The 288358-nt window shown below is 40.9% G+C and overlaps 1 protein-coding gene across 1 annotated transcript; it reads right to left on the reverse strand.

Moving 5' to 3' along the window:
* Positions 1-124659: 124659 nt before the first annotated feature.
* Positions 124660-229635, reverse strand: grik3 (glutamate ionotropic receptor kainate type subunit 3). Its single transcript, XM_034102942.2, has 16 exons — positions 228814-229635; positions 174369-174542; positions 173870-174127; positions 173549-173730; positions 170897-170950; positions 167820-167990; positions 165294-165437; positions 161241-161348; positions 158497-158610; positions 155193-155396; positions 140722-140945; positions 135839-135957; positions 130841-131058; positions 126123-126348; positions 125638-125888; positions 124660-124955 (listed from the first exon to the last, which is right to left on the reverse strand). Exons 1-16 carry the CDS (start codon positions 228926-228928, stop codon positions 124761-124763), a joined length of 2757 nt encoding a protein of 918 aa, XP_033958833.1. The 5' UTR covers positions 228929-229635; the 3' UTR covers positions 124660-124760.
* Positions 229636-288358: the final 58723 nt, after the last annotated feature.

Raw genomic sequence — 288358 nt, forward strand, 5'->3', positions numbered from 1 at the left:
CCGCCACATAAACACTAACACACACCCTCCCGAGCTTGAATGACACACAGAGACCAATCAAGGGCATTGGTATGATCTGTATGAAAGTGGCCATGTCGGCAGGCCACATCATGTAGACAGCCAGTCATCCTCTGTGAGGCAGAGTCAGACCCACATTTGCGCATCGTTGCGTTCACGTATAAAAAAAAAAATCCTCAGGCCACTTAACAGGCCAGGCCATCGGGAAACCTCCCGGTCCTCCCGATGGCCAGTCCGGGCCGTCATAACGTGTCGCCGGCGGCCGGCCGCTGAGTACCGGCATTTTACTGAGTACCGGCATATATCTTAATGTTTTGTGATGACGCTGCATTTTGGTTGCTGGCTCAATTATACTCTATGCCCCATCCGAACCCTTGAATGCTGTTGAATTAACATTTATGTTGGAGAGAACACAAAATCAGTGTTCATGCTTCTTTGTTTCCTTAGCCTTACCGTTTTAAATTCATACAACAATCACTAAATCTCTAAAATGAAGGATTGTGCTCTTAATGTGCACAGATGGTTATGTTTTTGCATATATTTATGTTGAACTCCCATTGTGAAATGTATGCAAGTAAAAGGGACAAATGGTTTGAATTAGAATTCACAGAGCATTAAGTCACAGTTAAAATAGTCATTTAAGTTGATTTATCATCCGATCATGCTAGGATGTTGCTGAGATTTGGCCTGGATGTTGCAGCATCTGATATTTAAGAAGTGTGTTACATTTGAAATGGCAGAAAGTCTTGTTGCAATTTCCAGATATTAAAAGAGGTCCCTTGAGTTCCTCTGGTAATTATCAAATAGTAGCAGTTAAGTGAATACTGTTCAAACAATACCTGTGTTTGTGTTTTATATTGATTTATCTGTTTTATCCTTTCATAAATGTGAGGACTAAGGAAATATTTGTATGTATTCATGCAAACTATGAAGAAGCTTAAAAGAGGAAAATGATTTGTGTAGAAAACTGTGAGCTGGATTTGGGGCCTGCTAACATGTGGTTTTTGAGGACAAAGGAATAAGGGGGAAGGTGAGGAGTTGACTTACAGTCAACTCAGATCCCTGAGATAATAAAGCTAAGCCACTGTGATTGGGAAACTTAAGAAGTGAGGTCTTGGGGATATTTGGGCAGCCAATCACGGAGGTCTGGAAGGGAGGCGCAGATAACTCCTCCTCTTGTAAGCGAGGTATTTAGACAGGAACCACTCTGTGTTCAGCCTCTCTCCTCTGGCTGGCTCACGTGAGTATCAGGTAAATGTGGGATCCCACAGATAATTGTATTTAATTTGTACTGTATTTAATTTGTACTGTATTTGATTGTATTGCATTGTCATATTACCATTAAAGTGGATTATTGTTAAACGGTTAATTGTATGCTCGGGATTCCTTCCTGTAAGAATAACCAGCTTGTTTAGGGACGCGCGGAGATTTGAAAAAGCGGACCAGTTGTCCATTCAAATTTCTAACAATGTGTGTACTCCTTTGAGCTCTGATTGCTCTTGGATCTGGAGACAATGTCAGAGTTGGATTACATCACTCCACAACAGTCTGAATGACTATGGCTCACTGACTTAGTAGTTAGCACTTAACAGCCAGTAAGTCCTCCTGCGAGTAAAGTATTTATCCCACCGCAGTCGTGTCAGACTTGAAACATTACTTTGTGAAAGAAAACCCGGACACATGGTTAAAAGTAAAGTGGCTTAGTTCTTACCATTTGAATTTGTGGTTCAGATTTTGTGTATGTGTCTGAACTTGTGTGTGGAAGTTTGTCCTGTGTTTTTGATATTCTGCAAAGAAGACCAGGTTTCCGCTGCAGGGTGTGTGAGGAGCGTCATGACGGCTCCTCAAGAGTGAAGCCAAAGCCCCTGAATTTTATATATTATTGTTTTATTATATTATTATATATATATGTATTATATTATATTATTATATTATTATTATATATATTAATTTTATAGGATTAGGGTTAGGGCTAGGGTTAGGGTAATGTTGTGAATCGAGTGGCCTGTGTTCGTCGTCCATAACATACGCTTGCCCATACCATAACCCCACCACCACCATGGGCCACTCAATTCACAACATTACCCTAACCCTAACCCTACCCCTAACCCTCACACCAGATACTGACTGGTTTTCGGACCCCCCCAGACCCCCCAATAAAGCAAAAATGCACGTTTCAGAGTGGCCTTTTATTGTGGCCAGCCTAAGGCACACCTGTGCAATAATCATGCTGTCTAATCAGCATATTGATATGCCACACCTGTGAGGTGGGATGGATTATCTCGGCAAAGAAGTGCTCACTATCACAGATTTTTTTCAGATTTGTGAACAATATTTGAGATAAATGGTTATTTTGTGTATATAGAAAATGTTTTAGATCTTTGAGTTCATCTCATGAAAAATGGGAGCAAAAACAAAAGTGTTGCCTTTATATTTTTGTTCAGTGTAGATAAAAACCTGTCTGAAAATGAGCTGATCAGATTTTGGCACTTTATGATGTCATAACGTTTTTGTTGGCTTGTCTAACCATTAGCCAATGACCAACCAACCCCCACACCTTATCACCTGAATCTCCTCCTAGAGCACCATTGTGTTCTTTTTAACCACATATCTCTCAGAGGGGCGTGGGGAGTGGCTCCTTATTTTCATCTAAAGTAAGAGACAGAGAATCAGCACTTTTGAAACAGGGCTGAAACAGAGGGGATTATGGGATGCTGCAATGCACGATCTATTTGGGTTAGACCAAACACTTCAGAGACATATATATTATTTGTATATATCTGAGACCTATAATAAAGTAATGAAAAACAGTATAATAGGGGACCTTTCACTGAATATTGCAATGTGCCAAAGCCACCATTGCAAGTAATGCCGTCCATTGACATGATACCTTTTCATGTGATGACACATGTTCAATTAAAGTCGTCACTGTTGTATTAGGTGATCATTTATTTAACCCCTGATGGTGCCTAATGCCAGTGGTTGAGCCTCACGGGAGGTCTGGCCTGGGAAACCTTTCTTTTGATGGAGCATGCATGCTTTTTTTTCCTGAGCTCGCAGTCCCCTCCAGGAAGCCAGCAGCAAGAAGCAGTAAATCAATAACCACGCAGTGTGGGAAAATGACAACCCGTTTAGTTTGGCGGCCTACTTCGTTTCACAACATGTGGCCTGGCCTTCTAAACCGAAGGCAGGGTCTCAGGGAGAAAATATTTCCCTGCACTAAATCAGATTTGGCAGCAGGTGGTCCGTGGAGTTGTGAGTGAGCTACCTCTACACCTGCCAAGGACTGTGGAGCCACAAGAAAACACTCTATTTTCCTCCACCCACTGGTTCTATATATCAGTGGTATCTGGCTGGCTGTGATGTATCATCCATCAGCACTGAAACATCTTCAAACTGATCATTCACAACCATGTGGGTAAATAAAATCCAAAGTCAAAACCAACATATTATTTGGCGACAAATTAAATGATTCAATAAGTGTTACTTGTGCTGTTTTGGAATTGGGAAAGCCATAGAAAAATAATGCTGATTGAGTTTGAACTCCAATATAGTGTTGCTAAAGGTTGCTTTTTAGAGCAACACATTTATGACCTTGATCCATGTGTGGAATAATCAGGTTTGCCATGTGAAGAACTGATATAATCTAGGTTAAAAGGGAAGATGAAAAAGCGAACTGTGCACAGAAATCAAACTCTCTGGCTTTTATGAGACCGCTGTAATATCACTCGGGGTTAAAACCTTTATGGTTGACAGAAGAAAAATGAATTCCCATCATGTTCTTAAACCCACAACAATTTGTCCTGAGCAGGAAAGTCATTCTGAGAGAAAAAGCGATCTAAAGCTAAATGTAAGATGAATTATGCATGTGAGGGGCTACACTCGTTTATACCGTTATTTATCTGATTGACTGGTGCTATGGCAGTGAGGTTCAATTTCCGTTCCTTCGCTCACACTTCATAGCCTCTTACTCTTGATCTCTAATATTTAAAAAAAGAACTGTCTGTATTTTGTTCTCTTGGCATACAGGTTGTAACCTCCAGTGGTTTTAAAGAGACAGTTATGAACCTATAAATATCCTTGATTGCTTTCACAATTTGTTTCTCCAATAAACTTTGGATCCTCTAAAAAGCTCATGGTAATTTACCAATTTTCCAAAATATGTACGTTTAAAATACAATAAAAGATGATAGCCACATTTGTCAAAAAAAAGACAGAAAACCTTTTCAAATGAATTCAAATTGATCAGAAACACACTGTTGGTTGAAGTCTTTAAGAAAATACAAAACATTTCAAGATTACAATAAACTGAACAGACTGGACAAAACAATCAATTTTAAAATGTAACTTGGGGATTCAGAACATACTCACTTAGAGTTAATGTCTCTTTTGCCCCTTTCACACCAACACGTTTTCAGCTCTGGCTCGGAGCTGGAGCCTGAAAAGTACCGGTTTTTCCTGTTCACACCGCAGAGGCGCCGCCTCTTAGCTCCGGAATCCGGTTCACTTCCAGCTCCAAAAAAGTGTCTGTCTAGAGGCAAGAGCTTCGGAGCTAAGAGGCGGCGTCGCTTACGTCTCTCTTACGTCGAGGCGGGGGCAGGCTTCTTTTTCCTACGGAAGTAGTCTTGCATTTCGCATGTGATGTTTTTAAAGTTCCAAGTAAAGTCGGCCGATGCCTTCCATTTCGTTTCGAAAGAGGATAACGAAAGCGAACAACGCTTCAATACAATCGGCCATTGTTGTTGTTGTCGATGTGAGGGATTTCCGCGCGGTTTGGATTTTATGAAGCAGGCATGTAAACAGTGACATCATGACGCAGCAGCGGCAGCTCTGGGCGGTGTGAACAGAGCGGGAGCTAGAAAGGGAAAAGCGCTGGTGTGAAAGCCGCATGTATCAAGTATGCAAATCACTGCTGGTTGCAGCTCTTTATCTCTTTCAGTTTTGTCAAATCTTTACTGAGAAGTTAATCTTTACAGTAAACACTCTACATTAACTACCACAATACACCATTTCTAAAAATAATTTACATAGTCCTCACATAGTCCTCAGAGTAATGAAGAGAGAAATATTGTTTTCACATACAATACAAAGGGTCTTTATTGGCATGACCACATTTTAAACATATTGCCAAAGCATTCTGCACAAGGCGTTATAACAGAACAAAGACACATATTCTTTCACATAGTGGTTGTGAAAGATCAAAAATATATCTGTGTTGTAGTGTCCCAAATCATGCGGGGAATGATGGACTGACATCGTGTAGTAGAAACCAGCCTACAGTTTAGTGACAAATCAGATGACTTTGACATTACACAGCACACAACAGACTGCATAGTTATTAGTAGTTTTATATTCTTGTAAGGGAAGATGTCAAGTAGAGACCTCCTCTTATTTTGGCATCCTTGACTGACAGCAAGGGGACTTGCCACACTTATTAGAGTGTGGAAGCATTGTCAAATTGCTTCTAAGAGCCTATGGATGCATGAACTATTGCTCCCTCACCTTCCCCAGATTATTCAATCTCACAGTCCTATTGCAGGCTCAAGATAAGATGGAGAATCCATGCAGCGGAGGCTTATCTGAATTTAGCACACACTCTCAGGAGTATGGGATTTCACTACAAAATTCCTTCCCCGCATTCCGCACAGGTATGACCCAATTAATGTGAGAATGTGCTGCCTTTCCCTCCCTGCCACATCAATAAGTGATAAGGAGTTTGAATAAAAGTAATATAATATATTTTCACACACAATATGGCTGTTTTTATAGCATATACTATTTGCAGTATTTTAAACCATCATTTAATTATGAATTCCTATATCTCAGAAGTACAATTGGTTTTATTAACAGCCTTGATTTAAATATTTCTCAAATCTCTGTATTTGTTTTATGCCATAGCCTATCCCTTTAAATCTGCACTCCAGCGCTGACAAATCAAATATCTTCTCTGTTCAAAGTCAGCTTTTGAACCATCACTTTCGCATAATTAGTGTAACTCGAGGCCAGTTTTATAAACTTTACTTAATGAACGTTACTTTCCTTAAGGCCCAGGCACACCTTACGAACAAAGATCACATGTTAGAAACACCACTCTAGACCCAGCTAAAACGTTGACAGAGCCAACATTATTGGCCACATAATTTTATCATGACACGTTATCAACATACAGTATGTCTGATAACTTACAATACATGTTTTGATTTGGTCATTTAGAAAATATGTTGCCATCACAAAGTTTGAACTCTGAAAACCTGATTTTAAAGGTAAATTATAAATGTCAATTACCATTCTAACAACCTCAGTATAGTGGTGACGATTTGGCCGATCTCTGCAAAGTTCAGTGGTCAGAACGTGGAAGTAATTTTGATTCATTCAAAGCATTCAAGACTGACTTTAGATTTGATTTAAATGTCATTCATAACCCAGCCTTATACCGACAGAAGACACATTTCATTTGAATGCAGTACAGACAGGGCCGGACTGGGACAATAAGTCAGGCCCGGGAATTATACACCCAGCCAGGCCACTACTAGTTTTTTGTGCCATTTTGCTAGATTTATTTGTCAATTTTTACAGCATTGCTGCCCATAGTGATAGCCGTCTAAATCTACTACCCAAAAATAAACATATGGACATGTGTTACTATTTAAAAAAATGTGCAAATCTATTTAGGAACCTATGTGAACATATTTTAAGTGGAGGTGGACCTCAAATCCTATAGGGGGGTCCGGGGGCATGCTCCCCCGGTAAGATTTGTTTTAAATGTTGGACTTAAATGCATCCATCTGGTGCATTTTGAGGGGGAAATAAAGAGACTACACCCATATGAAACAGAATTGTATACATTTAAATAATCATAAAATCATGGCCATAATCAATAACATACCATATCCAATATGAAAAAACATTGAAACTTGTTTATTTATTTGTTTTTGGTTCATTTATAGTTGCGAGTGTGTGCTCCTGAACCAGCCTCACCTGTCTCCCTCCTCTCCCTCCTGCTCCTCTTTGAGGCAGCAGCAAAGACTAGTTTTAGGTCTCAACAAGTTTATCTTACCTTTTTTCACCTAGTTAACATTTTATTTGTATTATTCATGCATATTTTACTAATCACTCCCCCCTCAAATGGAAATATGTGTTTACATAAACCCTTTGAGACCCACAGAGATAACTTAGACTAAGTTAACTATCTAAACACTCAGAGTCCTTTACCTCACCTGAGCTGTAGTTATCAGTCTCTCAGTCTGACAGGAGAGGACTCTCCTCCATCTTGTTGTTGAAAAAGCTGCTTATATCCGTTAGCGCAGCTAGCTAGCACCAGATGCTAACAACAACAATACACGTAACCGGTGCGCGCGCTTTATCTCACTCGCTCGCGCCACATTACACACACCCTCCCGAGCTTGAATGACACACAGAGACCAATCGAGGGCATTAGTGTATGTATGATCTGTATGAAAGTGGCCATGTCGGCAGGCCACATCATGTAGACAGCCAGTCACCCTCTGTGAGGCAGAGTCAGACCCAGATTTGCGCAGCGTTGCGTTCACAATACATACATAAAAAGAGAGAAATTCCACAGGCCAGCAGGCCACTTAACAGGCCAGGCCATCGGGAAACCTCCCGGTCCTCCCGATGGCCAGTCCGGGCCTGAGTACAGATATAAGTCTGGTACTATATGTTATGTCATACGATATATCCAGAAATGCACTGCAGCATTCCATCACATCCCACACAACTTTCCTCCATTATTTAATCAGGATATGTTTGACGCTATGATACGTTCAATATAAACTTTGGGTTGTGACACATCTCAGTGCAATGGTGTTTTGTAAAGATCAAAACATTTAGGTGCATGCTACAGATTGACCCTGCAGGAGTCTTCATCATTAATGGGAATTGCACAACTATTAAACATTGTATGACTAGATACTTCTGCTGTACACAATGCACACAATTGATTGCATATGCACTTGATCAGAAGATCACAGTCAATTGTTTTCTCCAATTATGGATTCCCCCTATCCTCAGAGACATGTTAAACAAAGTGGTACTTATGACTTGGCTCGACCATCTTGGATGTTTTTCGGCACAGTGTGATCGTTATTGACATTAGTGCTAATCTGGGGGTAAAAGCTGGAGCAGCTGTCTGGGAAAAAAAAGAGAAAAGCATTACTGGCACTAAAAGAGTCCCAGAGCATGGACAAGAATGCCATGACTTATGGTCAGAGTCTGAACCAGACCCAAAAGTCTCTAATTAGCTAAAATACTAACTATTTTGGACCAACATTGAAACACAAAATGCAATTGTTTCCTGACCGCACAATGCTCATTGCCAAAATAAGCTCTGACAAACTCCAGACAAAACAACTTGGACGGAAAGCAAGTGTTCACTGTACACTCTGCCTTCTGCTCACCCTAATTAAAATTACTGTTATGAGACGGGGGGACATTCACCTTCATTCATTCATGTCTTTTTGCCTAACATGTTTGATCACAGTCATCGTCACAAGGTCTGGATCCATCATGCACTTGGCAGAATCCAGCCAAACAAGTCCTACAGGTCACCATCTCAGAACTAAATCGGTCTATTTTTGTGTTTTTAAGAATTTGAGGTCGAGCTGAACATGAGGAGAAAAGCTTTTAACATCTTTGAATACACTTTTTAAGTGGTTTTATATGCCCTTAATGCTTTTCTGAAAGCACAGAGGCCCCTTTTGTATTTGTGTGTGTGTGCATGTCTGTGTCTGAAGGAAGTTAGCCTAGATGCACCTTGTATCGTAACAATCAATGCCAAGTAGAGGAGAAGTGCACAAAATAATTAGACAGAAGAAGGAAATGAACCAAATTCAATTTCAGCCTGGGCTGCTCGAGCTGTCTGCCACATAAAGCCAAGACTTATTATGAGATGGGCACCAATGTCATTATTATTCAGACCTGATGAGTCGCCTTCTATTAAATGGAACCTTGCAATTTAGTTCACCTAACAACGATCCTTACTTTATGAAACTAGTTTTCCTCAGTATTTTGATCGCTGGCTATTTGAAACCAGTAGAGTTTGCAAAAATTGAGAATTCAGTGACCTTGTGGGGTTTGTGCAGATGGCGGTAATTGATTTATTTAGATAAGAAATATTGCTTATTTCAAAAGGCACTATGCGTTACTTGTATGCTACGGAGACCGAATAAGAGAAGTGATAAGTCTCTTTGCTGCCATAGATTCAGGAAATTGGTTTGTCGTAGTCCAACAAAAGGCTTGTCTGTGGAACATAATTGGTTTAGACCTGCAACTATGACTACACACACGCTCATACGCCAGGCTCTAGGCCTACGCTGTCATTGGAGGCAGTTGCAATTTCTACAGGCTCGCACTACCTGTTAGCATCTGGCATCTGTTAGCATCTAGCTCTCCTGCTTACAAACTTTTAGCCATCCCTGCTCATACAAGTAGTAGTTTTAGTTGTCTGCGATCTGCCGAGGCCTACTCCCACCTGTCGAGTACGGCTGTACTGAGGTGTTTTTCCTCCGGAGACGTCGTGAAGAGACGTAGCGGCTCCACCTGTTGCTGCATGCGATCTGCGATTTACGGAGGCCTGCTCGTCGCGAAGAGACGGAGCGGCTCCACCTGTTGCTGCCTGCGATCTGCGATCTGCGACCTACGGAGGCCTGCTCCCACCTGTAGAATACGGCTGTACTGGAGAGGCTTTTACCCCGGAGTCGTCGCGGAGAGACGGAGTGGATCCACGCTTCAGGCTTGGCCTGCTTCCACCGGGCGTGTGCTGCTGTGCGGAGGAGGATTTTACCATGGCTGGGGCCTGCTTTCCACCTGTCCTGGTTCTGCTGTTGCAGAGGCCTGCTTTCACCCCGGGGATACCACGGAGGGACCGGAGCGCTTTCACGCTGCTATTTTCTCCTGTCCTTTGCTGCTGTGCTGATTTTGCTCCAGGAACATCGCGGATACTATGTGCTGGTCTGGGAAAATGGCCCATATCGGGATTCTGCTGTGCCTGTTAACTGTTTTGGACTATGAGAAGATCTCTAGTCATTCTGAGAAGTCTACTGGATTCAGGCCTGTTCTGCCACCCGCAGTGGGCAAAGGTTTGGATGTGTTGCTCAAACAATTACCGGTTGCCTTGTCACAGACAATCTGCTCGACAAAATATGTTTGTCTTTTTTGTTTTCCTGCGATGATGGTTCTTCAGGACTGCTTCTTAAGCTCTAATCACACTCTCGCAGACTTTTCCGGTGTTTCTAAATTAGATGACAATGTATGTGTGTCGTTTAAGAGGAAAAGATGTCTGGTTTTGTTGTTATTACTGTCAGGAAATGTACAACCTAACCCTGGTCCGCCCAGTAGTAATAGTCAGATCGCTACTCCTGCTGATTTTAAAGCTAGGTCTGGGTTGGGTTTCATCCACTTGAATGTGCGCAGTCTGTTAGGTGAACTAGATTTTGTCTGTATCTGGGCGAGGTCGACTGACGCTGACGTCATTGTTTTATCAAATCTATTTTGGCCTCTGACATTGCCTTAAATGGTTTTAATGTGTATCGTACCGACCGGCCTAATAAAAGGTGGTGGCGTTGCCATTTATGTTAAGAATAAGTTCAGTGTAACCACATTAGTTTCCAAATCGATCAGTAAGCATTTTGAATTTTTAGCCATAAATATAGAAGTGGCAAAGGGTCAAAAGGTCATGTTGGTGGGCTGTTACAGACCCCCCTCAGCTGTCAAAGACTCCTTGTCTTCACTAGCAAACCTTTTATCACAACTAGACTACAAGGACATAGTGCTACTTGGAGATTTTAACTGGGACTGGTTAACTGCAGTGTCAGAGGATTTAAAAAACCTTTGTATCTCTTTAAATGTTACTCAGATTGTGGACAGTCCTACTCGCCCTAACATTAAGTCCCCTAATAAATCCTCCCTAATTGATCTCATTATAACTAATGTTCCCCATAAATATTCATCTGTGGGAGTATTTGCAAATGATCTGAGCGATCACTGTGCTGTAGCCACAATTAGGGACACTAAGGTCCAAAAGGTTAAACCTTGCATTATCATTAAGAGAGACAAAAAACATTTTGTGGAGCAGGGTTTTGTTCATGATCTGTTTGATTTTGATTGGGGTAAAATCGATCTGTGTGCTGATGTAGAAACCGCATGGTCTTATTTGTATCTTGGTTTTATGGAGATCATTGATAGACATGCACCCCTGCGTACATTAAGAGTAAAGGGACGAGACAATCCTTGGTTTTCTGCTAATCTGTCCAGTCTCCTTCATGAGAGAAACCAGGCCTGGGCAAAGGCTAGGAAATCAGGCTCAGAGGTAGAATGGCTGCATTTTAGGCAGCTAATAAATAGCTTCACTTCACATATCAAAAGTGCTAAATCAAAGTACTATCTGTCAGTTACCACAAAGAATCTGAATAATCCTGGAAAATGTTGGAAAGCCATTAAATCGTTATCCACCAGCGATATCCGTAATGAGCTACCTCCGTGCATTACCACAGCATCTGGCACTATATCGGACAGGGCTACTATGCTAAATTCAACCTGATCTCACCAGAATGCGTGACTCCACCAGGACTCCTTAACACCGCATTGCGTGGTGGAGTCACGAACTTTGTTACATTTACGTGTCTGCACCACGCAAACAACCCCAATGTAAAGTGAATGAGGCTTCTTTGTCGTGGTGCACACACGCATTTCTACAATGTCCTGCAGTGAGCTTTTATTCTATAAAACGTTTTTTAAATCTACTTTATAGCTTGTAGTAACTCACGGGAGGCTTCTTTTATTTTATTTGTATTCATAATCATTTTTATCTTTCGTCAGAATGTATTATGGTGCATTAGTTACGAATTTTTGTTCTCAAAAAACAGTGCATTGTGTGTAATACAACTGTGATTTGTATTACATTAGTTTGTTTTTAAGGAAGGCCAGAGCTTCAGCTGTGTCGAATAGATTGTTCCCTTTAGTTAACGATTTTTAAAAGAACATTATATTCCGATTTGATCATGTCCCCTTTATTGTATTACGGAGAGCAATGTGAGCGTCCATTCCCATTGGATAACGCAGGATTTTACACCTGGAAGTAAGTATTCTCTTTACTGTCTATTGATTTTACAGTGCTATCTGCATTACTCATCAACTCAAAATACCAGATTATCCTTGTTGATTACACAACATTGATTGGTTTAAGTTGTGTACAATGCTTTTGTAATTTTCCCCTTCGATTCGGAGAAACAAATATTTGTTCAGTTTAGGATGGCCGAAGACACTACACTACCCAGAATCCTCAGCTATTGTTCCGCGTTGCCTCAAGCTTTGTGATTGGTTGACCTCCAACTGCATTCCATAACAAAAAAACGTTTCGTAAAAGATAAATCATACTTTATTCAGCAGTGCTTGCTTTACTCTTTGAAAGTCATCAGATGAATGCATTGTAATACATGGTTTGGCTGCATTAAATATTACACATCTGTCGTAGTTCTTTATTTGTATTTATCTACAGAGATCGGGCTCAGAATAGACCGGAAACTATTCTTTTACCGTTCTGTTTTAATTTCACAATAAAGTTAGTAGTAATAATTTGTTTTGATATTATTGTTTTTTATTAACCACTAGACCGCTGGGTCATGTTAAGACCATCTTTTCTGTGTTGCTGTGGGGTTTTTCCATCGCTTTTGTGTTACAAATATCAAAACAATAACTAAATATATCCATCGTAAACTAAACCAGAAACAGCAGTATATTTTATTTTGTTAACACTGTAAACTTGACAGCTTTTTAACCCAAACCTGCCTACTGGTTAAAGCACGTTATTACACCTTTAGAGTAATATTGAAATCTTGAAAAGGGATGTCCAAAATAGCAATTATATACAGTTTTTAATTAACTATTTGTAGAGAATAACGAGTAATGTATATACTTTATAGGGATCTGCAGATACATATTTAGTCTTCTCAAGCACCAAAAATCATTACATTGCATTTAGCTGACGCTTTTATCCAAAGCGACTTACAATAAGTGCGTTCGACCAACAAAATACAACCTTGAAGAAAACAGAATCATATAAGTACATCAGGTTTCATAGAGCCAAAACATTTCAAGTGCTACTCAACTGGCTTTATAAGCCAGTCCTCCAATCAAATATCTTTCCTGATTGTTGGCACTTGACAATCACCTTCCCTGAATTTTACTCGGGTGTAACTAAAGTCTGCTTTAAGGGTTGCTTATATTTCACATCATTCATCAGAATCGGTAAAGTAACTAAAATAAATGTAGTGGAGTAAAAATACCAGGTTAACCTTAAAGAAAGCCCTCAGGATTATAAAAGACCCACATCACCCCAGCCACAAACTGTTCTGTCTGCTGCCATCTGGCACAACAGCCGCATTCTAGGAGAGGATGTGGCTGTTGTGGAGGATTATAGTACCTGGGAGTGCACTTATGGGCTGAACTGGAGGATCAACACTGACGCTGTGTACAAGAAGGGGATGAGCAGACTCTATTTTCTGAGGAAGCTGAGATCCTTCCACGTGTGCAGCAAGATGCTGGAGATCTTCTAGTCTGTTGTGGCCAGTGCACTCTTCTTTGCTGCGGTCTGCTGGATGGGCAACATCAGAGCCGGTGACACCAGCAGGATCAATAAACTGATCAGGAAAGCTGGGTCTGTCATCGGCATCAAGCTGGACCCCTTTGAAGCTGTGGTGGAGAGGAGGACACTGAACAGACTCTTGTCCATGATGGATAACCCCACCCATCCTCTCCACCTGCAGCTGGACAGTCAACGGAGCTCCTTCTCCAACAGACTGCTGCAGCTCCGCTGTCACAAGGACCGATACAGGAACACATTCCTGCCCACTGCAATAGCTCTGTACAATAAATCACCTCTGGCTGGAAGAGAACTCTCTCCTCCATAGTTTCTCTTGTAATACAACCTCGCTGTACATTTTACACATATATAATCTGTTCAATATTTGATATTCCATTGTCATATATTTTGTACATATACATATATTTGTACATATGTGTCATATACATGTATATTTGCATATATAATAATCTACATGTATGTTTTCTATTTTAACACGTATATTTTCTATTTTCTTTTCTTTTCTTTCTATTCTTGTTTATTTGTGGTTTTGTTTTATTGTAAAATGCCTTGTCTTTTATGCTGCTGCAACAAAAACAATGTCCCAAATTGGGATCAATAAAGTACCATCTTATCTTATCTTATCTTACATCCGGACTCAAACCACCAGACTCAGGGACAGCTTCATCCCACAGGCCATAAGACTATTAAACACCTGCACTTTGAAATAACATCCATAGCATTAATCTGGCTGCTACTTAGAAATGATTTGTCTAATATATCATATTCCAATCACTTGTATAGACTCTTATTGCACTATTTCACTATTTTACTATTTGTATTGACTTGCACTATTTGTTCTGTGTATCTGTTTTATTCTGTTGCACTGTTGGAGGAGCCTAAGGGGGGGGGGGAGGTAGGAGACGTTCGATTCCTGTTTTGAATAGTGTGCCGTCGATGGGTTTCATTCCATTTCAAAATGCTGTTTGTCGCTCAGCGTAAACTTCGCGCACTGCCACTCCAACATCCAATCACAGAGCGGACAAACCACAGGGTTTGTTCGGATAGGGCGCACACACGGAGCCGTTTGACCCCCCCAGAGAGTTACGTATGCCTTTCTATCCACCTTGGGACCCGTTATCGTTTCCTCAGTCGTTTAGTGCCGTATTCGGTCGTCCTCGTGTGGCCGAACGGTCTATATGACACTAAACAGTAACGCAAATGACCGAATTCGTCCTCGTGTGGCCGCAGCCTTAGTGAGTGAACAGGTAAAGGTGTTTTTATGTACAAATTACATCCTGTCTAAACATCAGTCAGGCTTCAGAAAGCAACACAGCACCATCACTGCCACAATGAAAGTGGTAAATGATGTGGCAAGTATTTTAGATAATAAGCAGAGTTGTGCAGCTCTATTTATTGACCTTTCAAAAGAGTTTGACACGTTGATCATCACATTTTATAGCAGAGGCTAGCCAGTATTGTCTCACTATTGTCTCACTTTTAAACTTCATGTCAATAACCTGCTTAAAAAGCTGAGGGTTAGGCTAGGTTTTTCTTCTACAGGAACAAGTCCCGTTTCTCGCTTGAGGCCAGGAAAAGGCTAGTCACTGTGACCTTTTTACCTGTGCTGGACTATGATGATTTGATATATATGAATGCACCTGCCAATTGCCTGGTCAAGTTAGATGCTGCGTATCACAGTGCACTGAGGCTGCGGCCACACGTGGACGAAAACGGTCGTTTGCGTTACTGTTTAGTGTCATATAGACCGTTCGACCACACGAGGGCGACCGAGTACGGCACTAAACGACTGAGGAAACGATAACGGGTCCCAAGGTGGATAGAACGGCATACGCAACGCTCTGGGGGGTCAAACGGCTCCGTGTGTACGCCCTATACGATCATTTTCTGATGATGATGAGGCAATAGCCCTGCCTCTCCCCACCTCTGCTGCTCCCCCCCCGTCAAAGTAAACTGCACACTGAATTCAGATTATTTATCTTTCTCTCGATATGGACCTAAACGCGAGTGAAGTCTAATCTGACAGGACTGAGACACGCAGCTCTGCTCACCTGCAGCTCCTCCCGCTGCAGCAAAACACACACTTCAAGTCAGATCATCACCCTTAGCTATTTTAATTACCTCTCAAACGCCCTAAACTAGTTATACATATGTTTATTTTTACTGTCGGCCGGGCCACTCATTTGGATCAGCTGCTGCATGAGACAGACACTGGCGCTGTCCGAAGAGAGGGAGGAAAAAGAGAGGCTCCGTGTATTTTATCATTATATTATATAGAGTCGTTATTCATTTGTTTTAAAGCTCAATAAATAACAAAGAAGACCTTTGACCGGCACTTTTATAATTTTGTCGGAAGATTTACACTTTAATACACGTTGACTGGCGAAAAACTCTGCCCGGTTCCCTCGGCCCCCACCGCGGAGAATAAACAGAAGGGCAACCATGACAACCATGCTTCTTCGCTGCTTTTGTGGAGGAAGTTACAGCGCCACGTACAGGCTCCTGCATGTACTGCAGCTTCTCCAGCGGTTGGAGCTAAATGGAGCCGTCTCGTGTGGGCAGACACTATCCGGATGACTATTGCGTGTGGACGGAAGCTTTTTTGCGTTTGCGCTAATCCTATGCGTTTAGCCGTTTTCGTCCTCGTGTGGCCGCAGCCTAAGATTTGTGACAAACTGTAAAGCATTAACTCATCACTGTACCCTGTATGCAAGGGCTGGTTTGCTTTCACTAACTGTACAGAGGCTCAGTCACTGGTACATTTTTATATACAAAGCCATGTTAGGGAAACTTCCATCTCATATCTGCTCCCTGATCTCACGGGAAATTGTAAGTGGCTACTGCCTGAGATCGAATGCTGTGGTTTTATTAAATGTGCCAACTGCTAGGACTGTCTTAGGGAAGACAGCTTTTAGATGCGCAGCTCCTCTGTCTTGGAATAGTCTGAAAATTAAATGGAAACTGAACAATCTGGTGCCACTAAATGTTTTTAAAGCTCGGTTGGATGCTACTCAATCGGAAGCTATTGGTACCTGTTTATGTGGCTAATTATGTAAATGATGCTGTATGATGTCCTTTTGTTGTTCTATTTATGCTTTTATGTTTCATGTGGAACTACTTGAGCAGGTCTCCCTTGGAAAAGAGATCAATGATCTCAATGGAATTTATCTGTATAAATAAAGGTTTGAAATTAAATGAATACAAGGATTTTTGGTTGACTTGAAAGATTACATCACATTGCATTTAGCTAATAATAATAATAATAGATTTATTTTGTTAGCGCTTTTACAGGTGCTCAAAGACGCTTTACAGATAGGCCTATAGTGAAAATAAAATAAAGGAACAACAAATAAATATATAGTTAAGTTAAAGTCAAATAATACAAAAACAATCGTACATTAAAAGCCAGATTGAAGAGATGAGTTTTTGTGAGTTTTTTGAAGGTGGTGAGGTCAGTGCAGTCTCTGATGGGTTGTGGGAGTAAGTTTCAGAGGGAGGGGGCAGCGACGGAGAAGGCTCTGTCCCCCCAGGTCCGGTGATTGAAAAAAAAAGCTCAGGCTTTTATCCAAAGCGATTTACAATAAGTGCATTCGACCAGGAAGATACAAAGTTGAAGAAAACGGGTACATCAGGTTTCAGAGCCAAAACATTTCAAGTGCTACTCAACTGGCTATAGATAAGCCAGTCCTTTGTTAGTATATAAGTGCTCTGTTAGCAGTGCTTTGTTAGTAATTATATCGCTCGAAGTGGAGTCGAAAGAGATGAGTTTTCAGTCTCCCGCAGAAGGTGTGTAAGCTATCTGCTGTCCTGATTTCAATGGGGAGCTTTTTCCTCCATGTTGGAGACAGGATAGCAAACCCACGTGTTTTTGCTGATGGGAACTTGGGTCCCCCTCGCAGCGAGGGTGCAGCGAGCCGTTTTGTTGATGCAGAGCGGAGTGCACGTGCTGGGGTGTACGGTTTAACCATGTCCTGGATGTAGGAAGGGCCAGATCCATTTGCAGCATGGTACGCAAGTGCCATTGTCTTGAAGTGGATTATCGCAGTTACCGGAAGCCAGTGGAGGGAGCGGAGGAGCGGCGTGGTGTGGGAATATTTAGGAAGGTTGAAGACCAGACGAGTCGCTGCATTCTGGATGAGCTGCATAGATGGTGTACTTCAGAACTTTTCTGAAAAAGTTATGAGTGGGTGTTTTAATAGACCAAGAATCTTTCTGCAATAGTCTGATAAGATTTCAAATACCTCGTCAACAAAGCTTCAAATTAAGACTTTCCATCATGAAACCAGTGATTGTAATCGGGTTGCATCCAATTAGAAGCTTGCACATCAGAAGTACTGTTGCCAACAGTTACCAGCAGCGTGTGAGGGTTGGATTACATAGATTGCTTCTTATCGTAGATAATTTTTTCTCTTGTGCTGACGTCAAAGACAACAAAGGGTTAATCAGCTTGCAGAATTAAGGTATATCCGCTGTTATGCTGTTATTTAAATATTTCTTTGGTCATGAACTACTGTAAAAGACTTCATTAGGTTCTCACAAAGTCCAACATCTCAAAAAGTCAGTAACATAGACTTGACACTTACTGCTTTACTTTTGATAGCTTCCTTTCAGGCAGGCAGCAGATTCAATTCACATCATTTCTGATCTGCTTCACAGCACTTCAAGGTCCCTGAAAGAGTTCTGCTCCCAGTTCTTGTTCTCTTAACGCCAATTTCCCTCGGGATAATGTTGTTACATTTTTGTATTGGTTCAAGAGTAATTATAGTTTTAAATCCAGGTTAGAAAGTTGCTTAATCAATGGCTGAAGAAGCGAGTAAATCATGCCTTTTGGTTTTCTTGCACAAATATTTGAAGAATTTGTTGAAATAATTTAAGTCAATTGTTGTCGTAAACTGAGACTATGTTTTGACATAGTTCTAAAGAAATCTCTTTACCTACACAATGTCATGTTTGCCATATCTCTGTTTTTCAAACTCTTTGTTTTTTCTTAGTAACGTTAGTGTTTTCCAACATTTTGAATACCACCTTGGTGTCGAAGATAACAGTTATCATAATTCATAAACAGACCCTAAACCTGTTTTAGGTAGTTAGCGACGTTCACTAAAGTTAGTCACTTGGTGTAGGACCAACATTAACCTGATTTTCTCAGCTCAGCTAATCCAAAATGTCTGTGACTGTGAATGTTAGCTTCCCAAGGTACAATTATCTCAATAAGGAAAGGAGTAAAAGCTACAAACAACTGAGCTGATTAAGAGCAAAGACAGACTGAGAACAATCTTTTTGGGGCGTCTGCCTCATCATAACTTAAGGCTCCCCTGTTATACTGTTTTTCATCAATATATTATAGGTCTCAGATATAAAACATGTATCTGAAGTGTTTGGCTCCAAATACCAAACAGATCATTGCAGCATCCCATAATCCCCTCTGTTTCAGCCCTGTTACAAAAGTGCTGATTCTCTGTCTGTTACTTCAGATGAAAATAAGGAGCCCCTCCCCACGCCCCTCTGGGAGACATCTGGTTAAAATAGAACACAATGGTGCTCGAGGAGGAGATCCAGGTGATAAGCTGGGGGGGGGGGTTACCTTGGTTGCTGATTGGCTAATGGTTACACAAGCCAAAAAAACGTTATGACATCATAAAGTGGCCAAAATCAGATCTGCTCATTTTCAGACAAAAAGTGAAAAAGTGAGCGAATCTTTCTTCCAGAAACGTTCAGAATCTCTTAACACAGAGGGGACACATGTTGATGTATAAATGACATGAAAAAGTGGATTTTGCACAATAGGCGACCTTTAACGGTGCTTTTCTTTATATTAGTAGCCTGCTACGCCTGCGTTAGCTGACTTGCTAAACTTGCTATTCAAAGACACGGGTAATAATTATTAAATATAAAAAACAAAATGTTAAACTTTAAAAAACACACTTTATTGAACAGAAAAAAAGCATTGTGCATAAGCAAAGTCCAAGCACCAGTGATCTTCCTCTGAACACATTAGCATACATCTCATGCTAGTGTTACAACCCGCTCCTGGGCTGCAAACAAAAAACAGGGAGGCGAGACGAAAGGTAAGAAAATACTCATTTGTTTATTTCTTTATAAACAAATGAAGAACAGGACCAGCCTCAGGTCCCCGAAGCTGGCACGGAGAGAGTGACCAGAGGAGTTCCTCCCTCGTTACCGGCTGGGCTCCTCCTATATCCTGTTCAATTCCAGGTGTAGCTCATCAACCCCTGAACCTGCGAACCTAAGCACACATACAAAGAACACACAGAACAGCACCCCACGTGGTGTGGAGGAGTCGTCACACTCCCCCCCATAAGAACGGAGTTCTCCTAAGAACACCGTAAGCTACCCAATAACAGTGACATTTCAGAAGCTCGGAGCTCTAGACAATGCATCGGCTACCACGTTATCCGAACCTTTAATGTGGCGAATGTCCAGGCAATAGGCCTGTAGATACAGCATCCACCTCATTAACCTACTATTTGGGCAACAAACGGAGTTCAAGAAAGTGATGGGGTTATGGTCTGTGTACACAACCAGCGGAACACTGGAGCCTACATACACATCAAAATGCTGTAACGCCCAGATGAGCGCGAGGGTTTCCTTTTCGATTACCGAGTAGTTCAACTGAAACGAGTTAAACTTCTTGGAATAGAAACTCACGGGGCGGTCCACCCCACTACCATCAGCTTGGAACAGTACGGCTCCTGTCCCGACATCACTTGCATCCACATGCAGTTGAAAAGGTCGAATCATGCAAGGAGCGGCCAGCACAGGAGGTGAAGACAGAACAGACTTGACATTACCAAAAGCCTGCTGGCACACATCTGACCAAACATACCGGGCCTTCCCTTTCAGCAAATCGGTCAGGGGAGCCACCACAGTTGAAAAGTTCTTACAAAAACTGCGATAATACCCAACTAACCCAAGGAACCGCTGAAGTTCCTTTTTGGTAGTAGGAACTGGGTACTTGGTTATCGCACTTACTTTGGCCTCGACGGCAGACACTGTCCCCTGCCCTACCACTTTTCCGAGGTAAGTGACGGTGGCCTTTGCAAAGTCACACTTTGCCAAGTTCACCGTCAGGCACGCTTCACCCAACCGGTCAAACAGTCTCTTAATACGGGCCAAATGTTCTTCCCACGTATCGCTATAGATCACAACGTCATCCAAGTACACGGCACAACCTTCCAATCCCGACACCACCCTGTTCATAAGTCGCTGAAATGTGGAGGGAGCATTACGCAGACCAAAACTCATCACATTATAGGAATATAATCCTGAGGGTGTAATAAAAGCAGAGATGTCCTTGGCCCTTTGAGAAAGTGGAACCTGCCAGTAACCCTTTAGGAGGTCAAATTTGCTCACAAACTGCGCAGAACCAACCTGATCAATACAATCCTCCATACGAGGCAGTGGATACGCATCCGGTTTAGTAACCGCGTTAACCTTCCGATAATCTGTGCAAAACCTAGGACTCTTATCAGACTTCTCCACAAGCAGACATGGTGATGCCCAGCTAGAACAAGACGGTTCGGCGATTCCATTTTCGAGCATGTACTTGATTTCTTTGTCCATTATCTGCCGTTTTACCTCAGACACACGATAGAAACGCTGGCGAATGGGATGCGCACCCTCCACATCTATATCGTGCACTACCATGTGTGTTCGGCTAGGTGTATCACTGAACAGACACATATTACTACGAATCAGAGCAGTCAACTCAACCCTTTCTTCTGCCAACAAATGACCCAACAGTGACTCCATATTCTGCAACGTTTCAGTATTTTTCAACCTTCCCCGCAACAAGCTCTCATCAGGCGCTGTAACCCCATCATCTTCACCTCCGAAGACCTGACTACTCCCCACTGCCGCTGCTGCTGAGAGGGGTCTAGTCTCAACACCATAGTACGACTTCAGTAGGTTTACATGGCAGAGCTGAGTGGCTTTTCTACGCTTCGGCGTGGACAGGAGTACATTTTGGTCAGATACCTGCTCGAGTACTGTGAAAGGGCCAGAAAACTTTGCCTGAAACGGCGAGTTGACCATTGGCAACAAAGCCAGGACCTGATCACCAGGACTAAACGAGCGCTGCTTGGTTCTCCGGTCATACAGACGCTTCATCTTTCCCTGGGCGGACGACAATTTATCCCTGGCCATCTCCGCAGCTGAATACAACCGATGCCGGAACCCGTTTACATAGTCAACAAGTTTCCTAGGGGTTTCTGACGGCGTGACAGCATCGCTCAACAGCGCAAGCGGCCCACGCACCCTGTGGCCAAAAACAAGTTCATTAGGGCTAAACCCTGTACTCTCCTGTACAACTTCTCTTGCCGCTAACATAAGCCAGGGTAGCCCTTCCTCCCAATCCTGATTCATCTCCACACAATAACCCCGTAACAGAGACTTCAGAGTCTGATGGAACCTCTCTAACACTCCTTGGCTCTGTGGGTGATATGCAGAAGACTGCCTATGCTGGACCTTCAACTGCTTCACCACCTGTGCAAAAAGATGTGATGAGAAGTTTGAACCCTGATCGCTCTGAATCACTTTTGGGATTCCAAAGATTGACATGAAACGTGTCAGGGCTTTTACAACTGACCGTGTGGTGATGGAACGCAGCGGGTACGCAGCTGGATACCTTGTGCTTTGACACATCACAGTAAGCAAATAATTGCTACCTGCTTTAGAACAAGGTAAAGGCCCCACGCAATCAATAATCAAATACTCAAAAGCCTGCATTACCGCTGGAATGGGAGACAATGGAGCGGATTTCACTTTCTGATTTGGCTTACCCGTCATTTGGCATGTGTGACACGATTTAATATACCGAGACACGTCTTTCCTTAACAGAGGCCAAAAAAAATACCGCAAGATGTAATTATAGGTTTTACGGACGCCCAGGTGTCCCGATTGATTATGTGCGGTCCTAAGTACCTCCTCCCGAAATTTTAACGGGACCACAACCTGAAACACTGGCTCACCGATGAAATCCTCCCCATGTGGTAACCATTTCCTGACCAGCAGCTCCCCCTGCAGCAGATAACCACCGGCGGCGCTCTCTCCATCCTCAGTGGAGAGAACCGCCTCAAAGAACCGACCAGGGAGACGTCAGCCTTCTGTTCTACTCCCAATTCACTGCGGGAGACAGACAACAATGAGTCAGGAACAACCACAAAATCTACATCAATCGCATCCTCCTCAGATTCCTCTTGGACACGGCTCCCAGCCCGTGTCACCGCACAAGCTACAAACACATCAGGAAAACACCTAGCCATCTCATCGGGGTAACCAGTCTCCGGGGGTGAAGATGACACTACCGGAGGTGGAGGACCATCAGCCCACACCCGGCTGCCAGCCAGGCCGTTCCCCAGGATGATATCCACTCCTTCAATCGGCAGTACAGGACGGACCCCCATGACAACCTCCCCCTGTACCAAATCAGAGTTAAGCACAACCAAATGCAGAGGAACAGGCACAACACTCATCCCCATACCTCGCATCAGGACAAAATCCCCAGTCCCAGAGTTGTGTGAAAATGATAACACAGAGCTCAAAATGTAGGAATCATATGCTGCCGTGTCCCTCAAAATTCTTACCGGCACCCTAACGTCACCCCCCACCAGTGACACGTATCCGTTTGACATAAACGCAGAGAAATCCGGTTCCTTCAACCCGCATGGCTCATTAACCTGCTGACAGGGAAATACGACAGGGACAGGTTTTACAGACACAGCACAAGCAGCAGAGTTAACCTGGCCTACATGGTTCCCCCTGCTAGCCTTAGCTTTGGGACAGTCCCCCTTCCAGTGCCCTCTCCCCTTGCAGAAATGACATATATCCGAATCACCCTGTGCCTGACCTCGCATCATACGTCCAGGTCGACCTATTTTTCTCCTCCCATCTCCCAGGACCATACATATCCCCTTGGTCCTGGACCCTGAAGTCGCGACCACCCCTGTGCGTTAGCACATAATCATCTGCCAGAGCAGCAGCCTCTGCAGCAGTTGTCACCTTACGCTCGCTGATGTAAACCGCAATGTGTCTGGGCACAGAATTTTTAAATTGCTCCAACACCATCAACTCACACAATGCGACATAGGTATCCACCTTCAAGGAGTTACACCACCTACTAAAAGAGGTAACCAGATCCCTGGCAAACTCAACATGTGTCTGCCTGTCAGACATCTCCCAGGACCGAAACCTCTGTCGATAGGCCTCAGGGACCAACTCGTAAGCTTTCAACGCAGCAGTTTTAACCCTCAGATACACTTTGCTGTCCTCCGTCGTTAAAGCAGAGTAAGCTTCCTGGGCCCTACCTGTTAGCACACACTGCAGCAATAAGGTGCTATTAGCCTCTGACCACTCTCTTGGCACAACCCGCAGATTACCGGCAACGTCGAATGGAGTAGCTCTACCAGGGAAATTAGAGGCCTGACTTGCAGCTCCAGCAGGTAAACCCAACCTCCGCTCCTCTAACTCAAGCCTTTTAATTTCTACCTGCAACATTAACAGTCTCTCTCTTTGCTCAAAAGTCAGGTCTGTATCACGGGAGCCAGACGTACTGACACCGTCTCTGCTAGGATCAACCGTATATTTCCCCCTTTGAAAACCCCCAACTCGAACAGATTTGCCCTAACAATCCCTCTTATGTTTTCCTTCATCCTCTTATCCCCAACATCCAAGCGGAAATGCTCAGCAACACTAATCAGCTGCTCACGTGAGAAACCCTCCAGTAGCTCCTCTGTAGGCTCTCTCACAAAGTCCTCCACACTCTCCATCATGCAAACACGTAGTGCACGTTCACGCTACCACACAACCTACACGCTACCGTGGCCCGTCCCTCTAACTGCCTTCAGAAACTAGCTAAACTCCCCGCTAGTCTTCAGGTGCTAATTATGGCGGGTACTTATGCACTTCTCTACCGTAAGCTCGGCGAGGCGACCGGCAAACCGGCAACTCCACCTGCAGCCTCGGCGTGCTCCCGAGCTAATAGCTCTAACCACTTTCACACCGCACTAACAGCCCCCCCTACGACCTCCAAGGAAGACCGTACTATACCTAACAGGGACAGACACCACGGTAACCAACGATCTGCGCTCCCTTCGCTGCCAAACACTCACCCCCCGCAACACTACTGCCAACACAACCAGCCGCACCCAGCGACAACAGCAGCTGCGCGAAACCCGTCCAGTTTCACACGCTTCTCAGGTCCAAAACAACGAGCCCCCATCTGTTACAACCCGCTCCTGGGCTGCAAACAAACAACAGGGAGGCGAGACGAAAGGTAAGAAAATACTAATTTGTTTATTTCTTTATAAACAAATGAAGAACAGGACCAGCCTCAGGTCCCCGAAGCTGGCACGGAGAGAGTGACCAGAGGAGTTTCTCCCTCGTTACCGGCTGGGCTCCTCCTATATCCTGTTCAATTCCAGGTGTAGCTCATCAACCCCTGAACCTGCGAACCTAAGCACACATACAAAGAACACACAGAACAGCACCCCACGTGGTGTGGAGGAGTCGTCACACTAGCTAAAGGCATAATGTGGGTTATTGCAATGTTTTTATATCCATTTGGGAGATATTGTTCATATATCAACTAAAACCTGACATATTTGTCCACCGGTATTATGTTAGGGTGAGTAACGAAGACCACTTCTGACAAAGCTCGTCCGTTCACTTAGTCTGGAGTCAGTAATCCTTTACATTAACGAGTGAACACAACTGTGAGGAGTTAATTAAGTGTCCAAGCCCTTGGCGATTCGGGGCTAAAGTGTCAAACCCCCTTATTCCCTTCTGCAGTCAGGATGACTCAATGTCATGCCAGATGACCAAGAGGAAGCCCTGCCAGAGGACCTCACCGGAGGGATACGACACTTTCACTGAACTCCATGCCTCTCTGTCCGCAGACCAGTCATGACAAGTCCTGTCCCCTCGTGCTGCAACAATGAGACGAGCAAATTGGAAGTCACAGCACCAAGTTGAACATTTGACAGGCGCAAGAGGTCAGGACTCGGCTCAAGGCACTTGTTTACAGTAGGAGTGGAAACCAATTCAGCGTCTGGCCTGATGGGTAGATAGCTTCTTGATCTATTGTGCAGCAAGAACTGGACTGTTCAATCTGCCGAAGAAAAAGGTTTCTCGAAAAGAATGATGAAAGGATGAACTGTTCTTTTTCAGTGTTATATAACATATTATTTTTAAGGGTATTTTGTGTGTTAGGTGCACTTATAATGCAACTGGCCCTGGTTTTTGTGCATGTTTTTTTTTTTTTTAAAACGACAAAACAACAGCCCCCTGAAAAATAATGCATTTTATGCATATACAATTATGCAATACAGGAAGTTTTGTTAATTGCCTGTTCATTTTCTTTCGTAATTGTGCCTCGTAATACAAAATATTTTTCCTCATTATATATTTTTCTTTATCTAAGAACAACAGCCAGAACAGCTGCCTAGAAAAAAAGCTACAGCCAGTCATTCACATTAATATTCATAGCAATTCAACACCCATTAAGCATTAGAAGATGATTTAAATGAAAATAGGTGCCTCGTTTCCTGCAATAAATACTGTACTCTGGCATAATTTATAACATGACATGTACGGAATAGTGCTGAAACAATAGATCCATTAGTAAAGGAACACAAACTAAGACTAATTGTTCAAAATCCATTAAGTTAAATAAGTAATTTAAAGCTGATACCACCTCAAGAAGTGTGATGCTCAAAAATACAATACTTCTAGCTTACAGTATTTGGTCTCTGTTAACTTTGATGTTTTACATGAATAGATATTTAAGGATTTGGTTCATTAATCACCATAAAAATAACTGCATCATTTATATTTCAGATAAAGTTTAGCAGCTGACTCATCATGAACACATTTTAGATCTCGTAGTCGAAAGGGAAATGAGATTGATGAGCAATATGTTAGACAATTGAAAATACATTCAATTTAAGCCCATGATGCTTTTATAAAAATATATAAATATAATAAGGGAAATAAATACTGAGGAAAGAACATCAATGGATGTCAGCCAAAGTACCCAGTCTGGAGGCAGACTCGTTTTTCATTAAGATTAACTGTGTAGCGGGGGCGGCCTATCTTTCTGTGCCTCCAGCTGACACTTGTCCGCCTCCTACAGCAGTGGTGTGTGTGTGTTTGTGACTTTGTGTGTGTTTGTGTGTTCCAATGCTATCAAACAATGGCAGTGTTATCAGACATCGCCAAAGGCATATGGATGAATCGGAGGGGAATACAGAGACCAAAATCAGCATGTTCCCAAGAGAAACATTTCTACTGTGAGCCAAAATATTAGCAGTGTTTCCCACAGATCTGAAATATACTTGGGCGGGTGGTGGCAGCGGGCGGGGGGGGGAGAAAAAAAAAGTTTTAACAACATGTTTATTTATTGACTTTTCATTCCTGTTTAATCATTTTGCGCAAAGATGGCACTGTTTGTCAGAGCACTTCATCCTTCTGGGATTTCATGAAGAACAGCTCCAACGCCTGTGTGTATAGGAACGCCTCTGGTGCTGGTTCATTAACTGCCAGTGTTTCCCACAGATCTGAAATATACTTGGGGGGGGGGGGGGAGTTGAGGTGACGTGCAACAACATTAACCTTTCTGTTGGTCAGACCCTTCACGCGATGGCAGAGCAAACAGGTACAGGCAGGGCCCATAATGATAGCCCTATAGTTTAAATCTACTACCCACACATGAACATATGGAAATGGGTTACTATTTAAAAAAATAAATGTATTTAGGAACCTATCCATGTGATTTTTAGTGGGGGTCGACCTCAAATCCTCTAGGGGGGTCCAGGGGCATGCCCCCCGGTAACATTTTATTTTTTATTTTGTTAAATGCATCAATCTGGTGCATTTTGAGGGGAACATAAAGAGACTAGATCTATGGAAACACCTAAATTATACAGAACTGTATACATTTCAATAATCATAAAATCATGGCCATAACCAATAACATACCATTTCCAATATGAAAAAAACACTGAAACTTTTTTTTGGTTCATTTATAGGTTCATTTATAGTTGTGAGTGTGTCTGTGCTCCTGAATCAGCCTCTCTTTTCTCCCTCCTCTTCCCCCTGCTCCTCTTTGAGGCAGCAGCAAAGACTAGTTTTCTCTCAACAAGTTTTAAAAGTGTATCTTACCTTTTTTCACCTAGTTAACTTTTTATTTATTTATTCATGCATATTTGACTAATCACATTACATTTCATTTAGCTGACGCTTTTATCCAAAGCGACTTATAATGACCGATTACAGGGACATTCTCCCTGGAGTAACTAAGGGCTAAGTGCCTTACTCAAGGGCACACTAGTGCAGTGGCGCCTCCAGACATGTATCATAGGGGTGGCCAAATGGGGCCACTGAAAATCTTGGGGTGGCCCACCAAAACCAAGAATGTAATTATTGTAAAAGTATAGACTAGATGAAAACAATGGCAAAGAGAATCACCTACTGATATACTTTGGTTTCTTATTTGACATTTTCTGATACTATTCATCTGAAGTGAATATAATACGGATAGTTAACATTTTACTTCAAACAACATTTAAAAGAACCTTGTTTTGTGTTATGCATACATGTGTTAGGTGATTTATTGTTTTGTTTTTTATATATGCTAGTTGTTCTTTCCTTTTTAAAAAGACAAATACAGCTTAATTTAAATAAGTTCCTTTATTGTAAGGCACAACATTTCCAGCATTCTCAACACATACAATACACAACAGCAACACAACATGTTCTTCAGTTATATTATGTCTCTAGGTTATAAATAGTTTTAGACTGAACAAAGCTGTTTGTGTCACACTGGGATCAAAGATGATTGACATTACTTTATTAAATCAAGTTTTAAAACATGACTATTTTATTTCAACAGGACCCAAAAACACAAGGGGTATAAAATGATAAATACATACTGTGATTGAACACAAAAACACCATCTATTATTGACATTTATATCAAATTCAAAACATTATAAATGATACAAAACACCACCTTTTAGTATTAGACAGAAAATAGGTGACGAGACATATTTCAATTTTTCTTTAGATTAGGCCACTGTGGTGAGAGTAATACATATAGCTTTTATTCCATTTGTTTTGAAAATGTATATTTATACTTTATAAACAAACTGGTTACCCTTTTTTAAAATTAGCATACAGAACATTATGAAAACAAACTTGACTAATGGTCGGCTCATAACCTCAGAACACAGAAGAGGAAAAACTGCATAGATTCTCGTTTCATTTTGAAGGAGCTGCAGACCTAAAGTGTGTAGAAGACTTAAATGATTAAAAAGGTCACAATCACATTAATAAAACTGTACTTAGGTTTTAGTTTCACTTTTACAACACAGAGTTCCACATGTACTTTCTAGCATGTATGGCCATCTCCTCACTAGCCCTATGCTGCTGCTCCCCTGCCAGCTCTGTCTCTCCTTTACTCATCTTCTTCTTAAATTAAGAAGAGATGTCTGTTGACTTTCTCTTCATTTTCTGCAAATTGACATTACACACAGCAGTGATTAATAGTAGCCTACGCATTACACCAGCCCAGCATACCGACATCAGCTAACGTAAACAGCTGATGTCGGTAACTAACGCTAACTAGGATAGCCGCCAAAGTGTGTTTACAGACAAATTATACCTGGAGTCCAGAGCCATATAATAGAAGAGTTACGACATCAAGTCCCTCTCTTACTCCATTTTGCCAACCCAAACTTCCAGGTACATGACGGGACACCTTGCTTGTTTTTGTTGTTTGCGCTCCTCTGGCTGGGTGCTGGCAGGTGGAGGGCAGTGATGTTGGCAGGTGGAGGGGCAGTGATGTTAGCTGGGTGCTGGCAGGTGGAAGAGCAATGTTTAGTCCAAATATTTCCATTGCAACGGCTAATGGAAATGATTGCAGCTGTGGATCTGTTTGGGGGTTGCTGGATGTGGTAGCTTGGCTGCTGTTGTTCCTTTTCACCTTTTTGGATTGGCTCTTGCTTCCAAAATGGCCATCTTTTAATTTATTTATTTTTTCTGTCATTTCTGATTTGTTTGGCCTCAATTCTCAGCCTCAGCCGTATGAATATTTTTACGAGTTTTTGTTGTACTCCACAGCATGACGGAAGCCTGCTGGAGAGGGCCTGAGCTTCTTTCTCCAAGACACCCACTGCGTTGGGGAGCTGCATGAGGGAGGAACCAGTCTTGGTCCTAAATAGTTCCTCAATTTGGTGAATGAAGTCAAAGGCTTCTTGGGAGGGACGACAAAGAGCACCTGCCTTGAAGTCTTTCAAGTCCACTAACAAGCTGTTGTCACCAGAAGGACTCTCATCATGGTGCTCTGTTGCAATTTTGCATTTTTCACAGATGCTGGCAAACTTGATGATTTTGTGGACGATGTAGCCTGCAAGATGGAAGAGAATACATTTCTCAGTTTTTGTGAGGTCAGGTGCTGCTGCTCTGTTCACCGCCATCAGCTGTTCCACTCTGACTGATGGAGTGATTTTTGGCTCCCCTGTGTCCAGGAAGTCTGCCAAAAAGCTACTGTGGTCTTCCTGGTAGCTCCCAGAGCTGATGGTGGTGAGGAACTGCCCCACAGATATGATTCTCAGTGCATGATGGAATTCCACTGGAGTTGGGACAGGATTTTTAGACCTCACACAGCTGAATGTATTTTCAAGGCAGTCTTGTGTGAACCTTGACGTTAACACAAACCTGTGTCCTTGTGTAAGCATCTCCTCTTGTATGGCCAAAATTGATGTTGTTGCCATTATCACCCCTGTTTGAACAGGCTTCCAACCTCCCTTTTGACCTATCTTTATCCCACGAAACAGATGGACGATGTTCTGGAGGAAGGTGATGGCCTTTTGGTACTCCTCCATCTTGAGCCTGCTCAGGGCTGTAATTGGATGGCGAGATGACATCAGATCAAACCAACGATCAACCTGCTCCAGGAACCACGCTGTCGTCAGGTATGACAGAGGGCGGTTTTCTTGCTGCACCATGTATTTCAGCCCAGCACTTGTAGCCTTACTGAACACATTTAGAGCAAGACCAACCTTCATCTTATCAAAGTGACTTTGCTCGATGGCTGCGGCTGAAAGATGGGGAGCTATTTTTAAGGCCATCCCTTCCTGAAAGGTCCTTAATGGGGACCACAGAAACCTTGTTAGAGGGGAGCTTCTCTCTGTTAACAACATCCTCAGGAATTATGAAGACCTGCCCACGGACAAGGGCACTTTTTAATTTTTTACCAGATGTGGGACATCGGGCATGAAATAGAGCTGCCTGTCTGGTTTTGCTGGATGTGGCACCGATGTTTTATTTTGGTCCACCCCAAAGGATTTCCACATGGCTCGGTTAGGGCTACCCATGTCGGTGGTGACATCAAGCACATGTAGCCCTATGGATGCTGCCCTCTGTATTATATCAATAATGATTGGCCTGTACTCTGCTCCATTGGTAGAATTGCCAGTGTAATGATATGCCACTACTTGCTTCCACCGTGTTGTGTTTCCAGCCAACATAAACACACAAGCATGTGTTGCCACCCCTGTGTGACCTGGTAAAGTCACATCACCGTACAGTTTGCCTGTAATCATGTCTAACTCCACACTTGGTGTGATTGCCATTTCATCCAAGGTCAACACACACTCCCTTTCAAGGTCTGTCAATCTATCTGCCTTCAATTTTAGGAAATCAAAGACCTCTGTCAACACACCAGGCTCAAACTTAACACATTGCATCCTTCTTTGCAGTGTCCTTATTCCTGGAAGGGGAATCTTCAATTCCTGCAGAGTTTTGTAACCCGTTGGTCCGCTCGCAAAGCACATTTTTAAAGCCTGGTATTTTTATTGTTGTTACTATCAGGAAATGTACAGCCAAATCCAGGTCCACCTAGCAGTATTAGTCAAATAGCTACTCCTGCTGATTTTATATCTAGATCTGGGCTAGGTTTAATTCATTTAAATGTGCGTAGTCTGTTACCTAAATTAGATTTTGTCCGTATTTGGGCGAGTTCGACTGATGCTGATGTCATTGTCTTATCAGAAACGTGGCTAGATAAATCCATTTTGGCCTCTGACATTTACATAAATGGTTACAGTGTATATCGTACTGACCGGCCTAAAAAAGGTGGTGGCGTTGCCATTTATGTGAAAAATAAGTTTTGTGTAACTAATATGGTTTCCAAATCTGTTAGTAAACAGCTAGAATTTTTAGCCGTGAATATTGAGGTAACAAAGGGTCAACAGCTCATGGTGGTGGGCTGCTACAGGGCTCCTTCAGCTGTCAAGGACTCTTTATCGTCTTTGGCAAAACTGTTATCGCAACTTTCCTACAAGGAAATAGTGCTGCTTGGTGATTTTAATTGGGACTGGTTAACTTCTGTGTCAGAGGATTTTAAAAACCTGTGTACCTCATTGAATTTTACCCAGATTATAGACAGTCCTACTCCCCCAAACAAATCCTCCTTAATTGATCTAATTTTAACAAATGTTCCACATAAATACTCATCTGTGGGAGTATTTGCTAATGATGTGAGTGACCATTGTGTTGTAGCCACAATTAGGGCCACTAAGGTCCAAAAGGTTAAACCACGTGTCATCACAAAGAGAGACAAAAAACACTTTGTGGAGCAGGGTTTTGTGCATGATCTGTTTGATTTTGATTGGGGTAGAATCAATTTGTGTGCTGATGTAGAAACTGCATGGTCTTATTTTTATCTTGGTTTTATGAAAATTATAGATAGACATGCACCTCTGCGTAAATTTAGAGTGAAGGGACGAAACAATCCCTGGTTTTCTACTGAGCTGTCCAGTCTCCTTCATGAGAGAAATAATGCTTGGGCTAAGGCTAGGAAATCAGGCTCAGAGGTAGAATGGCTACGTTTTAGGCAGCTAAGAAATAGCTTCACAATAAAAACTGCTAAATCAAAGTACTATTTGTCGGTTACCACAGAAAACCTGAATAACCCTAGGAAATGTTGGAAAGCCATAAAATCGATTTCCACTGGTGATATCCCAAATGAGCTACCTCCGTGCCTCACCACAGCATCTGGCATTATATCAGACAGGGCTACTATGCTAAATTGTTTTAATGAGCATTTTGTGTCTTGTGGCTCTCTGTTTGGCTGTGTGGCTCCTGTGAACGCTCCAATCCTTGACTCTGAACAATGTGGTCTGGAAAACCCTTTCAGTTTTACTTCTTTAACTGTTGGTATTGTTCATGAAGCATTATCCAAGTTAGATCCTAGGAAACCGGCTGGCCCGGACAACGTAGAACCTTTCTTTTTAAAGATAGCTGCAGATTTTATTGCTCCACCTCTTACTTCTCTTTTTAACCTCTCCCTCAGCACGAACACAATTCCAAAAGTATGGAAGTCTGCTTATGTCTTGCCTTTACTGAAAGGAGGGGAGGCAACTATTTTAAATAACTATAGGCCAATCTCTAAATTGTCAGTTCTGGCTAAGGTTCTTGAACGCTTAGTGAGTGAACAAGTAAAGGAGTTTTTATGTATAAATGATATCCTGTCTAAACATCAGTCAGGATTCAGAAAGAAACACAGCACCATCACTGCCACGATGAAAGTGGTAAATGACATTACTACTATTTTAGATAATAAGCAGAGTTGTGCAGCTCTGTTTATTGACCTTTCCAAAGCGTTTGACACCGTTGATCATCGCATTTTAAAGCAGAGGCTACTCAGTATTGGCCTATCCAGCCTTGCAGTGGGGTGGTTTGTGAACTACCTCTCTGAAAGGTCCCAATGTGTTCATTTTGATGGACTGTCTTCTGAGTGGTTAAACATTTCTAATGGTGTACCTCAAGGTTCTGTTTTAGGACCACTTTTATTCTCCATATATATTAACAGCGTAGGTGATAATGTGGATGAAGCTACTTTACATTTTTAATGCGGATGATACTGTGATGTACTGTGCAGGTCCCTCCATTCAGGAGGCTGGTGTTAAATTACAGGCTGTTTTTAACACTATTCAGACTCAGCTCTCTGAATTAAAGCTTCTTTTAAATGTGGATAAAACCAAGGTAATGCTCTTTTCAAAAGCTAAAAAGACACCAGAGCCTGTTTTAGATATTGTAACTACGCAAGGAACAAAACTTGAAGTTGATGCCTGTTACAAATACCTGGGTATCTGGCTTGATGATTGTCTCTCTTTTAAACTCCATGTCAATAACCTGCTTAAAAAACTGAGGGTTAGGCTAGGTTTCTTTTTCAGAAACAAGTCCTGTTTCTCGCTTGAGGCCAGGAAAAGGCTAGTCACTGTGACCTTTTTACCTGTGCTGGACTATGGGGATTTGTTGTATATGAATGCACCTGCCAATTACCTGAGCAAATTGGATGCTGCGTATCACAGTGCTCTGAGATTTGTCACAAATTGTAAAGCGCTTCCACATCACTGTACACTGTATACCAAGGCAGGTTTACCATCACTCTCTGTACGGAGGCTCAGTCACTGGTACACGTTTATCTATAAAGCTTTGTTGGGTAAACTCCCGTATTATATCTGCTCTCTGATAACACAGAGAGTTGCAAGCAGCTATTGTCTGAGGTCACATGATGTAGTCTTGTTAGATGTGCCAAGAGCAAGGACTGTCTTCGGTAAGACAGCTTTTACAGATGTAGCGCTTCGTTTCAGACGCCTACCCGGGCGGGTCCGTGATCGGCACGGGGTGGGCCCCTGCTGAAAAGGAAAACCCCCCCCGCAGGACTTGAAACGCCCCCTTGATAAATACATTTAACTATAATGAAACCAGCAGCAATGGATCATGGATCCACCAGGGGGAGCCGTGAAAAGCTGCCACACTGGAACTCATGTGAAATAAACAGCTGATCTACAAGGATCTGATATAGCGGATATTTGTTAAGATCCATATATGTCACGGATAGGATCACATTCTGTGCTTAAGTAAGAGACATGTAATCATTTACTAAACATCACCATGTTTTTATTTAACAAAATAATGTTTAATTCACGTTGGCGTAATTTACGCCGCGTAAATTTGTTCGCTATGTTTTTAGATCAGGAAATGCATCCAGGGTCAAACAAACGATGTTCGATCGTGATCCTCGCGATCATTTAATGTATCATATTTCGCGAGTTGAAATGAATGCACTACATTTAATCCACGTGAGTTTACAACAACGACAATAATCGCTTTGTTTTTATATCACATCCGACGCAGCGGCTCTCTACCGATCATCCTAATCCCACGGGCAAACAATAATATGTACAGTGTTCATAGTTTACTGTATTATTAGTGTCTAATATTACTGCTATAATAATCACACATTGAGTTGTTGAAATCAGACCTTCGTTTTTTTTAAACGCTCTGAATGAAACGGCAGCTCTCAGGTGATCAGCTGTGTGTTTACACAATAAAATATGCATAGTAATTTAATACCTTCCAACACACATTGTAAGAACAGTTCTGTTTCATATGAGTGTTGAGAGCCGTATCCACAAATCTACTAATTTTGCCCTCAGTGCACCAGATTGATGCATTTAACTTCAATTTAAATAAAAACATCTTCTGTTGTAACAACAATAACATTATAAATAGTAACATAGCATGGTATTGCACATTTACTGTAGCTTTGAGTGTTACTGGCCTGAGATTTTTTTATTACATGAATGAAGGTGACTGGCTTTTTAATATAGACTTTTCAGTGTCCCACATTTTGCACAGAACTGTCCCACATTAGGAAAACAGATTGTCTGAGACAACTTGGCACTAAGAGTACTAATATGTCTACCATTTGTTGTATGAGTTTAATATCTGCATGTTCTCTTTTGGTTTGATTAGGACACATCCTGGGGATTTCAGAATGTTACTGGATTTTGATTTATTGTATCGGCTTCATGTCGCAATATATTCCCGAAGTCTGAAATGCAAAAATGTTCCACATTAGGGCAATTCACCCTGCATTTAATCATTTTGTTTATTTTTAACGAAATAAATGTGGTTTAATCCATCATGAAATTAATGTAGGCTATTTACTTAGTACATATCTGACATTAACGATTAACACACTGTTCATACTGCTCACAGGCTGATATCTAGTGTATTCATACCCCTCACTGTTTATTCATCATTCAATTCATTATATATTTTATTCTGTAGATTGTGAACATTACTTTTCACTTTACTGCTTGTTGCACCTGGTTAGAAGCTAAACTGCATTTCGTTGTCTCAGTACCTGTAATCTGTGCAATAACAATAAAGTTGAATCTAATCTTGAGCAGGAACTAATGTAGGCTATTTACTTAGTAGGCCTACATATCTGACATGAACGATTAAACACGTTTGTGCATTCTTTATGAATGCAAACCGAGTCATTTCGTTTATTTTTAACGAAATAAATGTGATTTAATCCACATAATTTACTGTGTTAATTGTTTACTTAGTATTGTTTAACTTGAATGTTCTTCACTTTTTAAATGCCTCTGTGATGTGCTGCTACCCATTTCCCCTCGGGGACTAATAAACGAATACTATGACATTAACGATTAAACACATTTGTGCATTCTTTATGAATGCAAACCGAGTCAAGCCGACTCTAATAAACGAATACTATATATTGAACGTCTATTGAATGGCCTTTGTATGTATACAGTACAGTATAGCCCAACCATTTACACCTTCCTTTTTTCCCGTCAAGAGTTTGAATTGGAGAAAGGTAATCGGTGGTGCTTTTATAGCCTATTGCATAATAACTGTGTGATTTATATTGCTTTTCAAATGCATATGGCCACCCATTTACACGGCTCTTCCCGTCAAGAATATGAATAGAACTTAGTTAGATCACTTTACATTTCTGCGAATGAATTTTTAATCACACACGTCTCCCCATCCCGAAAATAAAAAGAGGAAACAATTTTCAAGTTCAGTTTTCACCATTTTATTTAAAATAACTGACATACAGTAACAGACATATGCTGTAGGCCTATCTGCTGCGGAAACCAGGACGAGCGATTTCGGGATCTGTTTTTCTGGGGCTCCTCAGTCTCTCGTTTACCCGGCTCCTGATCTTATGCCACTGGTCAATGTTCAGATTTGGGAACCGATTGGAAACATAAGACTCAATCTGTTGCTTCACATTGAGGGGAAGAGGCATTTTCCCATTGGTCCCAGTCCAGTTGGTTATTTTCACCATTCTCCCATATGTTACAAATGGCGTTATGGCCATGAACATATTAGCAGCATAGATCTCAGGGCGATGCTGTCCCTTAAAAAAGCTGTCCTGGTAAAAACTTTCCTCTCGTTCTGAGGAAACAGCCCTGGTGGGTTCATCAGGAGTGACCGCCGATACTGAGACAACGAAATGCAGTTTAGCTTCTAACCAGGAGCAACAAGCAGTAAAGTGAAAAGTAATGTTCACAATCTACAGAATAAAATATATAATTAATTGAATGATGAATAAACAGTGAGGGGTATGAATACACTAGATATCAGCCTGTGAGCAGTTTGAACAGTGTGTATGAATATGCTAAGATATATAAAGTATGAAAACGGTAGGACCATACCGTTCTCCAGCCCCAACCCCCCCATGTTTCATATGTATGTTGGGGACCCTTTGTTTAAAACTAATTGGCCATCGGAATGTGTGGAGTCACATTCCACAGCTCTCCCCCTCCTGTGATCCCCCGCACACAGAGAAAGAAATATCAAACATTTAATAAAAGTGAAAAACAATGAACAAGACTTAACGTATTCATCATAATTAATTATATTTATTTCGTTTGGATGTAGGTGATCTTCTACTATATGAACATTTTGGACCCAAAATCACAACATATATGTAAAAACAGATTTTGAAAATGATTTTATTTTTCACAACACAAACATACACAACGAAACCATTTAAAAGCTGGAAATATATACATGGGATGTGACTATGATAATGTGAAAGTTTGATTGAGGTAGCATGGGATTTCATTCTGATAAGGCAAAAGTGTTATTATAAATATAATACAAATATATATATATATACACATTATGTACAAAAATCTCTTTTTTCTGTCTTTATCTGTGCCACGCTTCAAAGCGGTTTCTGTCAACTACGACACAGAGGGCAACATCACAGATTCCTCCTCCTCCATGTAAAAAAACAAGCTTAAAGCTTGACTCACGTTCAGAGTTCTCTTCATCATAGTTGACTCTAAATATATCTAACTATATCTACATTTTCAATGTTTGTTTGTCACTTTACTTCAATCGCAGTCTCCCGCAGCCTCTCTTCGTCTCCCGCAGCCTGTCTTCGTATATCTTCGTCTCTCTCCATTTCCCGCCGTCTCTCTTCGGTTCCCGCCGTCCCTCTTCGTCTCTTTTCGTCTCGTTTCGTATCACTCCGTTTACCTGATTACCTCACCCCTTTCTGGTAAATACATCCTGTTGATCAGAATCTACAGTTTCCAGTATTTTCCGTTTCGTAAAATGATAAAATACGGCGAAAATATTAAAATATGTGCTTCCATTATTCATACTTCTGTATTAACTTTATATCATCGTATGTCCGTGTTTATTGGGTATTTTTGCATGAAACAAAGACTGGCATATAGTTTCGAGCCAGTACTTTCGACAGAAATACACATATACATCCTGTTGAGCAGGATCTACAGTTTCCAGTATTTTCCGTTTCGTAAAATGATCAAATATGGCGAAGATATTCAAATATGTGCTTCCATATTTCATACTTTTGAAATGTATTAACTTTATATCACCGTATCTCCGTGTTTACTGGGTCTTTTTGCATGAATCAAAGACTGGGATATACAGTAGTTTCAAGCCAGCACTTTCGACAGAAACACACGGCAATGTTGTCCGGACTGTTATTTTTATGCGGCACCGGCTTGAACAGGTCATGTGATCTGATCACGCCGGCGTGACGGTCGACTCCAAAGGGTTAATATTAAATACATATAAGTATTTTTACAACTTGTATTTAGAAATACTCTGTTGTAATTATTGATGCATACATGTGTTCATCCATTTAATGTGGCATCTGCTATAATGGGGTTAATGTATGATATTACTTAATAATACAATACATTATAATATATGATATGATAATTACATTTTAGTTTTATTCATTTCTTATTTAATAGTTTCTCATTATTATTATTATTTTTTATCGCTCATCTTATTTTTGATTTTATTAATCTGTGTGAATCTGTGCTGTCCTGTTTTTCACTCTCACCCTGTTGCTGTTTGAACTACTGAATTTCCCCACGGGATTAATAAAGGTCCATCTTATCTTATCTTAATGTATACGTTGATTTACTTCAATCTACTGTACAATATTACAGGAAATATACTGCATAAAGCAAACTATATACTTTATTTGATCTAAAATATTGATGTTTCTACAACACCCATTGTGTATTTTGTGAATGAAGCGCCATCTCATGGTTAAATCCTGTAATTGAACAAATGGGGAAATTGGGCAACGCCCTCTAGCAATTTGGCAACACCCCCAGCCCCTGGCATCCGCTGGGCTTTTGACTGGGACACACCCTTTTGAGTCTGATCTGGAGTGCTACATCTGTATGTGCGCAGCTCCACTTGCTTGGAACAATCTTCAGCAATAATTGAAACTGAGCAATCTCATTCCTCTGCATGTTTTTAAAGCTAGGGTAAATGAAATGCTTGCTGATACAATGGGCACTTGTAAATGTCTATAACTATGTATCCTGTAAATATAATGTGTAATGTCCTTTATTGTTTTATGTTTCATGTGGAATCTATATGCTGCAGGTCTCCCTTGAAAAAGAGATCTATGATCTCAATGGGACCAATCTGAATAAATAAAGGTTTGAAATTAAATGAAAATACAATGTATTTTTTGGGTAAAAAAAAAGAAAGAATACTGCGGTGTGGGTGGATTGGGATGAGGGGCGCTTGTTTTTCACTCGGCTCCTCCCGTTTTGCCAGTACTGTGGTATTAGTGGTTTAGGAAGAGGGGAGTTCTTCACAAATCCAGCGCTCCCTAATACTTCGAACCTGATCAGTCACCTGAAACATCGCCATCGCTACGATGGTGTGTTAAAAGCGTACGAAGACAATAATACAATACAAAGTGTGTGTGTGTGTGTGCGTGTGCGCGTGCGCGTGCGTGTGTGTGCGCGTGCGCATGCATGTGTGTGCGCACGCGCGTTGGAGCTATGTGCAACTCAAGGCATATGCTCGAACCGGAGCTGCCTGGAAGCTGCAATCATGTTCATGTATCCGTGCTGAGTGTGCTGACTTTCCGTACAATGTCCCACTGTCTGGCTTCCTGCATGAAGTCAAGTGCTCGGCGCAGTTGTGGCGAAATGTCGCTCCTCTGTTTTAATTTAAACGGCTTCTTATATCCGTTAGCGCAGCTAGCTAGCACCAGATGCTAACAACAACAATGCACGTAAGGTCTCTCTCTCGCTCGCTCGGGCCACACATACACACACCCTCCCGGTCCTCCCGATGGCCAGTCGGTGCCTGCCGGTGAGCGTGGAAGTGTGGTCTGCCACAAGCGGGCGACAGGAGCAGGGCTGTCGGCAGCATCAGCTTGTAGATGGTATTTTAAACTCGATGCGCTCTGAAACTACGGGGCGGCCAAGGAAAAAAAATACACATGCGTTAAAATAATTTGTGGCGTAATTTTTTTTTTGGTATCGGTCTTGAGAAGCAGGAAGTTATCGGTTTCAAAAAAACAATATCGTGCATCCCTACTTCTTAATTGTCTCATTGCTCCATTTCATCCCCTTTGTGGTGAGTCTGCCTAATGCCTTCAGTTGGTCTTTTGAAAACGTTTTCTTATATTTTTTGTCCCTAATTTTCATTGTTTTCTTGAGCTGCAATTTCCTTCCTGATTTTTCTTAGTGCAGCCTTTGCTTTTTTGGTGATTACTTCTTGGCTCTTTAGTTTTCTCTTTAATTGTTGTAATAGATCTGTTTGACTGGCTGCTGGTTCCCTCGTATGCTGACTGGCTGCTGGTTCCCTCGTATGCTGACTGGCTGCTGGTTGAGTGGGTGGTGTCTGCCCTCCCTGTCTCTCCTCACTAGCCATGTCCTCTCTTTCTTCACCCTCACTTTCCTTTCTCTCAGTCTCCTCATCCCTTCTTCACTCAATCTTTGAGACTAATGTAAGTAGAAGACATGGCACTGTACATTTTCGAACATTTTAAATATTATACCACTTAAAAATAACAAATATTACTTTTGTTACTAAGAGTTCATACTTATTATACCTGTGTCACCTTTCACACTATCGCTGTGATCATGAGCTATGGGCTTTGTATATACAGGTCCCGGGGCTGAATCGTGGTGCAGGGGCCCTTCTCTTTTTGACCACAGGGCGATGCACGAAGATGGTGGGTATAGCCTCTGCTCTCAGCCTAGTCTTGCCCTTTTTTGTCTTGACAAACTGGTCTGCATCAAAATGTGCCTGCGGAGTGACTTGAGGTTACTTCACACACAGAACAACTCAGTTTTGTCTGCCCACATACATATTCCATAGTGGTTGAATACACAGTATTAGGAAACACTTTATACTTACTGGACATGTTATACTCATTACATACTGTATATAAAATATGACCAAGAATGTGAGACAACTTTATAGAAATTCATATCACATCTGTTACTGATGCCATTTGTCATACTTTGTTAAACTCACAAATAATAAAGTTCCATAACTTCAGTTGAGAACAAAGACCACACCTTATCTCCCCAAGGCAATTTCCCATCCAATAGGTGTGCTACATAGGTGTGTATAACCCTTTCTCCTGTCTGTTACTCCCTCTTTCAGCACAATAACCACAGGGGGATTCAATGGAGCCTGAATACCTGCACTGAGACCCTCACCCTGCACCCCGAGTCTCAACTCTGTGTTTTTCAAGCCTTTCCCTGTTTTTTTGTATTAAACAAAACATTAAGCTTTCCCAATGGTGTGGTTTTCGTGTTGTGAAAAAGTGCAAATGCAGTGTTTGTATATAATTACCTTACATATTTTTGTTGCTGTTGGTCGTGAAATTGCTCCTGCTGACTTGAGCCAGTCATTCTTTCCTCCGCTCTGTGTCAGTGGGGAAGCCGTACATTCGTACTCCTTTCTCGGAGCGATTTGAGCATCCCCAGGCAGCACAGCAAACCATGTTGGCGACTAGGAGGCAGCACAGCAAACCAGAACAACACGGAGGAAAAGGCACAGACAAACTGCATGATATGCTATTCAATGTTTATTGAATTCCATGTATTTGCAATGGATGTTCCTAAAACAACACATTTAACATCATCATCATCATGCTGCTGCTGCTAGTCCTTTGATAGTCACCTGTCGGTCTCCTGTCCTTTCGGAAAGCCATAAAGATGACATAAGTCATTTAGATAACTTGTGTCCTCAATTACCATGGGATTACTGAAACTACCATGAATTTAAGAAAATGGTAGACATTAATCTAATCTGAATTTTAAAGCATTACTTTAGATCCCTTCCCTCTAAATATATCAATACACATTAGAAAGTGATGATCCTGACTACCATACAAGTTTAAGAAGATAATATTGGTTTTAAAGAATTCAAAGCTATAAATAAACAGCAACAGACTCTTTAACCAAGGCACTGTTAGCCTAACATGTAAACTAGTTGTTCACACTAATCCTAATATTATCACTTAATATTAGCAAATTCGATTTTATTTTTTAAAACATATTGATGTAAATACATACACATATTGATTTGTTGTATAAATATTGCAAATCAAAACCTTTATTCACTAATAATTACCAAAAATCGTAGTTGTATCTCTGTTATCAATGCATTCACATTGCCCGCCATGAACTTCCGGGGAATGATCCTCGTCTACATGAACCACGTGACGATAACCGTTTTTGGACTTCTATTGTCGTAACTCTTCTATTATATGGCTCTGCTGGAGTCAAGCCAGCCTTTACTGAGCCCCGAGCCTGTTTTCCAGGTCTTCCAGCGTTTTTCTCGTATTAATGTCATTGAACACACATTTTGATCAGAATAACAGCTAAAGGTAAGCATATCTCCGTTTTTGCTACCTAAAGCTAACACACTAAAGCCGAACGTGTTGTGGGGCTTAACAGGCAACGAACGTATACGACTTATCTTCTAGAAGTCTGGTGGATTTTTGTCAAGTCAGTAGAAAGAAACGTCTTGCTGCAACCTGGCACTGCTGCTGTCTGTGCGAATCTCAGAGTGGTGCGCGCGAGTATCAGAGTGGTGCGCGCGAGTATCAGAGTGGTGCGCGCGAGTATCAGAGTGGTGCGCACTAGTGTCAGAGTGGTGCGCCGAGTATCAGAGTGTTACCATGGTAGCAGAGGGAGAGGGAGGGGCTGCAGTATGAGCGTTGGAAGCTTAAATCAAGCGACTCGCTGGCTGTGTATTTGTTGTTAAATATCAGATAAACTACTACGCATACGTGACTGGCGAGGCGGTGTGTGTGGTGGGGGGGCCAACAAAATATATCAGGGTGGCCATGGCAATTTATAATGAAGGCATTTCATCAGAAATCGTACAGGGCTTTAAGATGCCACAAATAATGATTGTATATTTAAAAACAATTATATCATAATTCAGGTGTGAAACGTTGCTTTGAAATACGTAAAAAATATAACATAATTTCAGACTTCCAAAACTTTACATGGAGGTTTTCTGGTGCAAAAACAAAACTGATGAAACTGGCCGAAGACATTGAGCAACTGAACAAACTAAATAATAAATAACAGGAAGACAGTCTGGATGCAGTGAAGGCAGTTTTCTGTTGGAGTCTCAGGACTGGGGAGGGGTACCAACACCCAGCAGTAGTTTAAAACCTTAGATGAGCTTGGATGTTACCGGTTCTCTTATCTGTAATTTCAAACGTTTTGGTGTCATGTATTATCACACTGTAGCATCTTCTCTGATTTCTGTGTCAAGGCTGAGCTCATACACACACACGCACGCACACGCACGCGCACACACAGAGAGCTAACAGCAGAGCAGAGTATGAACCAGGTGAAGGCAAGATAACTCAAGCTTTATAGAGATGATGGCAACTATTCTAGTTTGTGCAAAAAAAACGGTAAAAGCAAGTCAAAAGTGAATATCTAAATCAATCCATTTGTGAACAAAGCATAAACTTGTAATTATGTAAAGTAATAAAAAAAACGGTTTAGCTTTCCTAAAATGAAGGTCAGTTATTGGATATTTATTTAGAACGAGTCCCATATCAACATAGGACATGCATTCCCCAACCTGATCTCACCAGAATGCGTGACTCCACCACGACTCCTTAACACCACAATGCGTGGTGGAGTCACGAACTTTGTTACATTTGCGTGTCGGCACCACACAAACAACCCCAATGTAAAGTGAATGAGGCTCCTTTGTCGTGGTGCACACACGCATTTCTACAACGTGCATTGTGTGTAATGCAACTGTTAATTTTATTAAATTAGTTAGTTTTTAAGGAAGGCCAGAGCTTCAGCTGTGTCAAATAGATTGTTCCCTTCAGTTAACGTTATTTAAAAGATAATGATCATGTCCCCTGTATTGTATTACGAGCGTCCATTCCCATTGGATAACGGAGAATTTTACACCCGGAAGTAAGTAGCCTATTCCCCTTACTGTCGACTAAAAAACACCAAATTGTCCTTGTTAATTACACAACATTGATTGGTTTGAATTGTGTGCAATGCTTTTGTATTTTCCCCCTTCGATTCGGAGAAACAAATATATTTTCGGAGTTTTTGGACGGCAGAAGACACTACACTACCCAGAATCCTCAGCTATCGTTTGGGACTACACCATGTGCTTAGCTTGACAAACCCCGTGATCAGTCCTCAACCTCTGTGATTGGATGCGCGACGTTTACACAGAGCGTCCAAAAGGACTTTGAAATGGAATGAAACCCATCTACGGCACACTATTCAAAACAGGAATCGAACGTGTCCTACCCCCCTCCCCCCCTTAGGTCACAGGCTCCTCCAACAGTGCTACGCAATAAAACAGATGCACAGAAAAAATAGTGAAATAGTGCAATAAGAATCTACAAGTGATTGGAATATGATATATTAGATAAATAATTTCTAAGTAGCAGCCAGATGAATGTTATTTCTAAGTTCAGGTGTTTAATAGTCTTCTGGCCTGTGGGATGAAGCTGTCTCTGTGTCTGGTGGTTTTAGTCCGAATGCTGTGGTACCGCCTGCCAGACTGCAGCAGACAGAACCGTTTGTGGCTGGGGTGATGGTGGTCTTTTATAATCCTGAGGGCTTTCTTTAAGGTTAACCTGGTATTTTTAATCCACTACATTTATTTTAGTTACTTTACAGATTTGGATTAATGATGTGAAATATAAACAACCCTTAAATCAGACTTTAGTTACACCTGAATGAAATTCAGTGAAGGTGATTGTCAAGTGCCAACAATCAGGCGAGATATTTGATAGTTGGTTGCTTGAGAAGACTAAATATTTATCTGCAGATCCGTTTAAAGCATATTCATTACTCGTTATTCTCTAATAGTTCATTAAAGACTGTATATAATTGCTATTTTGCACATCCCTTTCAAGATTTCAAGATTTTCTAAGGTTTATTGACATATCATATACACAACAGTGTAGTTATGCAATGAATGAACAACTTGGGTCACAGGTTCATCAACAGTGCATTACAAGACATCTATCAATGTGTGTATACTTCCACCCTTACACTGTCGTATTCTGCACATTTCTTTAATTAAAGCCTTATTAGTTAGCACATCCTCCTATCAGGCACTAAACTGTTTTACTCTAGATATCATTTGAGTATCTTCTTGATATTTTCTATTCTATATTTATATAATTGACCTTCTACTTTCCCACTATTTTGTATGTACTCTTAATATTTGAATGTTTTCATAAAATATAACACATTCAAAAGTGCGTTACAAAAATGAAAGACATTAAGAAAAAGGCATTTTAAACAGTCATTAAAAAGCAACACAATCTTCCTGCATTGCAATTACTCTAAACGTGTAATAACGTGCTTTAACCAGTAGGTGGTTTGGGTTAAAAGCATAGGTTAAAAGGCTGTCAAGTTTACAGTGTTAACAAAATAAAATATACTGCTGTTTCCGGTTTAGTTTATGACGAATATTATTTTGTTATTGTTTTGATATTTGTAACACAAAAGCGATGGAAAAAACCCATAGCAACCAAAAAAAGATGGTCTTAACATGACCCAGTCGTCTAGTAGTTAATAAAAAACAATAATATCAAAACAAAATATTACTACTAACTTTATTGTGAAATTAAAACAGAACGGTAAAAGAATAGTTTCCGGTGTATTCTGATGCCCGATCTCTGTAGATAAATAAAGAACTAAGACAGATGTGTAATATTTAATGCAGCCAAACCATTTATTACAATGCATTCATGTGATGACTATCAAAGAGTAAAGCAAGCACTGCTGAATAAAGTATGATTTTCTCTTTTACGAAACGTTTTTTTTATATGGAATGCAGTTGGAGGTCAACCAATCAAAGAACTTGAGGACTGATCACGGGGTTCATGGTGTAGTCCCAAACGATAGCTGAGGATTCTGGGTAGTGTAGTGTCTTCTGCCGTCCAAAAACTCCGAAAAAATATTTGTTTCTCCGAATCGAAGGGGGAAAATACAAAAGCATTGCACACAATTCAAACCAATCAATGTTGTGTAATTAAAAAGGACAATTTGGTGTTTTTTAGTCGATGAGTAGTGCAGATATCACTGTAAAATCAATCGACAGTAAGGGGAATAGGCTACTTACTTCCGGGTGTAAAATTCTCCGTTATCCAATGGGAATGGACGCTCGTAATACAAGACATGATCATTATCTTTTAAATAACGTTAACTAAAGGGAACAATCTATTTGACACAGCTGAAGCTCTGGCCTTCCTTAAAAACAAACTAATTTAATAAAATTAACAGTTGCATTACACACAATGCACGTTGTAGAAATGCGTGTGTGCACCACGACAAAGGAGCCTCATTCACTTTACATTGGGGTTGTTTGCGTGGTGCCGACACGCAAATGTAACAAAGTTCGTGACTCCACCACGCATTGTGGTGTTAAGGAGTCGTGGTGGAGTCACGCATTCTGGTGAGATCAGGTTGGCATTCCCACTATGTACAGTCCAAGAGAGCTTGTTTTCTACAATCTTTGTTCTATCTTTAAAGGGAGTTTCAACAGATGAAGTTCAACACATTATTAAAAGGAGTGTTTTCCTCCCAACCCTTCCTCCAAAGTGATTATGGTTCTGAGAGCTGCTTGCCAGAGCCTGTCTAAGCAAGAAAGAGCCCTCGCTCCAACCCTTCACATCCTCTATTGAGACCATATCCCAGTGATTTAAAAACTACCTAATGAAAAAACCAACCCTCAAACAACACTTCCCTATTGATTTATTATGAACCTTGATGAAACCACAGTTTTGACAGGAGTATCATTAGAAAGATCATTGAAACTGCCTGGAATGTAATCATTCATTGGACATGTTCAAACTGTCTGGTTTTACAATCATTGTGCAAAAAGAAATACACCTGTAAAACTGCAAAATTGGAAATCTGAATGGAGTCTTAGGTCACCTATTATGAAAAATCCACTTTTCATGTATTTTCTACATCAGTATGTGTCCCCTCTTTTCATGTATTTTCTACATCAGCATGTGTCCCCTCTTTTCATGTCTTTTCTACATCAGCATGTGTCCCTTCTGTGTTAAGAGATTCTGAAACTCTACAGGAAAAAAGATGGGCTCACTTTTTGTCCTGATCCATTTATATAAAAACCTGTCTGAAAATGAACTGATCAAATGTTGGCCACTTTATGATGTCATGATTTGTTGGCTTGTGTAACCACTAGCCAACCAGCAACCAAGGTAACCCCCCCCAACTTATCACCTGAATCTCCTCTTCAGAGACATGTTTTGTATATATATGAGACCTATAATATATTGATGAAAAACAGTATATTAGGGGACCATTAAATGTCAGACTATCATTTTATTTTGTGTATTAAAAAAACACCTTTTCCTCTAAGTGAAGTACCCCACAGATGGTTGCCTATGCAGTTGCTTAGAGAAGTGTGTGCCTTTCTGCTGTTGATTGTCACACTTTTCTCTTGTGACCATATGCTGCACATTAGCACAACACCTGACATATCTTTTGCCAGCTTCACCAGACATCTCAGTTCCGCCTGGCTGCAATTAGATGGTGCTTTATTTCTGTTATGCTATCTGTGAGCATACTGTAGGTGTCACTGTCTTCTCAGCAAGCCCCCCTATGGTTGAGCGAAATTAAACTCATCATACCACATATCATCCTCTTTATATTTCCAGTAAAAGCATTCTAGATTGTTCTCAAAGGGATAATTACGATACATGTTTACTCCGATGCTTTTATGCACTCAGTGGCTGCTACTGTCTGACAATGAATGACTGAATATACACTGTTAAGAGATATGTTACAACAAGCAGAGTGATGGGCATGGAGTCCTAAGCAAAAACAGTGAGTGTACTCTTCTTCAATCAGCTTAACTGTTTTGAAGTACAACTCTTACAGGCAGCATTTACCAAAGAGGCTGTACTGATTCAGCGAACACGTCTGGTTTTGCTTTCATCTATTGGAGTACAACAAAACTATTTTAATTACTAGCATGGATTGCTAGTAGTTGGCAAAAAAGTTGTCTACAGAAAGATGATGACAAAGCTTTGGTTTTTGTGTCTTTTTAACGAGCTACAGTACCGCTTCCTGAAGCAAAGCTTAAACGTCTCCATTAGCAACATGTTGGAGGCTTATAGGAAGCTGAAACGTATGCCAGGAAAACACAAAGAGCCCACTTTGAACAGGAAACAGAAGTTTGGAGGCGCAGCGAGACGTGCAGACACCCCACTTTACCACCTCAATGCTGTGAAAGCCATGCACAGTTTTTAGTTTTGTGTTAATCTGTATACTGTTAATCGGAAAACAAATGGAAAGCTCACAGTTTATTTGTAACAATCGAATTAGCAGAATGTGACCGCAGAATTGTAAGTTATAAAAGCTGTCAACTGTGAAAACAGATTTCAAGCTGCATGCTTCTAAAGCTCTGAAAAATAAACGAACAGGAAATCATGAGATGGATACATTTTTTGTTGAATTCAACTTTGTACACTCTAAAATTACTATAGTTTTATTCAGTTCGTTTTGGTCACCTCTTGAACATTCACAATATGAAATGCCTTTTTGCTAGACCAACAGTTGTAACAACCAATCTAATGGGAAGCAAATTAAAGCATAAATAGTTTTGACAAGTTTCTGATATCAGTGTTGATGAGTGGGCACCATCTTATTTGCATTGTGCATTTACTGTACAAGCCAACACACTCTCACTCCCTAAGCGTCCAATAGCGACATTTGGTCAGTGTCCGTGGCGTCCAATTGTGACGCTCCTAGGCTCCTTCAGCATCATAAAGAGACGCAAATAGCTTTCAACTGATTGCAATGTATTCCCATCTGCGTCGGGATTTGACGCTCATGGAAGCACGGCATTCGTTTATGTCGGCTGCCCTTAAAGGTAATGTGAGCGTCCATTCCCAGGAGTAAAGGATGGCAGAAGACACTACACTACCCAGAATCCCCAGCTATCGTTTGGACTACACCATGTGCTCTTGACAAACCCCGTGATAGTCCTCAGGCTCTGTGATTGGAGAGTGTGCTCCGAGGGTTAAGCCGATTCTCGAACAGCACTTGAAATGGGATGGAACCACGGCAGACTGTCCAAAACTGGATTTGAACGGGTCCACCGCGTCCCCCTCCCCCACCCCGTCCCCAGAACTACACATGCTGGCTATTCTGTTTCGCAACATGTTCTCTATGGCACGTCTCTACTGGGAGTTGTAGTTTTAAAAGACGTTTTCGTATTTCCCATAATAAGAAGTTGCCAGTATTAAACTGTGTACATCCCTGGAGGTTTAGGGGACAGGAAACACTCACATTTAAAACATATAATTAATAAATGGGTGAAAATTGCTTGTGCCCATTATGGGCAGTATTAATATATATACCCACATGCCAGCTAAGGTCAGAAGAGCTGTATTTAACAGCTGGTCTTATGTGTGTGACCCCTGTGATAACATTACATTACATTAATTGATAAGCCTGAAACATGCACTTGTCAAGGTTCAGAGGCACATTTTGCAAATATGGCAGTAGCCATCGATCAGCTTAAGATAAGATATACTTTATTGATCCCAAGTTGGAACATTTGCGTTACATCAGCATGTGTAGCAGTTAAATATGCAGTTGTGTTTATTTGAAAATCATTTAGTATAATCACATAAATTCTGTGTTTTATATTCAACAATTCTGTGTTCTTTATTTATTGATTGTTCAATACCTGACAAGGCCGGAGATGAAATATCTACATACATCTATAAGAGTATAATACATTATGTATAATATCAGTTAAAATAAGTGCTTCAACATAGTTAACATTGCTGGAGGTATGCACAAATATTGATAGATGTCTTGTAATGCACTATTGAGGAACCTGCAACCCAAGTTTTTCATTCAGTGCAGAACTACACCACAGTTGTGTAGGCCTATATGATATGTCAATAAACCTTAGAAAATCTTGAAATCTTGAAAGGGATGTGCAAAATAGTCATTACATACGGTCTTTAATTAACAATTAGTAGAGAATAACGAGTAATGAATATACTTTATAGGGATCGTATTAATATCTAATAATAAAAATATTGAAATTCAATAACATGCTTTAACCACCAGGTGTCTCTTTATATAATCTGTGCACCTTTATGGTGTAAATACAGCCTATCTACCAATTGGGATCAAATATAAAAGTGAGCCGAATTAGTGTTGATACTGCAAGGAGACGCATTGTGTGAAAAGAAATGTAAGATGTTGTTTAATGGCTGATATATTTATGATCCACGTCACGTTTTCAGTTCCTCATGTTGTCTTCTCATCAGGGCTCTATAAATACAGAACTACGGCAGATATGTAATATGTAATGCAGCCGAACCGTGTATTACAATGCCGTTATGTGATGACTTTCAAAGAGAAAAGCAAGCACACTCGGAATAAGGTATTATTATTATTTCGGTCTGTTTCCGGTATTTGTTAATGACGGTGTGCTCTGAGATGTGAGACTGGAATTGCACAGGGGGAAATAACGTAGGCTATCTTTAGATGCGGATTTTGTTAAACTAATATGTTTACGCTGTGGACCAACACTATACATTGACGGGGAAGGGGGTAGCAATAAAGATAACACCATTAAACAGTTACACAACATAACAGAAATAATATCGATAGCAGCGTCCCTAGCAACCACCTTGGTAACAATGAAAACGTCGCGATTTCCTGAAGTAATCTTCGTAATAACTAGCAAACTAAAGATCATGTACATCCACTGCACACATAATCTGAAATAACAACTCATATTTCTCGCATCAAATGACATCAAAACGCATTTTAATGGCCAAACTAACTTTAAAATAGGCATTTTACACCTAGAATAAAACGAAGTTCGGCCATGTTTTCTTTTTCTGCAGGGAGACATTTGAAGATCACGTGACATAGACGCCAGCCATCGGAATGAATGGTGAAAAAAACGGGGTTTGTCAAACAGAGCACATGGTGTAGGCCAAACGATAGCTGGGGATTCTGGTAGTGTAGTGTCTTCTGCCATCCTTTACTCAGAAAACATATTTGTTTCTCCGAATCGAAGGGGAAAAATACAAAAGCATTGTACACAATTTAAACCAATCAATGTTGTGTAATTAACAAGGATAATCTGGTGTTTTTTAGTCGATGAGTAGTGCAGATATCACTGTAAAATCAATCGACAGTAAGAGGAGTACTTACTTCCGGGTGTAAAATTCTCCGTCATCCAATGGGAATGGATGCTCACATTGCCTTTAAGGGCAGCCGGCATAAACGAATGCCGTGCTTCCATGAGCGTCAAATCCCGCCGCAGATGGGAATACATTGCAATCAGTTGAAAGCTATTTGCGTCCCTTTATGACGCTGAAGGAGCCTAGGAGCGTCACAATTGGACGCCACGGACACTGACCAAACGTCGCTATTGGACGCTTAGGGAGTGAGAGTGTGTTGGCTAATGCACACTATTAATCAACACACTCTCACTCCCTAAGCGTCCAATAGCGACGTTTGGTCAGTGTCCGTGGCGTCCAATTGTGACGCTCCTAGGCTCCTTCAGCGTCATAAAGGGACGCAAATAGCTTTCAACTGATTGCAATGTATTCCCATCTGCGGCGGGATTTGACGCTCATGGAAGCACGGCATTCGTTTATGCCGGCTGCCCTTAAAGGCAATGTGAGCATCCATTCCCATTGGATAACGGAGAATTTTACACCCGGAAGTAAGTACTCCTCTTACTGTCGATTGATTTTACAGTGATATCTGCACTACTCATCGACTAAAAAACACCAGATTATCCTTGTTAATTACACAACATTGATTGGTTTAAATTGTTTACATGCTTTTGTATTTTTCCCTTTCGATTCGGAGAAACAAATATGTTTTCTGAGTAAAGGATGGCAGAAGACACTACACTACCCAGAATCCCCAGCTATCGTTTGGCCTACACCATGTGCTCTGTTTGACAAACCCCGTTTTTTTCACCATTCATTCCGATGGCTGGCGTCTATGTCACGTGATCTTCAAATGTCTCCCTGCAGAAAAAGAAAACATAGCCGAACTTCGTTTTATTCTAGGTGTAAAATGCCTATTTTAAAGTTAGTTTGGCCATTAAAATGCGTTTTGATGTAATTTGATGCGAGAAATATGAGTTGTTATTTCAGATTATGTGTGCAGTGGATGTACATGATCTTTAGTTTGCTAGTTATTACGAAGATTACTTCAGGAAATCGCGACGTTTTCATTGTTACCAAGGTGGTTGCTAGGGACGCTGCTATCGATATTATTTCTGTTATGTTGTGTAACTGTTTAATGGTGTTATCTTTATTGCTACCCCCTTCCCCGTCAATGTATAGTGTTGGTCCACAGCGTAAACATATTAGTTTAACAAAATCCGCATCTAAAGATAGCCTACGTTATTTCCCCCCTGTGCAATTCCAGTCTCACATCTCAGAGCACACCGTCATTAACAAATACCGGAAACAGATCGAAATAATAATAATACCTTATTCCGAGTGTGCTTGCTTTTCTCTTTGAAAGTCATCACATAACGGCATTGTAATACACGGTTCGGCTGCATTACATATTACATATCTGCCGTAGTTCTGTATTTATAGAGCCCTGATGAGAAGACAAACATGAGGAACTGAAAACGTGACGTGGATCATAAATATATCAGCCATTAAACAACATCTTACATTTATTTTCACCCAATGCGTCTCCTTGCAGACTATTTTGCACATCCCTTTCAAGATTTCAAGATTTTCTAAGGTTTATTGACATATCATATAGGCCTACACAACTGTGGTGTAGTTCTGCACTGAATGAAAAACTTGGGTTGCAGGTTCCTCAATAGTGCATTACAAGACATCTATCAATATGTGTGCATACCTCCAGCAATGTTAACTATGTTGAAGCACTTATTTTAACTGATATTATACATAATGTATTATACTCTTATAGATGTATGTAGATATTTCATCTCCGGCCTTGTCAGGTATTGAACAATCAATAAATAAAGAACACAGAATTGTTGAATATAAAACACAGAATTTATGTGATTATACTAAATGATTTTCAAATAAACACAACTGCATATTTAACTGCTACACATGCTGATGTAACGCAAATGTTCCAACTTGGGATCAATAAAGTATATCTTATCTTAAGCTGATCGATGGCTACTGCCATATTTGCAAAATGTGCCTCTGAACCTTGACAAGTGCATGTTTCAGGCTTATCAATTAATGTAATGTAATGTTATCACAGGGGTCACACACATAAGACCAGCTGTTAAATACAGCTCTTCTGACCTTAGCTGGCATGTGGGTATATATATTAATACTGCCCATAATGGGCACAAGCAATTTTCACCCATTTATTAATTATATGTTTTAAATGTGAGTGTTTCCTGTCCCCTAAACCTCCAGGGATGTACACAGTTTAATACTGGCAACTTCTTATTATGGGAAATACGAAAACGTCTTTTAAAACTACAACTCCCAGTAGAGACGTGCCATAGAGAACATGTTGCGAAACAGAATAGCCAGCATGTGTAGTTCTGGGGACGGGGTGGGGGAGGGGGGACGCGGTGGACCCGTTCAAATCCAGTTTGGACAGTCTGCCGTGGTTCCATCCCATTTCAAGTGCTGTTCGAGAATCGGCTTAACCCTCGGAGCACACTCTCCAATCACAGAGCTTGAGGACTATCACGGGGTTTGTCAAGAGCACATGGTGTAGTCCAAACGATAGCTGGGGATTCTGGGTAGTGTAGTGTCTTCTGCCATCCTTTACTCCTGGGAATGGACGCTCACATTACCTTTAAGGGCAGCCGACATAAACGAATGCCGTGCTTCCATGAGCGTCAAATCCCGACGCAGATGGGAATACATTGCAATCAGTTGAAAGCTATTTGCGTCTCTTTATGACGCTGAAGGAGCCTAGGAGCGTCACAATTGGACGCCACGGACACTGACCAAACGTCGCTATTGGACGCTTAGGGAGTGAGAGTGTGTTGTACAAGCATGTGCATGTCAGCCATTTTACAGTGCTGATTATAAACATGTAAAAGGAAATTAATTGAGCTCGTTTGTTTGACACGAATGAGTCATGCAATATATTTAGTTCTGGTTACACTGAATGTGAACATGTTGACTCAACCTGATTCCAGTATGATGTGTTGCAGTGAAATGTCGCATCTTGCAGTTTGAGACTTAAAAATCAGGTGCCTGAAAGGTAAGAAAAGGGCGACTACATCGATCGTACATCAGCTTGTTGCATGGCTCATAACTAAAAGTCCTCTGTCACACCTTTCTGTTGATGGGGACACTGAAGGAATCTTTTCGAGAAGGGTAATGTAGTGGAAAATGGAAATCAGGAATTGGAACGTCCTGATACGCCACTGCTTAGAATAAGAGGGACTCGCTGAAAGGTTAATAGCTGCCGTTTCTTCAGTGTTTGTTCATTATTCAAATGCCAAACAGGAAAACTTTAATCAACGCTCAGCGTCGCGCAGACGTGCCTCTTTCTGAATGTGTTCATTAGATTTCTCATGTATTATTGAAGTAATCAGAGCGCCATATCCGCACATTCATGTTGCAAGTGGTTGCTTTGATCAACAAACCAAATAGAGGAGTAAAGTTTGCTATAGGCGGCCTCTGAGGGCAGGAAGATGCCTCCTCATTGAGACGATGTAATGTACGTCGAGGAGGTGGAGGGCAATCCACTTTTGGCTCAAATGATCGCTAGTTTAATTGGCATGAGGAGATGGATGTTTCGGGAGTCCCAGCTCTCTGCTAAAAAGTTTTTCCCTTCCCTTCTCCCTGTGCTGCATCGTTTCTCTGGGTGTCATCAAGGGGGAGAGAACCTCACAGAAGTACAACAGAGTAATACTTTGATAGCAGTCTATAATAAGCTGCTCCTGAATCCCTTTTGAATAATGCATTAACTCTGCCTTTTAAAAAGGTTTTGCACACTTTTATGAATAACTATAGGAGTCTTTCACTCAAGTTAAAAGAACCCGAGGAAAGGGTTTCCCATTGAAGCTTCGCACATTCATTCAGTGGAGATTATTTGCACCTGCCGCTAATAAATAATTATTAAGTTTCATATTGTTATTTATAGGGAAAACGTTTTACCACACCAATTTTTTTTAGCAACTCCTCTCTGGCCTGTTATTTAACTATGTTGGGCTATCAAAGCCAGAGCTTTCACAATTAGAAAAATGTACTAGTCGATATACCAATACCAGTATAAATCACCAATTGAATTACACAGCCCGATACCAAACAAAAAATATATATTTATTTGCTAAAATCTTTTTTTTATTGCTGTATTTTTCAAGTTCTCAGCAAAGACTACAATCAACAACTTTACATTTGAATACTTTTTAGTTGTTTTTTTCTTTTATTTATCATCTACTAATAGTTATTTTGACTAAGTACTGTAGGACAAATCATAATGTCACTCGGCTAACTAGTTCTCCGCCCCACAATGTCATACTTGATTTATATTCACAAAGAATCAATATCTGAGCAAATAATCCTCCGGTTATGATCGTGGATTTTCCCCCAAAAAATTAGCTCTGACCTGAACTAATCTTTTTTCAAATTTGAACAACATACTAAAATCCAGAGCCAGCCATTATGTTCGCTTTGAGCTTAAAATGCCCAAAAGATGCCTATTTTTTGTGTGTACTCGTAGTCCTGTCCAACCAAATCAAACATCACATTAATCTCCATTAGCCTGACATTAGACACTCATCATAGCAGTACCACAAAGACTAAAGGGACAAGTTTTACATTTAGTATTTTCCTGAGAAATGTTGACGTCACAGTGAGTGAGCAAGCATGTGTGTAAGTACTCTAATTAATGGTGACTGAAATCCATTTAGTTTTAGGACACCGCTCTTTTGCATGCTTGCTGACTGTCACACTGTCATGGCTTACTGTCACACTTGAATAGAATAGAGCCGCCATTAATGTCATGTGTTTCATCCCAGACAAGTCAAAATATGTGCAAAATGTCTGTTTGTAATACAGCACTGTTAATGCTGGTTCATTCATTTTCTTCATTATTGTGGGTAATACATGTCATCACTTTACCTATCCCAACAATATTTATTAGTCTTTTTTATTATGTAGCATATATCAATCAACATTTGCAAGAGCTGTTCCTTTTGTGTGCGGAATTAACTGAGTGCCTTCTCTCAATGTTTTTGTTCTTTTGATACAACTATTAATGTACATTGTGAGCTCTCATCTATCTCAGATCATGTGATTTAAAAATGCATGCATTCAATTCAGTGCCATGATAGATTGATTAAGGTTCAGATTAAGAAAATAACAAATGCTGTTATAATCTGAACATTTATTTTCCATAGTTGTGGTGTTTTAATTGCAATTGAGGGATTATGTATAAAACTGGGCGACCTTTTGACCATTGAAACTCTCTTCAAAGCCAAAATGCACCCAAGTTTAGGCACTGAGGCTGAATATAGTCATGTTATTAATCACTGCGTACAAGGCATGTCTTTTCAATAGCAATATGAAATGTCTGCGATCCCCAATCAAGTAGCATATCACAGAAAACAATAAGTTATTATTTTGTTATTATGGTAAAAAGTTCTTTAGTCTTTGAATCTCTAAATAACGTTTACCATAATTGCAATACCCTATAGATGTAAGTTTGAAACCATCTGCTGATTTGTGATGACAGACAAGTGTAAAGCTAGGCGATAAGTGCTGCATGATTATGCCTGTAAGATGGTGTACTTGAGAAGTGCTTTTGTCCGTTCTCAGCCAGACTACGAGAAGTCAAGCACTCGACTCAGATTTGGGTTAAAAAAACAACATGGAAAACTCTGCAATGAGGAAAACCTGGAGCCATTAATAGGATGAATGATTATGTGTCCCACCCAGTGAAAATGTCCACGGGCACCTCTTTAGACGCCCTGAAACGTAATCAACGTATTGAATTAGGTGTTATTGCATTCTGTGGGTAGCACATTCTCGCAAACAAGGTTTACACATCGGGGAGTTAATAAAGCACAAGGCATTAGCATTAAAATGAAAGTTAAATGCAAACTCCCACTGAATATAAATCTTGACAAGGAAAGTACTGACGGAATCCATCTTTTGTAATTAAGAAAGAATGTGTGTGAAATGTGTGTGTGGAGGACGGAGAGCTAGAAGTAAAAGACCTGCTCAGAAAGATGAATGCTATTATGGAGCGAGAGTGTGCGGCTGGTCTGGAATAATAACTTCCTCTGCCACATTATGTTAGTGCTCTTCTGATAAGATCATTTGAAAATGGCAGCTGTTGAGAATAATGCAATTCATTCCCTGTTGCTGCGGGATACGACAGTGCCCTAAATGAAGCATGTCTTCTATTAGACCCCTAAAGAAACAAACTAATAGCCCTGCAAAGTCTTGCCATTTATAATGTGACTATAATTCGTATGATTCATTAAGCAGGAACAGAAAACGATAGTATACTCTGATTAGAATCGTCCTCGGGGGAAATTCTTATGTTAATTATTCTGAAATCTCTCATTGACTAAGCAACTTGTCTTGATATTGTGTAGATTAACTCCCCATGTCACATTGTGTTGTACTCTCGTATTGTCTCTGCGTGATGTATAGCAGATTAATGTTGTTTACATATGTTTAATAAGTCAGCGTGTTTTTCGTCATCACAAAATAACTCTTCTTCTACCCAAAACCTGTGCTAAACTCTGACAATGGTTCTGATTTTCAAGCCTTTACTGTTATTTATTCACAATGAATATAGAAAATATATGCATGAAAACAATAAACTAAGCAGACAGTTATAATTGATGCCAAGTAAGTGAAATCAAACTCAACACAAATGAGAAACAAACACATCCTTTGGGCAAATGAGGGTGTATATTAAGTAGTATTTTTGCAATCCTCTTTATCATACTATTATTTCCCAGGTCCATTTTGAAACTTCAAAATCAAACGTCAACATTACTCTGAAACTAATAAATGGAGTCCCTTTTGGGAACAGCACCGGACATATTTTTTGCAGTACGCATGAACAAAAAAATATATATATGTGTGGCTAGGCTGTATAAGTGTTGGGATGCAGCCTAATGTCAAATGGCTGCTTCCTGTTTAGGATAACAAATATATTCCCATTCTTATTTTTACCACACTACTCGTTACCCAATGAAAACTCAGAGCTAATGTATCGTTTTTTTTTCTAAATAAAGAAATCATACATTTCACAGATGCTGAATGTGTATGCAATATTATACATATATATACGTCATTTGATCAATATATGTTCAATAGCAATATGAAATGTCTGTGATTCCCATTCACACAGAAGACTACAGACGACCATTACTTTGTTATTATGGTAAACGTTCTACTTTTAATGTCTAAATACTAGTGCTGTCAAAATTATCGCGTTAACGGCGGTAATTAATTTTTTGAATTAATTGCATTAAAATATTTAACGCATTTAACGCATGTGCAATATGGCCCGCCCCATACGTGCCACCAGTGGCAGCGCCAGGGTATGGCTGGGGTAGGCTACACCCATACCAAGAAATGGCTTAGCCCCACCATGAAAAATGATGTTAAAGTAAGCAAAATAAAATCTGCCTACTCGCGCGGAGTAAATTGCACAGACAGCAGTTAGTAAGATTGATTTCAGTAGCCACGGTTTTGAAAACTTTTGTCATGTAGTGATCGTCTTCTCAATAGAACATATTTGATAACGGCGTGGTGTTGTTGCAGGAAGTCCCGACGGAGAATACTTTTGCTGTAGTACAGGGCAGAGCCATATAATAGTAATAATATGGCTCTGGTGCAGGGGTGCACATAACTGATACGCAGGTTATGTGCGTAATCTGAAATGCGTACCGTCACTTGTGTCACAAAGCGCATTTGCGTACCGACGTACTTGTGAAGCTTTTCCAGAAGGCGGTTAGATCACCGGACGACAGAGTCGGTCTCCGTGTGCACATACAGGGCTGCTGTTAACGTCGGTCTGTACAACGGAACTGTGCCAAAACTACGCGAAACGGCTGCGGAGGGAGACTCCCCCCCTTCACTGGAGAACTGCGCTAAAACAGCTGATCACAACGTTCACACTCTGTGGTCACGAAGTACTCCACTAGCCCCCCCCCCCCTCTGTCGACTTTCCTGAAGTACTCCCCCGTTGATAGAAATCAGCACGTAATGAATTAAGACCCCACGGTTTGATGATTGATAGGTGTGTGGGTCGTCTTTCATTTTGACACGCAGAAAAATGTTATAATAAACATAGATACTGTATGTTAAATGGATATATCCACCTTCTTTCATTTATCTTTCCATTCCCACAACAATATACATAAATAAATGGCATATTTTGGACATAGTTCGAATGGTGATTAATCATGATTAATTAATTTTTAAGCTGTGATTAATCTGATTACAAATTGTAATCGTTTGACAGCCCTACTAAATACATATGACCATAATTGCAATGCCCTAGCCTAGTAGATGTCATTTGATCAATAGATTTGTTTTAGATTGTGTTCAAGAGCGCTAGATGATATCATGTTAACAGCCTTTTTCCACATCACATCCATTCAGTATTTGTAACAGTCAACTATATCGATTGACAATAATAGGTGTTGTTGTCACAGTTCAGCCAAATAAAGAAAATGGAGAAAGACTAGCCTTTCAAGTCTGTTATTCACTAATTAGCCATGCAGTGTATAAACAGCCTTCATAGCTTAATAGACATATTTTGTTGGCAAAGTAAATGACACAATATTAACATGTTCAATCTCATCATTGACAAGTCACTTTCCTTTTTTTACCTTTTAGTGACAAATATATATATTTTTCCTTTCCTGTTTGATCTCTCCGCCATAGGGCATGGAGTCATGGTGGATACATTACTTTGAAGCTGCTGGTGTTACAGAGATCTTGAAGTGTTGCTTGCAGCACTTGCTTTTCTCGGCATTGTTTGCACCCCATATTGTGCATGTTTGTATGGTTATTTGACTATTAGTTAAACCTCCTCTGTTAGACATTTTCTTCAGTGTTATCCATGCCCAAAGATGTTTCTTTATATGTAAAAATAATATTCAGCTCCATCTAATGCTTGTATTTGTTGTTTAATACTGTGCACCAGTTTTTTTTTTAAACTCAAAAACATCAACACAGATTATATTAACAATATTGCATTCTTTAGTTGAATGCCCTTGCCAATTTGTATGTGATATTTGGGACAATAACTTATTAAATATACAACTCAAAAACTGTCTAAAATGTTTGTTACACATCTTGATAACCAGCAAGTCATTGTTTAGACTCCATTCAGGGAGAATGTAGTTGATTTTGAGTTACAATTGCCATACGTGCACTGAGGTCATTCAGATTATAAACATATCCAGTTCCTAAATACAAAGCCATCAGAAAATATTGAGAAATCAGGATCAAATTAAATGTTTCCATTTTGTTCAGCATTGAAAACTATCCCAGGCATGTCTTTGGTGCATCATTATCTCTTTAGGATTAACAGTGGAAATCTCCTTATATAGCACAACATGTTATTTACACATATTCTGTTCAAGGTTGCAGTTGTTGAGTTGTTGCCCTCGCTGTCGATGGTGCCAAGTGAAATTGTGCTGACCTTGCGGATATACAGAAATGTACAGTAATTGTCAAGAGAGAGCACACAGCAGTATTGAAACAGAGGGTTTATATCATCACTGTTAGTCTCTCTATAACTATCGTCTTACATTTCACAAGAGCACATATATCTTAATCCCAACATTCAGACAGTGTGCTGGTAAGTGTTTCTCTAAAGCAGACAGCACCATAAACAGAGGGCTGCAGTTGTCAGCAGCAGACAGCAGCAGGGGTTCAAACCAAGGCAGGAAAAATGATCAGGCCTCCCACATCCACAGTCATCTGTCTGGAAGATAATTGGTCTCTTCTCCGCCATGTTTCACCTTGCAGCTGTACACACTCTCCTTTGAGGATTAGGTGCATGTGCATTAGTCTGTGTGCATGTCCATATGAGTGTGTTAGGTTGAGTCAGCAGGTGTCTGGGTGGGGTAATGGTGGGTCCACCTGCTTGGTCCATCACAGTCCATTCATCTAACTCTATTAAGCGGCTTCCTTGTGAGGGGCCTATCTGTGGGGCTCCATGAAAGTAATGCATCCCCATCAAGGCCATGCTTTGTTTGCCAAAATATCATTTGTTAATTACCCTGCAAGTCTCGACTAGCAAACTCATACATCATCACTTCCCTGCTGTAAACACCATAAGGCAAGCAACTGTGAAAGATCAAACCTCGGGGATTGGGCAAGGGCAAAACCATCAAGTTTGTTGCTGTGATTTTCTATGCAGAGTTCAAAGGCAGTTTTTCACTTTACCTGGTATAATTAGCTTAGCATAGTTAGAATAGGATGAAACCCTCTTTAATGGTCACACTTGCACAGCACACACAGTGACATTTGTGCTCTGCTTTTAACCCATCCTAGTACCAGGGGTCTAGGACTAGGAGCAGTGGGCAGCTATTGTATGGTCTTTTTGAAAACTAAGACATTTTTTGCAATTACATTTCAGATTTCAGATTTACAATATGTTCATCTAGTTAAAATGTACTTCAAAATGTTTTTTAATATCTTTACAATTTCTGGTAAGGATCGGGGCTATTGATATTTTGATTGATATTATAAATACAGAACAATTTGCTTATGAGCAATTAAACTGTTGACAGTTATTCAATATATAGGCGGAACAGTAGCAATTTGATCTAACTAGGGTCCATACCAATTAAAAAATCAAGCCAAAGTGAAGTTAAAGAAATTAAAGAATTTTAATACACCGATTCCCAAAATCGCAAGAGTAAGTCATTACTACATTGCCTCACAATATTTCTGTGACTGTATAACACCAAGGTAACTGCAAACGGGAAGACATATAATACGAAGACAATGATGGCTTAGGAGAGATCAAATTGACTTTTGAGAGAAATTACACTAAATGGTGTAATGTAATGTCCAGCCTATGATGGAAGATTGGGAAGGACAGTGCAACTCTGCTCTGATTTGGGAAGGTAAAACCAAAGTGGGTTGAGATGTAAAGACCAGGGTGAAACCACAGTAGAGAAAGGATTGCTAAGCAGACGGTATTGTGGCATGTGGAGCTGCAAAAAAGGCCTTCAGGTGCAGTACCGGTGTGGATCTCTTTTACTCAATTGACTGTGTTGTGAATTTGATAAGCGCAGCCGCCACATGAATTCCTGTTGCTGTTTCTCTCAAAAAGCAAGGTGACCTTGTAAATTCACAAACCTTTGAATAAAACACTCAGTTTTATCGCCATTCAATTTTTGAGTTCTCTCAACTGCTGCCCCTCATTTTAATTTCTATCAAATCACAAGGACTCACGGTTAGCCAAAAAAAAACCTAGGCTCTTTTTTTCTAACTGTGATACTGTTTGGATCAATCATAGATGTGCAGTGCTGTTCTAGAGACAGTCTATGACGGGGTCAACTGAGAGTCAAGCACTCATATATTCAGGTCACTTTCACCACTCGGTGCAGGAGTGACTGCAGCAACTTGACAATAACCGCACGTCATCTGAGGGGCTGTGCGTTGATAAGACAAGTGCTAAAACCGAGAGTGACAGCTCTCATACTCACTCTAGCTTCCAGGAGAAGTTAGCTTTGCCTCTTAGGCCATCTGTTCCATATTTACAGAGCTTTTTCCACCCTATAACCATACATAAAAAAGCTCTCAAAGGAGGTAAAGAAATTGAAGAACTATGACCATGCACTGCAAACTGTCTGCTTGCCTTCAATTTTGATGACTTCCTTTTTCAGAGAGATCTCCATACATTGCCATTTCACTTTTGTAGCTGTACAACCCATGAAGCATTTCCCACATGCATGCAGCCTAAACCGCATTTGCCCTCACGGTTACCTCTTCTAACTGGGAATCAGATCACTTTAGAAACCTTCCTGTCCCATCTCTCCTTGCGGCAATAAATGTGGTGTGACAATGACCGGGGCTTTCACAAACAATGGAGTCCTCTTTGCGGGCCCAGGGTAACTCCACCTGACACCTGACACTGAGCATGAGCTCCCACTGGGAGACTGAGGGCTCTGTGGCGCTGAAGTCTGACTGGGCGCTAGCTCATAGCCCCTGGGCACCCACAGAAACCATCACTTGATCCAATCCCAGGTAGCAGGGGTGTTGTACTGGAATCCTTCTTGACCAAAACACCTACAGAATAGAACATTGTTTCCCACAGTGCTCTTAATGTCTACCCGTCTATTTTTTTTTAGGTAAGTAGAAAAGTCAGTGGAAGTATGCTGACAGTGCACATGTCAAAGTCATTCGCTCCTGCTAAGGTGCGGCGATAACTGTGTTGTGAGGAGTTCCTGTTGAGGAAGCCTTAAGGAGAACAGACCCATAAGCATTAGTGGTCTGTGATTTCAAAGTTAATTTAACTTCAACTGCACCACGGTCATCCGATAAATGTGCATTCTTGGCTTTGGGGGGGCTCCAAACTTTGCAGTATCGTTAACCACCAAGGCAGAAGTAATTTGATCAAGGCTAATTTTGTTATTAGCCTGTTTGTGTCCTCTGCCTGACCTACGCAAGGCGACAGAGATAAATAGAGGATCCTTCGCTCTGTTTGCATGGTCTCTGCAAAAAACAACCAATAACTACGGAGCATGATTCTCCTGTTATATCTTTCTCATTTCTCTTAACTCCCATGAGGTTCTCTATTCCACAATTTGCAGCAATATCATTTTGAAATGAAGTGCTGTGTGTGTACATTTGAATGATGCCTTAAGATGAAACTGTGTTATGAACTAACATGAAGATTAAGAAAGAAAAAGAACATGTCCAACAAGCCTATGAATCTTTTTTGACTACATTACATGTAAAGATATAAAAGTGCCACAAAGTTTTACTTCTTGCTTGACAATCTGACAGTATCTGACCTTAGTAAGTTTGAGCTAATTTGCAAAACAAACAGAGTTCTTGTGAAATGACGGCAATCACACGCTTTGATTGCCCCTCAGTCGCACAGCTGCCTGCGGATCTGAAAGCCTCTAGTACTTCCTCCCGCACAAGTACCTTGATGCTAATCAGCCGTTTTGTAATTGAGACTGACAATTCAGCTTCGCTACATAGGATCTCTTGGTCGCCATGGAAACCACAGCACATTCTTGATCATGTGAAGTTCACGTTTCCTGATAACGTCTTGTTCCATGTTGACTGAAGCAATCATCAGATACCCGCAAGGCATGAAAGCTTCAACAAAAGTAAAAAGCCAAATGAAATTTCTGTTGCCAGTTAAAAATGGAATTGATTGTCCCTGTTGGTTTTCTGTGGGTGTCAGTGGTTTGACAGTTAAAAGTGGATTTTATGAGATGAGTGACAGGATTCTCCTTTAATGTGTTTATTTTAAGTGGCCTTGGTTACACTTTTTGGAAAACATTCAGCCATGTTCAGTGCTGTGGTGAGCAGACCAAACAGTGAAAGGTAATAATTAGGGCTGTCAAACGATTACAATTTTTAATGAGATTAATCACAGCTTAAAAATGAATTAATCATGATTAATCACCATCCAAAATATGCCATTTATTTATGTATATTGTTGTGGGAATGGAAAGATAAATGAAAGAAGGCGGATATATTAACATATATATTAACATATATGTTTATTATAACATTTTTCTGCGTATCAAAATGAAAGACAACCCACACACCTATCAATCATCAAACCATGGGGTCTTAATTCATTACGTCTTGATTTCTATCAACGGGGGAGTACTTCAGGAAAGTCGACAGAGGGGGGGGGGGGGGGCTAGTGGAGTACTTCGTGACCACAGAGTGTGAACGTTGTGATCAGCTGTTTTAGGCAGTTCTCCAGTGAAGGGGGGGAGTCTCCCTCCGCAGCCGGTTGGCGTAGTTTTGGCACAATTCCGTTGTACAGACCGACGTTAACAGCAGCCCTGTCTGTGCACACGGAGACCGACTCTGTCGTCCGGTGATCTAACCGCCTTCACATAACCTGCGTACCAGTTCTCATTCATAACACTCCGTTCGATGTCTCACTATGGGATGCGCCTCATCGCGGAGCAAACAGAAGCATCAATCTCATTACGCCAATCCTGATTGGCCGGTGATTCTTGACGTCAACGTCAGGGGAAATCACCCCCTATAATTAGCCTGCGCCACGACGCATGCGTCATTCAAACACCTCTTCTCGCTTCAGAGCACATCTCGAACGGTAGCCGGGCTAGCTTAACAGTCCACAGACTGAACCCAAAGCTAAATTCGGTCGACGGGCGTTAGCCGGCTACCCGATTCTCTCACAGAAGAGTATTATAGTCAACCTCGCCGTTCTTCCTCTGGAGTAAGGTAAGGTTTTGACTTCAAGTTAGCAACACACCAGTTGCTAACTTGTGTTTTTTCCCTCACTACCGACACCACGGTAGCGAGGACACTTTTTTTCTTCTCTCTTCCACGGAGGAGAAAAGGATTACAGGAATATTACCATACCAGGTAATATCCTTGAGAGAAAAAGACCCACGCTGTCCTTTTTTCCCCCGGATTAAAGACAGATCGGTAAACATTTTTTTCTCGAACGTACCTGTCATGAGCGGACCCTCTCCACGCCTCACGGCGAACGAGATGGATGCCTCTCCCCCTCACACCAGAGGAGTCAGGAACTCGGAGGCTCGGCGCTGCGGTTGCGGGTTGAAAGTGTCAGGCACAGACTCACACCAGATCTGTTCGTCCTGCCTCGGGCTGGAACACGCCCAGGAGGCCATCGACAACCCCGGCTCGTGCGGACATTGTGCCCGCCTCACCGTGAAGAGCCTCCACCGAAGGTTAGCGCAACAAGTTAACCTGTCGGGACGGGACCCCCTCATGTCCACTGATCCGCCGACCGGCAATCAAGACACGGGGACGTCTGCCGCAGAGATGGAGCCCCTCACTGCGGTCTGGGGCTCACCGACAGCGGCACCCGCAGAACCGGAATCCCGCGCCATATCAGGCCGAGATCCGGTGGCGGCAAGAAACGCGGGCCCCACGCTATACCAAGCTGGGGCTCCCGACTGGACCTCACCATGGTTTCACCCGCGGAAGATGTCCTGGAGTTAGACTACATGGAGGACGAAGAGTACACCTCTGAGTTCCTCCTGTCTGACTCGGATGAGCAAGAAGACGACGTCTTCGTGTCACCAGCTCAGGCTGCAAAGCCGGGAGCGATGGCTGCTCTCTCGGCGATAGCACACCAGCTTCGCCCTGTCTCAGTATGGACCTACAAGCCGTGTGTCAGCGCGCTGCGGCCAGACTAGACAAGTTGGCCGAGAAAATCTCCGGTTCCGGCTGCAGCTCAGGCTCAGCCAACCCAGAATTTCGGCCAGCAGTCGAGGAAGAAGAAGCGAGCGGCGTGACAGCCCCTCCTTCTCCCCTCCGTGAATGTGTTCCAGCCGCCTCGAGAGATGCCTAAACGCCATCCTCAAGTCCGCACAAACACATGTCACACGTTGGTTGATTCCTCTGTCATTAAACATTTGCCGCTGACGCATCCAGGCCGAGGGCCGAGGGCGCAGCTCAAAAAAATGAATAGAAAATCAATAAAACCAATTTTCTCCCCTTTTGAGAGCAGCAACGGCATCTCTCAAAAGGCGGATTATTGACGGGTCTGTGAAGGCACCACCGCCACACGCAGTGCCGGCTGGAGCTGTAAGCGTGACATCTCAGCTGGCTCCAAGGAGCATGCAGCAGGAGAGACTCACGACACCCAAGCTGCCTCGAACTCTGCTCGGTTTAAAACACCGAAGACGCAGAGGTCGCAGCCCACCCCGAGTCCCCAGCCCAGGCTGGAGACGAGGGCAAGTTGGCCGAGAAAATCTCCGGTTCCGGCTGCAGCTCAGGCTCAGCCAACCCAGAATTTCGGCCAGCAGTTGAGGAAGAAGAAGCGAGCGGCGTGACAGCCCCTCCTTCTCCCCTCCGTGAATGTGTTCCCGCCGCCTCGAGAGATGCCTCAACGTCATCCTCAAGTCCGCATAAAACACATGTCACATCTTTCTGTCTGAATAAACCATTTTCCGCTGACGCATCCAGGCTCCGGCCAAGGGCGCAGCTCAAAAAAATTAAAAGAAAGACAATAAACAGTCCGTTAACCATAAATCCCCTTCTGAGAGCAGCTACGGCCTCTCTCAAAAGGCGGATAATAAACGGGTCTGTGAAGGCACCACCGCCACGCGCATGCGCAGTGCCGGTTGGGGCTTTAAGGGCACTACCGCTACGTGCGTACGCAGTGCCGGCTAGAGCTGTAAAGAACGGCCCGTCAATCCTTCCCCTTTGGAGAGCAGCTACGGCATCTCTCAAAGGACGGATTATTGACGGGTCCGTGAAGCCACCGCCACACACATGCGCAGTGCCGGCCGGGGCTTTAAGGGCACCACCGGCACGCGCAGGCGCAGTGCCGACTGGAGCCGTTAGGGCACCACCGGCACACACATGCGCAGTACCGGCTGGAGCTGTAAAGGCACCTCCGTCACGCACATGCGCAGTGCCGGTCGGAGCCATAAGAGTGACATCCCAGCTGGCTCTAAGGAGCATACAGCAGGAGATACTCACGATGTCTGCCTGGGCTTCTCAAAACAGTTATAATTGATCTGTTTTCACAAACCCAGAGAGTCAACCCACATTCTGGAGAGAAAGGTTCTCTCTCTCCTAGAAAGAAGGGTTTTATCTATAAAGCCCACCGAGCGGAGTTAGATTACGGAGGAAAATGTCATCGTAAAGCACCCGCTCAACATGGGCCTCATAATAAAACTAAACCCCGAACGCCACGGCTTACGGAGAGTTTTGGTGATTATGAAATGCGTAGTGGCACTACACCCGACTTGTCCAGTGCGGGACGCGCCTACGGGTGCAGTCCTTTCACGGAAGGTGGTCACCACGGACGCAGGTCAGACGGGCTGACAGGGGACTTACGAAGGTCGCCCGGTGAGAGGTCTCTAGAACAGAGACTTCCAGCGGGCACGCGTAAATTACCCGGAGCTTTTAGCGGTGTTCCCCACCCAAAAATGCTTCCTGCCTTCTCTCAGAGGACTTCATGTCCCCGTGAGGATAGACAACACAATATCGTGTATGAACCGCCAGGGGAGATTGCGTTGTCTCCAGTCACACACACTGGAACACAAACTGATCCCTTGGAGCGGCAGACGTCTCCTCTATCTGAGAACGACACAAGTACCGGGTGTTATGCACCTAGGGACAGAATTACTGTCAAAGGGTGCACCACTCTATGCAGACTGGACTCCTCATCCAAGGATCAGGAGTCCGCTGTGGGTGCGTTACGGCGGAGCCGCGTTAAGTCTGTTCGCAAGGGGAGAAAATGCTCAACAGCTGATCTCTTTAATGCACGATTTAAACGCACCGTTAGGCGGGGACGCACTCGTACACGATTGACCTCCGGGTCCTCTGTACACGTTCCCACCCCTGGTTCTGTTCCCCTTAACTCCGGCCAGAGTGAAAGAGCAACGCCACACACTTACTCTGATGTTTCCACCCTAGCCCGCAATATACGGGCTGGCGGGGATATATCAGCTGTTGTGCGGGCAGCCATGGCAGCCCCCACCACGCAGGGACAGATTGTCTCAGGCGGGGAGGGCGATCCTTCACCCACGCCCAGAGCACGGGGCACTATGGGCCTGACCCGTGAGTGGTACAATCTGAATACAGTGGGACTCCCTCAGAAGGTGATAAACACTATTCAGAGTGCGAGAGCTTCCTCCACCAGGTCTCTTTACGACTGTAAGTGGAGGGTGTTTGAGGAGTGGTGCCTTCAAGAAGGGCACATCTCTTTTCAATGTCCTGTCGGGGTGATTTTATCATTCCTACAGGACCTGATCGATAAACACAGAGCTTTTTCCACGATCAAGGTGTACCTGGCTGCTATTGCTGCATGCCATGTGGGCTTTGAGGGTAAGACGGCTAGCCAACATCCTTTGGTTTGCCGTTTTATGAAGGGAGCGCGCAGGCTCCTCCCTGTCTCCAGGTCGCTGGTGCCCTTATGGGACCTGGCAGTGGTTTTAAATGGGCTCAAAATGACCCCATTTGAACCCCTGGAAGGAGCTGACATGAAACATCTGTCACTCAAGACAGTGCTGTTACTGGCCCTGGCATCCGCTAAACGGGTCAGTGATATCCATGCACTGTCTGTACATCCCTCATGCACTCAGTTCGCCCCAGGGCAAACGAGAGTGTTGTTGAAACCCAACCCTGCCTTTACACCAAAGGTGGTTGGTTTGTGTACCCCGATTGACATTGAGGCATTTCCTCCGCAGCTGGTTTCCTCTGGGGAGCAGCAGCAGGATCTGTTGTGTCCAGTCCGGGCTTTGCACACATATATGGACAGATCAAAAGAGCTTCGTCTTAATGACCAACTCTTCGTGTCCTGGGCTAAACCTCACAAGGGTAAGCCTGTTACTTAGCAACGACTATCCCACTGGATCGTGGAGGCGATTGCTTTGGCCTATACGAGTCAGAATCTGCAAGCACCTTTGGGTCTGCGGGCTCACTCGACTCGGGGCCTGGCTACATCCTGGGCTTTGTTCAAGGGTGTTTCCATCCAGGATATCTGTGCGGCGGCAAGCTGGTCTTCGCCACTCACTTTTGTCCGCTTTTACAGGCTGGACGTCTCCGCTCCAAGCGTGGCCCGAGCAGTGCTGGGCACCTTGTTGAGTCGGGACTCCACCTGTTAAATTCTGGTTGATCGGTGATCTTCGAGATAAGCTCGTCTGGCAATACGGGAGCTACAATATCCCATAGTGAGACATCGAACGGAGTGTTATGAATGAGAACTATAGGTTACTTACGTAACCCCAGGACTCAGAGTAACATGAAGTGAGATGTCTCACCAGACGGCCCTCCTTGCTATGGTGAAGCGAGAAGAGGTGCTTATTTTGAATGACGCATGCGTCGTGGCGCAGGCTACTTATAGGGGGTGATTTCCCCTGACGTTGACGTCAAGAATCACCGGCCAATCAGGATTGGCGTAATGAGATTGATGCTTCTGTTTGCTCCGCGATGAGGCGCATCCCATAGTGAGACATCTCACTTCATGTTACTCGTAGACCTGGGGTTACGTAAGTAACCTATAGTTATGTGCACCCCTGTACTACAGTAAAAGTATTCTCCGTCGGGACTTCCTGCAACAACACAACGCCGTTATCTTGATTCTGATTGGCCAGAAGACATTATCAAATATGTTCTATTGAGAAGACGATCACTACGTGACAAAAGTTTTCAAAACCGTGGCTACTGAAATCAATCTTACTAACTGCTGTCTGTGCAATTTACTCCGCGAGTTGGCAGACTTTATTTTGCTAACTTTAACATAATTTTTCATGGTGGAGCTAAGCCATTTCTTGGTATGGGTGTAGCCTACCCCCGCCATACCCTGGCGCTGCCACTGGTGGCACGTATGGGGCGGGCCATTCTGCACATGCGTTAAATGCGTTAAATATTTAAATGCAATTAATTCAAAAAATTAATTACCGCCGTTAACGCGATAATTTTGACAGCACTAGTAATAATAGATAACTTTATATTTCCACATGTATTAAAGGGGCCCTATTGAGCTTTTGGGGTTTTACCTTTCCGGTAGTGTGCAGACGTTGTTGTGTATGTAAATGGTCTGCAAAGGCTAAAATCCCAAAGTTCCCTGCTGGAAACGCCTCCATTAGACCCTTTCATCACTAATATAACATTAGGCGCTTTCACACCGGAGTACATTTTCCCCCTCGAACTAGGCCGATAGGGGGGGGGGGGAGATTTGTGGCACTTTTCCACTGCAGCACGTAGCACGGTTTAAGCGGGCCGGGCCAAACTGCGCCCGCTTATTTTTGCTTTTCCACTAGGGGTAGTTCCAGCTCAGGGCTACTTTTTCAACTTTTTTCTGGCCCTCCAAAATCGAGGTTCTTACCGGGCCAACAACCGGGCTGAATATGCTAAACTAGTGATGTAAACACTCCCGACTGCTGAATGGTCAGAGAGAATTGCTGGCAAGGGGGCTACAACTAAGATGACGTCACAGCAGTTTTACGCAGCGTCGCTCCGCCTGCCGATCAGCCGATCGCCCCGCCTACACTGCGTTACTAGTTACTACTCCTGTTACTAAACTGTAATGGAAACACAGCATAAAGTGAGCCTGGCCTACCAAGGCCTAACCATACCATACTAAGCCGTGCTAGGTCCTGCAGTGGAAAAGCGCCATTGGTTTCACACCAAAAAGGATCTGGAACTAGTCCCTAGTTTGCGCAAACTTTTTCACCTCCAGATAATCCCTGCTAGAGAGGTAGTACTTTCCTGAGGAGGAAATGGTTTGCGGGTGTGTCGGCCACACACTAACAATTTCTGATTGGCTGGGCGAATTGCAAACCACGCCCCATAAAACTCCGAAAAGTTTTGTGAAGAAGAAGAAGAATAATAATAATAATAATGAGTTCCATTTATAAAGCACTTCATATTTGAATGCAAATCCCGAAGTGCTACAAGTAGTGAGCATGAACAGTATAAATAAACATTACACAACACGGTAGAATTAATTAAAAAGCAATAAAAAAATAAAAATAAATAAAAATAAAAGGGTGATAAAAATGTCTAGTAGAAGAAGAAGAAGAAGAAGAAGAAGAAGAAGAAGAAGAAGAAGAAGAAGGCGGGGAAGGCGGCGGCGGCGGCTTCATTTGCCTAATCCTCCCTCAGGGACTTATTCCAGTGAGAACGTGATCTACTAGGACAGTTCGAGGGACTAAAGAGTTCGGGGGGGAACAAGTATCGGAGACCAGTACCGGCTAAGTAATTGGTGTGAAAGTGGCTATTGTGACATCACTATGTAGCTCTCCCGCTTCTATTGGCTAGCACTCAAAAGAGGTGCTGCAGCAATAGGCAGTATGAGAAAAATAAAGGCATTTTTGAACATTAAAGCATGTAAGCATGTCACGGTAGAGGCACAAAGTACAAATATGAACCTGTAAATGAGAATACAAGGGCCCTTTAGTACATAATATCTAACATGTATGTGGAGGCTTATTTGAAACAGAAAATAACAAATGTAATTAAATAATTAATTTTGTTGTTCCAATGGATACAATTTAATGAGTAAATAATGATCTTATAATTTACTAATTTAATATTTATTAATAATTTACCGTACACTATATATCAATTTTTCTATCCCTTCACTCCATACACAGTGTGGAATGCAGACGGCTTGCAAATCCTCGGGTGAATGTCTGAAATGCACACAAATCAAAGTGAAGAGTTTGCTTTTGTTACAGAGTGATGGTGACAGCCCGCTGGCCTCAAGGGCGGTTGGAAGGGCAGCGCGCTCTCCTGAGCTCTACCCTACTGCTTCACAAAGGCTGCATGAAATGTTCACAAAGCCTGGAAACCTCAAGCCATGCATTCCTTTTGCCACCTAACCTAATATGACATGTATCCCTAAAGCAATGCAGATGTAATGCTGCAAAATCCGGCCTTACAATGTGGGATCCTTGGACATTTTTGCACATTTACCTCTGGAAATAATACTATTGCGTTTTTCCAACCCAACAATACTAAAACTTAATTATGGATTATTTTGTAGGTTGTTAATGACAGCTAAGCTGAGTGAAAATCAAGCTCAAACTGCAAGCGAGGCACTTTCTATTTACCTTTTTAGAGAGGTTTTACTGCTCCTTTTCTTTCTGGCAAGCAAAATCTGACAGCCTGTTTAAAATGCTGAATGGAAAAGAATGTCAATCTTATAGTTTTATAGCAAATACTGGTTTATTGGAAGAGCCAACACTCTGTTTGTTTTACAAGGCTGGTTTACATCTGTCACTTTTCCTCTGCAAGTAGAGGTGACAAGTTGCATGCCACAATAGGCGCGTTCACACCGCAGTACTTTTCCCACTTTAGTTCCGATATAGTTCCGAAATGTTGCGTTCACACCAAAAAGAGCCGGAACTAAAATTAGTTCATGAGAACCTTTTCACCCCCTTTTCCGTCCCTGCTAGAGAGCAGGGACTTTCGTGGGAGAAAAAGGTTCCTTTGTCTGATTGGCTGGGCGGATTGCAAACCACGCCCCGTAAAACTCCCAAAAAGTTTTGTGAAGCCGCCATTTTATTATCCTCTCATTAGCATTATTAGCATTAGCATTAGCCCAGTGCAGAAACGCAGAAAGACTAACTTATGGCAACACAAAATAAAACATGGGAGCGGTGGAGATGAGGAGGTGTCGGCATTCTGGCGATTTCTACTGAAGCCAGTCCCCAACGCCGGGGACTTCCGGCCGGGGACTTCCGGCCGGGGACTTTGGGCGGCAGTATACGGCGTGAAGTGGTTTGCGGCCTGCCAGTAAACCCAAAGCAGAAGAAGAAGAAGTGACGTCAGCGGCTTCATTTGCCTAATCCACCCCCAGGGACTTATTCCGGTGTGAACGCGATCTGTACTTAGTTCATGAGAACTAAAGAGTTCTCATGAACCTTTGTGGGAAAAGTACTGCGGTGTGAATGCGCCTAATAATGCGCCTATTAAGGCCTATTGGTCATCACACCCCTAATAAAGTCACTGTGGTTCACCCTGCAGCATACACCGTCCTGATTTTAACTTCATAGTATCTTTTTATTCACTAGCATCTCATAAAACTATACAACACAGTGAATACACAGTGCCAGTGTCCATTGGAGTACAAACATCTGTTAGGGAACTAAAGGCTTGTGACATAAGGTAATCAAAAGCATTGTAATCACTACACTAAAATCAGAAACCCAGGAAGAAATGCATTATCACAACACCACCCAGCAGACCGTTCCCCTCTCTCTGTCACTTCATTACCCCTGATGTCGATTTCTCATATTTGCTGAGACATGCGCAATTCTCCAGGGCTTGTTGTGTCAAGAAAAGCTGAATCAGCAGTAGGATCTTCCGAAAAAAGAAAAATCAGCTCGGAGAGAGAAAAACCACGGCAAACACATCCAGTTTCTATTTTGATTTATTGCACTTTGTAATTACAATAACCAAAGGGCTTTGCTCTAATGTGCAGATATTCAAGTGCAAGCTGATTTATTTTCTTGCCACACAGGGAAAGTTGTTATAGCCTCGTGTAGTTTGCTTATCCGGCTGTGTACAGTATTACTGAGGGCATGCATGGGAACGCTTCATTGTGCAAATGTGAATACGTTTGGGAAATGAGTGCTGATGTCTGCAGGGTGGCAGTGCTGTAGGAAATGGATACAAGACAAATGATTGGGTGGGAAAATGTTCAATGTGAAGAAAACTTAAGGATCCCTTTCCTGCCTGTTTAATTATTGATTTTGAATGAAAACGGTGTCAATAGGCCATGATGCCATCCAAGCAGAACTGTCATGGCAACTTGGTCACCAGACAGTTCACTGGTTGATCCCACAGCGACCTCGAAACTCAGATATATAGACAGACTCATTAGGTGCAGCTGCATCTTCTGCATGCATGAATGAATATCCCCCCTCCTTCGTAATAGTCTACTCATTATGTTTATAAAGGGATATAGTTTGCTATTTTAAACCAAGAAGAAAAATGTTGACTTCAGCTTTTTGTGTCCAAAACAAAGATGTTTGGGATGTTTCACCTTAGTCCAGGGGTCGGCAAACAGCGGCTCTCGAGCCGCATGCTGCTCTTTAAGCCCTCTACTCTGGCTCCCTTGAGCTTAGACCAAAATAAGAAGGAAATAAAATAAAAACATTTGTAGGACTATTTATATTTTGTTGCACAGTTGAAATGTGTTCGTATCTTGTATTTTGAGGTGATACTGTGACCAGGGCCGGCCCTGACCAATTTGCTGCCCTAGGCAACATTTTAGCTGGCGCCCCCCAAAATGCAGACACTCACTATGACTTAAGCATGCATGCACATGCACGGTTGTGGCATGACCACCTAAACAGAAAGATATGGACACAAGATGTGTGCAAATGTAATTAGTATCCTATCCATGTGGACATGATTTATGTGGGGGGTGGACCTAACATCCTCCAGGGGGGTCCGGGGGCATGCTCCCCCAGGAAGATCTTTTTTTATTTTTATATTGCAGTTAAAAGCATCAATCTGGTGCACTTTGAGAGCAACATTAAGAGATCTATGTATCCATACTCTCATCTCATCTCTCAACACCCATATGAAACAGAACTGTAAGCAGATTTTCTTTTTCTTTATGGATATTTTACAAATCACTCTTTTAAACTGTATTCTTGTTTATTAATAACAACTTTTTTACTGTCATATAGTATTTTATACTATAAGATACTATAGTAATAGTATACTATTTTATACTACTTCTTTTTTTTTTTTACAACTATAATGATCATATAAAGGTGCGCCTTTACCTCACTGAGCTGAGGTTATCAGAGCCTCTCAGTCTTTCAGGAGAGAGCTCTCTAATGGCGCGTTTCCACTGCAGGCCTCGCTCGGTTTGGTTAGGCCTTACAGTACGTCCACACAGCAGCTTCCACCGCTTCCAACGCTTCTCTGCCCATTGACTTTGAATGGGGATGACGTCACTTTGCCTCGCTTTTCCCCGAACTGCATTGTGGGGGAGCGAAGCGAAGATTTCCAGGATGTCCAGGATCTTCAGGATTCAAAAGTTGAGCAATGTTCAACTTTTGAAGCTGAGCTGGAAGCGCCAGCCAATAAAAACACGTTTATGCAAATCTGACAGAAGCGCTAGCCAATCAAACTCCCTTAAGCAGGGAGAACCAGACCGCAGTTCATTTCCTCATATTCCAAACGAGAGATTACGGTAGCAAATCACCCGGTTCTTTGCGACCAGAACTATTAACGGGATACAAACCGGAGGAACCAGGCATGGAGGGAGGTGGCAGAGACAGTGGGTGAAACTGGTAGGTTTTCGCCTGTTTGGGGAGTTTATATATATATATATATATTGCTCGCATAAAATCCCCGGGGTTTTTTGCTTTGTATGTCGGGGGCGGGAGATTCATGTGATTGGTTGTTGGTCGCATTGCTCGCAAAAAATCCCCAAGCTGTCAGACACGCCCAGCTCCAAGATGTTCAAGATTTTTGAAAAGCTGCTGTGTGGACGTACCGTTATTAGGCCCGGCTCACTTTAATGCTGCGCTTCCATTACAGTTTAGGAACTGGGGTAGTTACTATAGTAACGCAGTGTAGGCAGAGCCGTGACGCCATCTTCAATGAGAGCCCCAGAAAAACAACACAGCCGTTAGCTCTTAGCACTCAGAGCTCACAGCTCTTCATGCTTTTATGGATTTAGAAAAAAAATATTTTATTGATTTAAAAAATTGTTGTATTGATTTAAATTGACATGCATCCGCTAAGAAAAGTAGTCCGTTGTTACTGTTTGAGCTAACGTAACAACGGCAGGAACTGCTTCGATAGTGTTTTTGAGGAGCTCTTTGATTACAGATTTGAAAACATCGTTGCTTGCTTTAAAAGTAGCACAATTCATTATGTCAAACTTTGGAAAGTATCTAGATATCCCTGCCCTAATGCCAAAGTAACTGGCAACTGAATATGTGTCACCGTCTGATGTCTATGTCTGGACCGCTGCGTAAAAAGGAGGGTTTCTGCCCCATTACTTCTCTTCTTACTTCTATAAGAATAAAACACGGAGGACGGAGATCTCTTTTTGTCCCCCTCTTCCCCCCGCTGCAGCCGAGCAGCTGATCTCAAAGCACGCTCCCCTCTCCTGCAGGGTGGCGTGGTCAGCTGCAGCTCACAGAATCAGCCCCCTGCAAAAACAGAGCTGGAAAGAGCAAATAGAGTGAAATGAGGCATGGCTAAAATGCAGGATATTTTTGGTATTTTTTTTAAATAGTTTTTATAGGTATTGCTATCTGTTTTGTGTAGCGTGGTTCTACAAGCAAGTCAATGCATTCATTGGGTGGTATCAGAGAGTTACATGGGTCTGTAAATGCAATGAAAACAATTGGCCACAGCAAATCATTTATATTAAACATGTAATTTTTACTTTTGAATACTTCAGTACAAAGGATGTATTGAATAATTTAAGTGATATATGTGTACACATATGCATCATGTATTAGTCAAAACAGGGCTACCTTTGATTTAATTAAAAGGTATAATATGTGGTAGACTGAAGAGCCCTTTGGGAGCCGAAAGAGCCGGCTCTTCTTGGTGAGCCGAGCCAAATGATCCGGCTCACCAAGAAGAGCCGGAATTCCCATCACTAGAAGACAGCTGACGATCTTCAGTCGTCCTCGGCCCCGTTTGCGGACCGCCAGAAGTCTCTTGACTGTGTACACCGGACCACCTTCAATGATCCGGGGTGGTGGAGGGGGCTTGGAGGCGGGAACCAGAGTGCTCTCTCGAACTGGCTTGAGTTTGCTCACGTGAAACGTGGGATGGACCCTCAAAGATCTGGGGAGTTTGAGGCGCACAGAGACAGGGTTAATGACTCTTGAAATTGGGAAAGGACCCACAAACCTCGGTGCCAACTTCTTGGAGTGAACGTGTAGGGGTAGATCCTTGGTGGAGAGCCAGACTTTCTGGCCCGCCCTGTAGAGGGGAGCCGCACGCCGGTGGCGATCCGCCGCTGACTTCATCCGGGTCGAGGTCCGGAGTAGCGCCTGCCGAGCACCGGCCCAAACCCGCCGACAGCGTCGGACCATGGCATGCGCGGATGGAACCTTGACTTCTTCCTCATTAGCAGGGAAGAGAGGAGGCTGGTACCCATTAGCACACTGGAAAGGGGAAAGACCCGTGGCAGCCGAGGGGAGAGTGTTGTGGGCATACTCTATCCAGGTAAGGTGATCGCTCCAAGTGGTCTGCTTCTGGGACACGAGGCACCTGAGGCATGTTTCGAGGTCTTGGTTCAGGCGCTCTGTCTGACCGTTGGACTGCGGGTGGTAACCGGAAGATAAGCTGACGGTGGCGCCGAGGAGCTGGCAAAACTCCTTCCAGAAGTTGGAAATGAACTGTGGTCCTCTGTCGGAAACTATGTCACTGGGGAAACCATGGATTCTGAACACGTGAGTTAACATGACCTCTGCCGTCTTCTTGGCAGAGGGAAGTTTGAGCAGAGGAATGAAATGTGCCATCTTTGAGAAACGGTCTACCACCGTCAGGACGGTAGTGTTACCTTTGGAGGGCGGTAGTCCAGTCACAAAGTCCATGGAGATGTGCGACCATGGTCGCTGAGGCACTGGGAGGGGCTGGAGAAGACCCATCTGGGCCCGGGATGAGGTCTTATTCCGGGCACACACTGGACAGGCCGCCACGTACTCGGAGACCTCTTTTTTCATGGCCGGCCACCAGAACCGCTGCTTTATGGCAAACATTGTTCGTCGGACGCCGGGATGGCATGTGAACTTGGACGTGTGAGCCCAGTGGATTACCTGAGAGCGTAAAGACACAGGGACAAACAAGCGGTTGCCTGGACACTCGCTGGGTGCCGGGCTCACAACATTCGCCTGCTTCACATCTGTTTCTATCTGCCATGTTAGCGACCCAACCACACAGTTCAGTGGAAGGATTGATACTGGTTCCTTGGCATTATGTTCAGGCTCAAAGAGACGAGACAGTGTGTCTGGCTTACGGTTTTGTGTACCGGGCCGAAAAGACAATATGAAGTTAAATCTGCTGAAGAACAGCGTCCACCGGGCCTGACGTGAATTTAGTCGCTTGGCTTTCCTAACATATTCTAAATTCTTGTGGTCAGTCCAAACAAGAAATGGTTGCTCCGCCCCTTCTAGCCAGTGTCTCCACTCCTCCAAAGCTGCTTTGACAGCTAGTAACTCCTTGTTCCCCACATCATAATTTTTTTCAGCTGAGGTCAACTTACGCGATAGATAGGCACAGGGGTGCATCCTGTTATCCTCGGAGGATCTCTGGGACAACACAGCCCCGATGCCCTCGTTGGATGCGTCAACCTCAACCACAAACTGTCTCTGGGGATCCGGAACAGTGAGTACAGGTGCCGTGGTGAATCTCTTCTTGAGGCATTGGAAGGCGGACTCGGCCTGGGAGGTCCACTGAAAGGAGACTTTAGAGGAGGTGAGAGCATGCAAAGGTGCGGCTACAGAACTGAAGTTGCGTATAAACTTCCGATAAAAGTTGGCAAACCCCAGGAATTGCTGAACCTTTTTGCTGCTATCAAGAGTGGGCCAGTTGGCCACCGCACTGACCTTGGATGGATCCATCTGCACCTGATTAGCGGTGACAATATAGCCCAGAAAGGAGACAGTGGTTGCATGGAAGTCGCACTTTTCAGCTTTCACATACAACTGATTCTCAAGAAGCTTCTGGAGAACTTGGCGGACATGCATGACATGAGACTGACTATCTGGGGAGAAAATCAAAATATCATCCAGATACACGAAAACAGAAACATTCAAATACTCTCTCAAAATGTCATTTACCATGGCCTGAAATACAGCAGGAGCATTACATAGTCCAAAAGGCATGACCCGATATTCATAATGTCCGCTTGGGGTGTTGAACCCCGTTTTCCACTCGTCTCCCTCTCTAATCCTGACGAGGTGGTAAGCATTCCTAAGATCGAGTTTGGTAAAAACTTTAGCTGTTTGAAGCAGTTCAAATGCTGAAGACATCAGCGGGAGTGGGTGGCGGTTCTTAACAGTTATTTTGTTCAATGGGCTGTAGTCAATGCATGGCCTGAGCGACCCATCCTTCTTACTCACAAAGAAGAATCCTGCACCAGCAGGTGACGAAGAGGGACGGATTATCCCCGTTTTCAACGAGGAGGAGATGTAATCGTCCATGGCCGCACGCTCCGGTCCCGAGATGGAGTATAAGCGCCCCCTAGGGATGGGTGCGCCAGGCAGCAGGTCGATGGCACAGTCAAAAGGACGATGAGGGGGCAGTGACAGAGCTTTGGTTTTATTAAAAACCTCCTTAAGGTCATGGTAGCATGAGGGGACCTTGGAAAGGTCAGGAAAATCTGAGCTTCTAACCGAAACTGCAACGGTTTGTGGGATTCTACAGGACTGTTCACAATTCCCTCCCCATCCCTTAATTTGTCCTGAACCCCAATCAATCTGTGGGTTATGTGTCTTTAGCCAAGGAAACCCCAAAATCAGTGGATGTTGTGCTGAATTGAATAGATGAAACTGCATTATCTCTACATGATTATTATCAATTGTTACTTGAATGGGTTCCGTACAATCAGTTACTTTACACATTAGTCTGCCATCTAGGGCGCTGGCATTGACAGGATGCTTGAGAGGGACAGTCTTAATATTAAGGCGTTTAGCTAAATCCCAGTCTATGAGGCTTTCATCAGCCCCAGAGTCAATTAGCGCCCCCAGAGTATGTGTCTGACTGTTAGCTGTGACTTTAACCTGGGTGAGTGTGCGAGGAGGATAGTTAGAGGAAATCTTGCTCACCAACGCCCTCCTCATGGTTGGTGAGCAAGCCCTTTTCCCGGGCATGTTGCCTGCTGGTGACCCGATTGGCCACAGTAAAAGCAACATCCCTCCTGCAGGCGGCGCCGTCTTTCCTCTGGAGAAATCCTTGTTCCTGCTGGGCCTGATGAAGAGTGCAACAAGGGATCCCATGAAGGCTGCTTATCCAGAGAGCGCCCCTGGTGGCGTGGATGTCTTGTTGCAGTTCGGCGCAGTTCTCTCTCGCTTTCTCTGAGGCGGTTATCAACTCGGATAGACATGGAAATCAGCGATTCCAGGTCTTGTAATAATAATAATAATTCCTTACATTTATTATAGCGCATTATCAATGACTACACACATTGCACATCATACATGCAATGGTCAGAAACTGTGGACAATACCCACAGGAGCAAGTTCAGGTGAAGGGTCTTGCCCAAGGACCCACCGGCTTTACAGACGCAGCAGCGGCGGGTTTCACCCCTTGATCTGATGATCATTGCACAGCGCACTGCGCCACACCGTCCATCTTCACGCCTCGAGGTCATCGAGGCGCTTTTACAAGTATACATTGGTATTATACATGTACTGTGGACAATACCCACAGGAGCAAATCCGGGTGAAGTGTCTTGCCCAAGGACACAACGGCCTGACGCAGTGGCGGCGGGAGCGGGTTTCGAACTGGAGTTCCCCAGCACCCCCCTTGATCTGATGATCGGATGCACAGACCACTGCGCCACCCGTCCCGGCCTAGTGGAGCCAGGTGGTCTTTGATGGTTTCAGATAGTCCATTCCGGAAGGAGTCTATTAATGCTGGGGTGTTCCAGCCACTGTCTATGGCTATGGTACGGAACTCTATGGCATAATCTAACACTGGCCGTGGGTGCTGTTTGAGCTGCATGAGTACACGGGTGGCCTCAGCGGCAGGTGAAGTAAGATCAAAAATCCTGCTCATAGTGTCTTTGAATGCTGTGAAAGATCCACATATACTGGAGTCTCTTGACCACTCCGCAGTGGCCCATGCGGCAGCTCTGCCGGTTAAATGGGAGACCATAAATGCTACTTTAGCCTCATCTGACACAAACGCTGCTGGGTTAAGCTTGTAGTGCAGGTCACACTGGACTAGGAAGGTTCTGCAGTTGCCAGATTCACCTGAATATTTCTCTGGCGATGCCGACCGCAGTGGGACAGGAGAGAAACTGACCTCGGCCTGATTAGCAGCAGGATTAGCATCAGGTGGCGTAGCAGAAATCGGAGCTGTAGCAGTTGCCTCTAGATGAGTGAGGACTCTGTGGAGCTGTTCTGCCAGCTGGTTCACCTGCGACGTGACAGAGGTTTGGAAATCCTCCTGGCGATCTGAAAGGTCCTTCACTCCATGGCTAATGGTTTTTAGCTGCCCTGGTGCTGATAGATGATGTTTCCCTGTGCAGACACGGCAGTCTGGAGCGTCTTGGGGTCGGCTGAGTCCATATTGGTCGGTTCGTTCTGTTAGGAACCTTGACTCAATAGCTTGGAGGACTCAAATGCACGACCCAGAGACAAAAAGGTTTTGAAGAAAAAATAGTCTTTACTTGCAAATAAACAAAATCACTCTTTTAGAGGAATGAACAAACTGACAAAACGTAAAGCGCTCTCGTGGAGGGTAAAAGGCAAAACACTGGCTTTCATTAAACAATGGCTTAGATCTTACTTCTTGGAGCAATGAACAAGACGAACCGACAACTAACAAGGGGAGACAGGACAATATATACATGAGGTAAGTGGGCACAGGTGGAAACAATCAGGGGCGGGGCAGACACTGATGATGGCGGGAAAAGGAACCAGAGCAGGAAGTAAAGGGACCTGGAATGAGACACTAGAGGCTTCTCAATACTCAAATTTCCCCTCCTCGACTCCCCTCCTCGATACTTAGACCCTCCCACAGGAGATGCGAGCGGAGGACCGAGGAGGGGAACCGAGGAGAGAGGAGGGGAAGCAGCAGACGTTTAAAGAAATGAGAACTCCTCTCCTCTGAGCGGTCATATTAAAGCGACGTCCGTTCATTATTACGTGGCAACAGCTGCATCAGCTGTCGAGTGTTTTGTCATATTTTATAATCTCTGTTAGATCAGCTGAACATTGTTCCCCCACATATGTACTTTTAATTCATTGAGAGTGCGGTATAATGAGACAATAACAGGCTACAGATGCGGACACACACACACAAATATATTTATATAAATATATGCAATTTAAAGTATGAGAGCACTCTCATAATAACGTAACACAATCAGAGACTGGATATATCCCCCCCTCTCTCTGGTCGCTGAAATGGGGAATTGAAATTACGGGCCAAAAGTTGTATTTGCAAATATTAAAAGTAAGCAGAGGACACCAAACCAACTGAGACCCGTCTGTCCGCCGCATCTGCGCACTGTACAACACACACCTACACACTGTACCACACGCACCTACAGCTCCTAACGCGTAATCAGGCTACAGGCAGCCGTTGTGTATTTTATTATGTGAAGCACTAAATGGTCTTAGAAAAACTCTTTGTAGATATCTACTAAACTAAAGCAAATAAAGAGAGTAGGTCTGTTATACTGAGTGATATATATTTTACACACTGCTCTGCTTTCTGCACGGGCCTCACAGCTGTTCTCACTGTAAACATCGCGTTGCGATGAGAGCAGTTTCTAAAATAATATCCAGGGGATGCATGCAGAGCTGTCATTGGCTGAGATAAGTCCGGCCGTGCGTCACGCCTCCACCGTTCCCGGAAAGCCTCTAAGGTGAGTACAACATAAAACAGGAAGTGGAACATAAACTAAACTAACATGACAAAACTTAACATAATTGACGGGACACAACAGAGGAGGCTGCTGCGCACAGCACAGGAGACGTGACGCAGACCACAGAAAAAAGGGCTTGTCTGTCTGAGGAGGAGGAGGAGGAGGAGGAGGAGGAGGAGGAGGAGGAGGAGGAGGAGGAGGAGTTCTGACTTGGTTACTTACTGTACTATGTGCTACTGAATGTGATATGTAATACTATTAGTACTGTATGTGCTGCTATGTAATATGCTCTTAATCTTGTAAACATTTTTTACATGTCAGATGATTTTATTTGTCTGCCAACTGATCTGGCATGCGTAAATAAATGTGACTAAATGTTCATTATGCACTGTCCCTATTTTAAATAAAATATTATTCTCTCAAATCTCTCAAATGCCAGACTGGTGACAAGCTCAACCGCTCAACAGTTAGATGATTTGCACACTCTTTTTGTTAGTTGTACCACTTTAAAAGTGAGGTTTTGTTTCATTTCTTATTTAGTGTAATAGTGTTTATTCCATTGTATGCAACTAGACTCCTCTTTAGAGTCCTCCTTTTGTTGGTTATTTATTAACCTGTGCCCTTTTGGCCCTTTTTGTTTGTTCCAGGCTGCATGCCTGCCACTTTGTTTACTCTGCTATATAAAATAAACTATATAATATATATAATTATACCAATTCCAACTGGTGTGTGTTGTTTCCCTCTACCCCTAGAGGGGGACGTAACAAATATATATATGCCGTTAATAACTGTGTAATTTATACCTGGCTGCTAATCCGTAGAACCGTTACAAGGTGTGGTTTTTTTGCATTTTGTAAATTGTGTAACTTGCTGCAGTTAAATACCATCATACTATGTGCAATATGTGCTATATACATTATTATATACATATGCCATTAATAACTGTGTAATATATATACCTGGCTGCTAAATCCTAAGAACTGTTCCAGGATTTGTATTTTTAAAAGTATTTTTTCTACTTATTATATTTTTTATTATATCATAACTTAGTCCTTTTTTAAAAATGATGTAACATTAAGCTGTCTTTGGCTCTTTCCTGCTGTAACGATGCACATTTCCCCTCTGTGCGACTAATAAAGGTATTCTGATACATTTGGGAAAGGAAATAAGTGAGATAATGTTTATGTTGAATCACACAGCCCTGCTACCACTCCATGAAGCACATCAAGCTTTATTTAAGTAATATACTGCCCCTCAACCACACACGTTTTCTCTCATCAATATATCAGGGTTTTTTCCAGGACGTTTAAAATCATTTAACTATCCCCTATAATAAATATTATGCCTGATCTTATGTCACATGGTCATTCAAAAGTAATTGTTCCTGCCATTAAACAAATGGTAGACTTTTGTTTGATTTTGGGTCACTTCATGCTATTTGTATCAAAAGGTGAAGACTAAATATTACAAGTATATTAGACAAAAACAACCCTCAAATTGACTGAGTTGAATCAGCATAATCAAAGAAGTTTGTAGTGCTCACACTTTCAAATGTTTTTGTTCAGAAGTCTGCTGTCTGTGTGAGAGCCCTGCAGATTCATGATTACCTCTTTTAAGAAAGCAAAACCAATATACTAAAGATTGAATCTTTTTTTTTATTTAGTCCATTTGTGCTAATGTTGAGTGCTATTTGAAAAGTTTTAAAGCCATAATCTAATATCTACAAGTTACAAAGCATACACTGTACTTTTATTGAAAAATAATACAATTTTTATAATCTATTAGAAATATATATGTGTTAAAAAAGAAATGCTGGCATACAAAATCCAATTTAGATTAACTTTAAATCACATTTGTGTTGCTTTAAAGAGGCATTAATTCTTACATCTGCTTGCCAGGCTGCCGTGCCTCAGCCAGCTGCATGTATGCTTCAGTTTCCAACCATTTGGCATCCCTCACAGGCCTCATTACAGCTTCTTCAGTGTTCCAGCAGCAATCTGACAGGCTCTACTTTGCAGCCCTCAAATCTACAGGTCAGTAATAGTAGGCCTAGGTCACACTAACATTAATCACTGCACATAGACTCATGTGTGGGGAGGCATGTCAGTGTCCTTTCCTATTACTGATCTCATATATATGAAATCCTCTGACCAAGATCATTCGTGAGAAAATAATTGGAGGGATGAGATGTGCAGAGGCGACGTGACTCTTCTGCTGACAATTTCTTCTTATTCATTAGGCAAGCAACCAAAAGAAACATTTAGAGACATTATACTTTAGTGTTACTACCCTCAAATCGCACACATATAAACACTTGTTTCCCACTTACTGGAGCAATATTGGTATTCACAAGGGTGTTTTTCTGCAGCTACAAGAGAGGGGAATTTAATCTTTTACAGAGTCACGTTGATACAGAGATGGTGTAAGTCTATTCTCTGGTGAAATGTATGATTTTCCGATGTTCCTGTTATCCACTGTGAGGAGTGTGAGGAGAGGCTGTCATCTACAAAGGCCAGTGTAATTGTTTGCCCTATCAGCATTACAGCCCATGAAGTCTCTAAACCACACATGTCAAACTCAAGGACCCGCGGGCCAAATGCGGCCCATGGTAGATTTAATTTCGGCCCGCGGGCTAATTTCTAGTTACTATTAGATCTGGCCCGCCGGTATATTGCACCTTCAGTCAATCCTGAGGATCTCCTTAGCTCAGAGCCTGACCCCAAACATTGATGAACTTGCACCCAAGATGAGATGCCAAGTATCTGGCTCAGTGTGCATCACAGAGCAGCACACTGAGTTTACATGGATGGTTCCTCTTGCACTTTCTTTCTTGCGACAACAGGGCATGTTTGGTTTTTTCTTTGAGGGAAATCGTTTTTTTGAAGCTGTTGTTGGCCTGTGGAAAAATGTAATCATAAGCTGCAGATAGAGCCATAAGAAATGAATGCTACTGATTATTTAATGTTTAATGTTGTTTATATAGGCAATCATTTAAGCTTTGTTAGTTCCAGGTTTAATATGTGCAATAACTTCATCTCAATAAGTTTTGAAATAAACATTGAACCAGTCCGGCCCTCGACTAGTAAACATTTTTTTATTTTGGCCCACTGTGTATTTGAGTTTGACCCCCCTGCTCTAAACCCTGTAAAGTATTTACAACCGCCCGAAGCTCCTCGTGTCTGTTATACTGCGGTTTGAAGCTATGCATGTTTCAAAGGATTTTCTCATGGCTTTTGGAACACAGTAGGTGCATTTGACTTTGACAAAAGGTAACACAAACCTGCAGGTAAAACAACTTGGATTTTGACGGTGGAAAACCCACTGATGGGTTTATTGTATTTATCAAGCAAAATAAGCATTCACGGATGAATATTCAAAAGTAATTTCACAAGGATGTTCAAATGTTTCTCTTTTAAATGTTCATATCCAACACTGATTTCTAAACCTAAGAGCTGCACGTAATACTTTTTTGTATAATAGCTATAGATGGAATTATATATTATGTGGTATTTCTAAGCCGTTGTTCATGCAGTGACATGACAAATCCACAACAAATTATCACCCAAAGCTGTAGTTCCTCCCCTTAGTTCTATTATTTAGTGTCTCACTCTGCGCCAAAAAGAGAAACGGACGAAAAGATAGAGGCTGGTGAAAAGGAACACATTTAGACAGATATTTCCCTCAGGATTCTGGAGGAGAGAGAATGGGACCTTAATTCACCAGGTGGACACCTCTCCAAATAAGTAATGTTGCCTTGTATCTACTGGATGTGTAAAATAAAAATTTGTTTTGCCTTATTTACTGTTAAGGTCATTTTTACAGATTGATTACCGACCCCATATGGCCAAAATAACAATTAATAAATACAAAAAAAGAATGCAAATCCCTTGATACGAAACAATTATACAATTTCTACAGTCTTTCTAACCCCATCTCTGACATCAACTGAACCAGTCGGTCAATAGAACATCTCAAGAGTTCCTGCAGAAGAATCTGGATAAATCCAAGCTTGTTTTATGCATTAGCTCGCGCTTGACGCATAAAGCACTGACGAGATAGCGATCAGAGAGGGCCCAACTCCAAAGGCTGCCTGCTTGCCTGGCAGCGCTTGATAATCTCTTCGTTAGTTTCACTCGGCTCTCTTTAATCTGACTTCACATAATCCTTTTTTGTTACCCTCCTGATCAAGTAAACGCTTAATTATGGCTAATGAATTCCATCCAGAGCTTGGGTAAACACGTCTATCAAACAAGATCCTGCTGATTTTGAACTGGAGAGAGAAGAGAACGGGAGAAGAAAAAAACAAATATGGGAAAGCAATCACTAACCGTGAACATTTTATGAGCCAAAATGAATGTTCCCACTAAGGACTTGGAAGAGAGGCAGTTCTACATCTCTAATAGCAGCAACGTAATGCTAAAAGGAAGAGGAACACAGTGTTGTAGTGCTATCATCTTGTAAAACTGAAAACCCTTATGCATTCATTTATGTTAGTGCATTATCTTTTCATGGATAAAAAGTTCTAGTTATGCCCTACATTGTTCACTCCTGAGATGTACAAGTAGTAGTTTTAGCAAACAGCAATAGATGAATACAGGCACAGCCATACTAAATGCACTCTCTTAGCCATTTAGCTAAATCCAACATACGACAGTGAAATATTAAGACACAATGGGTGCGTCTCACTTCGGTTATTTTTTATTTCCTCACTCCTCGGGCTCGGCATCACCGGAAGTTGATTTGTCTGCGCCATCTTGAGTACCGTCCCAGTGGCCTTATCTTTGCCGGAGGACCGAGGATCGAGGACCGAGGAGTGATAACCGAGGAACTACCAGACCATCCTCCGGTGAAATACTCAGACACTCGCCCGGCCCCCTTACTGTGTATCGCTCACTGATTGGACGATGCAGCGCATGCACTGATCTGGCTGCTGTCAGACGATCAGCTGTGCGCCGTCATCACAAACGGACGTCGCTTCACATGACGCTCCGGAGGAAACAACGTCCCATTTCCCTGCTTCTCGTGGTTTCCTTGCGTCTCTCCATGCTTCCCTGGTGGGAGGGACTAGTCGCAGGGAAACAACGCAAGTGAGATACGCAAGGAATCCATTTAACTGAAGTGAGATGCACCTAATGACAATCTTATAGGCTCTTCCTTGGCCCATCTAGAAAAGAGACTAGTAGTTCGTCCTGTAATCCTGCTGACAATCCATGCTAAATGAGTTCCTTGGCAGAGGCAATAACTATGAAGGGCAAACGTCATAAATCTAAGACTTTTTTTTGTAGATGTTTGTAACTCTTTATTCAAATGTGTGTATACATACATGTATATGTGAACAGTATAGTGAAACTTCTCATGTAGTTGTCTCCGCTTCTGTTTGTTTGTGTGTGAAGTCCATAAATAGTTGATGAGGGGCTTTCAGATGGCAGGAAAGTGAAAGAAAAATGACAAAGTGCTGGAAAGACACTGCTGTGTCTCTTCAAGGGTGGGCGCCGACACATTTGGTGGACTTGCTGCTTTTTGTATCATTAGCTGGAGCCATGTTGTAAAGTAAATCCATTTGGAAGTCTGTTATTCCATTAAGTGTAACACCAGCAATTTCTTTCCATGCAAGAAACTACACATGTGAGACAAAAACACTGATTAAATTGCATGTTTTTCAGTTATTTTTCATTTTTTTCATTTTAATCGTTTATTTGAACCGGGACAGTGCACATCGACAAACACTTTAAAACAAAACAATGCTTACAAGCGTAAATGAGCCGGATTTTAAAGAATAGTTAATTGTAAACACGTATACAGTATGTGTGTTCAGGTCTCACTGACTGCCCAAATAGCTATCAAGCTGTCCATGGCCTTATTTACTCTGAGGAGGAGACCATATTGAAGCGATTTACTATTGAGTTACCATAGGTTATTGTTATGTCACCCTCCATCAGTTTAAGAAGCTCATTGCTTATCTTGGCTCTGAATGTTGTTTACTGGAGGATTTGAGCGATCTACCCGACGCGACTGTTTACTTTGGGTTGCTATTGTCATTCTCTCCCCATGCTTGACAGTTGGGCCTGGACAATTTGTGCTTGGCATCCTTGAATAGGTTTTTTCCCCCTAATGAGGCTGATGGGATGACCATTCATCCACAGGGGGCCCTTGATGTGCCGCAGTTCAAATGTTAATCACCCGAGCTACTTTGGCAAATTGACAGCGCTTCATTCACTGCTTGCTCTGTGGATGTGTTCTGTCTAAAAGCCGTGCTTGTGTGTCTCCTCCCATCGCTTGATGTGGGGCTAGACACAGGGACTCCCCACTGACCCTGTTTTACAGTCCTCAGCTTACCTCTCGCTCATTTATTTTCTATGTTAACGGGCAGAGTGATGGCACCCTTATCCGCTGTAGCTCTGCTCTGGGGGACGGCGCTGTGGCCCGCTGACAAGCTCCCATCCGGACCCCCTCCATCATCATGTCAGCGTTCATTGAGAGTTAAGTCTCCTGGACAAAAGGCTCTTGTTTACACTCAACACTCATCTAACCTCCATGGTCCGGGTGTTTTTACTCCATTTAGTTAATTTGGATAACTAACACTCTTACTTGTTCAGTTTGATGCGACATCTATCTGAAAAAAACACTGAGATATACAGGTCTGCTGCTCAGGTTTGTCTGTTTCCCACTTATTTTTATTAAGTCAATATTCCTTCTTACACTGTGCTGCAATGTTTATTCTTTTATTCATATTTTCTATTTTAGCTTGTTATTTTTTTTACTTTCAGCTTAATGACTGTTTTTAATTGCATTTAAATGTCCTTTTGTAGTGCGTGTGTCTTTTGCAATCTGTCTCCATGCTTTTAATGTTTATATGAAGCCTCTGAATTGCCTTGTTGCTAAGACGTGCCATATAAATACATTTGCCATGCCTTATCTAAACTATAATGAAGGAACACTTGGATACGTCTAAAGCAATATTATTGAAATAATTCCACTCAATATACATTTTTATACTCACTATGGGAATTATGTTTACATAGATATCAAAAGAAAATAATCTGACCAATGGTTATCAAAGATGAAACTCTTAATCTAAAACACAGAAACTTGTTTTTTTTGTAAAGTTTCAGTTTTCCAGCTTTCATTCTGACGGCTGAATTATAGAAAGTTATAAAATTGATAACTTAATAGGTTAATTTCTCTGTAAAGTTCCACTGAAAGTCAATCTATTCTGATTATCAGAAAGACATGAACATCTGAACAACTTGCATTTCATACTTCATATTTAATTTGTCTGTTTTTAGATCTGGGGTTTATAGAAGCACCTCTCCTGCTACCTGTTTTCATTTATCTTTTTAGTCTACATATAACACAATTTTCTATTTGGTCAGGGAAATGAATGCATGCATCGTTAGGCCAATAGTACCTTAAAGGTGGGGGGTAATTTCGGAGAAACCAGCTTGAGTGCGCTAGAATTTGAAAATACACGACCGAAGAAAATCTGCCACTTCCTTACAGAGCCCCTCCTCCAACACACACGAACGCGCACATGACCAATGAGGGCACGAGATAAGTTTGTGCACAGATGGAAGGCTGACAGGCAGGTAGGCCCTCCAGTTACTTTAGCCGGGCTGGCTCAGATGATTGGTCGTGCTTTTTACAGTACTACTGCTTCCACAGATTACATGTTTTTATGGATTTTTTGTCAAAGCACTTAAGATATTCATTGCTATCGGGATGTTAAGAGCATTCCATGGAATATAACAAAAAGTGTATCTCAAGCCGGTTTCTCAAACGTACCTACCCCACCTTTAAGTAAAAGTTAAATCCAACTGTGTTACATCCAAAAACTCTCCTCTGTCCTCCACTCTCTACCTGCCACCACTGAAGCTTCTCAAAAGCACAAGTGCACTAAACCCATACTTTTCTTTATAGTTTGCCCTCTATAAATTGAGCAAACAAATCTGGCCTTGGCGATATGTTTGCCCAAGATCAAAGTGTCCCAGGTCATGGTTATAGATTTTCCCCCAGTGACAGCGGAACAATCTATATTAATACTGCACTTGAACAGCCTGACGTCCAATGCTCCAACAGCTGGTCAGCTCAGAGGTTCAGTGAAGTGTCGGTACTACTCCATCACTGAGTGCACAACCTGCTCATACAATCCACACGATAAGAGTCCAGTATTTCATGACAACTCATTGCCGGGCTGTGGTCAAACTCTCTGTGGTCCTAATGGCCGGCAGTAGTGCACCTCCCTCGAAACAGGTGATGCATTACAGCGAGTGTTATATTTTCAGCTAGGGGATCTGCTTGTAAATGGCCTCCTTTCTTGTCAGGGGTATTTTTATGACAACAAATTGTTCCAGATATCCGGGGGACACTTGTTGTTGAGGATGATACAGTATGTTCTGTATGAAGACATAAAGCTGGATTGATATTCTTTACAGAATAATGCACACCAATGGACACCTCCTCCTCTTGTCACGTTATTATGGTGCGATGAGGCTCCTCTCAGTTTGGCAGGAGCAGGATCGCCGCATCTGTCGCTGACAGTGATGAAACAACCGTTTAACGCAAGGCGACAACCAACACGTTTAGAATCATCACTTTCTCAAGGTGTGGAAGTGCCGCTGTCATATTCTTAATCATCATATTCATCCAAGCTCTGAGGCCAGATTAAACAGCCCATTACCCCGACTCTCATTAAAGTGCAGGCAGACACCTTGGTAGGTAGACCCCATTGTGTCGTGTGGTGGAATAATTTCCACATGTAGCTGACAGAATTCTCTGTGATATGGCTCTAAATGTGTAAAGACATCCTTCATAATTAGTCAAAACATATTGATCAATGACAGGAGCGTTTACATTAGTCTACACAAAGATTTATATTTACTGATGGACAGTCAGGAACCGAGGGCTTACAGGGCACTTGCACAATTACACAAAAAGTCAGTGCTTGACTCTTTAATTGTCTTACTTCTGATATGCAGAATCGATTTGCTGATATAACTTTCCTCAATAATTCTTCTATCAAATATGATTTTTCTCTCAAACTTTGAAAGGTTGATTTTAATATTTTTCAATACAATTTGGCTGAATCCCAAAAACCGTTGGATGCAATCACTTCAATTTCAAAACTGGGCTCAGTCCATCCCAATGTCTGCCCAGCTTTACAAGCCTCATGAATCAGTAATCGTTGCTTATACATTTACATGATATGCCAAAAATAGCAACATTTAAGTCGTTAATCATAGTTTTTTGTGCAGTTTTGTCACTTGAATCGATGGTATTTTCTCGGCTTTATCTGATGGCCTCAAAGTCGCCACCACATATCTGGATTTTAACTTTCACCATTATCAAAGCTTACTGACATACCCAAACACTAGTGTGTGATAACTCTTCATAAAATTGAACGCAGCGCTCTTAATGTAAACATGGTTCGACCTTGGGAAATAACAAAGATTGTTTGCCTGACAGCATGTCTTCTTAACCCAGCCTCAGATACACAAGTGTTAAATGGTAGGGTAGAGAACGTGCTTTAATCACTGTTGTTTACACTATCCCACCTCACTGGGAAAGTTATACTGCTGACATACCAGAGGAGGTTATCAACCAAATTATCAGAGGTCATTCGGTACTTTACGTGGGTGGAATACCCACGCTGCATTTCATACGTTCAAGACGAGTCAAACTGAAAGCAACAATAGTGCAGGGGAAAATTCAAGGGTTTAAAACAAAAACTAGTATGTGCATGCTTTCCCAAGACGAGTGATTCGAAAAATCAATACCATAGCAAGATATTGTAATACTCTCCCACACAATGATGACATCTTGACCCCGAATGTGAAAAATAAATTAATGTGTAACTGTTTATGTCAACAGGCTGTTTCAATTCACAAGACACTTAAACTGTTGACTCTGATTCAGTGTTCACTTATGCTAAAATATTCTAATATTTTAGTCATGGCAGTTAAAATAGTGTGTCATAGTCTATATGTCTTGTGCTTGTTATTAAAAGAACGTATTCATATTGAATTTACCCTTGAAGAATAGCAATTCTCATACGTTTATTACATCATATTTTTTCAACTCAATTTCTTCCTCCTCCACAAATTATCTGCGTGAAGTGGTCTGAAAACACAGCCCCTTTGATTCCAGCTATGAAGATTAATTCCTGCTACTGCAAATATGCTTTTATGAGTCAATAATCATCACCATTTCTGCAGTCTTTAAAGCGTATTTCTGTGCTGCGTCCAGGATAATATATGGAATATTTCTCTGCATCCAAATCCTTTGCAACTGCCAACGAGATTTTCTGTGTCTTCCTTAGAAGATCTGTTCAAGGAAGGGCGAGAGGGGGGAGTATACCATATAATAAAGCAATCGTAAGCTATAAATGAGGCAATAATATGGAAGCAAACAAGAGACAGAAGTATTTCAATTTTATCAGACACCGAATTTATAGCATTGAAAAGAATTACTTTGAAAATCATTTTTGCTCCGAATTTAGATCTCGCAAAGGTTTTGCGAGATCTCGCAAAACATTTTATTTTTTTTTTAAATTATTTTTTTCTTCTTCTCTCCACGTCCCCTAGGGGGCTCCGTAGTAACTACATACTGATAACGGTTAGTACAAAAACATGAATTAACGCTTTGACAAGTCTGCAGATAAGACGGCAGGTGAAAAGCTTTTAAAATGTGTGTTTTCTGAATGGAATCGGATCCATCAGGCTAAACTAACCTGTTGCTGCTCCGTCCACACTCACAACAACGTCATACAGACATAAATAAAGCAGCGACTGTATTCACCATGACATAGACAGTCTGTGTTTTGTACATGTTTAACTTGTGTCCAGTTTCTGAACAGATATGAGGAGCTGTGAGCTCTGAGTGTCAGTGTGTGCTAACGGCTGATGTGTTGGGACCTATTTCGCTGTCGGGTGTTGACCAATCACGAAGCGTAATTTCTTGACTGGCAGCAAAAACAACCAATCACAGCAGTGCTTCTCTGGCTAGCTCTGTCCAATCACAAACAAGAAGTGTTCTCCCTAAAGGAATACCCTTTCCGTCCAATGTGAAATGCTGTTGTGTTTTGTGAAATTATGTGGTGTTTTGTGAAATGCTGTGGCGTTTTGTGAAATGCTGTGGCGTTTTCTGAAATGCTGCTGTGTTTTCTGAAATGCTGTGGTGTTTTCTGAAATGCTGTGGCGTTTTGTGAAATGCTGTGGCGTTTTGTGAAATGCTGTGGTGTCTTACACTTCAGGGCCACCGTCCTTTGCTCTTGTTTTTTTTATTTTACTTATAAATTGCGTGAATTTGACTAAAAGTAGCTACTTCTTTAGGTACATACAGTATGTGACACCCAGGTGATATTTTTGTTGAATGCAGTTCTCTTAGATGATTTAGCCCATTAACAAAGGAAAATATGTGCTTTGCAGCCTTTTATTTCTTACCAATTTCACCAACACATCGAGAAATAAGTTAATAGCTGCGATCAAGAGTTTGTCACATACAAATAAATACATTTAGAAAAGCTAAAGCTGCCTTTGTATGTTCAGATATTGAGTGGTTTTGAACTCCCCAAAAAAGTGTTTTTATTCTTTGCCTTGTAAGTGCTCCACATTATTACGGCTCATAAATGCGGCTTTTAGCTGATTTCCTCTCTGCAACAAGATGGTGCTCATTGTAGACAGTTTACAATAAGCAAGGTCTTCTTTTGATTAATCAGCAACATGAAGATAAAAGTACTCCACCTTCAAAAGTGATGTTTACATTCAGTGTTGCTCACCAAAACAAAAACCCTGAGTCATCTTCTTCCCTACACATTATTGTATATCTTCCAGTGTTACTGCAACCTACAGATCAGTGCAATAGTGTGATATTATTGGTAGGACTGTGTATAGCATAAGCCAACGTGTGCAGTTGCGTCCTTGTGTGCTTGAATCAGAAACAAAACTGAGACTCACTTAAAGAAAAACTGCTCCATGCACTTTGCTGAAATAGGACCATGTTGTGATGAGTTATACTGTATGACATTCATGATCTCATAAGGTAATTATTATACTGTGAATGCACTGAGTGAAGCTTGCTTTTTGGGTAGATTACTCTTATTAAATAACAGATATAGCATTAGTGATTAAGTGACAGGGAAAATCTAGCAACTATCCCAAAGTTTTTACCTCCCCCCTTGGTACTGAAACTTTTAAGGCAAATCTGCCAGTGGGTGGAGAGCGAGGCTATGCTCTTCATGCTAGAGCTCACCTGGGAGACTGACAAGACCTTGCTTTATGGGTCTGCAATTCCCTTCATGTACAACATTTGAGTTAATAGAAGTCTTCATCCCTGACCAACCTCATCAGGAGCTTATTGCCAAAGAAATTATGGGGCTAAAAATGGCCGCATAGCCGTAGCAGCAGGGTAACTGGGGGGAGGGGGAGGGCTGCTGAGGCAGGATAGGGGAATATCATTACAAGGTTAGATGAGATATGGATATCACCAAAAAATAATCAGTTCACACCCCAGAGCGTAGCAGGGGAGAGACATTGACAATTGTAGAACAATGACATGACAACCCTGTCTCCTTTACAGCTTGAATATATCTTTGGAAAAACAAAACATCTCCCCACAATGTCTAAATGGAAGCATTTTGGTTCTACACATCAGGGGGCCAACATCACAATCAAAGATAGAGCTCTTGTCTTACTTTATTAAAAGCAGCTGCCTTACTTGTTACTTGTTGTTATATAGTAGCCTATGACACCACTGGGTCATGCAAGCAACATGTCCTGGGCTTCTGTGGGTGATATTCTCTACATATACAGCTCAATAAAGTGATGCCTGAATAGTGTAAGATATCAGGGATGCAAACTCATCAGGTATGAAAAAGGTGACAAGGATCCGAGCCCCCCGACCCCACGGAATATCGGCTTTAAAATGAGGAATAACAGATGATTTTAGCAGTCAGAACAACTAAAACAGCAGTGTTAATAATAACAGAAACGCTAAAGAGTCACATCTAATAGAAATATAAAAAAGCATTTATTTTAATTGTGTAGCAGTCAGTTTATAATTTTGGCAGCACTGTTGAGCATTTTGAAAATGTATTTTCATGCCTCTGTGCAAGGCTGAGTCTTTCTATCTGTATAGCCACTGGTGTAAAGTAACTAAGTTCATAAATTCAACAAGTACTATACTTGGGTACAATTTTGAGATACTTGTACTTTATTTAAGTATGTCAATGTTTTGCTACTTTGTTCTTCTTATCCTCTACAGTTCAGAGGTAAATGGTATTTAATACCTTTAGTTACTTCACAGATGTGGATGAATGATGTGAAATATAATCAAGTGTTGAATCAGACTTTAGTTCCACCTGGAGTAAATCCACAAGCTACCCTGCAGTATACAAAGTCATTCAAACTAGCTGCACCTTTACCAGCTTTGAGAACACTTTCATGATCAATCATTATAAAACACATCAAATATATTATTCTGAAATGGAGCAATCTGCACAACGACTACTTTTACTGTCACTACTTTCACTATATTTTGATGAGAATACTTTTATACTTTTACTTGAGTAACATTTTGAATGCAGTACTTTTACTGTAACATAGTATTCCTACACTCTGGTACTTCTACTTTTACTCAAGTACAAGACCTGAGTACTTCTACTTTTACTCAAGTACAAGATCTGAGTACTTCTACTTTTACTAAAGTACAATATCTGAGTACTTCTACTTTTACTAAAGTACAAGATCTGAGTACTTCTACTTTTACTCAAGTACAAGATCTGAGTACTTCTACTTTTACTCTAGTACAAGATCTGAGTACTTCTACTTTTACTAAAGTACAAGATCTGAGTACTTCTACTTTTACTAAAGTACAAGATCTGAGTGCTTCTACTTTTACTCAAGTACAATATCTATACTTATACCACCTCCGTTTATAGCCTATGAAAAAAACTATTAGAAAACGAAGGCTAAAGCTAACGTTAGCAGATAGTGACAATGTATGCTAGTTAGCTAGCTCAACGATTCATTAAATAATATTGCGACTGAAAATATTTTCAGTGCACATCACGCTCTGCCGCTCCGACAGGGAGCTCTGCTCTGAACCCCTGAACGGCCCGTTCTAACAGCTGTTCACCAGCGGTCCAGTCTGTGCCACAGTGACTCCGGACCACACAGTTAATATTAACGAACGCACCCGTAGGTAATGTAGCTGCTGAAGCTAGACCATCATCGCGGAGCAGCAGAGCCGACAGGCAGGAAGACTCGAGCACACAGGTCGCGCTTCATTATAATATATAAAAAAAGAACACCATGCGTGTCATGGTGGCACATAACAGCTCGCGGCCGCAGATTACTCCTGGTCCCAGACCCCCCCCATACCCCAACAATATTTTTATTGCAGATCTACATGAATCACACAAACGACCTATTTTGGATTCAAAACGGCGAATTTCGCCGAAAGGTGACAAGTTTGCATCCCTGGTATACACAGCGGATGGATAGCCGTTATCTAACAAACAAATAAAAGACCCAGTCCCTTTTGTGTGTCTGGTAAGTGACTGCCTAAATGAGCTTTTGGATTGATGCATTATGGGAAGTAGAAGCGTAGTGCCAAAACCATGCCGTCAGTACCACTTAAGTTACAAGGGGAAAAGCTCCAGATAAACATATGGTGTATTCAATCTTGCTAAGCCTGGGGGGGGCCCCGACCAATGAGCGATACAGTGAGGAGTTCCATTAAGGACCGGCTGCTTGTATTTGCACTTTATTATTGAAAATAGATGCTCCTTCTATTCCATTGTTTCATGAATGTTGAAGAGATCTACTGATGTCCTTTTTACAAACACTGGTTGTATTTCATTTTTGCTTCCAATTTTTTCTAAGTGGAATTCATGTGTGCCAATTGATCAAGTTGTCTGTAGAGCAACGGTCAAGTACGCCTCACTGTTGGACAAATAGATTTATTTGTATAACATATGGTAATGATAAGCCCTGAAATCAATCATTCACCACGCAGAGTACTAGTATGACTAAAAGCAAGCGTTCCTTTGAGTGCCAGGGACAGATTCATTGTTTTTGTCAACAGTGCTGTAAGCAATAGGCAGGCGCCACACCACGTCTGTTGGTTTTTCAAACAGTTTTGAACACAGGGCTCCTGCCAAGAGTTTTGATATATGACACAGCCATTCACCCAGATTACAGATCAAACGCCATGCCAAGTTAATGTCCCAACACTCTCTAAAGATTGGTTGAAAGTGAAAGTAAACCTCTTCTCATTTACTCAGACCTGCAAGGCATCTGTCATAAGCAGGGGGAAAATTAGGGTCATACGTTATATTTTCTGGCAGTTTATTCACCGCAGTAGGTGGCTAGAGAAACAATGTTTTTCTCCTCATGTTGAATTAATTCTTCTTTAAAGCTAGCTAGCTGTGTCAGCGCATAATAAATGACACCTGTCACGTTAGGAAATAAATGATAACCTTAAACTTTCCCAACAGTTGTTGTTCTCCAGCAGACGTACCCTCACAGTAATGTGTCGGGACAAAGTGACATGGTGTTTTCCAGAAACCTTTTAAGGTGATCGTTTGATTGACAATGGAAACATGGTGTCGCAGCTCTCCAGTGTAGTCGGAAAAAAAGGAGTGAATATAATCTGAGTGCGACAAAAACAAAACATCTTCTGCATCCAATGTTCGTAGTTGCATACAACATATTTGGCACACGCGTACGGTGAAGACAGAGCTGGCTCTAAGCGGTGTCATTTTCAGCTACTTGGGGAATCTGCTTGGCAGGCCTGACATGTTGCTATTCCTCAATATGTATAACACGCACCCTAGCCAAATGAAATGTTCCCTCGAAATTGAGGTCATTTCTATTCAAATATTTATTGTTGAGGCAATCCAACAGGAGGGAAAATATATCACAACAGTAACAGTGACATGCACCCGATCGTTGTTAGCTATGAACCCATGCAGTCTTTTCTGTATTAGAAATGGCATGGCAGTATGTAGACCAGGGGTGTCAAACTCAATTTCATCGTGGGCCACATTCGCATTAAGGTTGCACTCAAAGGGCCGGTTGTAACTATATAAATATGTAATATATAAGATATTGTATTATATTACATTATTGCCTCTGAATTGGATTATTATCGGATAGGATAATAACTTAGTAATTAACTACGTCTGAAAGCAAAAGTCCAGGGCAAATAATTGCAAGTCTCTTCAGTGCCATGCATAGACTGTATATGGTGCCATGTCACAAAACGAGATGCATTGTGGGACATGTAGTTTATGGGCAACCTCCTTCTGTAAAGTGGCATGTCACCTTATAATAAATGTATTATATTCTTTGCAAGCTCTTGCGGGGCCGCATAAAAAGTCGCGGGCCGGATTTGGCCCCCAGGCCTTGAGTTTGAGACCCCTGAAGACAATAAATACATGCATAGCACACTTTTAATTTTTAAACCGAATTGACATTTGCATTAAACTAGACGTCTTGGACAGGCCAGTCTTTACACTAATAAGCTCCAACACTACTGGCAGATACAGCCTGCAGCTCTGGGAGTTTTTGTAGAACAATATCTTTGCACATGAATGGAAATCCCTATTTAGAGGATTTGTTATGCAACATTATTTGGCTAAGCATCCGCCTTAATATTTTAGTTGCTTAATCAAACTACTAGAAAGGGTAATGCACACTGCTAATTAGATTGTGTCGTTTAATTCAATAATGAACAAGAATGAAACAAATAAATAAATGAGCTATCCTACTCATTTATGCAATTTATTTCATCATGTTGTAAGTGTCAGAGTTAGTAATGTATTTTAAGCATGCTCGTAATATGCCTGTTATGGCACAGTACACAGTGCAGTAAAGTAGCATTTAAATAATGTCTCTCTGTGGCTCACACACATACGATGCATGATCACTGACTTTACGTACCATTCTACTCCTGTTTTCATTCAGATCACTCCAGATTGAAACCTATTTCATCTCAAACATTGCTCTATCAAGTTGCGCTCTTGGGCAGATGAGATAATCAGCTGGAAACTGTCTCAGAGTAGCCAGACCTTCAGGATAGCGTTTGATCTGACGAAGATTCACCACCTGTAGCTTTTGAAACCCAGTTGAAGTCCATGGTAGAAAAATCAAAACCATAAATATCTCATGATTAATCTGATTTGATGTGCTATACCACATTCCAGAAAAACTGCATTTCACACGGACTGCTAACACAAGATCACGCACAAGACAAACTAGCAGAGACTTCACACTGAAATTGAGCATTTGTATTTACAATTTGAGAGCAAAGTACTTCATCCTGATCCATCTTGAAGGTACAACATATAGCTGTCAGGTTTCTTCTGACTGAAACTGACAGTAAGAAAACGGGATGTGGGCAGCCGGAGGCGTCTTCCCCAGGGAACGCAGGACATATGGCTGTTGAGACGCAGGGACCTGTTATTCTGCAGAAAAGGAGTCCCGATGGACCAGTTTGGTAGTAATGACAGTAGGTATGAATTGACGAGAGTACATTTTCCACAAGTGCTGCATTAAAGTCCCACTCATGGTTTGTGTGGCCTTTTTAAATTGTTACAGCAACTCATCAAAGAGTCATTCCTTTAGAAAATAAAAAGCTATTTTATGCCGTAGTTCATGCTTGGTGAGGGGCTCGCAACATCGGTTAGGGTTGTTTTTTTGGTGCTAGAGGCTAGTGCTTACATTCCTAAGGCTAATAGGACTGATCACATTTAGTGCATCCTGATCTGGCAGGTCAACAAGCGTGTAAAGAAACAGTGTTCTCATTAGAGCACGGAACATTGATTAAGATTAAAATTAAAATGTGCAACGGCAGACTGAAACTCAAGGGCCATGCACAAGAACATCAGCAATGTTTAATGCACCACAGCCTGTTTACTCCATGCAACTTAAAGTTTTGTTTTGCCAGCTCACCAAGTGGTATTTTTGTCCACTAATCGATGCTTTAATAGCACTATAGCTATTCAACATGTCCTACAATTGCACTAAACGCCACAGGACATCTAATGGGGAAATTCTTTCCTTTGCATTCCATTAGGCTAAGTAGGAAACACATGCTCTGCTATTTGCTAAAACCCTTTAACCAAATCAGCACTTTATCATTTGAATAGCTGGATGTAATGTAGACGAATGTGTGCTTCTTCAGATATAACCAGAGCGGACATGTAGGACGAGCTGAGTACTGCGGAGAGGTGAGTGGCTCCTCCTCTGTCCTCGGTCCTCTGATAATGATCAGCTAGCGTAAAGCAGCTCCCAGCAGATATCAGCACATTATCTCAGGTTTAGTACAGCCTCTTAATCACACCAGGCGCAGAAATCCATTAGTCTCTGTCACTTTCTCCCCAACTCAGGAAGCTAGATCCCAATCTGCCATTTGAATGTTATGGCCCCTCTCCCTCCAACCCCCATCCCCCCCAGATCTCTTTTCCCTCACACCCATAAGACCTTTCCCAACACCGCCTTGCCATTACTTTTCTGCGTTTGTTTCACACTGTGTATTTCCATTTGTGTCAGGGCAGCAATCTTCCTGTATATCATCTCACTATTCTTCCAGCATAATCCTCCAAAAACACATTTCCCCCTCATGCATGTGAAACATTCAAGGTTATCTTGCAGTTGGAGAAGTGACACTCTGTCCAGTGCCATGCCTTAAGCACGGGAAGTACATTTTCCTTTCAATTTAAGAAAGAATTTGGCAGCTGTAAACACAGTTTCTATGTACAGTGTATACTACGGTGTGTATAAAGATTCACACAAAAAAACACTTGCACATTGATCTTTAAAAAAGCATAAGGACACAAGCAATATCTTTTGTTTATGCCACTGTGCAGACTATTTTTGCTTATGGAAAAATCGATAAGGCTTAAGTTTTCAAATCCAACTTGTGTCGGAAGAGAGTGCCAAAGGGGCTAGCGAGCGGCAGCAAAATCGATCCCGAAGTATTGCCTTATTTAACAGGTGCCATAAATAGCTGCATTATAACTATTGCTGAAGTTACTGAGGACAAGGAGAGGTCAGACTGCATGTTGCACTCACTTTTTGCCAACTCATGTGTATAGGTGTCCCATCTGAGTACAGTATATTTTCCTGCCTAAAGTATATTCGCCAAACAATACCGTTTTTCTGCCCCTAATGCCTTGCTCATCGTGCTGCACCTAAATCGAATGTATCGGATTTCAATGCTTGTCACTTGATCTCCAGTAGTGGCTTATAGGGCCTGTTGACTGTTAATATAACTGACACGTGCCTTCACGACACAATGTGTGGCCTAAATAAAGGAGGCATTCATGACAAGATGGTGAAAATTAATCAATGAGGACAATTAGCGGTAACACAAGCAGTGTACAGAAATCAATCCATCAACAAGAGCAATGCATCATTTTGAAGAAGACTGGCAAGGCTAAGTAGATTCCATTAGGTGTATAAATGTATGATTAAGATAATGAATTGACAGATGAGGTACATTCAAGCAAGAAAGCCATCATAATAAGACTTGAGAACAAAGTGTAGGACAGTTTAAATGCTCAGAAGAAATGGATATTGTTTACTACACAATTGCACCAGCAGCATATTGTGTTGCATGCATGTATTTAGAGAAGAATACATGTATTTATTTAAAATCCTGTTCCATACATGTACTCTGATTTACTTTGGATTTATATTAGTGTTATGGTAAAACTGCTCAGCTTCTATTTCTCTTATAATTAGCTATGGCATCCATCCATATCTAATGTGTGACTGTAGCCACCTTTAGTGTGCCCTACTGCAACTATCCATCATGGCAGAAATACAGAGACAAATTGGTTATTAGAAAGTAATTCATGGTGCCCAATATCATAGCAAGTCTGATTCAACAGATAAAGCTTGCTTCTCGAACGATCTCTATTTTGATAATAGCTGTATATTTGCGATTAAGGTGTTGTGGTAATATCAAAATGTTACACGATACCTGCCTAGAGTATCTTTATATGATTTAACCCTCCTATTGTCTTCGTTTTCTTGGTGTTCGCGGTCAAATTTGAACGGTCCTGTTTTAACTGCTATTACATTAACACAAAAACCATTAATCATCACCACATGTAATTTAACACCCTTTCAAACTGTAAATATTGTATCAGACTACGTGGGGGATGGGCACAGAAGGGGGGCAATGTGTGTGTGTGTGCGTGCGTGCGAGCGTGTACTCAGCCAAGAGTCCATTATGAACCACGTTGTTGAGAATATTTTTTTTTAACAAACACATGTGGCACCGTTTTTGTACAGGAGTTATTAGTGGGTGTGTAGTTACGTTTTAGTTACTTTCACCAAAATAACCGCAAAAGAATGGCTAGGTATTTTAAATGCTAAAATGTAGTTTAGTGCAGCTCATTATACATCCAGTGAAGGGCAATGTGGTATAGCATAACAACTGTGTAGGTCTTTAAGGCTACTAACAACTTGTATTACACGGGTTAGTTGAATACTCGATTCTTATTATAAATTCTTAACATGTGACACGTTGTTAATACAGTAGTACAGACCACTGTCAAGGACTATAATGAAGGTTGCTAAGGAGGATCCAGAAAGAGAAAGGAAAAGAGGTTAAAAGACAGAGCGCTGGACGTCAGATAAATCAGAAGAAGGCAGAGAGGAAGTAAACAATAACAGGACACGGAATGGGCTCTGTAGTGTGTTTAGTATATGGCCGTGTACAGAACAAAATGACTCAGGGTGCCTCTGAGGTTACAGGGGGCGCAGCAGTAGCAGGTTTACATGAGCAATAGTGGCCGGCAACAGCAATGAAAAATAGCATTGATGGTCCCCAAAGAACAGATTATGGCCTTTGTTATGTTTTGAAACCAAGCAAGTGAGAACATTTCAAGTAAGTTAAAAGTGCAATCCTGAAATATTTCATATAGTCCAAAGTGGACTGTGGTGAAGAAAAGCACAACAGCTTCAAAACTGTACTGATAAAAGAAATGAGAACATATTGTAAATCAAGGCACATATTATTTGAACCAGCTCATGGTTTGAAATGGCAAACATTGAAAAGCAAAAGTATTATTAAAACCATGTAGCCTACTACACATCACCTTGGTCCCATCATATACTCTGGGAAGAGAATATTTACTGTGCTTGAAAACTGGATCACATCATCATGTGAGGTTGACTTTGTGACCTGGAGAACATTTCAGCTGCAACATTAGCTTGTTGATAAGCTTGGGATATGAGATATTTTTGTAGCCATTCGTGGTGAAGGCATCTGTGCTATTGTATGCATTATATTTGACCCAACATTTCTACAGGCATGACAGAATATGGCACTATTTTTTTCACATGAATATTCTAGCCATTGTCTTTTTGTCAACCCGGTATCACGGCAAGACGTGAACATGTGACGATTTACCATGCTGGGAGACGTGAAGATGTTACAATTTCGTCCCTTCAAACGTGACAGTTACACAGTATTGTTAACATGGCCCAACCAGTGGAGAAATAACCGGAAATGCCAAGCAAATGCTCTACCCCGAAGGTCGGTTGTTATTGTCAATATTAATAAAATAATGATTTATTTTTTAATAGTCACACTCGATTACGTAGAGAACTACGGCAGATATGTAATATTTAATGCAGCCGAACCGTGTATTACAATGCCGTTATGTGATGACTTTCAAAGAGAAAAGGAAGCACACTCTGAATAAAGTATCATTTTATTTTTAAAAAACGTTTTCAGATTTCACATCGCATAAACACCAAATCCCAGCATGCATTGCGGCTAAACCATCCAATCATCGAGCTGAGGATCTTGCCTACGTCTGTTTCCGGTTCCACATCCACACACATCGATTTAATACATTAATGTAGCCTTTGCTTCTGCTTAAAGAGGTGTCTACCAGCTGGGGCAACAAGAAAATCGGCGTAATCGAGTGTGACTATTACAAAATAAATCATTATTACCTCGGGGTAGCATTTGCTTGGCATTTCCAGTTATTTCTCCACTGGTTAACATGGGTTAACAATACCGTGTAACTGTCACGTTTGAAGGGATGAAATCGTGACATCTTCACGTCAACCAGCATGGTAAATCGTCACATATTCACGTCTTGCCGTGATACCGGGTTGCTATTTGTATACCACGAGCTGAAAAATGACCGCCTTACCCCACTGTACAGGCGGGTACATGACCAAGAGGATTTTTTTCTTTCTTGATCCCGCCCGCAGGTGCCAGGATACCACGGCAAAACTTGTTGCTCTGTTTTGCGGTGGTATCCTGGCACCTGCGGGCCGCAGAGGGGCGATGAAGACTGCTGCTCCGGGGGCGAGGGCGGCGAGTCAGGCGGGAGTAAGCTAGTGTCCACAACGGAGGGTAACGTGATGTCCCCATCTGACCTGTTGCTACTCTCTGCAGTAGATTGAACAGTAGAACAGTGTTGCTGGCGTTTAGTGATGGTTGCTTTAACCATTTTCGTATACATGATTATCCACAGATGTGTGTCACTGCTGTGGAAGCACTTTGGAAATGATGCACGCGCAGCGGAGCAGGTCATGCGCACCTGACACAATTTGTTGTTTGTATATTTCGCTCCGTTCTCTTTTTTTGAATAGAGGGTATATAACATTCAACTGCCCCGAAGATCCCGACACGAAGCCCTGAAGGGTAAACACACCAGGTTTACTAATCTACTACCCGCACAAGTTGTCTCTGGTGTCGGAATGTCTCGCTATGTTAGTACATTCTTAAAAAACAAAACACCATTTAATTTCGGGTTGAAATGTGTTGTAACTGCGTTACTGAGCATTGTAACGGGTAATATATTACCCACATTTCATTAGTAATGCGTTACATTACTTCATTACAGCAAAAAGTAATATATTACTGTAACTCCGTCTCCGTTACTTTTGTAACGCGTTACACCCAACACTGTTTAGGAACTATCATTAGTCATAATGCAAATGGCATATCTCTAGTGTTTCTCTTTGAAAGCACTGCACAAGCTGCCATGGTACACTGACAGCTTTATAACGGATAGTAAAAAGAAAGGAGACCCGCCTCTCTACAGACGAGACTTCTAAAACAAGAAGGTGCAGAGTTGCAAGACTCGAATATATGATGCCATAAAATAAATAAAGGACACCTTAAACATAATGCTATTGGCAGGTGTTGACTTGACATTTCAAGAGTAAGGCTCATTTTACACAACCTAAAGAGCAAGATGACCATCATTAATCACACCATTACTTTTCAACCATTGGCCTATAGAGATAATTCAGATGTCTCATAAAAGCAGACATCAGAGTATCATGTCATTTTAGCAGTGGCGAACCGTCAGGGCCTTCAAGGTATTCCGAGAATACCCTGGAACACTCAGATAAAACAAACAAAAAATTGATTTAATTATATAAATAAAATGTAATAAAATGAATAAATGAGAATCGTATCTGTGTCGTTGATCTGTAATATTACAGTGTTCCGTTGATTTGTTTAAGCTTCTCGGACCTTGCACTACGCATTTCAGTGGTTTTGTGTTAGAAAAGAAAGCAACCAATCAGATCGTGTTCTGGGTCTCTGGGTAGAATACCCTTCAACCAAGGTTTTCTACATCCTTGATCGAATGCCCTGGCCGTTGCACTGAATGAGAGCGTACGTTTGGACTGACAGTTTGATCAACCAATCATATATTGATTTGTAGCCAATGGGCGTATTCTTTCAGAGTTTCCCTCGGTTCCAGGGTGCTCTAGAAGGCCCGCTAGTTAACTGGCTCAAGACAGAGGATCTAGATGAATGCGACGAAGCAATTCATGCCGTTTTATTGTTTTTAACGTTGAAATGACAAGTGCAACAGGTGAAGACGAAGTTGTTGCGGAATTGTTGTGAGTACCCTTTTCAAGACGACAATTCAGTGAAAAGACGGACATTATAACGCCGGGGGGCGGCGGCAGGGGGTGTGTGTGTCTACAGAAGGTCCAGTTGTGATAGACCCGGTTCGCCACTGCATTTTAGTAATCTATTTTTCTCGCACTAGCTCAATTTCACATATTTACTAAGTAACAGGTTAACCAGAAAAACAACTATTAATGTTTTATTTGTAATAAAAATGGACACCCTCATTTACTAGTCAGGACCTTTTAGGATTAAGATACAAGTAAATAATCAGACATTTCACCCAATACGTGTATAAGTCAATGATTTGCAGATGTATTGGGTACAAAAATCCAACAATATCTCAGCGATTGTTCCTAGACATTCATAAAACATAAAACATATTTCCAAAAAAATCCTTCTTAGTAGGCTGGCAGACATTGTGTTACTTGCAAGCATAGTTGCCCCAGTGTTGTTGCTTTATTCAGTCAAGATTGAACTGCGGGCTTGTTCCATAATAGACAGGAAAGGACAGAGATCTTTCCATCGTTGCTGATGTTCTGACAGCTTCAGAGGCATTATAAGAGTCCTCCAGGTTACAGGAGCCACGCCACAAATGTCACACGAATAGATGAGCGTGTGCCAGGGCCTCCAACAGTGAGACGGAGAAGGGGTCAACCATGCAATGAAGATGAAAACCAATAATATACTACATGGTGAGAGGGGCAAAAGCTTGACACTGACATGTTTCAGGATAGGAAACTGGGGGTGAGAAGTCATTCATCCACATTTTTAACCGGAAGGTCACTTTGGTATTTTCATCTAGCAATAGACCAAAGACCAGAAGCCAACCATTTATAGTATGGTAGATTCCTCATGATCAATTTTGGAAGGGGTTTTGGATTTTCCCTTATGTATCCTTCCATTTGCCTTTCAGCTTTCATCGATCAGTAATACATATTATTTTGAATGCTGGAAATCTTATTTTGAAGATCCTGCAATGCTTATAACTAAAGGACGACATTTCAAAATGACCCTTGTGAATTGAAGGTATTTGCACACTTAATACACAATTCCCTAAGTGGATATTAAATGGATATTTTTTTTCAAATGTAAAAATGTATACTATGAATTTGTGAATACATTTACTGGATCTGTGGTTCAAGATAATTACAAAATAATTAAATGCAAAAAAGGTAGAGATTCCTACCCCCCTATCTGTGGGGGGTGCAGCAGTGTGTTTACTTAATCCTGATTGGCCGAAAGTGGGCGACACATTTACCGTTGCCTGGATTTTGAGAGGCTCTTTCTACCACAGTATCGCAATGGACTAAGTGACAGTTCCTGAGGGATTTAACTGCATCCTTTTCATTCACTGCTGTCACTTTTAAAATCTTCCACAGTTTCACCAGTGAATGGTTGATAGTAAAGTGGTGCTGTATGTTCCATAGAATACCTCATTATTTCTGAGCTGTTTGTTCAGTTACAGCAGAGTCACTGGTGGCTAGAGCTTAACAGATGAGGTCTCTCTCTCCGAACAGCTGTTGCAGGTTATTGATGACCTCATTAGAATGCTGCCTGCGGCACGAAGGCTGACTTTGAAGGACTTCCCATATGCAATGCCACAAACCGCCAGCGAAGCCTGTGCCCCTCGCTTTACGCCAAACCGTAATTCCTAACGTCTTCTAGTGGGGGGGAAGTCAAAGGCAATGCTGTGGAATGTTTTGGGGTCTCAATCTTCTCTCAAACTGGAAGCTTTTTTTTGAAAGTACGACTTGAGCGTGCCTTGGACGAGTTCTAGTAAGCAGCTTTCCAGGTCCCTTTCCTGACATATTATTCTGATTGACTTTGTTTAACAGATCAACAATACCAACACAATTTAGGTTTCCAACTCATTTTGTCAACAAAAGTCGTACATTAAACATCATATCGTCAAGTTCACTTCTGCGAGTGGACTCATAAATTGAATAACTCGGTGATTCCATGTCAACATAAAAGGTAATACACTGTCCCATGTACGCTCTGCTACAGGTGCTGTCTCTTTCTCTTTTTATATCTGAGACACGACTTTGCGTTAACAAAGCCTCATTGAGCAATAATGCTCTCTAATTAAATATGACTTTACTTTTGGCCTTCCCCACAAACACAGGCAACACAGAGCCACAAAAATAAAACACAATGAGAGACATAAATTGTTGTTTTCAGTGGCTACACATTTACATTTTTGCAGCTTTTGTGCGGCTATTAAAACCAGTCTAGCTCAACGGGAGTCACCTGCCATAAATACTGAAAGAAAGACACATGTTTTAATCATGCTCTTTATCGCGATAGTTTGCAGCCTGGTTTGCAACTGCACATTTAATATGTGGCATAAGGTTATGTTGATAACAGAAGCCAGATTAAGACTTGAACATGACTCTGAATGGACATGTGTCGAATATAATTAAAATACTAATTACAAATAAATGAATAGTCAATAAATGACATTTATTATCATTCTGATGTCCAGAGTCTGTTAAATAGTCAAAATAACACATTTCTCACCATTTAAAATAGGATTCAGGGGTATTCCAACAAATGAATAAGTTGTAATTCAATTTATAGAAATAAACAAGTTAAATTATAACGGTTATAACCTTTCTGTAACATTCACGGGACATTGGGTTTTTGCAGTTTGCCCACGTTATCTCAACACTGCCAAGCAGCATCCTCAGTCTTGGAGGTCCAAAGCAGCTGTTCTTTCACTTAACCACCACATATTGGGTTAAACAAAGCACCCAGCCATCACTTGCAATCCCGCCTGAGGTGCCAAGTGTGTATGCCAAGTCTTTCCAACTGTCACTTCCTTATTTAATATTAATGAGCAATTTACGATACACAAATTCAAGCCACTACCGCTCAAAATGTCAAATAGTTTGAACAGGAGTTTTGTTTCCTTGGCGATTGTGGCTTTTTTTTTTTCTCTGAAATTCAGTTGGACAGCGATAGAGGGAGGAGCGTCACATGGCGGTTTTTGAATCCATCTGCAGACTGCTTAAATTGGCCTTCACAGCTCATAAACTTCCCCCTATCAGCCAGACACCCTCGAGCTCTTTCCTTGTGGACAGGCCATATAATGTCCTCTTATGGAATAGACTCTCTTGCTTCCACCGCTAAGGTTTTGTCATGTTTTACTAAAAACTAAAAGAGAGCAAAATACCTACTACTTATATTACGTTGCGAGTCTAATCACTTCTTCTCTGCAATAGGGCTGCACAATTGGCTTAACCCTGTTGTTGTTCAAGAAAGCCTAATACTAAAAATGTGCTTTCAGTACACAATTGACAAGGCTGTGCAGAGAAGACAGCACAAACCTGTTCACCCATAAGACCGTGAATGGTATAATTTCCTTTGTACAATCTTGATGTATTTTCACTCTTTGTATTTTGTAAGCAACATGTATGTAGCTTTACATGCTGCATTGGCACCTTCCGAAGCAGATGGAAGGAAATGTAGTGATGGAGTTTGATAGAGAATAGCAAATGATCTGCTGGTGAACCTCATCCCCCTCTGGGACTGAAGTCTGGTCCTGAGCCAACATCAAACAACCTTGCTGGAGGCTGCAAGGAACCTTGGGATAAAACACTGGCAGTATCTCCTCAGGTAGAAAACAAGTGAAGAGGTTTGGAGTTCCTGTTTGATGAATCGGGAGACCTGCCAAACAAAACCAGTTTAATCAATTAAAAAAATAACATACTTGGTTACCATAATTAGACAAACCTTCAGATTCAACTTTTGTTTGACATGCAAGCAACTTATGGAGTAACTCAGTATCACTCACACACTGACTAACATTTGGCAGACGACAAGAGGGTCATTGGTCTTCTTGTTCACATATGCCTCCAGGAAGTCAAAGCAATAATGGATTCAGTTTAACTCTACAAACGTATTGTGATAGCTGTATCAAGCAGGGAAGGGAATAGCTGCTGCCATTGCAACTTTAATGCCCCCTGATGGCAGGGAGCTTTACAGCTTTGCCCTTGGATGAAGCTTGCTTGTAAGATCTTTGCATCTCTGACGATGGTGGAAAGCTGTCCCCGTTTCATCTCCAGCCGCATTCTTCTCTGCATGGACTCAAGATGCTAGAAGCTTTCAAACGGATATGTATCTTTGATGAATGGATAACATCTAACATTTACTGAAGTAACTTCACTGAAACATCCATGGCGTTAACATTTCATCCAGCTCAAAGGCGCATGGCTGCTTTATTATTCATTGTCTGGGCAGAAGAGAAACACCAACATTTCTGGATTCGTCTGTGTATATTTAAGTTCCACTTTACCTTACAATTTGCAGTGTTTTGTATTTAATGTAGCTTAACATCCACATTGTTTTACCTAGCATTAGTAATATTTAAATAGGCTGTGTATTTCTTTCAACTGTCTGCTTGAATGTGACTTGCTCAAGGGCACCACGGCAGGGCAGGAGGTGAACTGGGACCTCTCCAAGTAGAAGTCCACACTCCATATTTAGGTCTGGTCGGGGACTTGAACTGGCGACCCTACGGCTCCCAGTCCACGCCCCTACTGACTGAGCCACTGCCGGACTTCACTATTCGTTGTAAGGACCAAGATGCTGGCACATATCTTTTATTTGAAAGATGCATTTATTGCATCATGTGCGTTCTTACTTTTAGTGTGAGTGTAAGCTTTACAGTATACTTGCACATCATTGACATGTGACTCTCTCTAGAGGAATGAGTCATTTACGCAAATTAAGAGTTGAACCTAATAGTGACCGCTAAATGCGATTCTTAAACTAAAAGCACAGTACCTTCTTGACAAACACTGCTCTACATTAAATGTTCGAGATAATTATATTATGTACACGGGATAAAATTGCCTTTCATCTAGTTCTTTATTTATATTCATGAAAAGCCTCTATGCAAGTCATTATAAGGGTCAAAGAAAGAACAGAAAGCACTATGGCATTTAACAGGCACTGTCTCTATCAAGCGATTTCACCTAAAGTCAAATGGATAATTCGACATGATGGTGTGAGAATAACGCTCTGATACTGGTGTAAACAATGGTTTTCTCTCATTCCAACACCATGCCATATGGTGCCTCGCTGAACAAATATGATACATGTAATGCCAAGCTCATTAAAGGAATGGTATGCTCATGACACTCATTTTTTAAAAATTATCATCCGATAAAACAGACCAGTCTCTGCCAGTCTCTCTTTTTTTTTTTAATCCGATGACATTATCAGTGATTTTAAACTGATTATATACCGAAATAACATCAACACTGTGGGCGCCGCCATTTCCCGGACGTGACGTAATCCATGCGTTTGGTTTTCGAAGACACGTTGATCTCCATGTTATTTACTGTAGTTTCTCTCTTCAAATATGCCTCACTGTATCGCGAAATATTGCCATAATTCGGATAGGAACAATCCACGGAATGCTCGGTTCCATCTGTTGCCAAAAGGTAAGCATAAGAAGTACATTCGGAGGCAGTGGCTAGCGAAATGTGGCCGGCCCGAACCGAGAGATATACAGGCTCATGTATGCAGCGAACATTTCACATTTCCGGACGACTACTCTGAGAGTATGATCAAACATAACATGGGATTTAAAGAACAACCATTACTCAATGGAGATGCAGTACCATCGGTCTTTCTGGTGTCATCACCGACCAGGACACCAGTTCGGCCAGTTGAGAAATCGCCCTCTGCAAGTGTGAAGCGACGGAGGAGCAGAAGTAGTGCTCGGAGTAAGAATAAGGTATGTTATAGCGCATTTCCATTGCAGCGGCTAGCCCCGTTTTAACGTCCTTTAGCGTCCAGGCCAGGACAGTTTTGGGTGGCCTTTCCATATAGCGTAGTACCGGCTAGTGTGTATTTTACCCCAGTTTTTTCCGGCCCCATAAAATCGTGATTCTATGGCCAGGGACAACGAAGCTGAGTATGCTAAGCTAGAGAGGGAATCGCTAGCCAGGGTGGTACTACATGCATACATATAGTATCTTATATCATCTTCCCATTATACACACATGCATTTCCAAACATTTGGACTACCTATGTTGCAAATGTATTATCTTTTCAATTTACACACGGCATCTATTGCACGTCTGTCCGTCCTGGGAGAGGGATCCCTCCTCTGTTGCTCTCCCTGAGGTTTCTCCCATGTTCCCTTTAAACTGTGGGTTTTCTTCGGAAGTTTTTCCTTGTACAATGTGAGGGTCTTAGGACAGAGGGTGTCGTATTGTCATACTGATATGTATGGCTGAATTCCCCTATCCAAAACTTGTTCCTCTGCTGACGAGTCCGAACTGAAATACTCCACCATATTTCCGTGTGTTGACAAAGTGAACGCATGGATGACGTCACGACCATCACGTGACTACTGAAAATGGCAAACATGGCGGCGGCCAGACGGAATATACAGGTCTTGATAAAAAAGAGCTATAAAATCATTATTTACCGGGGAATATCGCTGATTTCTTCAGGGTATGGTTTAAACATAACGTTTCACTAAATACTGAAGTTTTGATTAATTATCTAATGAGTGGACCATTCCTTTAAGGAAGGTAGAATATGCATGAGTGTTCTCTCTGTGGTACCACGTCTTTTGAGCATTGTGATTTGCTGTGATTAACGCCTTTATTAATTGTTCATTCTTTTTTAATGTTACCCGGATGGACAGTGCTTTTCACCTACTAACGGTCTGGTTATCCAGCGTCTTTGGCACACAGCCCACATGATTTTGAAACTATATAAGTGAGATGCATCACTTTATTACACTTGATAACTCATGTTGGCCTCTGGACCCAATTAGGATTTAGATTTTCTTTTGATGTAAATACACAAAAGTGATCAATTATTGTAATTGTCAATTAGAATTACCTCGTTGAAGATTTGGAGATTTGCAGCTTGTTCCCTTTTCTAACTTCTCTCTGTGGCTCCTCTTTTGTTCCGTTATCATTTGGCAAAAATGTCAAATCTGCTGTCAAAAACAACCCACAAAATGATCCATCCGATGTGGGGAAGACTGATTCCACTAGTATACTTAAATGTTCAATATAATTAAGTTATTACAGAATTTAAAAACGTGCTTAAAAGTCAACTATATGTTTGTATGTTGATGCAACACTACATTAAAGTAGCTGTCCATGCCTAGTTTGTAATACCCTTTGTTGTTCTGTTTGAAGGTGATTTCTAACTTAATTTCTCCTAAACATTTTTATTCAGCGGCATCCTTTACAGCTACATATCTCACACTTCCTTGGGGGAATTCAGTTTTCTTGGATGATGACATTGCCTATAATAAGGTTCAGCACGCACTGGCTTTCCTATCAAGCCAATCCTCTGCTGCGGCTTAAGCTGAGATGGGTCTCTCACCCAGTGGGTCAACTGAGATGAGCATGGCACAGACCCGACATCCATTCACCCCCAAATGGGTCGATGATGCACAGCCATGGGGCTCCAGCACATCGCCCTGGAGTGTCAAGCAGAACATCACCCACTGGCGGCCCTGTCAAGGTCATCAAAGAGAGCGCTGGTCCGGACATGTGCCGTCAGAGTGAGAAAACCGCCACGAGCGTGCATGAGCGACGGACCGAGGAAGTCTCCATAATGGCAAAGACGCTGGAGGTCAGCTTTATGTTGTACTCTCCATGCAGCAGTACACTTATCAAACATGGCACAGTCCAGAAAAATATGAGAGAATAAATGTGAGGATAGAGCAGTGGTCCTCAACTGGTCAGGCCTCGGGACCCACTTTTTACTTTGTCAATACATCGCGACCCAACATTTTGAACCACTCAAATCTATTCAACAAAAAATCGTGCTGTAATATATACCCTTTTCAGCATACAATATTAATTAAAGTGAAGTACAGTGCATACATCCCTTATATCCCTTCACAGAACTAAAGTATGCTTTAAAAAAAGGTTTAATGAGATGATGGAATCAAAGCTGAACTGTATCACATAAAAACGTGACATGCTGAAAACCCAACCCCAGGAGATTTTTAGAAATACTAACATATAAACTATGCATTCTGGTACACTCTGAGCAGAAAATAAATAAATAAATTACAACCCAACATTTTATTAATATTTCATGCCATTGTTTGTTTTTCACTTTGTTCTGACAGCTGAACTTGTCTGTGTGAATTACTTTGTGGGTAAGGGTAGATAGCCCCCATTGTTTTGCGACCTGTCAATCATCAAACCGGGGGTCATATTTCATTATGTGTTCATTTTTATCTGAAGTTGTACCCATGGATGTATAACGAGTTCAATCAGGAGAGACGTGATGTATGTAATACATGTTTATTATCCGTCACATTATATAAATGAAACATAATGATAGTTTATAACAAAAGAACGAAATGGCGTTTGGCGATTACGCCCAGGTTTTGTAGGATATCATTCGGGAAGGGAAAGAACCGTTTCCGATGAACCCCCCCGGGTCTAGACACTGGTGGTGGTGATAAGTGGTTAGGTCCGGTTGGAAGGGAGAAGGTTAAGCTTGGTCCTGAGTTCAATCAATCAATCAATGTTTAGTCATATAGCCCGATATCACGAATATTACATTTGTCTCAGTGGTCTTCACAGTGTGTACAGAATATCAGTATGACAATACGACACCCTCTGTCCTTAGACCCTCACATCGTACAAGGAAAAACTTCCGAAGAAAACCCAGTTTAAAGGGAAAAATGGGAGAAACCTCGGGGAGAGCAACAGAGGAGGGATCCCTCTCCCAGGACGGACAGACGTGCAATAGATGCCGTGTGTAAATTGAAAAGATAATACATTTGCAACATAGGTAGTCCAAATGTTTGGAAATGCATGTGTGTGCATGCGTGGAGTTGAAAGCAGGAGGCGAGGGGTGGAGGAGGGTTGCGCGTTGACACCTGAAAGACAGCTGGTAGAAAAGGGGAGAGCATATATAGAGGGATTAACAGGTGCGATGATTAGGCTTGTGAATGGAGGGAAGTGATAGGTTGGCTAAGGAGTGGCGCTCTCTCTCATCTAGTGAAAGGAGCGAGTATTGTCATGACGTGCAATACGGAGTGATGGGTCTTCCTGTCTGAACTTGCGCTGAGCTTCATTAGTTATACCGCAAAGTTATTCTCCGTGGGGACTTCCGGCAACAATCTTGATTCTGATTGGCCAGAAGACCCGAAAACATCAGCAAATATGTTTTATTGAGAAGATGATCACTACAGTACGTGACAGAGGTTTTCAAAAAAAAAAATCACTTTTTTTCCCCCTCACATCCGTGACCCATTCAACACCAGTTGAGAACCACTGAATAGAGCAGTGGTTCCCAAACGGTGTGCCGCGGCACACTGGTGTGCCGTGAGGCAAGTCCGGGTGTGCCGTGGGATTTTGTGACAACCATACGTTATTATTGCAATATACAACTACACAAAAATAATTATTTTTAATTTACTATATCAGTACTTTGTAGGTTTATATGTACGTAATCTGCGCAAGTTGCGCGTCCACATCTCCACGTGCAGTGCTGCATACACATGGCTGAGTCAGCGATAACTCTCGAGGGGTGGAGGTATGCCCATTATTTTGAGTTCATCCGAAGAATAGACAGGAATGTGACGGTGAGGTGCAAACTGTGTCCAGGCCAGAAGCTGTTATCCACTGCTGTAAACACCACGTCAAACCTCAACAAGCACCTGCAAAGAACACATGCTAAGGTGGAGCTACCGCACAAGCTATTTGTTGTTTGTTTATATCAGTCTGTTCTTCTTCTCTGTCTTCCGGTTGTTGCCTGTTTTGAATGACAAATACACACTACCGCCGCCTGCTGGTAAGGAGAGTTATTGCCACTCACGCATGCGCAGTTCGTACGTGCTCAGCTGAAGTCTTTGCGGTGTCTGGTTCCAGTGCAACACATGGCCAACACGCAGGAGAACACGCCGACGCAACAGCGTGAGCAGAGATAGACTGCGCAAAATATACAGATAGCAGGAGACAGAGGACAGCCACGGTCAGATAGGGAAACATTCAGGATCTGGATCAGTCTTATGCGACAATGGAAACTGAACTAAAGAGAACATTTGAAACTTTAGCAGTCTGCGTGATCTGCCTGCAGGGAGGGGCGGGCCGGCCCTGCGAGAAAAGTAACGAGTAAAGTAACGAGTTACTTTATGTAGAGAGTAACGAAGTAGTGTAATATATTAGTAATTTGTAATATGTACTTTTTTTTAGTAACGACCCCATCTCTACTGAAATGTTACATTTATAATTTGTAGTTCAGGACCATGGACAATGCAGCTTCCTTGCATTGACAGTTCTCTGTGCTGAGTTTCCTTTGTCTCATTTTTAATGTTGTGACCTGTCTGGTTTAAATGAGTGTGTTGCTGCTTTGATGAAGCCTAATTTGATAACGTTTCAAATTAATTTCTGAAATATTTCGTTAATAAATATTTCACGAGTAATATAGTTGTCTTTGTCACATTTTATTTGGCATTAGTAAATAATTATGCACATTTACAGATATTGTACATGATATGAGTGATAACACGTGTTATAAGGGCTATTTTGCACAATAGGTGTGCCTTGGGATTTTTACTTTTCCTTTGGTGTGCCTTGGGCACAAAAAGTTTGGGAACCACTGGAATAGAGGACTGTCAAAGCACAGCAAGTCTTTTCATTCAATCCTTCTGCTGCACTTCATACGCAACACTATGCAAAACCACTCTCGATAAATAGGTTATGGTTCTACATTAGTCTGAGGCCATTAACATAACATGAAAGGTAGACTTTCCATTATGAACAAAAAGTCATTTTCTTAAAAGCCACTCCAACATAATTGAGCACCACCACATACAACTGCTTCTGAATGGAATAATTGTTCATTAAAATCCATTTAGTCACTGTGTAGGATATTTTCGAAAATGGCTCATTTCTTAAAATTGTCTATTTTGTTGACCCTCTTCCAAAGTTTATTTGCATTGTTTATCCAGCAGTCCAGCTGATTGTTATGTTAAGCTGAACATGAACATGTAGCTTATCTTAAAAGTAGCTCACAGTGTTGGTTCAGTCATCAACATTCAGTTAGAGTCTCCCAGATGTCTTGAGTTCTCTTTATCTACTGTTTCTTCACTCATTATTTGCTCTCCCTTTTATTTAAATCTCATGTATTTCCCAAATTCCTTTTTCTTGTCCTTATAGAGAGGCGAAGTCCCGCCCATCTACTTCCGCCCATTAGACCTTATTTCTGAAACATTATGTATTGAAGTCAATGGAGAGAGAAAACGTATCTTTCGATCCCGTTTGAATTGTGCCATGAATTACACATATGATGTTTGTCAGTCTTCAAAAATAATTTCCACATCAAAAAAGTCACAGTTTGTCTTAAAACTGTTAAATATAAGACTATGAAAAATACGCAACTAGAAAGACTACAAATCCCAGAATCCCGGTCCCGCATGCTGGCTCTTACGGAACCGACTAACTCCCCTTGTGTGTATGTACAGCTCTCAACGTGCCCAGACTTGGAGTGATTTTCACCTCGTTTAATACCATTCGAGTGAAATGTGCCAACGTGACGGCCGTCTTGGTGTGTGGGGCGAGACGGGAGATGTAGTTCATTGAGAGCTTCACACAAAACAATGTGTTACTCCACAGTTTTACGACACATTTTAATTGTTTTGACAAACATCATATGTGTAATTTGTGGCACAATTTAAACGGGATCAAAAGATAATCTTTCTCTCTCCATTGACTTCAATGCATGATTTTTCCGAAATAAGGTCCCATGGAGCTCCACCGGAAGGGGAGGGACTTCGCCTCTATCTTATTAACAACTTTTCATCCTTCTTGACTTTGTCATTATTACCCATTTTTTCTCGTCCCTCTGCTCTCGATAGAGCTCTCAAATTTGTGTGGGTTTTCAAATCATTCTCTAATTCTCTTTGCCATTTTCCTGTTCTTTCCATTTCGCCCTGCGGCTCCTGCTCCCTCAACCTCTCATGTCCTTTCAAATCTCTCTTTTCATTTGTCTGGCTCCCGTCCTCCCTCTGCCTCCCTCTCTCTCTCTTTTACATACTCCTGATGCGCTCCTGCTGGCCCCGGTCTGTCCGAAGGGATTAATTGATAGTGAGAGATAATAAATCTTCCCATTAGGCGCAAGGCCCCTGCCCATCGCTCATTATGCGCCCACTGCTCCTCAACGCTGTGGCCTGGGGTTTCCCCTTGCTTTCTCAACATGCACGTCTGCCATCAGTAGCCAGCAAGGTTAAACTCTGCCTATTGCAGTCGATGGCTATTTCACGTCACGACGCATATTCAGTCATGATCACAATTGAAGGCACACACGTTCATTCCTTCCGCTTTTTCTCTGTAGTTTTGCAATACTCAGCTTTCTGAAGCGACTGTTATTTTTGATTGTTTTGCTTTAATTTAGGTCTTAATGTGTGCATGTGTATAATGTATCTTTTGATTGTGTATATATAGGTATATACATATTTGCATACATATTTTTTATATATATTTGTTTTTGTATTCGGGATTGTGGGAAACGGTATTTCGATCTCTCTGTCTGTGCACACACACTGACATATTGACAATAAAGTTTACTTTGACTTTCTTCATAGACCTGAGTGGCTTTACATCCAGCTGTTGCATGCTTGCTGTTTCTATACTTGTATATTTGTCTACTCAAAATGTAAAAACTAAAACAATCCTTGCTTTTTAAAAAGGCTCCTTTTGGTTTCTTCTTATAAGGCAGTGTATGTTACCTCGGAAAGGTTTCATGGTTCTGAATAACTCTGTGTACCTGTCCCTGAGACACTTTTGAGAGATCTTTTAGATGTTCAGCCTTCAAAGGTTCCTTCATTTCTTTTTGTTGGGCACAGAGAGCTGCCGTATGCATTAGTCTGTTTTGAAGTTACTGACCTGTATTATGCTACCTACCCAGGCAGCTGTTTGCTCATCTCTTCTCTAGTATCTAAATCAGTGGTCCTCAACTGGTCAGGCCTCGGGACCCACTTTTTCCTTTGTCAATAGATCGCAACCCAACATTTTGAAGCACTCAAATCTATTCAACAAAAAAGGGTAGATAGCCCCCATTGTTCTGTGACCTGTCAATATTCAAACCGGGGGTCATATTTCATTATGTGTTCATTTTTATCTGAAGTTGTACCCATGGATGTATAACGAGTAGTTATACCGCAAAGTTATTCTCCGTGGGGACTTCCGGCAACAATCTTGATTCTGATTGGCCAGAAGACCCGAAAACATCAGCAAATATGTTTTATTGAGAAGATGATCACTACAGTACGTGACAGAGGTTTTCAAAAAAAAAAATCACTTTTTTTCCCCCTCACATCCGTGACCCATTCAACACCAGTTGAGAACCACTGAATAGAGCAGTGGTTCCCAAACGGTGTGCCGCGGTTGTACCCATGGATGTATAAAGAAGAGTTATACCGCAAAGTTATTCTCCGTGGGGACTTGAGAAGATGATCACTACGTGACAGAAGTATTCAAAACCGTTTATGGTCTCCGGTACTTCCAGTCCAACGCCGACTGCATGCACAGCGTTAGAAAATTGGGCCTTCAAAATAAAAGTTTGACTTTTTCCCCCCAAAAAAAATAAAAATTCCAATTTTTTTTTCTTCACTCACACATCCGCGACCCACTTGAAACGGGTCCGCGACCCACCAGTTGAGAACCACTGATCTGAATCATGTCATTGTGAGTTTTGTAGTATAATCTGTTTTGCTTTGTTTGACCTTAATAGTAAATGTGGCAAAACATATTGTCGATAGTAATCACGCTTATTAACCAAGCAGTGTGTTTACCATGTTTGTGTGCCCCTTCAATTTGACTTTCAGTCACATAATGCTGCTCCCAAAAGTGAAAATTGTTTGGCATTCAACAATTGGATCAGCATGATATTTTTTAAACAAAACCTTGCTGCACATTGCTTGTTATGTGTACTTTATGCACAATGGGATATTTAATCAGAACACAAGCGGTGCACAATTTGGGAATCTTAGTTTTCTTCAAAGTCAATGATTTTAAATTGATATTATGGTCCATTACATTTGCTTGCTTTTAATGATTCACTGTGCTTTTGATGTTCATTGGTTGTACCTTATATTTAGATAGTGCTGTGATCCCTGCTGTCATTGATCAAATCTTATCCACATTAATCTAAATGTATCATGTTGCTATAATGCGGTAATAAATGGTAATGGTACATTTAGCCTAAAAACCTAATGATTGCTTGATACTCTAATTACAGGGCAAACATAGAGATGGTAAATATCCAACGATAAGGAACTCACATTTCACTTTACCATGCCAAATGTTCATGTTTTTTGCAGGGTGACAAAACGCCAATCAATCAGTAGGGGAGATAAAGTTTGTATTTTTTATTTAAAATGTCATATAACCCATACAGCAAACTGTACAATTGAATTATTCACAATGTGTTAAAAAGAAAATAATTCAACACCTTCTCTATAATATTTAGATCCATTTCCCCATGTTCTACTCGGATGTCAGTCTTTCTAATGTTCTCTTAACACATACAGTTACTAGGAAAACAAGATCGCTTTTTCCCCCCTGTTTTTTTACAAAACCTTACAAAAACTATATTCATAGAAATTCTGCATGTCAACAAAGAAAACCCTGGTTGGTACCAACATATGTATCGTATTGTTCGAGAGGTTTTCTGCCAAATAATATAAGCTGTGCAACTAAAAAGAAAGGTATACATAAAAAGGCATGTGACTGCTGGAAAATCTAAACTCATAATCACACACTTCTAATGGAACACAGGATATGTAGCTTACATTTTGAATTACTTTTCTCTCACATTTCATACAATTTTTGTGTAAAATGACATTATTATTCACATTAATTTATAAAAAAGATGTATATATTCAGTAACCAAACTGACTGAATCAGCCAAATCCGAAACCCTGTTGTAATTCCAACAAATGTTGATTATAATGAATTTTTCAATTATTTTCACATAATATTACAGAGGTGACATACAAGCAAACTTGAGTCTTTGAATCACCTCCATGGAAAGCTACAATACACATGAGGGTAACAGCAACGTCTTGTAACCACGAGTCAGCCGCAGCCAAAGACAAGGTCCTAATTGGGATTTTTAAGAGCAGTAAAGGTCCAGTTACACAAGATAAACCCTAAGTCTCCCTATTCGAAGAGTGTCCCCTAAATTCTTTCCATTTCACGTTCACCTTGTAGAAATATCGGTCATCATAAACGAGGATTTACATACAGTTTTCCAACTGGATGATAGTTATCCAATATACTATTATATAATGCATTTCCATTAAATAAATAAAAAAGGTTTGGGGCTGTGGAACTGGGGTAAAGTGAGGAAGTAGGTTAAAGTGACCTCTCTAATGAAATAAATAGCATCTATTCTAGAACATATTTGACTGTGAACAGAATTCATTTATAACAGTATAAATTTAGCAAAATACATTTTCTCCTGCTGATCTTATCTACATACTCTACTCTGCAGAAGGGAATCAATAGACAATTATACAGTGGATCTCTACCAAACCAATGCTAACTTTTACAGGTTGGACTTTCCTTGGATCATAGATAAGTGTTTTTTTGACTCAACGTATCGACATCGTAAACCTCACAGAGGTTTGCTGGTCGTTCGGCCCCCAGCTGACAGACTCCTCAATCTTCTGACGGCATGACATTTGCTGAAGATATACACTTACTCAAAAGGCATGAAAGTCAACATGACCACACAAAATCATCATATCTTATCTATTCATCACATTATCGTTCAGCATTTGCACGCACTACACATATAGATTTATTCTGTCCACGTTGGGAATTTAAACAGAAAAAGCTTGTGACTTTCAAGTCTGAGATAACCTTCAAAATGTGTTCACAGTTAAAACCAAACCCTCTTAATCGGTTTCATGATGCTAACAATCTGTTTCCTGCCAACAAGCATTAATCACACAAATTAAGAAACTGTTGAAGCAAGTTTTCAGAATTAGTTTGGATGTTAAATAATCCTGTAGCCACACATGGACTAGAATGTTGTTTTATGGATATGGCACCAGTAAATGTACATTTAATACAAAATAAAAAAAGTTTGGAGGTCACAGTATCTAATCTTTTTGTCTCTGTGACCTAATATGTTTCTGTGTATTTATAAGTACAGACCTGCTACCATTTGATCAAAGATTAACACACAAATGTTTAAAATTGGTTTATATTCTCAGTATTTACCAGATTTTTAGAAATCAAGATCGTTTCATTAAGTTATGTTTTATTGTGTTTAGGAGAGATGTTCTATTTCGAAATCCTTTTTTAAGTAAAATACACTGCCAAAATTAACATTTGCTGTGTATTAATATTGCCTTGCATTGTTGGAAAAACTGCTCCCCTTAGTCCCATTTCAACCATTCATATTGACTTTGCATTGAACACAATATTAGCGCTCTCTTAAAAACAAGGTGGGCAGGACCTGGCCTGAACTGTACTGAACCTAGTTATGATGAATATTCAAATCTTTGGCAATCAATATTTTATCTAATTTCATTATGTTTAAACTCCTTTTGACATAGAATGTACTTTTGCTGAAATCAATCTCTGCATTTATAATGAATTGCTTGTGTGTTACAATATAGTTAATCAACTCCAACAGTTCTGACTCTCCATGGGTTTCCAACAGCAGCAATACTGCAGATACTCGTCCTTCCAGCAAACCAAAACATCTCGTCTCATGACCTGTAGCCTATGACTCAAAGATAACCATTGAAGCCTCGAAAACATGTTTGAGGTAACATTATTTACTGCCATCAAAAGCCATTTGGAAGCTTGTCTAAAACAGGATGAAAGTAGGAACTTTTTTTATCATTTAATTGTGGGGCAAAACTGATCATCAACTAAAGCTCTTTGTCCTCCATGTATATCTAATTTATTGCCATTCTTAACACCGCCTTTCTTCTTGCTTTTGTCCGTATTTCGTCAGTCTTTTCACTGTTTCCTTGAACAGTCTATATTTTTCTTGTGTTTCTGTGTTGCGCACGTAAACATCAGACTTGAAACTGATCATTTGGGTAAATCGACTTCCCCCAGCCTCTTGCAAATATTACTTTTACCTCTTGTGGTTTGGAATACAGTCGTGAATGTTGTCATACCTGTGTGGCTGAGGCTGCCATTTTGAGATGCCCATGTTTAGTTAGTGTCCCCATGTCATTGTGGTTAATGGTGAATCTGGTTATCCCGTCTATGCCATTGTCTCTAGTCTCTGGTACCCCCCGTGACACGCTGCTCAGGAGGCTCTTGCTCTGGGGGGAACACATTGTCACGGGAACACGGGGGTCATCCCAGTGCTGCAGCTCATATTGTCCGTTCCCGGGAGTCGTCGGTCGTTGTAGGCATGCATGTTGATCACTGCATCCGTCTTCACCATGACTGGAGGCTGAGGCTTGTGTTTCACCCGCCTCTCGTAGGTGAACGACAGTCTGATCTCGTCCACCATGACACTGCACAAAGACCTCTGGGTGAAAAGGGAGGATGAGGGGAGGAGAGCGAGAAGAGGGGAAAGGGACGGGGGGGTAAATGCCTTAGCTTTAAATTGTTCTGACAGCAGTGAGCGTTGACAGTCTAAAGAGCACACAACATGCATTGGGTCATTACAGATGGTGTGTGCGCGCCCATGGCTGTCAGCAAAATCAAATCTCACCAGCCCCCCACGTAGTCTGGACACGGTTCAATATCGCTCCGGGGAGTTAAGGAGTATGGTGCACGAGCATGCGTGCACCTACTTACTTTGCATGATACAAATGAGTGATTATGAACAGTTAGGAGTTCATGCTATTCTGACATCTCCAATGACTAATAATGGATTAATTCTCTATGCTCCAATTTGCAATTATGCCTGATAAAATAAGCACATGTTGTGGTGTTATGGCTCAAGTACTCATAGGGATTATCCACGGGCATGCAAATCCCTTTATAACGTGTTTGAACTCAAAACCATGAGTAGAGCACGGCGTTGGGTTAGAGGCTATGTTGGATAAGTGTCATAACAAACTTCTACGCTAAAATCGAGGCTGAATAAAACCGAAATCCTAGTGGAGCGTAATTAAATTAACGTTTGACTTGGTTTCCATCCATCCGAAACACAACAAAGATGAAATAAAGAACATTTCTCGCGTGTAATTTATGGGGATATATACCTGGTCATGTTCTGCAGTCTTCCTTAGCTTGTAGAGGAATTCAGCAATCGCCACAAAAATGGAGAGCACTAGTCCACATGCCAGCACGATGAATAGCCCACCCAGGTTATGAATACCCAAGGGGCCTGTCTCGTGACGCTCTTCGTCTAAGCAGCTGCTCACACTCCACCACTTCTGCCTCAGCATGTGTAGGCGCCCGTCCTCCAAGATATTTAGGATTGCCATGGTGATTTTGTCCCTGTACGGGGAGCCTGAAAGCAACATAAGGCCCGTTTTACTTTGGCAGAAGCGCCAGCTCGATTCTGTGATAATAAGGCTCATAAACACGGTTTGGCATGCTGTCTGACTGGTTTCTAAAAATGTATTATGATGCTGCATTGTTTAAAAAGTAATTACTCATCCTCATCCTTCTAAAAGGCAACAGAAAACGTAGAAAAAAAGCGGGGGATTTTTATATTGCTCGGTGTCTCAAATGAATGTCTTACCTTGGGGAGTGCCGATGCCGTAGCCTTTGCTGTCGATGAGCCCTCCCACCTGGGTCAGGTTACAGTTCCTCTGAGTAATGTAATCAATAGTTGCAGACTCCATAAGGAGGGCATAGTCTGACTTCAGCACTCTCTGAATCCCATCTTCAATAGACTTTACAAGGGAAGTGCTCGGCTTGCTGCTCATAAAGGCCCACATCTTCTCAAATGTAGAAACCTTGGATTTCTGTAAGGGATGGAAAGATCTAGGTTAGATATGTGAGAAGAACATGGTTCAATTATACAATGCTATTACCACTAAACAAAGGTTGAGCTCCAACAAAATTACCATTGACCAAATAGATTTATATGATTACTTCTACAGATCTCCATCGTCACAGGATTACAGGAAAGTAAATTGAAGCTTTGCGCACCTCTTTTCTCATGTGCTACCCAAGCAGCAATAATAGAATGCCTCTCCATTAGTCTTCCATCAGGCTATGTGGTATTTCATGCCATTTTATATGAGGTCACATTTATGCCATGTCTAATCGTAGATAATTACTGTCTAAAGACTATAAGCCATTTCAAATTGTGAAAGATGCTATTATAATAAGCCCCTCTTTATGTGGAACTACAGTAGGTTGCTTAAAACTGAGATATAATGGTCTGATATTAAAACTTAAAAGCACCAATTAAAATGTATAGGGAGAGCTGCCAAGTTGGCATCTTTGTCTCTAGATTTTAATGATATTTTGTTCACTGTCCAGATGGAGAAGAAGAGGTCAGGAGGAACATGTATAGCTCAGTACAGCTAAGTGTACAAAATGGCATGCTGTACAACCACCAATTTCATTCAACCTTTTAACAGATGAAAGCTACTTTCCTTTGAAGCAGTTGACTTACTTTATTGCGCTCTTATGCTTTCCATAAAATGTGAAACTTAAAATAACAACAACTCCCTATAAGAGGGGTGCAGATGACATGACAACCTACTGGGCAGCAGTGATTATGCAACATGCTTATTTTAATTGTATCTTAATGCCATTGACATTTCAAATGTTACATTATATCAGAGTACCTGCTCAGCAATCACGTAAACATTTACTGGTGAGTTATTTAATGCATCTAGTAGAAGGAAGAATTACACTGTATTGTGGTGTACTGTAGTATTTTAGGTCACCTGTCTATGAAGTGTTTTTCTCAAAATACCAAACAGATCACCCATTCCATGCCTCATATCCCTCTAATTCACTTCCTGTTTCAAAAGTGCTGATTTGGGGTATTAAACTTTAAAAAAAAATAAAAATTGATAAAAAAAGAAAAAGGAGGGGGCTGAGCTCATGCGGGACCCGGCAGCTACTGTCTAAACTAAATGCTGCCGTGATGAAACGCCATATCATGGATTATCAAGGATTATTTCTGAAACAGTCTGGAGCTCAAAGGCTTTCTCTCTTGCCGGTTATACCACAAGGTGAGTTCCTTTTTATTTCCTGCTTCTTCACACACATGCTCTCCAGTACAGGTTAGCTCTGAGTGTTAGCGATGCTAATGTAAACATCGACCATATTACGTCCAAAACAGTCGGGCATTGTTTCTGATGGCAACGTTTCTGATTGGGCCGTGGGTGTAAAGCCAGCCTACATTTCCGATATTACGTCATATCGGACACAAATCAGGATCAGCTCCGTTGTAGCCCCGTTTTTAGAGATTTGGGTACGGAGGGAGAGAGGGTTTTATTTTCTGACGCTGCGTGAGTTCCCCGACACACCGGGACGCGTCTATCGTTATTCCAACCCAGTTTAGATTTAACCACGCCCACTTCCGCATTACGCAAGAACGTAGCTCTACGCGATAGCGTCATAGACTTCTTCTTCGGCAGTTATAGCGGTCGCGGTAAAGCAGGATATTGAATAGTTGTTTTTTATCTTTCCAAATGATTTGTTGACTGAAAGTAAACGATCCAGTAATCAAAGCCATATCCAAGAGTCCTGAGATTGTATTACTGGTGTTTTATCATCTATAAATAGCCTCTGTGTGTATTCTCAAATGTCGTTTTCAGGACAAACAAAATACGTTTTAAATATCTTATCAGCTGGTGTAAGTGCAGAATATTGAATATAACCTTGTCTATTACTGTGTACTTCATTTATCTGACAGCATTATTTAATGATACCATTTTATATATATATTTATTTAATGATACTATTTTATATATACATTTATTCATATACACACACACTTATATGTACTCACACATGTATTTATTCATGTATACACACAGATGTACAGATTCAGATTTCGCGGGTGTGCCGCAGATTCAGATTTCGCGGGTGTGCCGCAGATTCAGATTTCGCGGGTGTGCCGCAGATTCAGATTTCGCAGCTGTGCCGCGTGAGGCAGTGATGTAACCATAGGGATGTAACGCCAGGTTGATGCTGTGACGTAACCCCGCGTCGATGCTTGCGTAATGCGGAAGTGGGATCTAAACTGGGTTGGAATAACGATAGACGCCACCGGGACACATATATGTATTAAAGACATACAAAAGTGCATTTTTCATGATAGGTCCCCTTTAAAGGCTGAGGGGCTAGGTGTGTAACTACTAGGGTTGACACATTCCGGTTGGTTTATTGGTTGATATGATCTTGTCAGACATTTCAAAGTATCATTGGTTGGATAATCGCTGTTGTTACTTATATGAGGAGAAAAGTACTTAATCCATAATCGTTTGGGCACGTGTGTGTAAGAGAGACAGATATAGCCCTCCCTCAGAGAGCACACACACAGTCCTTGTATCTTATGCTTGTGTCAGTCCTCAGACCTGACAATATTGCTACTGTAATGCATTAAGATGTTCGTTTTTGGGTTGGGTTAAACTGTGTGGATTGGCTATTACAACAGGTCTGGTGGGTGGGGGTATCATACACATCCAACCACTGTACCCTGTTTAATCATTTGAGTATGAACACATCAGAATTGGAAGATTTGAATACAATTGGTCTAATAATAGCCATACACTTTGGGTCTAATGTTATCATGTGTCCTTGGGCAAGACACTTCACCTGAACTTGCTCCTGTGGGTATTGTCCACAGTGACCATTGCATGTATAAAACATATGTGTAATGTGTGTATCTGTAAAGCGCTTTGAGCACTGGAAAAGCGCTATAATAAATGCAAGGAATTATTATTATTATTATTATCATTTAAGTACAACATAATTATATTAAATACAACTTATAAATAAAAAAAGGCAGTTGTATGTGTTGAATTAACTTAAAACCAATGTACAATTTCAAAAGCCTATATGCTAGATTCAGGGATATTTGTCGGTGGTGGATTTAGCAATGATCCATATCCACTATAGTAACCAGTCTCCACGTCTGGCTCATTACTAACCATCTATAATAGACTCTGCTCAAGCTATAAATTAATATCACATTTGAGTGTAATCTATGGCAACATCAAAGACCGTTTAGTTTGTCACTGACACATGAGTTTAGAAGCAAACCCATCCAGTTTCATACATCTGCAGCGCATTCATCTCCTCCCCGGTCTCCTCAGTATTTATCATGCTTCTCCGCCTCATTGAATCGGCATCATTAGGCCTTTCTGTAAGTGCAATGGGGAGCAGAGGGCACTTGAGCCATGCTGCTCTGATGAGGTAATTAAACACCTGTTTCTCCTTCTATGTATGAGGCTACAATCACAACTACAATTTATCAAAGTACACCGAATGATCTCAAATAATTCCTTTTACTTGGCTATTCAGAGAAACGGAAGGTTGATTTATTTTTCAAAGGGTCAAGGACTTGAGTCGGATCCAGGCGCACCAATTATCATTACAAAACATTTTCTATTCCAGGGATGGAATGTAATAACTAAGCAATCTTCCAGTCTTGTGATTAGTGTTGGTGGACTTCCAAGACGACACAATTGTTTTAAACCTGCATGATATCAGTAAAAAGCCAGAACCCAATTACTGATTCAAAGCTGGGGGGCACACTATTCAGAAGATTCAACAAAGAGGCAGTGTTTATGAGCGCCAGCATATTTGTGTGGGAATAAAAAAAAGGGGCAGACATATGCACTGGAAGAATCAATTTCTGCTTTCTTGCTATGTGGAATGTCATAAACGTATGGACGGCCTTCAATAGAAATGTACAGGGTTTTCATTTTCTTACTGGGAGATACTGTAACTATGTTATTCAGCTCCACAGTAAGCACCATCTAAAGCAAAGCTCAAAATAATAAAATGAAGTCAAAGGCCCTGCAGGCAATGCTGAAACTTTGGAATGAAAAAATCATTATGGAGAAACACATCAAACAGTGTTGAGAAGCGAAGCCGATGAAGAATTTGCCTTTGCTGTGGGAATTAAGATCTAACTGGAAAAAAATTATACATATTTATATATAGAGATATTTTTTTTCTTTGGAAACATGCCTGACATAGCGTTTTTTGACAGTCAACTTAAAACTTGAGGTCTTCTGCCTCATTTCTGAACACAAACATTCTACAGCACTATTTGTATTGTACATAATGTGGCATGTTTCAGCTGCAGTATGACTGTTTTCAAACTGAAGTATAATGAAACCAATTTAAGTGACTATATTGTTTGACAATTGTTACACTATACCTGAACAGTACCATCAGTAATTTGTTTTTTGTGAATAACACCTTCAAAATGATAAAATACCTCCATCTCATCATGACTATCCTTTATCGTGTTTACTGTACCTTGAAGAAAGTCATGGTTGCTCCATCCTTCACCACACCATACTCAATCTTGGTCTGCTTAGCGATGTCATCGGCTGAGTCCACAGGCGAGTCCATTCTCTCCACAGTGAGAAAGGCTGCTAGATTAGCAGTGTACGAGGATATGATGATGAGTGTGAAGAACCACCAGATCCCCCCGATGATCCTGGTGGACAGGGCTTTGGGCATCAGTTCTGAGCCTGGAAACAACACAATCAGAGCAATTATCTAGATACATGTGTACCTGCCAACATTGTAACCATATTAAACAAATGCAGGAAACAGGATCGCTTGCGTTTCTGTTAATTAGCCTGCAAATGTGTTTGGCAGTGCCACTGCAGTTGATCAAGGCACTGTTAGCGATGAAACAGAAAATGAAGCCAGTTTGGCAGTTTAGCTAAACTGTAAGCTAAAAACTCAGCATGGGCACATCAGATCAGTAAACTGTGTTTCTCAGGCTCCTATAGTCGGTACAACAAATGTGTTCAGCTCATGTAAGCATTTTAATTTGACCTTAATAACTAAACCAGCTCCCTATGTACTCATTCAGTTATTCATTTAGATATATCTTGTAATGAATTATACAATTGCGTGTGAATGTCTTGAAGCTGGAATTAGTCTTGATAAACCAGAAGACATGTCCTATGTATCTCAAACTGTTAGACTGGAAACAGTTTCATTTCATAGCTGATCACGTTATCCAGATGTACACAATAATATCTTTTGTAAACAACTCATCACAGTCCAGAAGGATATACATAAAGACATGGAACAGAGCCAGACCGACGGTACACCTCGACATCAGCCTTGACTTTCAGGGGTCCTCTGCCGAGTAATACTATGCTGTCAAGGGCTCACTGACTGGTGTTAAAGTTACTTTATATCTCATCTTTGACAACCTTTAAAATACCCTTGCGCTCTGTGCACTCTTTTACTTCCGTGAGAAGATTTATGAGGGCAATTCTAAAGAGTAACAAGCCCACAGACGGGGGGGGGGGGGGGCAGATTGGTCCGCTCTTTAACCTCTTCTACCAAATTTGATTGTATATGTCCTTTGTGGTTTGACTCTCATGGTTACAGACAAGGGAAGACAGTTGCATCTCTTAATTCACTATGACTTCACAATGGGGAAGATCAAGATGCATTCTCTGGTTGCACAAAAAATCAAGTGAAGAGAGGGGTAACTCAATTGAATTCCAGACTACAAAGTGCGGTTGTCAGCAGGGAACGGTATATGCGGCATCAGAGGACTAATACATATAAAACGCAGATCAGCCAGGGAAATGAAATGGTGTCAATATGCCGTGCATTCTTTTGACATATATTGTAAACTAAGGAAATAAATGTTTGAGGGAGGCGGCACTGATACTATTTCAGTAACCCAAACATCACATCCATCTCCCTGACTGCTGCCCCGCTCATTCACATTAATGCAGTAAATAGATGCCTCAAAGAAAGTCTATATATAGAATACACAAAACAATGAAGGTTAGGTTTATTTGTGTTAAAAATAGACCTTTTTAATATTGTGACTAGGTAAATAAATGTACTATTAATCACAAATAATAAAGCTGTATTATGCCATGTTGTTTGAATAAAGAGAGCTCCACAAGATCACTGATAAATACTTTTATAGACAAAAACTGTTGGATGAACAACATGGCCAAGTTAATGACTGCTGGTACACACGTTGCATTACCTGACAGCTATGAGAGGTTATTCTTCTCCTATACTGTAACTATCAGAAAAAAAGTATATTCCTAAAATTGAGCTTTTTTAAGAAGGCATACAAAATATTAGCTGGAAACGGAAAACAAGCTATGAAGTATATTGTTAGCTCCATATGCTAATGAGCGTATCCACCAGAACAACTATACACATCCTGCAGTAAGTAACAACCATTGCTTTGATGCCATGTTGCACATTGTTTACTTAAAATACAAACATGTTTTGTATGAGGTGTGCTTACTTAGGCTTTCACTCTTATTATAGGGTGGTACTAAACCTCCCCTTCTTGTTAGTCAGTGTTTATAAAAACCTAATCTCTCATGAGATGGCTTTGAAAGGCATTTGACAAAATCTTAACTCAATGTCCACTTGCTTCAAAGTGCTTTAGGGAGCTTCTTTTTTGAATATATAAAAAGTAGACTTGAATTTAAATGGAATATTCCTTTGGTTAAGGTCTAATTTAAAAACGATACTGTTGCATTTTTAACTCCTTTTAGATCTCTTCAGTCGTATGATTTATACATCAATGTGAAACATGATTTTGAGCAATTTCTATTTCAGTTTATTTCAACAGTTTTTCTCTGTAATGCTTACATTAACCAGCATTAGGCGAAACTCCATCGTTTTTAAACCTTATATCGACTGAGGCTGCATTTAAATTCACTATCTTTGTGTGTTAGTACTTTTTGCGACATTTGTGAATACTGACTATATTCAATAAGGAAGTTAATGTAAGTATAATGGAAACACAATGTCTATATCCATGCAAATACATTTCTTAAACAAAGCCCATAAAGAAGTCACTGCAATTCTCCCTTTTGAATACATTCACAGATGATCTCGTACCTAATGATGCTTTTGAATCAGTCAGTCTGACAAAGAAGAAATCTGTTCCCTGTAGATTTAGAAGTGCATTGTTCCACACAAGATGTCCTGGTTTCCTGTAGTGTTTTTCCCCACTAGCAATGCCTCACCTTACCACGAGAGAGCTACACCTTCCCATGAGATATTACATGCACTTAGCATTCCCTGTGTGAAGTCATAGCACAAACACCCTCTGTCCTTGCTTGAGGCTTCTACTTGTTGTTAATTGTTTTTAAATAATGACAGTTGTGAATGGAAATGTTTATTCAAAGTAAATCTTGATCTGAATCTCAAAAAGGGGCAAAGTTTCTTAATCAGAGACAACAAGTCAGCACAGATTAGCTTTTGCATAACGAACACAATGTCGTTATGCCTCAGACCAGGCATCTTGGAAATATTGAGACGAAATATGTTCTCGAACATCAAGGCATGTGAACATTTGGAATAAGTCAACTTGTAAATCAAAGACACTTTCTAAAATCATTTTATGTGGGGAAACCAATTGACAGGAAATGATCAGACATATGTTTGTTGTGAGCAACAGCCTACTGAGACCCCCAGCAAAGCATTTGAAGTGCACAAAGTGTTTGCTTCTGCACCTCCTCATATTGTGCCTCCTTTGTCTTGGCTATGACACTTTCCTCCCACAGACAAGCTGGTAGATTTTTTTGTGGATCTCCTCAAAGACGTCCATTTGCATTTTAAACATGTCAAAGAAATGGCTTCCATCTCGGCTTCTGTCACTGTGTGTGGCAGACAAGCGGAGGATGTCTGTGTATGTGACACAGACAACATATCCTCGCTGCTGCAGCCCAAATGGGTGTCGCCCAAAGCCAGAGTCAGTCTGTCCATTTTCAACTCTTAGAATGTATATGTAGAGGATCATTAACAAGATCCTTTTTTCACAATACTTAGTTAAAAAAACATGTAGAAACAGTTTTGCGTTTTTATTTTACACATTTTATTCGGTATTTAATTTGTCATTTTCGGTTCTCTAAAAATATATGATTTGCAAAACTGTACTTTTAGTATAATGTGAACCCAAATAAATAAAGAATTACAAAAAAAATCTATCATAATGAAGATAAACTTGCAACAGAACTTCAATATCCCAATTTAAACCTCTTTATTCAGGGACTATAACAAAGAAAAACAATATTTTCTTCGTGTAATTGTGATTGAATAACACATTTTACTGTGCTTTAAAATTAACATTGAGATCATAGTTGAGGGACATCATTTTTTTTTACATCATGACATGTACTAACATTTTCTTTATCTATCAAGCATTGTGTGACACATTTGAACATAACTCCCACATTCCTGTGCTGGGACTTGTGTTTAATTGCAGTAACCTCCACATGAGTCACATAGAGCTCAGGCTTTGATGGAGAGCCCTGGTAAGCATGCTACGAATTATAATAGGGAATTCTCCCCAGTTTAGCTGGAATAATACAGACTACTAACTAGTTCATTTTGATTTAATTCCATATTTTCCCTCCTGGCATCCAGATGCTACAGTTGCAGATCTCTGCCTGCACGGGTAATTTGTCGGCGCTGTTATGCATTTTTATAAGAATGCCGCCAGGCTCCCTTAATGAATTGCTCAATGTGTTTGCTATCCTTATGGGCAAAGATCCACTACCGAGCCTCCTTGATTTGCCTTCTTACTTAAGCATTGTATTACTCAGGACTCTTTCGCCCCACAGTTGACTTCATTATGTCATGTCTGGGCCTTCATTAGTTTACTCTAGTCCTTTAAGCGACACCAGACAAGTGAAGGTCTATTTGTGGAATTACATCTGCAGTGGTAGCAGGTCTAGTAATAAAGATTGAACCTGTGTGCTAAAAGAAGCAGTCACTTCCTTTTTTGACTGGTTTCAAAATGTTACATTGATGTGACATTTATTTGGTAGGCTACTTGTTGGACAATGAGGCATATGGATTTTCTACAGCGAGCAAGTCGTACAGCGCTGAAATATCACACCAGACGGCTCTAGCGTGGCTGACAGCTGGCATTTGTCAGACATGTTCCTCAACTTACCCTTTGCGTCCCAACCCTTAGAAAGCTCTTGAGTAGGGCCAGTGACTGCCTTATGGGAAAATAAATGCAGCAATGTTTTCCATCCTTACCTGACAATCTCTGACAAGTGCCTGGCACCTACTCTTCCCATTTTAAACAGCAGGTAGGTGACAACAGCCTTCCTTTGTCATGTAAGGCTGAGCGCTGCTGTTGTTCTTGACAGGTAAATGTCTTATGAAACAGTCAGGGAATGGAAATCATGGCGCTTGTCAGTTAAAGAGGCAGAGAAAAGGGAGCAAGCGGAAAAGTGAGGTGGTGTGACAGTATTGTTTCTGACGGGGAAGAGGATGTGTGTGCCGCAGTACCTTGTTGCATTAAGGAGCCGACTCCAAACCAGAAGCTGTTGAAGAGGGTGAAGTTGTTCTCCACCACATCTGATCCTGGGTTGCAGGGATGGGCGTCGTACCATTCATACGGGCTAAACCTGGGAACGAGACAGGAAGTTGGAAAGCAGTTTTTGGGTTATACGTTCTGAAAGAAATGCAAGAATAACATCTTATGTATGCTTCGGGAGCACCATTCCTTCCTCAAGAAAAACCTCAAAAACAGAATCATATTAGCATGAGAGCTATTTTGAGAGTTACTGCTATTTTACCGTTCCATCTGTGGTTTCCAGTAACAACACTGAGGTATTGAGGAGTTCAGTAGAGCAGCAGAAATAGGTTGTGAAACTAATTTGTTCCTCTTTCCGGCTGAATATATAACCTTGAGAAACTTTGCCAAGATGTATGCCGGAATAACTTTCTAAAAGTTTCCTATTGCATGTGGACGGGTGGCGCAGTGGTCTGTGCATCTGATCGTCAGATCAAGGGGGGTGCTGGGGAACTCTGGTTCGAAACCCGCTCCTGCCGCCACTGTGTCAGGCCGTTGTGTCCTTGGGCAAGACACTTCACCCGGATGTGCTCCTGTGGGTAATGTCCACAGTACATGTATAATACCAATGTGTACTTGTAAAAGCGCCTCGATGACTTCGAGGCGTGAAGATGGACGGTGTGGCGCAGTGCGCTGTGCAATGATCATCAGATCAAGGGGTGAAACCTGCCGCTGCTGTGTCTGTAAAGCCGTTGTGTCCTTGGGCAAGACACTTCACCTGAACTTGCTCCATTGCATGTATATAAAAAATATGTATATGTGTAATGTGTATCTGTAAAGCGCTTTGAGCACTGGAAAAGCGCTATAATAAATGCAAGGAATTATTCATTATTATTATGTAAATACAAAGCAACACAAGCATTCATTGAGAGATTGTGGCAACCTAATAAACTATGACTCATTATCATAGATATAATATCTGGCTCTTTAGCTGGTACATACTCCACTATGTTCACCAGTCAGTGGTTAGTCTGCTGTTGGGTGCGGGGCAGTCATAGAATGGTCGGTGTGTTCACTTAAAACAGCTGCCTGCTGCTGCTGGAAACACAATTGATGGGAGCAGTAGAAGTGAACCCCTCACATTAAAGCTATGGGCCATGAACACCAAAACAAATGCATTGAAAAGCTGAGGGGAAGTGGGTGATGGTTTTCTGTGGTTTCACCTCAATGAGCAACAACTTTTGTAGTTAACATAATCTTCTAATCCAATGTTAGCGTCAACAACATTGTGTCTTTAAGTGTGTACGGTCATAACCTTGTGAACAATTTAACCACCCACCCATACTGTACATTCGAAGATGTTGACATGCACTATTTTCACTGGTCAAAACTATTATTATATTTATATACATTTGTTTTATATTCAGGATTGTGGGAAACGGTATTTTGAACTCTCTGTCTGTGCACACACACTGACATATTGACAATACAGTTTACTTTGACTTTCTACATAGACCTGAGTGGCTTTATAATCCAGCTGTTGCATGCTTGCTGTTTCTATACTTGTATATTTGTATACTCAAAATGTAAAAACTAAAATAATCCTTCCTTTTTAAAAAGGCTCCTTTTGGTTTCTTCTTATAAGGCGGTGTATGTCACCTCGGAAAGGTTTCATGGTTGACAATAAAGTTGACTTTGACTTGACAAATCAAAACATGTTCGAATCAACTGGTCCTGGTTTAGCTTCCGCTCAGAAACCCTTTCAACTATGTCGTAATGGTTTTCTTGAAGATGACCAAAGGCCCAATAATCCAATTCTTCAGAGGAAATACAAGGTCATGTTTGAGACATTAAAGACTCCTTTCTAAAGTCACATGAAACCATAAGGTCTCTCGATATCTCTGCCATTTAGTTTGACACCTGCGGGAAATGATTGTGTTGCAGATGTCAGAGGCAGATTCTGAGATAGAACATGCTAAATGTCACTACTTTCCCCATTTTAAATATATTTTATTTTATGTGTAAAATCTTTTTTTTCTGGCTGCTCTGCTGAGTACAATTGGATCCCTTAAACTCCAGAAAGTATCCCCCTGGGAACATGGGACATCTCTATCTTTGATGAGAAGTGGTTATGGCAGAAAATAAATATAACAGATAAGTAACTAAATGGTCCACAAAACAGGAACCCACAATGGTGAATCCTCGAGTGCACATTCTCACTTAGAAGACCGTAGAAATCCCTAGAAAGATTTAATCAGCTGAAATGTATATTGTGAGAGATAGATACACTTCAATCTAATTACATGCTGCAGGAATAGTTTTGAATATGTCAGCAGTATTTTTAATCAGACACCAAACAGGACTGATGGTTAATCATAACACTGCCTTAAAATGGAGTCTATTCCAGCCATCATTCAAGCATTTCTCCTCTCAGCTTCGCACTCAGACATCAGAACTGATGGACAAAAACAGTGGGTGCTTTTGCTAAATGTTTTATATCTTGTGCATTTAAAAAAAAAAAACATACTCATTAGTGTTACTTGTTGCAATCATTCCCTTCAGAACATTTGCCGGCATAGGAAAGTTATTTGGTTCTCCCTGCTATTTCAATTAATTCCTTCAGTCTCATTTACTTTTACTTCAATGTTGAATTGAAAGCTGTGGTCAAAAAATATGTGAAAGTAAAGAGGCATGGAAAGACTTTCTGTGCATTTTAAACTGGTCAAAAACTGGACTCAAAGAGGCCTCAAATCCAGAAAGAGAAAAGTGTATCTTCACTACTTTGAGGCCATTTTCTACACAGACAATTTACCACTGCTGATGTAATACTCCTGGTTCTTTGCTAGTTTCTAGAACGGCTGTGTCGGCAATTAGAGCCACAGGCTTGCGTCACACTGCCTGCTGAGTAACCTCTTGGGAAACTGTCTGCTAAACAACACTATTAGCTGTGGACCGCGAGTACAGTGTGCACATACAATTTGAATCCCACTTCCTGTATTCCTTCGAAATCTGGTGTCAATTTCGGGACAGTGTGACGCCAGCCTTAGCCAATAACCAATCAAGGTAACCCCCCCACCTGATCACCTGAATCTCCTCCTAGAGCACCATTGTGTTCTTTTTAACCAAACATTTCTCAGAGGGGCGTGGGGAGGGGCTCCTTATTTTCCTCTAAAATAACAGACACAGAATCAGCACTTGAGAAACAGGGCTGAAACAGAGGGGATTATGGGTAATGCTGCAATGATCCGTTTGGTGTTTCGAGCCAAACACTTCAGAGACATGTTTGTATATATCTGAGACGTATAATATATTGATGAAAAACAGTATAATAGGGGACCTTTAATATTTTGAATGCGGCTCGTTTCATGGTGTGGAATTAGTACTTTAACTAATTAGAAGGTTTTTCTCAGTCTCCACCAATGGTTTTGAATACGTTTTGGTAACCTTCTACTGTAGATATAAGCATGTAACTCAATGCAGGCCTTTTTTTCTATGAAGTTTATAGAAACAAGACCTCCGCTCCCTGTCCATGGAACTGAAATATGCGTAGGATAAATACAATGACAGACGAGACAGAAAATATTATTATCCAGGCTTAATTTACTCCCAAAATGCGATATATACCAAATAGCATTCTCTTTCTTTTTATCATCCCATCTCCAAAATAAAAATGACTACTGCCACCTTTGGCGTTCCATTTTTGTGAGCTGCTCGGTCATTCAGTTAGCTTGTTGAACACGTCTGCATCCACAGGCTCTGAAATGTTCTGTAGTACTGCATAGCAGGCTTTATGTGTCCACAGCTTAGTGGACAACCTTTGGAGTATATCAGAGCAACTCAACAGCTCAAATCACATTCCCAGCCAAAATCCGACAGCTTGTTAAACAGTGGCATAGTTTGCACCATTTTCCTGGTCAAAGAAAGAGGGGAGAGCGTCTAAACAGGATTTTTGAAAAAAGTCCAGTGGAGAATGCGCCTCAAAACATGATTATTATGATGAAGCATTGCTTTTCAAAGCCAAAGTGTTTTCTGCCTAGCATTGTTGTTAATGCCTTGACAACGTTTAAAAGTACCCTTTTCTTTGTTCAACACTGTGTGTTTTATGCTCACACAATGCACTCAGGGATGCAGCTTTTCAGCCATCGAGGACGGCCTCCAAAAAATCTGATGCAACAGTTAAAGAGGATTTTGTACTTATGTGAAGCCACTCCAGAATTATTTTGGTCTCGCAAAACAACGAATGGGGATAGAGGAGTGCAGCTGTTTGCTCTCAAGTCAACTCCTTTCAGCGCCCCTTTCTAGAACTTCCTAAAGCACCACTTTGAATGAAAAGCAGCAGGAAACGCTCACAATAATACTTACAGGATATTCAACATCTTCATGCCAAAAATAATTTACAAGTGAGATACTTTTCAGCCAATCAAACAGCTAATCTCCATCCATAGTCTTTTTATGACTTATTACTGCCATGAATGTTTATGTTCAACTATATACAGTATAGCCTCTGTCGATGTGTATACTGTTTTTCTTTGAACTGCCGAATATGATCATTAAGCCAGTATTTATTCTTTTGAAACGACCGATTAAATGTGCTTTGCCAATTCCAAAGGCATCACACGGGAAAGATGAAATTGCACGCTGAGGGACACTTTACAACTCAATTGAAGTTTTCTTTTTTTTCCTATTTCTCCTCTACGTGCTGGGTTGTAGAGAGCCCATGCAGAGATGAATACCTTGATCACTACCTAGCAGCTAGCACCATATGAAAAATGGGTGTACTCGAATCCCTGCAATGAGGAAATTACTCATTGAGAGACCTGAAGGAGAACTGTATGCAGGACTTATCGGACTAACAGTATGTAACCTGCGGACTTACCTGGCAATGACAAAGAGGACACAGCTAACACCCAGGTAGGCCAGGAGGATGTAGACCCAGATGTCAGGAGTCATGGGGTTCAGGAAGGAGAAGAAGCCGTTGTTGGTACCATTGGGTTTGCGATACAGGATGCTGATTCCAGTGTTCATGAAGGGCTTGGTGAAGTCGATGACCTTTTCACGCATATAGGTGATGGTGAAGGGAGCCACTGCCAAGTCTGCCCTCTGTAGAGAAACACAAAAAACAGAACATGGAATTATGATATTGACAGATTGATTAATTTGACCAAGCTGGAAGTGCCAAGAGGTTGTAAAGACAGTTCGGAAATGATTGTCCATCCATCCATCTTCTCCATCTTATCCGTGGTCGGGTCGCGGGGGTAGCAGTTCCAGCAGAGAGCACCACATTTTATTTTCCCTGGCGACATCAACCAGCTCTGACTGGGGGATCCCAAGGCGCTCCCAGGCCAGCGAAGAGATATAATCCCTCCACCTGGTCCTAGGTCTACCCCTTGGTCTCTTCCCAGCTGGACGTGCCTGGAACACCTCCCTAGGGAGGCACCCAGGTGGCACCCTAACTAGGTGCCCGAACCACCTCAACTGGCTCCTTTCGACGCGAAGGAGGAGCGGCTCAACTCCGAGTCCCTCCTGGATGACTGAACTTCTCACCTTATCCCTAAGGGAGACACCAGCCACCCTGCGGAGAAAACCCATCTCGACCGCTTGTATCCGCAATCTCGTTCTTTGGGTCATGACCCATCCTTCATGACCATAGGTGAGGGTAGGAACGGAAATGGCCCGGTAGACAGAGAGCTTTGCCTTCTGGCTCAGCTCCCTTTCCGTCACACGGTGCGGTAAAGCGACTGCAGTACCGCTCTCGCTGCTCCGATTCTCCGGTCCATCTCACGCTCCATTGTTCCCTCACTCGAGAACAAGACCCCGAGATACTTGAACTCCTTCACTTGGGGTAAGGACTCATTCCCTACTTGGAGTGGAAATGATTGTTCCAGACTGAAATACTACCACCAATTACATTTTGGTTTAGACATTCATGGTTACAGCATTTGAATCCTCATGACTTTGGTGATCCCCTGACTTTTTCTGTAGCGCCATTGTGAGGTTAACATTTGTGGCTTTAAGTAAAATGTCTCAACAACTGTACCAGGAGATCAGATTTAAATTCTAGTTTGTCCAAAACTAATAACACCCTTACCTTCTACAATAAGATGGTAAACATTATTCTTACTGCATGTTAGCATTGTCCTTATGAGCAGGTTAGTATGCAAGCTCAAAAATGTCTTTGAACTCTATCAGAAGGACACTAATAGGGTGCTCCCCTCTTTTATTTAAAAATTGGGTTTAGGCCACAATATACTGCAGTGTCATTCCCTGTAAAACGTATAATATGAATGCATAATATCTCTTCAATGATGCACAATGGAGAAACATTGTTCCAGTGTATCAGATACAGTTCCATCCACAAAGACATCATATAGATTCAATAGAATGGCATATAACTCCATATTGCATTGGGCAATGGAGACAGCTGAGCATGACAGATAAGTTGCAGTCAGTATTATATACGTTTGACGGCATATACAGAAGGCTACCATTTAAATTGGCAGCGCCCACCACTCCCCGGCACCCGGCTGGACAGGAGGTTAATGAAACCAGCTGCTCCGTGCACGCTCGGATACCTCTATCCACCAAGAACTGACACAACTCACAAAGGAAGGCTTTCTTCTCTTCCTATGCTGAGCAACTACAGAGGAACAGGGCTTGTTCAAAACACAGTTCATCGTGCGGCATTTCAAACAAACACAATGAGAGACCATGTTTTGGAGCTTTATGCAAAACTGTTAAACCTATTAGCAGCTGGTTCAAGAAACACGCACAACCTAATAAATAGAAAACTGAAAAAGAGTTGAATTGTGAACAGCCATTTTGCATATTATGAACTAGTGTATTTGATGGCTCCCGTTTACATTGAACACCAGATAATATCAGTTTCTTGACTTCGATACTCTTTAGACCCTAACGGAGCGTCCACACTACAGCTTCAAAAAAAGCTTGGAACTGGGCGTGTCTGAAGCTTGGGGATTTTATTCGAGCAACGCGACCAACAACCAATCACATGAATCTCCCGCCCCCAACATACAAAGCAAAAAACCCCGGGGATTTTATGCGAGCAATATATATATAAACTCCCCGAACAGGCGAAAACCTACCAGTTTCACCCACTGTCTCTGCCACCTCCCTCCATGCCTGGTTCCTCCGGTTTGGTATCCCGGTAGGTGAAGAGGGTCTGGTCATACAAAACCGGGTGATTTGCTACGGCGATAATTAGTTTCTCCTCCATCTTTTTTTGAAATATAGAAATGAACGGCGGGTTATCTCTCCCAGTTTAGACGCGGTTTGATTGGCCAGTCAGATTTTCCGAAACGGGATTTGATTGGCTGGCGCTGGCTACTCCGGCGTCGGACCGCTATGCTACCCACAATTGAGTTCGGTGAAAAGCGAGGCAACGTGACGTCACCCCATTCAAAACCACCACGGGGGGGGGGGGTGCTAGTGGATCAACGGAGCTGTTAGATTAACATTAACGTGCTTATTGTAGTTCTGAGTGCAATGCCTTGCGGCCTGTAGCAACCATCCTCTTGATGGAGCATATGTGTGGGCTGGACCAGGAAAGGAGTGAACAGAGGGTCGAGTTGTCCATTCTTGTTCTGTTTTTCTGTGACTATCTAGTTGCGCACGCTACTAAAGAGACGCGCTACCATGGAAACCAAACAATGGTGTAGCTGTAATAAAGTCCGAGTGGAAACAGTCATGTGTAAATCTGATTTTGTCAGAAATTGGGAGAAATATGACCCCGGGAGGAAACCGGGAGAGGGCTATGACATCGGGAGTCTCCCGCGAAAATCGGGAGGATTGGCAAGTATGAGGTGAGAAAAAAAACATCCCCTCTTTGAGTGTGGCGCTGCGCATAGGCGGCGTGTGAGGCTCAGGTTTGGGAAGGCTAAATAACTTTTTTTACCTGACGCTGCCCGCCTCCGGCGTCTATAGAAAAGAGTGTGTGGAGTTTAAATCTCTCAAGTCATATTACAGGATAAAGGAAATACAGTTTAAACTGCCGTATGCAGAGAAGACGCCGACGTGTCGCACTTATCATTCATATTACATCATCAATCAGATCATCAATCATATAATATCATAATATATCATATATTTCCTTATCTGAGTCAGCTTCTCCAGCCGTATCTGGCCGTGCAACACTTACAGTGTCACATACTGTATGCAGAAGTATTATTTTAAGCAACACATTATGTTGACGAAACACTCGAGACAAATGTAATTAAAGTCAGATCCACTCGTGTCTTAGATGGGGCAGTGATATCATAAAACTATACGCTTTCAAACACTCGGTAGGCCTAGTTATTTTTTAACCAGTTGTTCTGTATTCACCTTGCAGCAACTCTGTGGCTTGTATCCTGGATTATATGTTTAAGTCATGGATGTTTAAAGCTCATATTTGTCTAATATTAGTTTACTTTTCATTAATGAAGTATGATGCTGCGCTGTCAGTACACTTGTCCCTGTTTGTGATTGGTCAAATGTAGCTAACCCCGCCCCTTTCCTATGAACGCGCTCTCAGCTGGAGAGAGAAACCCTGGCTTGAGTTGATAACCAGCGTCGTAGGACCGCTTAGCGAGATCTCGTTTGTTAGTTTGTTAGTTTGTTTGTTACTCAAACATATCCAGGGTCTGTTGAAATGGCTTCGTAGTACAGGGCACAGGTGGCTAGTAGCGTTAATGTCAAAGACACAGACATGATACATTATATTTGTATTTTACCAGGATGCAGTGACACACATATTTGGGAAGGCTTAGCCTTCCCTAGCCTACAGCACCCGCCGCCCCTGGCACTGCGGCTTATGTTCTCCTGTGGTCAGCACCATGGTAGCTAAATACACGGGGGCTTCTGAAGAGACGGAAAGATGGGAAAACCGATGCATCCTGCAGTGCGTCTGCTGTCTCTCTTAAACTATTCAAATGTGTACATCACATACTGCTCCCTCTGTTCTCTGCTGCCAACTGCAGCTTTGAACCGACCTGCCACTCAGGCGGAAGATCAACCAGCATGTGATTCCAGACATCCCTACGGTGGGCTAATATACATGCCGCATGTCCTTGTTCTGCCGTGTGCTTATACACACAAACTGGGCACAAGCAAGATAACCTGATAGTGCCCTGCTGCGTGCCACATGGCTCGGTGTTATCTGGGTCTGCAGATGGTGGGCTTAGTGGTGTTCTCCCTCCGGACATACTCACCTGATGATAGCCTGAAGGATTCATAAAATAACAATTGATCCATGTCTGTACACATTGAGGATACCTGAGCATTATTACATTGAGCTTTTTCTTTGTTTCTGTGTTTCTCATCAACAGTGTGGAAATTAGGGCATGTTATCACGCTCCAAACATACCATAATGACATACCGCTTACAACCAAGGCTTTTTATCCCTTAACAAACATTTACACACTATGCTACACAGTTTGTGTGCATTTCACAGCTTGCAATCATAATGCTAATTTGCAGATTGTATCGGTAAAGGGCTCCTGTGGTACTCCTTTCTTAGTTTTATACAAACATTTAGGACTGTTACAAAAGCAGATTTTTGCTTCAGTAGAATGTGAAGCATTTCAAGAACATTGATACGGGCTCCACAAAAAGTTTTGCTATTAGAATATTGAGTGAATATAAACATTTCTAATTTCCCTTTTGAACATGCATTTATAAAACCAATGTTCCACACTTCTATGCACAACTTTGAGGATGCCTCTTACAGAATACAGTCTGAAATCAAAAGGTACGAAGGGCTAATGATGATGACATGCACTGTAATCAAGAAATGTTTGCTTTGCATAAGCACAACATTCAGAGCTTGATGGCCTCGAGCTGGGATTTACTTAGCGGCGCTTCGACAGGCGGGACAGACATGTTTGCTGTTGAGGCAGTTTAACTTTAGCCCTCTCTGCTACGGGTCAGCCGCTCTCACCACAAGGTCATCCTGCTGCCTCGGATCAAAATTGAAATCACACGTGACCATTCAGATGCTTTCCTCGTTTACCAGGAAATTCTTATAAACAAAATATGTGAAATGTATCTGAATACACCTCAATTGGTTTAGCATTTCATAGATAGACTTCTACAGTGTCTATCTATGTGAGACAACGATGATGTGGGCTGACTACAACCTTCCAGTGTGTCTGTCGAAGCAAATAAAGTCAATTGCCATGACGGAAACAAATGATGTGCTAAGAACGCTATTAACATTTGCATCAAAGCGTGATTAAAGTGATCATCTATTTTGACTAAATCAAGTATAACAAGGCCTGTTGCATCACTTAGCACCTTCCAAACAATGCCCTTTGGCACTGCAGTGAGCTTTGTGGAAATAAGGGCTTTATGTTACACAATGCTAAATTGTTGCATTGCAGTTCCTCATTCAGAAGCATTATAGTATCAGAAAATACAGGCAAGCAACACTTAAAGAGCCTGTGACAGCATCCCAACAACTGCTGAAATATTGGGCTACTAGTAATCTCGAACCGTCAGTTTAAAAAAGAAAAAGCGATACCGTTCCGTTAAATATCAATAATTTCGAACATCGCGGGGAAATTCCTTCGACTCATTTTGAAGTTTTGGGGGAAGCCGGAAGTGACGTCAATGCGGGAACGCTTCACTGTGCGGCGAGAGAGCCAAACAAGGACAAAGTGTGTTGTCATGCGTAGAAATGGTGAATTACTGAGTTTAGGCACGTTAATAACGTTTTAATGAAGTTGACTACAGTATATTCATATTTGTCAGTGCTTTCATGTCAATTCGCCGAACATAAACATAACTGATCGTGGTGAAGATGATGATTACATTAGGATTACAAATCGGTAGTGAGAGCTGCTGAATTTCCTCCCGTCGGTTGTGATATAAAAACAAATTGATTATTTTTGTAGTTGTAAACTCAAGTGGATGAAACTACATTTATTAGTGCTTTCATGTCAATTCGGCGAACATATGATACATTAAATGATCGTGAGGATGATGATTAAAAATCGTTTGTTTGAGCCGGTCTGCATTTCCTGATGAGAAAACAAACCGATGCTTTTTGTAGTTGTAGTACACCAACAACATGGATTAAACGTGTGTTTTTTTACCACAATGTTGCAGAAATGAATGGATAAAATGCACGGATTATTATTATTATTATTCCCACTCCGATCGGGACACTAGGTCCACCGTTTCCCCGCAGCGAGGCTCCCCCCGTTGACAGTTTACGTGGGCTGGGTGCAGTGGCGGACTGGCCATCGGGACGAATCCCGATGGGCCGGTACCGAAGTGGGCCGGTCGGATAAGTAACTAGCACATCCCCCATAGGCGGCGCGTGAGGCTCAGGTTTGAGAAGGCTAAATCACTTTTTTACCTGACGCTGCCCGCCTCCGGCGTCTATAGAAAAGAGATCAACTCAGTGTGCGGAGTTTCAATCTCTCAAGTCATATTACAGGATAAAGGAAATACAGTTTAAACTGCCGTATGCAGAGAAGACGCCGACGTGTCGCACTTATCATTCATATTACATCATCAATCAGATCATCGATCATATAATATCATAATATATCATATATTTCCTTATCTGAGTCAGCTGAGCCGTATCTGGCCGTGCAACACTTACAGTGTCACATACTGTATGCAGAAGTATTATTTTAAGCAACACATTATGTTGACGAAACACTCGAGTCAAATGTAATTAAAGTCAGATCCACTCGTGTCTTAGACGTGAACGCGCTCTCAGCTGGAGAGAGAAACCCTGGCTTGATTTACCGAGTTGATAACCGGCGTCGTAGGACCGCTTAGCGAGATCTCGTTTGTTAGTTTGTTGTTGTTAATGTGGGAATCTGACGTCATTGTCACCTGACGGTGTCACCTGATGCGGTCACATGACCGGTGACCAGGTAAACAGGAAGCCATAAAAAGTTTGCCGTCAGTTAAAAAAAAAAGTCTCTCTTGGCTGCTTGTCACTGGTCTTCTCACAAAGGTAGGAATAACAGTTTTAAGGTGGTTTTATGGTATTTTAAATTAACTTATGCAAGTGGCTCATTTAGTTTGGTTTTATTAGGGCGAGTGCAAGACGAGAGTTTACCATTGACGGAGGGAAACTCTCCCGACAGGCACAAGACCGGGTCTGTTATGAGTAATTTGCTTTTAAATGGCGTTTTTAAACCGACGTTTTTAATTGTGTTTTAAGCAACTTATTTATGTGTTTTACAGAGCTTAATGTACACAACCGGCCCAGCTACCCGGGATATTAAGCGACCATTTCCCCGGCAGGATTAAGCTGAGTTGGAAATCTACTCTGTGGAAGTATGCCTTGTTTTTAACTCTTTCATTTTATATTGAGTTGGTGAATGAGGCTGGCAACTAACATGTTATGTTGTTTCCTTTTCAAAAGGACCAGGCCAGCCACTGTCCTATAGTGTTTCTTGTGTATTTTCTTGTTCATTTTCTTCATGTGCAGTGTATGGCAGTATAATCATTTTATTATTTGTGTCGTAGGTTGCGCTCCTCTGCGGCGTAGGCCTGGGCCCGGGTGGAACGCTGCCTGCCTTCAGTGTAGGGACTGCACGGTGTGACACTTTCTTTTCTGTATGCTAAATATCTCACTGTTATTATTTTATAGAGATTGTGGTTTAAATATTGCATGCTTATGATTTGTTGGTGTGTGGCTTTTCTTGTTTGTGTCCCTCACGATTAGCAGGCACTGCAACCCAGCGGACCGGGCCTGCCCAACTGAGAAGGGTAACTTATATATGTATTGAATTATATTTGCCATTTTTATACTTTACATGAATCGATATTTTAAACGGTTTCCAAACACTTGTTAAATAAAGCTGTGTATGTTTTTGGAATTCATGCCTCTGTCATAATTGAACCGATTAAGGGAAGCTTTAAAATCGATCCACGACTTACATTTAGGGTCCACGGGTTCCTCCTGCCCCTTAGCAGGAGGTGGCGTTGTCAGTGACTAGCTTTACATATGGCAACCTCAGTCACGGTTACCACATTAGTTTGTTTGTTACTCAAACATATCCAGGGTCTGTTGAACTGGCTTCGTAGTACAGGGCATAGGTGGCTAGCAGCGCTAATGTCAAAGACACAGACATTATACATTATATTTGTATTTTACCAGGATGCAGTGACACAAATATTTACATATTTACATTTACTATCTACAGCACCCGCCGCCCCTGACACCCCCCGTTAACAATTTACTAGCGGTACCGAAGTGGGCCGGTCGAGAGTCCCGGGATGATTTTTAGTCCCATTCCACCACTGGCTACATGACCATATGATCGCCCATATTGACGCACCTCATTCTTAAACTTCTAACAGATACAACATAAACCGATCCTTCAGCCTCATATGAGCTCTCAGACACGTTCAAAATTAAACTGTCATCGCTGTCTGAGCTTGCTGCTGTGTGCGCCATCGTGCGTTTACATGCAGAAGCTGGGATCCTGAACGGTGCAGCTGGAGCGCTGTGCCCGCAATGACGTCACACATCATTTGGCGGGACTTGAAGAATCCCCGAGAAGATCCAGAAAATGGTCAACATTGAAGTAGGGCTGCACGATTTTGGGAAAAAATGTAATTGCGATTTTTCTGACAGATATTGCGATTCGAATTGCGATATTTGTTTTTAAGCGACCCAACGGAAGTTTATTGTAAAATGCGGCCATTACTCCGGCTAGGAAGGTCGTATCAACGTGCTCCCGTCTCTAGCACCCCCGCAGCCCGAGCTACGAGTGAAAAAACTAAACTTACATGAAACTTCCGTTGGGTTGCTTTAAAGTCAAGCTTCAGTTTAAGATTCACCCTGTGATAGAAACATGTGATGGAGCATTACTGACCTGACTCAGAAACCATCTAGAGCTCCATTGGAAGCCATTTGGAAAGGGCAGGCACTTTCAAAAGCACTTGGCAGGTGATTGAATCAATCTGTCTATCACCTTCTATCATGGGCTACTTCTGATTGATTAACAATGGCTGGTACATGTGGAGCACAGCACTTCTGATTGGTGTGGATGACTGACACACAATAAAAACATTTTTTTTTTAAAAATCGCAGGCTTTGCGATTTGATAATCGCATCATTTCAAATCGCGATTTCGATTTAAAATCGATTAATCGTTCAGCCCTACATTGAAGGGCAGATTAATGGTTATCAAAGTACACATTTCCAAAATCAGTTCAGTAACGGTTTTCAAGGGGACAATATTTACTCAAATTGATGGGTTTGGATGATGGGGGAAACTCGTGTCACAGGCTCTTTAAGGAGCTTTACTCTATTTCTGTAACATCACTTTCTCTATGTGACAAATCTTGATGAACTATAGAGAAGAATGGAGGCGTACACCTGATTTTAATAAACTCGAGTCTTGTTCTGTTAAATACATTTCAGTCAGCAGTTTTGTGTAATTCTGTAATGCAGCTGTGATTTATACGAGTGCACTATGTGAGCTGATATCAGGAATGCATGAGCGTTGTGTTTCAGCCCCGCTTTATCAGCTACAGTAACACCCCCGCTTTCTACCTCGGACCTTATCTAACTCTGTGACCCATTTCTAAGTAAAGGCACTGATCCTCAGTGACTGTTATAAATCTTATCTGTCTGTATTACAACGAAGGGGCAATGGGTTTTTAAGAGGTTAATAGAAAGTAGTTATGAATACAAATTGAACAGATAACGATTGACAGCAGCCATTTACTTTTCCCTTCTCTCTCTTTGTATGACGTACACACAATACACATTGCATTTATTTTCAGAGTTTGGAAGATGAATAGCCTAAACTTTACTCGCTCGGTGAAGGAGATGTGGTAGTTTGAGTTGTATTCCCAATAAATCTGTAGACATAGTGGCCTCATATTATTCCAGGGTCAGATCTCTGGAGCTTGAGTTAAAGTTTATATTTCAGGTCTGCTGAGTCAAGATCAGCTTATCCACACCGGCAGGGGTGAGGAAGCCACTAGAGCACAACATGGAACCCACTAAAAATCCACAAAGAAGACATCATGCACCCTTGATCATGCGATAAGGCGCAGTAAAAGCAATAACTACCCGTATAGATTCTAATATTCACTTCTGCTGCTATTTACAAAGGCAGTAGACTTGGGAAAAAGAAGCTAACATATATTATGCACATTCTCAAAATTATAATAATTTCACGTATCGGCCCAGTGTAGAATTTCTCACTTCACATGGGTTTGGATGTTTGTGTTCAGCATTGTTCATATTTACAGTAAGTCAGTCTCGAGGTCTCAATTACCAGATGCTACATCTTCCCAATCACATGTAAACCATATGTCACAAACAACAACAACAACAACAAAAACAACAGGGAAATAAAAGGAAATGTTTTAGGCTGTAAGATTATGAACATATTCTCTGTAACAGCCTGGCGTATGTGCTGCTTAATGATGGAGTCATGCATCCCTTTTTGGTGCCAGAATTCTCTGCCTTTAGTAATCCATTTGTTCCCCTGAAGGTTATTGTTATTAACACGGATCTAGCAAAAAGCTTGGACGGAGAAATAAAGTGCTGCAGTGGGAGACACCTTCCCTAACCCTTTCAGCACCAAGCCATTGACTCCTGCCATACGATTCCCTGCACTAAATGCCACTTAAGCTATTACAAGTTTTCAGCTGAGTACGGCGCTGACCCGATGGGGCTGAGGACAAAGAGAGAACACTGACAGGGACACTTATGAAATGCCAGCAGAGAATTGCCACCATCGCTTCGATGTGACGCTGTTTCATGGCCGCTGAGGCTCTGAGTTTGACACACACAGCTGCGATTGCCCACTATCCCTCAGCAGGATGATTGCGCGGTGTTCTCCTCCACTCAATATATGCAGGATCACATGCTCATCCTGGATTTCTTTCTTATCCCGCTGAAGGAAGTGGTTCATCTCACTGAATGGCATCAACACACTTGTAACTTTTAGGCAACCTTGACATAATTGTGCCATAAATGTAACTGACAGCTTTGCAGGCTCTTCCTGACTTGCACTCAATCATAACTGTATCACTGGCGACACAGAGGACATAACCTTCAATTCTGTTCAATGGCATGCTTTTGTAAGTTTGAGTGATGATGTAAAACATTTTACAGCAGATGAAGCTGCATACATAAAAAAAAAATTAAGGAATAGTTTCACATGAACACTCATTAGCGTTCTTGCTGGGATTTTATCATTAAGATTCATATCTCTTATGTTTGCACAATATGTAACCGGAGCCAGCAGTTCATTAGCTTAGCTTAGCATAAAGCCTGGACATGGCCCCCTTTAACAACGTACACAAACAACACACTCTCACTCCCTAAGCGTCCAATAGCGACGTTTGGTCAGTGTCCGTGGCATCCAATTGTGACGCTCCTAGGCTCCTTCAGCGTCATAAAGGGACGCAAATAGCTTTCAACTGATTGCAATGTATTCCCATCTGCGTCGGGATTTGACGCTCATGGAAGCACGGCATTCGTTTATGTCGGCTGCCCTTAAAGGTAATGTGAGCGTCCATTCCCAGGAGTAAAGGATGGCAGAAGACACTACACTACCCAGAATCCCCAGCTATCGTTTGGACTACACCATGTGCTCTTGACAAACCCCGTGATAGTCCTCAAGCTCTGTGATTGGAGAGTGTGCTCCGAGGGTTAAGCCGATTCTCGAACAGCACTTGAAATGGGATGGAACCACGGCAGACTTTCCAAAACTGGATTTGAACGGGTCCACCGCGTCCCCCCTCCCCAACCCCGTCCCCAGAACTACACATGCTGGCTATTCTGTTTCGCAACATGTTCTCTATGGCACGTCTCTACTGGGAGTTGTAGTTTTAAAAGACGTTTTCGTATTTCCCATAATAAGAAGTTGCCAGTATTAAACTGTGTACATCCCTGGAGGTTTAGGGGAAAGAAAACACTCACATTTAAAACATATAATTAATAAATGGATGAAAATTGCTTGTGCCCATTATGGGCAGTATTACTATATATACCCACATGCCAGCTAAGGTCAGAAGAGCTTTATTTAACAGCTGGTCTTATGTGTGTGACCCCTGTGATAACATTACATTACATTAATTGATAAGCCTGAAACATGCACTTGTCAAGGTTCAGAGGCACATTGTGCAAATATGGCAGTAGCCATCGATCAGCTTAAGATAAGATATACTTTATTGATCCCAAGTTGGAACATTTGCGTTACATCAGCATGTGTAACAGTTAAATATGCAGTTGTGTTTATTTGAAAATCATTTAGTATAATCACACAAATTCTGTGTTTTATATTTAACAATTCTGTGTTCTTTATTTATTGATTGTTCAATACCTGACAAGGCCGGAGATGAAATATCTACATACATCTTATAAGAGTATAATACATTATGTATAATATCAGTTGCTTCAACATAGTTAACATTGCTGGAGGTATGCACAAATATTGATAGATGTCTTGTAATGCACTATTGAGGAACCTGCAACCCAAGTTTTTCATTCAGTGCAGAACTACACCACAGTTGTGTAGGCCTATATGATATGTCAATAAACCTTAGAAAATCTTGAAATCTTGAAAGGGATGTGCAAAATAGTCATTACATACAGTCTTTAATTAACTATTAGTAGAAAATAACGAGTAATGAATATACTTTATAGGGATCGTATTAATATCTAATAATACAAATATTGAAATTCAATAACATGCTTTAACCACCAGGTGTCCCTTTATATCAACTGTGCACCTTTATGGTGTAAATACAGCCTATCTACCAATTGGATCAAATATAAAAGTGAGCCGAATTGGTGTTGATACTGCAAGGAGACGCATTGTGTGAAAAGAAATGTAAGATGTTGTTTAATGGCTGATATATTTATGATCCACGTCACGTTTTCAGTTCCTCATGTTTGTCTTCTCATCAGGGCTATAAATACAGAACTACGGCAGATATGTAATATGTAATGCAGCCGAACCGTGTATTACAATGCCGTTATGTGATGACTTTCAAAGAGAAAAGCAAGCACACTCGGAATAAAGTATTATTATTATTTCGGTCTGTTTCCGGTATTTGTTAATGACGATGTGCTCTGAGATGTGAGACTGGAATTGCACAGGGGGAAAATAACGTAGGCTATCTTTAGATGCAGATTTTGTTAAACTAATATGTTTAGGCTGTGGACCAACACTATACATTGACGGGGAAGGGGGTAGCAATAAAGATAACACCATTAAACAGTTACACAACATAACAGAAATAATATCGATAGCAGCGTCCCTAGCAACCACCTTGGTAACAATGAAAACGTCGCGATTTCCTGAAGTAATCTTCGTAATAACTAGCAAACTAAAGATCATGTACATCCACTGCACACATAATCTGAAATAACAACTCATATTTCTCGCATCAAATGACATCAAAACGCATTTTAATGGCCAAACTAACTTTAAAATAGGCATTTTACACCTAGAATAAAACGAAGTTCGGCAGTTTCTTTTTCTGCAGGGAGACATTTGAAGATCACGTGACATAGATGCCAGCCATCGGAATGAATGGTGAAAAAAAACGGGGTTTGTCAAACAGAGCACATGGTGTAGGCCAAACGATAGCTGGGGATTCTGGGTAGTGTAGTGTCTTCTGCCATCCTTTACTCAGAAAACATATTTGTTTCTCCGAATCGAAGGGGAAAAATACAAAAGCATTGTACACAATTTAAACCAATCAATGTTGTGTAATTAACAAGGATAATCTGGTGTTTTTTAGTCGATGAGTAGTGCAGATATCACTGTAAAATCAATCGACAGTAAGAGGAGTACTTACTTCCGGGAGTAAAATTCTCCGTTATCCAATGGGAATGGATGCTCACATTGCCTTTAAGGGCAGCCGGCATAAACGAATGCCGTGCTTCCATGAGCGTCAAATCCCGACGCAGATGGGAATACATTGCAATCAGTTGAAAGCTATTTGCGTCCCTTTATGACGCTGAAGGAGCCTAGGAGCGTCACAATTGGACGCCACGGACACTGACCAAACGTCGCTATTGGACGCTTAGGGAGTGAGAGTGTGTTGACACAAACTATAGCACAATAACACGATGCTTCATTTGTTAAGTCAAAACTGAGACCAAAATGTACGTTTTAAGTGAATTATATCCTGGTCGTTTACTTACTATTGCTCAGAGCAGAAACTGATGAAGTTGTCAGTTTAGGCCAACACACTGCTGGCGTTAGCTACATATGTACCATACAAATGGCATCTATCTTTTTATCTGGTACCTTGCAAGTAAACAAAAAAGCCTATCGCGAAACTATAGTAGGCTAAGTGAATATAGGTCAAATGTGAAGCAGACAATATGAAATACAACTTACATGCTCTATCAGTTCCCTTATCATGCCATTCCATTGGCCCTTTTCATCCTGAGAGCCATATCTCCCGTCAGGAACCAGACGGATCTCATACGTGAAGCCCAGGACGATGGCCAGCTCCTTGAGCAAGTCGATGCAGTATCCTTCGAATCTGTCGTTCCCAACCAGCGCCTTGTCAGACTTCTTAAGCATGACGTATGGCTCCTCCTGCACAGACCCAAAAGATCAAATGAAACGCAATGGCGAGGTCAGCTTTTTCAATTTGTTTCAGCACATGCACTTAATTGAAGCAAAGTGATCTGAGCTGATGAGTCGCTGTTGCATTTAACAGGCAGTGACAGCAGATTCAAGTTCAGCGTGTGGGTACAGGGAGTGTTCAAATATGAAAGGCGGCTGAGCATTTCCAACATCGATTTGTATTAACCAAAAGAGACCTAAGCTAATTTAATACTCTAATGTAAATTAAGTGCCTTGCTATAGTGATGGTAATGCATACAGAATGAATGTGTATACAGGGAGCTTGCTAAACCTACACTGCTGTATGTTATAATAATAATAATAATAATAACAATAATAGATGTATTTTGTTAGCGCTTTTACAGGTGCTCAAAGGCGCTTTACAGATAGGCCTATAGTGAAAAGAAAAGAAAGGAACGAACAACAAATAAATATTTAGTTAAAGTTAAAGTCAAATAATACAAAAACAATCACACATTAAAAGCCAGATTGAAGAGGTGACTTTTTGTGACTTTTGTGTATGTTGACCTATATAACTGGTGCACAGGTCGGTTTGTTTTATAGTCGGGTTGCTGACACTCTTTACTGGTCTGTAATATCCTGCCTGGCTGCTCATAATTCGGCCCTTATAAAAGCTTGATTAGAAACCGAATGCAGCGGTGAAATGGAACATGCCCACGACGTCGCCTGCATCAATTGACACCAATCTCCGAGGGAGAGCGGCCGAGCTGAGGCCTGCAGTGACAACGACTTACACGGAGAAGCTCATACATGATTTCCATTATAAACTGCCTGTTACCGTTTCCCTGTCAGATAAACTTGCATGTCCCACTGTGCATCTCATAACATGTTGGTGCATTTATGCAAGGCTGTAATACAATTTATTGCCTTGAATAGCCAGATGTATAATTTAGAAACTAAGTACAGAAACAGCGTAATTGATTCTCTAGTGAAGGTGATCCTTGTTTGTCGGCAATATAAAGATATTAGTCAAAGAGGAAAGAGGGATTTATTTTCCATGGACGTGATTAGTGTATATGGGTCAACACTATAACATCATGTGCTAGTGTCATGTTTACACAGTTGCCCTATTTGTTAAATTGCCTCTACAGTACAATGCATAAACTGACATTAAGCAGGAGATAGTTTATTCCATACATTCTGGAAAAAATGCCTAAAAAAACACAGTGATGATAGGCCTACACATCCTTAATTATTAGCCAACAAAATATGAAGCCACTTGGACACCACAATGTCGATGGTATTTTAAATAAATAATATGTTATGAATATTTGATGACAATGCATTTAGAGAGCAAGTGCTTCGCCGCATACTTTGCTAAAGTTGTCCAATTAACTTGATCAAAAAGTTTGCATGTGAAGGGAAAAAGTCATTACCATCTGTTTCTAGCCCTCCAATTCTTGCCATTCCCCAAGGTTTGGACTCAAATCAAAGTGTTTATACCAGTTTCACCCTCACAGTCGCAGCATGGGCGTGCATAACAGAACGAGGAGGGAGGCAGGCTTGCGAAGAGACATTACAGGCAATGGAGTGCAAACAATTAATGTAAGGGGGAAAACACATTAAGCGCCTTAATCTCTTCGACAAAGTTATCACTATAAAGCTGTCAGACGTCTTGTTCATGCATCACTGGAATCAGTTTGATGCAATGTCATTACACTAAGAGGGGAGATTGATATTAAAGTTTAAACTCGCTTCTGCAAATTGAAAGTAGGCAATTTCTATCATCTTAAACTAATGATTCCAAACAAAATAGGAAAAATCGAGGAACATGTCAAAACTCAAGTGCACTTGAGGCAAAAGGGATCCAAGACATTTTAAGTAAATGTAAAATGTGACTAATAACTTTATTCGCCCCACAGAGGGGAAATGTACAAACACTTGAACTACAGTAGGCTACTGGGGGAGAAACATTACCACCACTCTCACTACAACATAAAAGCAGCCAATACTACAACTACCTAGTGCAATAGTTCAACATTAGAGCACTTTAAACCTTGTTCAATGTCTAGTTTTAAAGCCCAAATTAACATAGATGGCACCTGATAGGCATTAATTATGCTCTCCCTTGCCCTTACTCATAATTACAGCCTTGTGGTCCAATATAGCCATAATGATAGTGTTTATTGTTGTGGCTTGTATATCTGTTCTGAAAAGGTGCAGGGGGGGGAACATCTGTGTCAGCACCTCTCTGATGGCTCCACAAAGACCCCAGCATCCATTGACAGTGTTAAGTACATACAACTAGGGATCTACAAATGAATGCAGTGTCGAGCGAAGGGAAGGGATCAGAGAGTTCTCTCTGTCTGCCCATGTAATTATTGCAGTCTCAGGGATAGTTTGTTCTGTATTTCTGACTCCTTTCTGCCAGGCCTTCTCATTTAACATTCCTGATAATTGTAGTTACTGTTGCTAATGCTGTCAAAGCTCCCTGCTCTCCCACGGCATACTTAAGCAGTTAATGATGAGGGCATACTCAACATTTCAAACTATCAGTGATATTTTCCAGACGATGATCCCTTTATTTTGAACTAAAGATAACAAGCTGAAATTAAAACTATCTCTAGCTTTATTTAACTGTAGCTAGCAAGCTATATGAGCTAACGCTAGCTCCATTAGGTGGTTGAAAGCTCTGTTTTGGTATAGAAAAACAAAGAAAAACAGCTTACTACCGTCTCAATTCCTTCATACTGAGTAATATCACTCTGACTACAGCCATGTGCGCAATACTTTGTGGGGGAAATACTAGGTTTGACAGGCCTGCTGTGCAAAGCTACTGTTGTGGGATACGATTAGGGGAATAACTGCTTAGTGAGATCTCAGTTATAATACAGTAATACAATGTGAAATCCTACATTTTTTTGCTAAGTTTAGATATCACAAGTATCATGTGTGTGCACACTTCTATACAATGTTGCAATACATGTATTATATAATGTAACATGGCTGATGCTTACAATTTAGTATGTATACTGTGGCGGCTGTACTATCTGGAAGGAAATCATGAAGGGTATGATATGTTTTACGCTAGGCTACTCGGGTTACCTACCAGGATGGTGGTGATGACGAGGGATCGGTTAGCCAGGGAATCGGTGATGTTCATCCCTTTTCGCTTCGGCAGTTCTGTGATGTTAAGACCTCCCGACACACTCCACTTCCCCACCTGCAGAAGATGAAAAAGGTGTAGCTCAGTGTTCTGTGTGTGTTGGTGGACTGTGAGGTGATTGGCTGTGTTACCATTATCTCAGCAGGCCAAGGTGTTTTTGAGAGCAGAGGTTAGTTATGTGTGTTTCTGGAGAAAAAAAAGGGTTATGGGTAGGCATGGCAACAAACCACAGATAACAAAATAATTTGTTGTTAAAATTATAGACTAAACATATTTGTATAACAATGAAAAACTGTATTTTGCAATGAAATCCCAAAGTAGAAACGATTCTCATAACATGCAAATTGACTGAATCACCTCCCCTTTTTTTTTTTACATAAATTGAATAAAGTAGACAAATGATATATTATAAATGATATTATATTGGTAAGTTGAAGGTGCGAGTTTCTGACGTATTGTAAATGGGAATAAAGAAGAAATATAAAGCTGAACAATAGCACTAAAACAAACTCAATGTAACCCTCCTATTGTCTTCGTTTCTGCCCCCCTTACTTTGGTGTTCGCACATTTTTAACTGCTATTACATTAACACAAAAACCATTAATCATCACCACATTTCATTTAACACCCTTTCAAACTGTACATTTGTATCAGACTACTGGTATATGTGAATAACTGCAGTAAAATATACAAAGAATAGACACTGAACATGTATTGCGTGCGCCAGGTGTGATTCATGTGGGGGGGATGGGCACATAAGAGGGGGACACACATCTAGAGCATGTGTGTGTTTGTGTGTGTGTTTTATCTGATCCGGATGGTTACTAATTCCTTTTCTTTATGGAGGTCATTTTTGACCGGGAACACCATGGGTGTTACAAAGTTGACTAAATCATCCAAAATGCAATGAAAGTGGTGATCAGCCATTTGATATGTTCAAATGTCTACTGTGAAGGATATCATAAAGCCTTAATGCAATCGAATGTAAAACAAAAAGTTATGACTGATGAAAGTATTAAATCGGTCAGATTTGACCCGAAGACAACAGGAGGGTTAAATGAAATTAGAAAGTATTGTAAAAAGGTTACAGTTCATTTGAATGAAGGCACAGCATGCTGGTTGGATCACACAGTAAATGTAGTCTTGCTCTGCAGTGAGATGAGCGAAGAGATTTCAACAAATAAAAGGATTTATACATGCGAGACGCCTGCAGGCAAAAAAACTCTGCATATTGTAGAGACACTCTGGAACATATCATTAGCACAAATAGTCCTGTGGCTGTCTGTAACAATCTGTTTGCAAGTCGAGCCCTCCACCAAACCCTCCCCCCCTCCCGTTTCCTCTATTACTACAGACTGAATATTCACTTGGGTTCATGCTTCAGGTGGATCCATTTAAAGACGTACGACCCCCCCCCTCAAAAAAGCATGAAAACGTCTTGTTAATGTCCTCCCTGTTGAATCCAGAAAGAGGCATATGCTCTAATTTGAAAAGCACATTAGTTACAGCTTGTCTCACAACCAAAGAGGACTCCAGGAGAGATATTTAAAAATGTCTGAATGTTTTCCGCTTTGCAATTTTTGTTCCTAATTGTACCCAATTACAATTAGCTCAATTCATTAAACATGATAGACAATAGACCTGATTCAAAAGTTATTTACTCATGCAACCATATGGAGAGCATTGCATTTATTTCCCCCTCCCTAGCATGCTGGCTTCGACTGAAAGTGGCTCTCTGCAAACCTTTTCATAATTCCTGCACACGCTCAAACTTGGGCTAATATTCAATTACAATGGATTAGTTGAGAAAATGCCACCTCTTAACCGGCTCAAACAGTTAAAGCCGATTCCACGGATATACAAGAGAAGGAAAAAAAATCCAGCAATCCGCTTCTGGATCAACGCTAACACACTTGAGCATGGGATTTGTCAAAGAGACATTTGAAGATGCTAATGTGCCATCAAATACTTTTGCAAGATGAATGTACTTCAACTTAATTGACCACACGCAGGACAAGATGCCAGGGAAATACGGGAGAACAAATTCAAAGCTGCATTTTTACAAGCTTTATTCCTGCACAGAAGGGTTAGCTGAAAAGCCCTTGCTATTATATGGTGTTGAGCCTTTAGGGAGTACTTGAGGAAGTCATAATGGGACTTATCCCTATTTGATGTATTCATAATGTATGAAAGCCCTCTTGTAGAGAAAAGCTGTAATAGTCCAGAGGGCACTTTGCCTTCCAGTATAATAAAATAATTCTACATTACAAACCTTTTAGTTTGTTTTTTCTCTCCTGCTTTTTTTTGTAAAACATGTTTATACAGCTCATTACCACCAAACAGCATTTTGGGCATCATCTCAAATTATCATTAAGAGAGGCTACAATTAACACCCTAATGTGTACCCTAACCCAATTTGCTTTATGATCCACTAACTTATGCTTATGTTGAAACGGCCAATTTGCTTCCTTGTTAGGAGGTAAATGACACTGTCACATTTGCATTTTCTGTTCCGCACCAGTAGGAAAATCTGAAACATATTTGTGAGATCAATAATCCATTAAATTACTTTCACGGTATAGGCCTAGCCATCACAGCTCTATAACTGTTTCATGTGGTGACACATTGTTGTTGCTGTTTTATTACATTTGAGCAAAGAATGCATTGAAAACAAAGACAAAATGTACCTTTTCAAGTCCTTCCTCCTTCAGACTGATGATGTCCAGGTCGAAGTCTGTACGCAGACCCGATGACTTGTTGAACGACAGTCTCCCCGTCAAACCATCCCAGTGTGACTGAAAAAGAACATATACATATTTATACTTATATTCAAACACACTCATTTAGTATGTACGTGTACCCAATATGTTGTCCCATTCTACTCTCTTGTACAATTATGTACACAATAAATAATTTAGTAGTTTTTCTATTGCAATATGGAAAAAGAGCTACTAAATAAGCAGAGAAAACACACATCGCGATCAAACACTACCACACCCTTTATCTTTTACTGTGCGTACATTCAGACGCATGCACACACACAGATCAAAAGTACAAACACCAACCATACAGGCTGCATTTCCTTTTTTTAATTACATTTTACATCTCAATGCCTCAACGCATTTCCCTCCAGACTACGGAGTTAATTAAAAACCATCTCCTTTTGCTTGATTCCCCATGAGGGGGAGAAACACAAAACTGCCCCCTATTACAAATCCCTGATACCCGCAACCTCCACATGTGTGTTTATAAGCAAACACAAGACAGTCGACATGCCGGTTTTCCCTCACGTATGCTAATAGCCTCTTTCAGCTATCTCTCTGACCTGTATCTTTTTGTTGTGTTTTAGTTAAGTCTTAGCTTTCTTTTTTTTTACAATTGTGGAGTATGAAAGAAGTCCTACTAAGATACATTGGTGTCTTATACATTTACTTTTTATTTCTATTTCTAATGTGATGCCCACTGAAAAAACAGACGTATTTAGTTGTCTATCGGGGTCATTTTCACTTTACTACATCTCTAAAAAGTCTCGGTACAATAGACTAATCAATCCTTTTGTGTGAAGTTGCACACAGATATTTAAAATCCCACACTGTCACAACCCCTAAAGGCTACAGCTCTCACTTGTCGTCAGTGTAGCTTGCCAAAAGCGTGTTGTAAGAAGATTGAAACTTAAAGCGGAAATGTGTGGTACTCTCTTTTTTCAAACCCCCTCATACCTCAATCCATCTGGCCTATCGCCACTGAGGTGGGTGGCATGTTCAAACGGCTCTAATTCAGAGAGTGACATAAATGCCTCGGCCTCCAATCTGACCTTCAGAACATGTCTGATGCCCGTCGAGAAGACTGTAAATCAGCCATGATGTGTGCTTTTATAACCAGACACAGTATGTTTGTATAAGGACATCGCTATACTGTTTACTTGGCTTTAGTTGTGATCTCTAAAAGCCACTAACTGCTTGATGGGATAGCTAACAATGCTCACTTTTTCGACCGACCCTTTTGTAGTACGCAGACACAAGACAATGGTTGTTGTGCATTGTAATGTTGAAGGCCTTTGCAATATCGTGTTTGCGCATTTGGCAGACAAGCAGGAATTGTCACTACAACTCAGAAACAAACAATAGCATTCACGGATGTAGTGCCAGTTGGAGATGTGTAGCTGAGAGGAACAATACAACGGATTTCATTGTTAAATGTTACACAATACACAATGAATGCTTGGTATTATAGGAATGGTTGAAAATGAACACATTGTGAGTTGAATTAGACAATTGTAGTATCTCAGCTTCTAACATTGTGCTCACAATAATTATGTTGATGTCATTACAAATGGATGGTTTCACATTGTAACACTAGTTCTATAAATAAAGCAGCGAAACAGATCTTTAAACTGTAGGATTAACCCCTTATTATTGCCAAACCACATACTGTAAATCAGATTACATCTACTTTCACATCATCTCTAAAGGCTCCTGCACCAAACACTTCCTTCAGTTCACCACAGACCCTCTCAATCCTTTTCTAAATCTTCAAAGGCACTGGACAAACACTGTGGTCAAACCATGCCATGCAACACCTCATTGCTCTTAGTGCGCTGCCCTGAAACCGCCAGCACCAGTCTTTAATCCCCACGGTTCAGGACTTTCTTGGGACTTTCCTTTTCAGTGCATTGCGCTTAAAAGGAATGCACAGTGACTGGCATCATTGCTCCTAAACAGAAGGAGGATTCCAAACATCTATCCTACCCCTCCTATGTTTGCAGCACACAAATAAATAGTTGTTCCCTGTGGTTGAATGGTGCCACTATTTTTATATCAGAGTTTTCTTTCTCAAGGACGCTGCCTGCTGGTAAAAGAAAGCCTTGGAGGAGCCACCAGCCAATGTCAAACCTCCCACTTACACACACACACACATACACACACACACACACACACACACACACACACACACACACACACACACACACACACACACACACACACACACGCATGCACGCACACACGCACACACACACACACACACACACACACACACACACACACACACACACACACACACACATACCATGTATACATCACTTCAGAGGACATTACATTGACTTACATGCATTTCCTAGAGACTTATCCTAACCTTAACCATAACCAACACATGCCTAACCCTAACCCTAATCCTAAACCTAACCAAGTCTTCACCCTAAAATGAATGATTCCCCTTATGGGGACCTCCAATTTGTCCCCATAAGGGAGGCGAGTCCCCACACGTGACTATGTAAACAGATGTAGGTCCCCACAAGTATAGTAATGCTAGTCCACACACACACACACACACACACACACACACACACACACACACACACACAATTTATTTAAAAATATGCTCTAAACAGACGATTATATATTTTCTATTTGTTTGCCCTGTTATCACCAGAGCCAGGTCATCCTCAGCTACACCACACTTAACTCCCCACATCCTGGTACCAAAGTGGCCACTGCTGTTATACCATGAGTTCAGGGTCACCCCGGATTGTCTTCTGTCAAGTGGATGGACCCCATGAGGAGCCACATACACACGTGCATTCTTCCCTTTGCACACTGGGTGAAAGGCTGATGCCAATGGACCGACAGTACAGTGTGTTACAGACGGCCCACTGCTCCCCCATCTCTCTCATTGGAGGACAATTGCAGACCAGGCATTATCACAGTATGACAAAGGAATGATGTTGTTTGTGACATCTGAAGGTTGCCAGCCCCGGCCACAATGTTACTCTGACTTAGGCCTTGGTTCCTCTGTGGTTTAAGCATTTTGAGTTATTTAGTGTCTTTCATATCTTGATGGAGTAGGATGCTGTGGACTGGTGAGTCAGGCTCAGGAGATCTATGGCCACACTCTAACTGTCATCACAGTATCTCTGAAGAGCGATCCTCTCTGGAAATCAGCCCAAACTGGCCAAAGGTATCCTGAAATTGGTGGCTTTGCTGTCCATTAGGGCGTGTAAAGCACTGACACAGACCGACCTAACCTGCACATGGAGGCTGCCATTGAACAAAGCTGTTGTTAGTGAACTGAAGTTCATTTTTATAATGTTAAGTGGCTGAGGAAAGAATTGACAGCCCCCTCATTCTGATTGCTTTGTGGGTGGTATATGCAGATTTGTTTTGCAGTGAATAAGGGGTCCCTGCTTTGAGGGAGGCCTCTATAATACAGTAGATCTGAGGTTAATGGTTTAATTTAGCAATAATAGGGGGAATTCTAAAACGCAAAAACAAATGGAATTCCTACTATTTAAAAACCACACCCAGGATAAATACAAATACAAATTATTTTGTTGTTTGAACAATTCAAGATACAAACAGTAGCATCTCTGCACACCCTTAATCTGCCATTCTGCACAGGCTTGTTTGTGCATTCTGACGCCCTGCCCCTGTCAGACTCTCATGCTAGATTAAATAAGAGCCGATTACACTCGTTGTGCTTTCAAAAGGTTACACTACGTGCATTCTGGAAAATAGGTTATGAATGCAGGGAATTTATAAAGCTGACAACAACACTGCTTTGATGTGTCTATCAAGGCTTGGTTTGCTTTGTGTGTGGATGTGATTGATTTTCTCGGTAAATATCCAAGTCTCAAATGACAACAAAGTCCTCTCTCCACTCCTATTGTCGCGTTCACCAATCAGTATGCTCTAATATCAATAACACTTCATTCAAATAGCAACAGGCCAAAGGTCTCCCATCACCTCTTTGATGAAACTCATGAAGCGCCCTCCAAATCTCCAGGGTTTGTGGCGGTGGCACTGCAGCGAGTTTACCGTCATCTGTGGCGCGTGCTGGTACGAGACGGATACAATGTGGACTGCATCATAGGTCAGAGCCGCATCTGTCTGGAATAAGGGGTGAACATTAATTCAGCTGATGCCTGCGGAAAGACATTAATAGTTTGATCACCATCAATGTAATCTCCACACTGCTGATGAAAGATTCAAAGGAACTGTGCAGGCTTTTATAGTTCAAATTTCTTTTGATACAGATATAACATTTTTAGATGAATTATAACCCTCTGAGTCCCTAATGTTATTACATGACGGGTTTTAAAGGCCCACTTTACACAACTATACAGAATATGTCTACATATATGTATATATAAATGTATTTGCCGGCTTAATGACTGATAATGAAATCCTCTTGGCCTTATCAAACATAAGGATTAGTACTACACACTACCTATCGCAGCTGTGGAGACATTGGTATATAGTTGTCTCTTTGTAGGACACTGATTTAAATTATTCTTAACCTATGCATTTTTTGTTATGCTGTGTATGTCATTTATTATATGTAATGTCTTGTCTTTTATCTGGACCCTGAGTCTGTAATAAAGTGTTGATTGATTGATTGATATACAGTACATCCATAATTGAATAAGTGAAATCATTTACGACCTCATTTTTCAACACCTGGTGTTTTCTTTTTGTGTTTTAATGACTATACTGTACTTCCTGTCTTTTTCTCATATTAAAATGAACATGTCTCTGTAGCACCTTTTATACATACTGTATTTACTGTTGGAAATCCTTTGTATTTCGCCAGCCTATGTATTTAACAGATCTTTTAAAAATGTAATTCAAAAATAATCAAGCTAATTGTTTAATAGATCAATAGGATTTGCACTTTAATGGACATATGACACAAAAATGTTTATTTAAGTTAGACCATTTATCGCAAATCGGCAATATATTTTCTGGCAGTATGTCATAAAAACAACACTGCTTTAATCCTCAACATCCTGTAGGTATGGATCTTACAAGAGGTGGAAGCTTTCCATTATATTTCTGTCTTGATGTCATCATGACCTTTCTGCAGATTGTTTGGTAGTTCATTCATGCTATGAACCCCTTCCTCTATTTCATCCTAAACCGGCTGTTCTGAGTCTAATACCTGAACCGAGTGGGCCCTTGGAGTGATCCAAAATCCCTCTCATGTTCCTAGTTGCATACTGAGACAAAGGTGCTTTGTCCATTATAAACTATGCATTTGAGAACGAATGGCTGTAAAGGGATGCACCTGGTCTGAAACAATACGATTGGAGAATGGCACATCCAAAGGATAATTGGTGCAAATTGGCTTAATGAATGTCCTCTGCAGTATCATATCATTCCCATCTGAACCATTGAAAGTGTACAAGATATGATTTGTGATTTTCTTGCAAATATCCGACTCTAGTTTTAAGTTTAGGGATTCAAGCAGCAGGTTTTAGCTCGAATAATAGGAGATACACATGTGTGGAGCCTCAGGTACTCCTTGGTGGTCTTTAAAACACCCACATGGTTAACTGTGGTTGTAAAGTATGTACTGTACCCTGTATACATCATTTATGTATAATCTTGACTGATTTGTCCTCTAACCTCTCATGATCAACAAGAATTTTTTTTCTAAAATAATCATGAGTAAATAGGAGACATTGTGGTCCACACAATCCCAGGGTAATATGTATTTACAAGATGATGGAACCACTCAGTATGGTACTGACGGTCATAGCACTTTTAAAATCCCTTAAAATATGCATTTTTCACATTCAAAATGTAGTCGAACTGAAGCTGAACTGCTCAAATGTGTTGACGTCTTTCATACATTAATAATTTGATACTACATGATAAACATCCTGAAAGAGTCAACTGTTTGTGTGTCAAATGGTGTTCTTAAGTGGCTACTCTAAAGCAGGGGTGTCAAACTAAATTTCATCGGGGGCCGGTTGTAACTATATAAATATATAATATATATATAAAATAATGTATTGTATTACATTATTGCCTCTGAATTGGATTATTATTGGATAGGATAATAACTTAGTAATTAACTACAAGCAGAAGTCCAGGGCAAATAATTGCAAGTCTCTTCAGTGTGCATGTCACAAAACGAGATGCATTGTGGGACATGTAGTTTATGGGCAACCTGCATCTGTAAAGTGGCATGTAACCGTATAATAAACGTACTATATTCTTTGCACGCTCTTGCGGGGCCACATAAAATGAAGTCGCGGGCCGGATTTGTCCCCGGGGCCTTGAGTTTGAGACCCCTGCTCTAAATAGTGTTATAATTGCGTTTGTAACAGTTTTTTTTAGGGTTGCGGAGACGATTAAAACCATGTGTTACCATGGAAAAAGCCATTATATGCACATATATAAATACATAGATTTGGTCCCTTTAAATATTTACATTTTTGTGACTGGCTTTAAATGGAACAAGAACACAGAAGTAATAAAACATACCGTCATGACCCCCTCCAGCAGGCCTGAGTCAGCTTTATGTGGAAGCTGCCTTTCCATCGACCATTTCTCCATAATGGATGCGACCAGGGGATTGTCCACGTTCATGATGCGGAAGCCGGTCATGTTGACACCACAGTATCGATATGGCTCCAGGTCAATGGCCATCAGGTCCTTTTTGAGAGACAAAAGTCATAAAAGATGGATTCTCATTTAATCTGCCAGCTCTCAACATCCCTGTTTTAAGTATTCATCCTGAATGCTTTCTCCTCACATGAAAAGAGAATGATGCAGCTGCTGATTAAAGTGATGCTATTTTAAGACCAAATAGAGTAAAAGGAAGGAGACACACATTAGTTTTCAATGTCAAATTAAGGGGTTTCTGTGAGTGTCTGGAAGCAGTGTCTGTTATATAAAGGACATCTGAAAAGCTCTGATGGAGGAATTGCTTTTCTGCTGGCAGAGCCTTTAAGAATTGACAAATTGTTATTTGTTTTGTGCCTACATAATAATGAATTACACTGCCTAAACTAAAAGCTTGTGATATGTTTTTATCTAGTTTAAATCTGTCTGTCAAATATTTTTTCTAGGTGCATATTTGTTTACCGGAAAATGTTATAATGAAATGAGACGAATCAAAGAACAAGAAAATAAGCTAAGTTAATTCTGTTGTACCACATTAATAATCTACTAGTATTCCCTTGGCAACATCCAAGCAGAAAGCAATTCAATTTGAGCTGCTGTAATTTCTAGGGCAGCCATTGTAGCTGAAGTGTGAAGTCACATGTTGACACATGTCGTGCTGGAATAGGCCAGGGGGCTTGGAAAATACATTTGGATGAACATAGATATTTCATTAGCACCCTGTGGGGTTAGTGCTAGGGGAACGAGAGCGTGTAAGACACTTACTAAATAACGGTCGCCGCAAGTCACTGAAATATTTCTCCTTTTTCTATTTATTTCCCACTAGAATGCAGTACAATACTCCCTTTTGTGAACAGAGATGAAAGAAAATCACTGTTGTTCTATATGACATTCAAAATGCTCAGAAAAGTAGATTGGGTTACAAGTTTCTCAGCTTAATAATACAAACTAACTGTGACAGAATTGTTTGTAAAAAAGTATAATTCGTCTTTTGTGACACTTCTGTTAGGGCATTTTGGGATGTCAAAAATGGTCTTGTTCCAATTATAAGTTCACTTTTTGCAGTACTGCTTTGTAAACACATGTATAGCACACACTCAACACAATCCTACAGCAGCATTACACTAAACATTTTACCCAGAGACCCTGTACATGTCTCCATACAGAAGTGTTATGGAGGTGACATAACAAAGTTCTTAGCTTCAGGTTCTCATAGATAGCTATGACAGACTCATTTTAAAGGACATGGAAGTTATTACCACGTACCACTGCTATTGCTTGTTCACGCTCTAATAAGTCGGCATTTCCTTCACCTCTTAAGATAAAACACAGACATCAGTGGATTCCATCGAGAGGAAATTGTAATGCCATGTATCGTTGGATCAAATCAAGCCGCCAGGTATAATCTCCTTAATGGTGTGTCTGTCAATATGGCAGCTTATTGCAGCATTAGATATATAGCACTGTGATTCCACAAAGATATCCAGCCTACACGTGGAAAATATTGTCGAAATAAATACCAGTTAATCCTCTTGTAAATAAATGGACCTATGATCTGCCAACTGTAAAACCTTGACACATAAATCAGACCCCTGGCAATTTAAGTGATATTCGTTCTCCCTATTAAAGCAATAGACATGTTACAGTGCAATAACCTATGGCTGCACGATGTCGCTGCCACGCTGTCAAGTGTGAAAGATGACACACATCATGCCCGGACCTTTGTGTCGTATCGCATCATCACAACAGGCTGGACGTGTGCGCGCATGAGAAGCACGAACACAGACGATAACACAGAGCGAAAGGAACAGCACACATCACGCTGGTATTCATTTCCATTCAGTCTGTTTGTCTCCAGATAGTCTGCGTCTCAGTGACGAGCAGCGAGGCTCCCTGCTGGGTCTGCTTGTATAAGTCAAACAAGATCATTTTATAGCGGAGTGAAAACACAAAATGCTCCAGATGGGAATGAATCTGAACAGAGACTATCTGAAAATTATTATTATTATTATTTTTATTTTTTTGTTATTATTTATTTGTTTGGTACTTTGTTATAATTATTAATCTGAGTGAAAAAAACAAAAAAAGAGAATATATATATATATAATATTGTTATATTTTTTTTGTTTCTGACATGTTCAATAAATTGACTAAACTAAAACGAATCTGTACTAATACCCATGTTGTGTTAAGTATATTTGATTGTGAAAAAGACACACGCCTTAGGTTGGCTTGAAGAAATATGTTCAAGAAATCTCATGAATTATGAATACCAACGACTTTTGAGACTTAATATCTAATGATTTCTCTGCATAATAACTATGTCTATAAATATACCTTCTCTGATGAATAAACGTTTTCTTTTTGTATTGAATTAAATCAGATAATTCTGTAGTCGTGTGGTTCTGTTTTGTTGAACAGAACCACACGTTTATACTAAGCTTACCCTCATTGATGACATGGTGCAGACAGAATAATAGTACAATTATATAGAATTCAACAGCAACACAACCTGCTGCGAACAAAAGGACCATAATGATTAATCAACACCAACTAAACATTATTTTCCATTCATGAAGGTCGATTGTGTGCTACAATTTTTTTTCACATTTTGAATGTTTTCCTTTTGAATATAGAATTAATCGTATATCATTTAAGATCTCGCAGAGGAACTTGGAACCACTTTCAATTTAAAATCTCAAGCTGTTGTTTTTTATGCTGCCATCTCAAAGACTTCTGTTGTATTCACTATAAAGCAGTGTGTGTGTTTACTACAGCATACTGAAGACTGCATTATGCCGACAGCTTGTCAAACTAAATTGATATTGTGGACTTGGTCCAAACCCCATTGGCAATTAGCCACTATTCATCAAAAACTCAAGCGGCGGGAGATGAGAACAAACGAGGCTCTTGCATTAACAAGCATGGTACATTACCAGAGTGGTGAAGATGTAGGAGTAATACTCCGTCATCATCCCCATGGTCTGCGCCTGCAAGGATACAGAGACAGTGGATGGGAGAGAGAGAGTGAATGAGAAGAGGCAGGTTGGAGAAAATCATATATTTGTTCACGTCTGAGCATTTTAAAATCAACAGCACAGTGATCACAAATGATACCAAAAAGACGTCATCAGTAATGGAACAAATTGAAATGTTTTAATTAACATATTGACTAACACGCTGTTCATTTTGTGGGCGAGTTTCTGCTACTGCTTGTCAGGATTTGTGCACCATATGTGGTCCATGGAATAGCAACAGTACTCAATGCTTTTCTATGCATTTAAATGGTTTGCAATGGCTTGGTGCACGTGACGTTATTCCAGCATAGAAGAGTGCCTTCAATCAAAGAGCTCGGTAATCTCTGCCTCATATCCCAACACTCCATCACTGATTCAAAGGCACCGTGTTCCCATCGCGGCTGTTCTGCGCATTTAATTGTACCATCTGTCGTGAAAAGAAAAGCCAAGGTTATGTAAATAAGATGCTTATGTGGAGGGAAATGTACTTCTCCACCCATAGACATCAAGCCGAATACATGACATTGAAACTTGGGTGTCACGCGTTGTATTGTTAGCAGGAGTTTTCTTTCATTAAAGTCATTTCTCCACTGCCGCCAGATGGATTTATCGTGTGACACAATATGATGGTGTCAACATTTCTATTTGTTAACGTCTTGTTTTTGGAAACCTATCTCTTTTCCCACCAATACTGAAGCAGGGTCACAGCAGAAAATATAATAACAATACAAACACACAATATAAAACGTATTTTAAAATACACCAGGGACATGTTTCTCATTTTCTCCCATCCAATCTGAGAGGAAGTATAACCTGACAGAGGCGTTGAGCCTGTCATGGTGAAGACAGGACTCGACATATTGTTAGGAATCATAATATGAGAAGTGAAATATTCCAAGGGCATTATGCAGTACTTGGTATTTAAACCCTGTTAAAATAGAGACTCTCCTTCATACGTATGCTGTACCAGTCGAGTCACATTACACATGAATTCAATTATGTCCTTTCGATGCTACTTACAGTATATTCTTGGAAAGGACTAACCTTGTTGGAAATCTGTAAATGGAGCAGTCTGCATATTGTAAGATACCGAGGTTGAGTAGCTCGTACATTTTGTCACTTATGCAAATCAATAATGATGATAATCCTTCCAAGTTTGCCTTTAGTAAGACTTTTGTTTTAAGTTTTGACACACGACTTATGGAGGGATCATGCTTTGTGTGCTGCAATATTGATAGTGGCTTGACTCTTAGTATATACTTCGAATGTAATCTTTATTTTAATTGTTGTAAGCAGCAATGGCTAAAGTTCCCTCCATATACGAATATTTTGGGTTTTGTGCTGAAGGTGGGATTAGACAAGCTAATTTAAAATGTCAACTGTGGCTTTTGAAAATTTTGATAGCTATTCATTATCATTTTAGTCATTTTACAAATGAAGATTAACTGAGAAATTGATGAGTAATTAAACCAGGAATGGATGTACTGTATACCTCATTTGCACCCTAAACTGTATTGAGGCTATTATAGCCAGCATACACGGCCCTGCTGCCACAAAAAGCAGTTCAACTTGTTTTTCCTTATTTCTACTGTCAGTAGCTTTTTTGCCTTCAAACCTTTTCCCACTTCTTGTCTCTAAAGGACAGATTCCTTGGTGCGAGATGTGCAGACTGGCCACAAGCGAATATGTGTCAACTTAGATCTCAATAACTTGAGAGGAATGAGTTATTTAAACAACTAGGGAGCGGATGATGCATTAGGTACACATGTTAACAGAAACTGACAGCACACAAAGTGGAGGAGGGGCTGATCCGGCAGCCTGTTCCTGACATCTATAAAGCATTAGACCACCTACACAATCGCTACCCTATGCATCGCACTGACAGTTCTTTGTTGACTGACAATCATTTCATGTTTGAATTATTAAGCGTCTTGGATGTTATGCCTCTATGTGGGATGTATTCAAGTCTGCCTAACAATTTATTCCTGGAAAGTGTCGCTCATGTTTGTAACAAGTAAACAATATTTTAATTGTATTCTATGCTCTATCTGTTATACAATTGTCAAATGTTAAACTGGATTACCCCGATGGTAAGAACTACACAATACAGTGTTGCAGTCTATAAGACAAAGCCTGTTTCAACAGATGCGAAAGAGCAGCTGTGCTTCAGACTTCATCACAGCTCGACATGAAACTATTACATGTTTCTCTGCCAAACATCAAAAGAGGATTGTTCACTCCTGGAAGTAAACAAATACACAACGATCGATTGGTGAGTTCCAGATTTGATATCTACTGCTGGACACTACTGCAGTTTCTTTTAAGTTGTTCTGACGGCAGAATGTCACTGCTGCTTGATTATAACCTACGCACCTTCTGCTGCTCCTCTGCTGCCAAGTTCTTGGCAAATCAAAGCCTCTGTATTTCCATCACAACACATCTGATCAACTGAATGCTAAAGAATCAACGGGTGCCAGTGACAGCTGTGTGGAAGAGAACCACATGCTTTCAGATTCCTGCTTCATGCTCACATCTGACATCAGAAGGCCTGTGCCACACTCTCTCACGAACCTGCTTGAGGACTTGAGCAGCCATTTGGTGACTGCAGTCGAAGATGATGCGAAACTCCCGGCTCCGCTTCATTTCCTTAAGAAGGGGTCTCGTGTCCTGTGAGTCGAGAGGAAGCTGACGGATCTTTAGCCTAATGTTGTACCTGGACGGGGCCATTATCAGCTCCTGTAGTCTGATAAGCCCTAAAGAAAAGAAACAGTAGACATAAATACATGGCAGCAGAGAAAAGGCAGTCCCCTTTATTGTTTTGATCTGTTGTTTTTAAGTAGGTAAGAGTACTTTCTCAATGAGAATACAGTAACATTGCAATAGTGTGTTCACCTGTGCTGTCATCATATACGACGGTGGCTGTTTTCCATTTGAGAGACTGCACCAGGTCCAGGATAGCATAGCTTAGTGAAGAATAATCCGGGTATAAATTGGCATAAAAGCTGTCCCTGTTGTCCAGGGGGTGATGTTTCCATCGCACCTGGACGTGCGGCACTTCCAACGCATTGCAGATTGACTGCACGGCGTTTGACGATGAACTATGTGAGGGCCCAAAGATTGCCACTACACCTAGAGAAAGCTGGTCACAAGCTACAGAAGAGTAAGAGAAGAGAGCTTGAGAAAGGAAGTGTGGTATTCTTCAGTCAATGGTCCATGTAATAAAGATTTCTAAATACTTAAAGTATGTTCCACTAAATACCACAGTTTGATTTATGCCATTGAACAATTATAATTATCAAACTAATACGAACACGTTGTTGCTTTTGACTGAACAGATTCCTTTTCTCACTGTAATCACAATCCGTGAATAGACCGAGAACAAGCCACTCACCTTTTCTCGATGCCTCAAAACTGTCGTAGATATTAATCCTCTGTATGTCATATGTTAGTGTTGTGTTTGGCAACAAAGTCCTGTTTCTGTTAATGCTATTGACAGCAAATTTAAAGGCAAGCTCCTCCGCACTAACAAGTGAAACGGGTCCTTCGGTCTGTTCGAAAATCCCACCTGAAAGACAAAAGAGAGAGACTCGTAAGGCCCCTGACGGTCGGCATCAGACATTGTCACAAGCAGAAGGAGAAACGCGGTCACATTTCCAGGTGGCACTAAATGGAGAAAATATTTACAGACATTTGCACTTAGGACTCGCAGTGAGAGGGCAGCACACATAACACAAGGTATTACATTTATACATTTACTCGGCAAACAAGGAGCAACCCTCTGTCTTTTCAGAGAAGCCTCTAAAAGCCAATATCAGCTTTGAAGTCTCGAGCCCTAGTGGATTTCAGGAGTGTATGTGTGTTTCTGTCTCTTCCATCAGGGCAGCATAATATCTCAGGCTCTTGTCTTTCCATTAAGGTGTCCTTTTATTTTACCAGGAAACATATTGATGGAGCAGATAACTGGACTAGGGCACTCTTCTTTTACATAAGATTCAAAGGAAAGTATTTTTCCATTTTTGTAGATGGACTGTGCTACTGCATAAAATGTACAAAACCTGTTTATGAGCACATCAAAGTGGACTCTCACTTTGGTGGTGTGTATCAAACCAACAGTGCTGCACTACATCCTGCAGTGTAATGGAACAAATACTTTTTGTTTGCCAGATTAAAATGCGTCATTATGATTTTGGGCCTGCAAGGCAATACAAGTTAAAGAATCAGCATACAGTATTTTCGTGAATTTAGTTAACTTAAAGGCGACTTCACGGATATTATAAACCAGTTTATTTGGAAATAACCACTCAATTTATGAAAATGGGCGTATCATTTTCTCTGTAGCTCTTAAAGGACCTTTCTAAATGATGATGTCATGGCGTTGGAGACTTACGGTTTATATTTAAATCACAGAAAGCCTGTGTTACATGGCACTGGAAATAAGTGCATTCATTTAACGCACAGTGGTTAACGAAATGATACAATTGCTTGCATATTTGGGAACGTAAGATACAATGTTTAAGGAACTTATGACGTCTCTTTTCATATACTGAATTGTACTTCTGAAGAAAACTGTAGACAAAACAAACTAATTCATTTATTTTGTCTATTTGTTGAACTTTGAAAACTAAAAGTCAGTGTCTTCATATCTTCGGCATCTTACATTAAAATAGCTAGTACACCTCCCACCAGCTGGGTGTAATTGGTAAAGTAACAAACATGAAATACTGACAATGTAAGACAACAAAGTCCCTGTGTAGCTCAGCCGCCGCCTTTAAGAAGACAGTTGAGACAGAATCTTAAAAGATGCCTGGAGGAACTTCCGCTTATGGAGAGACTGGCTCCTCCACCTCCTCTCTCATCGTGTTATCTATTTCAATAACAAAGCAAAATGTCTCTGCCATCTCCCGTCACTTCTGAAAAAGTTCACCGTCAACAAAAGTTGCAAATGTCTGTGCTTAAGTTTAACGTTTATGGCCATCATTTGAGCTATAAAGACAACCTTTTGAAACCTGTTTCCCCTGCACATTTCCAAACACTAAATCACTGCGGTAGATATCTTGAAAGCTATTTATTCTGATTCAGTCAGATCTCTCTTTGGGATAACCATAAGATATCTTAATTGGAATGACACAACTCAGAGAAAAGCAGCAAACCTCACATTCAAGATGGTTTGCTTGCTAAATGGAAATGTACCAGTTATTAGAATTGGTGCTAAGTAGCTACGTGACGATGGACTTGATAGATTATTTGACTAATGGTTTCAGAGGTTGCTTAATTTTGTCGGAAGTTAATGAGCTGTCTGTTAATTTCACTGGAATATTGATAGTGTTGCCAACAGTTGGATGATGGAGATACTTCTTGAAATAATCTTTAAAACAATGTTGATGTTTGTACATTCCAAGCAGTAACTGGATTAATATGCTTTACAATACACGACACAGGAACACATCTATAAAAATGGCTTTAATTGAATTACCCCTATTTCGATTCAAATAGCACAAAGTTATTTATCTTATTTTGGTGCTGTATTTGTGTTAATGATTCTGTTGTTCCCATGGCCTGGCACACACACACACACACACACACACACACACACACACACACACACACACACACACACACACACACACACACACACACACACACACACACACACACACACACACACACACACACACACACTGCCTTACAATCTGGTATTATTTCACTAATCCTGGAGAATACCTGGTCACAGAGTGCTGAGCTTGGAAAAAAATAGCACCTGTGACCCTCCGATGCCCCCGAACAGACCCCTAACTGACGCACACGTCTGTGCTGCTGTTGGCAGAGAGGCTGTTCCTGAAGCCAAGCTCATCTAGCTATTTATGAGTCAAAGCCTCCCTGGATGCGAGAGGACGTGATGCATAAACCGCCCGGTGGAATGCGTCACAGTAAAATAAATGAATCCGTCCATGTCACGGGGAAATCTCATTAGAGTACATTAAGTAATTGCTGGAGTATATAGTCGTTTGACTGTTAAGAGGATAGTATTGCACAGAAGCACTTTAACAAATGTAATAAACAGGGGAACCTGCTCCTTGAGAGAACAATCCTGTGGATAATTTGCTTTGCCCTTTTCAGAATTCTGCCATAAGTACAATAGCTTTAAAGCCTTAATGTAGAAAGAGCTCCCGCATCTCCATCCAATAGAATAAGCAGAAGCACAGCGCAACATGCACTCTAATGATGTACAGATTGAAATATTATGGAACATGTTTAAACGTTCCCATTCAAACCACCACTGAATGTTCGTTATTGCAGTGCGCACGTGCAAATTGAGATGCATGAAATGCAGACTTGTACTTGTAAATCTCAGTCAAAAGGCTTCAAATTAGCATGTCTCCAATAGACAAGAACACAAAGGGCTCTAATTAGTCTCTAAGGTCCTACCACAATATATAAATCAGCCACTAATTGCAGCTGTTTCCATAATTCGTCCTTTGAGGACTTTGTGGATAAGCTGCATTCAAAAGGCACAGACTGATGTATGTGAAGAGGGGACGACTGGCAAGTTAACGCCTACCCTGCAGAAAGTGAAACCAGACCATTAAAACTGAACAGAAATATTAACAGAGTCGGGGCAACTAGTAGTGTAATATGCAATTAAACTGTTATTCTATAGTATTGTGTACAAATGTGCAATAGTAAACAAGTAAAGCTAATCATCTCTAAAACAGTCACTCCATCTTACACATTTCTTAAATAACAAATCTGCACTGCTTATTTTGCCCGAGGCTTCAGGATCTAAAGTAATAAGCCTGAGACGACACAGCTGATTTAATTTATCCTAGTGGTCTTTTAATAGTGCGTATTATAGCATTTATGAAGCTTCCTACATCTACAAATAAAGGGATGTATATGAGCAGTTGGCCATATATCTTACAAAATACTACAATGTGTTTACAGGGAGGCATGTGGCGCACTGGCCTAGTGCGTTGGTGTTCGGATCAGGGGAGCACAGGTTCAAACCCACTGCAGTCAGCATGTCGTTGTGTCCCTGGGCAAGACACTTCACCCCAAATTGCTCCTGTGGGGATTGCCCACAGTATTGAGTATGTAAGTATAACATGTAATAATAATATATATATATATATATATATAATGCTAATTAAATACACATTTAAAAACAACTAAAACAATACATCAGGCATGCATGAGAGCCTTTGGTAATCTGTAGTCTGACAAAAAAAGCATTTTATTGTGAAGCAGAAGCAGAGGGGTTTGCAAAGCCTCAAGGAACTGACGGAGACAAGCTGTGTCGAGTCAACAGCAGAGGTTTCACATTTCAGATATACATGCCCTTGCAAAAATCCATGGTATAGCATGAAAGCCCACATGTGTTGTTCCCGCAAACAACGTGGGCAAGTGCATAAGCCCACCCTCTGCTGTTATGTGGTGGCAGACTGCCTGCAAACCAGCTTAGGTTGGAATCATCTGGGTACCACAGAAAATACTTATTTTTAACATCTACTGCGTTTACAGGCTTCAAAGAGACTGATCTGAGTGACAGGATGACAGTCTGCCAAAACAAAGCAACATTAAAATAGAATAATGCCAGGGCTGTTTTTCCTATAGTTTCTGCTGTTTGACATTTACAACATTGTTATCAAGTTACAAGTCGAGAAGTAGCATCGCACCAAATACACATATATTAGGGTGGTCCTTAGTGCCATGTACATTTTCAAATTCATTTCTTTTTAGCTCCAACCCCCAGAATTCATTCTTTTAGTCAAGAAAACTCTGCTGGTGAATTTGTTCCACGATCTGACCGCGGCTGCCACACCAGCTGCCACGGTGCTGCAACTGAGGCTGCACTTCATTTCATTTCATTTTTATTTCTCCCGCTCACGGTACGCAAAACCAAATGTACAATAATTGCCAACAAAACATGACTCTACCAAAACACCATTGAGCGAAAAGGAGCAGGGAGAAGAATAACGTCTTATGTAACCTGCCCCTTTCTAAAAACAACAAAATACATACAAATAATATTTTTTTTTTCACAGCCAAACATAACAGTATCTTGGGATACTAAGAGAAACACAAACAATACTTAACGGAAACAAACAAAACAACAAAAAACAACAACACCAAAACATCACATGTATAAGGAAAAGAAAAGTGCAACACCCTCATCCGAGTCCTGCTGGAGAAGAAGGTGGAAAGCGGCGCTTGATAATAATAATAATAACAATAACAACAATAATAATGGGTCACTTCAAGGTCGATGAGGGAGGGGTACATGTTGTCATACTTTAAATGCTATAATACACTTAGTATATACGTACTGATGTTCTCATGTATGATGTAGTTAAACTGCTGAAAAGAGACAGCTGTTATCTGTCTAAATATCTTGGTTCTTTTGGCTCAAATAGCTTTTTGTAACATTGGTAATTTTTGCTGAATGAAGAAGGCAGTGATTTGTGTTCTGATCCTAAAGGTGCTGTGTGATCAGATGGAGTCTATTATGTTGATTTCAGATTACTCATTCAATTATTTCGGATTACATCCACAATTTAAAAGTAATATTTGCGTATAAGAATATGTTTATAAGCATCCATTGTGTCGAGGAATCAGAGACTTTCGATTTTCAGCTGAAATAAATCAAAATTAAACTGCTATTTTTTCTTTTCCGATATATCTTACAGCATGTGTGTTCAAAAGAAATGCAGTACCCAAGACTTAAAAGCATGCAAGGTCATATTCGGTATCCGCACGTTCCACTACTGAGGTAAAACTGTGTTACCATTGCCCTTGTTCAACATGAAATGTGTGCAGAGAGGCGAGATAGATGACCTTTCTGTTATTTTTCTGATAAGAAACAATCGGACCTTACTTGCAGTTACAGCCAGCTTCACACCAACATTGAAAATAATCGAATTCCCTCACTTTCAAGCCTGTGTAACCCCCATGTTTTTGGGATTGGTTTAAAACCAGAACAGCTTTGTTATTGTTATAGTTGAAATTAACAACAAAAACAATAAAACACATTGAGATATGTTTAAAAAACACTTCATATTTGTCTCTATTTTTCTCATATCTACTCTCTATAAAAGACCTGCTAAATTCATAGATTTGCAACACAGGAAATGGATCATTCTAGATGGACATATCATGTAAGTATAACTACATTTTTGTTATTGCCTCCATTGTATGATACATCTTGCTTGTTTAAAAAGATTCCCTGCTACCACACACACCGATGCAGAATCCCAAACAATGGAACCAGCTCATTATGCTCTCCGATACATGCACTCGCCCACTGCATCTCAGCGTGTTGCTCTGTTGCACCTCTCTTTTCACTGGTGGTATTCCCAATCTCCCTGTGAATAGCTTCCTGTCTCCCTGGATGTGCAACAACACTCAGTAACACAATGATGGCAGCAAACAATGACCGGCACAAAGCACACACACACACACACAACCAAACGTTTGGTAATGTGGCCACTTTCAAGAAGAATATGTTCCCTCATAATTATGGAAAACAACACAACACTTGGGACCAACTGTTCTACAGAACAATACCAGAGGAGAAGTTAGCCAATACTGCCGTTTGTACTACATTATTTAAAAAAAGCAGGCCGTGAATCTGTTACATTTAATCAATGATAAGTATCATGAGAGGAAATGAAGGGTGCTGGTTAATTAATGGTGTCTGGCAGCATGTTGGCTCATTAGTCAGCAAAGTCACCTCACAGCTAGACCGTTCTGGGTTTGATCTTAGCCGTGGTTCTTCTCCCCATGTTCACCTGCGTCTCCCCACCACCCCCTCACTTCTGTGGTTTCCTCATGCAGTTAAAATACATGCAGGTCGGGTGCATGTAACACTCTAAAATTGCCTTGTGTGTTAGTGCGAATGTGTTTGTGGATGTGTTGGCCCTCCAGCGAGCGAGGCAGTGACCTGCACACGGTGTTCTCGTGTCTTTCTTCTAATGCTGCACTCGTCCTTTAACCCTTATTAACAATACAGGGGCATAGATGAGTGGTTGATTAATTACTCGAGTGAAAAGACTAATGATTAAAAAGCTTGAATATGTCAACCTGTAAATCCTACCATTACAGAAGCCCAAATAAAAATGCATTTGGAAGTAAAACGCCAATATGGAGTTGCAGAGCTGTTCTTTTCCCTTTATATATTATCAATTTAAACAATTATATTACGTAATATAGACAATTGGATAATGTTAGTCATATAGGATAATCTTATGGGCACCAGTTATAATAATATACCTCCTTTTTTTCTGAGAAAGAATGACATGTCCATCATTGTGTTTTTTTTGTGTGTCTATAAACACTTGTACACACATACACACACGTATCATAGTTAAGTACAATAGGGGCATATTGTTCCATATGCTAATGTCGAGTGGCTACATCTTCTATCAGACTTGGTATTAACTGTTTGCTCATAAAGGTCTTTACTGTTAATAGTATTTACGTACAAAGTGTGATAGCGACTGACGGGTATGTGTTGACATGCTAATAATGTTAATTGCTAAACGCTTCAGCTGACTATTAACAGTTTCAAGGACCCATGAGATCTTTAATTAAACAAGTGTTGACGTTTATTCCTGTATTTGCTCATTGAGGATTGTGACAGCATCAAAGAGGCTTGTTTTAAGCTTACAGTATTTTGGGGCCATTTAGTGTCGTATTGTACGTCATATAGTTTATAGTTTATAGTTTATTAGGATCCCCATTAGCTGGTGCATAACAACAGCTAATCTTCCTGGGGTCCACAAATAACATAAAACATGACATTCGACAGTACATTACAAGACAATGATACAAATCGTGTACGGCGTCAATTTTCCTTCAAACAGTGACTTTCATATCAACCATCACATACAGCTTATTTTCTGATTCCCCATTTCCTTGTAAAGAAAAAAAAAAGGATTACTAATAATAATAGTGATTTTACAAATGTCTCCCTTCGCTTCTTTTAGAGTAAAAACAAACTAAACAAATACAATCCTCATCATAACTGTGAAAGGCTGTGTGTGTGTGTGTGTGTGTGTGTGTGTGTGTGTGTGTGTGTGTGTGTGTGTGTGTGTGTGTGTGTGTGTGTGTGTGTGTGTGTGTGTGTGTGTGTGTGTGTGTGTGTGTGTGTGTGTGTGTGTGTGTGTGTGGTGTGTGTGTGTGTGTGTGTGTGTGTGTGTGTGTGTGTGTGTGTCTATGTTAGCGAAAGTACCATATTCCTGCATGTGTTTAAAAAACCTATATGAATCGGTGTGCTGCTGTATGTTTACCATATGATTACAGGCGCTGTGTTTTGGTTGGCATCTGCTGTTTTGAATGTTCAAAGATGTGCGTACAGTATGAGAAAATGAAGCCTTAACTTCGTCTCTGATGGATAGCTCAATACTGGCTCAAACATAAAATAAATACAGTGATAATACTTTACTTCAAAGCCTGAAATTATGAAAAAATAAGCATTTGGTTTAGCTGGTTGCTTGTACACCAAAGACATACATATCTAGCTTCTGGTCTAAATGTAGGACAATTTAAACGATGTATTTTACTGATGTATGTGTAAAACATACTTCCTCATTGCACACGGAATAAAAACTGTAATATAAAACGTCTTAAAACAGATTATTATTGACATAAGTGAGAACACCAGTGCACTCTAACATACAGTATATAACTATTGTTATCTATTGAAACATCAAGCAATACACATCAGGTACAAATATTTCCCCATATATTTATCCCCTTTGGGAACAAAGCCCTGTATATATGTATTCATAGAGCAACACATGCACTCGGCTTCACACACACCATAGACGCAGTATTCCTTCTCGGAGCATACTACAGATAAAGCTTGCCTCGGTGACTTGTCTCACACACGCAGACTCTGCAAAGCTGACTTGAGTTAGAGCTTCCATTTGTCACTCAGACTGAGTCATGCAGTCTTTATTGTTATCTTAATGAGGTATTTAACTCACTATTTGTAACTAACAATAACGTGGCAAATAATTGTTTCCTCAAATACTCCGCCTCGTAGCAATCCATTATGTAGAAAGAGTGTGTATATGTCTTACGCTGACATGCTGTGCCAATAGTAAATGTATGTGTTGTTATATTCCATATTGCTTTTCACCACTGAATGCGTTCATGTATCCTCAACCATTTTGACTGCTTTGCAGGATCCAAACGCTAAGATTCTTATTATCAAACAATCGCATATTGCTTATTTATGGCAGCTGGAACGTTAAGAGATGGAAGGTAAGAGAAGTGTTTGTCCAACAAAGAGCCAAAGCCAGTCTCGAACATAAGCCTCACATTATTCAACATTATTAAAACAAAAATGGAGTTTATGACGAGAAATCACTGATAAAAACGTTATTATCAAAAACCCCAATCACATCTTCATATTGCTAAAATCATCAATCGTCGGTGACATTGTTTTAAGTGATTAGACAAATGCTTCACGCATGTACAACTTCACCAGATGATGATATATTATCATGTCAATTGAATTGGGGCTTCTAATGTTTGAGTCCATAATGGGAAAGGCTGTTTTGATGTTATTTCTCCCTCTGACTCAGTGTCCACATTGAATCTGCATCCAGCTCCATCACAGCTGAGAGGCATTGTTATTTATTTGATACGATTAGTAGTACTCATGCAGCCCTATAATGTTGTGATACCTCCTCTGTCAGAGGACTGTCAGGTAACAACACATTTGTAAAATCTAATTTTATGCTCAAGTGGTTCTGCTTCTGCAATTTATCGCAGCTATCGCTCACCCTCTCCCCTGCTCGCTCTTGCTTGCTTCCCCTCATTCCCTCTCCCGCTCCAGTCTCCACCCTCTCTTCCCAGCTTAGTGAGGTGTTTTGATCTCATTATCATTCCCAAACATTCACACCGGATAATCTGTCAGGGCGGGAGCCTGTGCTCTGCAGCGGACAGGGCACCCCGGTCATGATTAGGGGTTTCGGGGCGTGCTTGCAATGAATATCCCTTTTTTTCTCTCTTTTAAACCAAACTAGAAGTAATGAGTATATATTTCTCCCTGCAGCTATAAAACCTGGCCGCGTCAATTAGATCCTTTAGTGAGGAGAAACTGCCTCGTACTGTATGAGGACAATCGTGGTACAACCCAGGGAGGACACTAAATTGATTAGCCAAAGCGAGCAGCGGGACTATGCCCTTTTACAAACCACAAATCCTTTCCAGAAACACTGCACAATGCACAGTGAACCTCCATTAGACAATCCCTCCACAAAGCACGATGCAAACAGCCTCGTCTGTGGCCTATTGTTGTCAAGGAGGTAAAACCTTCCCTTTGCCAAATCCTCACCTCAGCGCCAGTTCAATCAAAGGCTCTGCCAGGAAATCGGGGAGCAACACAATGGGAGCTAATGCCAGGTGGAAGGGGGCTCTGAGCTGTGCCAAGCTACCTGTGTCCGTCACCATCCTCACCCCATCCATCTCCTCACCCGCTGCCACCTCTCTTTGTCCACATATGGTGGCAGAAAATATCCAGAGCTGCAGTCTTGGCATCGTGGGACACAAAGGTTGGCAACAGCAGGAAAATGCTCCACAATGTGCATATACAACAGCTTCAGAAGGTGTGTGTGTGTGTGTGTGTGTGTGTGTGTGTGTGTGTGTGTGTGTGTGTGTGTGTGTGTGTGTGTGTGTGTGTGTGTGTGTGTTATATGGTGTTAGTGGTTTAAATGTAAAGTACACATAATGTGCTGCGTATGTTATGTCTTGATAAATAGCCATGCCTTTAAATATATGTAAAATACAACTAAACCCACGTTTTGTGATATATATTTTTAACTCACATTCCCCACATGGATATATATACTATGATTGAAAAGTCTAACCTGGCTAATTAACTCTGAAACAAGCTATTTAACCTTTCTGAAATATGATATTGTGCCTTGACGATACTCGTTCATGCGTAGCAGATGTGAAGCCTTGTGCTTTGTGTGCCGTTGGCCATGTATACCCTCTATCGCTATCTCCACATTGTCAGAGGCATTCATCCATGTGTGAACATTGCAGTACTCAAACATTGCTGTTAAAAAAACTTGAATTGACCTTGTAACAGTTAACTTTTAAATGGTAATTGAATACTAAAGCACGTAGCGCAGACACTTCCTGGCTCTTTACTGAACACTTTGTGCTGAAACTGTCAAGGGCTATGAAAAGGAAGAGAGGTTGTTTTTCATTGGCTAAGATGGATGACACAACAAAATGTATGAAACAAAAGTGGACCATAATCATATTAAAGGTCAACTACAGTTTGTTTTCAACACTGAAACACTTTATATAACATTTTTAACCCGGCACCGTGAACAGCCAAATCGTGGTTACATCCATGAGCCGGACCATAAACAAATGATAGCCTTTGCAGCAGTATTTTGTTTATGATTGATCTGAAAATACAGGTTGTCGACCAACACATGACTACATTTATTTTCCCCAGTCAGACCCCCAAGTGGGCTCTCTCTGCGAGGCGAGCAAACACATCTCAGCTGCTGGTGCAGATGAGATGTGTTCAAACAGACAACGCTGTGTGGAGAAATGCATTCTTCATTCCAGTGAGACCGCTGGAGATTTGGAGTTAAAAAACTACAGGTTTTTTGGACATAAAGTAGAACCTGGCTCCACTTTTTTCCGCAGTGCTAAGCGAGAACATATGGCAAACCACTGCATTGACCAAACAAGTACTATACTGTACAAGCAGGCACACTCTGTACCTGATGATCCAGACGGAGGCTTAGCTGATTAATCTACAGAATTGTATCTTCTTTCCTCACAGTTTGGATTTAGATAAGCCTTTACTGTAATGAATCTACTTAAACTGGCCTGTGTTGCATCTCATTGTCTTACTGCTACCTCCCCGACCAACGCAGCATTGTCTCGCTTAATGTGGGGCTTATTTCAGTCTGAGAGCCCGTTAACCTGTCACTCTCAGTTGAATATAATCACTCTTTCTCACAATACTCGTACTGCCTTCAGAAGATTTGTGTCGTTTTATCTTTGAATGGTGTTTGAAGCAGTTGGCAAATACTGAAAGTTTATAGTGACTAAAAAAAAACAATTTGAAGAGCTTTTTTAAAGTCCTTTCATCGCTGCATGTTACATTTTATGTTGCAATCAATATAATGTGAGGAGTGTGAACAGCAGCACTGAAGAATGAGTGCAATCGCCTTTCCCCTCAAAGCCTCAGCGTACAGTTTTATGTTCTTATTCTTTGTGACGGGTCACTTGGTAACTCCAGGGCTTCATTTTCATTAGATGCACTTTGGAAAGGCCTTAATGTTACTGTCACAAACCTGTTGCAGAACAATTGACTTATCCTGAGGGTTAGGACACCACAGTTGGATGCTCTATCAAGTGGAAGGTCAGATAACTACTCTGGGTCACTAAAAATGGTGCAGTGTAATTGACATTGATTCTTTGAACTAAAGGTTCAATTAATATCAAGGCCTGTGTTAATGCCTGCACGCTGCTTCAAAGTCCAGAATCAAATGGAAAGGCATTGTTTAATTTAGGCCAGCTTATCACCGTGCAGTTTTGACAACCACTTAGTTGCTTTAATGCTTAACATAATGAGAACAAGACTTGACTTAGCTACGTATAAAACTCTTTTGACAGAGCTATTATCGTCCCCCACCCATAGAAATGAGTGTCTTTTGCCATGGGCAAAATGAAAACAGGATGTACGTTTTATTTTTATGATCTCCTGTCTCACTTTCCTAAAAGGAAGTTAACATCTTACACAGGCTTTTAGCGCATTTTAACTACATGACAGGAACAATACACAAAGGCCTTGTGTGTAAGCCAAATAATGTCAAAGAGGCAGAAACATTAGTTGTAATGAAGGCTAATATAAAAATAGGAAATACAGCAAACATATTGTCATAGAGATGAATAGGAGCCTTCAGAGGTTGACAGGGGTCTGAAGACAAGTCACCCTGTTTTTCAAAGTCATTGCAGCCGCCGCTATATATAAATCTGCCCCACTTATTACTGGACGGACCACACATGCAAAGTTAATGTAGACAAATGAGAGGAAGGTGTGGGTCGGATCATTGGGGACACCTCTGGCTAGTTTCTGGGACAGGAGGCACTCAAATGGAAATTCACTGTGTCCGCGAGAGCGTTCACATCCTCTGGAACAAGACCAATCTTAAAACATCTGAATTGAAGCCCTGGGCGCTCATTTCAAACCACATTTTCTGGTGGTATGAGGAGGGAGATTATTCCCCTCAGGGCACGTAGAAGGAGCGATGCACTCATGAGGATTAGCAGAGAGCACGGAGCGATGAATGTGAGGGCCCAGTCAACCGAGGGACATTAACTGATACCTTCTGAATGCATTTTCGACATTTAGAGAATCTAAATTTAAGTCACTACAGGTAGCCTTTTTTCATTATAGGAGCCTGCAGTAAAATATATCATATTAAAAAGCCCGAGAGTGCGTAAAAGAAATGATGAGTTTCAAAGAACATTCCCTCATGACTTTATGTAAATCAACGCGTTTGACTGCACAGACTTGATTGACAGCCGACACGAATCCTCTCTTGTAAACACGCCACCCAAAGACAGTTTCATGAAACAGATAAGGCAAGATAGGTTTATATTTGAATAACACAGACATACATTACTATTTTTTTGTTTTTGTTTTTACAATCAAACCCACTTGCTAAGAACACTAACCAATCTCCAGCTTAAAAACTCTCCCGGGGATGAGAAGACACAACGACATGATAAGATTTTGTTAGGAAGCTGTTGCGTTCACATCTTGTCCTGGATTAGCGCCATTTATTGTAGTTTGAAGAACAACATTCACAGAGCTTATATTTGACTTCCTTTTTCAAACATGGCTTGGCTATTGTAGGTTTATATTAACAGCGGTTTTATCACAGAGCACAAGCATTATTCCTAAGCACTTTGCACCGTCTTTTCAAAGCCGATTAGAGCAACGAGAAGGAGGCCAGCTCATCCTTGCTAAGGCAGATATTTACATTCTGGTGCCTTGTGCAGTGAATTTTAATTTGTCTGCTACGATTTAACACGCCGGGTTCCTAGTAGTTTCACACATGAGCGCTTAATGGGTTCGTTAACATCCTGAGGGACTTTCCTCATTACCTGATCTGGTCAGCTCTGACAGGTGCAACGAGTCTCACCACTGATCTTTGTTCATCGTGCCAAGTTCCCCCGCACCATCGATCGTGGTGAAATAGAAATCCAAGAAACACATGTGAGTCAAAAAGCCAGAGCACAAAAACGAAAAGTCAGTCAGTGGCGTAAGGGAGTAATGAGATCAGTGCCCTTGACAAAAATATACGGCCCAAAGTTAAATATCTAAATTATTCCCGTATTGCCTCTTTGAGTATCTTTGGACGCAGACCAAGAACACCATTAGGCCATTTTAAACAAACCCATTACGCCTGTGTCTCATTCCAACGCAATGCTTTGGAAAAGCTTAAGATTTGTATTTGTTTTCCTCTATTTAATACACCAAAAACATTCGATTGCCGGCTGTATGTGTCCTTGAAACTGAGAAGCAGTATATCATTTGCAGTCTTCTAGCGTGCCATGTATTTATCTGTACTTGGAATGGAAATGCCCTTCCAAGATCAAATTTTAAATATGTTAATAAAACATCAAAATGCTAGCCTGAAGGTCACTGAAGTTCTGTAGGATTGAGAAAGTTCACTTGTTTCAAGGCATCTCCTGCTTCAAACAACCTGATCTCACCAGAATGCGCCACCACAATGCATGGTGGAGTCACGAACTTTGTTACATTTACGTGTCCTCACCACGAAAACAACCCCAATGTAAAGTGAATGAGGCTCCTTTGTCGTGGTGCACACACGCATTTCTACAACGTCCCGCAGTGAGCTTTTATTCTATAAAACGGTTTTTTAAATCTACTTTATATCTTGTAGTAACTCACGGGAGGCTTCTTTTATTTTATTTGTATTCATAATAATTAAAAAATTCGTCAGAATGTAAAAATTACATTAGTTACGAATTTGTGTTCTCAAAAAACAGTGCATTGTGTGTAATGCAACTGTGATTTTTATTAAATTAGTTCGTTTTTAAGGAAGGCCAGAGCTTCAGCTGTGTCAAATAGATTGTTCCCTTTAGTTAACGTTATTTAAAAAAAAATGATCATGTCCCCTGTATTGTATTACGAGCGTCCATTCCCATTGGATAACGGAGAATTGTACACCCGGAAGTAAGTATTCCTCTTACTGTCGATTGATTTTACAATGATATCTGCACTACTCATCGACTAAAAAACACCAGATTATCCTTGTTAATTACACAACATTGATTGGTTTGAATTGTGTGCAATGCTTTTGTATTTTTCCCCTTCGATTCGGTGAAACAAATGTTTTTTCTGAGTTTTAGGATGGCCGAAGACACTACACTACCCAGAATCCTCAGCTATCGTTTGGGACTACACCATGTGCTTAGCTTGACAAACCCGTGATCAGTCCTCAACCTCTGTGATTGGATGCGCGAAGTTTACACAGAGCGTCAAAAAGGACTTTGAAATGGAATGAAACCCATATTTATCTGCAGATCCGTTTAAAGCATATTCATTACTCATTATTCTCTAATAGTTAATTAAAGACTGTATATAATTGCTATGTTGCACATCCCTTTCAAGATTTCAAGATTTTCTAAGGTTTATTGACATATCATATACACAACAGTGTAGTTATGTAATGAATGAAAAACTTGAGTCACAGGTTCCTCAACAGTGCATTACAAGACATCTATCAATATGTGTGTATATTTCCACCATTACACTGTCGTATTCTGCACATTTCTTATACTATCTACATACATAAGATTATAATTAATGTGTATAATATCAGTTAAAATAAGTGCTTCAACATAGTTAACATTGCAGGAAAGTTGATTGTCAAGTTCCAAAACAAACCATGCAATTTAGACTTTGTCAGGCTTAATATTTAGATACCCCCAAAGCTTTTTTCCTATTTAAAAGAAGACCTTAACCTAAATTATTCTTTAATGTTTAAATAAAGCCTTATTAGTTAGCACATCCTCCTATCAGGCACTAAACTGTTTTATTCTAGATATCATTTGAGTATCTTCTTGTTATTTTCTATTCTATATTTATATCATTGACCTTCTACTTTCCCACTATTTTGTATGTACTCTTAATATTTAAATGTTTTCATAAAATATAACACATTCAAAAGTGCTTTACAAAAATGAAAGACATTAAGAAAAAGGCATTTTAAACAGTCGTTAAAAAGCAACACAATCTTCCTGCATTGCAATTACTCTAAACGTGCAATAACGTGCTTTAACCAGTAGGTGGTTTGGGTTAACAAGCTGTCAAGTTTACAGTGTTAACAAAATAAGATATACTGCTGTTTCCGGTTTAGTTTACGACGAATATTATTTTGTTATTGTTTTGATATTTGTAACACAAAAGCGATGGAAAAAACCCATAGCAACACAGAAAAGATGGTCTTAACATGACCCAGCGGTCTAGTAGTTAATAAAAAACAATAATATCAAAACAAAATATGACTACTAATTTATTGTGAAATTAAAACAGAACAGTAAAAGAATAGTTTCCGGTCTATTCTGATGCCCGATCTCTGGAGATAAATAAAGAACTATGACAGATGTGTAATATTTAATGCAGCCAAACCATTTATTACAATGCATTCATGTGATGACTTTCAAAGAGTAAAGCAAGCACTGCTGAATAAAGTATGATTTTCTCTTTTACGAAACCTTTTCATATGGAATGCAGTTGGAAGTCAACCAATCAAAGAGCTTGAGGACTGATCACGGGGTTTGTCAAGCTAAGCACATGGTGTAGTCCCAAACGATAGCTGAGGATTCTGGGTAGTGTAGTGTCTTCTGCCATCCAAAAACTCCGAAAAAATCTTTGTTTCTCCGAATTGAAGGGGGAAAATACAAAAGCATTGTACACACTTCAAACCAATCAATGTTGTGTAATTAACAAGGATAATCTGGTGTTTTTTAGTCGATGAGTAGTGCAGATATCACTGTAAAATAAATCGACAGTAAGGAGAATTCTTACTTCCGGGTGTACAATTCTCCGTTATCCAATGGGAATGGACGCTCGTAATACAATACAGGGGACATGATCATTATCTTTTAAATAACGTTAACTAAAGGGAACAATCTATTTGACACAGCTGAAGCTCTGGCCTTCCTTAAAAACTAACTAATTTAATAAAAATCACAGTTGCATTACACACAATGCACTGTTTTTTGAGAACACAAATTCGTAACTAATGTAATTTTTACATTCTGACGATTTTTTTAAATTATTATGAATACAAATAAAATAAAAGAAGCCTCCCGTGAGTTACTACAAGATATAAAGTAGATTTAAAAAACCGTTTTATAGAATAAAAGCTCACTGCGGGACGTTGTAGAAATGCGTGTGTGCACCACGACAAAGGAGCCTCATTCACTTTACATTGGGGTTGTTTGCGTGGTGCCGACACGTAAATGTAACAAAGTTCGTGACTCCACCATGCATTGTGGTGTTAAGGAGTCGTGGTGGAGTCACGCATTCTGGTGAGATCAGGTTGGCTTCAAAACAACCTTGTGTGACTTATTTTAAGATGAGCAACGTTCGAGATCGTACTCTCATAAAACCTTTCTTTGCCTAGGATATTATGTTCTCTCAAAACCAAAAGTATATTCCTGATGTTTCTTATGTCCACCTTTTAAAAAAACGAAATTCATAATATAAGATATAATTGATCAAATATAATTTGAAGGTGACCCGAGCAGCCTCAGAGCAGCACTATCTCGACCACTGACACAACTTCTTTTGTTCAGATCACTTCCTGCATACCCCCGCTGCTAGCGATAGTCACACTTGCTGCACAGAATAAATTGTCTTTGCTGTTTCTCTTTGATCCCTGACATGGACTGAAGCAGCTCCGTGTGGAGCGCTGACAATCAGCCCACACTTGTTGTTGACAGAACACATAACATGTGCACCTTGTGAATCGCCTTTACAACAGACGGTGCATCATGTCTGGTCACTCAGCTGAAAAACACAGTGGAAATACTGACCTGTCTGGAATAATGATTCACCATCACACTTCGGAAAACTTTAAGACTAGAAACTGTATGTGTAAAATATCCGCGAGTTATAAATAGAGAAGGTTTTTGTTTGCAGGGTATTCAAAATGTTTGTTGATGAATTTAAAGTGCTTTCACACCAATTGAGCGAGGTCAAGTAAAGCAATCATTTATGACGAGCAACCTCAAGAGCTTTCATTATTTTTGTCATAATGTTTGGTACAAGATAACTTTAATAAACCTGCTCCATTCTATTATTTTTATTTTACAATAAAGCCTGCTAATATTACATTTGTGACCTTGTTAAAGTGCTCACTTAAGGCTGCCCGTAATTTCTGATTATATTATTGCTCGTATTATTCATATGCAAGATATAGTAAATATTGTTTGGAAATGCGTGAAAAGCTCAGAAAATGGAAGGTCAACAGGGTGACAACTATTAACGTTCTGCATTATGTCATTTGTGCCAATCATTTTCTCCATTAATTCATTATGAGTTTGGTCTAAAATGTCAGAATGTATAGTGGGGGGGGGGGGGGGAGTGCAACGTTACAGCACAATCAGGCTGTACTTCTCACTTATTTTTGGTACATGAATTTGCTTAGTATCACAAAGCCGTACAAGACATCATAAACAACTTCAGTCCACCCCTCTGCGTAATGTATGCTGCCTGAGCTGATGGCACTTTCCTCTGCCAAATGAAAAAGGCAAGAAATCTCAAATGAAATGAAAAAGGATTGAGGCAAATCTATACCTCATACTAAACTCACCTTCTTGTGCAGTCAAGTCTCACTGCTTTTATCTGGCAGGCCTAATACTATTGATGGGCTTTTGAAAAATAATAGAAAATCCCATTGCTACAAAAGCATTTTGGCTGCTTCCCATTTGTGGGAATACACAGGGAGCATTATGGGAGCAGATTATTTATTTTGAATGAGAGGCAATTCAATACCTTGGGTCCAATGGGAGAAGCTAAATGTGTTCCTGGTGCAAAACAAGCATCCAAGCGGAGACTTGAGAAATCCACTGGGAAGGAAGAGCGACCGAGGTGCTGAATTGAATAATAAGAAAAAACGACAAAGCCAACCAACTCTAAAACCTCAGAGCTGACAAGTTCATTACCCGCTGAAACCACCTGGCTTTTCTTATGAGGCTTTTACTAATGAAAGGTTTCAGAAACAACTGCACATGCTGCAGTTTCTGTCTGCCCACCACAATGCCTATAGCCCGGTGTCAAACCCAGGTCACGTTTTCAATCCTGTATTTCCTCTTTTCACAATCGACATTTTCTATAACTACTTTTACGTATCAAACCAAGTATGTTTTTCTTCATTTATTTATCTGCGGAAGCTGCAGCTTGTCCAGTTCATACAAAATGCATTATGAATAATACGAATTAGCGCTAAATCAAGATTTGTTTAATGATTAAACTGATTAGAAAGAATATCAAGAATCTTAAGTAGCAGGATGAGGTTACAAGCACACATATGCAAATGTACAAGACATTTGAATAACAATATAAAAGTTGTAATATTTATATTAATATATATACACACATTAATATTCAACAGCCAATTGATTTAGTGACAAATGTAAACGCTTCAATTGTATTGCTTTCCTTATATTTCCAGATACAACGATGACATTTGTTATCTCTGTTTTCTATCTTGTCTTTTTCTTCGGTGAATGTTTTTGGCACATTTCTATTTGTATTGTGTTGGTGCGTCACCACCAATTGTCGATCTGTGCATTGCGTAAAAACAATAGCACTATGTGAATCATGTCGCCGCCATTTTGTATGTGTTGCCTCATTCACACGTAAGATGCAAACAAAGCCTGGGACCCTCTCGTAAAGACGTATCATTGTCACACTTTCTATGCCTAAATACCATAATCCAAACACCATGACATTTCAACCTAAATTGTGTTTAACATAACAAACTGTTGTTTACAAAGTCACCTACAGTGGGTAGGGTGGTGCTGTGGGAGGTTGGTGAATGTTGTTGTGATGTGGGTAGCCTATTAATCGCCGCCAACCCTTGAAATGTGGTGGGAGCATGCACTATAGCCTACAATACAGCGAGAGAAAAGTGTAATTGTTTTCTTCTCCGAATATAAGGCAGTTTAATAAAGGCCATATGCCAGGAGGTAGCCGCTAAATACGCCTGGTCAATCTCAAGGGTACTTGTGGGATCAAGAGACCGAAGCAAGCATAACACCTCGCCTAAAGAGAGCCAACAGTGTGGCGAGGAGAGGAGCCTAGCACACAGAGAAGTACCCATGATGCACTTGCTTCCTTAAGGACTTTCACACGGTACTAGTTTAGTAACAGTCACTCCAACGGCAGTACTTGGAAAGTGAAAGCAGGGATACTGTAAAGCCACTGAGAGGATGGAGTCAAGGACCTATTTTGTCATTCAAAGCAGAGAGGGCCTGAAACGCTAAGGAACTGAACTGCTCTACCTTGTCCATAATATCCTGTTACAGCTTTCTGAGGGGGCATGGCAGACTGCAGAAAATCAAGTCGTACAGCTGTGCTTCACTGAGTCCAGATCCCAAACGTCAAGGGACCCTCACTGTCAACTCATAAAGGACACTGCACTTAATCATTGTAGGTGTCTGGAGGAATCAGGAGGGGACGGTTCATGACTCATTACATGTGATGCGTTATGTTCAGGCACTGTCATAATCCGTTAACAGACTTAATTAAAAAGCTGAGTGACTCTGCAATCATAATTTGGTCGACTGCAGAACCGTCACCCCCTGTTTGTTTATAACCTGATTTCAAATAGGGACAGTCAGTCAAAATCAAGTCATCACTCGGTAATGCCCCTTGTGAATGTGTCGCATGCCACCAATGACTCGTGAAATATGTTACTCCGATCACAGGTTACATCCACGCCATCAATCCTCAAGATTAATTCGACTTGGGAGATGAGTTATTCAATAATTCATTGTGTAATATTTGCTATCAAATTAATCTTTATTCCATGTGACAAGGAGAATTACATGATTGCTTACCTGGTAATGTAGATGTAATTATTCTTCTTTCAATCTAGGTCTACAGGGTGTATCTCGTTTCTGCCAGGGTTTGTTGTTAAGACACTTTTACAGTCTATGTTTTCAAAAGATGAAAACAGCCGAGTCTTCAGCAAATGGAAATGATGCATTTGCTCTAGATGTTGTTCTTCTCCTCCATGGAAGAGATGTATGATTGATACGTTACACGGGATATTAAACGATCAGGTTGATTGCATGTGTCCTAATGGAAATCATGTGTTGCCAGGTTTTTCAATACGTTTATTTTTACTCAAATCTAAAGAATACAGAGTGGACACTTTTACCTTTCTTCCCTTTCAAACCTTAAGCAAAGCAATTAAGCTTGCTCAGCACTGCCCTCTCTCTCCTTCTGGTGACCCACATGTAGCCTTCATATCCACAGTGAACTTACTGTATGAATTTGTACACTAACAGCACATTGTATTGTCCTCAGAGAGCATTCATGCAAAACAAAATGAAGACAAGAAAAGCTTGGGTAAGCATTTACTTCCGACTAAGAGAGTGGATAATTAACAACTCTTTGCAAGACCTATATATTGTTACATCACCTGAATTCAGCGCGTTTTGTATCTTATTCAATATCTTACTCTTTTAATGTGGAATGGCAGTAAGTGAACAAACAATCTTGATCGCTCTCTAGTGGCTGGCTGTTAGGAAACGCTTGATTTGATAAGCAGCGTAGTGTGAACATGTAAAAGGTGCTACATGTTAGCACGTAGTCCTTGCAGCTATATGTCTTCTAAAATAAAGATCACACTCTTAAAGGTGGGGTAGGTAAGTTTCAGAAACCGGCTCGAGTGCACTAACATTTGAAAGTACACAGCCGAAAAGAATCCGCCCCTTCCTTCAGACTTCAGAGCACCTCCTCCAACACACATGAACGCGCAATGCACGCCCAATTACGGCACGCCCAATGAGGGCACGAGATACATTTGTGCGTGCACGAGATTGGATGGCTGACAGACAGGGCGGCAGTCGTGCTTTTTACAGTACTACGGCTTCCACAGATGACATTTTTTTATGGATTTTTTGTCAAAGCACTTCAGATATTCATTGCTATCGGGATGTTAAGAGCATTCCATGGAATATAACAAAAAGTGTATCTCGAGCCGGTTTCTCAAACTTACCTACCCCACCTTTAAGACTAACAATAAAATCCTTGTGTGTAATGAAGTAGCTGCGGTACTTGTGTTTTCAATTCAAGGTAAAGGTTAACTTGATTAAGAGTAAAGTTATATAGGAATGAATTCATGTGAGACTGTTAACTAAAGTGTGCAATCTAATTATACGAGTCTACAGAACAGAAACGGTAGCACCTAAATTACCTCACAGACAGTTTCTCTTTCACAGCTTATTCCAGTGCAATTGAACGTTCAGAGAGAGCTATAATTAATGTTCAACAGCAACCTCTTACTTTGACATTTTAAAAAGTGCAACTTCAAATGTATGAAGCACGCCACTGTAACAGGAACAATTGACTGATTAGGCATCTTAAACAACAACTGACTGACCGCAGTTCACACATTCCTACACACAGCCCACTGATTAAAAACAAAACAGGTCATCAGAAACACTCGGAGTGTTACAGCCCACGGGACTGGGTGTATCCTTTCTACTCACACCTGCTGTCTACCTGTTAAGAGCCTTCACTCTACTGCTGCCCCCCCCCCTCTTTCTCTGCCAACCCCCTTCTCCATTCACAATTGCAGGCCCCTTATTGCGGTCTATCAGATGCTAGCCTCAGACACAGTGCACTACTGCGCTGGAGTCTCCGGAGCTAACTGTCACTTATTTTTTGTCTTGAGTAATATGAGCAAAAAGCACCAAAACACACGGAGGGAGAGAAGATGTGGCAGATGCCGTCAGCTGGTGCTGGAAATCATTCGAGCATACACATGTTGGGAGGCATGTAACATTAGTATCGTCAGGAATGATTCTACCGTATGCTCGGGGAGCGGTTAAAAGGAATGGCTTTGTGTGTCTTTTATCTTATTTATCATTTGGATGGATATAGAGGATGTTTAATAATACAATGTTTTTGATTGAAGAAATAAGACTACTATTAAATCATGTGTGATTATCATGAATTTCTCTTCTGTCACTCATAACACAGTTGCAGTTTCATCAGTGCAATTGAGCATGTTATCATCAGCGTATCAATACTGAGGATAATTACTCTCTCACCGAAAAATGGGTAAGAAAACCTGGTATTAAACAGGCCCTGCGGCTATAATTATGAGTGTAAATCAATAACTAATTGTGATATACCTTTCACAAACGCCAACTGCTTCTTACTGGTTTCAAGGTCTTGGTGTAATATTAAAACGCTGCAGAATCTCCTCTGTTATCTATCGATTTTAATCACTGTATACAATATATAATATATACCAGTAGTGCTTTCTCCCCTCATGCCCAACACTTGAGTTCATAGTTTTGTTTGACATGATATTGGGCAAGCGCAGCCCAGCTGAGTTAATCTGTTTTCTGCATCAGTGACTTGCAACAAGTCCACTCTCTTTTTCATTAAGTGACTGAGGGATCCTGAGCAGAGCAGAGAGCACATTTTCTGTCTAACGCCCCACCCAACAATCACACACATTAGCCGGCACCCATTTTGAGAACGCTTAAATGTGTGCCTACAAACAGACGCTTACGCACTATCACATAAATAAATTCGCCTTTGTAGCAAGTTAGCACAACAAGTTATTTCCCCCAGTAGAGGAATCCAGTTTGAAATGTTTTCAAAACTGATGTGCTGTATGACAAAAAAGCATATCAGATGGATTATCCTGAGGCAAAAGTATTCGGCAATCTGTTTGTGTCTAGATTGTTTTCCCCCCACTCTTCATCGGTTAGAAAACTATTGTTTACAGCTTCTTTGCGTCCATAAGCTAGAGGAGAGAACAGGAGGGATCAGCCTCCCCGGCCACGAGGTGCCTCCATCTCCTCTCTCCATCTGTCTGCCCACTCTTCCGGGGGCTAATTATCCTAATCCCTTGAATCCAGAATGTAGGCTGATGGCACACGCCTCGGTCCCAGGATGCTAGCGTTTTGCCTCCCAGTTAAAACGTGGAAATTAATTACCGCCCGCCCTGCTGCCAGTGGGAGGAGAAAGAGGAGGAGGAGAGGCAACCGCAGGAAGGACGGTCCCTGGCAGGTGTGGGAGGGTACTAGGGACTTCGCATGAGAGCCTAACGTAGGGAACAATTTGTTGGACATGATGGTACCACTGGAGTCCTGGTAGTCCCTGTAGGCCACCATACTATCGAGAAAATAGGGAGACACATATTTAAATCACAGAAGTTCTCTCCAAGCCTGGCCCAATTTCTCTTGAATTTTAAGATTATTGTATTTGATCACCATCACAGTTTAGAAGCTAGCTATGAGTTTTTTCTTCTGTAAGTTTGACATTTATTACATCATGAATCTGAGCGTGTTAAGCAGTTTAATCGGGTGTGATTGTATCATGAAGCGTGCAATAGTATGATACTCAGTAGTGGATGCAACGTAGTGGAAGTAATCAGCTGAAAAGAAAAAGTCATATTTTCTCTTACGATGACAGGCTGACAAAATTATTTCATTTTCCAGCTCAGTGAAACGTCATCTATTGTGAACCGTGCAGGAGGATTTTTCAAAACATTGTTATTATGTGAGAAACATAATACCTGATGTGTGACGTATCTTCACACCATTTACTTAACACAGTTGAGTGAATGAAAAAATAACCTGTGAAAGCTTGCTCTCTATTCCAAAACACCCACATGGCCAAACGGTTGTGCTTTGCCAAGTGAAGCAGGATGGAAATCACTATTAAAATTATATTCATAGTTGAGGAATTAAAGTTTTTGGCTTCCACGAAATAACACTTTTTAATTTTTCTCAGGGGGGCTTGCTCTCATTAACACAATTACTGCTCTTGAAAATGAACTGCCTGAAACAATGACAGTATCTACAGGATACAAGGTTTCTTGCAAATTCACAGTCTGTAGTTTTAGGACCAACAGAGGCATTCACATAGTTCTGTTTCACATGGCAACACCTCCCACCTGTGGACATATCAGATGAAAATGTAATGGAGAGGAAAAACCTCCAACCTAATGAGTCTTTTGGGCAAACTAAGTAAAGTTGTTTGTGTTTATATCAAAGTGTTGATCCTGGAGGTTGGTGTTCTGGTCATTTGGCAAAACCCCAGTGGTTTGTTTTTTGACTAGAAACAGCCGGAAATACTGACCTTGAGAGACGATGAAAAGGTCTTGTAGTGTGTAGTCTGCTAGACTTAGAAGATGAGACAGTTGTCTGTGCTAGATCCCACTAATAGCTGCGCTGACATATGGTATCTGTTTGTGCTTTGGTCTCTCTGAGAATAGACCCTCTTGTTTGGGGAGATTATGCAGAATCAGCTTAGCCATAAGCTCCTCCGAGAACCACACCATTGCATCTATAAATGCACTGTTTACATCCATTGTTGTCAAGAATCATGTGGAGATATTCCTTTGATTACCTGTCAAGTTTTCTAAAAATCTGATTATTAGAAATGTTGCATGTTTCAATCATTTCTGTTCACATGGTATACTGACCAGGTGAAAGAATTGAGAATAGTTCAGTAAGGGAACTGCTTCCAATGCCCTTAAGTACAAAAAAAATATCCTTTATCTCCACAAAGACATCAGTAAAGTATGTGCAGCTCATGATGGAATCAGGACCCCTCCTCACGCCTCTCCACATGTTCTATGTCCTTATGTGTGAGATTGTCAGGAAGTACATTTAATTTGACGCATTACGTGCCTGACATGTGTGCCAGGCAGGTAATGGGGGTCATCAACGAGCAGGTTGCTACGGAGATAATCAAATACCCCGAGGTGCTGAGGGATTGTGCCGTGTCAGTGGTATCATGCTCTTTCCTGTCCAGACAATGTTCTCTTCCTAAAGCCAAGACAGAGCGGCGCTCACTCCACGCTGTGTCGGCGCTGCTCATTTAGCGATGTGAGACCTCAAGATTTGAGCTTCTTCAAATCATATTTTTGTCCGAAAAGAATGAATAACATGCAGTGGGACGGCTGAAACCACAATCATTTAATGCCAGATATTTAAAAATCCTACAGCGGCACTCTAAAGGGAATGTGTTTGCAAATAATTGCCTTTCATATCAAGCGAACACAGTCTAGTCATTATTCTGGCTACTGGACAAATGTAAGGCTAATATTTACTCCGCTAAAGTAAAAGTGAGTCAATCCCTGAGAAAATGATGCAAGTCTTTAGTTTCCTGAATTGTCAGATTTCTTTATCCACTGATCAATGTGTCAGCTCGGTCCTGAGCAGGTAGCTAACAGTGGGTTTACCAGAACAATTGTTGTACTGCTTAAAAAGCACAACCTCGATCCAGAGGTTTTAGCCAACTATAGACCTGTTTCTAATCTTCCGTTCCTCTCAAAGATTCTTGAGAAAGCGGTCGCAAAACAGTTGTGTGATTACTTAAAAAACAATGATTTATTTGAAGATGTTCAGTCTGGCTTTAGAACACATCATAGCACAGAGACAGCTCTGGTTAAAGTCACAAATGACATTCTAATAGCCTCTGACAAGGGACTTGTCTCTATTCTTGTTTTGCTCGATCTCAGTGCTGCATTTGATACTATCGACCATGATATCCTATTGCAAAGATTAGAGCACTTAGTTTGCATAAAGGGAACTGCTTTAGGCTGGTTTAGGTCCTATCTATCTGAACGCTCTCAGTTTGTACGTGTCAACGATGAATCTTCCACGCAAACCAAAGTTAGCCATGGAGTGCCACAGGGCTCAGTGCTCGGACCTATTTTGTTCACATTATATATGCTTCCGTTAGGCAATATTATAAGGAATCATTCTGTAAACTTTCATTGTTATGCGGATGATACTCAACTATATTTATCAATCAAGCCGGATGAAATTAATCATCTAAATAAAATTCAAACGTGGATGACCTTAAACTTTTTGATGTTAAACACGACCAAAACTGAAGTTATTGTACTTGGTCCGAAGAATCTACGAAACAAATTATTTAACTATGGATGGCATTAATTTGGCCTCCAGTGAGACTGTAAGGAATCTTGGTGTTATATTTGATCAGGATTTATCCTTTAACGCCCACATAAAATCAATTTCAAGGACCGCCTACTTCCATCTACATAACATTGCAAATATCAGGCATATCTTGCCTCAAAACGATGCAGAGAAACTAGTCCATGCATTTGTTACTTCAAGGCTGGATTATTGTAACTCCTTATTATCAGGGTGTACCAAGAAGTCAGTCAAGTCGCTTCAGTTGATTCAAAATGCTGCAGCTCGTGTACTAACCAGAGTTAGGAAAAGGGACCACATTACTCCTATTCTGGCTGCCTTACACTGGCTCCCTATAGAACACAGGATAGAATTTAAAATTCTTCTTCTCGCCTACAAAGCCCTTAATGGGCAGGCGCCATCTTACCTTAAATAACTCATTATACCCTACTGTCCTACTAGGGCATTGCGTTCCAATAATGCAGGGTTGTTGGTTGTTCCTAGAATCTCTAAAAGTACAATGGGAGCCAGAGCCTTTTCTTATCAAGCTCCACATTTGTGGAACCAGCTTCCAGTTTGTGTTCGGGCGGCAGACACCCTATCCATTTTTAAGAGTACGCTTAAGACCTTCCTTTTTGATAAAGCTTATAGTTAGCGCTGATTAGATTCAGCCCCAAGTTTTGCTGATATAGGCTTAGTTTGTCGGGGGACATCTTACTTCTTCCTTCTCTCTGTCTATACCTGTGTACTCTCATGTTCCGATTAACCCAGCTTCCCCAAATGTCTTTCTTTTTGGTGTCTATATACGCCGGGATCCGGAGTCATGGATGATCCTGCGGTCCTGAGTCCTGGATCGCGAGCCCTGGATATTGAGTCGTGGCCGTGGTCCTGGATCATAGGTCCTGGATGGATATCCTCGTGGATTCATCTTCCTATTATACACACATGCATTTCCAAACATTTGGACTACCTATGTTGCAAATGTATTATCTTTTCAATTTACACACGGCATCTATTGCACGTCTGTCCGTCCTGGGAGAGGGATCGCTCCTCTGTTGCTCTCCCTGAGGTTTCTCCCATTTTTCCCTTTAAACTGTGGGTTTTCTCCGGAAGTTTTTCCTTGTACGATGTGAGGGTCTAAGGACAGAGGGTGTCGTATTGTCATACTGATATTCTGTACACACTGTGAAGACAACAGAGACAAATGTAACATTTGTGATATTGGGCTATATAAATAAACATTGATTGATTGATTGATTGATTGATTGATTGATTGATTGATTGATTGATTGATTGATTGATTGATTGATTGATAATGGTTTCCAGCTGCAGGGAACAGCTTTGCTGAGAGCAGTAACAGTGTACTGTACAATAAATGCGCTGGCAGTAAAAGTAAAACGGCGAGCTAAGAGGAACTCTAAATGCTACTTTGGAGTTCCACCACTTGAACAGCCACTTTCATATACAAAACAAAATGATTATTGGAGCTTTAACAGAGATGAAAGACTGTATGCTACAGTTCCCATTCGGCTTTGACAAGGCCTCTGTGGCTGAGTCACATGGAAATATGGTGAGTTTTTTGAAAGCTTTTTTGAAAGCTTACAACATATGGTGCACTGCAGTAATCTACATCGTATAGGGAAAACAATGTTGATGTAAAATGTATTGCTTGAATAGTCTTGCATTATATATAATATACATTTTTTACAATAATATACCTGTGTTTTATTGTATGGCAGTGTTTTGCACAGTAGATGACAACTGTCAGAGCTTATTGTCTCCGATTCTCTATATGAAGGCAGGTATAAGCAACCGTGTGACAGGGAATGGTCCAGAGACTGCAGGTTTTCATTCCAACCAAGCGCAACACAGGGCGATTTCACTGATTATCATGCCTTCTAGCTGACAGAAGGAACTAATTAGCGTAATCACCTGCTATACCACGGCACATGGTTTCCCATCTCAGCTTTAAAGCAGAGGCAACTTTGTTTCTCCCTGAAATAGTGCTAGCTAAGTTGATTACAGCGTCTAATGACCTTGATAGTGTGATGAGTTGGCCTGTGTGCATTCATGGCTTTTAGCATACTGCTAGAATCTTAACACTGCACTTGACTTCCAGAGATGTGATCCCACCTTCACATATCCTCATTAGGAACCCTTTGCTGATCATTAGTGCCTTAAGTGCCTTTAATTGATGGGCATCTCTCGCAGATGACTCTCCCATTATTTGCTGACTAGCCCTGCACTTGTTAGCCTTACAATTCCCCACCATCCCACCTTTCACCCCTGACGAGATTGCACTGAAATGTCACTTATCATTCCCTTGGAAATCGAAGCATCTACGGTATACTCTGTGCTACATCTAGACCTAGCAGGTAATTTGTTTTAGCAGTGCATGATGCATCAGATAGTGCATTTCATTTTGAAGGTGAGTCAAATTAGATCATATTTTTGGTTTGGCCTTATCAACAGAGCCCCCTGGAGTGAGTAACCGACACTAGGTGACTGCTACAGTCACCAGCCTCATTACTTGTTTTCACTTTCTCCTTTTTAACCTTTATCTTATAGTACCATAGCCCTCTGTCTTTCTCTTTCTCCATCACAATCTACAATTCTACATAATCTGTTGCTGTGGTTTCCACACACCTTCCGATAAATCCCTTTCTAGCTGATCCACATACACACTTACAATACCAATTACTGCACTTTACTCTGTAATATCCTACAGATTAAGGATAAATTATAACCTTATTATGAGGCAAATTGCATAAATGCGAATTCCTTTAGGATCTACACTGAAGTCTCGATTAGCGACTCTGATTCGCTTTGATTGATGTATAATGTGCATCTTCAATAGCCTCTTATGGTCCATAATAGACTTACTGAGCTCTAACTGGTGACATTTAAAATGAAGCACACCTGAAGCATTTCCCCCCCGAGAGTCATAGTTTGAATGTAGCATTAAAACATTCCTCCTTTTTATTCTCTAATAACCTTTTTTCATGACCTAACATTATTACCAGACATGCACGGATTTTCTTAATATCGAATGCTAATTCAGTATTCAGTGTATTTTTAGTAAGAGCAAGTATTACATTTACTCCATGTTTGCCTACATTTAAACATGAGGGACTACTCTAAAGGATCAGTACTTAGTTTGAGAAATGTTTCTGATTGATTGTCGTTTAATGACACAATCAATATGAGTACATTTTTAATCTCTATCCCTGCTAAACCCTGATGAAATTCAAATGAATTCCAAATCTCAATATATATGTTTTGCTCGTGCTTTATCTGTTCACAAATGAATGAACATACTTTTAGAGCCAGCTCTTTTTCTTTGGCAGCCAGTTTCTGACCTTAAGGCACGCTAACAGGCTAACGATACGCTAATGTGTCCCATTACGCCCGATTTGCCAGGAGGGGATTCTTTTTGTCGAGCATCACGCTGCTGGTGGATTTCAGATGGGCACTGTATAATGATGCGCGCCTTTCTTCCTGGCTCATAAAAGATACAAGGAGTAGTCCTGCTGAGAGTCATTAGGAGGGCCATTTACACTGTGAATTTCCTATTCACACTTTTCTTCGTGGTCTTTGAAGAGAGCCACAAGGCTACGCAGACAACATGAAAACGAAACGTGAGCCACCGCTCGGGCTGAAAGTAGTTCTACTAAAAGATAACCAAACAGCTGTTCCGCTCTTACCATTACTACCATAACCAGAGATTGAGGTTAATGCTTTGGAAGTAACTGAATATATTAATAAAAAAATACTTACAAACAACGTCATTTGTGCCAGGGTTGAGTGGGAGAGAAATTGCAGTTTGGCTTGCATTTGCAGAGCATGAAACAGAAATAAGCATGGTGTGATGCAAGCAAGTGGAGGAAATCACAGCATTTTCTGCCGGTCTCTGGCCTAACCATTACCATTCCATCGACAAATTGAATCCAAGGCTAATTTGCATTGCATCACTGTATAACCTCTTATTTATTCATTGCTTTTCTTTCCCCTACATACTATTAAATCTAATAATTCTATTTTCGGCGCAGCAGCCGCTACAAACTATGAAGACCAGAGTGATTCTTTGCTTCCAGTATGTGCGTCCCAATGAAAAGATAACAATCTACCACATGGTTATTATCTCCATTGTTTAATCTCAGACCCTATTTTGAAATCATTTTCATCATTCTGGTTGATTTTTCACAAAAACATGCCAACTGTTTTGCTATAAAGGCTCAGCTTGTACAGTGAGTGTTTGATTTGTATCCCACCCACAACATACAGCATATAGTGAAATATATAATCACATTTCTAGAGAATCAATTTGCACATTATCGATAGAACAAATAACCAGACAGTAATATTTGCTTTGTGTCATGCAGCTAGTACTTCATTACGTTGAAGTGTTTTTTTTTTCTGATGTTGTGACTGAAACATGTCATGGTTTCATTAAGCAGTCCTAAGGATTCATTAGCACACAAAGATATGAAAGGGCTAATATGGCAGAATGTCATACAATGCATCGTTACATGACGTGTGAGAGGATGCATTAAAACCCATCAATGTTGAAACTGACTTATGCTTTATCAGACTAAGCTGCCAAAAGAGGCTAGTAATTAAAATGTAATACCTTATTTGAAGATTTATTTTGATTCTGTTGAACCACAGTGTTGGTAAGAAGCCCTCTGCAGCCCCCACTGACGGGTAATTACTCAATTGCAGAGATACATTTAAAATGTGTCCACTGTTTACACTGCGCTTACCCTCTCACATTAGGCTCTCTGCTACGCTTGACAAGAAAATGATAAAAGAGGCTGGGCCAGGAGGCACTGAGGTGTGAGAGTGTGTGTAGTGATGCTGTTAGATGAGGCTGTGATATTTGCCAGATGTAAGAGTATAGCCTGGAAAACACAAATGGTGTGTGATTAAAAAGGGAACAGGATAGAGAAGAGATGATACTGCGTGTAGAGTGTGTTTATCGTGTTAATGTTTGACACAATTAAAAACCGTCAAAGACCATGACAACCATGAGGTGATATGAAAGGGACTGTAATGCATACCACTTTGTTAATTAAAGTCAAACTAGAGTCAAAAGCAATATCACGTCCCTCAAATATTTAAACAAGCTCTGCGTTGATAACATTTGGACGTACCCCGTCATCATGCTGGCAGACATGTAATTGTAGGTCATTTCTCAAAAGTGTGTGTTCGGTGGAATGGAAAGTGTATCAGCGCTTCAACAATACATTTGTTCAATCGATGATGTTTACTCTCTGCTGTACAGTATATGCGTAAAATGACAAAGTACCAGGGGATAAACAAACTGATAGAGGATGCAAGGAGTGGAAAGTAGGACTCAGCTTTAAAAAGATGTTGAATCACGACAAGTTAATAACCAGTCGCCACAATGCTGACTTCTATATCTTTCTTTGTTTCATGACCTGAAGTGAGCACGCATATTTCAAGCCTCTGGACAAGTTAATCACTCTGTCCACTTGCCAAAAGCAGTCCTATTGATTCTTACATCCGTTGTTGCTCCTGAGAGTTTATCAAGTTCAACTGTTGTCTGGGAAACACTAGGAAAGGCATTGCTATGCGTGCATCAACATTGCACTTTTGCATTGGAAGGGGCAAGGCCATCATAAGGCACACAATCACCGCCGGGCACTGCTCTGCTGCTCAACATTCATGTGGCTTGGAGATGAGGTCAGACCAGTGATGCAGCCAGAAGGAGTTCTTGTCTCACTCGCAAAAAACTGTCAGTGGGCCCTTGAGCAAGGCAGTTAGCCAGGTGCCTACATTTGGAATAGCTTCCCGAAGGAAGGCACTGAAACTGCACCAACAATGTCTACAAGGAGTCATTTGTCTAAAGCACTGTTACATGATTAATGTAGACTGCATCGTACTGGGCCGTCCCCTCACCCCACATCCTTCCTGAATTTGCACATTGTACAGTACTTACTGTATAGGCGTTTTGAATTTGTATTTGATTGAACTCCAAGCTCCTCCAAAGGTTTTACTGTTTCTGCCTATAGTTGTATCTGTAATTCATGTTGATTGTGTTAAAGCCAAATAAAATTCTGCACAATAAGGACCATAAAGTTGCTAATCTCGCATCCCATCAGCCATCGGCCTGAAGAAGATTAAGCCTTGGGCAAGGATTGATATTTCTCTGCTTGAGAACTCAATCCCTGAGGTAAATGCTTGATAATCTGAGTTTACTGTCAACTACCAAACCCCACCCATCTCTCTCTCTCTCTCTCTCTCTCTCTCTCTCTCTCTCTCTCTCTCTCTCTCTCTCTCTCTCTCTCTCTCTCTCTCTCTCTCTCTCTCTCTCACACACACACACACACAAACTGCCACATTTCAAATTAATCAACTTTTGTAAATATGTTATGAAGTATATGCATTCAAATATTGTAGTACAGGCATACACATTGCATTTACCTTGACCTTGACAATAAGCATCTCTCACCATACTACTTCCCTGATGGCTCCCACAGGATTGCTGACATCCTCGTGGATTCATCTTCTTATTACAGACACATGCATTTCCAAACATTTGGACTACCTATGTTGTAAATGTATTATCTCTTCGATTTACACACCGCATCTATTGTACGTCTGTCCGTCCTGGGAGAGGGATCCCTCCTCTGTTGCTCTCCCTGAGGTTTCTCCCATTTTTACCTTTAAACTGTGGGTTTCTCTGAAAGTGTTTCCTTGTACGGTGTGAGGGTCTAAGGACACTAGAGGGTGTCGTATTGTCATACTGATATTCTGTACACACTGTGAAGTCCACTGAGACAAATTGTGATATTGGGCTATATAAATAAACATTGAGTGATTGATTGAAGCATAATTGTTGGTAGTTACAAGAAGCCCTTACAGGCTACCCTGTCTTTAATCTCTCTCTCTCTCTCTCTCTCTCTCTCTCTCTCTCTCTCCAACCCACCTTACCTGCCTCAGTAATATCAGTGCAAAAAACTGTTTGTGTTCTAAAGATTTAATCAGCTGTATCATTATTCAGCCTTTGATATTCAGCTACTTCTAGACGCTGAGTTTAGTGATCCGAACGCACAGCCCTGACAGGCGCTCTGTACGATGCTGATTTCTCCGAGAGAGAATAAGGAATTACATGTCCTCCCAGGCACAGCAGAAAAACAGACACCCAGCCACAGCTTGTCAACAAAATGACATGCCTTGCTTTGAACTGAGGTGAGTGTATCTGTCTCCAGCAGTGACAGATTACTTCTGTAAGAAGGTGTGAAGCTTTGCAAGGTATTACATATTATCTAGCTCAAGAAGAAGCAATGTACTGAGACTGGACATTGGACTTAGAAGTCATGTTTCATCCTGTTTCATCAGGAGTTGAAAAACCTCCTATCATTTTTTGCCACGCTGAAAATATAGTAGATCTGAAAGTACATTCAGTAATGTTTCAAGAATCAGAGCTGGGTATCATATATATTTTCACAACTATAAATTGGTTTAGGCAAAAATGTAAGACATCCAACATGGTACCAATCTAATCGCCACCTCTTAACATGCTTTTCCTTTTCAGTTGTATCTTTATTCCTGATTGTTCAAGAATTGCACATGATCCATAAAAGAAACCAAAAACCACATGGATGATTTTTAGCTGACCAAATGGCATTTTCCCTTTTCCTGCCAACGTACAATTGCTCATCAACAGTCAGACAACATTTCTAGATGAACCAAATGTTCTCTTTGCATCTGCTCTGCTGATGTCTAATGAAGTTGAGTATATGTGAATGGAAGCATCCATGTTAGTGACTGTTTGATTAAAATACAAGCCAGAGGTGACATGCGTTACTTACAGCAGTTTCTATGAAGGCAAGGCAAGTTTATTTATATAGCACCTTTCAGCACCAGGCAATTCAAGGTGCTTTACAAAAATGAAAGACATTCAGACAAAGGCATTTAAAAACAGTAAAAGATAATAAAAGAAACATTAAAAGAAAAACAAAAAATGAAAGACATTAAGAAAATGGCATTTAAAATCAGTCATTAAAAAGAAAACATTAAAAGATCAAAGTTACAGTGCAGTCTAAGATATGAATAGTTCAATTCTTTCGGTTCTTGATTTTTAATTTATTCACAGAACCTCCCTTTGGAAATCCGAACATTTCCGTCCCGATTGTTAATTTAGACTGATTGTTTTCACCATGTTATGCTCGCATGACATCCACAATCGGACCCTCAGGAGGGTGTACTAGCCCCCTACTCTGCTTTGCGTTCCATAACAAAGTCTTTAAGTGTTACCTGAACACCCCGTGTTACCAAAACACTGTTTTTCACCCGTCGGTGATGTGATACTTGTTCTTCAATACAAATCACCCAAAAACTGATTGTAAACCCTGGCTACGATGAATATCCCAAATATCCTACTTTAGAGCAGTCCCTCTCATAAATGTCATGGAGCTTAATTACGTTTAAATTTAAAACATTAAAAGAAAAAATACATGGATAAAAGTTACAGTGCAGTTTAAGATGTGAATAGTTCAATTAAAAGCAGCGACAAAAAGATAAGTCTTCAGCCTGGATTTAAAAGTAGTCAGAGTTGCAGGGGACCTGCAGGTTTCTGTCCCTGAAGACCTGAGAGATCTGGATGGTTCATAATTTAGCAGGAGGTCAGTAATGTATTTTGGGCCTAAACCATTCAAAGCTTTATAAACCAGCAGCAGTATTTTGAAATATATTCTTTGACACACAGGAAGCCAGTGTAAAGACTTCAGAACTGGAGTGATGTGATCCACTTTCTTAGTGTTAGTGAGGACTCGAGCAGCGGCGTTCTGAATCAGCTGCAGCTTTCTAATAGATTTTTTAGTGAGACCTGTGAAGACACCATTGCAGTAGTCGAGTCTACTGAAGATAAAGGCATGGACAAGTTTTTCCAAATCCTGCTGTGACATTAGTCTTTTAATCCTAGATATATTCTTTAGGTGATAGTAGGCTGATTTAGTAACTGTTTTAATGTGACTGTTGAAACTCAGGTCAGAGTCCATGACTACACCTAGATTTCTGGCTTTATCTGTTGTTTTAAACATTGCAGACTGAAGCTCAGCGCTAACTTTTATACGTTCTGCCTTGGCTCCAAAAACCATTACCTCAGTTTTATCTTTGTTTAATTGGAGAAAGTTCTGACACATCCAGTCATTGATTTGTTCAATGCACTTACTCAGTGTTTGAATTGGAGCATAGTCTCCTGGTGAAATGGTTACGTACATTTGTGTGTCATCTGCATAGCTATGGTAACTTATTTTGTTGTTTTTTATGAACATATCAGACTTCCAAAATGTTACCAATGTAAGGACCTCAGTTACAACAGCTTTTATAATATATATTAATTCTGTTCATTTCAATGCATCAGTGGATGTTTTCATGGTGGCAAAGTACATTCGCATCTGCTCTCATATTGCAATCCATCATGGTGTACGTTGTTCTGGTGACATGTGAATATGCACTGTTCGACATTTAGAAATCGTCCGCATACTGCTGACCTTTCAGGGGATAAACAGAACTTAGAAAAACAAGTACTCATAGCAGCTTTGACGCGCTGTCCAATATATATATATAATATTTAGAGACCTGTAACAAGTAAGACAAGCACCTACTCCAGGACGATGCACAGCCATTCTCTAAAAGGATCAGTGAGTGGAATCAGAAAAGGATATTTGTTCATTAATCTCCAGTTGTTAAAACATGGAATCCAATTTTCAATACCCAACCTTTCTTGGTTTTATTCACCAAAACAGACCAGACCATGCTGAACCCAGTTGTTGTGATGTTGCACTGTAAAAACTGCTTTTCAATCGCTTGATTTATTTGTGTATGTGGGAGGTTTCCCTCTTTCCCTTTGGTCAACACATAACTTTAAGTTTACCCTCCGTTTGCTCGACCTTTCAAACTGAACATACAGAGGCTTAGTTGTATCAGCAGTTGTACAAACACACTTAAACATCCAACTATTAACCTCACTGTGCCTGAAACCCCTTAAACATGTGTCTGTCTCTGCATGGGCACAGTATTACTGACAGTACCCTGAGGATGATCCAAAACAGAGGCTGCAGAAGTGATACTGAGTTTGTGCAGCAAGGGTAACAACACTGTTTCTGTTGTCGAAAGATTGTCATCAGAATGATCTGTCCTCAGATCACAAAGTTGTGCTCAGATGCTTCCACTGCCAATTAAATATCCGCCTCAATGTTAACATGTGTCACATAAATGGGTATGAATGAACAACTAAAAGCTATGGAATTGACCCTCATGAATCATTGCCGTGACACTAATATTTCAACAAAAACATTTTTTTTTAAATGTATAGTCATGTTCGTGCAAAACCACTATCACAAAATGGAGCTTCATTATCTTTCTGTTGCACACTCGGACGGATACAAACAGACAGCTGGTATAAACCAACATGTCATGTGTAACATGGTTACAGCACTCTTCAGGGATTCTACAAAGCCAATATTTTCTCTGAGGCTTCCCTTTGTAACCACCGCGAACACCTTGACTCATTTTTTGACTGAACAAATATGTAATTTTACGACAAGCCACTCATCTGCTACAGCCTTCCACTTCTTATGTAAATGCTTGTGCTGAATATGACGGTGGATTTACTTTTCAATACGTCTCCTCGGCACTGTAAAGTCTACCACCCTGTACAAGTCTGACACTGAGTCCTATTTCATTCGAGAGCTGTGACACTATAATCTCTATCAAAGCAACACCAAGGAAAAAGTCATATTTTATGCCTGAAGTCTAGTAAACATTGAGCAGGTGAACTCACTGAAACTGTAATGGTCGGATGAAGCCAAGGTTCCATTGTAAACCGAAGATTACACAAAGCCAGAGGAGCGAGAAAAAGCCAGTGCAAAAGTGAGCCATTCAAACCATCCATTTTATTTTGTCAGGGGGGGGAAATAATAAGAAATACGAGAAGGAGAAGACAACCACACACATTAGTGAGTGATTTTAGCCTAAGCTTGACAACAGGAAAAGGCCTATTTGGTGAGTAAAAAGTCTAGACATGATAAACCTTGTGGCTGCAGTCAACACATTTCTGGTTAAAAACAAGATAAACGCTGGCATGTTGTTAAATGCAATTGCACACATCACAGAGAGTGGGCAAGTTATTCTACAAAATCTAGAGCTCTGCTTTTACATTTGGAGTTTTACCCCGTAGGTGCTGTGGGTGCTTGGACATGCGTTATGGCTTCTAGAAGCATCACAGAGATGTCATTTAATTTGTCTTGGCTGACTGAGAAGCAGCTGCTGAGCTGACTGACTGCGGGTCATCTCAAATATCTGGTGAGTGAAAAGCCTCTCGGTTATGTGCTGACATGTCAGACCTGCTGAGCCTTTCACCAGAGGCAGAAATCATCTCCAATACTGAGACAAGATGGGTGATGTATCATTCTAGGCTTTTACATAAGAACACGTTCAAAGAATTCTAAAGATACCAGGCACCAGGATATCGTTGGACCTTGGACGCCACACCTGGTTCATTCCACAGGCCATAAGACTGTGAAACACCTGCACTTTTGAAAGAACTTCCATAGCATTCATTTGTTTGCAACCTACAAATATGTTTCTAATATATCATATTCCAATCACTTGTATATAGACTTTCCTTGCACTATTCTATTTTATTTGTATTACTTGCACTATTTTAACTGTAAAAGCCTTGAAACCGTGCCTGGTTCTTGGCCCTCCCTGTCCACGTACCACTGTTTGATCAGAAACCGCCTCAACTCCAATGTCAGGTTTGCTGATGACCCAGTAATAAGACTGCATTTCCATCAATGATCAGCAGGCTTACCTCGAAGTATAGAATCAAGATGTCACTTGTTGGGAGTACCTGAAGAGACCTAAGGGTCCAAATCATAAAGAATCTGACACGGTCCACACCCAACAGCGTTTTGGAAGGAAAGGCAACATCTCAGATAGCTTAAGAAATTAAACAATTTATCGTGGGTCCTAAACACTTTCTCTTGTGCTGTGAAAGACTTATAAACACGAGGGCGTTACCAAACGGTATGAGAACTGCTCGAGACAGTATACCCTTACAGAGAGGGGTCCGCTCGGGCGACCATTTAATCAGATCTCTAATCCCTACTATGCAGGACTTGCACACATTACTGCAGCCACAAAAACCTCTCTAGCCACAAGTCCAAAACAGAGAGGCTCAACTTTTTCCCCTCACATCAATCTCAAAGCCAAAGTGTGTATGTGACAAATAAACATCTGAGGCCTTGAATCAATTCACACTTTGAGTACTAACCATATTTGGCCAGTAAAGGGTCTTTAGACTTGTCAGCCAGTGTCACAGAGGGATCGCAAGTCTTTAAGAAACCTTAAGAAATTCAAGTGTCCACTGAGGCTGATGCCAGGACATAAAAATAATTAAGACAGTTCAGGATTTGATGAGTTCCACACCTTGACCCACATAAGCGGTATGAAACGACAGCCAGGGCCTGAACCCTCAGAGTTCTCTGTTCTGACTGCTTTAACTTTCAATCATGTCTTCCAACTAATTGATTATAAATGCCACGTTGGCAATTCTTCTTCAATTGCCTTAGTAAAAGAAATTAATTACACAGGGCCCTTTTCAGCTGATGATGGTGCTGGCACACAGAGAGAAGAAGAAGCAGTTCAGTTCCACCTTGCATCCATACAATTCAATTATGCATTGTTATAACCACATTCAGAGTAGCACCAGGAAAAGTTGAATATAACGTGGTGCATTCACTGACACAAAGAGGACATGACACCACGTCGGACACTTCTGCAGAATGGGGGACAATTATGAAGCTCGGTGCAATCAAGGGGGTCTCTGACAGGCTGAGGAGGGTCTGATGAGCCAGTGTCAATGCGGAGCTCCAGGACTCCACAGCTAATCAACCGCCAAGGAGGGGCTTGAGGGGCGCGATCACTCAAGCCCTCCATCACCATGCTGGGAGGAAGGCAATCACCAGCTCATTTCAATGTGCTGTTATTCCAACCCCCACCTCTGATTCTGAAATCAAGGTTCAAGGATGACCAGGGAAGCAGAAGGTGGATGGTGGGTGCAATCAAATGTGGGGGGGGAAAGGGGGACAAAAGAGGGGACAAAAGAAAAGAAGAGAAAATTGGTTCAGCAAGCGGTTTATTCAAGCCATTTGATATTTTTAAATAATCATAAATGGATTGGAAACATGGGGGGAACAGATAGAATGAGCCCCAATTGCTTTCCAACCAGCAGCTCCTAAGATCCCCGGGATTGGGTTTGCAAATTGAAATGTATGTCTTATAAATACAGTGTGTTGGGGAGACAGAAGGGGTATGGGTCAAGAAAGGTGAGAGAAGGGAGTTCTCATTTAACATGGCAAGGGATTAGCACAATGAGCATATGTAATCATCTTCTGTCTGGTAAGAAAAGAGGAAGTGGATGAAACCCAAACAAAGCTTATATTTTACCCTCTTAAAAGAACACGACTTCTAATAAATGGTTATTTTGTTTTTCAAGAAAATTATAGAAGTACTGGAATAGGGGGGATTACTTTACGTAGAATGTGAAACGAAAACAAATTAATAAAGAGATATTAGTCTGACAGCGAGGCAGCATGATGGTGCATCACATCGCGTAATTGGAGGTAAAACCTCCTCCTGTCCTCTGTTTCAAGTTTGACAGTGGCTGGAGAGGCTCGCTACTCTAATAGGCTCCACTCAGACAAACACATAGATACACACCGTGCTCATCCTGTCATACTGTCCTCCAATACCGAGACAGAATACTGATAAGGAACATGAGGTATCTGTCTGGCATCGGGCAAACAACCATAAAATACTGGAAATAGCCTACAAATCCTCCGTAATGTTCCTTGGCCTCCGAGCAATGATAGATGTGTGGAAAAAGAGATCATATTTTTAAAAGTATCCCCTTTTCTTGTGTGGTTGAATATCAGATTGTTCCCTATGCTTGGTACAAGGGACATACGCATCTACAAATACTTTGAGTATTTGGGCTGTTTTATGTATCAAACTTACAGTTTTTTTTTTTGAGGACTGCATGTAAAATAATTGCTTTCTTTTGGGATAATGTGTATTTTCTTTATGGATTATTGGGTATATATGTCAGAAAAATGGCCAACACATTAATGGGGAACCTGCAACCAAAGTTTTTCATTCATTACATAATACACCATAGTTGTGTATATGATATGGTAATAAACCTTTTGAATCTTTTGCATTTTAAATACAATTTCCTGAAGCCAATTAAAGAAACCGAAAAACAGCATCTTTTCACAACACAGAAGTTGGAATAATGGGGCATTAAGTATTTTAGCTTGAACATGTATGTGAAATATAAATACAATACAATCTCATTTTCTCTCCATTGATAAATGAATTCATCAGCATGCTGTTTCAGCCTTACATATTTTCTATAGATTCGTAATTTCATGTTTTTAAACAATCAAATAAATTCCAGTAGCAAGATGAGTCGTGACAAATAAGTATTCAATATATAATATGAAGGACACCGTAGCAATCGACTGTATTTTTACTGAATGAATTACTACAAATATAATAATTTCATGGCTTTTTATTAAATTGCCTAGATAAGAGATTACTCGTTTTTATGTTGTGTATTTTAGTACTCTACAATAACAATGCTCCTAACCACGTTTGCCGTAATTACGCCTCTGGCAGACAGCCGGTCCATATGTGAACAGTGCAGAGGGAGGCTGAGCAGGACATTAAGTGAGCATTAATTCTGTGATGCCAGCGTGATGCCAATTATTTAAAATGTGGTCAATGTTCTGATGGTTATCAATGTCTCTAAGTACTAATCAGGCTAACAAAAAGCCCCTTGGTGTAAATGAAAAATATATAAATTGCGTACATTTGATTTAAACAAAAGAATATTTGTACTGTAAATTTGATTCGAATTTTAATTAGTTTAATATACTGTACTGTAAAAACAAGTCAGTGATATAATGGCTTCGTTATAGTAATACATGTGTGTTTGCCACCATTAGGAGCCTTGCTACCACTTGACATTTGTAATTGACCTTTTAAGACATTTGGAGTAATGCCATTTCCAAACAGTGCAACACTCTAAATGTTCTTAATAGATTTGTAAGTCTAGACATGTTATGGTGGTAAGAGATCTTTTTTTTCCTTCTTATGACTTATATTAAGGCTCTATTTCACATTCTTTATGACCTAACATTACATTTAAATTATATTACAAGAGATTATGCTCAAGTTTTTTTCACCCACGTATCCTCAGAGTTTATTAATAGTTACAATAAAGGTCGGGTAGGTAATTCACTTGAGAAACACTTACATCCGGTTAGCAATGAATACATTCAGGCCCAATCCCAAACCACTCCCTCGACCCTACCCCTCCGTGATGGAGTGAACTCCGTCTGTAGCCACACTCGCAGCTCAACGAGGCTCCCTCCTGTCAGATGGAGGGAGTAAATACAGCAGCAAGCTTTGGGACGGCCTCCCCTCTCTCCGGCAGAAACAGGAAATGCCCTAACTGTATGTAACAACGGTTTCAAATCAGGATCTCTTAGACAAAAAGTTTAAATTAATAACTCAAATAAAACTCCAAACATCTTTCATTGTGTTTCAAAGCTCTTTTAGTTTTACACCTGATGTTTATAAGCTTCTTGGTTTTTGCAACGGTCTGTAAATATACACAACTTTATAATAAAATGCACACATTTACCTTTTTCTAGACTAAACACAGGTATGATCCTAAGTTAAAAACATATGAGGTTATCATGAGGTTGTTAACATCGCAGTTTATCAGTGGATGTTTGCTGGAACTACTTGTAAACAGCGTGTTTCCTGACGGACACACACAGCGTGACGACGGTCAGGTAGAGACCGGTCTCAAGTCAGCACCGCTGCAGACTCGCTGTTTGAGGGCTTGGTAGCCCACTCCCCCTCCACACTCGTTGCTTTGGAACATCCCTCAATATGGCGGACCCTCCGCGTGAACGCGCAAACGAAGGGGTAGGGTGTAGAGCAGGGGTGGCCAACCTTTTTTGAACCGAGAGCTACTTTTAAAGTTGCCAGTCTGCCGAGATCTACCAGTCCAAATAGAGAGGCGTAGCCATTACTGACAGCCTACTACCAGGTAAATACACACTTCTACTTGTATAAAACTGACCTTTGTACGATTAATACTCCATAAAATACTGCAGATCCTTTATTTGACCTCTTTCGAATCTACACACATACTGTGGAAATTGATGTGAGATATTGTACCAAAGAAGTGTGATACATGTAAAAGGGCAAAAAGTCTTGTTGCACTATCCAGACATTAAAAGAGGTCTGTTGAGTTCCCTGGTAATTATCAAATAGTAGCAGTTAAGTGAATACTGTTCAAGCAATACCTGTGTTTGTGTTTTATAGTGATTTCTCTGTTTTGATCCTTTCATAAATGTGAGGACTAAAATGGCGAGAGACAAAGGGCTGTAAAAAATAAGTTTTATTGCAGTGGGGGAGGTCGAGGTATGCAACACAGGGTGAGTGGGCCAGGGGAGAGGAAATTCTGTTTGAGATCTCTGGCAGGCCAGGTTTTAAGGAAATCTATGTATCTTGAATAAGTATATGTGTGAGTTTATACATTCCTGTGTGTTAATAGTTGAAGGAACAAAAGGTAAATTTTTCCTCTCCAATATAGAGATTTTTTATAGATTTCTGAAACAATGTTCCCTTTTTTGTTAGAAATAGATGAGCACAATAGTTTTTTCTTTGACTGTTTACCTGTTTATCAAAAGAGGGTTTTAAGCTATTTGTGAAGAAGGAAGATGCAGAATTAAGGGTGATTTCTGTTTGGAGTGTAAAGATTATCCCTGATAATGTTTTCTGGGTTAAACCATCGATAGGCTTTACAAATGGGGAGGGGCATTTTCCTTGAGTTTTAATGGGGTGCCTTCCCAACACCTGTGGCTTTCAAAGCTGCCAGACGCTGATTTCCCTGTGAGATAGCGTTTTGGTATCTCCCCAATGAAACGCCACCCCTTCTTTTGTATTAGGGAAATGTTTTTCTGGTGGTTGGCCCTCTCTTCATGCTCTGACAAGACGAATAGGATGTCCGCAGTGCGTGAATAAGGGCGGGAGTACTCCACACATTGCTTATATGATTCTTTGAATTGTATAAGTAATGTATTATATTATATCGTATTGCATTATTACTACTTAGTTTAATTAAAACGGATTATTGTTTAACTGGTATCCTGGTGTCTTCTAATTCCTTCCCTGTTATGATTTCAAGCAGGACTCGTCAAAACAACACGCGGTGAGGAGTTGGGTTGTAAAAACCCCTACCTCGCAACAATACAAGTATTTAACTGAAGTTACACAACAGTGTTGTTGATACAGAGTTGGAGTTTATTCACACGTCACACTACAGTGGGTAATGTTTTCAAGAAACATTGAACAGTGCTGCCACATATGACAAAGGAAAAAAAGAAAAGACTCTGAACCTTTTCTTTGCCATTATATAAAAATAGTGTTGCTACAAAAGTATAAATTAGGCCTACTAATAAGACAACTGAGATCTGAAGCTACACAGGAATCTGCTGCCAAAGTGCAATAAAAAAGACAAAATTAATAAAATCAAACCCTTTTTTTGTTGCATTTTAGTCGAGTATAAAAATAAATGCCTTTAAAATAGGATGCAAGCAGCACTAGTTTCTTAACCTGAATTGATGATAGACTATAATCAATTTAAGTTTGCATTGTTATACCATTTTGTACAATAATTATAATGAATAAATTCAAACAAACTAAAACTTACAGCTGATTAATAACGGTATCTAACTTGAGTTTTTATTATATCAAAAACCTGTTGAAATGCTACTGTTATTTTTACTGTCCCCAAAAAGCGCGTCGCAGCCTCCAGGAATGCTTCTTTCACAACTTCGCAGTCTTTGAAAGACTTCATGTGTTTCGCAAGAACGTGACTGACACGATAAGATGCTCTGGTAGCAGCCTTGCTCTTGTTGTTGGGCCTGGTGAAAATGGACTACTGTGCATTTAGCTGTCTTCTCGTCCTTTCCGGTCCCTCACCTTTTGGGAGCGTAGGGCAGAATTGGGAGGGAATTCCGTCTCGTAGCGTTTGTGCACTGTTTTGAAATGCCGCTCCTAAATGACCCTTCTTCGATAAAGCCACGCTCGCATTGCAGATGAGACAGATGGACTTTGAATTAGAATAGATACAAAAATAATCATCCTCCCACTCGGAGTGAACATTATATATTTTGGGCTCTTTTGCTTCTGCCATAATTGCGGTCTGGTGTGTGTGTGCGGACTGTCACTCCTGTTGACACGGACAATGTCAGCAAAATAGTGCCCACTGCCCACCAGCCACGCCCCCACACATGAGGTCACGCCGGCCAATCACAAAGCTTTGGTGCGTTCAAGTGCATTATTCTGGCACGGGAAGATTATGTTATAGGACATTAACGATAAAACAGAATATTGTTGTTCTATTTTTAGACACATCTCGCGATCGACTGGGAATCTCTGGTGTAGAGGTAGGGTGTAGGGGGCGGTTTGGGAATGGGCCTAAATGCTTTGACAATCAATTTATATATACAGTCTATGCAATCAATATATAAAAAAATGTCATCTGTGGAAGCCGTAGCGCTGTAAAAAGCAAGACCAATCATATGTGCCGGGCCTACCTGCCTGTCAGCCTTCCATCTCGTGCAGAAATGTATCTCATGCCCTCATTGGTCATGTGCGCGTGCGTGTGTGTTGGAGGAGGGGCTCTGTAAGCAAGTCTGAAGGAAGGGGCAGATTTTTTTCGGATGCGTACTTTCAAATTCTAGCGCACACGAGCTGGTTTCTCCATTCTTACCTACCGTACCTTTAAGTATGCTACATTTCAAAAATACTGTACGTTGTATTGTTAATGTGTTTGTAAAGACGACGTTATACTGATGTTAATTATTCACGTTATTTCTGCCTAAAATGAGCAAAAAGGACATGCATTGTTTGCTTCAGCAATACAAATAATCAACCTAATGCACAGCAGATGTCTCATTACATTTGCATATTATTATTGCAGCATTACTTCAATTGATCCTTTTCATTAACCCAGATAATACTTGCTGATTGCAGAGCATTTTGGCTCAGACATATTTCATGGTATTATGTTCCCTCTTGGTGAAAAGTGATTAGGAGCATAGCTTGTAGTTTGCCTGCTTTTATTCAGAAAAAAGCTTTCATGGAATTAATTGTCCTTTATTTTTCTGGTAGAGTAAAACACAGCTCGAGGTTAAGAGGTTGAAAAGAGGCTTATGTGAAGTTTGATTTCCCTTTTTTGCTTGTTTTGTCCTGCTAATTTTGAACAGCTTAACAGGGTCAATACTAAGGAGGATAGGAAAAAGGCATATCATCAGATTGAATTTCTGAATGTCTATCAACAAAAAGTAGGTAAAAAGACAATCCTGACACATTTAAATGTTGTATAAATCACAAATTGATATTCTTATTTATGGTTTAATTATTATTATCTATTTTAAATTCCCCACTTATGAGAACAAAATTGATTCATTAAACAAGTTTCACATTTTTAAGTTTAACATGCAAAAAAAAACACATCCAATCGATCAGTAAAAGAAGGAAAATGAACATTTGAAGCTGGAAGTGAAGAAACGGGAGCACTTGGGACTGGAAAACATGATATAGGAACAAAACAATCAGAAGCCACATTTTTCATTAACTCTCAGTGATAGAGAATTGATCCGACAGAAAAAACCCTGCTGCTTAGATGATAGACTAATCACACGCTATAATCTCCACCAATCACGTTCTACCTCGCAAACTACCTGAGCTGTGGTTACTATGACAGCCATGTCTAATTTTCTCTGGAAGGGTGAAAACCTGCAGAACTTTCATATTACTACACTCTGGATTTACATTAGGGACCCCTTATTCATACAAGCGTCACTATTGGATTTACAACAAAATGTACGGCGAGCCTCGAGCTACCCACAGTCTCTTCTTCTCCTCCCAGTCAATGATAATCTCTGTCTTGTTCCATATATCTGAAGCCGGTCACATGCAGACAAGCTGTCTTCAAATGAGTCACGGGGGAGCATTTTGCGGTTAACCACAGTGCTCTCCGGGGACGACCTGGACAGTAGATCGGCAGCCGGTAAAACATTGGCTGAGACAGGAGAGACCATCGTCTTCTGTGCGAGTGCTGAGTAAAATCTTCTGGGTATTGGCTGTGTTAACTAAATTCACATCGGCTTCCCACCTCCTGGCTATTCATCAGTGGATGGGTGAGCACAGGGCCTAGAGAGGTAACCCTCCCAGTCTCATGCACTTTCTGCCGTCGCATTTGTTACTGCCGGGATGAAAAGAGACGAGGAGAAGGTTAAAACAAAAGGTAGAATGTGGAGGAAATATCTCTGTTTCCTGCCTGATATTTTTGGTGATGGCTATTTATTTGTAGTGGTGTTAGCCTGAAGAGGTTTTGTCTTATCTGTTCCTTCTTTTTCTCTCTGGGGGGAAAATAGAGGGTGAGTCTTTTCCAGCCTACTCTCTCACAGTTGATTAGTAACTCCTGCTCTACCCCTACGCTTCAGGGATTCTGTGCCAGCTCCCCTTATACATCCCCTTGTCATGCACACTCACACTTTCTCTCGCTCTCTCTCTCCCACTCCTTACTAAACACACACTCATGCACATCTCCCTACAGTCATGGAACAGCAATTTGTGGGAATCACACAACCAAGACCTGACATTTATAACAATGAGAGCTTGATTAAAAGGGCAGACTGAAACAGTGTCATCCTCCATTCATTGTCCTTAGCCCAAGTTAAATGGGATTTAAGCCTGTGCATTGCGGCTGATACCTCCACTGTCAATCCCTGATTGCTTTAAAGCAGCGAGAAGAAAAAGGTCTTGTTATTGTAATGCAGGTGTGTAACAGTATGTAACGGAGGTGTCAGAGGTGACCAAGTTTACACAGAACGTCTGTGAATAGATAAGGACAGCGCTAACGTGGGGAGGGAGAGCAAAGCTAATACTCCTCCGGTGAAGGCCATGGTGTTTGAAAGGCACAGGAATAAAGCTTAGTTTTATCTGGCTTGGGGCAACACACAAAAGGCGCCAGCATTGCAACGTGGCGGGTTTTAAAATTGGGATCAAAAAGTTCAAGCTAATTAACAAGCTAAATAAGAGTCCCCTAGCTTCATCTGTGTAACCACCCTCGCTCTCTCTCCCTCCTTCTGTCTCTTCTGCTGCAGTACTTTGAGCGCCCAGGCCTGTGTGTGTGTGTGTGTGTGTGTGTGTGTGTGTGTGTGTGTGTGTGTGTGTGTGTGTGTGTGTGTGTGTGTGTGTGTGTGTGTGTGTGCGCGTGCGTGCGTGCGTGTGTGTGTGTGTGTGTGTGTGTGTGTGTGTGTGTGTGTGTGTCCAACATTTACAGTGTGTCTGGGAAAGTGAAGACAAAGTGCCTCACTGTGCTGAAATGTAAATAACGATCACCAAATGACCTCTGATTCTAAATAACTGTTATATTGCTAGCATGAGCCAAATGCCCCGTGATCAAGCTTTGTACAGAAATGTTTTGATGTTAGTCGACTTTTCCTGCAGAGCCCCGAGGAGGGCTGAGATGGCAGAGTCAAATGGAAAGGACAAGGGCACATAATAAAGACAAATGGCTCGAGCATGAAATTTGATTCATTGCCTTGGTACAGAAACATTCACAAGGAAATAGCCAACATTGACATGCCATGAATTTGAAAACGCTGTCAAATCCAAAAAGCACACGGCCTGCTGTAATGACATTGAGTCCCTGAGGGTCTGCAGATTGTGGACCAAATCAATCAGGCTGTTGTTTCTGACCGACGTTTCCACATTGAGTTTAAAGGGTTGCTTCACACAAATGACAACATGTTTTATTGTTGTACCTTTCAATATGCATATTATTTTATATTGAAATTGGATTTCAAGATATCCTGTAAGTTGTAAGAAATAACCGATTTGTGGTGTCGTTTTTGATTTAAGCTTTGTTTATGTTTGATTCTTTTTATTTTCTTGTCTTCCCTTGGATATTTCAATCATTTTTCTAGGGTAAAGACACAATGTATTCATACTGATTGTATCACTAGTTGTTATCATCCACCCATGGAACCAAAATCATCTGCATGGCTTTAAAGGGTTACTGGTTACTGTAAAATCACAAACTATGTTTTTTTGGAGGGGTTACATTCACTGTTCAAGCTCCTGTTCCATCCTCAAACTGTTTAAAAAATAAGATATTGCCTGCAAAATATCCATTTCTATATCCTTTATCTATATGACAGCAAGGGGGTTTTCGAATGTATTATTCTAAAAAAGATTACTAGCCATAAGGAACTCCGCATCTTATTTATTTCCTCAGAAGCATATGCTTGCAGCCGACCTTTCGCTGCAGAGCACCCACTTCGTCGTACGATATGAAAACACCATCTGCTGTGTTAGCAACGGCTAGGCTTAGCTAGCTGGGGCCCTACTGTGTCACAGGATTATCGTACTGGTTGCTAGATCCACCCTATTAGCCTCGAGTGGTTGGGATTATTGGATGATCATTATTATGTGTGACTGAACAAGGAGCAAAGTACCTACACTTCCTTGACACAGTTAAGTCTTGTTAGTATTTGTGATATTACACCTTGTCCAAGACGTGAAAACACTGTTTATTTAATACACGTTGAATTGTATTCACATGGTGCGTTGAAAAACATGTTGATTGGCTTTACAGACGTAAAAACAGGCTCTGTGCTACAGAAATGAGAGACTTGTGTGTGTGTGTGTGTGTGTGTGTGTGTGTGTGTGTGTGTGTGTGTGTGTGTGTGTGTGTGTGTGTGTGTGTGTGTGTGTGTGTGTGTGTGTGTGTGTGTGTGTGTGTGTGTGTGTGTGTGTGTGTGTGTGTGTGTGTGTGTGTGTGTGTGTGTGTGTGTGTGTGTGTGTGTGTGTGTGATACAGATGCCCGAAAACCAGGAGAGGCAGAAAATAGGCCCCTGCTTTGTCTTCTGCAGTTCATTTATCCATCGATGTTTATACAAGTGGATGAAGAGGAGTGTGTAAGCGCAGGTAAAACAACGGTTGTGTTCTTCCCCCTTCAATCTCTGCTTTCGCTAACAGATAATGGAATTACACTTGAAAGACGCTTCTCCCTGTATTCAATTCGTCTGTGACCTCTACTGGCCTTTGTTCATATTCACAACGACAACTCCCCAGCCCCAAGCCTCCACCAGCAGGCTTCTCCCTCTGTCTGGGGAGAGATTACATTTAGATGAAAATGAAATATTCATTACGAAGCTCAGCAACTGATGGCCATCTTAATTTGATACAACTTTTGATACAACAACTCTTCATTGTTATTTTTTATCACCAAAAACTGCTTTTCTTTAATGTCCTCCTCTTCCCTCGCTTTGCAAAAAGAAACATCCTCCTGTGGGTGATTCTCAACACAAGCAGCCCTTTGGGTCTGTTCAAAGTAGAATTGCAAAGTACCATTACAGCTTTTCGCGCTCTCTTGAAATATGTCTGAGTCATTTCAGATGAGACATGTGCGCAGACCGCTTGCTGCTGCTGCTGCTGCTGCTGCTGCTGCTGCTGCTGCTGCTGCTGCTGCTGCTGCTGCTGGTGCGGGGATAAAGACAAGCCTCTGAAGTGGCTCTGTGTTTGCAGACTTCAACCCAAGTGGTGACCACAAACCCCGATGCATCCCACTGAAGCTTATGAGTGTCACACTGCATACAGTAGGGCTGCACGATTTTGGGAAAAAATCTAATTGCGATTTGTCGGACAGATATTGCGATTCGATTGGCGATATTTGTTTTTAAGCGACCCAACGGAAGTTTATTGTAAAATGCGGCCATATCTCCGGCTAGGAAGGTCATATCAACGTGCTCCCGTCTCTAGCACCCCCGCAGCCCGAGCTACGAGTGAAATAACTAAACTTACATGAAACTTCCGTTGGGTTGCTTTAAAGTCAAGCTTCAGTTAAAGATTCACCCTGTAATAGATGTAGAACATGTGATGGAGCATTACTGACCTGACTCAGATCAGTTTCACCAAACCATCTAGAGCTCCATTGGAAGCCCTTTGGAAAGGGCAGGCACTTTCAGAAGCACTTGGCAGGTGATTGGATCAATCTATCTATCACCTTCTATCATGGGCCACTTCTGATTGGTTAACAATGGCTGGTGCATGTGGAGCACAGCACTTCTGATTGGTGTTGATGACTGACACACAAGAAGAACAACATTTTTTTTTTTGGAAAAACAAAAAAAATGTTAAAAAAAAATCGCAGGCTTTGCGATTTGATAATCGCATCATTTCAAATCGCGATTTCGATTTAAAATCGATTAATCGTTCAGCCCTAGACAGCTTCAAGTGCTGCACATTTGTCAGCTTACATGTAAATGTCCAGGCTGTTTCAACACAATAATTAAGTCTGCAGTCATGGCTGCCCAAAGCATTGTAGGGAGGCTAAATGCATAATGCATGCGACCAGGTGTTGAAGGGGCACAGCGAGTAGCTAAGGAAATTAAATCAACATGAAATCATGGGGGAGATTGATTAACTGGCACTGATTAAGTGCTTTAAGTATTAGGTAGATAAAGCAATTGATTATATAATAAATCTCTGTCAGGCAGCGAATAACCTCACTGAGAGAGAGAAGAGAAAACAAATGATGGATTTGTTTCTTCCATCCATAGATGAGAGAAACAATGTTTAATAATCTGCCATTATTGTGTGCTTTAACAAAAGGGATATTATATGCAGTACATGCACCCTATGAATACATTTTCACCTGATTTAAAAAGTGGGCAATCCCTATCTGATGTAGGAGAACGTTATACATGTATGGAGATGAATGATTTGTGCAGAAGAAATGTCACTTCCTAGGATTACAGAACAAGGCACACAAAGCAACATTTAAGTAATTTCCATACTGCATCCTATTCCATGTTGGCAAACATACGCATTATCAGCAGACACATGCTTCTTCTATCTGAAATAAAAGATCCTCCTCCAGCACTTTCAGCTTTAATGTAACAACATGCATTATCTACTGAAATGCCTCCTAGATGAGATGAGAGGTTGCAAAACATGTCAGGAGCAGGAAAAAATTACCAAAGGCAGGTGGAGAGAAACTGGCGAGTAGCACAGCGTGTAAGTGCACGCAGAAGGAGCAGTCTTTTATTCCCTCCAACAAATAGAAGCTGCAGAACAAGATGGAGCAACCATCTGCCTGCAACTTAAAGCAGTGCACCGTTAAAGCACTAAAATCAATGGCAACAACTCTACCTTGGATGCCCACCATTACCCAGATGGTGTACTTGGAGAAGTGCACAGGCCACCTAACCAAGAGCAGACACGGCACAGACAGAGCGCTGAAATACCACCGCCCACCTTGAGGATTTGGACTGTTTTGTTTGTGTTAGTAACCAGTGCTGAGGAGCGGCGTTGGCCACCATGCTCTGACTATAAGAGAGCCCTCTGTTGGTTTTTAGCAGGGTGGTTGTGACACAGAGGAGCGCACACACACTTGCACACCAAGTATCAAATAACAAAAAAAAGAGAGGACAAAAAGGTCCACTACACACACTCGAAAATGCGCTCATCCCTGCAAGAATCAACAGACTGTGAATACTGACGACCTCTCACTGAAAATACTATGGCTGCATACACACACGTTTGTGTATGTTATGCACACCCTCAAGTTACATTTTGTAAAGCTAGTTTTTTTTTAAAAATTAGATGTTTGTTGTTATTTTACAAATGCCTATTTTTTTTTGTAAATTAGTTACACACATGGCCGTTGTTCATAAACACTCTACTTCAAAAAATCACATGAAGCAATGAGCCTTTTGATTGTTCTTCTTTTGTTGGCAATGAGGCAAATTCAGCAACCCTCTCTTGCATGTCCCTGTTCTCGGCTTGTCAAAATACAATCTTGGGAACACACAAAATGAAAACTGTTCCTGAAACGCAACCAATGATAGGTTCTATAAAAAGCAGTAGTGCGACTGTAGCACATTTCAAGGTAAATTTGTCTCAGCACTTTGACATTTTTAAAAACAATGCCTGTCAAGTCTATTTCAGGTCTTCATTTGAGATGCTGCCACAGTAAAGGAGAAAGAAATAAGGGAATAACGTGTGTCCCTTTGACCAAACTGAACATCAGTCGAACGAGAGCTTTAAGGATTTATGTGATTTCTAAGACATCAACAAAGTCCATACACAGCGATGTCAGGGGAGTCATGGCTCTTCAGAGTGCAGCAGTCAATCACAGCGACACTCAGGTAGCACTAAACATTGTTTTACAGTCTTACACGTTATTCTGCTTTTGAATCTCTCTGTTTAGGATGTCTAAAAATATGACAGCATTCACTCCAGGTTTAAGAGCCGTCAAATGTTGCTATAATTCATCCTGTTGAAGTCTGAAACTTAAATCTGAAAGAATGTAGCTCAATGACCAGATTGACAGGAATTTCATTACAACATTTGAGTGGCACATTGGTAATTTGCAGACATGCCATACCAGAGACACCTGGTTTGGAAATGCCATTCACCTCTGTTAGAGAACTAAAATATAGAATATGCAATTTACTAACATTCATCCACTTTTCCCAGCGTTTATACCTCAAAGATATAAAGCTCCATGCTATTAAGATGCTCTCGCTCCCTGCCTGTACCCGGCTGTTGTAGTGGTATGTTAATGTGGGCCAATGCCATTTTGAGTAATTGTCCTGCATGGCACTCTGCCAAATGTCAAAAACGATTTGCCTTGTGACAAAAAACGTATTGATCTTCATTCTGCTCCGGTCTCTTGGCGGCATACAATGTTTCATTGCATCGCTATAGCTTCCAAATGACAATTCTCACATTGTTCCTCAGTGAGGGATTGGACAACGCCAGCACAGACCCTGCTGCTTCTTTTTTATGTCTCACATGTGTGGAAGATCAGGTGGAGGATGTGACAGTGCAATGTTTTTGTCCTATAGTGTGTGCATTTTGTTTAGTAGTTAGGCTACACTAAGATTAGATCTTATATCTCATAATGAATCATTTCTCACATTGTTTGAAACTTTTACATGTAGGCCTACTTCTTAATTTGATAATGTATATTTTACTTGAATGGACTTGTCCTTAAATGTTAAAACTCACTCCCAGAAGGCATGGCAATGAGCCTGAATTTAGCTGGTGACTCAACATGCTGGCTGCAGAAAATGGAACAGACAAAGCAGAGTGCATAGAGGTCACACTAACCCATAATATTTCATCGCATGGTCTCTGAGTAGAGAAAACATCATCAATGTTACAGTCGATCGTTTGCAATAATGCACTGCTCCCTTGTTGCTTACTGCTGCCCCTTGTTTGAGTAAAATGAAAATCCACACACGACCCAAGTGAGGCGAACGGTAACGGGAAGAGACTGCCCATTTACTCCAAAAACTACCCGCTGCTGCTGCGGACGCGCGGCTGAGGAGCCGCACTGAAATACGCGGAATAAGGAGCAACTTTCAATGTTATAATGCCAACATGTGCAAATGTAAATGTGAATAACTTACCTATTCGAATAACATGAGGCATCCCGTTAGAGTAGTGAATCCAAAAGAGACATGCAATCAGCAATGTCCAGTATTCCCAAATCGCACTCCGGGGAGACAGCCAAGTATTTCGCATGGTTGTAAAGTCGCGGGATCCACTTTTTAAAATTCCAAAGACGACTCAGAATTGCTCATCAAAAATGAATTCGACGGAGCATATATGGATTTTGGTGTCTGCGACAAATTTACGCTCATTGTACTTGGTGCAACATTCTCTCAGGTTTTTTCTTTCTGTTACTCACAACTCTGAGAGCGGCTCGGTGAGGATGAAGCCCCCAGTCCTTTACAGGCGGGTCAGTATTACACCTGCGAACACAGGCTGCTACAATAAGCCTGCAGGAGTCTCTGTATCCCCTCCTACCGCCGATGCTATCTGTCTACTGGCAAGTAGCACCGCAACAGCCAAGCCGGACTCCCGCACCGCTGTGGAGGAGGAGAATAACTGCGCCTGCGGAACTTTGCTTCTGTCGCCGAAAGGCAAACAGAGAAAAGCGTCACACGATGAGTGCTGAGGAAAATAAACGAACCTCAGACATTCAAAATCTGCTTACTGCTTATCACTCCAGTCCCGCAATCCAGTCATGAAAAGTGTTCATTTACCACAGAGGTACTTTGTGAAGGTGGAAAAGCCGCTCCGCGACACCCTGTCCAGTTGCGCACGGCGATGGCACAAGGCTTGTTATTGAAGAACGTCCAAATGTGCTCAAAAGGCTCTTTGTTAAACAGTGTTCATTTTTTTTTAAAAATCTTCCAGTTTGTGCTGGATGGAAAAGCAGTGCAGGAGCCGTGCATCTGCGTGTGTCTGAGGACCCTCCTTCCTCGGTGCCACTAGAGGCACGCGTCGTTACGCATACTTGTCAACTATGTCCAAGAAGTATTTGTATTGAGGTGAGAGGGATCGGAACAATGACCCGGTTATCTACTTTCCCAGTCGTTGTAAAGACACACGCAATATTTATTTATTTTACATTATATTTTGATATATTATTGTTGTAGTCTGAAATCTTATAAATGCAGTTATTTTTTCTTATTTACTGCACTGAGATAGGGAAAGGCATTTTTTCCCCCATTGCCTGAAGCTAGAAAGAAGGAAACCCCCGTCTGCCTGCAGCACTGAATGGGATGAATTATTTGCATGAGGGAAATAAGTGTCAGCTGAGAATTGGGCCGTTGACAAAGCAGGATTTTTATCGCTCTTATTTGAGACATTTAGTCTGTGTCGATGAGTACATTAAACCCCCGTAACTGCCTGCTGCCTATCTGCCGTCCATTTGTCATACCTTTTGCAAAGAGCCGTCAAATATAAGCTGCAGGTTGCATTTACATTGGCATAGAGTTGTTCTGCTTACGTCTCCCTCACCACTGCAGTGGAGGAGGCAAAGCCCATCTGAAAGTAATGAAATACCCCTTAATGGTACAGATTGCATTTCTTTCTCTGAATTTTGCCAAAAACTGAAACTTGTAGCAGCATCAAAGACTGAAATCAACTTAAGAAAGATGAAAGTTGCAGAATCATAACTCTAAAAAATGTATTTCAGATTTCAATTTTGTTAAAGAAAGATAGATATATATTTTTTTTCTGATACAATATAACCTATTTGACATCACAAATAATGTTAATAACAGTAGACATTTTATATCCCAATAAACCAGCACTACAAAATGCCTTTTTTTACATTTATGATGTGTCGTCTTTAAGCATATTCTGAAAAATGCGCTGCTACATTTCTTTGTGCTTAAAAGAAAACTCTTGATGAGATAGTGCTGTGGCTCATTGGTTTTATTTTTCTGTTTGGAATGGGGGAGAGGAATAAACTGTGCATCAGGGGGCATGCAAGCAAGAACAAGCCAGACTGACTGCCACTGCATATTCATGTCTCCCAGAGCAGATTTATCGCCTCTTGGCACAATGTAAGGACTATCAACGTGAGTTATGTGGCCCGGCTCTCGCATTATCGAGATTCATTGACTTGCTGCTCTTTCAAATACAAAATGTACACATGTCTATAGCAAACAAGACATTGTGGGTCTGTGGGTGCCTATAGAGATGGCGGTCTGTGCTCTCAATCACCTGCACTGATAACTGGAGGGAGCAGACCCCGGAGCAGCAGAGTTCACACTGTGACACACACAGGGAGCGGGAAGCACAAGATGGAGTATCTCACTTAGATTTCCACATTTGCAATAGCTGTTGAAGCAAACTGGATTCGAACCGATTGTGTTGTTTACAGCAGTTGGCGTTACATCTTTGTTTCCGTGTCACTTTGTCATTGTAAGAAGTACCATATGTTACAGTGTCTACCGCTATTACAAGAACTATAGTGGAAATGTGCTTTGGCACTATGAGGGGGTGTAGGAGGATCTTTAGAGGAGACCAAATCAGTGCTGCATGGTGATCACATTTACGTCATTTATGTTATACTGTGCAGACATTTATTTTATCCAAAATAATTATTCTTTTTGGGGTGTTCCTTTTTTCTTTGTTTTTTGGTGCATGTAAATGGGCTGCAAAAGCTAAAATCCCAAAGTTCGCTGCAGAGGAAGTTTCTCTCCACTCCTCACTAAAAGCCTCCATTGGACTCCTTTGTTTCCTAAAACCCGGAAGTAAAGTCCTTCCGGTTCCTTCGCCAAAAATGCAATGCAATTTCTCCATAGGATTTTGGAAAATAGCTTGAAATAAGGTCTGTGGTCACGTTTTGTTCAGTCGCATAATATCCACTTGTCGACCCTACTTTTATAATTTTCTAATCATAAATCTAGTCGCCAGAAGCAAAATGCTAACGTTATGCTATAAACGCACTACAGCTTCAACGTCACGCCATCCATATTCAAACATACAGATTGTAAATGGTACAAGTTGAAGTGTTTGTTTGAACAGTTTGCTGGAGGCAGGAACTTGCTTTCAAGCAGAACAGGGCCAACAAACTTAGTGGGAGTGTTTTACGTGTGCGGTGTAATGACGTAAAACGGCCTTGACAACTTCTGTAGTGCTATTCAGCCACATGTTAACAACCATCGTTTTTCAGACACGTAAACTCTTCAAAAATCACCAGCGGGGTCACTGCTGATGTATTAAATGTCGTAGAACAAAACGTGATATGTCTCTTCAATTTGTGTCAACCACAGACCTTATTTGGAGCTATTTTCCAAAATCCTATGGAGAAATTGCATTGCTTTTTGTCGAAGGAACCGGATGTGGTAAAAATGCTAACTTACTTTCGGGTTTTAGGACGCGTCACTGCGGTTCTCTATTGGCTAGCGGCCCAACACATTGTACCTGATAGTCGTTACTTCTGTAAGCACTGCGATCACTACAGAGCTGGCTAGCTAACCAATCAGACTGGTCTCTGGTTTCAGACAGAGGGTGAAAAGAGGTGCTGCAGCACAGAAGTATGAGGACAATAAAGACCTTTTTGAACATTAAAGGAAGCAAACATGGGCCGGTACTGAAGTGCCCCCCCCGTTGACAATTTACTAGCGGTATTTACTTGCGGTACCGAGGTGGGCCGGCGGTACCGAAGTGGGCCGGTCCAGAGTCCCGGGCTGATTTTTAGTCCCAGTCCGCCCCTGCAAACATGTCACAGTAGGCATTACATTCAAATATGAACCTGGACATTTGCATAATGTCCCCTTCAAAGTACAGAAATCCGCTAAAGGCACTAAACGTATAACAGCAAAAGTAGACATTCTGCAAAAGAAACAGTGTTACTGTAGTAGTTATACAATATTACCATTATCACCAATGCAATCATGTTTGAGTAGTACTTTACTGTTGTAGCTGGTTGATGCTGAGAAAATCCCCCTATTCATAGTAACCTAATATTGAATACCCTGTATCACCATACGTCACTTATGGCCAGATCACCAATATATATATATATATATATATAATATATACAGCCCTATTTTTAGTAGTTAGGTCACTTCACAATCGGGGTTATGCCCCCACAAAAGGATCAAACTATAGATCTGGTGTAAGGACCACAAGCCAAATGTTTGCTTATAAATTATATTTAAAAGCAATGTAAGCATTTTGGTTTAACAATTTTTCTTCTTTATTGGATACCTTTGCAAGGCCAGCCAAAAGTAACACAGGAGTGAAAAAGTGACTCAGAAGGACCCTGAGGTCCATTATAAAAACATAAAACCACTGTTTTAATATTTAACAATTCATCCCAGTCTACATTCAGTAAATATGAGAATAATTTAAGTTGACACCTCCTAGGCAGGTCACACATTTATATATGACAACACTGTCAGCTCTGTTTTTCCCCTGTCAAATGATTGCTGTTGCATTTACAACCGCCCAGCGATCAATGCCTCGTCTAACAAGTTGGTCATAACTAATGGCTCCAGAAACATCAAGTCTCCATTGTGAAGCTGGAGACATTGACAAGAGGTGTACTTAGTTGACAGCATTGATCAGCACATTTTGTTTAGTTTTTGAAGATTGTGAGAGAGGAGAAAGAGGACAATCAATTTCCCTACAGCGCCTTTCACTGCTTGCTTATACACCTTTGATTGGCTGGAGAAAGTGTGCAATCCAAAATGTTTCATTGTTCGTAATTATGTGAAAAAATTGCTGCACTTCGATTGAGCCTAAAAAATGAGTCATGTGAAGCGTTCTCACAATTGATTTTGCTTTTCTGTTCAAGAGAAACATAAAGACTGAACATAATGCTGAAGATCGAATCTTCCGGCGACAATGGTTCAATAATAGGAACTCCTTTCTAAGTCTAAGTGTGTGGTTATAAATTAAGTGTCTTTTTTAAAGTCCTTTTGATTGTGATGCTTTATCTTTGTTAAAGAAAAGATGATTAATTCATCAAAAAGGCACAGTCAACTTTTCAGACTACCAGGGAGTTGCATCGATTTCTTTAAAGAAAAGATAATGACGAATCAAAAACATTTTTTTAAAGCATAAAACCTTGATGTTTGGGAATAAATATTGCATATGTGTTTTTCTTTGCAATGTCTGTGTGTCTTCCCATTAAAACATTCAAAGAGCTTGGTTCAAAGGTCCGCTTTCCGGCAGAGCACATATTTTACGCAAAAAGATGCAATGTCATACAGCTGCTGTTTGTACATATTGCTGCCATGACAGGGTTTATGGCGCCTCCATTACATCAGTTTGACGATAACCATGCAGCCTTTTGTGGGCAGACAAATAATTAAATGTCGATTTACCCTCATCAACTACTGGGGCAATATAGCTGCTTTGCTGACAGATTGAACACTTGCTGCAGCCTCACGCTCTTATGATTCAAGGCAAGGTGCCACGTGCAGACAAGGTTATGAGGAATTGGCCCAATTCTGGCGCTGATTGCAACGTTTACCCAGGCTCTATACTGCCCTGGCTTAGAGTTAGAGACTGCTCAAGATGTATGTGCTGCTGCTGACGTATGTAGCGCTGGTGTTGGGGAGCGGGGAGACAATCACAACCCTGATCAGTCATCCAGACAGTCTGTGAGATGGGAAATGACTGCTGGCGGGGTTCAGCCACTGGTTATAGATGAGAAAGGCACAGAGTAATAATAGATTCCTGACCCAATCTGATTTATCAATTGATTTATTAGTGTTATCATCTTTATCATCCCCGTCATCTATCTTCAATAAATAGCTCAAAACTGTGGAGCAGATTGTGTCCATGTATTAAAAAAATAAAAAACCCAACCACACTTTCATGACCTTTAAGTCAACACGTCTATATTTGGAGATTAAGTGAACAGATGTTTCTATGAAAAACATGATGAATGTCATGGTTACAAAGATGCTTGTATGAGCCTGTCAAATAAAAAAACAATTCTCCCGCTGCAACACAATCCTGCCGCTCTGCTCGTGAGTGACTGGTCCTTGACGTTCAAGCAGACCTCTAAGGTCAAGGAGGGAACTGGGGAAATAAAATCACACTTGAACACTTCTATTGAAGAACCTATGGTGCGAAATCAACGACTCATTAAATTTCACCTAAAACTCTGTGATTACACTTGACCCTGCGTGCCCCGCATGTAACACAGGTCAATACCTACAGCCAGGCTGTCATCACAATGTTGTCACTGACATGTTTTTTGCCATATTCTGAGGCTATAGCATTTGCATAGTTATTTTCAAGCTTTGGATATGTTGATGTCTTAGGTTGAGGGCATGATTATTTTGTTTCTATTGTCTTTGATCTCAAATATCCAACATCATGGGAAGTAATATTGGGGGGGATGAAACCCTCTTTAATGGTCACACCAAAATGGTTTGATTGGGGAAAAATCGATCTGTGTGCTGATGTAGAAACTGCGTGGTCTTATTTTTATCTTGGTTTTATGGAGATCATTGATAGACATGCACCCCTGCGTCAATTTAGAGTAAAGGCACGAGACAATCCTTGGCTTTCTGCTGAACTGTCCAGTCTCCTGCATGAGAGAAACAAGGCCTGGGCAAAGGCTAGGAAATCAGGCTCAGAGGTAGAATGGCTGCATTTTAGGCAGCTAAGGAATAGCTTCACTTCACATGTCAAAAGTGCTAAATCAAAGTACTATCTGTCAGTTACCACAGAAAACCTAAATAATCCTAGGTAATGTTGGAAAGCCATAAAATCGATATCCACCGGTGATATCCGTAATGAGCTACCTCCGTGCATTACCACAGCATCTGGCACTATATCGGACAGGGCCACTATGCTAAATTGCTTTAATGAGCATTTTGTGTCCTGTGGTTCTCTGTTTCATTCTGTCACTAACTCTGCTGCTGTGAACACCCCAATCCGTGACTCTGAACAACGTGGTCTGGAAAACCCTTTCAGTTTTACTCCTTTTACTGTTGATGCTGTTCATGAAGCTTTAACCAAGCTAGATCCTAAGAAACCGGCTGGCCCGGACAATGTAGAACCTTTCTTTTTAAAGATAGCTGCAGATTTTATTGCTCCACCTCTTACTTCTCTTTTTAACCTCTCCCTCAGCACAAATACAATTCCAAAAGTATGGAAGTCTGCGTATGTCTTGCCTTTGCTAAAAGGAGGGGAGGCAACTATTTTAAATAACTATAGTCCAATCTCAAAATTGTCAGTTCTGGCGAAGGTGCTCGAATGCCTAGTGAGTGAACAGGTAAAGGAGTTTTTATGTAAAAATGATATCCTGTCTAAACATCAGTCAGGATTCAGAAAGCAACATAGCACCATCACTGCGACAATGAAAGTGGTGAATGATGTGGCGAGTATTTTAGATAATAAGCAAGGCAAGGCAAGGCAAGGCAAGGCAAGTTTATTTATAGAGCACTTTTCAACGCAAGGCAATTCAAAGTGCTTTACAAAAAAAAAAAAAAAATGAAAGACATTAAGCAAATAAACATTAAGAAAAAAATACATGGATAAAAGTTACAGTGCAGTCTAAAATATAAATAGTTCAATTAAACATTACAAGAAAAAGTACATGGATAAAAGTTACAGTGCAGTTTAAGATATGAATAGTTCAAATAAAAGCAGCGACAAAAAGAAAAGTCTTCAGCCTGGATTTAAAAGTAGTCAGAGTTGCAGCGGACCTGCAGGTTTCTGGGAGTTTGTTCCAGATATTTGGAGCATAATAACTGAACGCTGCTTTACCATGTTTAGTTCTGACTCTGGGGACAGAAAGCTGACCAGTCCCTGAAGACCTGAGAGATCTGGATGGTTCATAGTTTAGCAGGAGGTCAGTAATGTATTTTGGGCCTAAACCATTCAGTGCTTTATAAACCAGCAGCAGTATTTTGAAATCTATTCTTTGACACACAGGAAGCCAGTGTAAAGACTTCAGAACAGGAGTGATGTGATCCACTTTCTTAGTGTTAGTGAGGACTCGAGCAGCGGCGTTCTGAATTAGCTGCAGCTTCCTAATAGATTTTTTAGTGAGACCTGTGAAGACACCATTGCAGTAGTCGAGTCTACTGAAGATAAAGGCATGGACAAGTTTTTCCAAATCCTGCTGTGACATTAGTCTTTTAATCCTAGATATGTTCTTTAGGTGATAGTAGGCTGATTTAGTAACTGTTTTAATGTGACTGTTGAAACTCAGGTCAGAGTCCATGACTACACCTAGATTTCTGGCTTTATCTGTTGGTTTGAACATTGCACACTGAAGCTCAGCGCTAACTTTTAAACGTTCTGCCTTGGCTCCAAAAACCATTACCTCAGTTTTATCTTTGTTTAATTGGAGAAAGTTCTGACACATCCAGTCATTGATTTGTTCAATGCACTTACTCAGTGTTTGAATTGGAGCATAGTCTCCTGGTGAAATTGTTACGTAAATTTGTGTGTCATCTGCATAGCTATGGTAACTTATTTTGTTGTTCTTCATTATCTGAGCCAGTGGTAGCATGTAGATGTTAAAGAGAAGAGGCCCCAAGATGGAGCCTTGAGGAACCCCACATGTCATATTTGTCAACTCAGATGTGTATTTACCGATAGAAACAAAGTTGTTTCTGTCCTTTAAGTAGGATTTAAACCAATTTAGAACTGTTTCCGAAAGTCCCACCCAGTTTTCCAGTCGGTCTAGTAATATGCTGTGGTCAACAGTGTCAAACGCAGCACTGAGATCGAATAATACACTGAAGTTCTGCCACTGTCTGTGTTTAAGTGGATGTCGTTAAAGACCTTTACAAGAGCAGAGTTGTGCAGCTCTATTTATTGACCTTTCAAAAGTGTTTGATACCGTCGATCATCACATCTTAAAGCAGAGGCTAGTATTGGCATGTCCAGCCTTGCAGTGGGGTGGTTTGTGAACTACCTCTCTGAAAGGTCCCAATGTGTTCACTTTGATGGGCTGTCTTCTGAATGGTTAAACATTGCTAATGGTGTTCCTCAAGGTTCTGTTTTAGGTCCACTTTTATTCTCTATATATATCAACAGTTTAGGTGAAAATGTGGATGAAGCTACTTTACATTTTTATGCGGACGATACCGTGATGTACTGTGCAGGTCCCTCCATTAAGGAGGCTGGTGTTAAATTACAGGCTGTTTTTAACATTATTCAGACTAAGCTCTCTGAACTAAAGCTTCTTTTAAATGTTGATAAAACCAAGGTAATGCTCTTTTCTAAAGCTAAAAAGACTACAAACATTGCTTTGGATATTGTTACTATGCAAGGACAAGTACTCAAAGTGGTTACCTGTTATAAATACCTAGGTATCTGGCTTGATGATTGTCTTACTTTTCAAATGCAGGTCATTAATCTGCTTAAAAAGCTGAGGGTTAGACTAGGTTTCTTCTACAGGAACAAGTCCTGTTTCTCGCTTGAGGCCAGGAAAAGGCTAGTCACTGTGACCTTTTTACCTGTGCTGGACTATGGTGATTTGATCTATATGAATGCACCTGCCAATTGTCTGGAAAAGTTAGATGCCGCCTATCACAGTGCCCTGAGATTGGTTACTAACTGTAAAGCACTTACACGTCACTGTACCCTGTATGCCAAGGCAGGTCTGCCTTCACTAACTGTACGGAGGCTCAGTCATTGGTACATGTTCATTTATAAAGCCATGTTGGGTAAACTACCTTTTTATATCTGCTCTCTGATCTCTCGACAAATTGAAAGTACTTTTTGCCTGAGATCTCATGATGTTGTTTTATTAAATGTGCCAAGTGCTAGGACTGTCTTAGGGAAGAAATCTTTTAGATGTGCAGCTCCACTAAATTGGAACAGTCTGCAAACATGTTTAAAACTGAGCACTTTGGTTCCCCTGCATCATTTTAAAACTCGGCTGGGTGACATGCTGTTTGATACTCATGGTACCTGTCACTGTAAATAGAGTTTGTAAACTGTACCCTGTACATTATGTTGTATGTAATCCTTATTGTTGTTCTGTTGTTTTTATGTTACATGTGTAACTAATGTCCTGAAGGTCACCCTTGAAAAAGAGATCTTTTGATCTCAAGGGGCTTTCACCTGGTTTACAAACAAACACTTGCAGAGCACAGCACACACAGGGAAATGTGTTCTCTGCTTTTAACCCATCCTAGTGCCAGGAGTCTAGTACTAGGAGCAGTGGGCAGCTATTGTACAGCGCCTGGGGAGCAATGGGAGTGAGGGGGGAAGGGGGGTGTCCGGTGCCTTGCTCAAGGGCACCACGGCAGGGCAGGGGATGAACTGGGACCTCTCCAAGTAGCAGTCCACATTCCATTTTTAGGTCTGGTCGGGGACTTGAACCAGCGACCCTACGGCTCACAGTCCAAGCCCCTACTTACTGAGCCACTGCCGAAGTTAAACATGAAATTAGCATGTGCTCGGAAGATCTACACATTTAGACTTTAAAAATACACTGATCAAATGTTAGGAAAGCAAGGTGTCCCTGTAGTATAGTGGTTTACTGCAAGGCGCACATGAAATCCTGGGTTCGATATCCAGTGATGAATGTCATCCTGTGTGTCTACACTGTCGTTCTTAATATCAACTGTAAATATATTTTTAAAGCATTTTTAAAGTGATTAATATTATATAATTTTGAACAGTAATATGAACAATTAACATATATGTTACTTCCCGGCCTCCCTTACTGGTAAGGATACATGTGTTAAATGTAGTATAGTTGTTAGGTTGGAGGCGGGAATCATAGCCATAGAAGCCCGGCTCCGCATCTTAGAAAGTAACTCAGCTAAAGTAAAGCCCATGTTAGCATGTGCGGACCGGCAAAATGTAGCTCCTCTTAGCCGTCCCCCGGCAACTCTCGAGCAGCAGGGAGGCTGGGTGACTGTTCAGAAGGGGCATAACGCGAAACCCGCAGGTCCCCACCAACCCGTTCACGTATCTAACAGATATTCCCCACTCAGCGAGACACCCGCTGAGAAGCCAACTCTGGTTATTGGTAGCTCTATTATGAGACACGTGAATTTAGAGATCGAAGCCTCCACAGTCACATGCCTTCCGGGGGCCAGAGCGGGCGACGTTGAGGCGCATCTTAAACTGCTGGCTAAAGATAAACGTAAATACAGTAGGATTGTTATTCACGTCGGTGGTAATGATGTTCGTTTACGCCAATCAGAATGCACCAAACTTAATGTGGAGTCGGTGTGTAGTTATGCTAAAACAATGTCGGACACCGTAATCTTCTCTGGTCCCCTCCCCAATCTGATCAATGATGACATGTATAGCCGCATGTCATCATTTCAGCGCTGGTTGTCTTGGTGGTGCCCAGCAAACAATGTGGGCTTCGTAAATAATTGGACAGCCTTCTGGGGAAAACCTGGTCTGATTAAGAGAGACGGCATTCACCCTACTTTGAAAGGTGCAGATCTCATTTCGGCAAACATTTCAGGGCTTTGTGGACGTAATCCATGACAAACTGGAGTTGAGACCAGGAGGCAGAGTCGCAGTCTTACACGCTTCTCTGCGCTCTCTCCTAGGCAGTCACCCATAGGAATCCCGAACCCAATAAAATACCCAATATTAGCGGTGTGTGTGTCTGCCCAAGGACAATTTAAGGTAAAACCTAATAGAGGTGTCATACATAATAACCTAATAAAAGTAAATGTAACAACTACTACAGTGCAACAAAACAGGAAGATTAAATGTGGTCTCTTAAACATAAGATCTCTAGCATCTAAAGCAATATTGGTAAATGATTTAATATCAGATTATAATATTGATATATGCTGTCTCACTGAAACTTGGTTGAGACATGAAGAATATGTCAGCATAAATGAGGCCACTCCACCCAGCCATGTCAACACTCATATTGCTCGAGGCACAGGCCGAGGAGGTGGAGTTGCAGCAATCTTTGACTCAAGTTTACTTATCAATACTAAACCAAAATGTAATTATACCTCTTTTGAAAGCCTCGTTTTTAGTCTTACGCATCCGACCTGGAAAACTTTGCAGCCAATCTTATTTGTTACAGTGTACCGTGCACCAGGTCCTTATTCAGAATTCTTATCAGAATTCTCTGAGTTTTTATCAACTTTGGTTCTTAAAACAGACAAAGTAATTATCGTAGGTTGACTTTAATATTCATGTTGACGATGATAAAAATAGCCTTACTGTTGCATTTAACTCTATATTAGATTCTGTTGGTTTCTGTCAGAGTGTAAATAAACCAACCCACTGTTATAATCACACTCTCGACCTTGTTCTGACTTATGGTATTGAAATTGAGCAACTATTAGTCGAACCGCATAATCCTGCTTTATCCGACCATTTCTTAGTAACTTTTGAAGTACTGTTACTAGACTACAAAGCATTAGTCAAAAGCTCTTGCAGCAGAAACCTATCTGTTAGTGCTATAGCCACATTTAAGGAAGAGATTCCACCAATACTTAACTCGATAGCATGTCTGCATGTAGGGGAGGAAACTTATACAAAATGTACACCACCCCAAATTGATCATGTTGTTGATAGTGCTATAGATGCGCTGCGAATAAAATTAGACTCTGTTGCTCCTTTGAAAAAGAAGAAAATAAAACAACATAGATTAGCTCCATGGCATAATGCCGAAACCCGCAAAATAAAGCAAAAGTCTAGACAACTTGAAAGGATATGGCGTTCCACTAAACTTGAAGAATCTCGTTTAATTTGGCATATTACTCTCAATGAATATAAGAAAGCACTGCGTAAAGCGAGAGCAGCCTACTACTCTTCATTAATAGATGAGAATAAGAATAATGCAAGATTTCTTTTCAGCACTGTAGCCAGGCTGACAGAGAGCCACAGCTCGATTGAGCCTTCTATTCCCATAGCACTCGGTAGTAATGATTTTATGTGCTTTTTTAACGATAAAATTGTTACTCTTAGAAACAAAATTAATGACCTCTTGCCTTCGACCAGTATAGTGTTATCAACAGCTCCCGGAATCGTAAGTTCTAATATTACACTAGATAGTAAACTAGAATGCTTTTCAGCCATAAACCTTGAACAATTACATTCAATGATTCTCTCTTCTAAACCATCAACGTGCATGTTAGACCCAATTCCAACTAAGCTGTTGAAGGAAGTTTTTCCATTAATTAGCACTTCTTTATTAAATATTATGAATATGTCTTTATTATCAGGCTATGTTCCACAATCATTCAAAGTAGCAGTGATAAAACCGCTTCTTAAAAAGCACAACCTCGATCCAGAGGTTTTAGCCAACTATAGACCTATTTCTAATCTTCCGTTCCTCTCAAAAATTCTTGAGAAAGCGGTCGCAAAACAGTTGTGTGATTACTTAAAAAACAATGATTTATTTGAAGATTTTCAGTCTGGCTTTAGAACACATCATAGCACAGAGACAGCTCTGGTCAAAGTCACAAATGATATTCTAATAGCCTCAGACAAGGGACTTGTCTCTATTCTTGTTTTGCTCGATCTTAGTGCTGCATTTGATACTATCGACCATGATATCCTATTGCAAAGACTAGAGCACTTAGTTGGCATACAGGGAACTGCTTTAGGCTGGTTTAGGTCCTATCTATCTGAACGCTCTCAGTTTGTACGTGTTAACGATGAATCTTCCACGCAAACCAAAGTTAGCCATGGAGTGCCACAGGGCTCAGTGCTCGGACCTATTTTGTTCACATTATATATGCTTCCGTTAGGCAATATTATAAGGAATCATTCTGTAAACTTTCATTGTTATGCGGATGATACTCAACTATATTTATCAATCAAGCCTGATGAAATTAATCATCTAAATAAAATTCAAGACTGCCTTAAGGACTTAAAAACGTGGATGACCTTAAACTTTTTGATGTTAAACACGACCAAAACTGAAGTTATTGTACTTGGCCCGAAGAATCTACGAAACAAATTATCTAAAGACATACTAACTATGGATGGCATTAATTTGGCCTCCAGTGAGACTGTAAGGAATCTTGGTGTTATATTTGATCAGGATTTATCCTTTAACGCCCACATAAAATCAATTTCAAGGACCGCCTACTTCCATCTACGTAACATTGCAAAAATCAGGCATATCTTGCCTCAAAACGATGCAGAGAAACTAGTCCATGCATTTGTTACTTCTAGGCTGGATTATTGTAACTCTTTATTATCAGGGAGTACCAAGAAGTCAATCAAGTCGCTTCAGCTGATTCAAAATGCTGCGGCTCGTGTACTAACCAGAGTTAGGAAAAGGGACCACATTACTCCTGTTCTGGCTGCCTTACACTGGCTCCCTATAGAACACAGGATAGAATTTAAAATTCTTCTTCTCGCCTACAAAGCCCTTAATGGGCAGGCGCCATCTTACCTTAAAGAACTCATTATACCCTACTGTCCTACTAGGGCATTGCGTTCCAAGAATGCAGGGTTGTTGGTTGTTCCTAGAATCTTTAAAAGTACAATGGGAGCCAGAGCCTTTTCTTATCAAGCTCCACATTTGTGGAATCAGCTTCCAGTTTGTGTTCGGGCGGCAGACACCCTATCCGTTTTTAAGAGTGCGCTTAAGACCTTCCTTTTTGATAAAGCTTATAGTTAGGGCTGATTAGATTCAGCCCCTAGTTTTGCTGATATAGGCTTAGTTTGTCGGGGGACATCTTACTTCTTCCTTCTCTCTGTCTGTACCTGTGTACTCTCATGTTCCGATTAACCCAGCTTCCCCAAATGTCTTTCTTTTTGGTGTCTATATACGCTGGGATCCGGAGTCATGGATGATCCTGCGGTCCTGTGTCCTGGATCGCGAGCGCTGGATCTTGAGTCGTGGCTGTGGTCCTGGATCATAGGTCCTGGATGGATATCCTCGTGGATTCATCTTCCTATTATACACACATGCATTTCCAAACATTTGGACTACCTATGTTGCAAATGTATTATCTTTTCAATTTACACACGGCATCTATTGCACGTCTGTCCGTCCTGGGAGAGGGATCCCTCCTCTGTTGCTCTCCCTGAGGTTTCTCCCATTTTTCCCTTTAAACTGGGTTTTCTTTGGAAGTTTTTCCTTGTACGATGTGAGGGTCTAAGGACAGAGGGTGTCGTATTGTCATACTGATATTCTGTACACACTGTGAAGACCACTGAGACAAATGTAACATTTGTGATATTGGGCTATATAAATAAACATTGATTGATTGATTGATTGATATATAATATTCAACAGTAATATTAACAATAAACATATTTATATTCATATATATAAACAACAATATTTGATACATCCGTGCTCTCATCCAGCTGCAGAGCGAAATATTTACTAGCTCTCACTTGCTCCAAAAGCTGAGCAGATACTCAGTTTCACTCTCAGAAGCGGCAGCTCGATTCTGATTGGCTTGAAGGGCGGTCGTGTGATTTAAAAACAAAAAAATAAAATATTAATAAATGAAAAACAAAAAATTAAAAGATTGGCATCAAATGACACATATATTGATAGATATGCAGTTATTAATAACATCTAAAAAAAATAAAAATGTAACTTTAAAAAAATTACAGATCAACAACACAGATAAGATTCTCATTTATTCATTTTATATACATTTTATTACATTTTATTTATATAATTAAATCGATTTTTTGTTTGTTTTATCTGAGTGTTCCAGGGTATTCTCTGAATACCTTGAAGGCCCTGATGGTTCGCCACTGCTCATTTGCATGGACATACTATATCTACGCCACAAACAAATATTTACATTGTTGGGAAATGGCCTGATTATTTTCTTGATTAATGCATAGCATCTTTTGTTGTCGACCAACACTCAATGTATTTTCTTCATCAGACAAAGAAAAGCTGCCAGTCCTCAAAGTTAGTAAGCTTGAGCCGTAGGGACTTTGAATAACATTTTCCAGCCTACTGTTTCAAATATACTGAGCAAGACTGAAGGATTACTGAAACACTTGTCAAGATTACAATTATGTAGCTTCATGTTTTAGTCTACACAGCATTCATTAAGCTCCCATTAATTTATTATTTTGGTGTCATTGTATGTGTGCACATTAATCTTCAAACGCCTCTGTCTTGTACTGCTCACATGTACGATCACTGATTTGAATGACAGCCATACCTGTAAAAGCAGATTAGTTGTATCTGGTTTGTAGGCGGCAGTGAACATAGTTGCTACTGTGTTTACTGCGTCTGATTACTTTGCAAAATTCTGGTCTGAATGGAATTTTAGATTGTAAATACTCCTGTACATAGCGGTTAATGGACATTTAAAAATGCTTAAGACTACCAGCAGGTCTCCCTTGAAAAAGAGATCTATGATCTCAATGGGACCAATCTGGTTAAATAAAGGTTTGAAATGAAATGAAATGAAATGACAATTGCATAAAACCCTGATGTCTTCGCCACTGGTTTGTTTATTTTCTTTTACTGAACAAAGCTTAGTGTTTATGCAGATTTACTTCATGATGCAAAGTGTCTGGAAGATTTCACAATATGAATCCTTGTAAAGACATACTTATGTGTTTTTATTTTAGAACTATGGGAAGGCCATCAGTGAAGCATCCTTAAAGTATGTTTACCATCTCCAGAGAGTTATTTCAGTGCTTCAAAGTGAGGCGGAGTGAGAGGCCGGTATCATGACATGCCTCGCAAATACTCCAGCAGCCAATACCCACAAGGCTTTGTTTCGGAGGTTATCTTCACCCTCTCACTCGAGTAGCCGATCTATCAGCGACGGAAAGGGAGCAGCGGTGACAGCCACTGTACGATTAGATGCTATGTCGGCTAATATCGCGCGGCAGTTGAACAGGGCGAGCCTTTGTTGTTGTTTACACTGCGTTTTCCCATCATTAGGCTTGGCAAGGCTGGCTACAGAATCTTTTTCATGTTAATTAAAATTAATATACAGTAAGGACTGCACGTGTGGCTTCATGCCAGAATTTTGAAGTAAGACTCAATTAACCTCAACGACCCTGTCTAACACAAACAATGAGAAATTCATTATATGCAGCATCGAACCCAGACAAGCTTAGCGGCTTCAAAACTATATAAATGGTTTCGAATGCATTTCCACCTTGTGTCTGCCAAATAAATGGCCCATTAAAAAATCTGCAGCAACATAAAATGGATATCATGAAAGCGCAGGTGTTTGCAGATCATGCAATCCCTGAGTATCAGCGTTTTTGTATATGTGTTCCTTATTGATTGAACTTGAATGTTAGACATCAGCTCTTCACTTGTTTTGAAACAAGGATGAAGATAGTGAATACATTTTGTGTGGCGATAGAAACCTTGAGGTTTGACGCATTTGCAGTAATCCTTATGACTGTTTGACATTAGTTGGTTGCATCGGTCAAAGAGCACTGCACACATCCATGGCAGGTCACACAGAATGGCAGTTTATAGTCTGCATTCATCAATGTGTGTTTTCATGTTTGTGTGTTTGTAATACTGTAGCTGTGTGTGTGTGTGTGTGTGTGTGTGTGTGTGTGTGTGTGTGTGTGTGTGTGTGTGTGTGTGTGTGTGTGTGTGTGTGTGTGTGTGTGTGTGTGTGTGTGTGTGTGTGTGTGTGTGTGTGTGTGTGTGTGTGTGTGTGTGTGTGTGTGTGTGTGTGTGTGTGTGTGTGTGTGTGTGTGTGTGTGTGTGTGTGTGTGTGTGTGTGTGTGTGTGTGTGTGTTTAAACCCTCTGACACGCACATACACACATTCAGACAACCTGTGAAAGAAAGTGTCTCACTAATTTGAAACGTGTATGCATTTGTGCACAATACAGTGATCCGCAGACGTTCATGTTATCACATTGGCATGTATGAGTTATTGCACCCTGCAGCAGTCCCTACCCCTGGACAACTTTTAATTATGTTACAAAGTGCAAACGCTCCGCTGCATTAATGTCTCCGCTGGAGTCTTGAACGATTACATTAACTCTGGCTTGGTACGAAGACTAGCTTCCCTAAATCATGGAAACATGTTTATTAAACTGAGATGAACTCACACCATGGTGTTTGTGGATGTAAGTGAGGGATTATCCTTTTGGTTGATAAGGAATTTAAAAATAATATGCAGCAAAGCGGAGAGCTAGATGAGCTTGTTGAAGCCATTTTTGCATTTCTATCATATGATAATATTATCAATGTATGGTATATGATGTTTTATTATTTATAATGTATTATTGTTTTGATTGATGCCGACTATCAATGTATTATTATGGTGACGTCACATAGGCGTGGTTTTGGCCCTTTAATAGACGACAGGTGACAGGTGCTCATTATGAGTGGAAGGCAAACCATTTATTAACCGCACGATATACGCCGTATGGCTTCGAATCTTTTCTTAAGAGTTTAGTTTAATATTTTGTCAGTAAATAAACGGCGGTCTCTGATTATTAATGTGGATGCGCGTTGATTTTTCTGACCGCTCATAGAGCTCTTTTTATTTTTTGAAGAAAGGGAATAGCAGAGGTATAGCGAAGACAACATAAATGAATGAACACAGTGTAACGTATTCCTCGGGCACTGTGGATCATTTATGTTTTCAATGGCCTACGCCTGAAACAGCTCTCCCTGAGGAGACAAATGTGTGTGTGCGCTGTCCATCATCGTGGGGGCAGACGAGTGTGAAGTGAAGCACACACCAACCAGCAGCATGTCACTCACAGCTTCATGTTGGGCAAGTCCCTCTTGTCACACTTGAGTCAAGGAACACGTCGAGGTGAGATTGCTTCACTACCAGGTTTGACCACCACATGAAAATATAAATCTATATATTTTTTAACAGGAAGCAACATCTTAGAAATATTGTTCTCTTTGAAGAAAAACAATCGTCATTGTAATCAGTTTTTAATATGCAGCTCACGTTGTGAAACATGCCGACACCAGATTCAGTTCAATTAAAATGTTGCAACAAGAACTCAATTATTTCAGTCGTTTATCAGATAATGTAGCACAACAACGTGCAGTTTTATACCAACAAGTCTCTAATTCTAACACTTTCTTCCCTCTGGAATTGCTTGATATCCTAAGTGATATGAAACCAATTTTCCGGAGAGGATTAAATAGACCTTGAGGATACATCTCATGAGATAACATGATGATGGAACCAGGAAGGTGTTGTGAGTTTGATGATAAGCATAGAAATATGGCATTTATTGCAGGATTTACTCCATATTTAAATGTTGATGATTACAAGGCATGCTCTTATTAGGGTATACAAAGCACCTATTCGAAGCTTGAGTCATTATGACAAGAAACATCAAGCACAGTGGAAAAATAACCACTATGCTTCCTGAAGTAGTCACTGATTAGGTAAAAAAACTATAGCGTGAGACAGGGGTCGTTGGGAATCGTGCTCTTTCAATCAATGTACACTGCGGCGTGCGGGCTTAATCACAGATCTTGTTCATGGATAATCGCTACAAGTGAACCTTGCCTGGATGACATTTGCATATATTGAGTTACAGGAGTCAGTCTCACTCACACTCCATCCGCTTGATCACCGCATGCAATGTTATCTGCATGGAGCTGAAAACATCAAAAGCACTTTCTTCCAATCATCTTTCACACATCAGTGGGCGTTACAGTTTGATGGTGATCTGCTTAATGGGGGTTGGAATGCAAATCTAAATCGATTATAGAGTTACTGTTAGTTTTTATAAGTGGATAGGGAAAATATCACTGCTATATATATAAACATGGTCTGATTAAGAGAGACGGCATTCATCCTTTGGAAGTTGCAAATCTCATTTCGGCAAACATTTCAGGGCTTTGTGGACTTCATCCATGACCAGTGGCGACTGGTCATTAGGGACAGGTGGGGCACAGCCCCACCTAGTGTCAGCAGAAAGTATTACAATAATGATTACAACGAAATGCAAAAAATAAATTATAAAATATATTTTAAGATCATGTTTAATCATCTGATTCGTCTGTACATTGCTGTTTTAGTATGTGTTCTTCTAATTAGTGTCTACAGTGTGTGCCTATTGAGCTGTTTAGAGCCATGTGGGACAAAACCTGATCCTGCCCCTCCCTCTGACTGTCTAAGTGAACGGTGACTGCAAAAACTACACTGCGCATGCTCAGAGTATTTTCCTATTTAATGTGTGTGGCAACAAATAATGACCATAGGGGCAAAGTGCTGCCATCCCCACCATACGTCATCTCACATAATTCAGAGCTGATTGGCTGTAAGTACGTGTGCCGCGAAAAGTGTGGTGTGTGAAGAGGAGGAGAGAGAGCTGCAGTGAGGCGTCCTAAAACCAGGAAGTAAGCTGCGCATGGCTTCCCTCCACAAAAAAGCAACGAGATTTCTCCATAGAATTTTAGAAAATAGCTCAAAATAAGATCTGTGGGAAACGTAGCTGTTAGATAAATGTACATTTTGTTCAGCCGGATAATATCCACATGTCTACCCTACTTTTATCATTTTCGAATCATAAAACTATTGATTAGATTAGATTTATGATAGACTTTTGAAACTACAAGAAGATAAGGAGGACTTTTACAAAAAAGTAATAGAGATGTTTGTCCAGAAGGATAGGCAAATGGACTTCATCTTCATGTCAAGGTAAGACTGCAATTGAAAATGGGATCTTACTAAGAGAGAACAATTCAATATTTAAATGATAACATTATTTTTTTTTGGGTATCCTTCTGTTTAACTGTCTGTTTAAAAGTAATTGAAGCATCAGACAAAAAAAGCTTTTGAAAATAATATTATATTTTGATTTAATATATTTGTAAACCTGAAGAGTCAGTGCCAGTGCCTCACCAGCCATGAACCTCTCTGCAGAAGCTTATATATAGACATCTGAGTTTTTTTGTGACCCACCACTTTTGTACATATAGAAACACCACTGTCCATGACAAACTGGAGTTGAGACCAGGAGGCGGAGGCGCAGTCTTACACGCTTCTCTGCGCTCTCTCCTAGGCAGTCATCCATAGGAATCCCGAATCCAATAAAATACCCAATATTAGCGGTGTGTGTGTCTGCCCAAGGACAAGTTAAGGTAAAACCTAATAGAGGTGTCATACATAATAACCTAATAAAAGTAAATGTAACAACTACTACAGTGCAACAAAACAGGAAGATTAAATGTGGTCTCTTAAACATAAGATCTTTAGCATCTAAAGCAATATTGGTAAATGATTTAATATCAGATTATAATATTGATATATGCTGTCTCACTGAAACTTGGTTGAGACATGAAGAATATGTCAGCATAAATGAGGCCACTCCACCCAGCCATATCAACAATCATATTGTTGCATTTAACTCTATATTAGATTCTGTTGGTTTCTGTCAGTGTAAATAAACCAACCCACTGCTATAATCACACTCTCGACCTTGTTCTGATTTATGGTATTGAAATTGAGCAACTATTAGTCGAACCGCATAATCCTGCTTTATCTGACCATTTCTTAGTAACTTTTGAAGTACTGTTACGAGACTACAAAGCATTAGTCAAAAGCTCCTGCAGCAGAAACCTATCTGTTAGTGCTATAGCCAAATTTAAGGAAGAGATTCCACCAATACTTAACTCGATAGCATGTCTGCATGTAAGGGAGGAAACTTATACAAAATGCACACCACCCCAAATTGATCATGTTGTTGATAGTGCTATAGTTCAAACCGGAGAGACGTGATGTAAGAATTACATATTTATTGTTTACACGTCATATGAATACAATTATTGCCATGATAATACAACAGGAGAATGTAATGGTGTTTGGCGAATAGGCCCCGGTTTGCAGGATAATCATTCAGGAGGGAAAGCACTGCTCCGATGAAATCCCCGGGGTCTAGACACTGGTGGTGGTGCTGAGTAGGTGAGACCGGTCTGAAGAAGGAAGGTTTAGCTTTGTCCTGGAGGAGACTGGAGGCGAGAGGGGTGGAGGCGGGTTGCGGTCATCTGCAAATGACAACTGACAGGGAGGAAGAGCAGGCATTTAAGGAATTTAGCATGTGCAGCTATTGGCTGCTGAGGGGTGACGCCCTCATATTTAATGAGGGGGGAAGGGAGCCATCGAGTGACGTGTAAGTGACTCGTGTTAGGTCTTCCTTATTGAACTTGCGCTAAGCTTCATTTCAAACCGGAGAGACGTGATGTAAGAATTACATATTTATTGTTTACACGTCATATGAATAAATGATTGCCATGATAATACAACAGGAGAATGTAATGGTGTTTGGCGATTAGGCCCCGGTTTGCAGGATAATCATTCAGGAGGGAAAGCACCGCTCCGATGAAATCCCCAAAACCAGTGAAGTATGAAATACTGAGATGAACTGAGTTGCTTACCTTGTGGGGTGACTGGTGATCTGGGAAGGAAATAATAGATTAACATATATATGCGACATAGTGCCGGAATCACTGCCGGAGCTTACGGGTCATGCTGAGACTCTGACTGCCGAAATCAGTGCCGGTCTTACCTGAAAACGACCTGCGGGTCGCATGCCTGGCCAGCAGGGCTTGACTACGCCGAGGAGCGAGCGGTTTCGTTTTGTAACGGTGGCCCAACGTCCACGACACCGAAGTGTACGGTAGCCCGAAGCTACGACACCGAAGTGTACGGTGGCCTTCCGCCACGCCTGACTTCGCAGGCTATATATATAAATATATATATATATATATATTTTCTTTACTCTTTTCTCTTTCTTTCTTTCCTTTGTTTTGTAACTGACACCGGAGTGTACGGTGGCCTGAGTCCACACCTGACTTCACAGGATATCTCTTTCTTTTCCTTCTTTACTCTTTCTTTATTTTCTTTGTTTTGTAACTGCCACGGGGGTGTACGGTGGCCCGAGTCCACGCCTGACTGCAGGAAATACATTTTACACTGATACGTTTGAGCAAGGCCTGGGAATGAAATACCTGTGTGCCGGAGATGAAGCCCGTTACATGTAGTTGCAGCGTGAGACGAGACATTATTCCCTGTGGGCGGGGCCCGCGGAATTAGGACAGGAATGCAGTTTGAATATCAGGTACCTTAGTGAGACATGTATACTTGTGAATGTGTTTATGAGCCACCACCAGTTATATGCATAGATACCATAGTTAGGGTCTGAGAGATCTTTGGGAAGCCAGTACGGCGCTGATGTCCGGGCGAATGTAGGTTGTGAAGGCGGAGGAGGACCACCGTCCTAGTTGTTGTAGGGATGAGGTAGAGAGACCTTGATTAGCAGCAGAGGTGGCTGCACCTATCCTGAAGGAATGTCCCGGGTATGATATAGGTGATAGGCCGGATTTAATGAGAACTTGCTTGAGGTGGAAATTGACAGGGGCCATGACCCTGCGAACCACTCTCCCTGGAAGAAACCCCCAAAACCCACGGATTGGGCGGCATCCGTGAAGAACCTCATTGAGTCAGAGGAACGCACGAGGTCATCGTAAAAGAAAGTAACTCCGTTCCAGTGGGCGAGCAGGAGGGACCAGAAACGTAGGTCTGAGCGGCAGCCTTCGTCTAAGAAAACGCAGTCATGGAGTTTGTCGACCGCTGATGCTGCGTCCAGGAGGCGGGAGATGAACGAGCGCCCCTGGGGGATGACGTGCATGGCGAAGTTGAGGTGTCCGAGAAGGGAGAGCAACTGTGTGATAACTTGTTGCTCGCAGTATGACTTGGTGATGTCCCGGATGCGCTGCAATTTGTCGGAGGGGAGAGACGCCTTCATGTCTATGGAGTCGAGGATGATGCCTAAGAACTCTAAGCGTGTGTCGGGACCTAACGTTTTCTCTTTGGAGAGAGGGACACCTAACTCCTGAAGCAGTGTTTAAGCTTGGCCAGTGAGATCCCTGAGCTGTTCTGTGGCGGGACTATGGGGAGGAGTCGTCCAGTAGGTGAAAGACGGAGGGGATTCTGACGATGTTCAGCAGGATCCAGCAGAGCGCTTCCGAGAAGGAATTGAAGATGCAGGGGCTGCTTCTGCGAACGGCGAAAATAGAGTTTGGACTCCCACTTAATACCGAACGAATTCCACTGAGACGGATGAATGAGGATGATTTTGAAGGCATCGGTAATGTCCGCTTTGGAGAGCCGAGCTCCGTGCCCTGTGAACTTGATCATCTTTATTGCATTATCCACTGAGGCATGGTGAAGGGAGAACTGATCTGGAGGGATGATGCTATTGACGCTGCCGAATAGCCGGAGCGGGGATCGGACAGATCGAAAATCAGCCTTTTATTTACGTGTGGCTTATTCCGATGGAATTTGAACGGAACACTGAGAAGGGGGAGGAGCTAAAAGGGCCGATTATATATCCTTTGAGAAGTTCTTTGTCGATGAGCTGGGAAACTATGTTGGGTTCTTTAGCGGCTGACTGTAAGTTTCTTGCTACGAAAGTCACTGTGGCAGATGGGAGGACCCCTACCCTGAAGCCTTGGGAGAGCCCTGACAGGAGATAGTCAACAAACACGGAATCTGGGTGAGTAGATAGCGCAGCTGCTAGCTGAGGGATGATAATGGGAGTGGATGGGTGATATTCCAATTAATTTTTTAATTTTTTCTTTCCCCCTCCACGAGGTTTCTGGCGCAGTGCTACTGTGGCGGCCCGTCCACACGGTGGCGTGCGTTAAAGCTTCCAACGCTCCTGCCCATTCACTTTGAATAGGGTGATGTCACTTTTAGCAGAACTGTATTTTGGGAAGCGACGTGGAGCGTTGCTGGCGTTGCTCGCTTCAAAAGTTGAGCAATGTTCAATTATTTTTTTTATTTTTTTTGGGCGCCTCGGCAGAAGCGTCAGCCAATGAGATCCCGTTTATGCAAATCTGCCAGTCAAACCGCGTGTATGCTGGGAGAGACTACGCAGGTAATTTCCTCATATTCCAAAATTGAGAGAACATTCATTAGGAGTATTGTAGTACTGCTACTGTTTGCGGTCATCTGCAAATGACAACTGACAGGGAGGAAGAGCAGGCATTTAAGGAATTTAGCATGTGCAGCTATTGGCTGCTGAGGGGTGACGCCCTCATATTTAATGAGGGGGGAAGGTAGCCATCGAGTGACATGTAAGTGACTCGTGTTAGGTCTTCCTTATTGAACTTGTGCTAAGCTTCATATGCGCTGCGAATAAAATTAGACTATGTTGCTCCTTTGAAAAAGAAGAAAATAAAACAACATAGATTAGCTCCATGGCATAATGCCAAAACCCGCAAAATAAAACAAAAGTCGAGACAACTTGAAAGGATATGGCGTTCCACTAAACTTGAAGAATCTCGTTTAATTTGGCATATTACTCTCAATGAATATAAGAAAGCACTGCGTAAAGCGAGAGCAGCTTACTACTCTTCATTAATAGATGAGAATAAGAATAATGCAAGATTTCTTTTCAGCAATGTAGCCAGGCTGACAGAGAGCCACAGCTCGATTGAGCCTTCTATTCCCATAGCACTCAGCAGTAATGAATAATATGTGCTTTTTTAACGATAAAATTGTTACTCTTAGAAACAAAATTAATGACCTCTTGCCTTTGACCAGTATAGTGTTATCAACAGCTCCCGGAAACGTAAGTTATAATATTACACTAGATAGTAAACTAGAATGCTTTTCAGCCATAAACCTTGAACAATTAAATTCAATGATTCTCTCTTCTAAACCCTCAACGTGCATGTTAGACCCAATTCCAACTAAGCTGTTGAAGGAAGTTTTTCCATTAATTAGCACTTCTTTATTAAATATTATGAATATGTCTTTATTATCAGGCTATGTTCCACAATCATTCAAAGTATCAGTGATAAAACCGCTTCTTAAAAAGCACAACCTCGATCCAGACCTATTTCTAATTTTCCGTTCCTCTCAAAGATTCTTGAGAAAGCGGTCGCAAAACAGCTGTGTGATTACTTAAAAAACAATGATTTATTTGAAGATTTTCAGTCTGGCTTTAGAACACATCATAGCACAGAGACAGCTCTGGTTAAAGTCACAAATGACATTCTAATAGCCTCAGACAAGGGACTTGTCTCTATTCTTGTTTTGCTCGATCTCAGTGCTGCATTTGATACTATTGATCATGATATCTTATTGCAAAGACTAGAGCACTTAGTTGGCATTCAGGGAACTGCTTTAGGCTGGTTTAGGTCCTATCTATCTGAACGCTCTCAGTTTGTACGTGTCAACGATGAATCTTCCACGCAAACCAAAGTTAGCCATGGAGTGCCACAGGGCTCAGTGCTCGGACCTATTTTGTTCACATTATATATGCTTCCGTTAGGCAATATTATATTATAAGGAATCATTCTGTAAACTTTCATTGTTAATGCGGATGATACTCAACTATATTTATCAATCAAGCCTGATGAAATTAATCATCTAAATAAAATTCAAAACTGCCTCAAGGACTTAACAATGTGGATGACCTTAAACTTTTTGATGTTAAACACGACCAAAACTGAAGTTATTGTACTTGGCCCGAAGAATCTACGAAAACAAATTTTCTAAAGATATACTAACTATGGATGGCATTAATTTGGCCTCCAGTGAGACTGTACGGAATCTTGGTGTTATATTTGATCAGGATTTATCCTTTAACGCCCACATAAAATCAATTTCAAGGACCGCCTACTTCCATCTACGTAACATTGCAAAAATCAGGCATATCTTGCCTCAAAACGATGCAGAGAAACTAGTCCATGCATTTGTTACTTCAAGACTGGATTATTGTAACTCCTTATTATCAGTGTGTACCAAGAAGTCAGTCAAGTCGCTTCAGCTGATTCAAAATGCTGCAGCTCGTGTACTAACCAGAGTTAGGAAAAGGGACCACATTACTCCTGTTCTGGCTGCCTTACACCGGCTCCCTATAGAACACAGGATATCATTTAAAATTCTTCTTCTCGCCTACAAAGCCCTTGATGGGCAGGCGCCATCTTACCTTAAAGAACTCATTATACCCTACTGTCCTACTAGGGCATTGCGTTCCAAGAATGCAGGGTTGTTGGTTGTTCCTCGAGTCTCTAAAAGTACAATGGGAGCCAGAGCCTTTTCTTATCAAGCTCCACATTTGTGGAATCAGCTTCCAGTTTGTGTTCGGGCGGCAGACACCCTATCCGTTTTTAAGAGTGCGCTTAAGACCTTCCTTTTTGATACAGCTTATAGTTAGGGCTGATTAGATTCAGCCCCTAGTTTTGCTGATATAGGCTTAGTTTGTCGGGGGACATCTTACTTCTTCCTTCTCTCTGTCTATACCTGTGTACTCTCATGTTCCGATTAACCCAGCTTCCCCAAATGTCTTTCTTTTTGGTGTCTATATACGCCGGGATCCGGAGTCATGGATGATCCTGCGGTCCTGTGTCCTGCATCGCGAGCCCTGGATCTTGAGTCGTGGCTGTGGTCCTGGATCATAGGTCCTGGATGGATATCCTTGTGGATTCATCTTCCTATTATACACACATGCATTTCCAAACATTTGGACTACCTATGTTGCAAATGTATTATCTTTTCAATTTACACACGGCATCTATTGCACATCTGTCCGTCCTAGGAGGGGGATCCCTCCTCTGTTGCTCTCCCTGAGGTTTCTCCCATTTTTCCCTTTAAATTGTGGGTTTTCTCCAGAAGTTTTTCCTTGTACGATGTGAGGGTCTAAGGACAGAGGGTGTCGTATTGTCATACTGATATTCTGTACAAACTGTGAAGACCACTGAGACAAATGTAACATTTGTGATATTGGGCTATATAAATAAACATTGATTGATTGATTGATTGATTGATATAATGGTTTAAAAGTGAAATCGTGAGTGCAGATATGATGAGAGAAATAATTAATGACCCCTTGCATATTTCATTAAATTGTTGTGACCTTCATTACAGGTCTGTTTGCCTGTAATGAAGTGCTTTATGGCTTCAGTTTGAACTAAGACTCCAACAAGGGTCAAGAGATACATCTAAGAGGTCACAAGGTGATTAACAGGAGAGAAAAGCAGAAGAAATCAATGTTTTTTCTGCCACATAGTTATATGTATCCTTCCAGATTTCCTTTAATCTTTGACTGATGCTGAGTTGAGTTCTAATGACCTGAGACCAAGAGAAGGAACCAAACACGCTGGTGACATGATGGTGGCGCTCGAGAACCAGTGTGTTTGGTTCCTTCACCCTGTTGAAGAATATAAGATGAAAGCATGTATGTGGAGAACTAACATTGAAATGTAGACCACCTATGACAGTTTTAATACAGTAGATTTCCATTGGATGTTCTTAGTTGTGCTTGATACACACAAAAGATAAGCTTTATTAAATCTGAGTGAAATTCCCTAAAATGATGGTTGAGTTAAATTAATATCTCCCTTTTTTGTTTGGAAACTGAAAGGAAAAGCAGAAAGAAGCTTAAGAACTGATGCCAATAAAGTCTTGTATGCAGACTGCAGAGGAAACTTCTTGGCATTTGATTTTCCCTCTTCCTTTTTTTGTGTTAATTAAAAACAGCAGTGGGAAATTAGTGGAAATTATCATAGATATCTACATTTTATCCATCCATCTACATTTTTTATACAGTTTTCAGGATTCAGAAAGAAATGTATTGAATTGTAAGAGGCTGTTAAATCATGTCTCTTGTCAAATATTCAATTTTTTTATTTATGCATGCAATGCCATTGTAATTTAGCCAATACAATCATGGCATTGCAGTTATGTGCAAACCACTTTAATAATCTTGTTGCACATTGTAAATAATATCTCGACTACAGCGCTACTGTATATGATGTTTTGTCTGCCAAACACTGTGACAGCACAGCCAGTGAACATAGGCTACTTTACTCATCGTCACTCATGAACAATTTTTGAAGTGCTGCTGATGGGTTAAAGCTGCATTTGAATTATATTTTGTTCACGCTAGAGAGGCTGTCTGAATCCAGTCCAAAGCTTCCTGCCACAATAGATCAATAAGCATACTGACAAATTACTACAAGATACATTACAAAATATTATAGGAACCCATATGGAAAGCTTGTACTGCTCACAATAATTAAAACAATAGATTACAAGATGACAGGGACCGGGAGAGGTGGGGTGTAACATGACAGATGAAAAAACCCAATATACATAATACCCCTCACCAAATGCTGGGTGGCGGGTTGTTGTAGCACCCTCAGCATCTCTGAAGGATGTGTAACTGCATTTATTCTAAATAAGATGATCCTACATATATCATTATTAGAGTATTATTGTCGATGTTGCTTCCAATGATGCTTCTGTTGCTGGTGCTGCTCATATCTAATCTTTTTTTATCCTGCCGTTACATTCATCACATAGTCATCATAGACCGGTACAAGTCTCATGAGAATTAATTAACCTATATTGTTCATGAAGGCCCTGCAGGAAATGGAGTGTCTGAGTAAATGCTACTCATTTACTTCAATAGTCAATAAGAGGATATGACCTGACATAAATGTAAATGATATTTAAGTTGCAGTCACATTGTCTAATGAAGGATAATGTAAATGATAAAGTACTTGGTTTAGAAGACACTTGACTGGGAGAGTAGAGCTCCAGTTTCAAGGTATCCTCCATTTTGATAAATAAACGGCAGACCACTAAGCTCTGGCTCCACCAGGGAGCAGCCCTGAAGAGTGGATCTTCAACTCAAAGACCACACATTAAAGTGTTGCACCACTGGGAGGTTGCAAAGGTCTAATTAGCCACTGTCTGCTCTGTCAGCGACGGCAGACCTGCACAAGGCCCTTCTTTCCACTGCCAATTGAGCTTCAGTTTACTGTAGCTCCATATTAAGGTGTCAAGCCCAACTGCGCCTGTTTCCTGAGTACTGCTCATACCTCCCCATGGGAACACTTCTGAGGAGAGGATACAGCAATTATCCATGGACTGCAGAGTGAAAGGTGAAAGGATTAGTATTTACCAGCCAGTGAGTGGTTAATGACAATACAATATGCCGGAATTATGGGGATTAAGGGCCAGGGATTTGTGCACAGTCAATGACATTTCCAGCAACACCTTAGCGCTACCTCAGTACACATTAAAAGACTTAGGGTGAAGGAGGGTGGGTTATATGTTGTGGGAAAGGAGGAAAGAGTTGGCAGCAAGTTTGTGTTTATTTGTTTACCCATGGGGTTTGTTTAGGTCTTTATCTGTGTATTAAATTAAAGAAACAGGACAACAGGGCCACCGTCACAGTGTATTGAACCATCCGGTGCACCAGGGTTTTCTAGTCTAGTAGAGTTTAATTGATTTACCTTAATTACAGGTTCAGTCTCAAAGGTCTCTGTAGCTCTTACATAATTAAGCAAGAAGTCTGACATCAAGGTGGTTGTGTATTACATGGATGAAAATGGAACAGGATAATATAGGAAACACAGAAGAAGCTAAATAATAAGGCTCAAGGAATTATCCATGGCATCAGGCATTAATGAGTTGAGTTATAATGACCTGAGACCAAGAGAAGGAACCAAACACGCTGGTGACATGATGGTGGCGCTCGAGAACCAGTGTGTTTGGTTCCTTCACCCTGTTGAAGAATATAAGATGAAAGCATGTATGTGGAGAACTAACATTGAAATGTAGACCACCTATGACAGTTATAATACAGTAGATTTCCATTTGATGTTCTTACTTAGTTGTGCTTGATACACACAAAAGATAAGCTTTATTAAATCCGAGTGAAATTCCCTAAAATGATGGTTGAGTTAAATTAATATCTCCCTTTTTTGTTTGGAAACTGAAAGGAACTTTTATTCTCCATCTACATCAACAGTTTAGGTAAAAATGTGGATGAAGCTACTTTACATTTGTATGCGGATGATACCGTGATGTACTGTGCAGGTCCCTCCATTAAGGAGTCTGGTGTTAAATTACAGGCTGTTTTTAACACTATTCAGACTCAGCTCTCTGAACTAAAGCTTCTTTTAAATGTTGATAAAACCAAGGTAATGCTCTTTTCTAAAGCTAAAAAGACACCAGAGCCTGTTTTAGATATTGTAACTACGCAAGGAATAAAACTTGAAGTGGTTACCTGTTACAAATACCTTGGTATCTGGCTTGATGATTGTCTCACTTTTAAACTTCATGTCAATAACCTGCTTAAAAAGCTGAGGGTTAGGCTAGGTTTCTTCTACAGGAACAAGTCCTGTTCTCGCTTGAGGCCAGGAAAAGGCTCTGTGACCTTTTGACCTGTGCTGGACTATGGGGATCTGGTCTATATGAATGCACCTGCCAATTGCCTGGTCAAGTTAGATGCTGCGTATCACAGTGCACTGAGATTTGTGACAAACTGTAAAGCATTAACCCATCACTGTACCCTGTATGCAAGGGCTGGTTTGCTTTCACTAACTGTACGGAGGCTCAGTCACTGGTACATTTTTATATACAAAGCCATGTTTGGGAAACTTCCATCTTATATCTGCTCCCTGATCTCACGGGAAATTGTAAGTGGCTACTGCCTGAGATCGAATGCTGTAGTTTTATTAAATGTGCCAACTGCTAGGACTGTCTTAGGGAAGACAGCTTTTAGATGCGCAGCTCCTCTGTCTTGGAATAGTCTGCAAATTAAATGGAAACTGAACAATCTGGTGCCACTAAATGTTTTAAAGCTCGGTTGGATGCTACTCAATCGGAAGCTATTGGTACCTGTTTATGTGGATAATTATGTAAATGATGCTGTATGATGTCCTTTTGTTGTTCTATTTATGTTTTTATGTTTCATATGGAAATACTTGAGCAGGTCTCCCTTGGAAAAGAGATCAATGATCTCAATGGGATTTATCTGTATAAATAAAGGTTTGAAATGAAATTAAATATAAGCTCCGTTACAATCATCATCTCAATATCTTTGCCTTCTTTTATGCACTTTAATGGCCATTTTGCAGGGTGCAATACTTATATTAATCACATATAAAGCAGCAGTACATAGTTTAGCACTGTCGATGCTGTCTTAGGAGAGCAATTTAAATGTCAACACAAGGAAGTAAACTCATCAAGGACTTATAATACAAAATATTTCACTAAATATTATTCATCCACGGCCGAAAAAAGCCATCTGTCTATTTGTGTTGCTCATCCCAGCCAGGCCAGTAGAAGTTAAACTCTTGAATCACTTTGTAGAGTTTCTTTGAATTAAGTATGAAGATCTGTTGTTCTTTGTATATCATTTAATATTAATAAGTGGCTTCCATGATCTCATTGGTTTAAAGAGGAAGTAACATACCGTGGTTTAGCTAAACATGCTGGTTTTGATCCCAATGAATTAATGCTCCTATTTATTTGGTATTAAAGATCTGTTTGTTCATGTACCATGCACTAAGATGTTTTGTCTCTTAGGTGTCTCTTTTCAATGTGGAGAAATAGTGGTTTGACTCCAAGGTATTTTCAGATCACTGAACCTACCCCGTCATGGATAAAGATCTAGGCCACAGCGAAACCCAATTTCATCTTCTTTGACTCGTGATCTTTTTCTCATTGTCACTACCCCAAAGCTTCTGTGTATAGATGAAAGTCAGAACAAAGCGTTTTTTGTATCCGTGTATTTTCCACCAAAGTCTGATGCAGAGACAGTATGTGACTAGTAGAAAGAAATAGTCTGAAAATAAGTGTTCTACCGCACTTACGTCTTGAATGGTTGAAAGGTTGACTCAGAGTAGCACATCAATTGTGACAATGCCTTGGTCTAACCGCGCATGTAATTGAAACAATCGATTGCAATTTCATAAACACAAATGTGCATAAAGCACAGAACCGGTAAAATGAGCTTCTATCGGTTGAGTGATCAGAACTGCACGCCTATCAATCTCCCCGTCTCCCCTCCAGGCTTGTTTATTGTTTTGCTATTGAATACTGGATAGGGAGGCATTGCGCAGGTCTTCTATCATCTCAAGGAGAAGCATTTTCTATGCTCTGCCCAAGGATCTCACTTCAACAGGACAAAAGGTCTTGTATTACCAGCTCAGAAATTGTCCTCCATCAGTTGTTGAAATGAACCTTCGAGGAAAATATGGCGTGTGTGTTTACTTAGGCCTTATAAAACCACCAGATCAAAGCAAGGAGCATTTCAAAAGGATTTTTTACCTGAAGCCTTTAAGTTTCACAATTTTACAAACGTCATAATGCACAAATGCTGATCAGGTTCTCTCTTCAACAGCAACTAAATCTCTAGGTTCTCTTCTTCAAGGTGAAATGTATTCATCCCACTTTATATTTCCCAACATGCTGAAGTGCATGGGCCTCTACCATGTCCAACACTCAATATCCACAGAGGTTTGATCACATTTTGAAAACCAGAAGTCCCAGTAAAGCATTATAAATGCATAAAACACAGTTTGTCTTCTCGCACCCAAGACGGTTAGCATGTTTCATAATCTACAGTAGTTTACTAACACTCTGCATGTTGTTAAGGAACTACCTTATTACTGTAAACTGTAGGTTTGAATATATTGAATATAAGACGACCCCTTGTTTACCTTTCATTGTCATTCAAAAACATTATTTTCATTTAATATTAAATTTAAAATACCTACAGACTTGTAATGTAGCTGCATATCAAAGTAACTCATTATCTACATTATACTGTCTGATTACCATTATGCTGTAAATATAATAATCTCTAATCTAATGTTTTTTTATCATATTTTCTCTTGCTTGCTCTTCTTATATTTTCTATTGCTTGCTTGTATGCGTTACCCTCTCTCTCTGGTGGTAAATTAGATGGGAATAGGTAATGAGAACATTTCATGCCGTAAGCATCAGTTACAATGACAATTAACGTCTATTGTCTTTTGGATCAGCTAAATATTAAGCATCAGGCAGATGTATCTCTGTGGATGAAATCACATTAATCAACATTGGGGGCCACCTGCTTATCACACGAATGTGGAAATTGGAAATAAGGGCTGCATGAATGCAAAAGAAACTATAGGTTACTTACGTAACCCCAGTCTCAGAGTAACATGAAGTGAGATGTCTCACTATGGGATGCGCCTCATCGCGGAGCAAACAGAAGCATCAATCTCATTACGCCAATCCTGATTGGCTGGTGATCTTGACGTCAACGTCAGGGGAAATCACCCCCTATAAGTAGCCTGCGCCACGACGCATGCGTCATTCAAATAAGCACCTCTTCTCGCTTCACCATAGCAAGGAGGGCCGTCTGGTGAGACATCTCACTTCATGTTACTCTGAGACTGGGGTTACATAAGTAACCTATAGTTCTCATTCATAGCACTCCGTTCGATGTCTCACTATGGGATATTGTAGCTCCGGTATTGCCAGACGAGCTTATCTCGAAGATCATCGATCAACCAGAATTTAACAGGTGGAGTCCCGACTCAACAAGGTGATTTCTACTCGACAAGGATTTCATATAATATAAACACCAACTCCCAGCATGCATTGCGGCTAACACATCCAATCAGAGAGCTTAAAACCATAGCTGAGGATCTTGGGTAATCGCTCGAAATGCCTACGTCTGTTTCCGGTTATATTTATTTTGAAATTCAGTTCCTGACGGACGCCAAAAAAGCCCGAGATTATGGAATCAAACCAATAAATAAAAGCAAGGATAATTGTGTGTTATTGGTGAGTAAATAACAGTGTGTTATTTTGAAAAGAATAACAAATTAGAAGGAAAAAAAGATTTAAAAAATACAGATTTCAGTATCCTGAGGCTCTGAGCCCCATTTATTTTCCTCACAGACGACAACAAAAGTCCGAAATTATACGATTTAAAATAAAAGCAATAACTGTGGCTTGATATTGAGTAAGAACATGTTTTTATGAACCACACAGCTTCCGGTCTTCCACGACCCGACCGGAGAAAAAGACGTGCTGCAGCCTGCAGGCACGAAACACGTTTCCAGTAGAAATACATTGCTTTTAAAATCGTGCTGTGCAACACGAAAAAAAGGGGCAAATCGTGATGGTGAACACGAATCAATAGATTAAAAATCGTGTTGGTGAACACGAAATGCCGTGAGACTGGGTTGGAATGACGCATGCGTCGTGGCGCAGGCTACTTATAGGGGGTGATTTCCCCTGACGTTGACGTCAAGATCACCAGCCAATCAGGATTGGCATAATGAGATTGATGCTTCTGTTTGCTCCGCGATGAGGCGCATCCCATAGTGAGACATCGAACGGAGTGTTATGAATGAGAACTCCTGAAATCAAACGTGGCGGTGAGCGTTCAGATTCATCAAGTACGTGAAAGCTGATTTCCAAGAGGATTTGTCAAACAAACAAGTAATATTTGTCGAACAAAGGGAGCCCTTCCAAATCAAAGTTAATCTAAATTAATCAAATCTTGGTTTCATAATTTGCTATGTTCTATCAGAAAAATACATCTAAAAATGAATGTACTGCAACACTGTTTTTAAAAAGGTTGTCAGTGATGTACCTTGTGAATTTTCTTTCTGGATGTTGACAACTGGTTAACGGTGACATGTGAACTATATTTTAAGTGCAGCTACTTGTTGGTGGAGTTTGGTAGAAAACTTGTATTGTCAGAACTCTAGACTCAGGGAGAAAGGGTCTCTTTAGAGGCACCTTGTTGCCTCCATGTTTAGCAGTCGTACAGAAAGAAATCCATTACAGATGAAGGCAGGTTTTTGAGTAATGGGTGCAACTCACCTTTCTGTAACCTGACAAACTCTACTTTATTATTTTCACAATTTAGCTATCAATCTTTTCACTCTGTATGGACTGAATAAAAGTTCAGAAGAGCTGGCTTTTCTGGGTTTTAGAAAGTATGTATTGGATACATTCTGCATGAATGCAAACTGTTGGGAAAAGCTGCATTGGAAAAATGCAAAATCACAAGACCTGTGATGTACTCAAGAACACATTGCATACAGCTACTTTCTGCATTGTAGAGTGTCATTTTCTTTTAAGTTATATATTTAAAGTAGGGGATGGAGACGTGTTGATCATGAGAATTATTTTCAACATCGACTACCAAAGCTCCCCATCAGCAGAAAAGGTTCCCAGAATCCCCATAGGAGGTATTGCAGCTGATGGAAAACATGGCCACCATTATTCTGAATGTTGTGGTTTAAACAAATATTTGACTCAAGCTGAGGCCAAGCAGTTCTTCTGCTCTAGTACCATTATTTAAAATCAAACAAAGCCAAACGCCAGAGAACCCTTTGCAACAATCAATGGCTGGACTAACTGCTGCTTCCTTTCTATTTCAACACGTTCTCACTCCCAACTCGTCACCCGTTAAAAACTGACGCTCAAGGGGTACTCAGTGCGTAATAGGGTGACAGGAAGGGGCCCTGACCGATCTTCAATATGTGACGAGTTGGGAGTGAGAACGTGTTGTCTATTTGTGTTTCAGCAGGAAGCAAAGGAGACATTAAAATGTGATGCACTGGCCCTGTCTTTAAAAATAGTTCATGTTCTGTTGTGGGTCATTTTGCACTGTATGTCAGATTATCCCAGGCAGTGTGGCGAAACACAGTGTGTGCAGTAGTTATTGGTAACGCCGGAGTAATCATAGAGGATTTGGAGGAACAGCAGTCTTATTTTGGAGTTATTGATTTGTTGACTGCCACTGGCAATGTTAGACAAGTGAGGCAGGAATCTCAACCCCGCAAATGTTTTTTTGTAGAGAATAATAGAGCTCCTCCAGCAGTCACAATAGCACACTCATTCAAACTCTGTTCCCTGCTAATACTTTTAGATTTGTTAACTTCAAACCTCAGTTGCCTTCATTGCCTACTGGCTGTGTTTTGTTGCCAGTTTCATTTACATGCCATGCATCTGGTACACATTTTTGACAAGTGTAAGAATTGCACGGTTCTGTCAAACCTCAGGCTTTGAGTGGGAAGCTTTGCGAGGTGCTCCTCTAATTTCTCTTCCTGATCCGATCCCCCCCGTTTTTGCATCACTGCACAGATGCAGTGGTGCGTGCATTACATCTAGTGCCCATCAAAAGCCCCAGCTGACTTTTTTTCTGGAATAATCCAAGGAAATGTTCCACTAACATTTGATTCTCCCCCTTTACCTCCACATTAAGGGAAGATGCCAATCAAAGGAATGTTTTCAAACTGCAGCTGAGAAGGATTGAACAATTTCTACAGAACAATGTGCGAGGAGATTTCCATATTGTGAAGCTCTGTGTTAGACGGCTGTAAGTTAAAGGTGAGACAGCATCTATTTTTTGTATATTGTTGTGCTGACAGACTGGGTCAGTTTGGTGGTCTACCACTTTGGTCCTTGCATACATTGTTTTCAAAACTATTGGATGGATTGCAATGACATTTTTGTACTGACAAAAATGGTCCTGAGAGGTATCCTAGTCACTTTAACATTCTTAACTTTATTTTAGTATCAAATCCCTCTATTTGTAATGACCAAAACTCAAGTGTACCTTTTAGTTTAGTGAGAAAATGTGAGTATGCTCTTATTCTAAACAACAATGGCCAAATTGGTCATGAACGTTTACTTTATATCTGCTAAACATCAGATATAATCATTGTCATTGTGAATATGCTAGCATGCTGTCATTAGCTTTAAACTCAGTACATGCCAAACACGCCGAAGCTGCTTTTAGTTCTTCCTCCTGTTGTCTTCGGGTCAAATCTGACCGATTTACTACTTTCATCAATCATGACTTTTTTGTTTTACATTCGATTGCATTAAGGCTTTATGATATCCTTCACAGTAGACATTTGAACATATAACAATTGCTGATCACCACTTTCATTGCATTTTGGATGATTTAGTCAACTTTGTAACACCCATGGTGTTCCCGGTCAAAAATGACCGACATAAATAAATGGAATTAGTAACCATCTGGATCAGATAAAACACACACACACACACACACACACACACACACACACACACACACACACACACACACATACACACACACACACACACACACACACACACACACACACACACACACACACACACACACACACACACACACACACACACACACACACACACACACACACACACACACACACACACATACCATGTATACATCACTTCAGGGGACATTACATTGACTTACATGCATTTCCTAGAGACTTATCCTAACCTTAACCATAACCAACACATGCCTAACCCTAACCCTTACCCTTAACCTAATCCTAAACCTAACCAAGTCTTCACCCTAAACATAATGATTCCCCTCATGGGGACCTCCAATTGTCCCCATAAGGGAGGCGAGTCCCCACACGTGACTATGTAAACAGATGTAGGTCCCCACAAGTATAGTAATGCTAGTCCACACACACACACACACACACACACACACACACACACACACACACACACACACACACACACACACACACACACACACACACACACACACACACACACACACACACATACTCTAGAGATGTGTGTCCCCCTTATGTGCCCAATCCCCCCATGTGAATCACACCTGGCGCACAAACACACACAGCACAATTTGATACATTTCCCGCTCTTATGTGCCCATCCCCCCACATGGATCACACCTGGCACATGCAATACAATCCCTTGTTCTCCCTGCTGAGAAGACTTCTAGACAAACAGGAGAACTGCCGCCAAAACTGAATACTTGACGTGGATCATAAATATATAAGCAATTAAACAACATCTTACATTTCTTTTCACACAATACGTCTCCTTGCAGTATCAACACTAATTCGGCTGACTTTTATATTTGATCCAATTGGTAGATAGGCTGTATTTACACCATAACGGTGCAGAGCTGATAGAAAGGGACACCTAGTGGTTAAAGCACGTTATTGAATTGTATTATTTTATTATTAGATGTTAATAGGATCCCTATAAAGTATATTCATTACTCGTTATTCTCTACTAATAGTTAATTAAAGACTGTAATGACTAGTTTGCACATCCCTTTCAAGATTTCAAGATTTTCTAAGCTAAGGTTTATTGACATATCATATTATACACAACTACGGTGTAGTTATGCAATGAATTAAAAACTAAGATCGCAGGTTCCTCAGCAGTGCATTACAAGACATCTATCAATATGTGTGTATACCTCCACCATTAAACTGTCATTCTGCACATTTCTTATACTATCTACATACATCTTATAAGAGTATAATACATATGTATAATATCAGTTAAAATAAGTGCTTAAACATAGTTAACATGGCAGGAAAGCAATATATTGAGTACTTTGTCAGGCTTAATATTTATCTGTAGATACCAATGTCACTGTGTGCTGTGTGCTCTGCATGTGTGACCATTAAAGAGGGTTTCATCCCTCCATATTCTTCTTCTATACCCCCAAAGCTTTTTTCTTATTCAAAAGGAGACCTTAACCTAAAGTACTCTTTAATGTTTAAATTAAGCTTTATTAGTTTGTCTGTTTTTCAAATCCTCCTATTAATATCTAATAATAAAATAATACAATTCAATAACGTGCTTTAAGTCTTCTCAGCAGGGCTCTATAAATAGAGAACTACGGCAGATATGTCATATTTAATGCAGCCGAACCGTGTATTACAATGCCGTTATGTGATGACTTCCAAAGAGAAAAGCAAGCACACTCGGAATAAAGTATTATTTTATATTTAAAAAATATTTTCCGATTTCACATCACATAAACACCAAATCCCAACATGCATTGCGGCTAAACCATCCAATCATCGAGCTGAGGATCTTGCCTATGTCTGTTTCCGGTTCCACATCCACACACATCGATTTAATACATTAATGTAGCCTTTGTTTCTGCTAAAAGAGGTGTCGACCAGCTGGGGCAACAAGAAAATCGGCGTAATCGAGTGTGACTATTAAAGAAGAAATAATTTCGTCGGGGTAGCTGCTTGGCATTTCCGGTTATTTCTCCACTGGTTAACATGGGTTAACAATACCGTGCAACTGTCACGTTTGAAGGGACGAAATCGTGACATCTTCACGTCTCCCAGCATGGTAAATCATCATGTTCACGTCTTGCTGTGATACCGGGTTGGTTCCTGAACATGCTCGGAGGATTTCTCATCTGCTCAGCCTGGTCTCTCTCACTGGCCAGGACTGATGCTTCTGCAATGTCATGAACTGTGGAGAAACAGTCACTCCCATATCAGAGATGATCTTGTGATTACTGTAATACTAATCAGCCAGTAATCACCTTAAGAGCCTGTCAAGCCCTTGATGGAGCGTTGTTGGAGCCACCGCTCTCATCAATGTGACCACACAGCTGACAGAAGTCTCATCCTGTTACAGAGCCTCATTTGAACTCCATCCAGCAGGAATATGCTGACTGAGATATCCATCCTCCAGCTATTGTTCCTCTTCTAATCTCCTCACCCAGAACGTTTTCAATTTGAGCTTTTACAGACGCTATTGTAAGGACCTCCAGGTCGTATCTCAAGTTTCTCAAAGAAAAGGCAGTTTCAGATTCATGTAGATGAGGGCTGCTACTGATTACTAGATGGATCATTTATATTTAACTCTGAGCCAAAACTGACGATTCAAATTGCTTTTGTCAAAGATGCTCACCTAATAATGAAATAATACAAAGACTAAAAGAAAAACCTTGTATTTGAGAAGCTGAATCAGACGAATTCTTGTTATTGTAAATAGTTGTTATTTGTGTTGATCAGCTGTTTAATTGACTGACATTCCCACACAAATGAAGATGCCCCTACAATTCCTGCTGCTTGTGCTCAGTCTGAACCTATAGAGAGTTCTCAAAAGCCCTTCTCAGAATGCATGGCCAACATTTCATAATAAAAGATGTCTTCAGTGTTGCAGTGCCAAATAACATGGGGTAGTTTGATGAACAGAATGATAAGTCAAGCATGAGTGACTCATTTGTCCCAGAAGACTAGGCACATATTGGTAACTGCTCATTTGGTAGAGCCGGCTCAATTGTAATGCCATGCATTCTGTTGTCATTATTTGTAAACATGTTATCTCTTTATTCCAGAGCTGCTGCTATGTCGGAGAGGTAAACACTCGTCCTACAGCTTATTAAAACGGTCATGAGCTAAATACATTGCAGTAGGGATATGTCAACGTATATTTACTCCTCATTTGTGGGAGTTATTAAGCTACATGTCAACACCTTAAGTTTTAAATTAATTAATTAAGACATGTTCCCTGAATATTAAACCTGATAATGAGCACACATGCCTGGTTCATTTCAGAGAATAACTTCTGTAAATGATTGGTGATTGGGGCACTGTGAACGTAGCCTTGAGCAAGGCACCGGACACCCCCCTTCCCCAATTGCTCCCCGGGCGCTGTACAATAGCTGCCCACTGCTCCTAGTACTAGACTCCTGGTACTAGGATGGGTTGAATGCGGAGGCCAAATTTCACTGTGTGTGCTCTGCATGTGTGACCATTAAAGAGGGTTTCATCCCTCCCATTCTATTCTATTCTATTCTATGTTTATGTTCATTAAAATCCCCAATTCAAATGTCGGAAAACACTGGAGATGGCAGGATGGATTTGGAGTTTCTTTCCCTCTCTAATTAAGACATATTATTTGAATGCAAAGATGCTTTCAGTGGAGCTTGCAAACTTTAGTTAATTAAGGTTTATATACTTTTCATGTCGGCTCAAAGCTAAAATTACAAAAGCAGTCAGAAGTCAAACAGCAAATACGGCATAGAAAGTTATTAGGGTGTGTTTTGTGACAACTGCAGCCTCTGGTGCTGTCTGTTCCAAAGCTCTTTTAAAAATTACTCCTCCTTACCTCTTTCTAAAGCCAATTTTTCCACCATTAAGCTGACAGATTTACTCTAGTGATTTAATTCCATCAATTGGAAAGGGCAAGGAGATATATTCCAGCCATAGGACAAAGGTCTGCATCATTCGTCTGCACTCAGTCTGACCAAAACAATTATACAAATGACCTTTGAACACATTACCTTATTTTCTTCATTAAGTTAAGTGGTTTCTTTCAGCTACATTTGCGACTGACTAGGCTACTTTTGCAATAAGCTTTATTTGAAGAAAATGCAGTGGGAAAGAAAAGGGTCAAAAGTCATCTGGCAGCATAGATCAGCCAGGCTACATCCTCCCCCACTGCCTTATATACTCTCATTGAAATCTTACCTCAATGTCAGCAAGAGCTTTTAGTCCCATGTTTATTGTGAAGCTCTACAGATGGAAGAGGGGAGTGCAGCATTTTGGGGGAAAGTGGTAACTGGTGAATAGACTGTCACTGCTTGGAGAGCAAGAGGGAACGAAATGAGAGAAAACAGGTACATCTCCCATAGGTCTATAATCCTGAGATTACTGTTTGCTCTGGGCCCTGTCTGACTGCACTCGGGCCGCCTCTGCTTCACTTCTAATCTCCTCGGTCCCAGCTGTCCAAGAATTGATTTGAAGATTCTCTGAATCAATTACTCTCCTGTCCAAGGTCTCATTGCCTGTGAGCCACATACACACACATGAAAAACGAAATGCCTAGAAAAATGCACACGCACTGTCATACACACAACGCATTCATCTCTGTAGTAAATATCCTTTCACACCCTCTGACAGACCTTTAACCTGTCTGTGGTACATTAGACAGTTGGGTGGACATTAATTGACCTCACATGGTTTTTGTGTAAAGGTCTCTTTCCGCCTTAATTTTCCAATAAATCACATATCACATTTTTCCTGGTTTTCTTTCAGTAATGTGCCACTTTATTCTTTCATTATTTTAAATCTGTGAATATCCATATTGTAAAAACAAGTACTGCTATGCTAGCTGCTATCAGTCACGATGCTGCATCTTTCTACCATGCTTTTGTCTCTGTATTTTCTAGTGTTTGAGCTGTAATGATAATATGAATAGGTTGAACACCAACATTGTGTTTTCAGTATACTAACCATCATTTATTTGTGTGTACAATTCCCTATCATCAGTCAGGTCTCCAACCACATTCCTAAACGTATGAATAATGCATGTGAGCAGGGAATAGGGAGGTTTCTGTGTAAGGGAGAAGAAGCTGGAGCATGAATGTCTAACAAGTGCCTTCGATTGAGCTTATTATTTATTCATCTATTTTGTATTGAGTCATGGAAAGCCACAGCAATGGTGTTATTATTAAGGTAGGGGAGAAGAAATTGACTCTTTTGGTGCAGGGGAAGTTTAAGATGAACTTGCCTCCCCCTCAGCAGTAATTAGTATCTCTCCATACAGCCATGCAGGATGGAGAGGGAGAAATACAGGGAAGCTGCTGCTGGCATTCTTTTCATTTGCGAGTCCAACAGTGTTTGTAGAAGCTAAGAAATGCATTTTACAGCTGCAAAAAGTAATTGCCGTTTATAGCCAATTAAACTAATGAGTTCTAAAATAGCCTCAAGTGTGTTATTGTTTGACAAAGCACAGTTAAACAGCACAATGAGAAAAAGAACAGTAATAGGAAAATGAGCGGGAAGATTTGGTGATGAATAAAGGTTAAAGGTAGGGTAGGTAAGAATGGAGAAACCAGCTCGAGTGCGCTAGAATTTGAAAGTACTCAACCGAAAAAAATCTGCCTCTTCCTTCAGACTTCCTTACAGAGCCCATCCTCCAACACACACGAACGCGCACATGACCAATGAGGGCACGAGATAAGTTTGTGCACGAGATGGAAGGCTGACAGGCAGGTAGGCCATCCAGTTATCTGCCGCGGGCCGGGGCAGATAATTAGAAGTGCCTTTTACAGCGCCACGGCTTCCACAGATGAAATATTTGTATGTATTCATTGTCAAAGCATTTAATATATTCATTGCTATCGGGATGTTAAGAGCATTCCATGGAATATAACAATACGTGTTTCTGAAGTGAATTACCTACCCTACCTTTCAGGAATATGAAGGTCAGCCTGAAAAACCCTCACATAAAATCCGCTATCTTCACTCTGGACAGCAGTACCAGCGTAGAGAGAGATGCGCGGCTCTTTGACAGATATCATCCCTAGGCTTGGCCCCCAGCCTCTCCCTAAGCGGGGCGTTATTAATAATGCAGTGCTTCTGCGTAAACCTGCCTGACAGATGTGCATTGATTGAGCCCGAGGTTCCCCTCTGCGCATCAACAGACGGCTGGTATTTTTAGGGATAGGTTGTACAACAGTAGTACATTGTGTTTTTAGATACAAGTGACTCAGGCAACACAATAGAGCTAACAAGTCTGTCACTTCCCCCACTGAGCTAGGCAGTGGCGGTTCTAGACCAATTTGACTGGGGGGCCACTGGGGGGCCAGTTATTTTCTGAGGGGGGCACAATAAATGCAGGACGAAAAAGAGAACTAGACAGTATGAAGTAATTGCGCATAAGAAAACAATGCAATCCAGTTATTGGTATTTGTTTCAGTACACTTATTTATTTCAGATATATCTTATAGTTATTACTGTTATCTTCAGCTTAAGTTATAGTAAAATGTTTGCACTAACACCATATCATATTTATATACAAATAAAGGCAATAAACAGTTACATCTCTACTTTACATCTACAATTACACGGATACAATAGTTTAACTCACCTTCAATTATCGTGGTAGTCTCTCGAAACGTAGGTTTCAATCAGTCTTTCTTGGATGCAACCGCCTCTGATGATCCAAGATGAAAAGTGTTTGTTTTTCGCGCGCTTCAGCCGGACAGTGCAAGTGAGTGCACCGCTCTAATAGGTCCTGAGTGCACCACTCTAATGGGTCCGACTAGAATGACGAATAACGTTAGTTTTGCCTATTCCGTCATTCAATAAATCGTGTAATAAATCATACATTTTTCATTTTTTTCACTTTTTCCGGAACTTTTCATTTTTAGGGGGGCCACAAGGGGGTCAGAGGTCAGTGTTAGGGGGCACTGGCCCCCCCTGCCCCCCCCTAGAACCCCTGGAGCTAGGGACTCAGACAGCAGTGGGAAAGCATAACCAGGCCTGCCAGCCATGCAAGCAGAAGGCTCACTGGATGGCAATACCCACCACTGTTATTTGGGCAGTTTGGTCCAGACTAAAACTAAAAAACAACTTGGAGAGAGACACACCTTAAAGACATGGTCACCTAAGGATGAATCGTTTTCAATTGTATGATCCCCTGGCTTTTATCTTTCTTTGTTGTGATCATGAGGTTGATGTTAGTGGTTTTAAATAACGTGGAATTAGCAAATGTAAGCTTGCTTAAAAGGTATAGACGGTGAACACAGTTAACTTTGCTTAACATGCTGTATTAGCAATAGTTCTGACATCACATTAGCATTTAGCTCTGAGCTGCTTGTATGGTTGAGGACTCTTTGTCAAAGGTTTTTCCCATTTTTAAGACACTGTGGTCTTAATTATTTTTGATCATATGCCATTTGACAGAAATCCTGTCGGAAGATGAATTGGGACATATATATGTAACACCGGCGGTGGGACATACTGGCCAGCCTCTCTACCTAAAGCCAGTCTGACTGAATACTAACTGAGAAAGAAAGTATGTATTTATTATATAATAACCTACTGTATTATATAGTCTATGAATTGTTGATGTATTGAACTACACCTGAGAGCAGTCCACTTGCTAGATAAGAACCTGTATATATGTATAATATATTTTATGTATCTTGCTCAAGCTTTGAGTGTGTGAGTGTGATGTGCTGATCATAGCTCAGGTGAAAACAAATATGTACATACATCGGAAACACGCAGCACCAGTACAGCTGTGTTTCTGCAGCTATAATTACTTTCGTAGAGAATGTACTGCATCTAGACCTGCTATAAATAACTTATGCTAATTTCAACTCTCTAAAGTGCAACATGTGCTTTTACCATCTCTCACTTATGCTGTGTTTGTCTCTCAAATGAGTGCACAGTTCAGTGTCAATCGCTGGAAAAAATAACCGTTCTGTGTAGTTCTTCTCCATCAACTCTTTTAAACAGTGTTCCCATTAAACATTCAAAATCTCATTGCAGGCATTCACATCAAACTGTGCTGTAAAGTGATACATTATTTATCAATGGCCAGTCAATAGTCAGTTCTTATCTCTACGGGGCTCTCCATTTCGCTCTTTAACTCCAATATGATCTGTGATGGAGCACAATGTGTGTTACTGTGTGTGATTTATTGTTTTAAATATTATCTTTAGGTGGTCTTAAATCATTTTAGCTGTGTTCAAATCCAAATTAAAGTGGCTAACTAGAAGTTTTTAGGGTGTTGTTGAGGGAATGATCAGTTGTGCAACAGTGAACCTACACAGCGGTGATTCATTAGAGCAACAGGACGACGAGCGGAGGCAGTGATTCATAATGCTAATGAAAAACGATGCATGACTGTTGACATTAGAATTCAGTGCGCCGTTAAGAGACGAGATCAGTTCACATTAATGCTGCGCGGTCAGTTGTGGCTCCGACTGTAACTGTCACCGAGACAGTAAAAGCTGCTTTGCTGAAGCTTGTGAGTCCAGCTGCGGGGACGTCACATGGTTTGAGCTTTGCTGCTTAAGATAATTGGCTTTGACCTGACGTTGACTGTGTTTTATTTGAAGGCCGCAGGATGTGAGTGAATAATAAACAAACAGTCATTTTAAATGAACTTCAATGCATAGGCCTCAGGACTGACGTGTTTAGTGTTCAAGTTGGGAAACCTCAAAGGAATGCAATCGTGTGACCCGACATCTGGCTGTTACAGTTAAATCTGACAGCATGTGAAGGAGATATTAACATTTCAAAAGCAAACACAAAGACCAAATTCCACAACACAAGTGCTCCGCCCACCATATTGCCATTTTTTAATGCTAGATAAGATGTTATCACCTTTGCCTCAGAGCAGATGTGAGAGCCACGAAGCCACACCAGTGCGATGTTCCTCGTCGGCACCCCTGTGTCAGCCTTCATTGGCGGGCCGTGGTGGCACTGAGGTTATTAAAAACACAGCCTCTCCATCTGTTTTGAGCACGGTGTGTTTCTGGCCTTTTGTCACTTTGAAGATGTAGGCTGTCAGGCTTTCCACCCTATGAAGAGACTGGAGATAAAACCAAAATCTGTTATCAGCATGTCTGTCAACTATCGACAATCCCATCTGTCTTCCCTGATAAGAGCCGTCTCGCATCATGGTTTCAGAATTTTCACAAGACGTGAACGATTTTGACTGATGCTACGGAAAAGGGAAATGTGATAACATTTGAACCAGTCTCATTAAAGATTAAATGTGGTAAATGTTAAGCCTAATAGAATTTCTACTCACATAGCATCATGAGGACAGAAAAACACGAGGAGCCACTGTTGGAGCTGTGAGCTCGTAACAGATTTCTGAGAGACGATAGATGTTTTTGTGCAAAAATTGCTGCTGCCATGGACCTGAAGAACTCAATATTCTGAAAATACTGTGTGATGCAGAAAAATGAGAAAGCTCTTAACGTTAAAAATACCATGGCTTGTATGCTGTTGATGTTGCTTTTTCAGAATAGTCTCTACTTAAGATGAATCAGACTCTTTCTTGTAGACATGCTTAATGGTTTAATATGATTCACTCATGAAATAATTTCCAACATGAACATTTAATATATTTGATCAGTTTTAAAAAAAAGCAGCAAAACAACAGACAGGGATTTAGACAGCAAATAAGTCTGTGGACTCTTACTGAATACAACAAGGAAACAAAGCGTTGCTGTTACCCAACACAGGCAGAGGGAAACTATCTGTGTCTGAACACCAGGATGAATCTGAATTAGTAATATACTGTATGAAGGCAAATGAGTGCTGCTATTTCAGAAAGCAGATAATCAAATGAGAACGTGTGGAAATAAAAGCTGGATAAATAATGAATGAATTTGTCCCAGTTGTTCTGCTTGCAAACCCGTCTGAAGCCAAAATTGAATATCTTGTGTCAGAAAAAAACTTTAACTTTTCATTTCATCATTGTTCGTGTTACAAGTAGTTTACAGTTCTCACTGTGTTCATTCATCAATAATGAAACATTTAAAATTCCAAGTTTCATGCATTTTTGAGTGCAATATCTAAGATGTCTACTCTCTATAAGAGAAACATTACTGAATATATGTTTTAATACTTTTTTTAATATGTAATTGTTTTCAAATTAATCATATTTTCCCCCAAAATACTGGTGTAGTCGACAGTGGGATATCTGCAATGCATTTTTATTTATTTTCATGTTTTATACGAAGCAACATCCTGGGTGAAGCGCACAGATAATGTAACACCATGCTGGGACTGTATTGGGTCCCTGGGGAGGAATAGTCTGTAAATAAAGTTTCATCCAAGATTCACAGTAACACATCTTCTTTTTTGTGCCATCTTTTTGCAACTCAGGCCCAAGTTTTCAGCTGAAAATAAAGTAGAAATTGTATGTGTCTGTGCGTGTTCCAGTTGGTCTTATGGCTATTCCTCTCGTGTGCGTGCGCGCGTGTGTGTGTGTGTGTGTGTGTGTGTGTGTGTGTGTGTGTCAGCTCTTGATCTCACCTGGAACTCTTTCTATGATTTCCCTCCAGTCTGTCAATTTCCTCTCGTCTACAGAATATGTTTCTTCGACTATCAGCCCCTGAATTGTATTCCTCCCACTGGACATTTTCAATTTACACAGTTGTGTCTTTGCCTCAGTCTGTTTGCTGAACTTGGCATATTTGCATCTGTTAGCAGCGGCGTTAGGCTGATTATTGGAAAAATGTAGTCATACAAGTTACAAATTACTTATTATAATCTCTGCCAAGAGATGATGTGTTTGGTATTGTGTTTTTGTGTATCTGTTGGTCTCCACGGCTATTTTTCATACTTTTCGCTGTTTTTATTGTATAAAATTAACTACTAACATTAACTACTAACTGCCCCACTCCTCTTTCCCGGCTGATAGGGGCTGCACGGGATCAACAACTGGACTTTTTGTTTCTGCTAGGGATTCAATATTGTTCCTGTCCAAATTTGCACGCCGCAGTATTACCGATAAATTTTTTCATCAACACTGCTGCATAGGATCATGGCTCAATGGAACAATGCATAGTGTGAGAGTAGAGAGTGTGGTTGAGCGATAGCAGGCTAAACTCAGGTAAAGCAACACAGCTGACACGTGAGATAAAGATACAAACTATTGTTTTATTCCGTCCAAACTCTAAACCAGTAGCCAAACATCAAGCTGGCTAAGAAGAAACACCTTGAAAAAAAATGAAATGACAAAAAACATCCCCCAAATCGCATTGCTATTCTTTTGGCTTGCCTAACCTCCTCCTTACACCCACGCCCATCTAACACATGTACTGGACACGTCTCTCCACTGACTGAACACACAGCACGCAACACACTGAAATCAGTAATATCACTACTGTCAAATGTTGATATTAGTGTTAATCTACACATATTCTAATATTCATCAATGCTGATATTACATAATATAGAAGATGTTCTATAGCGAGTATTTCTCAGGATTATCAGGTTCAGTGCCTGGAGTAATTGGTGTTTGACTCCAACATACTCTTTTCCACCCCCACATCCCATGAGGTAGTGCACATTTTCAATCACACCCTCCCACCATTCTAGCATTACCGGTCTCCAGTGTTCTTCAGAAAGAGAAATAGTAATGGCCCATTATTTCTATGCACACCAACTTTAGCATTTACCACAGGCTGCTCAGGCTAAACAGCAGAGGTGAAGCAGAGGTAGAGGCTTGTTAGGGATCAGCAGTAAAAACCAAAATGTCCAAGCACTAAAATGAAGTGTTTGAATTTTGTTCTTCTTCGATGACTACTTGTAAAACACCAGGGATCCTCAATTAAAGGCATTTAATTGCTAGAAAACGATTAACACAACAGGTCCAATTAGCCGATTAATATGAGATTCAATTATTATGCATACGCAACTTCAGATTCAAAAGAGGGAGAATAACAAGCCGTCAAGGGAAAGTCACAGTTTACTGAGAATGAGAGGAAGGAAGGATGGGATGAGGGGTGGAGAGAGAGAGGGAGTTCAGTAAATGAATAGGGAGAGTGAGTGAGAAAGGACATTCACTGACTGACTAAAAAGTGGGCTTTTATCATGTATTCATTTGAAATGCAAAAGCAGGGAGGCAGATACTGAACATACCCAACTAAGCTCTCCTCTCTTTTCCACTCTCATTTGCATTGAAAGGCCTGCAGGGTCTATGGAGGGCTGGGGCTTATGAGCTTCATGGCACAGTGTGGGCCCTTTGAGCCAGTTCATACTCCCACATGTTGGTGAACATGTTAGCGCTCTGAGCAAAGGCAAGGCAAGGCAAACAGCGCTCATTGCCCCAATGCGCGTTGGCAGCGATGAATAATATAGAGATGGAAACTAGGGTAAATACCCAAGTATAGGGTATGTAAATGTGTTACATGGTGTTCTACAAGCTAAGCGCTTTTACTGCCTGCCTAAGAACACTGATTGGGTGATTCAATAAAGTAATATTTTACAGCCGCAGTTCAACATAAAGTAGACGTTTTATTTTTAAGCTGGCATCTATGCAAGTCAAACACATTTTTGGGGAAATTACACTGTATATTTTCTGTTCTGACTTGTCTACTTGTTTTGTAGAACATTATACTTTATTATTTTATTTATGTAATTGTTCTGCTGTAATTGCACCACCTTTTATTAATGTTATCTAGGAGGACAGATGTTTTGTTTCCCACAATGTCAGTACTGATATTTGTTTGGGCTATTCCAATATCTGTATGGCCATCTTAATACTCTTTGTCATTTATGTTCCTCATGAATCCTTATATTACTCAATGTCATGATCTAAATAGGGTTTGCCATGTAAATAGACAGACGTAAATTCAAGCTGAAAAATGTAACGTATAGTCAATGCCATCTAGGCTTGTATCAGCAGGTTATACAAGGCTACAGTATGAGTCAGTAGCACAACCCAGAAGTTGAGAGAAAAAAACAAACGCTCTTGAATGTTACTCGACTGCTGCTGTCTCTAACTCCCACCGTAGCTTATTTGCTTTTTCCACCTTGTCTAAAAATGTTTTTCTACCCTTTTGAAGAATATATGAAAACATGCTATATGCAATAACAGTTGTATTTATTTTAGACAAAAAGTGAGGATGACTCAAATGTCAAAAGCACAGAAATACTCAATAAGCTGAAAATAGTAAGTCAATACAAATATTGAAATTCTTGACACACACATGCCAGAAGGTGAAGCATATAATTCCTCCATATTCTAACTATGAAATATGATCAAACTAAGGAGCTCGTTGAGCCTATCTCGCTAATACAATACAAAATCCAATCCACTCTCAGCAGGAAATTAAATCAGAAAAGTCACTAAGAAATTAGAACCCCAGTAATACTGATACAACTGTTCTCAGAGAGCATTGTTCCTCTGCCTGAGGAAACCATATGTAAACAGAACATGTAGAAACGCCAAAACACCCGAAAGCATGAATACATATTCTGTATAGTAGTTTTAGATTAATTTACTTTTAAATGAATTTAATGTCATTTAAATCAGAGCTGCACTATAGACAAATCCAATTTTAAAGCTCATCATTTTTATGAAAAGAGATGACTTTAAATAACATTGAAATAAGTGGAAATCGAGCTGATTTCACTACAACCCAGCATGTGCAGCCTGAACTACACAAGGGTGCAATTGACCATGACTGCAGCCCTGTGCTGTGATCTCCTGTACAGCTCAGCCACACTTTCATTTGGCTCCAGAAGCCCCCACTAACTATAGAGAACTTTGTGTCCCACAGTGAGACGTGTGTGTGTGTGTGTGTGTGTGTGTGTGTGTGTGTGTGTGTGTGTGTGTGTGTGTGTGTGTGTGTGTGTGTGTGTGTGTGTGTGTGTGTGTGTGTGTGTGTGTGAGTGTACACACGCAGCAGAGGCTGTATGGGAGGGAGGGGGCAACATGCTGACCGTCACTTTCCCTTGCTGTCAGGACCAATCAGTGTCTGGCAAGTTAATGGAGAACACAAAACCTATTTAAAAGCTACATTTACCACTTGGCTGATTCCATTACATTGTGTAATTTCCAGGTGTCACATTTCCCCTGCACACGTCTGTCTTAATGCTCGCCCAAGCACCCTCTGATTAGTCAGCCTCGGCTGGCTCCCCCAAATCCACTCTAACAGAGCACCCCATCCGTTTACCTCCTCCTGGAAGGGAAAAACTCCTTACTGCACATTTTATTGGGTGTTCAGCAAGTTACCAAATATAACTTGACACTGGTTTGGCTAGGAAATATGAAATAGGCACAAGCGTTTTCCGTACGTTGTAGTGTCTATACAGTATGTACTTTATCCTCAGTCTGCAGAAGCTACTGTATAAAAAATGTAGACATATCAATTCATACAATTTACACCTTAACATTTAAATCCTTGTTGGGTTTAACCTTGTCTATTGAATCAAATGATGGGCTCTCATGGGCAGTTGCCAGTTATAGGAACAAATAATGTTATCCACTGAAGCTGATCTCGAAATAGTTCACGTCTTTTAACGTGATTAATTTGCTTTCAAAGGACAACGTGGCTCTTTTGTTCAAAATGGGCTGAAAGCCCGGGTGACCTGCTGTTCTGGCTTCACCTGTGAAAGTTCTACCCACAATTTTACGGAAATCATTTGAGCTGGAGAAAAAAATAGTGAGGGAAAATGATAGCCTTTATTATGTTACTCTGGCCACAGGCTTCTTATGAGTTGCTGTGATATGGACATGCATAGAATGATTAACAAAGCACATTTTGACATCTGACCAGTAATGGTTTCTCCTCCTTTAATTATGTATTAATCCCTGATCCATTGTACTTGAGGGATCTGAGCTTTACACTTTAATGTGTGCAGTAGTTTTAACTTGTTCCTCAATCATTCAGTATTACTATATAGGACTTTGAATAATTTAAATCGGATTGCAATTTGTATCAAGATTCAGTCAAAGTCCCCCTCCTGTAATGTATGTCAAAGGTTGGTTGGTAGATTAGAGTTTTGATAGGTATAAGGGGAACTGCATAAGCTGGTTCAGGTCTTATCTATCAAAATGGTCTCAGTTTGTATCTGTCAACGATGAATCCTCATTACAAACTACACTCAGTCATGGAGTACCGCAAGGGTCTGTACTTGGACCCATCCTGTTCATCTTATATATTCTACCATTGGGCAATATCATAAGGAATAACACCATACATTTTCATTGTTATGCAGATGATACACAATTGTATCTATCATTTAAACCAGATGTACAATTTCCATTAGTTTAACTGCAAGAATGCCTCACAGACAAAGACATGGATGACCAGCAACTTTCTTTTATTAAACTCCGACAAAACAGAAGACATTATACTAGGCCCCCAGCACCTTCAGAACAAACTGTCCAACATAATTTCTTCGAATTGTATTACCATGACCTCCAGCACCACGGTAAAAAATCTTGGTGTTATCTTTGATGACGATTTGTCTTTTAAATCCCATATAAAGCAAATTTCAATGACTGCCTACTTCCATCTACGGAATATTGCAAAATTCAGGCACATCCTAAATCACAACAATGCACACTATTCCATGCTTTTATCAACTCCAGGCTGGATTATTGCAATTCCCTTTTATCAGGCTGTCCAAACTCATCATTAAAGACCCTTCAATTCATACAAAATGCTGCAGCACGGGTTTTAACAGGAACAAAGAAGATGGACCACATCACTCCTGTTTTAGCAGCATTGTACTGGCTACCAGTTAAGTCCAGGATTGATTTTAAAATACTTTTACTCACAGACAAAGCGCTAAATGGTCAGGGATCATCCTACCTACAGGATCTTTTAATCTCCTATTTCCCCTCTAGGGCATTAAGATCCCAGAGTGCAGGTCTGTTGGTGGTTCCCAGAGTCCACAAAAAAAGGTCAGGTGCTAGAGCTTTCGGCTACATTACATTGCATTTAGCTGACGCTTTTATCCAAAGCGACTTACAATAAGTACATTCGACCAGGAAGACACAACCTTGAGGAAAACAGAATCATATAAGTACATCAGGTTTCATAGAGCCAATCATTTCAAGTGCTGCTCAACTGGCTTTAGATAAGCCAGTCCTTGATTAGTATATAAGTGCTCTGTTAGCAGTTCTTTGTTAGTCATTCTATCGCTCGAAGTGGAGTCGAAAGAGATGAGTTTTCAGTCTGCGCCGGAAGCTGTGTAAGCTTTCTGCTGTCCTGATTTCAATGGGGAGCTCATTCCACCATTTTGGAGCCAGGATAGCAAACCCACGTGTTTTTGCTGATGGGAACTTGGGTCCCCCTCGCAGCGAGGGTGCTGCGAGCCATTTGGCTGATGCAGAGCGAAGTGCACGCGCTGGGGTGTACGGTTTAACCATGTCCTGGATGTAGGAAGGGCCAGATCCATTCGCAGCATGGTACGCAAGTACCAGTGTCTTGAAGTGAATTCTAGCAGTTACTGGAAGCCAGTGAAGGGAGCGGAGGAGCGGAGTGGTGTGGGAACATTTAGGAAGGTTGAAGACCAGACGAGCCGCTGCATTCTGGATGAGCTGCAGAGGTCGGATGGCACATGCAGGTAGACCAGCCAGGAGGGAGTTGCAGTAGTCTAGGTGTGAGGTGACGAGAGCCTGGACCAGAACCTGCATCGATTTCTGGGTCAGCTGGGGACGTATCTTCCTGATGTTGAAAAGCGTGTATCTGCAGCAGCGGGTTGTAGCAGCGATATTTGCAGTGAAGGACAGGTTGTTATCCAGGATCACACCCAGATTCCTTGCAGTCTGGGTCGGGGAAACAACAGAGTTGCCGATGTTGATAGTCAGGTCAAGAGCGGGACAATCTTTTCCCGGAAGGAAAAGCACTTCAGTTTTGTCAAGGTTGAGCTTGAGATGATGAGCAGACATCCACTGAGAGATGTCAGCTAGACAAGCAGAGATGCGTGCGACCACCTGGGTCTCTGAGCGGGGAAAGGACAGAATTAGTTGGGTGTCGAATGCAGAAGACAGGTCCAACAGGATGATGACAGAGGAGAGGGAGGCTGCTTTAGCAGTGTGCAGTTCCTCAGTGACAGCAGTGAGGGCAGTTTCTGTGGAGTGACCTGCCTTGAACCCAGACTGGTGCGGATCCAGAAGGTTGTTCTGATGGAGATAACAGGAGAGTTGATTAAAGACAGCGCGTTCAAGTGTTTTAGACAGGAACGGGAGGAGAGAGACAGGCCTGTAGTTTATAACATCAGACGGGTCGAGAGTGGGTTTCTTTAGGAGAGGGTTTACTCTTGCCTCCTTGAGACTGTTTGGAAAGTGACCAGAAGTTAGAGAAGTGTTGATGAAATGGGTGAGAAACAGTAGAATATCAGGAGCGATAGTCTGAAGGAGGTTTGAAGGGATAGGGTCCAGAGGATAGGTGGTAGGGCGGGCAGAGGTAACGAGGGTAAGAACCCCACTTGGCGAGAGAGGGGAAAAAGTAGTTAGTGTGCCGGTTGACCGTCGGTCAGGTGATCCAGCGGTGAGTAAAGGTGAGTGAGAAAAAGAAGAGCGAATATCGTCAACCTTTTTTTCAAAGTAGTTAACAAAGTCGCTTGACAGAAGTGAAGAGGGGGAGGGGCTTTGGGGGGGTCCAAGAGGGTGGAGAAGATGGAAAATAGTTTTTTAGGATTGGAATAGGAAGATTGGATCTTATCTTGAAAGAAAGTGCTTTTTGCCTGAGAGATCGAAGAAGAGAAAGAGGAGAGGAGAGCCTGATAGGTTAGGAGGTCGTCGCGGTGTTTGGATTTCCACCGTTTCCGCTCTGCTGCCCTAAGGACGGTTCTATTAGCACGCAGTGCGTCATTTAGCCAGGGAGCAGGAGGGGACTGACGAGCCTGCCGAGATGTGAGAGGACAGAGAGAGTCCAGAGAGGATGAGAGAGTAGAGAGGAGAGTTTCTGCAGCAGAGTTTGGAGGCTAGGAGTTGGAACGAGTCAGAGGAAGGGAGGGCTGAGAGCACCGATGAGGCAAAGGTAGAGGGGGAGAGGGAACGGAGGTTACGGCGGACAAGTGCAGGATGCGAAGAGATTAGTTTGTTATGTTTGGAAAGGGGTAGAAAGAATGAAATGAAGAAGTGATCGGAGGTGTGGAGCGGGTTTACAGAGAGGTTAGAAGTAGCGCAGTTCCTTGAGAATATGAGATCAAGGACATTGCCAGCTTTATGAGTTGGTGGGGATGGAGACAGTGAGAAAGCAAAGGCGGTTAACAGAGATGTTAGTTCGTCTATCTTCCCCGTCTGGAGGTTGAAGTCTCCGAGAAGTACAGCGGGAGGGCCGGTTTCAGAGATGTGTGAGAGGAGATGATCCAATTCCTCCAAGAAGTCCCCCAAGGCGCCTGGTGGACGATAGAGAACAACAATGGTTAATTGTATAGGATGGGTTACTGTGACGGCATGGAATTCAAAGGTGGAAGGAGTGAAGTTACGTAGCTTGAAGAGGGAAAAGCTCCATTTGGGAGAGAGCAGGAGACCAGTGCCACCTCCTCTGCCAGTGGGTCTGGGTGTATGGGAGAAGGAATATGCTGTGGAGAGAGCTGCTGGGGTGGATGTGTTGAATGGAGTAATCCAGGTCTCAGTGAGAGCAAGGAAATCCAGGGACTGCAGGGAGGCGTAGCCAGAGATGAAGTCAGCCTTAGGAACAGCTGACTGGCAGTTCCACAGGCCGCCTGAAACTAGATGCTGGATCTCAGTGGAGCATGTGGGATAGACGAGAGCGGGCCGGTTATAGCGATTAGGAGATACACAGGGCCAGTGATAATTGCGAGAAGACACATGAACAGGAATGGAGAAAATACACATGATTATAGCAAGAGGGGCTAGAAAGCTAAAGAAAATAAAAATAAAACGCCAGCGATACTTAGCTCAATCAGAGTAGGATTTGCCTCCTCTTTGCCTCCCGCAGGACTAATGTCTTTGTCGGTCTTTGTCGGTCTTCGGCTGTCTGACACTGAAGCTCAAAGAAAGAGCTGCCTAAATGGACACCTGATTGCTGAGTTCTCACAGCTGTGGTGCCACGCCCCTCTAATTAGTTAACTCTCTGCAGCTGATGGGCTACCAAGCCCCGCTCCTCTGGAATCAACTTCCAGTGACGATTATGGGAGGCAGACAGTGTCCACACATTTAAGAGTAGGTTAAAGACTTTCCTTTGTAGTACAGTGTACAGTTAAGATGTTGTTAAGGTTTTAAACCCCCTTTTATACATCCTCATGGACCCTTCGTTTTATGGAATTGTATTTATTGTACTCTAACTGTATTTGTGTCATTGTGTTATGTTCCTTTTTAAATTGGTATTTTCACATTGATCTTGTAAGATACGTTTGTTGTTTTTACATTCTTTTACATTGCCAATTTGGGCTATATAAATAAACTTGAATTGAATTAATAAGAAGCCTCTCAGCGAACTAACCACAAAATCAGCATTGAATTCCCAAAGGTATTAAAGCAGACAGGAGATGGCCTCCAGTACTTTATCAAACATGTCGCTGATGTTTTATCAGGGGTGAGGCATTGAATTGTGGTCATCCACAGACCGGAGAAATCAATGTTGGTTGAAGATGCGATCGAGAGCTTCATTTGATTTGTGACCTGAGATCTAGCTGTTCTACGGGGCTCAAGGGCCACATGGGATCTGCCACCAGCGTACGTCTGCCCCAGAGAGACATGCCTTCAAGAATTAGCAACCTATTGATTCATCGCTTCTTTTCCTTTTTTTTTGTATCCGTCCAAAGATAGTGGTCCAAGTAAGCATGTTATTTTCTCCATCACTCTGGAGTTCATAGTCAATGGAGTGTGAGCACTTCCTTTCTCATAAAGGTCACTAGCCTTTTACAGTGTGCTATGTGTGGGCCACTCTCTTTTATGTGACATCTCACTAGCCTGTCGTTTTATGCGCTCAAGGTGAGGTCGATGCTGCCGCACGCATTTTATTTTTCCCTGTTTGCATCAGAATGTGAGCTCTGAAAATTGGGTTGTTAGAAATGCAAAACCTTGTCATCCTAAGGGTCCTTTCACTCTGTTTAATTATATACAATACCCTGAAGTTATGAGATCTATCAAACTGCCAATACTTACAAGTGGGAAAATAAGGACACACTTGATTTCAGGATTGGTGATCATTGCTATTGAACTAACATGGCCCTCAGTGTGGCACAGCAGTCATAACAGATCAACACAACTTACTGAAGGGATGCAGGCAGATAATGAGATATAGGCTTAAGTTGATTAAGGGCTTTGACGATCTTTAATTGTATCGTACGGTACCTACCTGTCGTTAATTCTGCTAGTTTGAATTAGTAAAACAGAAAATACCAAACACATTAATATTGTCAGTTATATTTGTATTCCTCCATATCGTTAATGCTATTCACAAATGCACAGCACATCATTTATGCTAATGCTTCAATTCTATAACAATCCTCACCAGCTAATAAAAAAGAAAATAGATGTGAAACACCAGAGGGTGTCTACTTATTTTTAGTGCAGCTGATATCCAGCCCACGGCCAATTACAAGTCAACAAGGTTGATTTGCGGGTTGTGTCCTCCTACTCAAGTCACTGCTGAGTTGCCCACTGTCGGAAGAGTATATTAAAAGGACCCAAAGGGCCACTAATGATCTTCCCTCCATCAATGTGCAGCTTGCCAGGAAATGTCCCATGCTTTAATTAATGATTCAGAGACTAACAATCAATTCACGCGTATGTTAAAGGATTTAAATCTGCTTCCTGAAAATGTACCCATTTAGTAGGCGGACGTGGTAATTGTTAACATTACTGACAGTTAAATGTGTTGTTTAAAAAAGATAGAGGAAAAATAACACAAGGCAGGCTGTCCATCTTTCCAAGGGTCAAATGGAGTGTGTGGAAAGGCTAACATTCGTCATGTGAGCTGTGAGCTATTTTCTGTCCGCTGACTGACTGGAGGCGATCCTTCAGGAATTCATCATTTATCAAACCGGAAGATATCCCCTCCGGCAGCACGGGAGCCGATGAAGTCTGACACCTCCGGGTCTGCCTGGAGAGAAAAGGCCAATCGCATTGCATTAGCTCAGAGAATAACTACAGGATTACAACCACTTTCATTAAACTGGATTTACAGATAATTCCAAATGAATAGTGAGGAGATGTTTCCCTCAACTCTTCCCTTAACATTATTTTTCCTTTTTGTTCTCATAAATTAAAACACTAGTCAAAAGTCAAAGTTAACTTTAATGTCAATCTTACTCAGACAGAGAGATCGAAATGACGTTTCCAACAATCCCGAATGTAAAATTATACAGTATACAGATATGTATAAAATACGTATATCCTATATACACACAATCAACACACATTTACACATATGCACACATTAAGATAAAAAACACACAACAATCAATATATACAAAATAACAGTCACTTCAATATCTAGTAGTAGCACTAGTCCCTCAAAGTACTACACTACAGGTTCGGTGATAAATATTGTTATACCTATAAAACCATTCATAAATCTTTGAATAGGATTTTCTATCTATGTATGTAGTCAACATATGTTAAATTTGTTACTACAGAAGATAGTACAGTATGACCTTTCTCGTCAAAAAGGGAAAAGGGGCGTACTGTTTCATTTTTTAAAAGGGTTTCATTGTTCAAATAATATACCTTACATTAGTTTCTTACTGCTTTCATATTCTAGGATAACTAATGCTAGACTCAGATGCTCAGACGAACATAATTTAATATCTATTTCCTTTCAAACTAGCCTTTGTGGCCTCATGATGTGTCTATTAGAATAATTGAATCACCGCATATTACAGCAAAGTAGGCAAAGGTCCAATCAACAACAGGGTATTAGTTATTGAATACAATAAGCACAGGGCATTGAACTAACATGGCTAAGTGTTATCTCAGTCATTACAGATCATCACAATAACTGA

This window comes from Pseudochaenichthys georgianus, chromosome 16 (genome assembly GCF_902827115.2).
Source record: "Pseudochaenichthys georgianus chromosome 16, fPseGeo1.2, whole genome shotgun sequence".
Lineage (NCBI taxonomy): Eukaryota > Metazoa > Chordata > Actinopteri > Perciformes > Channichthyidae > Pseudochaenichthys > Pseudochaenichthys georgianus.

Coding starts and splice junctions, on each gene's coding strand:
- grik3 (XM_034102942.2), bottom strand. CDS start 228,928: ATGCGAAATACTTGGCTGTCTCCCCGGAGTGCGATTTGGGAATACTGG. Junction 174,128..174,368: donor TTTTGAGGCATCGAGAAAAG/GTGAGTGGCTTG, acceptor ACTCTTCTGTAG/CTTGTGACCAGCTTTCTCTA. Junction 124,956..125,637: donor AGACTGCAGAACATGACCAG/GTATATATCCCC, acceptor CTTTTCACCCAG/AGGTCTTTGTGCAGTGTCAT.